General features: G+C 50.3%; 11 protein-coding genes, 1 non-coding gene and 2 pseudogenes across 16 annotated transcripts; 2 read left to right on the top strand and 12 right to left on the bottom strand.

The window, feature by feature from the left end:
* Positions 1-4,593: 4,593 nt before the first annotated feature.
* ZNF787 (zinc finger protein 787) lies at positions 4,594-19,879 on the top strand. Of its 5 annotated transcripts, none has more exons than XM_090261281.1 (3): positions 4,594-4,682; positions 13,398-13,486; positions 18,208-19,879. In XM_090261281.1, exons 2-3 carry the CDS (start codon positions 13,408-13,410, stop codon positions 19,272-19,274), a joined length of 1,146 nt encoding a protein of 381 aa, XP_090117407.1. In that variant the 5' UTR covers positions 4,594-4,682; positions 13,398-13,407; the 3' UTR covers positions 19,275-19,879. The 5 variants fall into 5 exon arrangements, with proteins under 5 accessions (XP_090117407.1, XP_090117405.1, XP_090117403.1 ...); XM_090261279.1 differs by lacking the exon at positions 4,594-4,682 and adding an exon at positions 5,497-5,822; XM_090261277.1 differs by lacking the exon at positions 4,594-4,682 and adding an exon at positions 5,729-5,787.
* A 3,971-nt stretch (positions 19,880-23,850) lies between these two features.
* On the bottom strand, positions 23,851-44,847 carry NLRP5 (NLR family pyrin domain containing 5). Its single transcript, XM_090259269.1, has 11 exons — positions 44,562-44,847; positions 41,592-41,669; positions 37,503-39,105; positions 36,344-36,514; positions 35,222-35,389; positions 33,147-33,317; positions 31,034-31,204; positions 27,965-28,135; positions 27,477-27,647; positions 25,804-25,974; positions 23,851-24,258 (listed from the first exon to the last, which is right to left on the bottom strand). The coding sequence occupies exons 1-11, from the start codon at positions 44,845-44,847 to the stop codon at positions 24,126-24,128; spliced, it is 3,294 nt and encodes a 1,097-aa protein (XP_090115395.1). The 3' UTR covers positions 23,851-24,125.
* Positions 44,848-54,244: 9,397 nt separating this feature from the next.
* Positions 54,245-72,259, bottom strand: NLRP8 (NLR family pyrin domain containing 8). The gene is made up of 10 exons (XM_090259268.1): positions 71,890-72,259; positions 70,706-70,780; positions 64,554-66,156; positions 63,831-64,001; positions 62,230-62,397; positions 61,261-61,413; positions 58,699-58,869; positions 57,555-57,725; positions 55,620-55,790; positions 54,245-54,493 (listed from the first exon to the last, which is right to left on the bottom strand). Exons 1-10 carry the CDS (start codon positions 72,257-72,259, stop codon positions 54,364-54,366), a joined length of 3,183 nt encoding a protein of 1,060 aa, XP_090115394.1. The 3' UTR covers positions 54,245-54,363.
* Positions 72,260-79,718: 7,459 nt separating this feature from the next.
* On the top strand, positions 79,719-94,142 carry NLRP13 (NLR family pyrin domain containing 13). The gene is made up of 9 exons (XM_090259267.1): positions 79,719-80,019; positions 80,665-80,727; positions 81,625-83,209; positions 86,037-86,204; positions 87,607-87,774; positions 88,905-89,075; positions 91,118-91,288; positions 92,659-92,829; positions 93,968-94,142. The coding sequence occupies exons 1-9, from the start codon at positions 79,719-79,721 to the stop codon at positions 94,140-94,142; spliced, it is 2,973 nt and encodes a 990-aa protein (XP_090115393.1).
* A 2,560-nt stretch (positions 94,143-96,702) lies between these two features.
* NLRP4 (NLR family pyrin domain containing 4) lies at positions 96,703-113,483 on the bottom strand. Its single transcript, XM_090259266.1, has 9 exons — positions 113,204-113,483; positions 108,951-110,520; positions 107,409-107,570; positions 105,897-106,064; positions 104,335-104,502; positions 102,873-103,043; positions 99,621-99,791; positions 98,391-98,561; positions 96,703-96,793 (listed from the first exon to the last, which is right to left on the bottom strand). The coding sequence occupies exons 1-9, from the start codon at positions 113,481-113,483 to the stop codon at positions 96,703-96,705; spliced, it is 2,952 nt and encodes a 983-aa protein (XP_090115392.1).
* A 15,348-nt stretch (positions 113,484-128,831) lies between these two features.
* On the bottom strand, positions 128,832-128,936 carry LOC149995575 (U6 spliceosomal RNA). The gene has a single exon (XR_016507995.1). It is a non-coding gene; the product is annotated as a U6 spliceosomal RNA (small nuclear RNA).
* A 5,480-nt stretch (positions 128,937-134,416) lies between these two features.
* On the bottom strand, positions 134,417-270,185 carry LOC149995567 (patr class I histocompatibility antigen, A-126 alpha chain-like). The gene is made up of 6 exons (XM_090259265.1): positions 270,122-270,185; positions 269,721-270,002; positions 269,293-269,601; positions 268,876-269,151; positions 268,668-268,778; positions 134,417-135,025 (listed from the first exon to the last, which is right to left on the bottom strand). Exons 1-6 carry the CDS (start codon positions 270,183-270,185, stop codon positions 134,868-134,870), a joined length of 1,200 nt encoding a protein of 399 aa, XP_090115391.1. The 3' UTR covers positions 134,417-134,867.
* On the bottom strand, positions 135,088-137,232 carry LOC149995574 (patr class I histocompatibility antigen, A-126 alpha chain-like). The gene is made up of 5 exons (XM_090259372.1): positions 137,141-137,232; positions 136,628-136,909; positions 136,198-136,476; positions 135,781-136,056; positions 135,088-135,683 (listed from the first exon to the last, which is right to left on the bottom strand). Exons 1-5 carry the CDS (start codon positions 137,202-137,204, stop codon positions 135,439-135,441), a joined length of 1,146 nt encoding a protein of 381 aa, XP_090115498.1. The 5' UTR covers positions 137,205-137,232; the 3' UTR covers positions 135,088-135,438.
* LOC149995573 (ret finger protein-like 4A pseudogene) lies at positions 157,756-160,525 on the bottom strand (annotated as a pseudogene).
* LOC149995572 (patr class I histocompatibility antigen, A-126 alpha chain-like) lies at positions 163,132-165,431 on the bottom strand. The gene is made up of 6 exons (XM_090260882.1): positions 165,329-165,431; positions 164,841-165,148; positions 164,416-164,685; positions 164,005-164,280; positions 163,762-163,908; positions 163,132-163,262 (listed from the first exon to the last, which is right to left on the bottom strand). The coding sequence occupies exons 1-6, from the start codon at positions 165,394-165,396 to the stop codon at positions 163,132-163,134; spliced, it is 1,200 nt and encodes a 399-aa protein (XP_090117008.1). The 5' UTR covers positions 165,397-165,431.
* Positions 189,886-216,151, bottom strand: LOC149995570 (BOLA class I histocompatibility antigen, alpha chain BL3-7-like). The gene is made up of 7 exons (XM_090260067.1): positions 216,087-216,151; positions 215,582-215,866; positions 215,156-215,434; positions 214,355-214,630; positions 214,156-214,257; positions 213,700-213,732; positions 189,886-189,960 (listed from the first exon to the last, which is right to left on the bottom strand). The coding sequence occupies exons 1-7, from the start codon at positions 216,148-216,150 to the stop codon at positions 189,956-189,958; spliced, it is 1,044 nt and encodes a 347-aa protein (XP_090116193.1). The 5' UTR covers position 216,151; the 3' UTR covers positions 189,886-189,955.
* On the bottom strand, positions 190,146-192,801 carry LOC149995571 (HLA class I histocompatibility antigen, alpha chain F-like). The gene is made up of 6 exons (XM_090260881.1): positions 192,648-192,801; positions 192,157-192,441; positions 191,763-192,044; positions 190,926-191,201; positions 190,718-190,828; positions 190,146-190,291 (listed from the first exon to the last, which is right to left on the bottom strand). Exons 1-6 carry the CDS (start codon positions 192,709-192,711, stop codon positions 190,146-190,148), a joined length of 1,164 nt encoding a protein of 387 aa, XP_090117007.1. The 5' UTR covers positions 192,712-192,801.
* LOC149995569 (BOLA class I histocompatibility antigen, alpha chain BL3-7-like) lies at positions 232,622-238,304 on the bottom strand. The gene is made up of 10 exons (XM_090260879.1): positions 238,223-238,304; positions 237,720-238,004; positions 237,293-237,571; positions 236,491-236,766; positions 236,283-236,393; positions 235,823-235,855; positions 235,678-235,715; positions 234,148-234,248; positions 233,671-233,747; positions 232,622-232,686 (listed from the first exon to the last, which is right to left on the bottom strand). The coding sequence occupies exons 1-10, from the start codon at positions 238,284-238,286 to the stop codon at positions 232,622-232,624; spliced, it is 1,329 nt and encodes a 442-aa protein (XP_090117005.1). The 5' UTR covers positions 238,287-238,304.
* On the bottom strand, positions 261,427-265,391 carry LOC149995568 (ret finger protein-like 4A pseudogene; annotated as a pseudogene).
* Positions 270,186-281,182: the final 10,997 nt, after the last annotated feature.

The following is a 281,182-nucleotide window of genomic DNA, read 5'->3' as shown; positions in this document are numbered from 1 at the left end:
CAGGCAGCAGGTTTTACAGTTTATTTGCACCGGGCAACACCACTTACGAGCTCTCGTGAATGTTCTTGTGACATTTCCTAACTGGCGAAGCAGGTTCCTCCTGAAACGCACTGACGTGTTCAAGGGCCGCCATATAGTTTCCTTATTAAGTAGGATCGTAATATCTTTGTAAAATTAAGTCGTCGTCGTCGTCGTCGGCAGCCGTCCGTCTCGAGAGACGATGGTGTAGCTTCTTAAGAGTCTATCTGCACCGCCGAGAATGGCTGTGCAGTCCAACTCGGGAGTGACACGGTATATGTCTCCTCCCGTGTTGAATCGACATCATGCGATGACGCTGAAGCTACAGAGCCTGGGCAGGGTGATATGGAGGGTCTGCTGTTGCCCATGCAGCAGACCCCCCCTCTCTTCGCAGCTGAAGGATCCAAGGGAAAGACGGAGTCAATACAGCTTGGCTTCAGGTGCGCCGCAGGAGTTGCCGGTGTTGACTACAACGTCAAACCGCCTTAGGGACTCCGGCTCCGGATTTTCTGTCGGGGTTTACTCCCTTAGCCTTTCCCCTGAAGAGGTATGCCGCAAGGCAGCGGAGGTTTTTTGGAATCAGAGTTTTCCTTCTCTGATGTGCCCTGACTGGAAGATCGAACCAGCGACACTTAGCTCGCAGGCCGACGCTCAATCCACTGAGCCAAACCAGCCAGTGAAAAAGCCAGTAAAAGCTTATTAAGTTGGCTTTATAGGTAAGGAGGTCTTTGAGGGTTTGTTTGTTTGTTTTTCCCTTTCTATTGATTTGCTTTGGGTTTGGGGATCCTCTCCTCGGGTGTGAGGCGTGTTGGTTTTGCGGGACAGAAAGGGCAATCAATAGCCAATTCAGTCTCACTGGGGGATTTTTATTCTTTGATGGAGGTCGCTAGAGAAGCATTCTGGTGAGACAGACATTTCATGCTTAAAGAAGAAATGCTCTGTCTTCAGGCTTGTATCCCTCATGGTTGCAAAATGACTGCCACTGCTCCGAGCATCACATTGCATATCCCCCATTCATAGGGAGATAGGTGGAGCTTACTTGCCAGAACCCACTCAAAACACTTCTCTGTCATACTGGCTCGAATTGGGACCCAGGTAAGGGCTCTGGGCTAGGATTTTACTTTGATTAGCTTGGCCCAAAGGCAGGTGTTACTCCCACTTTTTAAAATCCAGGGGTGGAGTTATCCCCCTCTCTCCCACATACACAGGAGGCATGGAAATCTGGGGAAAGTGGTGAAGAAAAGAGGGTGGATGGGGTTACAGTAGCACCACCATGTCCAGGGCGGCCAGATTTAGCAAATAAAAAATGCACAGTCCCACGCGTATTTCAAACGTACAAACAATTATTTTGCACAGGCGTTGGGACAGTTTGGTACTGAGAAAAATTACTTATCGTGTGTCTGGAATGCAAACGTAGCTGGAGCTGACCTGGAACAGGCGCGTCTCAGACTTAATGTGAAAAGTGTGATGCGTGCGTGTGCGTGCACGTGAGGGGACTTCTTGGCAATTGTGTTTTGACAGCTGCAAACTCCATCTCCAATCCACCCCCTGCTGTTCCTGTCACTCAGCGGACGGGATGTCATGGGAGGAAGCTACGAGGGGGTTGTGAGGGGTCCGGAGTGGGAGCTATGCCTTGGGCCCTGCAGCTGGGATGTCAGTGAAGGCAGCCACCCTAGAGGCTTAGATATCACCTCGTCCAACCCGTCTTCATTCCCTCATCTCAACACCGAACGGGGCTTTGGGTGCACAAAGTGCCGAGAAAGACTGGGGATCTTCAGAGACTCACTGAAGAGATGGCTGACACCCACACCTCAGGGGGCTTACAGGTGTTGGGGGCACTGGAACTCAGCCGGGCCGGGCACTCTCTCTCTCCACCTCTCGACTCTCTGAGGAGCTTCCTTTTCTCCTCCTGAAGGCTGGCTTTCTCCACATGGTGACGAAGAGGCTGCTATTGCTCCCCAGCGATATCCCAGAGAGGCAGACACTGTTTCCTCAATTCCAGAGAGAGAAATCCCAGGGAAGGGAAGTCCACAGATGGCGCCAGAAAGAACTGCTTCTCTCCATACTTGTATTTCATTCTCTCTTCCCCTGTGATCCTACTCAGTCTTGTGGCTTTCAGTTCTGTCCAGGTGCTGATGAATCTGCAAAGGGGAGTCTTGCCATTGTTTTTACTGCCTAGCACAGAGGAAGATTTCAGAACAAAAACACCCATGTCTTACTACATTGTGGCTGATGTAACAAAATACCACCAACTGGGCGGATTATAAACAATCGGAGATTTAATGCTCACAGTTTTGGGGGCTGGAGGCCCGAGGTCGAGGTGTCCACAAGGCCACCTTTCTGGTTCATAGCTAGCGAGAAGCAATCCCAAGGCCATGCTCAGATGTCAGTGCAGCCCCTGGGTGGGGGCCGCATTCCAAGAGTTAATTCCACCCTTCGGAAGGGAAGGGCAGGTTCGGGTGGTGAGTTAGCCATCTCTATGGCAACCTCATCCTGCGTCTGGGAAATACCCCAACATCGGTTTGGCTGTCTGAAGAGAGATTCTGAATGACCCACAATTTTTCTAAAATAATTTTTTCATTTATTGAGTTTCAGATAGAGAGAGAGAGAGAGAGAGAGAGAGAGAGAGAGAGAGAGGGAGAGAGGGAGAGAGAGAGAAAGAAGAAACATTGATTTGTTGTTTCACTTATTCATGCATTCGTTGGCTGCTTCTTGTATGTGCCCTGATTGGGAATGGAACACACAACCTTGGCATAGCAGGACGATGCTCTGACCAACTGAGCTACCTGTCCAGGGCTGAGTGACGCATGATTTAAATCAGAAAGTCATTTCTCATGTGACATCTCCGTGGCAAAGAAGCCACCAAGGGCCTGTCTTGTTCCTTGTAGCTTGTCAATCTGCTCTCTTCCGGAGGGAGCATGGGAATGAGAGGGACAAAGCTGTCCCCTCCCACCACGAGGCCACTGCAGGTACCTTGTCGATGATGTGATTGAGAGGAGCACAGATGTGTGGTGTTTCGTATGCCCAGATTGCACGGTGCAAACTTCGGATCCATGCTGATAATCGTGTAGACTAGCATTGTCACACCACCGTCCCTCTGTTCTAAGATGCACTGAAACACTTACCTTGTGATCTTCCTAAGGTGGGACAGACTCACCTTCATGCATTTTACAATCCTTGCATCATTTCTACGCATCATTAATACAGTACTGTTCCTTTTTTTTCTCTCCTGGAAGATGTTACTAACTCAACAATGCACATCTTACGATTCATGCTGACAGAATTGAGGATATACAGCGGCCACGGGAGCAGACCTACTGCTTCTAATGAGCAATACTAATCCACACCATTTTCAGGGAGAGCTTACCCTGAGCCTGGAATGGAAATAAGCACATTTACACAGATGATTTTGCTAAACCGAGGCCTTGAAAGGAGTTATTCGAGTGACTTGTACGTTCCCTCTTTCCGACTCCCGAGCTTGGTGACTTTTATGACGATACTAAAAGGGTTATAAATAATAGCAGATCAAATGATCAGGCGCTTGGGTGAAGCTGGCCAAGTACAGAACAGGGGACTTCAGGGGGCAGCTTGCGAGGACACCCCGGTGCAAACTATTTTAAAACAGATTCTGCAGAACAATGCTAGGACGATTGGCTAGCATTCAGCCAGCGCTCACGAAGCGCCCCGGTCCACGGGGCAAGCAGGAGAACCTACCGGCTGTGATCGGCATTCCGCCATTCCAGGAGGCGGCGCGATTCGCCCCGGTTAACTGACAACTGGCAGCCGGACTCCCGGGTTCAAGCCCGGGCTCCGCCTTACCGGCCTGTGACATTCGGCAAGTGCCTTGACCGGCCTGTCCCTCCTTATCCGTAAAGTGGGAACAGATCAGAGGTTATTAATAGGCAGTCGTGCAGGCAAAGCCCGTGGACGCTCACACCGCGTTATTACGCCACAAAGAGGGCAACAGTCTGAGAGGCAGACGCGGACACGGGCGGCGCCTGAGGCCGGCACGCTCGGTCCACCATCCGAAGGGCCGGGGTCGCAGAGGCAGGCGCGCGCGGGCGCCGGGCACCGCGAGGCGCGTCGGCAGGGAAGGGGTTAGGACGATAGAGAGGAGGGCTGGAGGACCGGGGCGGCACGAGCGGCTCTGGCCTCTCTCCGCCGAGCTCCCGCCCGCGGCCGGCGCGCGGAGCGGACTGCGCAGGCGCGGGCGCCCGACTCCGGAGGCGGGGGGCACTTCTACAGGCACCGGAAGTCTCCGCCTAACGGGCCGAGCCCGCGCCTCCGGTCCTGGGAGGGGGCGGGGCCGCAGCCCCTCGGCGCGCGGCGCCATAGAGCGCGGCCGGAGGACCCGCGTCCTAGACGCGCCCGGAAGTAGCTTCCCGGGCGCCGGCTCCCCACCATCGAGCTGGGGGGGGGCGGCGGCCACGGGGGGGGGGGGTCGCGGGCTCACCATCCTAGAGCGGCCTGGACCCGGTGGCGGCCGGAGAGGGGGTGCGGGGAGGGGGGAGCGGCGCGGGCGGAAGCGGCCAGGAAGGTCACTTCCGGCCTGGGTGCCCGTCCCCCTGACCCCAGGGTCTGAGTCGCCGCTGCTGCCGCTGCCACCATCCGCGAGGGAGGAGAGAGGAGAAGGAGTGCGGCGCGGCGGCCCCGGGACCGAGGAGGTGAGGGGAGGTCGCGGGAGCGGAGAGCGTGCGCCCAGGTCCGGGGGGCGCGCCTCGGGAGCCAGGCTGCGGACGGGGGGCGGGCGGGGAGGCGGGAGGCGAGCGCGACTGGGCGGTGAGTGCGCGTGCGCGCCGCTGGGGGTGGGGGGGCGTGAGAGCGCGCGGCCGACGAAGGGGGGGCGGGGCGGGAGGGGGCCTCGGGCCGGCGCGTGCGCGGCGGGGAGTGCGGGTGCGCGGTCGCGCCGGGGAAGGAGCGCGCCCGGGAGGAGCGCGCGTGCGCAGCGCAGGGGCCTCTGCCCTGGGGCTCGGCTCCGGGTGGGGTCGCCGCGTCCACCTGGCCTGCCTGGCTGGTAGTGGCCGGAAGTGGTGGCGACTCGGGGGGAAGTTGAGGCCCTGGTGGGGGTGGGGGCTGCGCGGGCCGCGTCGGCCTGACCGGAAGCCTGCCCCCCACTCCTTCCCCATTTCAAAGCAGCCAGACCCGTTGCTGCCCCGGGCGGGCCGCGTGCCGCCTTTGATTCCGGTGGTAATTACGGTTGTTTTGGCCTGCGGAGGCTCATTCATTCGCCCGGCGCGGGCGGGGGTAGGAGGCGCGTGCGCCTGCAGGAGGCGGCCGGGCCAAGGTCCCATGTGGCCCTGGTGCAGGGCGAAGACGGGGGTCGCGCCCGCTGGCGGCTTCTGGGGCTTGTCTCCCGTCTGTCGTGACCCCCCGCTCCCGGCCACAGAGGGGGCCGCTCCAGGCCGTAGAGTTGAGGGCCCCTCAGAGCCGCGAGGTTCTACAGACTCGGGATGGAGCCATCAGCCGGGACGGTGACCCGCAGGCCGGAGAGGCGGCGGCGAGTGGACGCAGGCTTCTCCCGTGCCGGGCACCGAGGACCGGCTCGGAGCAGCGACACAGACCTGGCCGCAGAGCCCCACCCGCCGACCGGAGACCTCGCGGAGAGGGCCGGGGGCCTTGGGAGCCCAGCCCAGCCCCGCGGGGCGGTCCCGAGTGTTAGAGGGGAGTGACTTGGCCGGGGCTCTCCTGCGTTTCCGGGTGTCAGGCCGCAGGTCGGCAGTGCCGAGGACCTGGCTGGGCGGCGGAGCGGGCCCGGCTCGGGAAGCACAGGTGCTGTCGGTCCGGGCTTACCTTCCCCCCAGTCTGTAAGCCGCTTTGCTCAAGGCCGCGGGCCTTCACCAGCTGCCTCCGCTGCTCCCCGCCGTCCCCGCGGCCTGAGCCCCGGGAGCATTCAGATCAGATTCCTCTGGTGGTGTTCACGTCTTCTCCTTCCCTCTTGGAAGGCTTCCAGCGCCACCCCACCCCCACCCGGGCGCTGCAGGAAGGGGTTACCGTGCGGCTGGGCCCACGCTCGGGGGTCACAGACCTGGGTTTGAATCCCAGCCGCAGCAGTCAGACCTTCGTGACCTGAGGTGGTTAACTTAGGCTCCCACCTGGATGAAACGGGGGTGAGAGCAGTGTTGACCTTGCTGTGCTTTCCTTCTAGAGCCAGAGGTGGCTGCAGACTATGTGGGAAGGCCGCTGGAGCCAGGCGCTCCTAGGCTACCCTTGGCTCCCTCTCTTCCCGCTCCGTGACCTTGGGCCTGTCCCTTCCTCTTTCCCAGGCTGTTTCCTCTTCGTCCCCAGAGGTGGAGAGCGCAGCCGCTCCTCCCTGGATCGGCCTGTCCGTCAGGCTGCCGCACGTGCCCGCCCTGTGCCGGGCACACGGGCGGGAGAGGTTAGTGGGCACACCTTTCCTGAGGCTGCCACGGGCCAGGGGCAGAGTTGGGCGATGCTGGGTAGCAGTTCTGTCCCAGAGCAGCCCGCAGCCCTGTGGGGAGACGAGAGCACAGGAGCACCAGGCACAGGGGTTGGGGCTTATGCAGACTCGTCCCCCTGCAGCTCTAGGAGTGGGGGAGGGGCAGGGCGCTTATGTTAGGGGCAGCGCGGGCTCTCGGAGCGGGAGAGCTCGCATGGCATGCGTCCAGGTGCCTGGGAGGGCGCCTGAGTTACAGCTGGGGACAGTGGAACGCAGGAAGGGCTTAAGGGGAGCAGCAGCAGGGGAGCCTGGGCTGCCTCGGCCCTTGGAAAACGTGAGGAAGAGGCAGAAGAAGGGCCCGTGGGGACGGCAGGTAGAGGGCGGGCCTCGGGGAAGATGAGGGTGAAGCCGCAGGTGTGCTCTCGGGGGGAGCTGCGCGGCGCCGGGGTCTCGCCTTGGCGTTTTTATCTGGTTTCCAAAGGCAGGGATTTTAGGGGCGGTCTCGGGGGACGATCTCAGTGGGCTGTTCGTTAGCGTGCCAAGTGTGCCCTGGCAGGGCTGTGGGCCCCACTGAGGGGTGGGCACACGCGCGCGGCCCCGGTCGTGGCCTCGGTCCTGCCGTCAGCCGTGGGGCCGCTCCAGCTGGTTTGGAGCTGAAGCGCACATGAGGCCTAGCTGGACCTAGAGTCTGTCCCTGGGTCCGCGGTCGTCTGCCGCTGCCCAGAGCCTCGCCGTCCTGAGGGCGCAGTGCCCACGGGAGGGGCCGTGCCAGGGAGAGGGAGGCAGGTGCCCCGGTGCTGGGCGCGTCCCGATTGCGTCGGCCGTCGGCTTCCCCGTTCCGCTGGCCCGGGGCTTCCCCTGGCTTCCGGCGCTCCTGCCCCACTGCGGTCAGGGAAGGGGCTTCGGGGGCAGTGGCTCGTCTGAGACTCCAAGGACGGAGCCCAGTGCTGAGCTGTGGGTGGGCACTGGCCGAGGGCTGGCCCCCGTCTCCGGTGGCTGCCCGGGGCCGCTGGTGGTCACGCAGCCCCCGGACCTCGGACCTCGCTTGTTCCTCCTCCTCGGCGCTGCCCAGGGCTTCCTGCCGGAGGCGACCACAGATGTGGCCACGCTTGCTCCTGAGCATGTGGCAGGCGCCTACTGCGCCTGGGACTCGCTGTCCTAAGCCCTCAGAGGCCCTGGGTGGAGGCGGCCCCCCACTGTAGGGGGTGGGGACCGAGCCCGGGCTGCCTGTGGGCCAGAGCTCGCCCCTCACGCTGCCGCCACCTCAGCTGACCTACTTATTTTGGCCGAGGTTGGGATCTGGGGAGACAGGTGCTGTTCTGAGGCCTCGTAGGTGTCAGTCATTGGGTGGGGCTCAGGGGACTGCGAGACCCCGCCCCTCATTTCAGGTGAGGCTTCTGCAGCGGCTGGACCCGCGTGGGCAGCCCCGTTGCCAGGGGTTTCCCACCTCTGTGCCCGGCCCCTGTGGCGGGCCCGGGGAGTCCTGGGTGGCCTCGTACTGGGTGGTGCTGGGGACACAGAGGCATCCGGCGTGGTCCCAGCCTCGAAGCTCCGGCTGGTCGGAGAGGGATGTGTTCCTGGGGCTGCCGCGCATCGGGTCTGTGCTGGGAGCTGGTCCCTGCTCGGGGGAGCGGAGCTCAGGGCTCCGGTCTGCGGGGGCGGGGGCGGGGGCAGGACTCCTGGCACTCCTCCGTGGTAACGGGAGGTGCGGGGAGGAGTGCCAGTGTCCTACGGGGGAGGGACAGAACCCACCCCGGAGCCTGCTGACCCGGCGGGTCCCAGCCCCGCCGCCCTGGCTGTGGGACGTGGGCCCTGAGCTCGCCTGAGCCCGGGCGCGAGGCTCTGCCCAGCTGTTAGCGGGACGAGGCCTTGCCTGAGAGCCTGGCTCGGTGGGCGCCCCACGGGACGCGCCGGGCGTGGAGGGCGTGGGGTACCCTGCCCCGAGAGCTCCCTCTGACGGGTGGTGGGGTCAGGGTTTTGTGCCTGGGCCTGCTGTGTGAGAAGAGAGGGCAGTTGAGCAGAGGGAAGTGACAAGGCCGGGAAGGCTTCCTGGGGGAGGTGCTGTTTGCGCCAGGCCCTGGCAGCAAACCTGGAAGGAAGTGCCTGCAAGGAAGGCCAGGGCGGGAGAGCACACCCACCCAGGGGACGGAGGCTGGCCGGGTGGCCTGACTGAGGGGCCCGTGGGGCTGTTGCAGGTTGGTTTGGTTTGGTTTTTTACGGCCTGAAGAGCGTTTTGTTTGTGGAACAGTTTTCAGTCCCTCACCAGCACTTAAGAATCTGGAGGCACTGGTTGGTGGCAGGTGGCCGGGCCGTGCTCCCCGCCACTCCCAGGTGGGCCTGTCGCCGTCACAGCAGGTCAAGGTTCCAGGCGCTCTAGGCCGCCTCCCTCTCCTGGGGGGAGTGGGGCGAGGTGGCCGGGCCTCTGTCAGCCGAGCGGGGAGCCGGGGGAGGGGCAGGTCCTGCTCCAGGGCCGAGCACTCCCCCAGACCCGTCCCTGGGGCCCCAGCGTTCTGATCGCAGGTGAGGCCGCAGGCGGCCCCGTTTCAGGCCTGGAGGGAGGGCCGAAGCCGCTCCCCGAAAAGGGAAGTGGGGCCGACCAGCCGTGGGGCTTCCCACCCCCGGGCAGTGCCTGCGGCCGGGGCGGAGGGTCGGGGCAGCTGTCGCCGCAGACAGACCCTGAGGAAGGAAGTGAGGGAGACGGAGCAGACGCCGGTGGGTGCTGGGGGGCGGGGGGGCTGTGATGCGATAGGGCCGGCCATGGCCCCCAGGGAGCGGACACCCGAGCTCGCCCGGAAAGGTGAGCCGGCCCGGCAGGTGGAGGACCGGGCGGGCTTTCTAGAGAGACAGGAGGTGGGCGGAGGCGGGCCGGGGGCGGGGGCCCGGGGGGCAGTGCCTTTGCAGGGGCCGGGGTTGGGGGGCTGGGTTTGCGAGCGGCGCACTGGGCCGTGCCGTGGGGGGTTAGGCCGGGGCGGGGGTGACGTGCACTGCGCTCCTTCAAGAAAGCGTTGCTGAGGGTGACCCGCCCTGTGCCGCCCGCCCGCGGCCGGTACCTCAGTGGTGCGGGGCGTGTGTGCAGGGGTGGTGGTCCCCCCCCGCGCTTGCAGGGTGCTCTCGTGGTCCCGCAGGGACTGCCCCCGGCCACCTCAGTGCTCAGCCGTGGGTCTGCCTGTCTCGACGTCCCGTGTGCGTGGAAGCCCTTGTTCTCTGAGTGGATGTGGCGAGGCGGCTGGGCACGCGGTGCGGCCTCGGGCTCTTCCTCGTGCCCCGAGAGCCCGGGTGCCCGGCTGCGTGGACGAGCTGTCATTTCTCCGCGGCGGGGGCGGGGCCCCGCGGTTCCAGCCCGTCCACGCCCCTGCCCACACCTGCTCTCTCCGCTCTGTCCGGTGGCCGTGCCGGTGGGGGCGTGTCCCCAGGGGCAGTGAGGGCGAGCGTCCTGTGCCTGTCTGCCCCTTCCTTGCAGGGCAGGTTCTGTGGCCATGGGGCTGCTGTGACCCTTTGCCCTTTTTAATGGGTCGCGGGAACTGAGTTCCTCTGATGTGCGGGGCGGGGGGGGGCAGGGAGCGCACGCGCGGGACTGCGGGCAGGAGGCCCCGGGTTTGGTGAGCCGGGGGGCAGGGGCTGGGGGGGGCCGGGAGGGCGGGGCCCGAAAGCCGGCTGGCACGTGCAGCCGGGCGGAGCGGGGAGAGGAGGGGCGCCGTTTCCTGCCGGGGGAGAAGTGCGGGGGCGGGGGGCGGGCTGGCAGCAGAAGAAAGCGGGGTAATTGGCGGGCAGGCCTCCAGAGGAGGTGGGCTGGCCCTAATCACAGCAATAACAGTAATTTGTCTGCAGCTTAGGGCCGCGGGGCCCTGACAGCTCTGCCTGCTAATTGGATCGCCCAGGGCCCGGCTGGGGGGGGCGGGGTGTGGGGGTGTTGCCTGAGCTGCCTGCTGAGAACTGGGGGAGCCGGGTGGGGAGGTCGAGGCAGGCGGGAGCTGCTGCTCAGCCGCAGACGTTGTCCGCTTCCAGTCAGACCCAGTCCGGGATTGCCCGGGCCCTGCCGGCTGGGGGCGCTGCCAGGCCCCGGCCCTGTGCTTTCTGCAGTCACCCCCCGGGGGGCAGGGCGGCTCCCCAGCTCGGAGGTCCTGGGGGCAGGCCCAGAGGCCCCCGCGCCCACCTGAACGTGTGGGTCGGTGGGAAAGCACAGGGTCGTGTTAGCGCCCTTCTTGATGTCCCTGAGGACCCTCGCAGCGCACCCAGCCCTGCGGTACCTGCTGTTCCCATGTGCTGAGGCCCAGAGCAGCCCAGCACGCGTGCAGCGTCCCCGAAACACGCAGGCAGAACCCAGTCTTAGCTGGCGGGGGCCCTGAGTGCCAGCTCCCATTTCGCCCCCCACACCCCATCTGTCTGTCCCAGAGGCTTGGAGGGGAGGCAGGTTCCTCCTCTGCCCTCTGAGGCCCGCAGGGTTCTGGCCGCGGCGGGGCAGACTCAGGTGACACCGGAGCCTGAGGGTTGGGTTTCCGCGACAGGAGCCCCGCAGACCAGGCCTGCGCGCTTCGCGGCGGGAGGGAGCGGTCCTTGGGCGGCCTGTTTGTGCAGATTCCTCCCTCCGCCTGACTCCCCGTGTCTGGGGATAAGCCTTTCTTCCTCCTGCGCAGATGGGCCCTTCCGCAGGGTGGGGGTGCGGGCTTTCTCTCCTGCTGTGGGGGGGCGGGGGCTGAGCGCCCCTCCTGTACCTGCCGTTGCCTTGAAGTCAAGTCGGCCTGCCAAGCGGACTGTCTGGGGCGGTCTTCCTTAAGCCCGGCCCTCCCGCTTCGTTCTCCTTCCTTGTCTTCCCCGCTCTCCCCGGCACGGAGGCTGTGTGCGTGCGGTGTGTGTGTGTCCCTGTCGGTTTCCTCTCTGCTGGGCCCTGACAGTGGGCTCCGGGCTGTCAGGAAGCACCTGCTGGCGGGTGGCCCACGCGTGCAGGCTGCAGAAAGGAGGAGCACCGTCCCCACCCGCCTGGCCCAGGACGGCCCCCGAGTCTGTGGGCTCCCTGGGACAGACGAGGATGCCCCCCCCACACACACACCCCGCTGCCCACAGGAAGCCGGGCCCTTCGCTGCCACACAGCCACCCGTGCCAGGCGAGCTCGGAGCCCCTGCGCAAACCAGTCGGGGCAGAGGAGGCGGGAGCGGCCTCTCCCGCCCCACCTCCCCCAGTGCTTGGCAGCTCCGCAGCATCTCTGTTTACAGTGTAAACACAGGGCCCACTTTTAAAAATATCCTCACCAGAGGATATGTTTTTATTTATTTTGGGGAGGGAGGAAGGGGGAGAGAAAACAGTGTGAGAGAGAAACATCAATTAGTTGCCTCCCGGATGTGCCCCAAGTGGGGATCAAGCCTGCAGCGTATGTACGTGCCCTGACTGGGAATTGAACCTGTGACCTTCTGGTGTGCGGGACAATGCTCTGATTAGCTGAGCCATCCGCACGTGAGCCGTAACATGCTATAAAATTCTCCCATTTATAAACGTGTGCTGTTCCATGTTCATATGTGTGCATAGTGGGTGGCCGTCACTCCAGAAACACCCCGAGTTCCCAGTCCAGCTGGGCGCTTCTCTGGGACCCTTGGTGGCTGCTCCCTTCACCCAGCCTTCGGGTCGCCTCCCACCTCCCACTGCTGTGGGGACACCTGCTTTACCTCCCGGGCCCGTCCGCAGTGGAGTTGCAAGGTCACTGGTAACACCTCCCCTCTGTGGACCTGCCAGGCCATTGTCCCCGGCGGCTGCCTGGTCCTGGAGCCACGTGTGAGGCCCCCATGCAGTGCCGGTGTTTACCGGATGTGACCTGAGCACCGTGGGGGTCCTGCTTTATCCCCGATACCCCATGACTGTCCCATGTGACGCACAGTCCTCGTGGCCTTACCACGGCAGCGTTACCCACTGTGGTTAAAACGTACAGTCGCCCTTCCCGTCGCCAACAGGCACAGCCGCTGACCGCTGTTTCGGAGGCCCCGACACCCGTGGCCATGGGCCCCTCGATGCCCCCATGCGCTTCCCCCTTGGGGCTGACGGGCTCTTTCCAGTTTTCCCTGCCCCGAGTTGTGATGGGCTTTTTTTTTTTTTTTTTTTTAGAACAATTATTTTATTTACTTTCCCACTGACCAGTCACTGATATGAGCAGTTTAATCTTATAGCTCCTCAGGGAAACAGCATTATTGAGTGTATTACATCCTACGGAGAACTTCAGTCTTAGGTCACAGCGTTAAGAGTGATGGGAGGAGTGGGGTCGCCGTCGGGCTGCCTCGTGATCAGTCCTTGTGGGTGCTGGGCGCTCAGCTGTCTCGGGCGTGGGGAGGGGCGGGGAGGGGCTTCTCTGAGGGGTGACGCCCGGCAGCCCTGGAGGAACGTGGCTGCAGGCAGGCGTGGCTCCCTCTTGTGCTGACCGCGCTCCTGTCCCGGGGGAGACCCCGTCCCCAGAGCCTGGCAAGTGCCGTGTGGTCTCGCCGCCCTGCCGAGGCTGCCGTTGCGCCTGAGCCGCGTCTGCAGCTGCTGTAAAGCAAGTGTGAGGGTGCCCCCCGCAAAGGGACCCGCATTTCAAACGACTCCCCGGTCCCCACCGGGCCTGTGAGGCCCTGTGAACGAATCTGCGCCCGTTTGCGCCTGCCGGGGTCAGCCCACGCCTTTGCCCCCACTGTCCCTGCCCGCCTGGCCCCGCACGCGGGTCCTTTTGGCCCTCCCGGCCTTATTCCTGCGGGAAGGGTCACGGTCCTGGTCCTTGGGACTCGGGGCTTTGGGACGTGGGGAAGGACCGAGGGAGGCTGCGTGGGTCGGAAAGGGGCTGTCCCTGGGGTGGGCCGCTGTTCGGGGTGGATGCAGCCTGTTTGCTGCACCCTGAACCCACGGGTGGTGTGCGGCCGTGGGCTGCTCCCCTGCTTGGCGGGGATGAGGGCTGTTGCCCTGCTCTCCGTCCTGTCTGTCTGGCTGACACCTGTAAACTGTCCTTTCGTCTCCCCCCTTCTAACAGGGACCCACACATGGAGCTGCGGGAAGAGGCCTGGTCTCCGGGGCCGCTGGATTCCGAGGACCAGCAGATGGCCAGCCACGAGAACCCAGGTGAGGTGGCCTTGCAGGTGTCAGCGGGCCAGGCCCGCCCCGGACCCCACGCCTCTGGGATCACCCGTCCTTCCTGCAGAGGCCCCTCCCGGGCTGGGGAGAGTCTCCACGTTCCTGTGCGGCTGCCGGCCCTCCTTAGGGTCGCCGCTGCTGCCCCTGGAGCAGACCTGGGGGTGGTTTGCTGCTGGCGGCCGGGAGGTCGCGGGGAGAGGAGGATCGGACCACAGGGAAAGCGGGACATCCGGTCTGTCTGTGAAGGCTGTCACGTTAAAGCCGGCGGCGGGTTTACGTAATAAAGTGTGGTTTGGGCTGAATAAAACCTCTGTCCGCGGAAGCCCCGTCCCTGTTCCGCGGGGCCCCCGGAAATCAGGTGTGACCTCTGCCGCGCTGGCGCCCGGAGCCGGAAAGGGCCGGCGGGGAAGCACTCCCGGCGTCACGGCCGTGCGCCCCGCGGTGGGAGTGGGGGCGCGACCACGGACCAATAAAGCTGTACGCAGCGCGGGCGTGCGGGGGCCGCGAGGGGGCTGCCCGGGCCCTGCCTGAGCCGGCGGCGCGGGACCCGCGCGCGTCCTCCTCGCCCCCGCCCTGCCCCCTCCTCCTCCCTGGCCTCCGCCCTTCGCCTCTTTGCCCGTTAGAACTGAATCTGCAAGTCCGGTTCACGTGGGAACGTCAGACAGACAGAGTGTGACGACCGTCCTCTGCCCCGGCGGCCGGCCCGGAGGGCTGGTCTTCCCTGAGTGTGGGAAGGAAAGCCCCCGACATCGTGCCGCCCCGCCCGCGGGCTCCCCGAGAGAGAAGGGCCCAAACCACGCGCGCACACACGCGCGCACACACGGCCCCAGAAACCCGACCACGAAACGTGTGTCTCCCATGATAGAAAGCCCCTCCGTCACATGATCTAACATCCGGTCCGTGATAAATGTCCCGCTGTGCCTGGGCGTCCGCTGAGCGTCAGTCGTGCGGGCCGCGCACCCTATCGTTCTCTGCGGGGTGGGCGGGCCCTACCGCCCCCAGCCCGGCTGCCTGCCCGTCCGCAGCCCGCTGGGGTGCCGCCGCCTGTGACAGGGCCGTGCTGGGCTGACAGGGGCCGCTGCCTTGCCCGATTCCGGGGAGGGACGTGGGGGCGGGGCGGGCGCATGGGGGTCGGGGTCCTCCGTGCAGAGGTGAGTGAGCGTCCCCCGCCGCAGCGTCAGCCTAGCAGGCTCCCCTCCCAGTGCAAGGGGCCCTCCGGCCCTGAGACGCCTGCGCCCCAGGGAGGAGTCGGGCCTCGCAGAGAAGAGAAGGCGGCGCAGCGAGTGCGCGCTGAGCCCCAGTGGGCGGAGAGGGCCCGCGGAGTCCTGGTGCCCTCGCGTGGGTGCAGCTGCGCTCTGAGGAGGACGGAGGTGCTGTGAGCCTAGACTGAGCCACCCAGCGGGCTGGCCCGGGACCTCCCTGCGCCCTGACCCCGCCATGCTGGACGTCTGCGCATCCGCGCATCTACTCTCAAACGCCTCCTGAAGGCGGCCAGTCGGGCTGCTCTGCTGTCCCCGTGGTCCCTGTGTCTGCCCTTGTCTGCAGCTGCCAGCACGAGCCTCCTGAAGCAAAGGCCAGGTCCTGGCTCACCTGGGAGGTGCCCGTGCCCTGGGCTCGCCCAGCGCGCGGCCCGCTAGCTCGTCTCCAGCACAGACGTGTCCTCATTCAGTGTCTCACACGGCGTTCCAGCAAAGACCACCTCTCTGGAGAGGCCTCTCTCAGCACTGGCCTTGCTGAGGAAGGGGCTGCCTGCTGAAGGAGATGCAGTGACCGATGGAGAGGGCATGGCTGGCATGGAGCAAAGGCCCCCTGGAGAGCTTGAAAGACAAGAGGCAGCGTGGCAGGACCTGCGGGGACCCTCAGCTGCCCAGGGAACCCACCCAATGGTGGCTTCAACCAGAAGAACGTTGAATGGCCTTGGGCTTCTGGCTGGAGGTGGGCGGTCCCAGGGGTGGTTAATAAAGCGGTTCCTCTGGGGGCCTCCTTTGGGCCATCACTGCCTCCTAAGAAACTGCCAAGGGCAGGACGACAGGAGAGAAGCGAAGGGCGGGATGAGGGAGGCAGGATCTGCTTCCTGGGCCTGCCATCAGGCCCAGCTTGGACCTCATTGTCCAGATCGTGACACGTGACAGGGTGGTGGCCTCGTAGTCACCCTGACTGGCTCATTCTGGCTCAGCCCCAAGCTTGGGACTTCGTGGCAAGAAAAGAGGGGACTGACCCAGCATCGCCCTGCACGCAGCTGCGTGACGTGGGCACAGGAGTGCTTTGGGAGCTGTCCGTAGCCATCGTGGGGAAGGACACTGAACCTGGGGGAGGTGGGCGGCTGCCCCAGAGCTGCGGGTACCCTTTTCCCCGGCCAGGCTCCTTCCCTAGGCCAGTGGCTTTTCGACCTGGGTGTTCCTTGGAGACCATGGGCTGGGTGGCAGGGCTGTAGGCATGGATGAGGAGGCCGGGCTCCAGGATGAGATGTCTGAAGAACTTCCCCGCTCTGATGACAAGAAGGCACCTTGGGAGACGTGGCAGAGGAGACACTGTCCCTTAGGGCAGGCCTCCGCTGCCTTCATTCTGGTGAGGTGGCTTCAGCTCTCACAGCATATTCTGACTGTTGTCAAGGCCCGGAGTTTGATTGCTTCCTGGGTCTGCACACACTCCAGCCTCGTGTGTTTGTTTATATGGGGCCGAAATAAAGTTCCCCAGGACAGTTCTCTCTTTCTCTCTACTAACAGCGCAAGAGGTGTCTCCTGCCCTCTGTCATGCACCCGCCAGTCATGTTGGCCCCACTGCCGGGCTGTGCCCCAAGGTGACCACGCTGCTCCGGCTGGCACTCTTTTTCCAGTCAGTGACTGAGACAGGAAGCCACTAAGCAGTCAATTTTTCTTTCAGATGAGGTCGGCTTACCCAGGGCATTTGGGGAGACTCAGAAAGGTCGTCATTTCTCCCCTGTGTTTGAACATTGGTGGGGAGGGTGTCCAGATTCCCCGGCTGATGCTGTGGTAGTGGCTGGTGCTCCTCAGGCCCTTCCCATGGGCCCCGCGCACTGCACTGGTCACCCTGGGCCCTTGCGTCATCTCACGGAATTCCCTCACCCTTCCTGGTCGGGACGCTGCTCAGAGGTGCTAGCTGTGGGAACAGCAGTCTCAGCACTGTCAACGGGCAAACCTGCGATGGCAAGGAGGGCAGACCCATGGCCCAGGGCCCAGCAGGCTTCCCGTCTGCTGCCTTTGGTGCCGTGTCCTGGTGGCTCCAGCCTGGAGTCCCCAGGGTGGGATGTGAGGGGCGGGGCATCAGGCAGTGGTGGGTGCAGAGCCATCCAGGCCCATCTTGGGCCTTGGCTACAGGTATTCTGAAAGAAGCAATCCCCAGAAGGAACGGAAATAGGAAGATCCTGAATCCAAGTAGATGGCAACAAGAAAGGTGGCAGCTGGTGTCCTGGAAATCACCTGCAGTGGACGAAGCTCTGCTGTCACGCCAGCTTGCTGCTACAGTTCCGTGTGCTTTAGACTCCTTGGAGAGGTCACCTCGGCTGCTGCATCGGAGCCCTGGATCCGAAAGCCCCACGTAAAACACCACACGGCAAGCCCACCTCCTTGGGGGCCACGCTGGCAACACGCCTTAGATGTGACGGTGTCCCTGTTGTGAGCCCCGGAACAGCGCTGGCTGGGAGCAGCCGGCAGCCACACGCCTGTGGTGCCACGGTCCTTGGTCCGTTGCAGCCCTTTTCATGGAGTCGCCTGTGTGGCCTCAGGGACAGTGTTGGGTGCTGGAACACCGGGGTGTGCCTGGGGCGGTCAGAGCCCACTGGAGTCCCGTGCTGAGGCGCTGCCTTTGCCCACTGGCTCAGGCCCAGGCGGTGGGGGTGCAGGAGTCGCTGCAGGTGCACACAGACGTGGCACCGGCTGCGCGTGGTGCAGGAGCCAGGCTTGCCACTTTATCCCTGGGGACCGCTCAGGGCCAGGGCTGGCGTAAAGGCGCGAGTGGCTTGGTTGGGCAGCCTGGCGTGGGGGTGCCCTCAGTTTGCAGACGGCAAGACCGAGGCCCCACGAGGCAGATGGGACTCATAAAAAACCAGTGTGCAGATGTCTAATAGTGGCCACGTCATGTGAGGGCTGATGGGGACCGGGCCTTCCCTGCCAGCCTGGGACCCTATTCACCAGGCCGGTTCCCCTTCCTCTTCTGTGTTCCACCTTGAGGCCGGGTCAGTGTCCTGGAGCCCACGCCCCCCACCGCGGGCCCCGCCCCCCACCAGCTTGTGCGCTGCTGTGGTCCCTGTTCAGGGCTGGCCTTGCCGCCCTCTTGCTCTCAGCGAGCTCTCCCCAGAAGCTCCTGCCCCCCCCCCCCCCCGCACCAGCCTGGTGTCCCTGCTTCGTCGCAGGCACTGTTCCACATGTGGGGGAGCAGCTGTGAAACGTCCTAAGGGATGGGTGGTGGAAAGGTCAGTGCTTAGAGAAGAGACAGGCTTAACGGTGCTCTGAGGAGAGGCGGGTGGGCACCTCCGAGGCCAGGGCTGTGCGGACAGGGCGCCCTGCCCCTGTGCTGCATCAGGGTAGCCTGGGACGGTGCAGAGGTGAGGGGCGGCGCGCGTGCCCAGGGGCGGGCGGGATGGCTGGGGTGAAGCCCCCTGCCCTGGCTGGCCCTGGGGCTCCGGCTCCTGGTTGGGCCCTGTATGAGCTTATCTCTGACTCCTTCCCCCCCACTCTCTTGTCTCCTAGTGGACATCCTCATCATGGATGACGACGATGTTGCCACCTGGCCCCCGACCAAGCTGTCCCCGCCCCAGTCAGCGCCCGCCGCGGGCCCCCCACCCCGGCCGCGGCCGCCCGCGCCCTACATTTGCAACGAGTGCGGCAAGAGCTTCAGCCACTGGTCCAAGCTGACGCGGCACCAACGCACGCACACGGGCGAGCGGCCCAACGCCTGCACCGACTGCGGCAAGACCTTCTCGCAGAGCTCGCACCTGGTGCAGCACCGGCGCATCCACACGGGCGAGAAGCCCTACGCCTGCTCCGAGTGCGGCAAGCGCTTCAGCTGGAGCTCCAACCTCATGCAGCACCAGCGCATCCACACGGGCGAGAAGCCCTACGCCTGCCCGGAGTGCGGCCGCAGCTTCACGCAGAGCAAGAGCCTGGCCAAGCACCGGCGCTCGCACAGCGGCCTGAAGCCCTTCGTGTGCCCGCGCTGCGGCCGCGGCTTCAGCCAGCCCAAGAGCCTGGCGCGCCACCTGCGCCTGCACCCGGAGCTGTCCGGGCCCGGCGTGGCGGCCAAGGTGCTGGCGGCCAGTGTGCGCCGCGCCAAGGCGCCCGAGGAGGCGGCGGCGGCGGACGGCGAGATCGCCATCCCCGTGGGCGACGGGGACGGCATCATCGTGGTGGGCGCGCCGGGGGAGGGGGCCGCGGCGGCTGCGGCCGTGGCGGGGACGGGGGCCAAGGCGCCAGGGCCCCGCTCCCGGCGCGCGCCGGCCCCCAAGCCATACGTGTGCATGGAGTGCGGGCAGGGCTTCGGGCAGGCGGCCGGGCTCCTGGCGCACCAGCGCGCGCAGCACGGGGACGGCCTCGGGGCGGCGGGGGGCGAGGAGCCCGCGCACATCTGCGTGGAGTGCGGCGAGGGCTTCGTGCAGGGCGCCGCGCTGCGCCGGCACAAGAAGGTCCACGCGGTGGGCGCGCCCTCCGTCTGCAGCCGCTGCGGACAAAACTACTACCGGGCCGGCGCGGACGACGCCGAGGAGGACGAGGCGGCCGGCGGCCAGTGCGGCGAGTGCCGAGGCGAGGAGGCCCGGTAGGGGCGGGCGGCCCGGGGGGGCGGGCAGGGCCCCTCGGGCTCGGCGGGAGCGATGGCGCAGGACCCAGAGACCCAGGGAGCACTGGACCGAGGGGGCCGTACCCGCAGTGGCCTCGGAGAGCGGCCCTGGGGGTGCTCGCCCGGCCGCTGCGCCCTTCCCGCGCCCTGGCGCTGGACCTGGGCTGCCCCTGGTGGGTTCTCGGCGGAGCCCGAGACGGGTGTGAACTGGAGACCGAGAGGCCACGCAGCCACGCGCGGAAGACCATTTCCTCACTTTCTCTTCCCCGCCGTCGGGGGCGCGGCACGCAGTGGAGAGCACTCGGCCCTTCTGCTTAGAGGGGGCCAGCGAGGGAGGGGAAGGGGTCCTTTTCCCTTTTAGAGTTTTCTTTCAATTGTACCCACCGACCCCGCCCACCATTGTTTTCTCCTCTCCCGTGGGTTCCGTTCTTTTTCTTGCCCAAGCCCTGAACCACCGCCCCGGGTCGGGGGGCACCGGCGTGCGGGAGCAGAGCCAGCGGTGCCGAGGTACCCTCAGCGCGGCTGTCCCGACGCCGTGGCCTGGGTGGCGGAGGCGGGGTGTGGGGCCAATAAAGGGCGCGACCCGTTGTCTGCTGTGCCTGGTTCTTGAGTCGGGGCGGGAGCAGGGCCAGAGGCTACGCTGAGGGGTCCCTGCCGGGCGGCGGCTGTAACGGGGTCACTGCCCAGGGCGCAGGGCTGGCAGCTGCCCACGGAGTCCATGCCCACCGTGGGCGCAGACTGGGCCGTCGTCTGGGGAGAGCGACCCGGCCAGGCCACTGAGCGGTGGCCCCACGTGCCCAGGCTGGGAGGAGCCCCGCGGCCAGCGTCTGCCCCGCTCACTCCCGGGGCAGGGTGGTGGGCCGCCGTCCTGCGCAGGCGGCGAGGAGCTGCCGGCTTCCTCTGCCAGCCCCGAGGTCCCTCCCTCCACCCCCTGCGGGGAGGGCTTGGCCTGGAAGTGCACCTGTCCCGCCTCCCATCCCGCTGGGGGCGGGGTGGGGGGAGGTCTCTCTCCGGGGGAGGGGGCTGGAAGTGTCCCAGTGACAGAGCTGCCCTGTGGAACGAGGAGAGAAGGAAGACAGACTGGTGGGGTTACCTGCCTGCTTGGGCTCTGACGGCGGGAGCCAGCCCAGGGGAGGGGCGGCCATTGCAGCCGTCCTGCGCCCTGCGAGGTGCGGGCTGCTGGCCCGTGGCCCGTCAGGGTGGGGTCCCTGATGCCAATTCCAGGCCAGAGCCCTGGGGACCCGTGTCCCTGGGATCTTGGGAGACTGCTGTGGGCCATCCGGGCGAGGAGAGAGCCCTACCAGGGGCTGCTTGCAGCCGGGTGGGACGGCCACGGTTGTGCAGAGGAGGCTAGAGAGGGCCCCACGCCCCTCTGACCTCTGCAGAAAAGGAGAGGGGCCACTCGCAGAGGAAGGGCTGAAGGAGGGAACGGGCTTTCCAGTCTGTGCCTGGAATCTGCCAGCTGGGGCTCTGCCACCCTTGAGCAGTTCCCATCCCCCCCAGGGAGCCTCATGTCTGGAGAACGAGGGGCTCAAACCCAAGGTCGGGATGACCGCCTAGTGGGCATCGTGGGCGTGATTTTCCGGTCAGAAAGACATGTTTTCTTTTTCTAAGTATGTTTTATTGATTATATTGTTACCATAGTTCCAATATTTTCCCCCTCAGAAAGGCATGTTTCCAAGCGGCCTTCGCCCGCCTTGGAATTGGTGAACTCTGTTCGTTTGATGTTGGCATCTCAGGTTGCTGTCCAGGAGGGAAGGGGTGCAACTTGGTCCCGAGAGGGCACGGGACTCAAGGCCGGGGACAGCATTACCCAGTGTCTGCGGGGCCCTTCAGTGGCCTGTGGGCCGTGGGGGCTTCAGATGTGGGAAGGGGGAGGGGAGGGGAGCAGCTGTGGGCGCCTGGTGGTGGCAGGTGCCCTGTCCCTCCCGCTGAAGCTGCCGTTGGGTTTGCTGCAGCAGCTCAGGGTGGAGCCGGGAGCTGGGCACAGCGAGTCTGCTCTCAGGCTGTCTCACCCTCTCCTTCCTGCCCGGGGAGGGGTGACAGGAAAGGTCCCAGAGCTAATTTCCACGGCCACCAGCAGGCTGTGTGGCCCCGGGCAGGTGGACTAGACACTCAGACCCTTCCTTCCTCCTGTGTGCAAAGAAGGGCTTGGCTGTCCCCTGTGACTGTCTCAGGGGCTGACCCGGGGTGTCTGTAAGGGCCTGGCGCTCAGTTCCTGACAGCGGTTGTTTTAAAGCCTGGATTGAAGCCACTGGAGTGCATTGGTGGCCAGCTTGGTCTGAGGGCCTCTGTTTCCAGTTCTGTAGCGTGAACTCAAAAGGGTCAGGTACTCGGCACAGACACAAACCATGAGCACTGATGGAGGGGCGGGTTGCCTGGATCGTGGGAGCCCTTCACCATGGGGACCTAGGTCAGACCCCCGCAGGGCACACCTTAGGCATCTTACCGTTTTCTCTGTCCACAGTGCTGCAAGAAAGCTGGGAAAACACAGAGAGCACTAAGGTTCGGGAAGCCTGCCTTGGCACCGTTGGCCTCTTTTTCAGTGTCTGGAGCCAGAATTTTAAATCTGATGTCACTTAAAAAATCTGGATTCCTGGTTTCTCTCAGCAACCAGGTCTGGCAGCACTGGGACTTCATAATGAAGGGAGACAGCTGGCCGGGGGTGTGTGTGTCCGTCCTTCAGAGTCAGACACACCCCCAACCCAGCGGCAGGGGCTCCTGTGGTGCTCCGTAACGACCCTGGAGCAGGGCTCGGTGTGACTTGCCCACCCAGCCCGCTGTGGCTTTCTCTTCCAGCTGGTTCTGGAGGACAAGGGTTCTGACTCTGGGATAAACACTCTATGTGTAGGTTATATGCAAATACTATGCCTTAAAAAAAAAAAGGATTTTATCTATTTTTAGAGAGGGGAAGGGAGGGACAAAGAGAGGGAGAGAAACATCCATGTGTGGTTGCCTCTCGTGTGCCCCCATCCGGGGACCTGGCCTATAACCCAGGCATGTGCTCTGACTGGGAATCGAACTGGCGACCCTTTGGTTCTCAGGCTGGTGCTCAATCTACTGAGCCACACCAGCCAGGGAACAAGTACTATGTCATTTTATATAAGGGACTGGAGCATGCACAGATTTTGGTATCATGGGGGGATCCTGCAACCAATACCCCCGACACTGAGGGACAACTATGTGCATCGCTGGCTGTGTACATATATGCACATGTGTGTTATTTGTGTGTTATAATCCACCCATCTTTCCCCTTCCACTTACGTCCCAAAGATGTAAAGCATTTTATTGTGGATACCACCTTTTATTTACCCATTCTCTGCCTGATGCATAGTCAGATGGTTTCCCATCTTCTGCTGCTGTAATGAGGCTTCAGAAACCTCTTTATTCCTGTCCTGGCACCAGGAGCTGGCAGATGAGGCCTCTCCCCGGAGGTCAGACTGGCCGGCTGACTGTGCTCCCAGCAGCGTACGGAGTGACTGTCCCTGCCTGCACCCCAGCCCCGGCCCCAGGGAGGGGACACACGGGTGAGGGTTTGAGATGGCCGATATCTGACTCAGCCAAGGGAGATACAATTTAATGTGCACCTACTGCGTGCCCAGCGCTTCATGGACCTCATCTTGCCTGATCCTCACACTAACGCTGGACAGAGGAGAAGCTGCGTCAGAGAAGAGTCACACACACTGAGCTCAGCCCCTCGGTTCTACGACACCATGGATGTGGCTGGATTTTGTTAGTTTCCGCAAAGGCCCTTGGCCAAGACCTGTTGACGGACAGATGGCCATCACCGATGGGATGACAGTACTGCCCAGAGCAACCACCTTCATCTGGACCCCTGCTCCTGGGCCTCAGCGGCCCCTCCCCCTGCGTAGCCCCATCTGCCGCTGCAGACGACCGATGGCCTGTGTGCGCGCAGGGCAGACGCTCCCTGCAGCCCCGGAAGGTGAGGATTCCTATTCTGGAGCTTCTTGGCGGGGGTGGGGTGGGGGGGCGCAGGAGGAGGGTGGCTGCTGCCACTGTCTAGGTTCTGGGGAACAGCACGGTGTCTGTGAAATTGAAAATATTTATCATCAGACTTGCTGTCTCCACGGCTTTGTCTTTTCCGAAACATCATAGAAACATCACAGAACTGGAATCAGACAGGGTGGAGCCTTTCACGTTGGTTTCTTGCACTTGGTCACATGCACCTGAGGTTCCTCCAGGTCTGTTCACGGCTTTGTAGCTCATTTCTCTTTTTAAATCCTCACGTGAGGATTTTTATTGTTGATTTTGGAGAGGATGTGATGGAGACATCCATTGGTTGCCTCCCGTACACGCCCCAATTGGGGAATCAAACCCGCAACCTAGGTACGTGCCCTGCCCAGGGATCAAACCTGCACCCTTTTGGTGTACGCGACGATGCTCCAACCACCGAAACACCCGGCCAGGGCAAGTCACCTCCTCCTTTGACATTCAGATTTGTACTTCTAAAAAGTTTATTTTTAACACCACCAGAGTCTTGTCATCAAAATCCCTGCATCTTGCCACCTCGGCTCTTGAGCAAGAAAGACGCCCGAGACTTTTGCCAAATGCTCAGTGTTTATTGGATCCCTTGTGTGCTCTGAGGCAGGACAGACGTTTTTCAGCCACTCAGCTCCTGTGACTTGAAGCCTACGTCTGAGGCCAACATGTCAACCAAGGTACACAGGACACAGAAGGATCACCCCCCGTGGGACTTGGTGACAATCAGACATCGTTTTCTACCTCCAAGGAGGAACCCTGGGGCACAGAGCGCCCCAGCAGCCAGCTCTCAAGGCCCCTCCGTCAGCGTGGGTCTGGTGGGCGGGGTCCCTCTTCAGTGTTTCCACCAGAAGCGGTCCCCTTCGTCAAAGGAGTACCAGTCATCGCTGATGACAAGGTGCCGCTTCAGTGCCTGAATCTCCTCCAGCCGCTTTCTTACCGGGCCGGGATAGTGCCACTTCCACAGCCTGGGGGAGGGGGGAGGGGGGAGGGGGGAGGGGACAGAAACAGGGTGCGCGACTTGGAGAACTTGCTCCTTACTCTTCTCTCTCCCTCCCTCCTCATTCCTGGGAACCCCCATCAAGGATCTAAACCCTTTCCCTGTCTGTTGAGGACACTGGTGTGCTCCCCACGAAATAAAAGCAAGTCCCATTCTTTTGTGGGAATCGGGGCCCCTCACAGCAAAGCTACAAGGCAGCCCCCTCCCTTCGTCACTGATCACGGCCTCTTGCCAGAGAACCAGCTTTGGGCCAGGACCCGTCCCAGGGTTTGGAGGCACCGGGATGAGCAAGCCGATGTCCCAGCCCTCACACGGTCTGTGTTCCGGGGGACAGAGAAACGGGTTCCCGTAGGTACCTGGGGGAACAGGCCCCCCAAGCGGCAAGGAAGGAAGCCCGGGGTGACCCGCTGTCCCGCCCCAGCGTCCCGAGCTGGTTTCACCCACAGCTGCTTTGCCTCCTGCCTCTTGATAGAGGCTCTCCTCCCACCCAGACCCGCCATCTGCTGACGTGGCCGCTGCGGTCTCCCTCCCCGGCCGCAGCAAGACCTGAGGCCCGCCGCGCCCCTCCGGCCTTCATTGCCCCCCACCTGCCCCCCAGATCCCCGGCCACAACCGCTCTCGCAGGCGCCTGGATGCAGCTGTGGGCTGGGCCCCGCAGGAGACTACGGCTCCTCAGCCGCGGGAGTTTGCTCTCGACGTGAACCCGTCCCAGCTGCCCGCAGCGGGCTGTCTGCCTAAGTCACGGCCGGCATCCCGCTCCGCGGCACGAAGCAGGTTCACGGGGGTCTGTAACCGCCTCTGAGATCCATCGTGCCCTGAGCCCTTTTCTTCTCCGGCAGCCAAAGCTGTGAGCCCTTCTCCCCAGCCCATGACACTCCCCACTCCTGCTTTCTGCCTGGGGATCCGACCGGGCTCGGTTTCTCCCATCAAGGAGAGAGAGAGAGAGAGAGTGTGTGTGTGTGTGTGTGCGCGTGTGGCTTATTTCACGCAGAACAACGTTTCTAACATTCATGCACGTGGTCGCCTGTCTCGGACTGCCCCTCCTCTCTAAGACCGAACAACACTCCACTGTGTGGATGGACCACGTTTTGTCGATCCATTCACCTGACAAGGGGGCTGCCACCTCTCGGCTGTTGTCAGTAACGCTGCTGTGAACACAGGTGTGCAAATGTCTCTTTGAGAGCCTGCTCCCCCTGCCTTTAATTACAGACCCAGACGTGGAATTGCTCGCTCAGACGGCAACTCTACATATTTTTGGTTTCTGGAGGATGACTAGTTCATGGGTATGCTCTCTTTCCACTCTCCCCAAGCCCACCGTGAAATAAGCTGCATGATACCAGCACCTTGACCCTACCTCCCGGATCCCTGGGCTCCCAGCACCCAGCTCAGCACCCGGGATGCAGCGGACAGCTGGTTGGACCAAGATCTGGGAGCTTGGTCACGGTCTTACCTTCTCTGCCCAGTGGCATGCAAGGGAAGGTTTGTGTCTGAGGAGCCGGCTGCCAGGACTCACCCGATGACTTGGAGATTACACGCGGGGTGTTCAAAGGCTGGGCACAGCTTCAGTATCCCCTCGGGACTGAAATTATTCCGCATTAGGTTTAGGCTGCTGAGGTGCTGGTTGCAGATGAGGGCCGAGGAGAGGACCCCACAGCAGTCAGACGTCAGTCCACACGCCTCCAACCTGCAGGAGGGGAGGCCCAAGAACACCCCCAAAGATCAATGATGGACCCTTCTTCCTTCAGCCCACTTGACTTCTATTTTCACGGTTAAAGAACAGTGCCACCCTGGCCGGGTGGTCCAGTGGGTTGAGCATCATCCTTGCACCAAAATGTTGTGGGTTCCATTCCCAGTCAGGGCACACACCTAGGTTCTGGGTTCGAGCCCTAGGTAGGGCATGTATGGGAGGCGACTGATGGATGCTTCTCTCTCACACTGAGGTCTCTCTCTCTCTCTCTCTCCCCTCCTCTTTCTAAAATCAATAAACGTTTCCTCGGGTGAGGACTTAAAAAAAAGGGGAACCATGGGCTCCATTCCTGGAGGTTTGGGCTCAGCAGTTCTGGGGAGGGACCAAAAAAAAAAAAAAATGCATTTCTAAGAAGTTTCCAGACACCACTTCTGGATCTCACACCGAGAGCAGCTGCTGACTCACAGTTGGGCAGAGAACGGAAGCGAACGTCTGAGAGCCTCTAACTCAGGAATAAAACAAGGAACATGGAGAAAGACTGGCTGAGAAAGTGACTTTTCACCTAAAACTGAGTAGAGAAGAGGAAGGCAGTCCAGCAAGCGGGGGCAGGGAGGAGCAATGTGCTTAGGAAGTGAGATGTCTGCTGTCCCTGCGGAAGGAGGGAGGGGGCGTGTCTGGGACACGAACATCGATGGGAAGTCCGGAGTGGATCCAGGACAGAGATGTGACATGAGGCCGGACATTTTAGGTCCCATGGAGGATTTAGGGGTTTATCCTCAGAGCATGGAAACACCAAAGAACATTGTCCAATGTGATAAAGGTGTATTGTAGTTAGAGACACATGTTGGGGTAGGTGGAGTTGGAACGTCAAAACCTGTAACTTGCTATGAAATAGTTCACCTGGCAAAGAGGTAGTTTAAGCTAGCCGGTGGGCATAGAGGGTGTCGATGTCCTGATCATGGTAGGTTCTGTGTATTTGGGAATTCCAAATTGGGAATTCAGTCTCGTGTTCTCAAGGTTCATCTATGCTGTGGCATGTGTTGGCACTCCGTTCCTTTTTCATGCCCGAGTAATATTCCGCTGAATACACCAGCGCTGTTTTCACAGGCTTCCCAGGCGAGTCTGGGGCTGACACTCCGGTCTGAGAACTGCCAGCATCACTGCTGACTTTCTGGTCCCCCTTTCTCACAGGCTGTATGCCCTCAACGTCAAGCCCTCTGTGCCTTGGTCCTGCTGCCCCTCGGCACCGCGCCCAGCGCCCACCTTGTCCGATAAACATTTACGGAGTGCTCACGACCTCCAGGCCACGTGCCCAAGCCCCAGCCATTTCCCTCACGCCGCAGGGCCCAGCCCAGCCCGGTCTGCCCCTCGGCCGGGGGCGTTCCGTCCTATTTCACGATGTCGTGCAAGTCGGATCCTGGCCCCTGTTCGAGCGGCCTCACACTCGGGCCCCCCTTCCTCTGCACCCAGCCCTCCAGAAGGCGGCCCCGGGAGCCTACCCGAGTCTCCTCAGCACGGTCGCCCTTTGCCTCAGGCCCTCGCACAGGGCAGCCACCCCAGCGTCACCCAGGGGGTTGGCGGTGAGGTCCAGGCTTCTCAGGTGCCTGCTGCTCGTGATCACGGCGCACAGGTTCTGGCAGCAGGCGGCCGTGAGGTGACACTTCACCAGCCTGCAAGGGGACGTGCATATGTACGGGGAGAGAGAGACAGACAGAGACACAGAGAGAGCAGGAGAAGTGAACAGGTAGCGCAGATCGGCGGCAGCCGAGAACCGCACAGATTCGGTTCAGAACGATTTGTCCTTCCTGCACGCACTGTAATGCCACACGCCCACTTCCCTAGTGTCCGCCGGAGACCAGGAGGCCCCGTGGGCCCTGGAGCTGACTTTTGGCTCCAGTCCCCCTACGCGTGGCTCCCGACCTTCTCGGAACCTCAGCCCCCACTCCGGTAGAGGCGACCCCCTCCTCTCAACCACGGGGGGACTTACTCCAGGTCCTGGAGGCGACAGGCCGTTTCCGCCATGACCTCACACAGCAGGTTCACGCCGTCATCCCCCACGGGGTTCATGCTCAGGCTCAGGTGCGTCAGCTGACGGTTGTTCGTAAGTCCAAGTGCCAGAAAGCCGCAGCCCACGACATCCAGGTTGCATTCTCTTAGCCTGCAGGGAACACGCACGGGAAGGAGGACAGTCACATTCCTGACTCGGTGTCACTGTGGGTAATCCACTCAAAAAAAAAAAAAAAAAAAAAAAAAAGTTCTTGCCCAAGGACATGTTTATCGATTTTAGAGAGAGATGAAGGGGTCGGGGGGGGAGAGAGAGACATTGGTTGGTTGCCTCCTGTAGGCACCCCAAGCGGGGCCCGAACACGCGACCTAAGTATGTTCCCTGACCGGGAATCAGACCCGCAACCTTTATGTCAAAGAGGACGATGTTCCAACAGCTGAGCTGCCCGCAGGGCTAAGCCGCTCGTCGCAGCCCCCGCTGGCTCCGTTTGGGAGGGGTTGTGCCGGTGCCTGAGAAGGTCATGGGGCGCAGGTGACAGGGTGCCCTCGAAGGTCTGGCACCGTGCCCGACGCACAGGCTGGAGGCTGCGACCCTCTCTTTCAATTTCCCTTCAGACTCCAGGGCTGAGCTGCCTGCGGCTGCTGTAACAAGTCACGTGCTTTAAGTCATGCGTGTTGTCCCACCGCTCTGGGGGTCAGAGCACCGCTGTCGTCCCAGAGACGCCAGGGCGGCAGCAGCCCCCGCCTTCTCCAGTGTCCACAGGCTGCCCACGCTGCCCCGCGCCGTGCTCCCCACGAGCAACGTCATCGCTCCGCCCTCGTCACCACCACTCCTGCCTCCTTCCTTCCCTGGCGATGACCTTGGGGCGAGGAGGTGACTCAGGGTCACCGCCCCATCTCAGCATCCTTCCACATCTGCAGAGTCCCTTTGCCATGGACGGTCCTCTCAGCCACAGGTTCCAAGGATTAGGACGTGGGGTCACATCATTCTATCATTCCATCGACCACACTCAGGGGGGTCTCCATCACTGTTGCTGGGGACCCTTAGAATGTGTCAGGAGGCAGACATGTGCATGGAAGTTCTTTTCGTTAGAATTTCTGGTTGTAGGTCTACCACTCACGCGTGTGCATTTTTCACTGTGAAGTCCCTGGTCAACAGGGTGGAACGACAGCAAACTATGAAGGTGGCAGTACGAAGACGAGTGACAAACACCTCTCATTCTCACCATCAACCAGACATTTGGGGTAACCCCCGCTGGGTGGCTCCGTTGGCTGGAGCATCGTCCCAAACACCAAAAGGTTGCAGGTTCGATCCCCGGTCGGGGTACGTGGGGGAGGCAACTGATAAGATTTTCATTCTCTCTCTGTCTCACCGTTCCTCTCTCAAATCAATAAACATATCCTTAAGTGAAAATTTAAAAAAAAAAAAATTTAGCTACAAAAAAAGGCAGTTGTTAAAATAGCGATGGGGACAACCTTACGGTACAACAGCGTTCTTCCAGCCTGGTCCCCGGGGCCTGTCACACAGACGTGCAGCTGTCAGCCCTGTGCCACCGGTTGAAAACCTCATCTACACATTATCCAACTGGCCTCTCCCAGAGTTTAAGCTTTCCCAAAACAGGGACCCTCCCCCCATCTTCCATCTCCCCATCACTAGCTATGAAGAGCGACCACCCAAAGTACGGGCTTCCTAAACATAGATTTGCATATTCACAAGTTCTGTATTTGTGAGTTGGCCTCCTCGTTCAGATTTATTGGTGACCTGCCCCCAAATCAATACTCGTGGCATTCATGGTCCTTCACGGACACGCGCAGAAAAACAGGAGTTGCCCGCTGCCCACGTTCCCCGTGAAGGCTGAACTCATGTCCGGCTCTCATGCTGCTGTGAACAAATGTCCTTTCAGTTAGTGCCACGTGTTTTGCATCTCTGTGGTTCTGGGGGGTGGGTGGCTTCATTGTTTGAGATGTGGAGCTGAAGTGGGGTCTAGTGTGCTGAGCACAGGAGAGCTGCGGTGTTTCCAGAACCTGGCGATTGTGAGGGTCTGGAAGCAGCCCCAGTGCCCATCGGTAGAGGAGTGGGTAAAAAAGCTGTGGTGCGTTTACACGGTGGAGTACTATGCAGCCATAAAAAAGGAGGAACGCTTGCCTTTTGTGACAGCACGGATGGACCGGGAGTGTATTATGCTGAGTGAGATAAGCCAGTCAGAGAAGGACGAATACCATAGGATCTCACTCGTGTGTGGAATCAGTGAACAAAATAAACTGACGAACAAAATAGAACCAGAGGCACAGACACATGGGACAGACTGACAGCTGCCGGAGGGGAGGGGCTGGATGAAAGAAGGGGAAGTGATCAGCCAGAGAACATACATGCGTGACCTACAGAGGCAACAGGGCAGTGATAGCCAGGGGGAGTGGGGGTTGGGGGTTGGTATAAATGACCCACGGAAATGGACAGTTGGTAATGGGGTAGGGACTGACTATGGGAGCAGAGACGGGGGTAGGTGGGGGGAGCCATGAGGGGAGGAGTGGAACAATTGTAATAGAAAAAAATTTTTTAATGAGTAAATAAAAAATAAAGTTTAAAAAAAGCTGTGATGGATGTTTTATGGAGGAAACACGTTACCCAGGCTCAATATTAATGAACCAGCAATACGTATGAAATACGGTGTTTTCAGCCAGAACCACCCCACACAAGGTTAGGTATGGCTCCGTTGGTGGAAACGTTTGACCATGGCGACAGGAACCAAACCCCGTGTTTCCCCCCCGCCCCCGGGGGTCGCGGTTCAGTCTCAATCAGCGTTCTCTGTGACTTTACAGAACATGAATACCGCAAATGGTCACAGCTGGCTGTACTTGGATGAGTACCTTCCCACCGGAAGAAAACAGAGACAGAACGTTCTGAGAGTGTGTGAACTCTAGGAGGGGTCGCGCAGGGGCGGGAGGTGGCACGTGGCAGGCGCCTCCTGCTGCACGCTGCCCGCTCTGAGACAGACACACTCCACGGGCCACAAAGCTACCAAGTCCTCGCCGGAGAGCGAGTGGGACTCACATCAGCTTCTGTAGAGCGCAGATGATGAACTTTAAGGCTCGACACAACGCGGCCACACCTTCTGTCCCCAGGTTGTTGGTGGACAGGTCCAGGTGTGTCAATCTCTGGTTGTAGTTGAGGACCGAGGCCAGGTTCCGGCAGTTGGCGGCTGTGAGGCCACAGTTGCCCAGTCTGCAGGAAGACAGCCCAGAAAAGAACGAACGAAGTCTGAGCAGTGCATGCCTCGCTTGCAAGAAAGGGAGAGAAACGTCACCCCTGTGGCTGGCATGTCCTCACTGACATATGGTGACGTCACATCATGTCTGCATTTCTCTTAAAAAGTCACCTGCAACGGTTCAGTCCCACAGGAACTCTTAAGTGTCATGGGGGGATCAGACCCGTGTGGTCTACAACAGGAAACGCACAGACCGCGTGAATCTGCTCTCTCGTCTGGTTGTTTCTGCGCCTGCCTGCGCTCCGGAGTGAGGTTTTGCCAAGACAACCGACCTTCCTCCTTAGAAGTCCCTAAGTCAACACGTCGTGGACCCTTAGACACCAATGCTCGCCCACCTGTTTTTCTCGGAGCTTAAGAAGCAGTCAGCCTGGAAAGTCTCGTGGCGCTGGGACCAAATGAAAGGAACGAACCCATCTGACACGCTTCAAGCAAGTGCTCCGTAGGATGGATAGCGATCTTTCGATAAAGCTACGCAGGTGGGGTTGAATTTCGGGGGCGCCAGGATATGCCGCCCCAAAATACGCCATTTTTGGATTATTTTCAGCTGATGGCAATTGAGAAAAAGCGGACACAATAAGAAATGTCTGCCCTCCCTGCTACCTGCCTAAAAAGCAGGGCAAACATTTCTCTTGTGCAGGTACCCCCTTCCCCCAACCCCTTCTTCCAGGAGATGACAATGAGCCTTCCCACCAGCAATGGAGTTGAGTCTCTGTATAACCCTTCCCTACCATGAATTTGCCCCGAATACTTCCTAGTCACTTTCCCATGATTGATCAGCCCTAGAAACCCGCCCCCCTTTCCTTTGTCTAGTTACTTCTCCACAATGTATTGCTCTTTGTTCAAATGGTGTATCAGGCCCCTGAGTCTGCCCTCTTCTTGGGTGTCTCACTTCCTCTCTGTACTCTGTACCAGAAGTCCCCCCGTGCTTACAAAATTAACATCAGTAACATGTGTACGCCTTTTCTCTTGTTCATGTGCCTATGGGCAGTTTAATTTGCAGGCCCCAGGTATGGAACATAAGAAATTGGATGAAATGTTTTGTTTTCGTTTTTTGGGTTTTTGTTTTTTCCCCCTTTCCTACAGACTGGTGGAGAGAAGGCATTTTGCTGCGATGATTACCTTCGACAAAGGGTAATTTGTGCTATTTGCTTTTCAACTTTTGCTACAGCCTGAGAACCAAGCTCCCACTGAAGGAGGAAGGAAAGCGGGGACCACAGCATGCGTTGGAAGGGGTCGGGGAGAAACAGCCCGGGCCCGGGCTGGAGGCCATGTCCAGTGCACAGAGCAGCCCTTTGGGTATCACACAGGAGGCTCATGCTTCGGCTGTACCCTTACTCCCTGTGTGACCTGAGACAGGAGACTTCGGTCTTTTGTGGGGTGCTGCCTTCTTTGTCCGTGAGCGGCAAGGGAACAATTCCTACCTGGGAGGCTGCTGGTGAAGACGGTGTGAATGGGAACAGAACACTTGGCCCAGGCGGCAGCTCTAACCACACGCCTGTAGAGCTCCCTGGGACTTCACTGTCGGTAAGACTTTCGAGAATACAATACAGTACCATTAACTGTTGTCCCCGCGTGGGGCATGAGGTCCCCAGAACTCATTCATCCCACGACTTTCTGACCAACCTCTCCCCGTGGGCCCCTCCCCCCACCAGCCCGGGTAACTGCTGCCTTCTCTGAGTCTATGAGTTGGCTCTGCTTGACCTTTTGTATCAGGTGAGTGTTATTCATTGGGTCTCTACCAAACCACGACCCTGGGGCACTCCTGTGAGGTTAGAACCCCAACTCTTAACCCTCAGCTTGTGCATCCACCAATGCCCCGCCCCCGCCCCTCCTCCCCCATCACCTGGACGAGAGAACCGCACCCCCCCCCCAGCCCCCGTGAAAGGAAGTGCCACTCACACCAGCCTCTGCAGGCTGCAGTGCGAGACCTTCAGGGCCTCACAGAGGGGCCCGAGGCCCTGGCCCGCCACCTTATTCCCCGTGAGGCTCAGGGACGTCAGGCTGCTGGAGGCCAGCAGGATTTTGGAGAGCAGCAAACAGCAGGTGCTGGTGAGTCCGCAGTGATCCAACCTGCGGACACAGACCACGTGAGACAGCGTCTGTCCCCAGAGGCAGCCCAGCTGCCCGACTCCCCGCAGGCCGGCCTATCCGGCCACCCTGCCGGCTCCTGGAGACGGTCTGCTATGGCCTCAGGGTCTGAGCTCCCCCTGCTCCCCTACGGCCTCCCCAAGCCCAGGTCTTTATGCGACTCACGTTCTTGTTCAGGTCCCCTGAATCTGGCTTCTCCCAAGCAAGCCTGTCTCACTGCCTGAAACCCTGCCCACCCCAGCCCACCCCTCTCTCTGCAGCGTGATTTTATTCATAGCATGGATCTCCGGCAACCATTCCACCTGTGACATACAACACTCTTAGGTGTAACGTATAGACACACAGATTGGATACATGTGGCTGTGGTAACAGAGCTGCTGTTGTAGAAATAGTCACCACTCCACCAGCAGGCATAGTTACCACCTGTGGTTTCTGTGGTGGGGATAACGAGGAGCTGGTCTCCAGGAGAACGGACAGTGATTTCACCTGCAAAGAAAGCCCAGGAGACCCCTTCCTCCAGCTCTCTTGAGTTGCTTTCCAATGGGCAAACACCTTACTGCCTGTAATTATTATTTTTAGTCGAGTGGCTTAATCTTAACACAACACTTGTATATCCTTTTTGCTTATAGAACATATAGGTCTTTGCAAAGACAGATCTAAATGCCAGTGCCTATTTGTATAGTATATTCAGCTCCAGGCAAAGATTTCTCCCCAGATTTTATGTAAATGACCAAAATGTCCCTGGAAGGGTGAATGGTTATGCCAACCGCGGTACATGGCTGCCACCCTATAGCACCCAGCGATAGAAAGACACACAGCCCTGGTTAGAGCAGCTCAGCGGGTTAGAGCATCATCTCCACGTGCCAAGGTCGCAGGTGCGATCCATGGTCAGGACGCATACAAGACTCGACCAGTGAGTGCATGAATGCTTGGAACAACACATCCATGTTTCTCCCTCTGTCCCCCTAAAATCAAATAACTGAAACCACACTACAGATACACAGAACAGGTCAGATAAATCTCAAGGACGTCTGAAAAAAGCCAACCTCACGCGGTGACATGCTGTGTGATTCCATCTATAGTGTCGTCAAAATGACAAAATTATAGAGACGGAAAACGTGTTATGGGCAGGGATCAGGGATGGTGGGGGTGGGGAGGGGGAGGGGTCTCTAACACCAGGGGGTGGCCTTTGCGTATCTTGGTGGCACTGTAGTCTCATGAATGCACACACACTGGCATTTTATGTGATAAAATGACAGAAGGACATACATTCAGCATACACTGTTGAGGTCCTGGTGTTGATACTACGATAGTTACGTACGATATAGCCATCGGGAGAAAAACAAGCTGAAGGGCGCATGGCACCCATCTGTGATTTCTTTGCCTCTGATTTTTTTTTTTTTAAGTTTATGAAACATCCAAAGTTACATTTTTATGGTGGTAAAATATACACAACATAAAAACGACCACCTTGCCCTGACTGGTGCAGCATCAGGTGCGAACCAAAGGGTCACCGGTTCGATTCCCCATCAGGGCATGTGCCTGGGGGGCACTCTGGGCCCCAGTGGGGGGCGTGCACGAGAGACAGCCACACATGGATGTTTCTCTCCCTTTCTCCCTCCCTTCCCCTCTCTCTAAAAATAAAAAAAAATTTAAAAAAAAAATGACCACCTTGAGCATTTTTACGTGCACAGCCAGTGGCACTGGGCACAAACACACTGTTGTACGGCTGGCCGTGCCACCGTCTCCAGCCTTCGCCGTCCTCCCAGCCCTCTGCAATATTTCTGCAACTTGCCATGAATAATGATTTCAAAACAAAAAGTAAAAACAACCCAGCCAAAGAAAACCCTACCACTGCAAAAGCGAAAACCATCGCCAAGACTTGCCTTAGAGACTCCAACGCACAGTTAGGGTGTTTTATCGCTTCGTACGCCATCCCGACATCCTCGTCCTTCAGGTGGGTGCTTTCCAGGTTCACGCGCTGGATGTTGGAGTTGACGATAAGAGTCTTCCAGAGGTGATGGAGACCGAGGGTGATCCGGGCGCCTTTAAAGCTACGGAGGAGGAACGAGAGCGTGAATGAGGCCCAGTGACGTTTAGATGTACCAGAACGCTTCCTTTTCTTGCTCCTCCCATTCTGACTTGCATATTTTGTGAATTGCATTTATTAAATTTTCATTTTTAAGCACCGAGGGGGCAGCAGGCACTGGGAGGATAGTATCGCCAATGCTAATACTCTGTTCTTGTGGAGCTTAAGCTCATGGAGGAGACAGTCACCAAGGAAACACACAAAAGGATTATGCTTAAGAATGTGATACCATAAATGAGCAAACACAATCAAGACAGACTGCCCGGGCTGGTGTGGCTCAGTGGATTGGGTATTGGCCTGTGAACCAAAGGGTCACTGGTTTGATTCCCAGCCAGGGCACATGCCTGGGCTGTGTGCCAGGTCCCCAGTTGGGGGTGCGTGGCAGGCAACCACACATTGATGTTTCTCTCCTTTTCTCCTTCCCTTCCCCTCTCTCTAAAAATAAATAAATAAAATCTTTAAAAAAACAAGAGCCTTCTGAAGTTCAACAAGCCCTTCATCTCCCGTTGCAGGTGCCTGGTGAGGAGCCCGGAGTCTACAACAGACTCAGAAACTATCAGACGTTCAAATATTTGTCACCTTATGGATGCCTAAAAGCACGAAGGACGGATGTAAAGGCTTTAGTAAGTCATGCACTTTGATCTACCACTTGCCAGAAAAAAGAAATGACCTCCCCTCCTCCTCCCTAATGAACTCCTAGTCATCCTTCAAAACCCAAAAAAAATGGCCCCACCTCAGTACTCCCTTCCACAAGGTCTTCAGTCACTCCCCTCCCTATGCGTTTGGGAACCTGGTTCCTACACTTCCCAGAGCACATGTCCCCTCTGAATACATTGTACAGATTGGCCTCAGGAGGTGGGTGAGGAGACCTGTGACAGGCCACACAGAAGGGCGTGTTCCAGGGCCCGGGCAGCCTTACCTCAGCTTCTGCACTCGACAGGTGGGCTGTCTCAGCTTGACGCACAGGGTCTTCATGGCCCACTCGCTCAGGAGGCTGCCGCTGAGGTCCAGCTGTTGGAGGCTCGGGTGGGTGCTGAGCACGGAGCAGAGGTTTTCCCACCACTCGAGAACTGGGGGCTTGATCGGCACCCTGTACCGGAGAAGGGAAGAAACATTGGCCTCCACAGGATGGATCTGACCATGTGCAGCGGCCGCAACCAGGTTGGAGAAGAGAGACCAGGCTATGGGGACGAGACAGGAGCGGCTTTAGAGGCTCCGAGGGCACTTCAGTGACGTCGCCTCATGCTCTGCATGCACACACTCCTGTCCACCCTTTATCCTGAGCATTGGGCACCCAGGGGTCTGCAATAGTGGTTTGGAGCCTCAGGCTGTCAAATCGGGGTGTCCTTAAATTCTAGCTCCCCTCTGAATGGGAAATGCGGCAGCCCCTGTGCAAAGCAGTGTGGAGATGTCTCAAAAAATTAAAAATAGCCCTGGCCGGGGGCATCGTCTTGTGCACCAAAAGGTTGCAGGTTTGATTCCCAGTCAGGGCCCACGACTGGGTCGGGGTCCAGGTGCCCAGTTGGGGGTGCATGAGAGGCGACCACACACTGATGTTTCTCTCCCTCTCTTTCTCCCTTTCCCTCGCTCTAAAAGTAAATACATACAATCTTTTTTTTAAAAAAAGGAAGTGCTGCCGTCTGCAGCAACACAGATCCCCCAGCGGACATCACAGGAGTGAGGGAAGCCAGACCCAGAACGACACACATGAGCTCACCTACAGGACCTAAAACAGTGGAACCCTCAGAGGCAGAGGGTGCGCGGTGGTCGCCGGTGGCGTTGGGGTGGGGGAGGGGCAGGGAATGGGGACGTGTCGGGCAAAGGGCACGGTTTCAGCGGCAGGAAAGGAACGTGGAACGGACAGTCGTAGGACGGTCGTGAACAATCCAGCGTCGCGCACCTGACATTTGCTGGGAGGGTGGGTCTCACGTGTTCTCACCGCGCGCACACGCACAAGAAAACGGTAGCCATGTCAGTCGTGGGCACGTTAATTAGCTTAATTGCGGGCAATTATTATTTCAGAACAGCGATACCCCTGTCGGAACAGAAAGGCGGACACGGCAGGGGGGGACACTCACCCCTCCGGGACGGCCAGCCACGCCTCGGCGGACTCGTCCCCCGGGAAGATCTCTCTGACGTCCATTCGAATCTTCTGCAGATCCCGGCAACGCTGGACACAGAAAGACGTCACAAGCAGGTCCATCGGCCGGTTCACCGTCAGCCTCACTTCCAGGAAGCCGGTCAACGCCAAACGGACAAAGTCTTCGTCTCGGGTCTCGAAAAGGCAGTAGAAGGCGTCCAGGAAGTCCAGTGGGGAGACGGCGCCGGCCCTTTGGCCCAGCAGAGAGACCCAGCCGAGCAGCGCCTCCCTCACCCCCAGGGCGAGGGGACAGCCCAGCAAGTCCTCCAGGGGCCTCACCAGCTCTTTGTTCATGAGGCCGAACAAGAAACGCTTCATCTGGAGCACGTGGACGTTGCAGCTGCTCTGTCTGAGCTCCTTCAGAGTCTTCATGTTCTGCGCACACAGAGGGTGGGGGTCCCACTCCGACTCCAGTCCTTCCAGAACGTAGTACAAGGCGGCACAGAACTCTTGCAGGCTCGGGTGCAGGAACGTGAAGGAGCCGTCCCCGCGGGCGTCTCGGAGGAGGATGCTCCTGCGGAACAGAGAGGAGAGGGCCGGCTCCGTCAGTCCGTGGACGCCCAGGTGATCGGCGCAGAACACAAACTTCATGGCCCAGACGCCCTCCACAGCCATCTGGCACAAGCCCTTCAGGACGGCTCTCTCCTCCAGGCTGAGACCCCGTGCCGGCGCCCGGCGTGGGGCGAGCTGATGCACCACGAAGATGACGTACAAGCCCGTGAGGACCTGGCAGGTGGGGTGCAGGCTCTTCTCCGACGCCACCTGCAGCTCCAGAGCCTGGCAGATGAGCGACCAGACGGCGGACACCTGGCACCTGTCCATGAGCATGTGGTTGTTCACCACCGAGGGCAAGACCTGCGTTTTTTGGCCCTCGTTCCTGATGTGCTTGAGGAACAGCTGCACCCTTCTTTCCATCGGGAGTCCTTCGACCAAGAGGTAACGAGGAGACGTGACCATGGCTTTAAGCTTTGCCATGCCCGCCTCTCGGACGGTGACGATGAGGGAGGACTCCGGGAGCAGGGCCTTTCTCAGCAGACTGCGTATCAGGACAGACGCCGTCTGCCTCTCTGTCCAGTCGGCACACAGGTTCAGGTCCGTATCTTCGACAGCAACGTCCAGGTCATCAAAACCATCGACCACAAACAAGAGCCTCTCTGGCTGCGACAGGGTCTTCACCACGGGGACCTGGGAGTCTGGCCACTCCCTGGAAATTAACTCCACAAAACTGAGTTTCCTCCTCAATGGAATGTCTCTGGTGTCGAGGAAGAAGACGTAGGAGAACATGTCCGCGTAGAGCTCCCCGCGGGCCCAGTGCAGCAGGATTCTCCTGGCCACGGTCGACTTCCCCACCCCGGGCCCTCCGAGCAGGACCACGGTGAGAGGCCGGCAGCCCCGCCGGTCTGGCGTGAACACCTCGAACAACGTCTGCATTTGTGGGCAGTCAGAGGCAAAGGTCTCGAAATCCTGATGGGCGCCGGACATCATGGCGAACTTGGTCATCACGTGACATTTGTAGTCCCGTTCACCATCACCTCCGTGGCCTCCATGGGGCGGGGGAGGGGAGAAAGGGAACAGGAAGCAGAGTTTGAGGACAGGAGACAGCAACGCATTACTGACCCCAAGCTCCATCCCGCTTCCCCTCACTCAAAGGTCTCGCCCTCAACGGCTGGGGGACTTTCTACCAAGTAACTCGTATGTGTTTCTTTACACTGAGTTTTCTTTTCAGCACCTGAGAGCTGACATCTTATATTCTTTTTTTTTTTTTTTTTAAATACTCACCTGAGGATATTTTTTTAATTAGTCAATTATTTATTTATTTAGAGGAGATTTTTAAAATCTAGTTTAGAGAAAGAGAAAGAGAAACATCCATCTTGTATGCACCTTGGCTGGGCAGCTCCATTGGTTGGAGCATCATCCCATACACGGAAAGGTTGCGGGTTTAACTCCCCATTGGGGAACACACCTAAGTTAAAGGTTCCATCCCGGTTGGGGTGTATGTGAGAGGCAACCAATCAATGTCTCTCTCTTCTCTCCCCCCCGCCCCCCAAATCAACAGACATATCCTCTGGTAAGGATGAAAAACATAAAATAACCAAAGCACCTGACTTGTCGCTCACCTGCCCAACAAGCTGGTCCTAGACACCCAAGTTCCCTCACATGAACTTTGGAATTTGAAATGTATCTTCATGAAAACGGCCGGCCGATAATGCTGGTGGGCCTGGCCCCATCCCCTGCCTGTGGTGAGGGTCCCAGGGGCTCGGAGAGAACGGGGTGCCGCTCCACAGACAAGCGAGGGTGGGCGGAGGGAGAGCGGACTCCCCGGCACCTAGGCTCCTCACACAGCACACCCCCGACTTCATTCCCAGAGGGCAAAAACATGAGAATAAACCAGGAGTTCTTTACCTTGGTCTTGGGTCTCTGCTGCTGTGGTACCATCTTGTTCCATAGCTGATGATATTTTTGCAAAAAAAAAAAAAAAGAGGGATGAATAAACTCAGGTGCACTTACGTGAATCACCCAGGTCAGACCCACAGAGTCCCCGAGACGTGGCTGGCCATGCAGGGTTCTGTCTTCTGGCCAGTCTGGCTGCACGGGCTCAGCTAGTGGCGCAGAGCATACGTAAAATGAGCACTGGGTTCAAGACCAGAAGGCCTGGGGTCTGGTCTCATTTCTGCTTTTTATTCTTTCGAATCCTTTGGGCTAGTCATTAAAACGAGAGGTCAAACCTAGTGGTTAAGAATGAAGGGTCTAGAGCCCTGGCTGGTGCGCCTAGTGGGTTGGAGCGTCGTCCCGTAAACCGAAAGGCTGTGGGTTCGATTCCCGGTCAGGGCACATGCCTGGATTGCAGGTTCCAGCCCTGGTTGGGGGGCATGTATGAGATTCAACCGATTCATGCTTCTCCCTCACATCTGTCCCCCCATTCCCTCTCCTTCTTCCTCTCCCATCAACTAGAAATTAAAAAAATAAAGAACTGAGGGTCTGGAGTCAGACACTCAACTGAAATGTGAATGCTGCCACTATCTGTCACTATTTGTGAGGACTCGGCGGGCTTGCGTGCCTGTGTGTGTCCATCGAAGGAGCCGGGATAACCGTTGCTGTGCTGTGAAGGTGCTCCGAAGACAGAATGAGGGGCTTGGGGAAGAGCAGCACAGCTCACACTGACCGAGAGTAGCCCTCACGCTGCTCACGAGGAAACGGTTTGCTACAGGTGCGGCTACCTACACGTCCGTCCGTCTTAGATGATGCGGGGAGGAAGCGCCCCGTTTCAGAAACAGTCAAAAGGGTGGTGTTCCTCTTGCCAGTTACACAAAAGTCAGGTGCTTGATCACAGATGCAACAGAAAACCATTTCAGGACTGTGAAGCCAGGGAGTAAAAGTATCAGATGGAAAATCTTTAAAAAATTTATTGATTGATTTTAGAGAGATAGAGAAAGGGGGAGAGTGAGAGAGAAACATCAATTTGTTGTTCTACTTATTCATGCATTCATTGGTTTAATTTTTTTAATCTATTGATTTTAGAGGCAGAGAGAGGGGGAGGGTCAGAGAGGGAGAGTGGCAGAGGGTTGGGGGGGAGAGAGAGAGAGAGAGAGAGAGAGATCAAGTTGTCATTCCACTTATTGATACATTCATTGGCTGCTTCTTGCATGTGCCCTGACCAGGGATTGAACCCGCAACCTTGGAGAATTGGAACAATGCTCTAACCCACTGAGCACTGAAGGAAATTTTTAAAAGAGCGCCCTGGTCATCATTGTGGGGAAAACGGAGTTCCTGTAACCACAGTGGAAACAGATTAGCAATTCGAGTGAGATGATTCTGATACACAGGCCATGGGAAGGAAGGTGTAGAAACAAATCATACTATAGAGATAGGTCTCATGATTTCCTAATTAGCAGAGGGCAGAGGAAAGAATCAAGCAATCAGTGGTAAGGAAGCTAAGAAAATGACTGGGCTTTCAGTGTGAGTGGCTCCATGGCCGGCAGTGCCCTTGACTGAGGTAGACAACATGTTACCCCCACCCCACACGGACCTGGAGGTTCGTCCATGCTGGTCACTTGATCAGACTCTGTGGCTGAAGAATCTCCTAGCGTCCCAGCCAGTGAAGACCCTGCAACACAGAGCAGATGACAGACGGTCTCCATAAAGTCGCGGCAATGACGCTGAGCAGGCGTGAGGGCACCCTCCGCCCAGATAACAGGGGAAGCAGGGCGAGCCATTGGTGTGGAGGCAGAGCCTCGGGTACCACCATCCCAGGGAAGCGACAGACATGCTCGTGACGAGGGCTCCAATGTTGAACTCGGAAACAAATTTCTTTTGAAATGTGTTAAATTTATTGATTTTAGTGAGAAACACTGATTTGTTGTTCCACTGATTTCTACATTCATTGGTTGCTTCTTGCATGAGCCCTGACCGGGGATCGAACCTGCCACCTTGGTGCATCAGGACGCTGCTCTAGTGGACTGAACTACCGGGACAGGGCCTGAACGTCAGTCCCTAGTTTGCTGTATGGCCTGGAGTAAGCCATATAATGGGGCAGTGTATCATGGTGACCAAGAACTTATTTTTGGGAGTCACCCTAAAGACTGCGCTGGAACTTCAGATTAGTTAGTGAACTGGTGTAGATGCCTGTGAGGTCTCCCCTTGACTAAGCGCCCCCGGGCTACCTGGTGCAAAACGTCTCTTTCAGCGTTTCCTGAGACAACGGACCCCACCCACCCCGTTTCTCACGCCAGAAACTTAGGTATCACCCTTGATACCATATTCTCTCTGCATGTACGTAGACCTCATTTCTACTTTTTTTAAGTCCTCACATGAGAATACGTTTATTGATTTTAGAGAGGGAGGGAGGGAGAGAGTGAGAGAGACATCAATGAGAGAGAGAAACATCGATCAATCGCCTCCTGCATGCGACCCAGTCAGGGATCAAACCACAACCCAGGTACGTGCCCGCACCAGGAATTGAACCCACAGCCTTTAGGTACACAGGATGATGCTCCCACCAACTGAGTCACGTGGCCAAGGCTCCAGTTCTCCTTTTTTCTCCCGTGGCCTCCTAATGGGTCTTCTCACGCCTGTTCGTGACCTTTCTGGACCGCTCAGCCCTTCAGCAGCGATGATGAAATGCTAATTGGGTTATTTCTGCTCCCACCCCTTTAAAACTATTTCATTGCTTACTCTTAGCTATTAAAAGTTATTTCCCAGGTGCTCTGCGGTCTGATGTCTAGCCCCTCTGTCCCTGGTGGCCTCCTGCCACATCCTCCAAGCCCCCACGGCCTCCCCTGACTCCTTTGGCAAAGCCTTCACCACCACTAGCTGTTGCTCAGCATGGTCCTCACCAAGGTGCCCAGTGCGCCTGGCTACCTTCTTTGCTTTCGCCTCAGCCTAAACCTTACTTCTTCTAGGAAGTGATTATAACCTTCACTTTCCTCTAGTTTCAAATACAACCTCTCATATTTTTCATCACCCATTGCAAAAATTGCCCCTTGCCTTGGCCAGGTGGATAAGGTGGCCGGAATACTGTCCCATGCACCGAAAGGTTGCAGGTTCGATTCCCAGTCAGGGCACATATAGGAGGCAGCCGATCGCTCTCTCTCTCTCTCTCTCTCTCTCTCCTTTCCTCACTCTAAAAATCAAAAAATGTATCCTCAGGTGAAGATTTAAAAAAAAATCATCCCTTTATCCCTCTCCCCACTGCACTGAAAGCTAGAACTCTCTGGCGCGTGACACATGAGAATTTAAAGATATGCTAAAAAAGTAAAGGAAAACAAGGGGGAGAAAATTGGAACTGTTGTAACAATATAATCAATAAAAAACATTAAAAAAAAATAAAAAAAATAAAAAAATAAAGGAATGTTAAATGAAGAGCCTCGTCCTGGTCACGCAGCAGCTCATGGACTTGGGCCAGTTGTGGAACTCGGCCCAACCTGTATTTTATGCTCGGCCCTGGGAGCCTGTTTCATTCAGTAGGTTCTGAGAAGTCACGGGCAGGGCGCACACAGCACAGTGCCGAACCCGGAGGACCCACTCAGTAACCATCAGCCATCCGTGTAACGGCCACTAAACATTAAAAGGCTCCCTGTGAACAATACCAACGAGCTTTCCGCACAGGGCTTTTCTGAAACTTGGAAGAGATGGCCTCTCGTAAGGTCCTTTGTCACCGCGGATGCTGAGTCACACTGAGGCCCGTGGTGGCTGCGCTCTCGAGGGCCAGTCTGACCGCCCTCGCCCGGGACTCTGCCGACTTTTCTGTCCACAGCTGAAGAAGAGACTTCCTTCCTCCTGGTAAAGGACAGCTTTTTTTTTTCCCTATCACCTTCCTCCTAAATACCTCGAGATAACCCAGCAGGTGATCTAAGTGTGTGGCTCTCACGCAGCGCCCATCATCTGAGGAAGGTCGATCCCTCAGACCTTAGCCTCTCCACTTGGGGTGAGAAATAAGGGGGGGGTGCCCGTTGGACAACCACCACAGCGTTGTCAGTAAATGGATGAAGCTCTGTGCGCCACTTTCTCTACGTTATCCAGCCAAACCTTGGCGACAGCACACATCAGCCTCCCTGCTTCTGTTCCAAGACATGGAACCCCAGGGTCAGAGCAGGAAGGGACGTGCCCCAAGTCACCAGTAAAACAAGGGCTAGCTCCAGAACGCACACTTTGTAGGTACGACTGCAAATCCTGTCCACGAACGCCAACCCAATCCTGTCCACGAACGCCAACCCAATCCTGTCCACGAACGCCAACCCAATCCTGTCCACGAACGCCAACCACATTCTGTCCAGGGTGAGAGAGGGTCATGTCTAGCTGTTCCTTCTTCATGGTTTCACAGACTAGAGACAACAGATTTCCAGCCAGGGAGGGGGACCAATGAGCTCCTTCTCAGGGTCTGGGCTCACTGGTACAGGGTGGCCCCAGTGAGAGGACGGTGGTACCTCCCCATTCCCACGGGACCTGGAGACTCCCAGCTCCTCCCCCACCCCCAGGTCGGCCCCATGTCTCTACTCACTTTCCACCTCATCCTTCACCTTCTGCGAGCCCACGGGCAGGTTCATCTCATGAAAGATGTCCGCGCATACCTTCCAGACCAGAGGCCCGCTGCAGTGCTCACACAAGAGCGAGGCTAGGCGCTCCGGGTTGGCGTTACCCACCTCCACCCACGGGAGAGAGCAGGCGGCCAGTTCTGAGTTTTCCTTTAGCAAGTTCTTGAATGTCTGAAACTCCTCTTCGCCCAGCTGCCCGAGACAGCCCGGCAGTCCACAGCTGGAAAAGGGGGCGGCGTCGGGTTCTCCCATCTCAACCCAGGGCTGAGGGCTGCGGGGCTGACAGAAAGGCAGGCGAACTGGCTGCAGGGAGCCCCGGGGACCTGGGCGGAGAGACAGGATTCAAAGGGGAGTCCTGCCTCGGGTGATCCCATTCAAACCACCAGCTTCAATCAGCTCACTAGAGGGAATCACGTTCTCTGTGCCTTTGTTAGACACACAGGAGACGTTCAATCCACGGGTGACAGTTCTTCACAGACTAAAAATGACTTGACATGGTATCTATCTTGTCACTAGATTTTAAGTTCTGTGATGTTTTCCCGCCTGCATCCCTGGTTTCCGGAAGAGCACCCGCCGTAGGGTGACATTCAAAGCCCTCATCAGTGAGTGCTCTGGCTAATCTGTGAGTAGGGTTTGTAGACATAATAAAGCCAAGGAAACCCCTGGAAAAACCATTATAACTCACAAGTCATCGTTAAATTGGGTGGGTAGCAAATTCAACATTTAAAATACCACCCTAGCGGCGGGCGCGGGGCCCCCAGTCCCTTATCCCAGGGGGGTTGGGAGCGGGACCGCATCTCCAGTCATGCATGTTCCTCCTCCTCCCCCCACCAAAAAAATAATAATAATAAAAATAAAATACCACTCTAGATTACAACATAAAATTCCACCCTAAATCTAACAACTAGTCAGAAAACAAAAGACAGCAGATTAAACGCAGCCATGATAGAGGTAAAAATGTATACACTTTAGGAAAAGAAAAGTTTGTTTTGAAAGCTTTAAAAATGCCTCTGATGGAGAAAAACCTGGATAGGAAAGAGTGTAGGTTTTCCAAATATCAATTCTCCTTTTAAGTAATCAGTGTGGTATCATCCAAGAAGTCCTCCTGACAATTTTATTGGGACTAGACGCTCATTCATTCAAGTTCTTATAAAAAGCCAAAAACAGCCCGTAAAATTTGGGGGAGAAGCTAACTTACTCCGCTGGTGTCTAAGCAAGACCGTAACTTCCAGGAGAGGAGGTCACCATTTCCAAACGTCTGAGACGTAACAGTCGCTACACTTAAAAATATTTGTCTGTGAATTCCTCCTTCACACGGAATGCCCCACATTTGCAACAGGAGCACAGAGCTTTAATCCACAGTAGAAACGAGGACATTTTTCAACTCAGCCCTTTTCCCCTCCCCGCAAAACGTTAAAGCTCTGCTAAAAAGTGAACCGGTACAGCCCTGGCCGGGTGGCTCAGTGGGCTGGAATGTTGTCCCATCCACCAAAAAGTTGTGGGTTCGATCCCCAGTCAGGGTGTATGCTGGAGGCAACCGATTGATGTTTCTCTCTCTCTTTCTCCCTCCCCCTCTCTCTAAAGATCAATGAAGATATCCTCAGCTGAGGATTAAAAAAAAGTAACCTTGTACAAATAAATTTGAGACACAGGATGATGAATACCTTACTGAAGGAACTCTCCTAGGCAATGGAAACGATTAATAGTTCCAATTATTAAAATAAACAAAGGAGTTGAAAAGCTTAACAAAAACTCAGTGTGGCTTCCGTCTGTCCTAGAAACCGATGTAGTCATGAATGAACATCATGACCAATAAGAATGACAAGTGCCAAGTTATAAGAAGCTGAAAACAGACCATGAAAGGCTGGGGAGAATATTTGGGTTTTATCAAGCCTACAGTAGGGGCCACGTCTGAGGGGTTAAGCTGGCCGCGTCCATGACGTCCGATCCCCTACTGCTTTGTGGGGGGCTGAGAAAAAGGTGCGCCTGTATTGGGGGTGGATTTGTCACTGGGACCATCTCTTTGGGGGGCAGTTTGGCAAGATCTACGCACATTAAATGCGATTATTAGACGCAGGCTTGTTTGCAACAGCAAGACTGACGGCCGATTGATTGGTTGATCAATAACAGGTGTGCCCATTCAGTCACGCCTTCAAATGCTGTGCCCTGACAAATGCCCAACAAGGCTGCAGCTGTCGGAGAATAACAGCCCAGGACACTCACTGTTTGGGGGACGAGCAGGAAATGGATGGAGTGGGGGAGGGTGAACTGAAGGAGACATTTAACTGTTTTTTTTTAAATTCTTTTAACATTTTACTCTATACCTTTGAATGGTGTTTGCGTTTCCTAAAACACTGAAAGGTATTTCCCGTGAAAACAGCATTTTAGCGGAAGCTAGAAGAAATAAATGCGTTTTACTAAAATGATTAAGCTACTGATTACCATTCCGTATCTAAGAATGACCGAGAGGAGAGAGGGGAAGAGAGAGAGAAATTACAATGACAAATGAAATTTACATGCTGAATTATTCAAAACAGACCCCTAGCAAGAAAATAAGCTTTTCCGCACATCCCCAGAGAGGCTCTAGGAAAAATATCGACCCAATAAACAGTGAAAAGAAAAAAAACAAAACTCACCACATTTCTAAGAATAAGTCAAAAAGGTTACGTCCTAACCACGAAAATGTATCACTTCCTCGGTTCGCATTGAAATGAAGATTCCCGCTATTTAACATAAAAGGAACTGTATCCATGGAGATTGAAAACAAAACACAAAGTTTCCGAACTATTCGGTTAAGCGAGTCATTGAGGAGGGAAGTTTATTTTAAAGAGGAGTTTCGGATGGCCGCACCAAACACTTCTACACACACACACCGATGTGAAGCAAACATTTGCTCGTGGGACGAACACCCACGAGCGAGCGAGAGCAGCAGCCACAGAGCCGCGGCTGAAAAAGCCACAAATCCCGAGTGGTAGTAAAACATCGGGGGCGCAGGGAGGGCTGTTTTTAGGATGAGAGGTCAGAGCCTAGACGCTCCGCTGGGAAGATACCAAAGCGGGAGCAGCAAAGAAACAAATCAAGGAGCGTTTCTTCCCGGCTAACGCCCCCTCACGTGCCTCACGCTTTCTGTAAATTATCTCCGTGTAAAGGCCACGACGTCCTCACTCCACTGAGTCAAAAGCGGGCGTTCTGGCACGTGGACTAGTTCTGTTTCGGCGAAAAACATTTGATTTTTTAAAAAGATTTTATTAATTTGTTCCCAGAGAGGGGAAGGGAGGGAGAAAAACATCCCTGTGTGGTTGCCTCCCGCACGCTCCCAGCTGGGGACCTGGCCCGCAATCCAAGCACGTGCCCTGACTGGGAATCGAACCTGCGACCCTTCGGTTTGCAGACCAGCGCTCAATCCACTGAGCCACCTAGCCAGGGGTCAGAAAAGGGCTTTTTAAAGGCAAATCTGATCAAGAACTGCACCTCTTCCAATACATCCCAGAGGGACGCCGGTCAATCAAACCGACAGACAGGTGAATGGGGTCACAGTCCAGGGACGAGCATTAATGGGGGTGGGCGGTGCCCGGCCAGGGTGCGGGCGGCAGGGAAGCGAACGAACGCGGGAGGCGAAGGCCCTTCTCTGAGGATTAATGGCTCCCCAACCCGAACCCTCCCGCCGGTGTCTGCCCGACGCCGCCGACGCTGCTACCTTCCCAGGGCCTGGTTTGGGGGCTGGGCCACCCCCGGACTCCCCAGCCCCGGAGCCCTCCTGGGCAACTCCTCCGCGACTCGGGGTCCTCACTTGACACAGAGCACCCTGGCGACGGATGACTGGGCGCCCCGAGAGGCACAGCAACAGCCCTGGCCTCCCGCGCACCGAGGACCGACGGCCGCCGCCTTGACCTGGAGTCCCAGCCCGCCAGCTCTGTCCTCCGTTTTAGACGCAGAGAGTGGGCTCGTGCCTAGGCGCCCCAAGCAAGCGCGTTTTGGTGGGGAAATGGGACATTTCGTCCTCGCCTGGGGTGTCTTCAGCCGCTGGGCTCCGACCCGTCCCCGCGGGTGGGGGGGGGCGCAGACCAGGGCTGAGAAGTCGGCCTGAATCCGCACCAGGGAAAGGGGGCTGGGACCCGCACTCACCACCGCCAGGGTCGGATCCCGAGCGGCAGCCGCAGGCGGACGGCTTTTGGGGAATCCCGGGTGCTGACGTGGCCGCTGGCCATTGGCTGCCTGGCCCCGAAGGGCCGGGCCCGGGTGGATGCGCCGCACCTGCCGCGCGCACCTGCGTGCGCCCCCGCCGCGTCCGTGCGCGCGGTCCTCCCGGGGGCTCAGCCGTCAGCCGGCCGTCCCGGGGCTCACCTCCCGCTGCACTTGCCCCGTGGAACTCTCGGACCTGGGCGCCCCGGGAACGCGCGGGAGGCATTTCTGTGTGTTATCCAGGAGTTCGTCTCCAGCGTGCTCAGGTGTCCGCCTGGGCGGCAGGGACTCCAGGGCTGTGTGCCGCGGGCTCCCCGTCACTGGTTCTCTCTCCGAGTCCGCATTCCTGCTTTCTTTTTCTTTCTCTCTTTTCCTGCTTTTTCTTTCTTTTTCTTTCTTTCTTTTCTTTTTTCTTTCTTTCTTTCTTTCTTTCTTTCTTTCTTTCTTTCTTTCTTTCTTTCTTTCTTTCTTTCTTTCTTTCTTCCCTTTCTTCTTTTCTTTTTCTTTCTTTCTTTCTTTCTTTCTTTCTTTCTTTCTTTCTTTCTTTCTTTCTTTCTTTCTTTCTTTCTTTTCTTTCCTTTCTTTCCCTTCCTCCCTTCCTTCCTCCCTCCCTTCCTTCCTTCCTTCCTTCCTTCCTTCCTTCCTTCCTTCCTTCCTTCCTTCCTTTTTTCTATTTTTCTTTTTTCTTTTTTGTCCCCCGGCTTGACTGAGACAGAACTGACCACTCCGTGTGGGTTTAAGCTTCATTTGACAGCCTTACGTATTGTGAAGTGTAACGATACCTCCTGCTGACACCTCCCGAACGCCACCGCAGGTCAGGGGCACCTGGGGGAACTTGTCAAATCCCGGAAGGGGGAGCCCAGCCCATCCCAGTCGCCAGGACGTCTGCGGCTGGGGCCCGTTCACGGTCCCCGTGCAACCCAGCGTGCTACCCAGACCCGCGAGCGCTGCCCTGCTCTCCGACCTGGTCTTCCCAGGGCGTGTTCTCTCGCCGCTTTAGGAAAAGGGGTGTCTCCTGGGCCGTTTGGGGGAGCACGTCAGCGGCTGGGCGCCTAGCTTTGCAGGGCCCAGGGCCTCCGCGCATTCACGGGGCAGGGGGCGTCTCACGCGGGCCTCCCACCCGCTCCAGCCGCTCAGCTCTGGGCTCTGCAGAAGGAGGGACAGAGCGTGACTTTGCGCGGGCCCTTCTTTTACCCTCCCCTTTAAGAATGGGGTCCGGGGGTCTCCTGCAGCTATTATAAAATAATATTGAATGTCAACGTCATTGAAAAATATAAATAAAAATTTTAAGAGAAAGAAAGGAAAAGCCCTTGGCCAGGTGAGTTCAGTGGCTGGAGCGTCGTCCCACACACCACAAGGTTGTGGGTTCGATTCCCGGTCAGGGCACATGCCAGGGCTGCAGGTTTGATCCCCAGCTGGGGTGCCTGCGGGGGGCAACTGACCGCTGTGTCTCTCTCACCTCGATGCTTCTCTCTCTCTCTCTCAAAAATTAATAAACATCTCTGGGTGAGGATTTTAAAAAAAGGAAAAAGAACAAAACAGAGAGTGGGGTGGAGTTGAGGAACCCCCGTGCTCTGACTTGGGGAACAAAAGCCCCGTTCGAGAGTTGGGAAGCTACTATAGCACCTGGTGGTTCCTTTGGGTGGAAAAGACGCCCGTTCAGGTGAGAGAGAACAGATGCCCGCCTGGCTCCTCTGCCCGCGGGCCGCACAGTCGGACCGAGAGCGCTCAGGGCCGGCCCCGCGGCGGGAAGCCCCCCACCCGCCCCTTCATTCCTGCGGCTGCTCCCCGTCCTGCCGCGCGTGACGCGGAGGGAGAGAAGGCAGGTGCCCGTCTCCAGCTCCCATCTGCGGCCGAGACGGGGTGCTCTGACTGACTTTACAGTATTAATGGACTGGCCTCATCATTATTATTTATTTTACTTTATTATTATTTTTAATTTATTGTTGTTCTATTACAGTTGTCCCCCACCCCACCCCCGTTGCTCTCCCCTGCCCCGCCCACCCCTCCTCCCACAGTCAGTCCCCCCCGGTTGCCCGTGTCCACGGGTCATTTATACTAGTGCCTTGACTAATATTTTTATTTTTTAAATCTACTTACATCGGTGCTCATCAATAAAGAGGCAAATATCTGGAAGGAACATACTGGGCAGTGAACTACTTGTCTCTCAGGAGGGGCGTTGAATTGACTAAGGGTAATTCATCTTTTATGCTATTTATTGTTTTTATAAGCATTTATTGATTTATAATTAAAATGCAATCTTTTCTTTAATCTCATTGATACCAATTTTTAAAAATATTTTATTTATTTTTAGAGAGAGGGGAAGGGAGGGAGAAAGAGAGCGAGAGAAACATCAGTGTGTGGTTGCCGCCACCTGGGGACCTGGCCCGCAGCCCAGGCACGTGCCCTGACTGGGAGTTGAACCAGTGACCCTTTGGTTCGCAGACCGGCACTCAGTCCACTGAGCCACGCCAGCCAGGGCACAACAACTTTTAAGATCTCATGGGGGCCCTCTAAGAAGATGCGCCTATAAATATTTGTTTATAAGCTGGTCGTTCTGAGGATTACGTGTAACTGAATTAATGCTTTAGAGCAGGTTTTCTCAAAATGAGATTTTCTTTAATTTAATTGAATTTACTGGGGTGACATTGGCTAACAAATGTATACAGGTTTCAGGGGTACAACTCTGTAACACATCATCTGTATATTGTATGGTGTGTTCACCGCCCCAAGCCAAGTCTTATCCCCCCTTTTCCCTCTTCTACCTGCCCCTCCCCCCTTTCTATCTAGTTAATCCCCATCCTGTTGTCTGTGTCTGTGAGTTTTTCTTAATCCCTTTCCCTTTTGGTGAAGGCGCTTGGTGAAAAAGGATTAACTCATTTTTAAAAATGCACGTCCCAGCCCTGGCCGGCGGTTCAGTTGTTTGGAGCGTCATCCCATAAACAGAATGGTCCCAGGTGTGTTCGATCCTGAAAGGTCCCAGGTGTGTTCAATCCCTGGTCAGGGCACACGCTGAGGTTTGGGGTGTGGCTCCTGGTCTGGGCGCGGGCAGGAGACAACTGATTGATGTTTCTCTCCTCCCTTCCCCTCCCTCTAAAATCAATAAGCATGTCTTCAGGTGAGGATTTAAGAAAAGAAAAAAAAAATGAGTCACGTTTCTTTTTTTTTTAAGAGGTCTTTAAATGTCATGTGATTTCTCTTTTCCATCACTGGCTAGTTTCAGGGTTCAGGGCAGGCTGCCCCAACCTACCTCACAATAGCATAGGGGTTATTTTGAATTAAAAGCATTTAAGAAGCTGCTTGGACCTAGAGTGTATTATGCTGAGTGAAGTAAGTCAGGCAGAAAAAGACCAACACCCTATGATTTCGCTTATGTGTGGACTCTGAAGAACAAAGTAAACAAACAGAACAGAAACAGGCTCCTTGATCCAGAGAACAGACTGACAGTTGCCAGAGGGGCGGGGGGTGGAGGGGCTGGGCGCACAGGTGAGGGGATTAAGAAGTAAAGATTAGTAGTCACAAAACAGTCAGAGATGTAACAGAAACTAGTTGATCGTCGGCAGCCGTCCGTCTCGAGAGACGATGGTGTAGCTTCTTAAGAGTCTATCTGCACCGCCGAGAATGGCTGTGCAGTCCGACTCGGGAGTGACACGGTATCTGTCTCCTCCCGTGTTGAATCGACATCTTGCAATGACGCTGGAGTGTCCTCTCCAGTGAAGCTGAAGCTACAGAGCCTGGGCAGGGTGATATGGAGGGTCTGCTGTTGCCCATGCAGCAGACCCCCCCTCTCTTCGCAGCTGAAGGGTCCAAGGGAAAGACGGAGTCAATACAGCTTGGCTTCAGGTGCGCCGCAGGAGTTGCCGGTGTTGACTACAACGTCAAACCGCCTTAGGGACTCCGGCTCCGGATTTTCTGTCGGGGTTTACTCCCTTAGCCTTTCCCCTGAAGAGGTATGCCGCAAGGCAGCGGAGGTTTTTTGGAGTCAGAGTTTTCCTTCTCTGATGTGCCCTGACTGGAAGATCGAACCAGCGACACTTAGCTCGCAGGCCGACGCTCAATCCACTGAGCCAAACCAGCCAGGGAAAACTAGTTGATAATATTGTAATAACACGCATGGGGCCAGGTGGACCCTGGAAGTATCAAGGGGACCACTTTGTAAGTTATATAAATGTCCAACCATCATGCCGTACACCTGGGACGATCATAAAATAATATTAAATGTAAACTGCAATTAAAAAGTAAAAAAAAATTACTAAAAGAGGCTGCCGTGCAAGAAGAGAACTCTGACCTCTCAGTCCCTCTCAAAGCAGGAGATAAATCTCTGGGTGACTGGCCCTCCTGGCTCCCACAGGCTGACGGGCAGCCTTGTCCAGGAGCAAAAACAACCGAGTGGATAATCACGCACAGGTGAGCCTGCTACAGCCACGCCCACACTTTGATGCGGGTCCTCAGGAACCAACACCCGCAGACGCCTTCCGAAGGGGCTGTAACTTTCTCACGAATGTATTGTTTCTTTGTCTACGATGTACAAAAAATGTGCCCGGTTCCATCACTTCCCTGAGCCTCATTTTATGATCTGAGCATCGTGTCTGAATTCCCCCGTGAACACATTTTAAGCTGGTTTTTCTACTGTTAATTAAGTGTGGTGTCAATTTTCTTATTTTGTCTGTTTTGGCTTTTAAAGATTTTATTTAGAGAGAGGGGAAGGGAGGGAGAAAGAGAGGGAGAGAAATATCAATGTGTGGCTGCCTCTCACACCCCCAACTGGGGACCTGGCCCACAGCCCAGGCCTGTGCCCTGACTGGGAATCGAACTGGCGACCCTTTGGTTCACAGGCTGGTGCTCAATTCACTGAGCCACACCAGCCAGGGACTCCTATTAGTCTAGATATAAGAACTAAACAAGGGCAGTGGGGAGCTATCCCCTCCTTGACACTCTGTCATCTTCCTCGGGAATGCCCTCCTTTTTGAATCTTTACCGGAGGGCACATTTATTGATTTTAGAGAGGGCAGAAGCAAGGGAGAGAGAAACATTGATCAGGTGTCTCCCGTATGGCACACTGACTGGGGATTGAACTTGCAACCTAGGTATATGCCCTGACTGGAAACTGAACCTACAGCACCCCAGCCTTTTTTATTTTGGGGGTGTATGGGACAATGCTGAGCTACCCAGCCAGGGCAGAAATATCCTTTCTAATGGCGAGTCTATTGGTGAGTAAATGACATTCAAAAAGTTTTCAAATTGCATTCAGGTACGTTTTTAATTAAACTCTCCCACTGCTTTAATAGGTGAGGCAGACGTTTCCCAGAGACGACATTAACGTGACCCGTCCGAAGATGTCAGAGGGGGTGGGGGGCCCAGGGAGCTGCAACCTTCCTCACATGGTGTCCCCAGGTCAGGGACTAATCTCCGTCGAACACACGCCCTCCACACCTCCCGGGGAGCCATTTGGGGGGCACACCTGACACCATTTTCCAGAACTAACTGAGCCACTCCAGACTCAGAATGGCCCACGGAACACACACTGTAGCCCCATTTATCATCCGGGGGAAAAGGTATGGGGGGGACAGAAGGCGGGTCACTGGGTCAGTCCGTCTGCAGCGCCCCCTCAGAGTCCTCAGCGTCCCAGTCCTGTATGACCCTCAGGACGGCCTTGTCCACTTTGGGGCCCTCCAGCCGGGCCATCATGTCTGCTCCAGGGCTCTGCTTCCTCTCCCTGCAAAGCACAACACCAGGTTCTCGTCCATCCTGGAAAAGGGGACGGAATCTGTCGCACAGAAACGCGGCGCCCAGGAGAGCCCTCTGGTCTGTCCCATGGACACGGCGAGACCTGCGGGGACGCTCTCAGGAGCTCAGGATGGAGCCCAGGTGCCACCACGAATGAGGTGCGGTGGGCAGCCCCCCAATGACCCTTCCCCCACTGTGCACACTCTCGTGGGAGTCCCCTCTTTCACTGACCCACGGAATGGGGCAGGGGTAATGGCATGTGTCTCTTTCAAGATGAAGCAATAAAAGACCCTGGCTCTGTTTTGGGGTCTCGCTCTCCCTGCCCCCCCCCTTCATTCTGGAGGAAGCAGGCAGCAACGTCAGGAACCACCCTGAAGAGAGCACAGGGGGCCTCCCCCCAACAGCTACATGGGTGGCCTTCAGGCTTCAGTGACGTCCAGGGAACAACTTAACTGAGTCCCCTTGGGATGCCAGGAGCTGGGACCACCCAAGAAAGCACCTCCCGTATCTCAGACCCTCAGAAACTTTGTAAGAAAATGAATGTTCCTAAGGGTCTCCAGTTCCTAAGGGCTGCGGCCATTAGTTACAGAGCACCAGGTAGCTCGCTAATACGCCCAGGCGTGGCTGTGACCTTGACCCAGAAGCACGGCTGACTGAGGACGTCATGGGGTCAGGTGCTGTGCTAAGTCCCTTATAGGGACGCTTTCCTTTTTTTCCTAAATTCTCACCTGCAGAGATGGTTATTGATGTTAGAGGGAGGGAAGTGAGGGAGAGAGGGAGAGAAACATCGATCAATGTCCTCTCACAGGTGCCCCAAATGGGATGGAACCCAATACCCAGGCATGTGCCCTGACTGGGAATCGAACCCGCAACCTTTTGGTTTACAGGACAACACTCCAACCAGCTGAGCCACACCAGCCAGGGCAGGTGTACTTTCGGATTAAAAAGAAATATATCAGACAGGAGAATCCAGGTAAAATTTTCAACAGCACAGAAGCGGGAGCTTGGGATCGATCAGCCACAGAAAGAAGAGTATAAATCCCCAGGAAAAGAGAGGAGAGACGTAGCGGCACCTGCACATGGCGCCGTAGGTCCAGGACCCGGTCAGGACTTACAGAACGACCTTCGTGCCCGGTATCCACCTCCGAAAGGTCTCACGCAGGAGCCGCATGCCGCTGAGCCCAAGGTCGTTCCTGCTCACGTCCAGATGCCTCAGACTTGGGTGGCCGAGGAGCAAGGAGTTCACAACCTGGCAGCACCCGGAGGTGAGCAGGCACCCGTCCAGCCTGCGGGACAGACAGACAGATGACAGGGAGGTTGCCACGGCTCCCGTCCTGGAGCTGAGCTGGAAACCACACTCCGGGGGGGGAGCCTGATTTCAGTGCCTGCCACGTGCCTGCTTGTTGTGTGTTTGGGGTGCATATTCAGGACAGGCTATGAGGTCCCCGACTTGGAGACAGCAGGAGCCATGGATCTCATTCAAAAAGGTGAAAACTAAGGAACAAAGTAAACCGATGGACAAAATAGAACCAGAGGCAGGACTCACGGAGCAGACGGACAGCTGTCAGACGGGAGGGAAGGAGGGAGGATCAGAGGGAAGAAGGGGAAGGGATCAGCCAGGGAACATGCATGCGTGACCCACAGACACAGACAACAGTGTGGTGACAGCCCGAGGGACGGGGGGCAGGGCCTGGGTGGAGGGGAGCAAAGTTGGGGAATGGGGACATCGGTAATAGTGTCAACAATATCGATTGTAACAGCTCATTTAGGGAATGTTTGTTTGGCAGCACCAATGTGCTGGGCACTGCCCTGGGCTTTGATGACAACAGGAAAGGACGTCACAGGGTCCCTGGTGTCCTGGGACTCATGGTTGATCGGGGGCTGGATTTAAGGAGACAGGAAGCCAAATAAATATATAAATGTATTCTGTTGCCCTTAAACACTAGATGGTCACATATTCCTCCAGCAAACTGGGTTTATTTGGGGACAATAAAGAATTGGCATATGAGGTAGATAAAGAAGTTGGGATACATGTACACAATGGACTACGGCTCAGCCATACAAACAATGAAATCTTACAATTTATGCCCTGGCTGGTGTGGCGCAGTGGAGTGAGCGCCGGCCTGTGAACTGAAAGGTTATGGGTTCGATTCCCAGTCAGGGCACATGTCTGGGTTGCAGGCCAGGTCCCCAGTTGGGGGTGCACGAGAGGCAACCACACATTGATGTTTCTCTCCCTCTTTTTCTCTCTCCCTTCCCCTCTCTCTAAAAATATATAAAAATAAAGTCTAAAAAAAAAAAGAATTATTAAAAAAAGAAATCATACAATTTGCAACCTTGTGCTGAGGGAAATGAGTCAGTCAGAGAAAGACAAATACCAAGTGATCTCACTTGTTCTAATGAACAAGACACACACACAAACAAAGCAGAAACAGACTCACAGGCCAAGGAAAGAGTGAAGGCCGCCGGATGGGAGGGGCTGGGGGCTGGCTGTAAAGGCAAAGGGACCGAGAGGCACAGCTGGCAGTCACAGAACAGTCACGGCATGCAAAGTGCAGAGTGGGCAACAGTTCAGAGTATTGTAGTAACTATGTATGGAGACTACAGGAAATATCGGGGAGAACACTTCGTCTGTTACATGCATGTCTAACTACTCTGCTGTACTCCTGACACTAAAATAAAACAATATTAAATGTCCACTTTGGTTGACAAATTAAAGAATTATTTTTTTTTAATGGGATATTTAACATACAATGGAATAGTATTCAGCCCTGAAAAAGAGGCCCTGCATTGGAGGGAGCCTGAGGACATTATGCTCAGGGAGTGACCAGACCAGAAAGACAAATACTGCAAGAATTTGCATTTGTACCAACATCCCAGATGGCACTCCCGTCCGAGCCCCATGCTTGGAGAACCAATGCTCTGAAACTCCCCGGTCCCCCAGTCTCATGGAGGACAAAGATTCCCCTAGATTCTATCCTGGAAGGGTGTCATGGCCCCTTGTCCTCGTCTTCCGGAAGGAATGGCGGGGGGGGGTGTGTGTGACTCACTCAAGAACCTGCAGTCCAGAGTCAGGTTTCAGCAGGGCCTCACAGAGCAGGGTCACCCCGTCATCCTTCAGGCTGTTAAAGCCAAGGTCCAGACTCCTCAGGGTTCGATTCTGATCAAGAGCAGAGGCCATTTCCCGACAGCATCCAGAGGTCAGGGCGCAATGTCTCAGGCTGCGTAGGAAAAAAGTGCATAAGGGAACATCCAACCAGCACACCCTTCAACTTGACATCTTTCTTGCCCTTTTTTTTGGTATGACAACGTCACCGAGGTCTCATGAACACACCCTACGAGTCCCCCAGTCAAGGTGTACAGGCAGCGGTTTTTAGGGCCTTCACAGAGTTGTACAACATTGACAATGTTGGGATATTTTCGTCATTCTTGATTTCTTCCCCCACCCCACCTCGGCTCTAGCAACGGCTCATCTGCTTCCTGGATGTGTAGATGAAAGGATTAAAATCAGGATCCGGAAGCGCTACCTGCACCTCTGTGTCCACGACAGCGGGACAGGTTTGCCTCCTCTGGACAACTGATATAAACGGAATCATATACTATGTGGATTTGTGTCTGGCTTTTTTCATGGACCAAAATATTTTCAAGATTCCTGCACATTGCAGCCCTTATCAATACGATGTCTTTTTAAAAAAAAAATCCTCACATGAGGATATGTTTGTTGATTTTAGAGAGAGAGGGAGGGAGAGACAGACAGAGAAAGAGAGAGAGAGGGAGAGAGAGAGAAATACTGATATGAGACAGAGCATTAATTGGTTGCCTCCCGTATGTGCCCCGGCCGGGGATTAAACTCACAACCTAGGTTTGGGCTCTGACTGGGAATAGAACCCATGACCTTTTGGTGTATGAGACGATACTCCAACCTACTGAGCCATGAGCTACTCGGCCAGGGCATAACTTTTTTTTTAAATATTTTTTTCAATGACAGTTAACATTCAATATAATAATATTATAATATTATAATAGTTCCAGGTGTACAACATAGTTAGACATTTATATAACTTAGAAAGTAGTCCCCCTGGAAGGCCAAGTACCCACCTGGCTCCACACATAGTTATTACACTATTACAGACTCTATTCCCTGTGCTGGACTTTCCACCCCGGTGACTAACGGGAGAACACTGGGGGACTTACACCAGCCTCTGTAGAGGACACTTGGCATGTTGTAAGGCGTCCCAAAGCTCTTTGGCCCCTTCGTCCTTCAAGGCGTTTCCAGCCAAGCTCAGGTGGGTCAGCCTCTGGCTATTCTCAAGAGGACAGACAAGACTGTTATAGTGGAGCAGTGAGGGGTCACAGTTCTCCAGCCTGTGGGACAGAGACACACAGATGGAGGCAGCTCACTGCCCACCCACGAGTGGGCTTCTATTTTTATTTTTTAAGATTTTATTTATTTATTTTTAGAGAGAGGGGAAGGGAGGGAGAAAGAGAAGGAAAGAAGCATTGATGTGTGGTTGCCTCTCATGCACCCCCAACTGGGGACCTGGCCCACAACCCAGGCCTGTGCCCTGACTGGGAGTCAAACCGGTGACCCCCTGGTTCACAGGCTGGTGCTAAATCCACTGAGCCACACCAGCCAGGGCTGAGTGGGCTTTAAAAAAAATTATATACATATATATTTCAAATTTCCATTTATTTATTTGTTTTAGAGAGAGGAAGAGAGAAAAAAGAGAAAGAAACATCAATTTGTTGTCCCACTTAGTCATGCTTTTACTGGTTGCTTCTTATATGTGGCCTGACCAGGGATCGAACCCACAACTCTAGTGTATCCAGACAATGCTCTAACCAACTGAGCTCTCGGCCAGACTCATGACTGGGTTTTCTGCCTCCTACTGAGCGATGGAAATTTCAGTGGGCATTTCCTTCTAAATGCAAAAGCCTCGTCATACCTCTGGAACCGCCTCTGAGGGCTCCGAGGGTTACAGGTCAGGACAGCGACTTGGATGGGAGCAGGGCAGGCTGGAGGGATTGCGCATGGGGGGGCTGTGATACCGTGGGCTCAGGGGGGAAGGGACGTGGGTCAGCGAGGGAGGAATGGGTATCAGATGCAGACATGGCCTGGGGAGAGACGCCACCTAATCTCACACACACACACAAGATGCATCGGAGACAGGAGTGGGCATTCATGGGCATTCGTATCAGAGAGTCTAAGAGCGATGGTAGGGTGCTGAAAACATTTTTATTAGTCAGGAGAGATATGTGAATTTAACACTGTGATGTCGGGTGGGGGGGAGTGGAGGAGGACGTGGCGGGTAAATGGAGGTGGAGGGAGACCTAACCCGAGAGGCGAGCACACAACACGGGGAGCGGCTGATGGGCTGTGGAACTGGTCACCTGAAACGTGTATAATTTCAGTAACCAGTGTCACCTGAAAAGTAAAAAAATAAAATGTCTACTTTCCGACCGTGTAATTCCACGTTTACCAAGCTATACTAAAGTAGGAATCCAAAGCACACACAACTATTTTGCTGTTAGAAAACACTAAAGCCCTGGCTGGGTAGCTCCGTTGGTAGAGCTTTGTCCCATTACGCCAAGGTTGTGGGTTTCATCCCCAGCCAGGGCACGTACAGTGAATGCGTGACTAAGTGAAAACAACAAACTGATGTTTCTCTCTCTCTGTTCCCCTCTCTAAAATCAATAAAAATATTTAAAACAAACAAACAAACAATGTGACATCATTTCCTGCCCAACAGGCTGGCCAAGACAGAAACGAGGAAAAAGACAGTGACATGTGTTAGATGAGTGTGTGTAGATTGAGTGTGTAGATTGTATGGGTGTGCAATTGTCTGAGTGTGCAATTGTGTGTGGGTGTGTGATTGGTGGTTGTGATTATGTGTGAGTGTGTGAGAGTGCGTGTGTGATTGTGTGGTTGTGTTGTGTGTGGTCATGTGAGTGTGGGTATGTGATTTGTGGTTGTGACTGTGTGTGGGTGTGTAAGTGTGTGAGTGTGTGTGATTGTGTGAGAGTAGGCATATGATTGTGTGTGAATGTGTGACTGGGAGTGTAAGTGTGTGTTTGTGTGAGTGTGAGCATGTGGTTAGGACTGTAAGTGTGTGTGTGTGATTCTGTGAGTGGGTGTGTGATTGTGGGAGTGTTTGTGTCTGCGTGTGTGTGAGTGTGAGCAGCCCACACACCAGCTGCATGCAGGCAGACACCTGCATTGTTGCATAGATGTTATCGCTGAGCAGCCCCGAGGAACGAGCCGCAGATGGAACTGAACACAGATGGACACTAACGTGTCGGGTGATCCGATAAAGAACACACAGGAGAAGAGGCCACGGGAGCGCAGCCCAAAGCCGTGCGGAGCCACGCGGGGCTCTGTTCTAGTGCCCGGGCTGAGCAGTGCCGTGTGCACCAAAGGTAAGGACCCCGTCGGCCCAGCTGAACACGGTGGTTGTGGGGGCGGGCGGGACGCGCTGGTGGGGGTCCTGTCCACGCGGTGGAGAAAGGACGCCCCTGGGTCCCTGTAATTACACATTCTAGGTATTAGGTGTGGACGTGTACTTCTATGTACACAGTCTCTCTGGCTCCGCTCAACTCGCCACTGACCCATCTCTGTGATTATTTCAGTCTCGAGACCCAAGTTCCTTCCATGACACACGCATGCCCCTCACTGGCCTTGCCCCAGAAGCACTCTTCCTTCCAAGCAAACCAACGGCAGGCGTGACAACCGGCAGGCGCGACAACCGGAAGACTTACGACAGCCTCTCCAACGGGGCCACGGACAGGTAATAGGCGCCTGAGTCCTCCAGGGGGCTCCTCCTTAGCAGGAGCGTCTTCAGGTGCAAGTTGTGTTGGAGATTCCTGGCAAGGCCACGCAAGCCTGCAGGGGTGAGCGAGCAATCTTCCAGCCTGTGGGACGGCACAGGAACACCGAGGCTCAGTTCCTGGGGAGAACAGTGCCGGCAGAGCCACCCCCATCTCCCCAGGGACGCTCAGGGACATCTGAGCCGGGAAACCAGCGTCAGCACAGTCACAGATTATCGGTAGAGAAGAAGACCCACGTGGGGCGTCCCTGGCCGCCCAGCAACGGGCTTGATCCAGCCCTTGACATTCAGCTGCAGCATGGTGCTGATAACTAACAACATTATACACGAGAAACGGGCTACAGGAGTAACTCTTATGTTCTCACCACACCCAGAAAGCGGTGAGTACATGAGGCGAGGGCTGTGTTAATCAGCTTGATCGTGGTGGTCATGGAACAATGTATATGTACATTAAATGCCCACGTTGTATGCCTCAAAAAAAAAAGGAAAGCCCGGGCCAGGTAGCTCGGTTGGTTAGAGCATCATCCTGATACACCGAGGCTGTGGCTTCAATCCCTGGTCAGGGCACATACAAGAGTCAACCAATGAGTCATGAATAAGCGGAACAACAAATGGATGTCTCTGTCTCTCTCTCTCTCTCCCCCTCCCTCTCTCTCTCTAAAATTCAGTAAGAAAAAAAAAAGTAGTTTTAAAGGAGAGTGAAATGAATGAACAGAAAATTGACCTACCTTAATATAAAACACTACTGAATGTCAACTATAATAAACAAATTAAAAAAAAATAAAGACACCTCACAAGGTTAAAAGGAAGGAAACACTACCTGCAGAGCGACCATGTGACCCCCCCTGGGGAAAGGCCACCCGAGTGCCAGGCGTTCGCCCAGTCCGAGCTGGGGGCTTACCTCAGGCACTGTAGGAAGCAGTGCTGATATTTCACGGCCATGCACAGGACGTCCATGGCCTCCCCTCCCACTTCCGTGTCTTGTATTTCCAGGTAGCTCAGGTACTGGTTCTCCATCAAAACGAGGAGTAAGTCTTCAGTCACCACGGAGCGATGCACACACCTAAGACTGGAGGGGTAAGTGTGTCGTTATAATTGGCTATCATCGGCTAGTTAGTGCTTTTCAAACTGCGTTATTCGGGTATAATGGATAGACCCCAAAGGCACGTGCCCTGTAGTTAATGCATCCAATTCCACGAGCTTGGACGCATGCATGCACCTGTGAAGCCATCACCACCACCAAGGTGGCTACTTAGTTCTTTTCTCCCTCCGGCTTTACTGAGATATCGACGGATAACGATGTATCAGTTTAAGGTGTGTAGGTAATGCCTTGGTTTGATATACTTATACACTGCAGTGTGACGGCCACTGTGCTGTTAGCCAAGACCTCCCTCACGCCACATAATGACCATTCATCAGCAGCTCTCCAGTACACAATACAAATAACCCGAACCCGCAACCTGTAGGTGCTTCCCACAGAGGCTGCCCCAGTCTGCATCCCCCCCAACAGGGAACTGAGGTTCCCCTTTTCTCCACGTCCTCGCCAGCTCTGTTGTTTGTGGATTTATTGGTGGTGGCCCTTCTGACCGGTGTGAAATCTCACTGTGGTTTTAATTTGCATTTTTCTGATAAATAATGACATGGAGCATCTTTTTATAGACCCACGGACCCTCTGCGGGTCCTCTTCGGAAAAACAACCTCCCTCAGATGTGGAATCGAAAGAAAAGCGAAACTCATAGAAAAAGAGATGAGGTGTGTGTCTACCGGAGGCAGGCGGCTGTGGGGTGGGGTGAGGATGGTCAACAGGTACCCACTTCCACTCATAAAATAAACGAGTCCTGAGGATGTGGCGTGACAGCCTGGTGACTGTACACACTGCTCTGGGGCGTATTTGAAAGTGGCTCAGAGAGTAGAACCTTCTGGTCACAGAAACATCTTTTTAAATCCTCACCTGAGGATTTTTTTTTTTAATTGATTTGAGAGAGAGACATGGATCAGTTGCCTCCCATACATGTCCCAACCAGGGATTGAACCCACAACTTAGGTATGTGCTGACCGGGGATCGAACCCACAAACTTTAGGTATATGGGATGATGCTCCAACCAACCAAGCCACCTGGTCAGAGCAGAAACATTTTAAAAAAGATTTTACGTACTTATTTTTAGAGAGAGGGGAAGGGAGGGGGAAAAAGAGGGAGAGAAACATCAATGTGTGGTTGCCTGTTATGTACCCCCAACTGGGGACCTGGCTGGTAATCCAGGCATGTGCCCTGATCGGGAATTGAACCCGCGACCTTTCGGTTCACAGGCCGGTGCTCAACCCACTGAGCTACACCAGCCAGGGCAGCAGAAACATTTTTTCTTCTTCTTGTAACTACACCAGGTGATAGATGTTAACTAAACTCACTGTGTGCCTTTGCATCCGCATGGCGGGGGACAGACGGCATTGGGCCTAGTGAGCTACTCAGTCAGAGAGCGTGGCCGGCGTCCGTCTGACACTCACGTCAGTTTCCGCAGTTTGCAGTGTGGGTGCTTCAGCGCCTTGGAGAGAACCCTCAGTGTGTTGGGGTCCATCAGACTGTTGGTCAGAGCCAGGGCTTCCAAATCCTCGTGTGTCCGGAACACGGAGCAGAGGTCTTGCCACCAGCAAAAACGCTGATTGTTTCTCTCTGGTCTGTGTGGGAGGGAGACACCAGAAAGCACTGGAGGTTAGAGAGTGAACTGGGGAAGGCCAACGAGTAAACCCGGTGCTGGCGCTCCCTGCCCTGGTTGTGATGACCCATCTGTGAGGACTCTGGGGAGTCCCCTCATTAAAAATGCCCAGAAGAGCCCTGGCTGGCGTGGCTCAGTGGATTGAGCACCAGCCTGCAAACCAAAGGGTCGCCGGTTCAATTCCCAGTCAGGGCACAGGCCTGGGTTGCAAGCCAGGTCCCCAGCTGGGGGCGCATGAGAGGCAACCACACATGGATGTTTCTCTCCCTCTCTTTCTCTCTTCCTAACCCTCTCTCTAAAAATAAATAAATAAAATCTTTTTTAAGAAATGCCCAGAAGAGCCATTATAAGACTTCACATTTCATTCTGGAGAGATTCCCAGCCTCAGCGAAGGACACCTGTGTTTTCCCAGGAAGAGCCACGGCCTCCCCTCTCCCTAACCCTCGACGCCTGGGACAGGTAGGCAAGGGCCCTGGGTTGTGCAGACGGGCGAGGGAGAGCAGCGATCACGCACCCGGTGGAAGAAAGGGTGCAGGGGTGGAGGCTGCTGGCCTTGGCGGTGGTCAGGGTGACGGTGAGTTCCACCTCCCGCAGACGCTGACAGTGCCTGAGGCAGAAGGCAGACACCTGCAGGTCCTTACTCGTCCTGATGATCAGGGCCACTCGACGGCAATCGTGCAGGACCTCCCTCGCAAACGCCTGCTCCTGGGTCTCGTGCAGACAGTAGAACAGGTGCGGGACGCCGTGGTGCGCTGTGGACGGGCCGCACTCCTGCCACAGGGCTGGGATTACTTTGGGCAACTCCTTCTTGTTCCCCAGGGACAGCCTGCATCCGAAGGCCCGTGCCACCGCCAGGGCACACGTGTCCTTGAGGAGGCCGAACAGAAACACCGCCATGTGCGTCAGGTGGTTCCTCTTGCTCCCGGGGTGCGCCACCAGGGCTTTTATGCGGGCACGGTCCAGCATCCGGAAATCAGGGAGGCTTTGCGGGAAGCAGAGCACGTACAGCAGGGCCGCAAAAAATTCCTGGAAGCTCAGGAGGGCGAAGGCGAAGTGGTCCTCGCCGCCGGCCACCCGGCGAAGGATATGCGCCCCGAGGAGAGCAGCCAAGGCCGTGGGCTCCAGCCGGGCCTGCTCGAGCTCCTCCTTACCAAACACCCACTGTCTGTGCCACATCCCCTCGGCCGCCAGGGAGCAGAGGCCTGCCAGCAGCTCCTGCCGGCGGTCACTGGGAAGGCTTCCAGCGGAGCTCGGAAACGCGCTGGACAGGTACTGGGCCAAGACGGCGGTGGCGTTTGGGAACACGCCCGCGAGGTCCGCGTCTCTCGCCACCTCCTCCTTCAGACATGAGCAAACCAGCCAGCAGACTGCGGGAACTTGGCACAGGGAGAAGAGGGTGGAGTTTCCCATGGCGAAGCGCAAGGCTGCCTCGGCCTGCCCGTTGTTGCCGAAATACGTCCTGAAATACTGGGTTCTTTCAGCCTCCGTGAAACCCATGAGCGTCATGACGGAGGGAGACTTGAGAAAGGGCTTAACGACCCTCCAGGAGGACAGCCTCAGCAGGACCAGCAGCGTGGCCTCGGGGAGCAGCCTCCCGCTCAGCAGGCTGGCCAGGAGGACGGGCGCCGGCAGCTTCCGGCTCCAGTCCTCACTCAGGTCCTCTGGTCGATCCGGGAGGGTCAGCGTCAGGTCCTCGAAGCCGTCCAGGACAAGCAGTAGATGCTCTGGCTTGGACAGCACCTTGGCCATGTGAGCCTGAGAGCCCGGCCACTGGAGTGACATCAGCTCACACAGGCTCTGCTCCTTGTCCTGGGCCACATCCCAACAGGGGACATAGAAAGCGTATCGGAACTTGTGGCAGTAGAACGTGTTTCCTGCCCACTCCAGCATCACTTTGTGGGCCAGGGTTGTTTTTCCCACCCCGGCGACTCCCATTAGGACGACTGTCTTGGGCGGCCGACCTTGAGGTCTCCTGGGAAGAAACAGACACGGGAAGAGCCTCTGGTGCGTGGGTATGTCTTGGTAGAAGAAGTCCACTTGGTTCCCAGGCCACACGGCCTCGTTCCCCACGGGAGAATACTGATACATCACGCGTAGTCGGTAGTTCTGTAGTTCATCTAGGTTAGCGAGAAGGGAGAAACACAGGAGACACCATCAGGGTTAATTGTGAGAGCTAATGAAGCCTCAGCCCTGGCCGGGTAACTCGGCTTGTTAGAGCATCATCCAGTTACGCCAAAGTTGCAGGTTCAATTCCTGGTCAGGGTGTAACAGAACCCCTGGGCTGCTCCGATTGAAACAACCCACGGGCTGTTTAGTTAGGGGCCCGATTGCCCGCCGCCAGAATCATAACTCTGAATACCAGGGTTTGGTGAAAAGAAAAAGAATTGTTTATTTGCACATAGTCCTGCCTCCCCCTCCCAGACCTGGCCAGTCTTACGGGAGTCAGAAACACCGTTTCCCTACTTCCTAGGCACAGTTCAGCTTTACCAGCAGCTGCCAATCACTCAGTTCTGATTGGGGAGGTCCTTTCTGTGCTGCGGTGCCCTCCAGCTCTCAATGCAGGAACGCCTGGATTCTCAGCCTCCTTGTAAACTGCCTTCTTCCTGCAAACCGCATGGATCTCCTCTCCTTCTCAAAGCAGCCTGGCAAGAGCCTCTTCTTAAAGCCGCCTGGAGATCCCTTCTCCAAGCCACATGGAGGGAGCCCACAAGAGCCCGAGAGTGAGGGCGTGAGGGCCAGAGAGAGCCTGAGAGAGAGCCTCCTAGAGCCAGAGCCAGCCCATAATGTCTACAGCTCCTTCTCTCTCCCTCCCTGCCTCCTCTCTCCCCCTGCGTCCTCTCACGCAGTGGGTGTTGCAAGCAGTCCTGACCATTCACAGAACCCTCCATAGGCTCTGTCTGCTTCTTCCGTCCCAGCCCACAGTCCAAGATCCCTCCCATCTTCCTGAGTCTTGGAAGTAAAGCGGATCTTTGCAACAATGTATCCAGCCACTCGCTCCAGGCATGCAAGGGCATCCTGAAAGCTGCTTCCTGCTCCCCATCTCCCAGCCACAAACTCTGGGGTTTGTTTTTGGACTCCCCTGTTTCTGTAACAAGGGCACATACAAGAATCAACCACTGAACGCATAAATAAGTGGAACAACAAATTGACCTCTCTCTCTCTCTCCCTCTCTCCGTCTAAAATCAATAAGTAAAAGTTAAAATTAAAAAACAAGAAAGAACCCCTGGCTGGTGGGGCTCAGTGGACTGAGCACTGGCCTGCAAACCAAAGGGTCGCTAGTTTGATTCCCTGTCAGGGCACAGGCCTGGGTTGTGGGATGGGTCCCCGTTGGTGGTGTTATGGAGCATTAGCGAGCAAAGAGGACACGAGGCAATTTAGAAGTAAATTTATGGCGTTTATTTACCTGGCCAGGGACGGGTCTTCCCACTTTCAGAAGCAGAAGATGGGAGAGCCGCCCCGCCTTACAGACTAAAAGGTTTTTTAAAGGCAACAGAACTGTTCCTATGTCCTTGAGGTAACTAGATAACAACAAAAGAAAAAACTACACAGGCGTGAGAAACTACATATATACACACTTTCTAATTTAGAAGGAACTTCAGCTGATAAATACTTGGCCCGACACTATTCTCATGTCCTTGGGGTAGCCAGATAACAGCTAGTCAGCTAGCAAAAGGGGCTCAAGGTTGCTAGGATACGTGAGCAAAAAATAACCTGCCACTGAGGTAAAACGCAAAAGATGGCAAAGAGTAAAAAAATAACCCATTACATTGGCATGTGAGAGGCAACCACACACTGATGTGTCTCTCCTTCTCTTTCTCCCTGCCTTCCCCTCTCTCTAAAAATAAATAAAATCTTTACAAAAATAAAAAATAAGAATAAAAAAAGAAAGAAAACCAGCCTTAAGGTTGACAACCAGCCCCACCACACACTTAGATACAAGGCGCACTTTCCTGGAGAGCCGGGCTCAGTTAAGAACTACAGGTCACAGAAAAGTTAACTGGAAGTCAACTTCAACCAACCAAGGGCTGCTTTTGACATGAGACATTGGGATGGGTGGGTAGGTGTAAAGCTGTTGACATCGATACATTGAGTCCACAGCTTCAGAGCCAAGTGGAACCACAGTTCTTTTAGCCCATTCTCCACATTTCTTTTTTAAAAGATTTTCTTTATTTACTTTTAGAGAGAGGGGAAGGGAGGGAGAAAGAGAGGGAGAGAAACATCCATGTGTGGTTGCCTCTTGCACGCCCCCAACTGGGGACCTGGCCTGCAACCCAGGCATGTGCCCTGGCCGGGAATTGAACCAGTGACCCCTTGGTGCACAGGCTGGTACTCAATCCACTGAGCCACACCGGCCAGGGCTTCACATTCCTTGACTTACAGATAGAAGCTTGCTGTTTCAGCTCTGCCTATGTCATCTGAATTCAAAGCAAAAACAACAGGGAGGTGGGACCTGCTAAGAGCTCCTGTCTACTTTTACCCTCAGGAGAAATCTGCTTACATCACATGGCCTAGGACTGGCACCCCAATGTCAAGAAAAGCTGGGGAACAGTCCTGTAGGGCTGGGCACGTTTTATCTATTAGCACCTGAGAAGGCGGGTGAAAGACAGGACTGGTCACAGACCTCCACCTCGATCTGTGATTCTCTTTCTGTCGCTCCCATGCCCTCAACTGCACACTTCATGAATCAGAAACGGTGTCTGGCTCCCCCTGTATCCCCTCAAATGGGTAGGAAGGAGCTTATAAGGAACCTGAAAACGACTCACTCATTAGCTCTATGACTTGATGCAGGTCACAGAATCTCTGCATCATCTCTGACACTGAAGCAGGATGTATGACTCTGGACTCTGCCCACAGTGTTAAAACCAGAAGCTCTCACCCTGGCCGGGTGGCTCAGCTGGTTGGAGCATCGTCCCGCGCACCAAAAGGTTGTGGGTTCCATCCCCGGTCGGGGCACATACCTGGGTTGCAGGTTTGATCCTCAGTCGGGTCACATGTGGAAGGCAACTGATGGATGTTTCTCTCTTTATCAAATCAATAAACATATCCTCAGGTGAATATTAAAAAAAATAAAAATATAAAATATAAAACCAGCAGCTCTCCAGGATTTGCTGAGGGAGTGAAATCGCACTAGACCAACACTAGAACTGACAACCCCGCGTTCCACTCTGTGTGCTCTCGTGACGCGTTCCCGTGGTTCCCTTGGGCAGCCTGGTTGGAAGGCTGTTTTCTAGAATCCTACTTTTGACAGTCCATGTTAGAAGGGGTGGGGGAAGGCGTGATGAGTTAATGCCGTTATGGAAAAATTTAACAAAAATATTAAAAGTAGAACTACCCAGCAATCCCACTTCTGGGCATTTATCTGAAGAAACTCAAAACGCTACTTAGAAAAGATTGATGTATCTCTATGTTCATGGCAGCATTATTTATAACAGCCAAGATACGGAAGCAACCCAAGGGCCCCTCAACAGACAAGTGGATGAAGGAGATATGGAACATATATGCAATGGAATATTACTGAGCTATAAAAAGGATGAAATCTTACCATTTGTAACAGCATGGATGGGCGTAGAGGGTATGATGTTCCGTAAAATAAGTCAGAGAAAGACAAATACCATATGATTCCACTTATACGTGGAATCAAAAAACAGTATAAATGAACAAACTAAACAGACACAGACTCACAGACAGAACAGAATGATGGTTGCCAGATGGGAGGGGATGGGGGACGGGGTGAAAAAGGTGAAGGAATTAAGAAGAACAGATTTCTGGTTATAAAAATAGTCACGGGGATGTAGAGTCCAGCACAGGGAATGGTCAATAATATCGTAATTACTACGAACAGTGCCAGGCGAGTGCTGGAAACATCAGGGGGATCCCTTTGTAAGTTACATAAACATCTAATCGCTATGCGGCCCACCTGAAGCTAATAGAATGTCAACTGTCAACTGTAGTGAAAAAATAAAACATTTTAAATTTAAAAAAATAAAATTTTAGCCCTTAAAAAAAAAGTTGGCTGGAAAGATAGAGGAAAAGGAAGAACACTGTGTAAATAAATCATCGAGTCTTTAAAATACATATTCTTTTCTTCAAAAAAAAGAAAACGATATCTGCCATATTTGCTCATCTACCCACCTTTCCTATTCTGGCCCCGATTTTTCTCTGGAGCACCCCTCCCGGCTCTCGGTCTGTGACCTTGGGTGGGGGCTGGTCCTACCGCTGAGCTCTCTCACACACGTGTGAGTCCGTCTCAGCCGACCTCCTCAATGGAGGAGCTCACGGCCTCAGTTCATTCTGCGGAGTCCACTTGGGGACACTCCTACTTCTGCTGGTGTTGCTAAGATGGTGCCACTTCTGCTTAGCGCAGCTGGTGGCAGAGCTTGTCACGGTAGGTGCGGAGAGACCGCGCAAGACTAAAGCCGCTGGAAGAGAGGAAGCTAGGACAAGAGAAAGGATGTCACCAGGGTATAGACTGAGCCCCTACATCCTCTGGGCGGGGGGGCTGGCATTCCTAGTAAGGTGAGCCCACAACTACTCTTTGTTCTTGAGTCCTGGCTCATGGGAGAGACACCCAACTCATTTACAACCCACCTCGCCTTAGGAATTGAGTTTCTCTTCCCAGCCCATAGCCCTTTCTCTTTGAGGGCTTGTCACGATCGGGACACATACCGGATTCTTCTGCCTCCACATTCATTTGTGTTCCTCTCAGGTTCAAGGCCTCGGGCTCCAAGTTAGGTAGGAGGTCTGGAACAGACAAGGAACCAGGCTGTCCCATGGGAACGAGAAGACGGACAGACGTGAGCGCAACGTGGGCCCTTTCGGGACAGGAGCGGCCGCACCGTCCAAGTAGCTCACCGCTTTGGGGGGAAGATTAGCAGGACTGCGTCGTGATGTCAGGGAGTGAGGAAACGGTGCTATTTCATGAGGAAGGTGTTCAAGACCCTATAGATGCATCACCCATCTGCGCACCTATGACAAGCTAGGTGCTGTGCCAGGGTCTGGGACGACATGGCCAATGAGACAGATAAGGGACCTCGCTACCTGCTGTGTAGATTTATGAACTGTGTGGTTCATGTTTTCTCAGTTCTTACCGGTGCTTGACAACTTGTAATGTCGGCTCTTGGATGAGGTATGTAATGTCTCGTGCCCTGTTTGTGGGTTTGTCTTTATTTATTTTTGTGCGTGTGTTAAGTTTGGCTTTCTGTATTTTGAAGATGCTGTTGATAGAGAAGTTTATGATCTCAGTCCCTCCTGTGGAATCGAACCCCTTTATTATTATGAAATGGCCCTTTTTGGTCTTTAATTTGCTTGCCTTAAATATGATGCTGCTGCCCTGGCTGGTGTGGCTCAGTGGTTTGAGCACCGGCCTGTGAACCAAAAGGTCGCCAGTTGGATTCCCAGTCAGGGCACATGTCTGGGCTGCAGACCAGGTCCCCAGCTGAGGGCATGTGAGAGGCAACCAACTGATGTTTCTCTCCCCCTCTTTCTCCTTCCCTTCCCCCCTCTCTAAAAATAAATGAATGAAATATTTTTAAAAATATTATGCTTGTGCTGCTGGGCTTACCATAGCTGTCCCAGCTTTCTGCTGTTGAGCGATTTCATCATAGCATGTTTTTCTCCCATTTTACTTCCAGCTGCCCTGTGTCTTTGTCTTTCTGTGATCATCTCGTATAAGCGGTATCAGGTTAAGTTTTTAAAAATATACGAACAGGAGAGTCTTTGCTTTTGGGGGTCAGAGTCGACACCTCACTCCATTATTTACTCTCTTGTTCAAGTGGCCAGTACAGGAGACCCATAAATCACTTCCTTCCTCTGCACCACCCCCCCATTTAGCATCCCAGATAATCACTCACTTTGTAATTCCATCTGTACCCGAAGACACAGCTGCGTCTGGTTCATCTTGGCAAAGATGTCATGAGTCACATCCCAAGCTAGCCGTCCGGGGAAGTACTCTGTCAAGAGATGAATCACCTCCCCCCATGTGGCTGTCTTCACCAGGCCCCAGGTGATCTGGACAGAGCCAGGTCTGGGGTTCTCATCCACTAAAAGTTGTTTGAACCTTTGTAGCTCCTCCTTGCTTAGGTAGAGCATGTATAGCATGACCCCGTCTTTGAAAGGGTAGGAGTATGAGGATATCAAGGATGAGATAAAAGACTGGGAGGAGGAGGAGGAGGTGGTGGTGGTGATGCTGGAAAAGGAACTAGAATTCATATTCACACTCATCTTCACTCAAGTCCAAGAACCTCGGGCACCACTGATAAAACCAGCCAATCAGAAGACAGAACAGTTGAAACCTGTGGAGACATGAAATGTAAGAAAATGAAGACCCTACCCAAGAGGACAGATTTATTTAATTCGTAGTTGGGGCACCCTACCATGTGCCTGGGACGCTGCACCTCCTTAGCTCAAAGATTCTCTTTCTGTGGAAAAGCTGGTGGTCCATCCAGCATTTGGGCTCAGTCTTGAGACTTGAATCTACTTTGTAGTTTTCATTCTCTCTATTTCTCTCTCTCTGTCTCATTTTTAAAAAATCCTCACCTGAGGATATGTCGACTGATTTTGAGAGAGAGAGAAAGGGAGAGAAACATCGATGTGACATCAATCAGTTGCCTCCTGTACGTGCCCTGACTGGGAACCAAACCTGCAACCTAGGCATGTGCCCTGACTGGGGATCGAACCTGCAACCTTTTGGTGTACAGTAGGATGCTCCAACTGACTGAGCCACCAGGCCAGGTCCATAGTTTTCATTCTCTATGCCACTTATGAGCAAGGTAACATCCCTTCATTGGTTAATCACAGAACATCTCTGTGTTATTTTTAAAAGTGCCTGGAGTCAAAGGTCTGTTAATCCTCTCTATCCATCCCTCCATCGTACCATCTTTCTTTGTCTTCTTCTCCCATGTTTACTATGGACAAGACTGGAATGTGGAGAAGGGACAAAAGAATGACGTCCCTAGCAGGAGACGGGCTTTCTTCTTGGTCCACCTGCTACTCATATACTATGGCTTCTCTGAGCTGTCTTTAACGATTATGTTTTAATCCTCAACCCCATCATCGGAGAACTTTCTGGAAGCTTTCCTGAAGTCATCATGGACTGGGCATGGACTCAAAGCTTGATCTCCTTTGAGTCACTGCAATGGTGTTGGGTCATTGCAAGCTCGCTGTGGTGATGGCCACGCCTGAAGTAAGCTCTCAACCTTCACCTCTGCTCTAGAATTTGGACATTTTTGATGTCTGAGCCAAAAAGAGCCTATGTGAAGAAAAAAGAGATCCAAATAAACAGCCTCACGGGACACCTCAAGAAGAACAGCAAACCAGGCCCAGAGTTAGCAGAAGGCAGGAAGGAGTAAAGATTAGAGCAAAAACAAGTGAACTAGAGACGAGACAGAGAACAGGAAAGTGATGAAACTGAGAACTGGGTTTTCTGAACAGATCAACAAAATGGACAACCCTTTATCCAGACTAACCACAGAAAAGAGGCAGGACACAGATAAAATCAGAAGCGAAAGAGGCCACATGACCACTGAGCCCACGGAAACACAAAGGGTCGTGAGAGACTATGGTCAACCCCTACACCCAGCAAATTGAGAAGAAACATGCGACCTACCAAGGCCGAGTCGTGAAGAAATAGAAAATCTGAACGGATCATTAACACGTAAGGAGGCTGAAGCAGTTACCAGTCACCCCCCAGCCGAGAAGAGCCCAGGACCGGATCACTTCCCTGGCAAACCCAGGGGTGCTGTTTCTCTCCCTCTTTGCCAATACTCATGATTTTCCATGAAAGAAAAAATACCTGTGCCAATGGGTCAGTGGCAGAACTGGGACCACCCTAGGGTCTATGGATCCTTAAATTGCCATGACGACTCTAGCACGATTCTCTCCCCCTTGGCTTCACACAGGAGAAAGATGATGTTTCTATGGGTTAAGTGCAGCCAGAAGTGGGAGTGGCAGAAACCAGCATCTGGAGCCGTGTCTTCTGCCCGATGCGTACGCCACACAGCTGAACCGATCATTTTCCTTACTGACAAGGAAAGCTTGGGGGCAGTGGCAGTGGGGGACAGGTGGCATCAGAGCCAGAATTTCTGAATCCTGGCTGCTTCTCACTCTACTCCCTGCCTATTTGCCTATTTGTCTGCTAATGGCTCTGAACCCCTGGAGACCCACGATGTGTGTGTGTGTGTGTGTGTGTGTGTGTCTCCCTCTCTCTCTCTCTCTCAGGTGTTAGGGTTTTTCTAGATCTGACAGTCTCTTGGCGGTCACACTCTGAGGTCTGGGAGAAAAAAAATGGGGCAGGGGGCGGCGATTTAGGTCTTCCCTCAGGGACGGAAAGGGCTGGGTTCCAGGGACTGGTAAGGATTTTTATCCATGGAACAGGGCTGGTCCTCTCTAAAGGTGAATTTCTAGCCTTCGCGTCCTTGGCACGGGCCACTGGGACTTGGTGAACTCAAGTGTTGTTTATGAGAACTGTCAGCAGGAAGAAAAAAGAAAAAAGAAACCAAAGTCCCCCACTCACCCTTGAAGAAAATCAGGCTTCCTGGCTCCTTCCTGTCAAAAACAGCTCACAAAGCAGAAAGAAAAAGTTCGTGGCGCGCCTGCCCAGCTGCGATATATTGGCTCAGAGAGCCCTTCCCACTGGCCGGGGCTGGGCCTGCTCACGCTTCTGCTTTGTGTAGATTTGCGGAGCTTCTCCAGCGCAGCCCGGGAGGCTCAGAGGTGATGAGGGGCCTCAGCCTGTTCCGACAGGTGCTTCCGATCGTCGAAGGAAAGCCGCTCCTGCCTCTGAGATTCAGAACAAGCGATTTCAGCAAGGGACGGGTTTGAAGAGCTCCCCTGACCCCCCGAGTCCGTCCAGATGCTCTGCTTCCCGTTTGGAAGCCACCAGAGCAATTTGCTGAATGACCTTGTTCACCTGCCCTGTGTCCCCTACCTGGGGTGTCATTCTGCCGAGGAAATCGAGGGCCTCGGGGTCACCAGGACCCAAGTGGGAGCCAAAGCCACGGCGCACGCACAGCACACAGGTGCACACCTTCCTAGCAGTTTTTCCTCTGTTTTGCCAGATCAGGCAACAGGCAAACAAGGGCCGCGCAGTTTTACCTGTTCCTTTCTAAGTCTATCAATTAATTAGTTAGGAATCAATAGAAGGGACCTAATTCTGTGTTTCCCCTCGAAGCCATGGTTCGGGGTTCACGAATTCCGTGTTCCTGGTGACTACAGAACAGCCCTGGGAACAATGAGAATAGGCTGGCTGGCTTACCACGGCAGCTTCAGTCGTCACGGTGGGCACGCCACTCTGTATTAGTCTCAGGCGTGCAGCCCCGTGATCAGCCATGTGTGTGCCTCGCTTACAGAGGGGTGCCCCTGACACCTGGTCATTGCGGTATTATTGACTCTGCTCCCCAGGCCGTACTTTCCATCCCTGGGACTATTTCTGTAACTGCCAACTTGTGCTTCTCACTTCACCTTCTCCACCCATTTTTCGAATTCTTTCTTTTTTTAATTGGTCATTTACAGTTCACAGTCAAGAGTCTATTAGTTTCAGATGTATAAAGGGTGGTTAGACGATCGTATACGTTACGAAGTAACCCCCTCGATGATTCTAGTACTCACCTGACACCGTACTCAGTTTTTATCATATCATTGAATATATTCCCTGGAAACAGTACGGAAGTTCCTCAAAAAATTAAAAATAGAACTGTCTCCTGACCCAGCGGTTCCACTTCCGGGTATTTATCCAAGGAACTTCAAAACACGAATCTGAAAAGATGTAGGTGTTCTTTCTCATTCTTACGCCTTTTTCCGATGGCTTCCTCATTGCCAGTTTCAAATGGCCCGTTGAAATTTAAAGTCGCTGACGTCATGGGCAAACTCAGCTGTCTCTGGTGGTGGCGTTCAGACTAGTCTTGCGGGGCCTCAGCGGGAAAGTCATCGTGTCCATGATGACATGGTTTCTCTGGGGAGTCACCGCAGCTGGGAGAAGACGGGGTCACGGCCTGGGGCTGCCTCTGTGACTTCATTTTATTGATTTATTTTTAATTTTATTTTTTAAATTTATTGAGAGAGAGAGAGAGAGTTTGTTGTTCCTCTTATTTACGCATTCACTGGTTGCTTCTTGTACCTGCCCTGACTGGGGATCGAACCTACAACCTTGGTGTTTCGGGACGACGCTCTAAGCGATGAGGACCCGGCTGGGGCCAACTTTATTTTTCAGAGGCAGTTTTCATGCAATGGTGTTGCAGCCTCTGACCAAAAGCCTCCTCCACGCTTCCTTCCTCCCACCTTTCACTGCGGTAGGAGGGCTCCCAGGTGCTCAGGGAGGCACTCACCTTAATGGCTTTTGGCCGGGAGGGAGTCTCATTTACACCAGAATGGCGTGGGTTTTAATTAGAAAGCCATCCCCGCCCCCCTCCCGGCCGGCGGCGATTTCCGCCTGGAGGAGGAGGGGTCAGTCCCCGGAGGGGGCGGGGTGAGAGCCCCCCACCAGCCCCCCCGCCCGCAGACGGACCCGCAGAGGCGGGCGGGCGCAGGCCGGGCAGGTCCTCTGCGCCGCGGTGTGGGGACCCTGGAAGGACACTGGGAGTCTTACCGGTAAGGGGTGTCCCCTTTCTCTTCTGCTGCAGCCCTTCCTCAGACCTGGTGTCCCCCCCTTTCTCAGACCTGGCCGGCATTTTCTTTTCTGTCTTTTCTTTCTTTAAAAAGAGCTTTATGGATGCACAAAGTCGGCACATATTTAAAGTACGCGATTCGCTGAGTTTGCGCACCGGCGTTGGCCTGTGGCACCGTCAGCACCACCAAGGCAGCGGATGCGGCTGTCACCTCCACGAGTTTGTCTCGTTGCGTGGGTGTGCCTGTGATGAGAACGCCTCATGTGGCATCTACTAAACTAAAATTTCAATGTCAATACGGTTTGTTTAATCCTCACCCGAGGATATGGTTATTGATTTCAGAGACAGATCAGTTGTCCCCCACACATGCGCCAACTGGGGTCAGACCCGCAACCTAGGTACGTGCCCTGACTGGGAATCGAACCTGCAACCTTTTGGTGCACGGATGATGCTCCAACCAGCTGAGCCACCCGGCCAGCTTTGTTGTGGGTAGGCCCTGGGCTGTACAGAAGACCTCTAGAATGAACTTATTCTGCACAACTGAAACTTTATACCGTGAGATACACGCACAACAAAATTTCACCCAGCCTGAGAACACGCGTGACTGCCGTTCTGCGGGGCGCCTGGGACAGGCGGCCTTCCGAAGCAGCGACATTGAGGTTGGCTCCCAGGGGCTGGGGGCAGGGCGGGCGGGACGCTGGCTGCCGGCGTTTTCTGCATCCGATGCAGGAATGTGTTGCCTGTCCCGACTTCTCTCTTTAGAAGCTTCCTGCCTCCTCGGCCCAGGTGATTTCCCTTTTTTTTAAAAAAAACTTTCAGCTGAATTTCTCCATTGCTGTGTTTTCTCCTGTGTTTCCTGCGGCTTCTGCAGCCACTGTGTGCACTGGCTAACGTCCCTCTCCCTCCTTCCGTGCTCTGGGCTCAATCCCACGGACCCTGGAATTCTTTCCCCTCATGCCCCTTCTTGTTCAACTCGGGGTGTCATCCCATGGCACCCGGGAGCGTCCCCTCTCACACTCAGCGAGTCACGTAACCCTAATTGCAGTCCACCCTCATTATTCACAGATACCATACCTGCAGATTCACCTCCTTGCCAGGGTGTATTTGTATCCCCCCGAGTTAATGCTTGGGTGCTTTCTCGGGTCGTTCTCGGGCACACATAGAGCAGTGGAAATTCTGAGTCGTCTGACGCATGTCCCAGCCAGGGATGCCAGCTTGTTCCAGCTCTCATTCTCTGTACACATGTCCCTCTGCGCGGGCCTGTTTGGTGCCACGTTTTGCATTTCTGTGCCTGTTTTGGGAGGCACCCCTGTTTCATGGGAAGTAGGGCCTGGTGTCGCGGGAGTGTAAAGGCTGGGATGGGGTTTATGGGGGAATCTGGGGGTTGGACAGGCTTCCTTCAGGCACGAGGGAGAGCATGGTGGGTCCTGAGTTCAGTGTTAACAAAACAGCAGTGTACAGTCAGTAAGGTGCCTTTAGACAGAGACTCACAGACGCAAGGTTATATATTTGTGGGTTGACAGAAATGTGACTAGCAGCGGGCAGGAATGTAACCCATAGCAGAAGCTGTGGTTCAGGATTCACTCATTAAGTGTTCCTGGTGAGTTTAAAATATGTATTTATTTACTGATTTAAGGGAGAGAGAGAAACATCAATTTGTTGTTCCACTTATTTATACAGCATGATTCTTGTATGTGCCCTGACCTGGGATCAAACCTGCAAGCCTGGCCTCTCGGGATGACGCTCTGACCAGCTGAGCTACCAGGCCAGGGCTACTTACTTATTTCTAATTACAGTTGACATTCAATATTATACTAGTTTTGGGTTCCTGGTGACTTATGAGTTGGATTCTTTTAACTTTTATTTTATTTTATTTTAGAAAGAGGGAGGGAGAGAGAAAGAGATGGAGAGAAACATCAATCTGTGGTTGCCTTTCATGTGCCCCCCCCAGGCAGGGACCTGGCCTGCAACCCAGGCATGTGCCCTGACTGGGAATCGAACTGGCGACCCTTTGGTTCATAGGCCGTCACTCGATCCACTGAGCCCCACCAGCCAGGGCATGAGTTGGACTCTTAGATTCCACATACAAGTGAAATCATATGATACTTGTCTTTCCCCATCTGGCTATCTCACTTAGCAGAATACCCTCTAGGTCCATCCATGCTGTTGCAAATGGCAGGCTCTCCTTCTTCATGGCCGAGTAATATTCCTCTGTGTGTGTCTCTGTCTCTCTTGCACTTTCTTTATCCCTCTGTCCACAGACACTGAGAGGGTTCATGTCTAGGCTGTTGTGAGCGACGTAGCCGATCTCAGTTCCATGGACTGGTCGGTGGCCCACACCGTGAGGGACGTCATTTATGCTGATTTACAGTTTTCCCCCTCCTTCACTCCTTTTCTCTCTTCAGTCTTCCTCCCCTCCCCCACGTCTGATGGAACCCACTCACTTCGATGTCCTTTGTTATTCACATTTAGGGTGAATCCCCTGCGTTTGAGTAAAGTCCAGCCTGGAATCTGTAAGTGTGCTAGGACGGGACTTTTAGATGTATTACAAGTGATAAAATGCTTCGTTCTTTTTTTCTCCATCACCATGTATTCCCCCCCATAATACCCTCTTCCACCTCCACCCACACCCACAATCACCACTAATAATATCATACATAAAAACACTACATATTATATAGGATATTGCATATTGTATATTCTATATAAAACATTGTGTATTATATAGTATTGATGAGCACCATATATTTTACATAATTTGATATGTGTATAAAACTTGGTACACGTGAAAACACTATATGGCTGAGCCTCGTGCGCGGGCCGTGGGGGTTACAGACAAGACCAGGCGAGGCCGGGCCCGGAGGACGCTAACGTCGGGCCGGGAGACAGACTGCTGATCACGCGCACGAGCGCCGGCGGCAGGCGTGCCAGGCGGTAAACTGAGCGAGGCTGTAGCCGAGACTGCCGGGGAGCAGGTGGGTATCCGGCTTACGCTTCCCATGATTCCTTTCCCACAGCTGCTCTTTGTCTTGCAGGCGGCACAGCTGTTGGGGACGCTAGGAACTGGGCGCGTTGGCAGGATGAGCTGCTCGTGGAGCGTGGCCGGGGACGGCGGTCCCTGGGACAAGCTTCTGTCCCACCTGAGGGGCCTGGATCAGTGGCAGCTGGAGGAGTTCAAACTCGGCCTCCTGTCCCTGCAGTGGCTGCCCGGCTGCTCCCAGAAGATCCCCTGGGCCGACCTGAAGGGCGCGAGCCCCACTGACCTGCTGTGTCTGCTGAAGGAGCACTTCCCGGGAGGGCAGGCGTGGGACGTGGCCCTCTGGGTCTTTGAGAACATGAACCTGACTTCGCTTTGTGAGGAACTGAGAGCGGAGATGGCTGGTGAGTGGGGGCTGGAGGGTTGGGGACATGGGGGGATGGAGACACAAGGAAGGATGTAGATGGGGTGGGGGAGACACAGGGGGATGGGGCATGGGGGGTGGGGACACTAGGGTAGGGAAGACCGAGGGGACAGCTACCCTCAGGAGAACAAGGACGCTGCTGTTGGGTTTCTATGGGGCTGATCCAAGTTGCTAGCCCTAGATGAGGAGGGACAGGCTCAATAAGTGTGTCACGTGGCATGTTAGAGCGTGACACCAGCAGCGGAAACGAGAGACAGAAAGGTGTGATGGGAGAGCCGTTGGGGTGTGACGTAGGGGGTCTGGAGCTGATTGACTAGGATCATCAGCCACCCTGAGGAAGGAAGCCTGGAGCCAAGACTTGCAGGAGAGGGTGGGAGCAAGCCAAGCGGACATGGGCGGGGAGCCAGACGGGGATCTGGTGGGACCCGAGTCCCGGAGGCAGGGAGGCGTGCGACGTGGGCCGTGGGCTTGGCAAAGCAGCAAGTTTGCAAGGTGGTTGGGCCGATGGAGCCGGGGTGTGTGGCTCCTTCAGTCAGAAACATAGTTGGTCCTCCCGAGAGCTCCCACCCCGCCTACCCCCGCCAGCCTGGGGCACCTCCTCTCCCATCGTCGCTGTTTCTTTCAGAGATGGCATGGATACCCCAAGACTCAAGCCAGGAAGAACCAGAGATCCCCGGAGACCAATCAGGTGTGCACACTAGGACCGAGTCCACATTTGCCATTTTTCCTGAAGTTTTATCCACTTGATTTTCAGTTCCACATCTGTTCGTCTGTCTGTCTCCACACCGTCTTAGGGAACTCCTTCTCTGATAACTTATGAGAAAGGTCAATACGAGAGCATTTTCGAGAGCTTGTCTTATTGAACATTTCTCTAGGGCGCCCTTGGATGGATAATGTAGGTCAACTTCCAAGTTGAGAAGCGTCCCCACCCATGTTTCTGGTGGCCCATGTCCTCCAGGGCCCCGTGGTGATAAATCTGATGCCACTTTGATTTTTTACACGGTATGGGGACCTGTCTTTTTCACTATGGTAGTTTTTGGGGTCCTCTACCCCATGTTCTCAAATGTCGTGGGTGACTAGTTTCTGGGCCTGACCCTCAAGTGGGACCTTTACAGTTAAATTTAAAAACATGTGTCCTTCTGGTTTTCAATATTCTTTTTTAATAGTTATCATGTTCAAATTTTATGGCTATAAAGCATTAAATCATAGAATCGTGTGAAGGTCTATCATAATTTCTTTTAAAAAACTTCTTGTTATCTCTTTAACAGTGATTCTTCTCTGTTCTATTTTTCTTTTTTTTTTTTTTTGTCTTTATTGTATTTTTTTACTTTACCTTTCAGGCCCCTTATACCCCCTCCCCTCAGCAGTCACCACACTCTTGTCTGTTCTGTTTTTCTGAGAGTAATTAGGGGTCTCGTGGGTCCCCCAGCTTTGTGTGTGTGTGTATCATAACACTAACTTTTGCTGCCTTTGCTGCTTTCCGCCACCTCCCTGGTTCCTAAACGTTAGACCCTCGTTTGTCTCGTTGAAGGTGCTGAAATGCCTTCTGAGCACCGCTCTGTCCTGGCTCCCTCCTCCGCTCCAGCCCACAGAGGAACGCACCGAGCGAGGATGAAGGCTAAAACACTGGCGATGTGGAACCACACCCCGTGGCCGGAAGACCACATATACCTCCGCAATGTCACGGAGCGGGAGCATGAGGAGCTTCAGCGTCTCCTGTACCCCAGGAGGACTGGAGCCCAGCCCCAGACGCTGGTCTTGCGTGGCGCGGCGGGGGTAGGGAAGACCACCCTGGCGATGAAGGTCATGATGCACTGGGCAGAGGGCTTACTCTTCCAGCGCAGCTTCTCCTACGTGTCCTACATCAGCTGCCACAAAGTCAGAGAGATGGGGGACACCACCTTCGCCGGCCTGCTTTCCCGGGACGCGCCCAGCTCTCAGGCCCCCATTGAGCACTTTGCGAGTCATCCGGAGAGGCTCTTGTTCGTCATCGATGGCCTTGAGGAGGTGACCGTGCCCTCCGACGTGGACGGCAGCCTGCCATGTCCAGACTGGCACCAGCAGCTCCCGGTGGCCAGAATCCTACTCCATTTGTTGAAGAAGGAACTGGTTCCCTCGGCTACCTTACTGATCACGACCAGGGACTCTCTCAGCGAAGACCTGAAAAAGTTGTTATTGAATCCGTGGTTTATACAAATCCCGGGGTTCACAGAGGGAGACCAGGAGGAGTATTTCTTTAGATACTTTGGGGACCGGGACAAAGCCGGGGACATCTTGCAGTGGGTAAGAACGCATGAAACTCTAGCTCGCTCCTGCTCTGCCCCCTTCGTGTGCTGGACGGTGTGCTGCTCCCTGAAGCGACAGATGGCGCGATGTCCCTCTTTCCAGCTGAGCACCCAGACCACCACCCGTCTGTACGCCTGCTTTTTCTCCAGCTTGTTCGAAACAGCAGAGGTGAGTTGGTCAAAGCAGAGCTGGTCGGAGCAGTGGCAAGCCCTCTGCTCTCTGGCCGCTGAGGGGATGTGGACTTCAAACTTCACGTTTGCAAAAGAGGACCTCGAACGTCGGCACCTGCAGGCACCTCTGGTTGACTGTCTCTTCAGGTGGAATATTCTTCAAAAGGCCAGTGACTGCGAAGGCTGTGTCACCTTCACGCACCAAAGCTTCCAGGCATTCTTGGGGGCCATGTTCTACGTGCTGAGGGGACGGCAAGGAGCCACTGGGGGTCTCTCAAAGTGTCAGGAGCTGAGGGTACTCCTGAACGATGCCTTCCTGGACACAAACTCCTACTGGCACCAGATGGCTCTTTTTTTCTTTGGTCTCTTGAACGGAGACCTAGCAAGAGAAGTGGAAGATACTCTGCATTGCAGTCTGTGCCCCAGGATCGCGGACGAGTTACTACAATGGGCAGAAGGGCTGTCCACGTCTGACGCGGTTTCCTGTAGTTTCGAGTTCCTACCGTTCTTCCAGTGCCTCTATGAGACGCGGGAGGAGGCCTTGGTCAAGCAGATTTTGAGCCACCTCCTTGAAGCGGACCTGGATCTCGGGGATCCTCAGCTCCAGGCTACTTCATTTTGTCTAAAGCTCTGTCAGACATTAAATAAGCTAAGGCTCTGTGTCAGCTGTCACATCCCTCAAACGGACTCAGCTGACAACCGGGAAACGCAGGGGTGAGTAAGGCTCCGTCATTTCTTTCCCTGCGTTCTCTGGGCTCTGCCCGAGTTCTACCTGAAAAAGTGGGGATGCTTTGTTGTAGCTGTGTTGTCAATGGTAACTGGCTCTACCAGTTACAGGTAGAGCTTCTCCGTCGGGCACCACATATGGAAGGTTTATGTGCCAGACATTGTGCGAACACATGGTCTTACACCTGATGTCTACAGATGAATGGGCGGGGGGCTGTTATTGCCATTCACAGCTAAGACAACGGAAGCATAAAAGCATAACCTACTTGCTCCCCTGTGGTCATTGAGTAGCTCAGCCTGGACGAGTACCCAGCTCTCTCCCTCTGGGCTCCAGATCTTAACTGCAATGCTCGAGGTTTCTCCTTTGAGCGTGAGTTGGGGTGGGAGTGGGGCTGATGGAGTCAAATACAGTGACCCCTCACTTATCGCGGATGTTATGTTCTAGACCACCCCCCCCCCCCGCGATAGGTGAGAATCCGCCAAGTAGGAACCTTACATTTACTTTAGGATTTATATATAATTTAGGGCTTTATAATCCCTTCCCACACACTTATAAACCATTCCCAGTCCCTTATTAACCTTTCCCACACTTTTATAAACACTACTTATGTTCCTAAACATATTCTACACTCTTAAACCTACGTGACTTTAACAGCATACGTATACAGTACTGCAAAATCTCATGATATAGCAAAAAATCCGCAATAAATCATTAAATATAATATTTTTAAAAATCCCATGATACAGTGAGGTCGTGATACGTGAACCGCGATACAGAGAGGGACGACTGTAAATCCTGAAGCTTGTTCTGATGAGTTTGCCTATTTTATTTCCTAAAAGAAGAAAAATCCCAGAACTCTTCTAAAAATCTACTTGGGCTTCTTATCCTATGACCTTGTCCCATCAGGGACATTAACGACGTTCAATCTAGATGAGAAAGCCTGACTCTTCTGCTCATTATTTCAGGCCCCAGGGATGTTCCCTAAGCTGTTCTCAGGAGTCGCAGCCTGCAACACGTGTTCTCAAACCCTTTCTTGTTCAACCCTCAAACCTACAAGAAGGACTGTTTCCATTTTGGTTGAACAAATTGAAATTTCAAGAAGACAAATTTCTTTGTGTTCACCCAGATTGGAATATTTGTAAGATGCTCTGTCTGGAGCCATAAATGTTCAACATATACTGGCTGTCATTTGTCCTGTCTTGGAATGCCTAAAACCTTAATAGGGGACCTGAGGTCATGGTCACCGCTGGGTCATGTAAGTGCTCTTACTATAAGTGTTTTCCCGAGCATAACCCCATTTATTATAAGCTTAGTATTCAGTCATCATCCTGTGCCTGATGCATGATCACCCTCAGGCTTACGGAGATTCCACACCTTCCTTAAAGGTGATCATAGGCTGTCTGATGTCAAGGTCACTTCCTGTCGCTCTACAGCACAGCTTTGTCCCGTTTCTCCTCTAGGTTATATTTTAATCCTGTCTATACAGTAGTCCCCTTGCTATATCATAGTTCACTTATCGCGACCTCACTGTATCACGGGATTTAAAAAAATATTATATTTAATTATTTATCGCAGATTTTTCACTATATTGTGGGATTTTGCAGTACTGTATACGTATGTTCCTGGCTGGTTTGGCTCAGTGGATTGAGCGTCGGCCTGCGAGCTAAGTGTCGCTGGTTCGATCTTCCAGTCAGGGCACATCAGAGAAGGAAAACTCTGACTCCAAAAAACCTCCGCTGCCTTGCGGCATACCTCTTCAGGGGAAAGGCTAAGGGAGTAAACCCCGACAGAAAATCCGGAGCCGGAGTCCCTAAGGCGGTTTGACGTTGTAGTCAACACCGGCAACTCCTGCGGCGCACCTGAAGCCAAGCTGTATTGACTCCGTCTTTCCCTTGGACCCTTCAGCTGCGAAGAGAGGAGGGGGTCTGCTGCATGGGCAACAGCAGACCCTCCATATCACCCTGCCCAGGCTCTGTAGCTTCAGCTTCACTGGAGAGGACACTCCAGCGTCATCGCAAGATGTCGATTCAACACGGGAGGAGACAGATACCGTGTCACTCCCGAGTCGGACTGCACAGCCATTCTCGGCGGTGCAGATAGACTCTTAAGAAGCTACACCATCGTCTCTCGAGACGGACGGCTGCCGACGACGACGATACATATGTTGTTAAAGTTACATAGGTTTAAGAGTGTAGAATAAATTTAAGGTTCCTACTTCGTGGGGGCATCTGGAACGTAATACCTGTGATAAGTGAGGGAATGTTGTATATCAGAGTGAACTGGGATGTTCCACACATAAACCACAGGCACACACACACAGACACACACAAGGTTGGAACACTGTTCTAACCAATGCTACAATTCTGAGCTCTGTGAGTAGGTATACAGGAGGAGCTGTGTATCTTTCAGGTACTTAGAAATATGTTCTTTGTTTTACTTCCCTTATCTCAGCTGAGAGAAAAAAGTTATCACTTTTCAGAGATAGAAAATTGGAGTCCAGAGATTAATACTAGGGGGCAGAGTTCTGAGTTCATCTGGGGCTGTTTCACTGGAGTTTTAAGGATCAAACCTTTGGTCCACCTCACCTTGCTTATGTGGTTGCTTTCTTCTAGCAAGAATTGCTGAGAATTGTGGGAATTACACGTGTGGTATTTTGGGAACTATGCTTTTAGACTTATATGTGTTCATACGCAGAACACTAACACATCCCCATACCGTTTATTAGGGTCTTTTCTTCTTGCCTTCCGTCAACCACATTCTAGGTGTTGGTTGAGGTTCATTTACCCATCAGCCTTCTCTCTCTCCCTCATGAAGGACAATGCTTGTCCATCCCGAGACACGCCAGTGGCAGGATGTCTGCTCCGTGTTCCACAATGGGAACCTGAGCGAGCTGGACCTGAGCAACAGCAAGCTGAATATCACATCTATGAAAAAACTCTGCTATGAGCTGAGAAGTCCAAGGTGCAAACTCCAAAAACTGACGTAAGTGTGAGACCCTCACAGTTTGATGAATACCGTAGTGGGACCGCCCAACTTAAAAACAATTCCTACCATAAGTCTGTTTGTCAGAAACTAAGGTAGGGACTCAGGAAAGTACCATAAAGGTGCCTCTGTTCGTGAAGCTTCTACTTAGGCAGGGTAGGTGGAAATAAAAAAGATGGGGGTCTATCATGAGTGATCTTGGACGAGAGGTACCTGTAGAGAAACTAATTTTTCCTTAAGACCACTGAGTGGGGCTGCTGGTTTGAGTTGGTTGTGAAGCGGTGGAGAGCTTTTAGGATGTTCTAGGGGCATCTGTGTCTCGGTTCTGGAGTTGTGAACAGAACAGATAACTCCGGCCTTCATGGACCTTACCTTGTGTTGGAGAAACTCACCTAAATGATCGGAATAGTATGTGAGATAATGACCTCTCCCAAAGAAGAAGGAAATTCATTCCTTAAGAAGGGCCTGCCCAATCTAAAAAACAAAAGAAAAGAAAATTGAGTAAAGACCTAGTCATTGAAACGGAAGCATAGTCCTAGGCATGATGTAAATAGAAACCACAGGGTCTCAGATCCAGTGTGAAGACCAGAAGAATGAGAAGATGGGGATGGACCTGGTAGGAGAAGCCAGGGAAGAGATCCGTGAGAGAGGACAGAAGGAGTAATGCTGAGGGCTAAGTTTGAGAGGGCATTTGGTTGGATGCTCTGGGGTCTTGGCCACCTAATTCTGTCCTCCTCTTTGTCTACCATCCCATCATACCCCAAGGCCTAAAGAATCAGGCACGTGCTGATTCAATGAAGGAGGAGCAGAAGGCTCAGCAGTAATGACCTTCCTCAAACATCAGTGTGCTGAAGTGGGTAGAGCAAACACACGGGAGGCAGGCTTAGGGAGTGGTCTTTTTCGTCCTTTTTCTTTTATTGATTAATTTTTATTAAATTTATTGGGGTCTCTCAGGGTTGATGTAGGAGCTCACCTTTCTAGAAGAGGAGGTGGCCCCAGGGCCTCGTAACGGCAAATTAGGGAAGGGGAGCAGCTTGACTGACTCCTGACTTTGTACGTCCAGCTGAGCTTAGTGACTCTTGGGAGTATATTTGATTTTGATTTTTTAATTTATCGGGGTGACACTGGTTGACACAGTGGTACAGATTTCAGGCGCACAGTTCCTCATCAATACCTCGTCCGTACACTGTATTGTGTGTTCACCCTCCCCCAAGCCAAGTCTTTAGACTGACTCTTCAGTGTCAGCCCCATGACTCAAAATCAAACTGTGGGTTCCTCTTATATCTTGCCCAGCCTTGAGAGTCTCTGTGTGTGTGTGTCTTTATGATGGAAAGGCAAGGCGGGGAAGCAACATCCCCACCCCACCCCCCAAGCTCGCTTTCTCGCGACCTCTCTTCCTCAGGTGCAAATCGATAACCCCTGTCCGGGTTCTGAAGGAACTCGTCCTGGTCCTCTACGGGAACAACCGGCTGACCCACCTGAACTTGAGCTCTAACGACCTGGGAGTGACTGTGTCCACGATGCTTTTTAAAACCTTGAGGCACTCGGCATGCAACCTCATGTATCTGTGGTGAGTCTCTGGTTTCCCGGATCTGTCCCCGGGACCAGCCCCAGGTGCGGTGATACCCGGGGAGAACAGGAGTCCGCTTGGCAGCAGACGCATCCAGAGGAATATTGGCAAAGGGAAAAAATGTACATGGGTGTGGAGCTGTGATTCTCAAATTTTAACATATATCAGTATCACCGTGATAGAACACAGATTCCAGGAACCCGCCGTCTGAGATTCAGCGGGGGCGCCAGCCCTGAGGGGACGCGGGCCCGCGGACCGTACCTCGGGCAGCACTGACTTGGACTGGCCCCTGGGAGGGATCAGGAGTGGGGAGCAGTCAGCCTTCGTTCATGCAGCAAGGGCACCTCTACACAGAGGCCGCCCTGCCCAGGAGTCACGGCCTATCTCGGGGCCTCCCCGGCAGGCTGGAATCGTGTGGCCTCAGCCCCGTGGCTCGTCACCGTCTGTTCCTGGAGCTCGGCAGGAACTCCAGCCTGCGTTTCCTCAGCCTGGCGGACAATGACCTCTCTGATGTTGGGGTGCAAAGCCTTCCGGAGCCCTTGGACATGTCCAAGTGTGCCCTGAAGGACCTCTCGTAAGTCTCCCCTGCTTTATGCAAATAGCTCTTTTGCAGGTTTGAGTGGCAGGGCGGGAATGTGTTTGGGGAACCGTGGGGTGGGGGTCCCCCTGCTGTATGTGCCTATCCTGGAGACACAGTTCTCATCATCTTTATTCTTCCCACCTTCCCCCTCAGGGCACCGTCTTGGCCAGTTTGGCCTTTGCGTGACTCCCAGCCTCTTTGGTTTAACCCTGGACGCTTCTGTCATCTGGGGATGATTTTGTCCCTCGGGGGACATTTGACCATGTCCAGACACGTGTTTGGTTTATATAGTTGGGAGGGGAGCATGCTATGAGCATGTAGTGGGTAAAGGCCCATCATGATCAACACCCTACAATGCATCGGCGGGCCCCCCACAAACAAGTATGACCTGACCCAACGCTCAGTAGGGCAAGGATGGAGAAACCGTACCTCGATCCGATTTAACCTCCCCCTGAGGGTTGGGCCCCAGATGTGTGGCCCAGAGGGACTGGGAGAGTGAGAAGGGGAACTGGGTGTCGCTGAGGCTCCCGTGCCCCTCCCCCTTCCACAGCCTGGAGAAATGCGACCTGTCCGCGGCCAGCTTGGAGGCGCTGGCCTCGATTCTCATCAGCGCCCAGAGAACAACCCGACTGTGCGTGGCGTTCAACCCGCTCCGGGACGACGGTGTGCGGTGGCTGTGCGCCTTCCTGAGTCAGCCCGGCTGCGCCTTGGAGAGACTGGTGTAAGCGCCTGTCGGCTCCGTTTCTGAAAGTCAGGGTCGGCGTCGGGGAGAACAGTGGCTCCTCCGTTGGGACCCGTGGGTCGCGTGGCCAACTCGCAGGCGCCAAGCGGTTCCTCCACGTGCTGGGCGCTGCGGCACGGCGCAGATTCACACCCCGGCTGTGTCATCCTTCCCTGGGGGTTGCTGCCGAGGAATTCCATTTTAGCGAGGACCCCAGGAAATTTGGATTGTTTCAGGCAACCGGTATCAGAGCTCCTGTCTCCAGACACAGAGCTGGCACCGGAGCTGGGTTGGGGGTAAGACAACAAGCTTCCTGCCCGGGTGGGGGCTGTGGTTTTATGGGTGAGATACCAAAAATATCAAACTAAGGGGAAAAAAAGAGTATGCAAAGGGTGGGGGGGTTGGTTACCCAATGAGGTGTTCTCTCGCCGGTTTATACGGGAGGAGGTGATGTTGAAGTGGACACTTGGAGGGAGGAAGCCACTGGAGAAGGAGCAGGAGGGTTTGTGGGTTGGGATGCGGCAGGAGGAATTAAAATGGGGGGCAGGAGTGACGTCAGTGAGGGGGTGGGTAGCACGTGAGGAGGGAGTCAGAGACGCGGGGCCATGCCCGCCGTGTGCCCAGCGCTGGAGGCATCTGTTTTGTTTGGGGTGAGATGAAAAGTCACCCGAGGATGGGAAGTCGGACGGGCTCTACGGGGGGCAATGTGGGTGCAGGAGCACGTGCAGGAGATGAGGGAGCGGGCCCGGTGCGGTGCTAGGATTTCAGGGGATCCTGGAACGTAGAACCACTGCGCCTTGGTGGTGGATTCCAGCTGGTTCCGGAGGGAAAGGAGCCCAGAGCGGCGCAGGCGGTGGGCTTGGGCAGCTGGGTGGAGGGCGGATTGGGACACGGGTGTGGGAGATGCCAGGCAATCGGCCACGTGGAGATGTTCTGCGAGCAGGTGTACACAGGGCTGGAGCTCTCGGGGGCGAGGGGGTGGGGGGAGGGGCAGGGCGCTGGGCAGGGGTGAGTCCGCATCAGTGCGAGGACTCAGGTCTCACCTTTTCGCCACATCTGCTGCTTGGTGCAGGTGTGGAGCAGATGGAGAGCTGGGGTTTCCTGGGGTCACAGAGTTCAGGTGGGGCTAAAAGAGCAGAGACGGCCAGGTGTCTGGGGGTTCATCCAAGGGGGCCATTAGGGTGAAAGACTGGGGAGTTGGCCTAGGCCGGAGGTTAACACTCCCCTAGCACTGGGTCACAAAGAACCAGAATACCAATAAGTTAATACATACATACATGTAATATGAAGTAACATTACTCAGCAAGTTTCGGAATAACCTTTCACCTGTGAAACTTCACCCCCATCAAGGCCGTGGGCCTATCCACCATCTGCCATCGTTCCTCCTTTTAAAGGTTATTATTATTATTGAAGATTTTATTTATTTTCAAAGAGAGAGGAAGGAAAGAAGAAAGAGGGAGAGAAACATCAATGTGTGGTTGCCTCTCACTTGCGCCCCCAACTGGGGACCAGTCCGCCAACCCGGGCATGTGCCCTGACTGGGAATCGAACCGGCGACCCTTTGGTTCATTGGCTGGTGCTCAATCCACTGAGCCACACCAGCCAGGGCTGCTGCTATTATTATTATTGTTATTATTATTATTATTATTATTATTAATAGTAGTAGCTACTAGTTGTAGTATCATAACACTTAATATAGAGCTACCCTCAGTATATTTTAAGCATAAATATTGTTAGGTATAGGGACAATGCTATATATTGAATTTCTAGAATTTATGGAGCTTGCAAAATTGAAACTTGGTATCAGTTGACCATCATCCTTTTATTTTTGTTTTTACCCGACCGTAACAATCGGCACATCCTTGCCAGGCTTGTTGGAGTCTGGCACAGGCCCGGAGAAGCAGCGCACACCCAGCGCATCCTGGGTCGGGGGCCAGGGGCACCGCACGGTGAACCCGGAGGTGGGCCAGCGGCCCGTGCCCGGGGGTCCTCGGGGCAGGCTGCGTTCCTGAGCTGCTCTCTCTGGGGCTCTTGGCCCACAGGCTCTGCTTCTGCCAGCTCGGCGCGCCCAGTGGCGGGTACCTGTCCGACGCCCTCCTGCAGAACCAGAGTCTGACGCACCTGAACCTGAGGAAGAACCAGCTGGGCGACGAGGGAGTGAGGCTTCTGTGTGAGGCGCTGCGGCGGCCGGACTGCGCCCTGCAGAGCCTGGAGTGAGTGTCCCGCTGCCCCGTTGGTCAGCGGGGGGCCCCACGTGAGCCTCAGTTCTAGGTGGCGGTCTGTCCTGGGAGCGCAGGCGTGACTCTGGGCACAGAGGAGTGTTCCGTGTGGTAGGCAGTGGGGGTGCGCGTGGTGCGTTGTGGTGCCCGTTTAGGACCAACCACAATGCTCATTGTTCCCCACGAACATTGCCACCAGCCAGGGGTCTTCAGACACCGTGTTCCCAAACCTCCTTGAGTTCTTCGGTTTGAGGTAGAAAAATGGCAGCTCTACCTCTTTTCTATTTTTCCGTGGAAATGTTGAAACTCAGGCAAGAGCAGAGAGAGGCGTATGTCCTCCACTCCCTTACCCAGCTTCGACAATGACAGGTTCATGGCCAGCCTCCTTTCCCCTAAGCCCTCACCCACACTGCCCCCAAGATTACGTTGAGGTCGGTCCCAGGGGTTGTTCCCCTCATTTGTAAACTCACGTTTTTGTATATTTGTGTCTGAATCGGGACGGAGTAGAGCCATGTTTGAACGTTCAAAGGCACCTCTGTGGCGTCCAAATGAAAATCCTGTTGATAAACCCTGATGACTGTGTTATTTTTTCCAGTGGAGGGTTTTCCCTACGGCCTTGTGGGCGTTACTCACAAGGGAAACCCAGCCGCCTTGTGTCGGGTTTGCGTAGCTGTTCATCTCGTCGGCAGTGCCCGTAGACGTGGCTCTTGGCGGCTGTAGGCTTGTGGGTGTTCTCATGGTGTCGGACTCTTCCTTCAGGGAGGACGGGTGTTGCCTTAGGTTTGCCTCCTCGCACCGTAAGGCGTCCCTTCCGCTCTCTGTCCCTCCGTCTCTGCCCGTCTGTCTCTGTCCTGCCTCTGCATCTCCCTCCGTCTGTGTCTCTCTTGTCTGTCTGTCTCCCCCGTGTCTCTCCTCTCCACCTATCCCCTCTCCCCTGTCTCCCCCTCAACCCTCCCCTCCTCTCATTCTCTCTCCAAATATTTACCTGGATTCCTCATCTGGAACTCACTTTGGTACAATCACTCATGGGACGTGAGATTTTGGGGTGTTTTTTTCTTTCAGCTCAAGTGTTGAGCTCAGAGACCGAAACATGTCTGTGCCAGGCCCTTCCAGGGACCCCCCTTTCTCTCTGCCCGCTTCCTCTCTCTCACACATCAGTGTCTGTCTGTCTGTCCCTCCCTCTCTCTGTCACTCACACACGCACACGCACACGCACACACGCGTGTGGATGGAGGAGCACCTGCCGGGCCAGGATGAGAAGTCATCCATGACGTCTCTTCTCGTTGGAGGAAGGTGAGGGGGCTGGGGCTTAGCAAGACCGCGGCCTCGGGACGACTCCCCTCTTGTCCCCGTCCCCCTCTCAGCTTGGCGGAGTGCTCCTTCACGGCGGAGGGCTGCCGGCAGCTGGCGGACGCCCTGGAGCACAACCGGAGCATGAAGGTGCTGGACGTCGGGAGGAACCGCGTGCAGGACGCCGGAGCGAGGCGGCTGTGCGAGGGGCTGAGCCGCGCAGGCTGTGCGCTGAGCGCCCTCGGGTGAGCGGCGCTTTCTTCGCAGGAAGTGCCCCCTCGCTCCCGGGTGGGGACAGATGCTACCTGGTCACGCGGGGGTGCAGGGCGAGACATGAGGGACAAGGTTCTCCTTGAGAAAATCTCTTTACCGTAGATGTTCTTTCTTTCCATCAGTGCATTTTGGATAGAAGGTATTGGGGGAGGGACCTGCCCCTGCCCTGGGAATCTTCACTCTCTAGTGAGAAAACAAAAAAATTTTTTTTAATTGATGCCTTTTTTAGCAAAGAGTGAGATGAGGTGGGGGGGATGTGTTGTTCCACTTATTTTTTAATTTTATTTCTTAAATTGTTTTTCTCTTTTAGTGGTCCCATTTCCCCCCATTTCCCTCCCACCTGTCCCCACTCCCACAGTCATTTCCCACCCTGTTGCCCTTGGCCACGGGCCATTTTTAGTGGTTCCTTGATCCACATATTCATGCATCATTGGTTGCTTCTTGTCTGTGCCCTGACCCGGGATCAAACCCGAAACCGTGGCGCATCAGGACGACCCTCTAACCCACTGAGCTACCTGGTCGGGGCCCACGTTGTCCTCCCATCATGCTCTTTCTGTCCATTGGGTGGTACCTTCCCCTTGAAGCGTGCTCTCTTCCACCCTCGATGTTTTATGCACTACATGTTACATGCACAGCCTCATGCCCCCTCTCCTGTAGACTCAGGTGGACATTCCCACTGTGTTAAGCTGACAGAGGACATGTTTCCTCTGGCCTTGTGTTCCCAGTAGCTGGCCAACCCTCTGTCCAGATGTCGTATCGTTGAATTTAGAAATAGCACGAAAGGCGTGTCATGAAGAGGTTACAATGCGAACATTCTGGTCCTTTCAAGAGCCTGATAAATGAGCTCATGTGCACTTTATGCTAAAATTGCATCTCACGTTCAGGCAGGTAATAGTGTTTGTCCATTATCTGGGGTTTAGGGTGTTATTCACCTCCGTAGGGTCGGTGTGTGGGTTCCGTGATTTCCGCACGGGCGTTTGGAAAGTGTGTGGCGTGTGCTGCTAGCCCGTCTGTCCTTGTAGTATTGTTCCCTGGACCTTGTGTCACTTTTGTTTCCAATTTCTCGGCGTCGGAGGACGATCTTTAACACTTCCTTCCCACCCACCCCAGGTTGGAGAAATGCGGCCTGACTTCCGCGTGCTGCCAGCGTCTCTCCTCGCTTCTCAGAAGCAGGGACAGCCTGGTTCACCTGAACCTCTTGGGAAACGATGTGGGGCGCGCGGGCATCAGCACGCTGTGGAAGTCCTTGAAGAAACCAACGTGCAAACTACAGACACTCGGGTAGTCTCCGGGGGCTTGTACAGCGCCTGCTGAGAAGGGGGGATGGGTTGGCTAATATCTAACATAGACGTCAGGTTGACTCTGAATTCAGCGTTCCAGGGTAGTGCTGGTAGTAACGGTGGGAACGGTGCGTAGCCACGTCCTGGCTGGGTGTCTCCGTGGGTTGGAGCAGCATCCTGTACACTAAAAGGTTGCAAGTTCAGTCCCCAGTCAGGACACATACCTGGACTGCAGGTTCAGCACGTATGGGAGGGAACTGATTGGTGTTTCTCTCTTTCTCTCAAATCAATAAACATATCCTTGGGAGAGGATTAAAAAGAAATATATGCCCTGGCTGGTGTGGCTCAGTGGATTGAGCGTCGGCCTGTGAACCAAGTGTCACTGGTTCGATTCCCAGTCAGGGCACATGACTAGGTAACATGTCAGGTCCAGTTGGGGGCGTGTGAGAGGCAGCCACACATGGATGTTTCTTTCCCTCTCTCTAAAAATAAATCTTTAAAAAAATAAAATTTAAAAATATAATCAACCATCTCTTCTAATTCTCTGTTCTATTCTTTGCTTGTTTTTTGCAGGCTGGACAAAGACTTCCACGCCCTGCTGGCAGGGGAGTTGAAGGAACTGCGGGAGACGGGGCGTTTCCTCAGGGTCCTGAGTCAGTGGGATGTGAATGACCTTGAAGACAAGTGGTGGTGGTGACCCAAGGACTGGAAGCCGCCGCCTTCCCTGGGAGGTTCTTGGAGCACAGCCACCAGGAGCTTCTCACCACTGACGTACTGCTCAGGTGTCCCTGTTCGTGGGACACATGGGCTGTCACCTCTGTTGTCTCCCCCAGGGGGCCACAGGCAGCTCACCACACACCCAGTCTCTAGACCCCTAGTCCAGTGCTGCATCTGGCCCTGAGAGCCTGCGTTGGCTTTACGTATTTTTTGTCTTTCTAGTTGTAATATTTTAAATTCTTGGGTGCGTTACAAAGACTCAATAAAGTAAAGGATATAAAAATACTTTGAGGAGACCTGAAGCTTTGTTTCTCGTGGATTGAGAGGTGGTCATAGATGTAATTATAATTCCATAATTATCATATTATAATTGAATAAGCCAGACAGACCTCCAGAACGACTTTTGATATGCAGATATGCCCACCCGTGGCTTTCGCGTCTACCTTTGAGGGATCTGTGGCTGCGTCCCAGCTAAAATATATTTTTACCCACCTGAAGACACCAAGGAGTGTGGAATCCCACACAGAATACAGCATGCAATACGTTGCCATGGGTGGAATGGTGTGTGAGGAATAGGAGTTTATTGAATTGTAATTTTCTCTCCCTTGCCTAACAACCAGGCTTCTTTCTATGCCCTTGACTCCATAAGCCAAAGCTGTCAGGAGTCGTCTTTGGGCACAGCTGGACATTCACTTATTTTGCATTTCATAGCTTATAAAACATCTTCATGGTGTGCTACACTTAACCTCTCTCGGTAGCTACCTTAAAGAAAGACTCGGAATCCTGGATGAGGAGAGATTTGCAAGGTTGTACATGGTCCTACTATATATAATGTCAATTATTAGAAACCACCTGAATGCCTGTCAGAGATGGAATAGACCATTCAAATGAAGTACTTACGTATGTCCTGCCATTCTGTGTGTCAGGTCAAAAAAGGTTTGGGTCCTGGCTGGTGTGGCTCAGTGGATTGAGTGGCAGCCTGTGAACCGAAAGGTCGCCAATTTGATTCCGGGTCAGGGCACAGGCCTGGGTTGCAGGCCAGGTCCCCAGTTGGGGGCGTGAGTGAGAGGCAACCACACATTGATGTTTCTCTCCTCTTTCTGCTTCCTTTCCCCTCTCTCTAAAAATAAATAAAATCTTAAAAAAAAAAAAAACATGCAAATTTCCAGTTATAAAAACAGCACAGGAAATAGTCAATAATATTGTGATAACTGTAAGGTGCCAGGTGTCACTAGACTTAGAGGAGGGATGCCCTGATGCCCTTCATCAATTAGAGACATGTCTCACTCCTAGGCTGTACACTTGAAACTAATATAATGTATATCGGCTGTCACTGAAAAAAATAAAAATTATTTGAAAAAATAAAAGACTGCCATGAGGCAAGAAAAGAGAGCCGGAGCTGACCCGCTGCCAGGACTCATGGAAGAGGCAGCAACCACGTCAGGCCTGCGTGTCCAGAGCTCTGGGCCAACGCGGCGGAAGGCCCCCTGCTCCTGAGCCTACACCTGTGCTCCGGGCGCCCACCAGAAGCAAATCCTGCTTCAACATTTTACAACATGTTTTAAGATACATAACTTTATTGAGGGTTTCAAGTGTCATTGTGAGACAGGAGGGGACATTGATCTGGAAGGTCTCTCTATGGCTTGCCCAAATCCACAAAGCAAGTAAAAACCATCAATAAAACACGTCTAAACGGGGTCCTAGAAAAGTCAGGGGCAGTAATTCAGAGTTCCTGGGCACAGAGGAGGTACACGTCGGGGCTCCAGTACGTATCCTTTGAAGCTGCTCTTGCGTCGGGAAGTCCAGGTCGGAAAGTCCGTCCGCCTGTCCAGTCCTGGGTCTGTCCGCTCACTCGTCTGTGATGGTCAACGAGGGATTTCTCTCTTTCACGGCCGTCAGAAGTTTCTGAGTTTCTTCATCAAATTCGTCTTTCTTCAGCCTGGAAAATACGAAAGGGGCTCTATGTAACTCATGCCTCTTCTTTTTTTCCTTCTCTGTACCTCATCTTTCTCCCTCCTTTCTTCGCAGGCATGCCCGGGAGGACCCGTGTGCTGTGCTCATGAACGTGGGGCCCCGGTGGTCACACACACACAAGCTCCGGCTGGTGGTGCTATGCGTTTCTGCGGTGTGGACTCCCCATCCGGGGCCGACAGCAAGCTGCCAAGTTGATGTCACCAAACAGGGGGAAGAGCTGTTCACAGCGGGTCCTCCTGGCCGGGAGGGCATGTCACAAACATGTCCCAGGACCAAGCCAACGTCCTGTGTGATATAGGAAGCCCTGATACCACCTCAACATTGGGGTTTGGGACAGGAAGTCAGGGGACGCTCAGGAGCAAGACGGGGCTATTTTTATTTTTAGGAACCTAAAATAATTCTAACTCACTGATTTCACTTAGGTTTTAGAAATGTAGGAAAAAATGATAAAACAAGATGCTATGGAGTCATTACATCATCATCTAGTACAATATTATTCATTTGATAAAATTATAGGAATAATCTATTAGTTTTATGTATAATTATAGACATATTTAATTATATTATACATATAATATGTAATTATACTTACATATTGGAATGTATTATATATTTATAACTATAGACTTAAATTATACATATTAGTTAATATTTATTAGCTTTTATAAGTATACTTAACTCTAATTATAAATTGTTAAAATTTTAATATCTAATATTTTAATATAAATAACATGTATTAAATGTAATTATAATTTGTTTATAATCACATGTATTTAAATATATAACAATTATAATGTACATATTAAATATGAATGATCATACTTATACACATAATCGTAATGTATATTATAATTACAGTAATTATAACCTGCACTATAATTATATAATTTGCATTATAATTATATGTACGATAGTTCTTATAATTACAATATGTATTATAATTCCTATAATTATCATTTGCACTGTATTCCGGAGCCGGAGTCCCTAAGGCAGTTTGACGTTGTAGTCAACACCGGCAACTCCTGCGGCGCACCTGAAGCCAAGCTGTATTGACTCCGTCTTTCCCTTGGATCCTTCAGCTGCGAAGAGAGGGGGGGTCTGCTGCATGGGCAACAGCAGACCCTCCATATCACCCTGCCCAGGCTCTGTAGCTTCAGCTTCACTGGAGAGGACACTCCAGCGTCATCGCAAGATGTCGATTCAACACGGGAGGAGACAGATACCGTGTCACTCCCGAGTCGGACTGCACAGCCATTCTCGGCGGTGCAGATAGACTCTTAAGAAGCTACACCATCGTCTCTCGAGACGGACGGCTGCCGACGACGATATTATAATTCTACTGTACTTTGTACTATCACAGTACCAGTGCCACCATTTATTGCACACTCAGTGTCACCAGTGCCTGTACCCCATAAGGGACATGAGCCTCTCACCCCCACAGCAGCCCTGAGCCTGGGAGCCCCGTTTGCATTGGAAATGCAGGGAGACCAGACTGTGGAGGCTCCTCGTGGCCATGCTGCCACCTCGGTCCCAGCCCCATCCCACCAGCAGCCACAGCTCACCCGAGAGCCTGCAGCCCGCACTCGGGGTGTCCCAGGGCCTGACACAGCACGAGCACCCCATCGTGGTCCAGGGCGTTTCCAGTCAGGACGAGTTTCCTCAGAGTTCTGCTGCCCGTGAGCACGGAAGCGAGGTCCTCACAGCAGGCGCTGGTCAGCTTGCACTCTCCCAGCCTGCAACGGACACGCGGTGAGAAGGGGTCCCTCCCCGGGGCAGGAGGCGGCCCGTGTGGCACATGAGCTGGGTACTTGGCCCAGGCCCGCCCCCGATCTCTGCGTACAGCCTCTAATGGTCTGGCGCTTGTGACATGGGATAACTGCTTTGGGGTCGATCGTACAAGTGGCCACCCTCGTCTGTTCCTCTCTGAACCCAGGCCCGTGGCCATGGGACGCTGCCACTCACCCGCCTCAGGGGAGCAAGGTCTGCTCGCCACCCCTGCACCTGCGCAGGCCTTGGCCTTGATGAGGCAGTGGAGGCAAGGTTATGTGCATCCTGAGCCGACACCTTGCATACTTCCGGTTCCCTTGAGTCCCTGAGCTACTGATTGTGTGCTTGCAAAAAGTCAGAGGTGGAAGCCTTAAACCCCAGCACCTCGAAATACGGCTGCATTTGCAGATAGGGTCTCTACAGAGGCACTTAAGCTAAAATGAAGTCATTACGTTTGGCTCTAGTCCAATAGGACCGGTGTCCTTATCAGAAGAGGAGATCGGGACACAGACGCACACAGAGGGACGGCCGTGTGAGGACACAGTGGGGAGACGGCCGTCTCCACGCCCACGAGAGAGACCTCAGGAGGACCCAGCCCTGCCCACACCTGGATCTCGGGCTTCCAGCCTCCAGAACCACGAGAGGATACATTTCTATGGTTTAAGCCACCCAGACTGTGGTACTTTGTCATGACAGCCCGCAACAAACCGATGCGAACGGCACGTCAACAAGGCCAGGCTACCCAGGTCGCCACGTGGCCCAGTCGTCCTGCCAGTGAGGCCCACCTAGATCCCTGATCATGCCCACACGAGGTGAGCTATGCCCGGCCCAGACCAGCGGAGCCAGCCAGCCAAGCCATCCTGGGTGCTCATCTGTTGCAGAGCATGCTCTCGTGTCATTACACCATGACAGCTAACGGCTGTGGGTCCCGATGGGGGTTGCCTCTTTCTTTCTCTTACTGCCCATCAATTCTCCATCTTTGGCCACCCCCAAGGACACAGCCATGACGTAGAAGAGGCACCCACCCGAGGATCTGTAAGCCACAGGTGGGATGAACCAGAGCCTCGCACAGCAACCTCACGCCATCATCTCCTATGTCATTGCGACCCATCTGCAGGTTTCTCAGGCTTGAGTTTCTGGCGAGGACCGAGGCGAGGTCCCGACAGCCATCGGCGGTTATGAAACAGTTTACCAAACTGCAAGAGAACAGTAAGCAATGCCACTCTCCAGGGTTACTATGGTTTTTTGTTTGTTTGTTTTAGAGAGAGAGGAAGGGAGAGAGAGAGAGAGAGAGAGAGAGAGAGAGAGAGAGAGAGAGAGAGAGAGAGAGAGAGAGAGATGTGACAGAGAAATATCTATCAAAGCTGCCTCCCATACACACCCAGCTGGGGATCAAACCTGCAACCTAGGAAAGTGCCCTGACCGGGGATTGAACCTGTAATCTTTATGGCGACAGGACAAGGCTCCAACCAACTGAGCCACCTGGCCAGAGCCTTTCTTGCTTTCTTTTGATTAGCTATTTTATCATTCTGTTGTCTCTCTTCTGAGAGTTCGCAAGGATGACTGTTTTCCTTCCTAATTTCATACAAGTTTTTATATCCGTAATTAACCTGCCGACATCTCAAATTAATCAACTCCCTTACCTTCTTTCTGGGTTTTACATCATTCATGTACATTTTATGTTACTGTTCTTGTGCCTTTTAATTTTTTTCCTTTAAGTCCTAAAAGCACTATTACGGGGTGAGGGAAAAAGTAGGTTTACAGTTGTTCACATGGAAAATAAAGCAATAATTAATAGATGATAATACAAGAATAAACTCTGTTTCACATACTCACAACTGTAAATCTACTTTTGCCCCACATTTTATGGAGATATTTTCTACAGGTTTCCCACTTTCATTGCTCTGTAATCATCTCTATCTGGAATTGCTTAACTTCTGTCTAAGGGAAACTTTGTCAGAGTTGCCCTGAGGGATGATCTGGCTAATGTCAGGAAGCTTCGGTATTTTAAAAACTGTGTTGTCCCCATTGGTGATTACTTCTGTGGGTTGTAAAATTCCAGGTCGACCAGTTCTCCCCAGCGTATCGACAATCTCATTGCACTGCCTTCTTTTTCTTTTCTTTCTTCTTTTTGTTTAAAGATTTTCAGAGAGAGTGGAAGGGAGGAAGAGAGGGAGAGAAATATCCATGTGTGGTTGCCTCTCACACGCCCCCAACTGGGGACCGGGCCCACAACCCAGGCCTGTGCCCTGACTGGGAATCGAACCGGCGACCCTTTTGTTCATAGGCCGGCGCTCAACCCACTGAGCCACACCAGCCAGGGCTGCTCTGCCTTCTTGTTGTCATCATCACTGATCACTGAGCTCTTTCTGTCCCTCTTCTACATGTCATGGCTGCTCCCAGCCCTCACCCCATCACAGAGGTAACATCATTATCTTTATATTTCATGTTCTCCATTACTTATTCTACTAGGGACAAAAAAGGATGCTTGAATCTGTAGACTGAAGTCTTTCATCAGTTGTAATAAACTTTTAGCCATTACTTCTTAAAATATGAGTACGTTTTCTCCCTAGGATTCTCATTAAATATGCCAGACCTTCTCTATTTACATCCTTTTTTCTCTTCATGCTGCCCCTGCATAACTGTGATCTACCTTCTATTTACTAATTTACCCTTTGATTATGTCCAATCTATGTTCAACCCATTTTATTAATTTTCTCTTTAATTGTATCAAACCTACTGTTCAAACCATCGATTAGGTTTTTGATCTTAGTTATATTGATAATTTCTAGATGTTCCATTTTATTTGTTTTCTCAACTTGTCAATTTTATTTCACTTTATAGCTTCCTTTTCCCTAAGATGTTTAAACTTATTCTTTTTCTTTAAACAAATTAATGATAATGGTTTTATAGGTAACAAGCCTAGTTACTCCAATTTCTGAAGTTTGGTAGGTGTGTCTGTTTTGTTCTTGCTCACAGGGCTGTATTTCCTTGTGTTTTAGGTTATTTTAACTATGTGTGGTTTTATTGGTCTTGAAAGATTATTCTAGAAATAAGATTATGGCAAAGATTATGCTATCCTATTATCTACCCCAAAGGGGGATGTGTACTTGTTTATTTTTTTTACCCTAGTTGTCTACTTTAATATTTTAAAATATTAATGTGTTATATTTTTATATACAATTTATATGTTACAAAAATATAGATAATACCTTAAATAAATATACATCTCCAGGATTTTTGGACAACCTCAAGTGGTCTGCATCTAGTCTATACAGACTACTTCTGCATCAGCTTCTGGGTGTTTTTGATGTTCAAAACATATTCTCTGATATCGTTAGTACCTTACAGTTCAAGGATTGAGCCAGAAAACCTAACCCACCATTACGAGAGCAAGAATGCATCTGACTCTTTTCTTGCCCTTTTTATAACACACTCTTCAAGCAAGGAATACGAAGTTCTGAACTCTCAGATTTCTTGAGATTAATCCCATAAGTCTGTTGATTTCTCAGGGAGAGGCATTTGAAATGCTGTCCCAATGGGTAACTGCAGAATGCCACCACCCACCACAGATCACCCAAATATCACTCCATTTTAGACCTGAAATGAAGTCTTTTAATTCTCTTCACTCCCGTATTCCTTCCTCAGGTATTCCTGTTTTTATCCATGTTTATTCTCACATACATGATTAGGTCTCCTATCCCCATGGTTCACCCTTCTCCCTAAAATTTCAGCTCTCCTTTTCCACCTGATGAAACTTATACATCTTGTAGAACACATGGAAAACATCTAATTGTGAAGCTGTCCCTTAGCCCTTGCCAGGAAGTTCATTGGTGGGAGGTTTGAGTCCTGGTCAGGGCACATGCCTAGGTTGTGGGTTCAATCCCTGGTCAGGGCGTGTACGGGAGCCAACTTATCGATGTTTCTGTGCCATATCAATGCCTCTCTCCCTCTCTCTCTCTGTGGAATCAATGAATATATACTCAGGTAAGGATTTTAAGAATGAAGTCTCTCAGCCCCAGTCACAATCTCTCTCTCTCAGGCCTTACGTAAACCCCGGTGAAGAACCATTTCCCATGCATTAAATCTGTGACACAGAGTTAAGGGACAGGTGTGTTTGCCTGAACATCGCTACAAGAATCCGAATCAAATCATTTTTAACCTTCACCTTCTAGGTCACGGACACTGTAGGCTTCCTCGATTCCTGGTGCCTCCTCAGCAACCCCAGCCCCTGAGAAGGAGGCTTGTTCTTCCAAGTAAGCCTCAAAGACACTTACCATAGTGACTTCAGGTAGCAGTCTGGCTGTGTCAAGGCCTCGCACAGAAAGTTCAGGTATTCCTGTTTCAGGATGTTTGTGCTGAGGTCTAGATGGATTAAGGTCTTGTTACACAGAAGGACTTCAGGCAGTTTTCTCCAGAAAGCCTCACTGAGGTAGCAGCAGGCTAACCTGCGGGCGCAGGCATACGGAAAAAAAGGAGGGGAGCTTTATTTCCCTCCATATTACGGAGAGTTCCTCTAATCTTTGCGCTGACTGGGAATTGAACCCATGACCCTTAGGTTTACAGGACGATGCTCCAACCAACTGAGCTACAGCAGCTAGCATTTCCTGTAATCTTACACACATGAAATCCTCAAGGGAGACCACGGATTTCTGTCATACCTGAAAACACCTCCCCTTTTTTCCGTCTTACTCACATGACAGAGAGATCGGAACACTCACATGATAAGAGATCAGAACACAAAGCTGACCAGCTCACGTAGAAGGAAGGACAGGGCACAACTAATTCACAAGGAGAGGTTGGAAGTGTTGGTTCTAATTCTACGTCTGAATCAGTCCTGGGCCAAGACTCTGCTTCCTCATGAACTGGGCGTGTGTATTGAATTACCCTACATGTAAAATCTATAGTCTTTTCAGTTCTGTTATTCTTCTCCCGTAGTTTCTTTTTTAATTTTCTATTACAGTTGACATACAATGTTACATTAGTGTCAGGTATACAACACAGGGATTGGATATTTAACTTGGGAAGAGATTCCCCCCTAGAAGTCTAGGGCCCACCGGCACCACGCACCGTTATTACAATATTACTGACTATATTCCCACTGCTGGACTTTACATCCCTGTGACCATTCTGTAACTACCAATTTGTACTTCTTTTTCATTTTAATCATCACTTGAGAATATGTTGATTGTATACGGAGAGGAAGAGGGGGAGAGAGAGAGAAAAGTCATCAATCTCCTGCACATGGCCTGACCGGGAAATCAAACCTGCAACCTAGGTATTGGCCCGAGGAATTGAACCCACAAACTTTTGGTGCATGGGAGGACGTCCCAAACAAGCCACCTGGGCAAGGCACCAATTTATAGTTCTTAATCCCTTTACTTTTTCACCCAGTCCCCAACCCCCAATCTGGCAACCGTCTGTCTGTCCTCTATATCTATGAATCTGCTTCTCTTCTGCTTGGTTGTCTATTTTGCTCTTTAGATTCCGCGCATAAGTGAAATCATCTGGCGTCTGTCTTTCTCTGTCTGACTCATTTCACTTAGCACAATATCATAATAGCTTGTGGCTTTCAAAAGGATGTATGTTTACTTTGGGAGAATAGTCAGGTACAGCAAAGCATAGAGCTTTGCAAGCTAGTGAGGTCGCCATCCATGGATAGATTTTGGTCAGTGGACCCGAGTTCACACTCGTGGCCACCATGGCTCTCCATAGGGGACCGTCCCAACGGCCACTTACACCAAGATCTCCAGAGCGCAGGTTGGGAGGCAGAGGGCTTCACACAACAGAGGCAGCCCTGTGTTCAGGTAGTTGCAAGCCAGGTTGAGAAGCATCAGCTTCCTGTTCTCCTGTAGGACGCCTCTGAAGCCTTCGCAGTCATCAGGTGAGAGGCTACAATTGGCCAGCCTGTGGGAAAGGAAAAATGTCTCATTCACTGGTTTCTACGTCCCCGATTCATTCCTCTTGCTAATTCTGTAAGTCAAGAAGCCCATGTTTGCTCTGATTGAGATTCTCCCTGATCCCCATCAACCCCTTCTCTAGACTTCAGTCACATACACACTAAGTCATTGTCTGTACACAGCTTCCGCTTCCCCATTGGAAAGCCCAAAATACACTGTGTGATCTACAAGGCTCCTGCCTCTTCCTAAACCCGTGTGTGTCAGCCACACTCGCCCTGGTGAGTGGCCTGGTCTGCATCAGGTGTGGTTCTTCAAGGCGTTCGTTCATGTTTGCTGTTCCCCAAACTCCTTCCCCACACCTGCTCGACCCCACGTGGGGTGTCTGTGCTTGCTCACCCTGAATTGTCATGAACTGGACACACCTGTGTTATCAAGATTCAGGTCCAGGAACAGCACCTGGCCATCACCTCCTACCACAATCCTCACCTCTAATATCACAGTCCTTCCTGTCTTTGAACTCCATGCAAATGAAATCCTAGGATTTAGTTACTCTTAAGTTTGGCTCACTTCCACCAGGGGGATCTATGAGACTCATCCAAATTGTTGCTATACACGGACGGGCCTGGAGAGCGTTAGGCTCAGAGAAATAAGCCGGTCAGGGAAGGACAAATACCACGTGATCTCACTTACAGGTGGAATTCAATGAGCAAAATGAATTAACATGCGAAATAAGAGACAGACTCGAGAGGGAATGAGCAAAAAAGAAAGAAACAAGAGAAGAAGCTCATGGACACAGACAAGAGTGCGGTGATTGCTGGGGGGAGGGTGGGAGGGGAGGAAGAGGAGGATATGGGGGGATGGGTGGTGATAAAGGGGGACTTGACTTGGGGTGGCGAACACCCCATTAAGTGTACAGATGATGTGTTGTAGAACTGTGCACCTGAAACCTGTGTAATTTTGTCAACCAGTGTCACCCCAATAAATTCAATTAAAAGAAAAAACAAATTGTTGTTCTAACTGTAGAGCATTCATTCTCAGGAAGGGAGTCTACAACCACAGGTCTCCTCGTGACTGACTGTTGGCGGGCATTTCCATTTTTCACGTCATATGACTGCTCGTCATGAATGTTGTAGGACCTATCTTTCAGCAAATTTATGCATGAAGCTCCTCCAAGTGGAATTTCTAGGGTACACGGAACGGCAGAACCTACAAAAGCTGGATAGAGGCAAAACTGTTTTCTCAAGTGGTTGCACCAGGTCAGAGACTTTAACTCCCATCTTCAATTCTCAAGTTCACAGGCGGCTAAGTTTGCGTGCGGAGAACAGAAAGAGGATGAAAGTCGACAGGTAAAAAATATGCCCAGTCCCTTCTGAGGTCAAAGCGGCGATGCTGGAGACTTACAGGAGCCTCTCGACGTTGCACTCTGGGCTGTTCAAGGCATCACAGAGCCGTGTCACGTCGTCACGGGAGAGTCGCGTGCCGCTGAGGTCCAGGTGCTTCAAATCTGGGCTGTGAGTGAGCACCCCGAAGAAAACGCAGCCATCACCAGAGAAGGAAACATTATTCATCCTGCAGAAATGAAGCACGTTTCAGAGAGGTTTCATCCCACAAAACCTGAGAAGATGGCCTGAGCATCGGTCTTTGACACCCTCCCCTGTGACCTGTAATACTAGCCAGGGTTACAACCTCCCAAGTTGAAGTAAATTAACACAAAAAATTGTTTTTTTCATGTAATGGTTCAATAAAAGTATTACCACCTGGAGGGGTCTGGGGTAGGGGTGGGGGAGTGTTCCCTGAAGGCGGTAGTTCTCCATCTTGACTAACATTGAAATCAAGTAGGGGTACTTTGGTGAGTTGATTTAGGGGCTTGACCTGGGCATGAAAAACTTTTTTAAAGATTTATTTTTTATTTTTTTTTAGGAAGAGGAGAAGGGAGGGAGAAAGAGAGGGAGGAAAAACATCAATGTGGGAGAGAAACGTCCACCAGTTGCCCCTCACACGCCTCTAACTGGGGGCCTGGCCCATAACCCAGGCACGTGCCCTGACCGGGAACCAAACCAGTGGCATCTCAGTTCACAGGCTGGCGCCCAACCCACTGAGCCACACCCGCCAGGATGAAGAACTTTCTTAAAAGGTCTTTATGGCCTTGGCCAAGTAGCTCAATTGGTCAGAGCATCATCCCGACAGGCCAAGGTTGTGGGTTCAATCCCCAGTCAGGGCACATACAAAAAGCAACCAATGAATGTATCAATAAATTGAACAACAAATCACTTAGTTTCTCTCAGTCTCTCTCTAAAATGAAAAATAAATAAATAAAATAAAATGTCCATGATGATTTTAACATGCAGGCAATATCAAGAAGTCCTGCCCTGCCTGGGTGGCTCGGTTGGTTGGAGCATCATCCCATGCACCGAAAAGTTATGGGTTCGATTCCCAGTAAGGACACATACCTAGGTTGCAGGTTCGATTCCCAGTCAGGCCATGTGTGGGAGGCAACCAAACAATGTTTCTCTCTCTTTCTCTTCCCCTTTCTCTCTAAAAGCCAATTAAAAAATAACATTCTCAGGTGAGGTTTAAAAAAAAAAAAAACTACCCAAGCTACCCTTGGCCACATGTTCCCTGAGGTCAGGACCATAACTCTAAGCTCCATTTATTTCTTGGGATTTAGTACAAAGCCAGACACCCCACTGGCCCTCAAATATTGGGTGATGTAATGCCCCTGAAGCATTTTAGGAAGGAGTACGTGCAGCGGCCACCAGCAGAAGCTCTGTGACTGATCAGCTGCGAGTCGATGAGCTGTGGCCTTGAGAAGCTCGCTTTAACACAGTGAGTGTGGGAAAGGTACGCTGTGATTCTCTACATCGCTCATTTATCCCGACCACCCACTTGGGTCCGGGTGGACCTCCAACTTACTGAAGCTTTTGAAGGCGACACCAGGGATGCTTCAGCTGACTGCTCAGAGTTACGAAGTCTGACTCCTGGAAGTTACTGTCAGTCACTGTAAGTTCTCTGAGGTTCTCATTTGCAGTGAGCGTGGAGCAGATCTGATACCAACAGGCTAAGTGGTAACTTGACCTGTAAGGAAGGAGAATGGGAATGCTTGCCCCCAATGAACAGTCAACCCAAGTCACAGACAAACAGTCAACACAAGTCACAGGCAAACAGTCAACACAAGTCACAGGCAAACAGTCAACCCAAGCCACAGGCAAACAGTCAACCCAAGCCACGAGTGAACAGTCAACCCAAGCCACGAGCGAACAGTCAACCCAAGTCACAGACAGTCAACACAAGTCACAGGCAAACAGCCAACACAAGTCACAAGCAAACAGTCAACCTAAGCCACGAGCAAACAGTCAACCCAAGTCACAGACAAACAGTCAACACAAGTCACAGGCAAACAGTCAACCCAAGCCACAGGCAAACAGTCAACCCAAGTCACAGACAAACAGTCAACCCAAGCCACGAGCAAACAGTCAACCCAAGTCACAGACAAACAGCCAACACAAGTCACAAGCAAACAGTCAACCCAAGCCACGAGCAAACAGACAACCCAAGCCATTCCTAAAGTATAAGCATCAAGCATTATCTTCCTGAACACAGGACATCTGACTCAGATCAGACCCACCTGAGTCATCTTCTATTCTTGACTCTCAACCACAGGCAATGTTGTCCCTTCACCCAGGGGACACTGAACAATGTCTGGGGACATTTTTGGTTGCTACCACTTGGGGAGGGGTACTCCTGGCTTCTAGTGGATAGAAACCAGGGATGCTGCCAAACATGCTAGAATACACAGGATTGCCCCCACCCCACCAACACACAATTATCTGTCCCCAAATGTCAACAGTACCAGGGTGAGGAACTTCGCCTTATCTTTGCGCAGTTTTACAGGGAAAGCTGAGGTGTCTGGAGTAAGACACTTAGGCCCAAACTGAGCCTCCACCACTTCCTCACTTGGGCAGCTTCCAAGATCCCTTTGCCTCAGTTTCCTCACTTGTAACATGATAATAAAAGAATCTCTCATACAATTTTTGTGAGTATTAAAGTGAGTTAAAGTGTGTTAGATTTTTCAGAATCCATTTTAAAAGGTAGTTTTTAGCTGGGAAGGCAAGTGAGTCTGAGTGTGGTCCCACGGAAATGATACTGATATCAACTTATGTACATATCAGCGAATATTTGTGAATAGGACCCTCATAGTCAGTCTCCATAGTACCTCACACTGTGGTAGCTCACCTCATTGCAATGAGGCAACCGCAATGAAGAAAGAAGACCCCCATGGACAAGGCCACCCGCCTCACAAGGAGTCTGTCCAGGATGTAAGCTGAGGTCTGTCTGACAGAAAAGGTGAGACCCAGCCCTGATTCTCTATGAAACACTTGATTAGCAAAACCCACCTGGAAATAAGGGACAGATGCCGAAAAAAGCAAGAGGAAGGGAATCACGGGATGGACTCACATGGCGGTCTCTCCGTTCTCTTCTGCAAAGACATTCTGGGTGGAAAAACAGAGTTTCTTCAAGGCAGAACAGTGTTGTAAGCAGTAGGCAGCAACCACCAGGTCCGACTTGTTGCTGATGAAGAAGCACACGTCTTGGAAGAGGTTTACAGCCCACTCCGCAAAAGTTTCGTTCTGCATCTCGAACAGACAGTAAAAGAATGCCAAGAAATCCACCTGTCTCTGGAGGTGTTCACTCTCACTCACGCTCTGCAAGTGCTGCCGAAAGGCCTGCTCTACCTCCTGCTGGTGCAGATGGGAGCCAAAAAAAGCCTCTAGCTTCTGTTGTTCCTTTTCATTTGAAAGGCCGAAGAGGAAACACCCCAGATAAATCCAACGGACCTTTACTTTCTTTAAATAGGTAGATACCAGCGTCTCAGTACTGCCCACAGCTGGGTTAGGGTGGCTGGCGTGGCCCTTCACGAAGTAGAATAGGGCGGTACAGAACTCCTGGACGCACAGGTGGATGAAGGCGTACGAGTCCTCAGCCTCCCCGCACCTGTAAAGAGCCTTGGCGTCCAGCAAGGCAGGGATGTCAGACTCCGCTAGCCCGTTTCTCCTGAGATCCTCTTCGCTGAATACAAACGTGTCGGTCCACATGCCCTCGGCGGCCAGGGAGCATAAGCCCGTCAGCCGGCCTTGGCTTTGCTCATCTGGGTGACTAGCTCCCTTGGCTGTGAACAGGTTCAAGACAAAAGAGGAATAAAGGGAGGTGGCCCGCCGGCACGTCAGGGCCAGGTCGTGCCCTCTTTCCATCTCCTGCTTCAGGCAAGTGCACACGGCCCAGCAAAGAATGGGGATTTTGCACATGGAAAGCAGCTGTTCGTTGTCCCTTACAGAATTGAAGGCTTTGATGGCTCTACTCCTCTCTTGGAACAGGCAGCAGAAAAACAGCTTCCTCTCACGCTCTCTGAAGCCCTCAAGCGTTTTGATCTCCGGGTGCTCCAGCCTGTCCTCGATGCTCTGTGGGTACACGGGCACGGCCGCGATGAGCAGCGAGGCCTCGGGGAGCATCTTCTTTCTCAGCAAGCTGCTCAGGATCACGCGGATGGGCCGCTGCTCCATCCAGTCACTGCACAGATCCGAGTCAGGTTCGTCCAGGTCATACTTCAGTTCTTCAAAGCCATCGATGATGAACAGGAGTCTCTCTGGTTCGGATGTGATCTCTGCTATTGGGGAGAGGGAGGCGGACCAGTCTCTACAAATCAGCGCCGCCAAGCTGGCCTCTGTCATCCGCTTCACTTCCCGGCAGCAGAAGTAGAAGACGTAGGAGAACTTCTCCTGGTAGATCGTGCCCCGTGCCCAGGCCAACATCAGCTTCATCAGCACCGTTGTCTTCCCGACCCCTTGGATTCCTCTAAGGATCACTGTTCGTTTCCCGGTTTCCTTGGGATCAAAACAAACCTCCAGATATTTATGTTCTTCCGGGGCGAGTTCCTTCTCAAAGTGATCATAAATCCCGGTGACGGAGTCTCTGAGGCATATCTTGCTGAATTTCTCCTTGACGTGAGCGCGATACGTCTTTGTGTGGCCTGAGTCAGTGAGCACAAGAAAACACAACACAACACAACACGTTTGAGTTAAAACACTCGTGTAAACATCAGCTTGGACCCTGCCGCTCTTCTTCCCAACGCGTCTGCTCGGAGACCCGCCGGCTGTGGCCCCCAGGCCAAAGCCAGTCAACAGCCTGTTTTGTAAATAAAATTTCACTGGGACCTCGTCATGTTCTTTGCTTACACATTGTCTACAGCTGCTTTGCCACTACAGTGGCAAAGATGAGCAGCTGTGACGGAGACACGGCCCGCAAAGTCTAAACTATAAACTCCACGGCCCATGACAGTCTGACGAACCCTGCTGTAGACACACACACCTGTTCATTGTTGCTATTATACAACAAACCCTAAAGAATCACTTCTAACCATGGACAGAAGACCAGTTTAATTATTTATGGAATATGACACAGGTAGTAAAAGCACAGAATAATTTTTATATGAAAAGAAAAACCCGACAAGACAAGGTCTCTACTATGTACCCATTCTTGCCTACAAGGGACTGAGATAGAGATAGTGGTTTTCTGGGTATGGAATTTATCTAAAGGACCTGACACAGGGAAATTAGATGTAGAAGATATGACAGAGTGCCTCTCAATAGATGATTGGCTAAAGAAGGGGCGGTACATATATTAGTCACCCATAAAAAAAAGAATGAAGTCTTATTTGTGACAACATGGATGAACCTAGGGTATCATGTCCCGCGAAATAAGTCAGAGAAAGATAAATGCCATATGACTTCACTTATGTGTGGACTCCAAACAAAACACACAAATAAAACAAAAACAGACTCACAGAAACAGAGACCAGATGGATGGTTCCAGAGGGGTGGGGGTAGGAAGGATGGGTAAAAAAGTGGAAGCACAATCGAGTCAATAATGGTGTGATAACTTCATGTGGTGGGAGATGGTGATGGTGAGGTGTATAAATGTTGAGTCGGTATATCGTACACCTGAAACAACCGCAATGTTGCATGTGACTACACTTAAATGAAAAATTCAACATAATAACCTAACAGTAATGAAAGTGGTATGTATTCCATTATTTTAATGCTCCAACAGGGCAGGGCTACTGTGAGAACATAATGAAGCAGCGGAGGGCCTGCACTATTTGTGTACAGGACACAAATGTGGATGGTTGTCATGGCGACTCAGAGATCAAGACAACTGTCGTTATTGGGGCTATTATGTTGTAAAATGGCCAGCAGCTCTTGATAAAGTTCTGAACAAAAGACAATCTTCCCCTCAAAAAAAAAAAAAAAAAAATGACCCTTAAGACTATATTGCTATAGGTCATTGCTTCTCTGACATGAATGCTTGCTTGTTAAATATTAAAACATATACATACATGCCCTGGCTGCTGTGGCTCAGTGGATTGAGCGCAGCCCTGCAAACCAAAGGGTCGCCAGTTCAATTCCCAGTCAGGGCGCATGCTTGGGTTGCAAACTAGGTCTCCAGTTGGGGGCCCCTGAGAGGCAACCACACATTGATGTTTGTCTCCCTCTTTCTTCCTCCCTTCCCTTCTCTCTAAAAATAAATAAATAAAATCTTTAAATATATATACATACACACACGACAATGATTTAGAAATCTTACTAAATACTGGTGTTCTGTGGCCTCTTTGAATAAATACAGTTACACCCATTAATATCAATTCAGAGTGTCATGTACAAAAGACGTTAACTGTTATTTTTGCTGAACCATCAAATTTATAGTTCCTGTGCTACAACTTCACTTTAGAGCCCTGGCTGGGTGCCTCAGTTGGTTGGAGCGTTGTCCTGTGCACCATAAGGGTGTGGGTTTGGTCCCCAGTTGGGTCACATACAAGAGGCAATTAACTGGCTTTTTTTCCTCTTTCTTAAAAAAAAATTATTTATGTATGTATATATTTTTAGAGAGAGGGGAAGGGAGGGAGATGCAAGAGATACATTGATTGGTTGTCTCTTGCACGCCCCCAACTGGGGACCTGGCCTACAACCCAGGCATGGGCCCTGACTGGGAATCAAACCAGTGACCTTTTGGTTTGCAGGCCGGTGCTCAATCCACTGAGCCACACCAGCCAGGGCTCTCGCTCTCTCTCTGTCTCTCTCCTCCTCTCTCTGTTTCTCTCTTACTTCCTTCGTCTCTCTTGAAAATCAATAAAAACATTTCCTCAGGTGAGGATTTAAGTAATAATAGTAATAATCGTCGTCGGCAGCCGTCCGTCTCGAGAGACGATGGTGTAGCTTCTTAAGAGTCTATCTGCACCGCCGAGAATGGCTGTGCAGTCCGACTCGGGAGTGACATGGTATCTGTCTCCTCCCGTGTTGAATCGACATCATGCGATGACGCTGAAGCTACAGAGCCTGGGCAGGGTAATATGGAGGGTCTGCTGTTGCCCATGCAGCAGACCCCCCCTCTCTTCGCAGCTGAAGGGTCCAAGGGAAAGACGGAGTCGATACAGCTTGGGTTCAATAATAATAATAATAATAATAATAATAATAATAACTTCACCTCAGAGTTTCTGGCCTGGATGCAAGGACAAATGATTGGCAACCTGGACCTGCAATGCGGGCTACGACATGGCACCCACCCACACAGGTAGATGGGGACCCTCTATCAAAATTAGGACACGATCCTCAGGATAAGAAGTTTTGTCCCCATGCCCCGATCCCGGACCGCCTCACCGGTAATCTCCTTCTGGGCCTTCTCGCAGAGATCCTTCCGATCCATCTTCTGAAAGACGAGGAAGGTCACGTCCCAGGCTTGCTCTTCCCCGTAATGCTTGACCAGGAGGTTGGCCAGGTGCTCCCGGGTCGCTTTCTTCACGTTGGCCCAGGGGAGCTGCCGGAGTCCAACTTGCAGAGGCGTGTGCTTGAGCAGCTCCTTAAATTTCCTGAACTCGTCCTTTCTGAGCTCCCCCAAGTACCACATGAGGCCAAAGTCAGAGAAGAAAGATGATGGCATCGTGACCAGCACAGAGATGACAGTCTTCAGAGAGAATGGCCAGGAACCAAGAATAAATGAAACCTACGTAAAGTTCAGAGCAGAAGAAATGAGGAAATGGTGTGGGGGTTAAGAAGACTAATTGGTAGGCTCAAATCAGACAGGGAAATTAAGAATAATATAGGAAAGGGGGAAGCCAAAGAACTTACATGCACGACCCATGGACATGAACTAAGGGGGATAGGATTGCTGGATGGTAGGAGGGTAAACAGGCAGAGGGGAGCAAAGGGAAAAGAAATTGGGACAACTGTAATAGCCTAATCAACAAAATATACAAATAAATAAATAAATAACTAAATAAATGCTATCTCTCAAAAAAAAAAGTTCAGAGCAGAATCAAATTATTTGAAAATCAGTCAATTGAGGTAACTCAGTACCTTGCTAGTTTTGCGGGGATGGAGATAAGGGCAGAAATTTTTTAGACCAGACACATCCATTCTCACCTTCTCGAACATCTGAAAAGTTCAGGATGACTAAGAAATAACCCCCCAAACAATTACTTCTAACCCCAACTCTGCTGATGCCTGGTGGAGACACATAATGAAAAGTACCCAAGTGGATATACTATAGAATTATACACCTGAAACCTGTATGATTTTATTAACCAGTATCACCCCAATAAACCCAATAAAGATAAAAAATAAAAATAAATGTTTAGCGCTTGCTGGTGCGGCTTAGTGGATTGAGCCCCCGCCTGCAAACCAAAGGGTCATGGGTTCGATTCCCAATCAGGGCACAGGCCTGGGTTGTGGGCCAAGTCCCCGGTTGGGGATCCACAAGAGGCAACCACACATTGATACTTCTCTCCCTCTCATTCTCCCTGCCTTCTCCTCTTTCTAAAAATAAATAAATAAAATGGTCAAATAAATAAAATTTCAAATGGGGGTGGGGTGGGCTAGCCTAGTAGTTTCTTTGGGCTGTACCAAAACTGAGTGGCTTAAAACAATAGAAATTTATTGTCTCACAGCACGAGAGGCCAGAAGTCCAAAGAGAAAGGTGTCTCTGAACCCTGAGTCCCTGCCTGCCCCTTTCCAGTTTCTGGTGGTTTGCTGGCATTTCTTGGCTTATAGCAGAATAATTCTGATCTTGCCTCCCCTGCCACACACCACTTTCCTGTGTCTCTGCCTGCATGTGGCGTTCTTCTTGTAAGGACGCTGGTCATCCTGAATAAGGGGCCCCCCTACTCCAGGAGAACTTCATCTTACCTAATTACATCGACAACGCCTTGTTCCCAAACAAGATCACATTCTGAGGTACCGAGAAGACTTTCACGTGTGTTTGTGTCTTTTAAGGGGGGCACAATTCAATTCATAACAAACTGTAAAGACCAATTCATTGATAGGAAGAGATATTCTCTCTGTATATGTTTCTCTCAGTCTAAATAAGTGTTACAAAACTAAGCAAAGTTTTCATTGATCACCCCCTAGAAGTATATACTTATCAAAGATCTTTCTGCCCTGGCTGGTGTGGCTCAGTGGATTGAGAGCTGGCCTACAAACCAAAAAGTCGCTGGTTTGATTCCCAGTCAGGGCAACATGCTTGGGTTTCATGCTGGGTCCCCAGTTGGGGGTGTGAGAGGCAACCACACAGTGATGTTTCTCTCCCTCTCTCCTTTCCCCTTTCTAAAAAATAAATAAATAAACCAAGAAATAAATTATTTAAAAAAAAAAAAAAAAGCAAAAACTCATTCCTAAGCTCCAAGTTCTCCTAACCTCAGGATTCCTTTTGTTCCTTAAATGTCTTCCCCTATATTTAAGATGCCCCACCCTTTGAACTGATAAAGAACTTGAAAGCGTACATCGTTCATCTGGTCTACCAGATTAAGAGCAGAAAAAAGCCACTAAGAGGGTTAGGAGCAGCCTGTCTGGGTGAGCACTGGGGGGCAGGGTGGGGAGAGAGAGATTTGTTGTTCCACTTACTTATGCATTCATTAATTCATTCTTTTATGTGCCCTGACCAGAATGGAACTCACAACCTTGTCCTATAGGGAGGGCGCCCTAACCAACTGGTCTACCCGGCCAGGGCGGAGCTTGTAGTACTTTGATTGCGCGTCTTAACACCCCACCAGTGGACACCAACTCAACGGTAGTGTTTTACCTGGAACACAACAGGTTACAAAGGCAAAATCCAGGGCCATGGTGACGGGCACCAGGACACCTGTCCACGTAGTTGAGAAAGGAAGCCAGGACAGGGGAGAAAACCAAGACAACATGACAAAGAAGGGAGCCCAAGGGACAGGGCCCGCTGACTCACCGCTCCAGGTCTTCCTGGTGGTCCTTAATGAGCGGCGGCTGGAGCTGGGACCAAATAAGCTGCGGGGCCACGTGACGGGCCAATGACTTGCTCCCCTCCCATTGGCTCAAGGGAGCTCTTGAGGACCAGGCCCAGGATTAGGTGAAACAAATTCCCACCTTGGGTGTGGTCTAGCTCTTCGGCCCTGGAGTCCTACCAGGGCAGGTATTTCAGACGGAGATTCCGATTTCAGATTTTCCCAGGGCTTCCGGCTGCTAGAAAGTTCCTCCAGGCTCACCGAACTGGCCTACTGAGGGAGTCGTGCTGACTCTCTTCTTAGTCCGAATGATTGTGAAATTCATCTAAAGGATGGGCTCCTTCCCACATCTGAAACGTCGTTGTGCTGTGAACAAGCTTCTGTCACCCAGAAGTAGAACCTGGTGACTCTCGGCCGCTGTCGTTGGGAGTCTGGGCTCATGTGTTTGGGGTGGTTTTCACTCTGCCCTGGGGTTCCCCACTCATCGCACCCACCTCTGAATTTTTGTGAGGACTTCAACGTACTGGTAGGTAGGATAGATAGCCAACCAAGACAGGGAGGAGGGGGGATGCATGTCCCACCCCCCGACCCAGCAGTTCTTGAAATTCTGTGTATCTTTTCCACGATCCGGGAAAGGAAGCTCTCGAAACTGTGCTTTCACCCCAAGGACTGAAAGGCCAGAAAGGGTCCCCAGGGCCCAACGGAGGAAGCCCACACACGCTGTTGGGTATTCACGCCCATCCTGGAAAGCTGGCGGCACCTGTACCTGCCAATCCATAGGCAACTTCTTCACCCTCCCGCATCCCACCAACTACGTAAGTCCTCCGAGCAAAGGATCGCTCCCTTGGCTCTCGCTGGCTGCCCAGCCTCAGGCCGCCCCCACTCCTGCTCTTGCCCCTCTCCCCCCCTTCGCCGGGCCATTCTCTTCCACGAGAACAGATCACCGATAAACCCTGCATGTCCGCTAATAGACTCGCCGATCTGTAACTCTTGACTGCGTTGGTGAGCAGAACCGAGTTTCTGGGAGTTGCTCCCCTAACAGCGCCAGGAACTATCTTTGTCTTAGTATAAATTTTCTCCCGCTTTACAAGAAGAATCCTATGAATTAAGGACTATTATTTTGGGAAGGTTGTGAAATATGCATAAATAGAAATGTAGACAACATAGGAAAACTTAAGGGATAACTAGTCAGGACATGAATATCTCTGATCCAGAACCTAGATTAAGATAGATATTAACACTTGCTGGGTGGCTCAGTTGGTGGAAGCATCGTTTCATACACCGAAAGGTTGCAGGTTTGCCCTGGCTGCTGTGGCTCAGTGGATTGAGCACCTGCCTGCGAACCAAAGGGTTGCCAGTTCGATCACCAGTCAGGGCACATGCCTGGGTTGCAAGCCAGGTCCCCAGTTGGGGGCGCATGAGAGGCAACCACACATTGATATTTCTCTCCCTCTCTTTCTCCCTCCCTTCCCTTCTCCAAGATAAATAAATAAATAAATAAATAAAGTTAAAATGCTCTTACTAAAAAGAAAAAAGACAAAATTAAAAGAAATAGACATTGTAGAGCAGATGTCATATATATAGTGATGGAAAGACACTAAACTTTGGGTGGCGAACACACAATATGCATATGATGTATTACAGAACTGTACACCTGAAACGTGTGTATACTTATTAACCAAGGTCACCTTAATAAGTTTACTTTTAAAAAGAAATAGACATTACAAGGTTTCTGTGCAAGCTCTGCCGCCACAGCCCCAGCTGCATGCCCCCTCTGCCCTCAATATTTGCCAAATGAGGCGAATTTTGTGTTCATTATTCCCCACGACTTCCCATTTTTTCCCCTGATAGATGTTCCCCGAAGAGATGTGTTTAGTTTTCTCTTTGAATTATAGGGAAGAGATTCTCCTCAGATTTGTTTCTTTTGCTTACTGTTATATTCTTCAGACTGCATCAGTGTTAAATGTTTTTGTTAATCATTCATTTACTTCTTTCCTGCCTCACCAGATGTAAATGTATGAATATATCACAGCGTACCCATTCCATCAGTGACTGGCTTTGTCTCTCAAGTTCTGGTAAGGCGAGCAGCGCTATTTTGTACATCCTTATACCTGCTGCCTCCTTCCCATGTGCCGGATACTGAATTTCTAAGAAGTGAAATTCCTGGGTCATAGAGGGTACACAGGTTACTTAGAGCTGTCATTATAGAAATACAAATGATTTCAATATGAATTTTATATTCATCAAAGCTGCTTTTTCACACATTTATTGAGAATGTTTATTATTCTTTTCCAGCTTTATTGAGATATAATTGACATAAAGGGGTGGGCAAGACTAGGTTTACCGTTGTGAGTACATGAAACACATAGTTTATTCTCACATTATTAATTAATTATCTATTAATGATTTGTATGACAACTCTAAACCTACTTTTCCTTATCCCTGTATAACGATGTATAAGTTTGTGGTGTCCAGCCCCCCGATTTGGTACATTTACATGTTGCTGTATGATTACCACTGTAGCATTAGCTGACACCTCCATCACGTCACGCAAATACCATTTAAGATCCAAAAGAGCCCTGACCAGTGTGGTTCAGTTTGTTGGGCATCATTCTGCAAATAGAATGGTGGCCGGTTCAAATCCCGGTCAGGGCACATGCCTGTGTTGAAGGTTTGGTTCCTAGTTGGGGCTCATCCAAGAGGCAACCGATCAATGTATCTCTCACATCAATATTTCACTCTCACTCTCTCCCTCCCTTCCCCTCTCTCTAAAAGTAATTTAATTAAATCTTTTTTTAAATATGAAAGAGTTAATTTTAAAACAAAAAGCTCTTGTCTTTTAGCAACTTTTGAGTATGCAATAGAGTATTAATCTTAACAGTTTCTTTTTTTATCAGTCTGAGAGGGAAGTTAGTTTCCACAAATATACCAAATTATCTCCAATTATCGTAATTCTGTTACAGAAACAGGGGAGTCCAAAAATCCCCAGAGTTTGCTGCTGGGGGATGGGGAGAAGTAAGCAGCTTTTGGAATGCCTCCACATGCCTGAGGCTGGTGGCTAGTGTCTTTCTTATGCAAATGGCTTTAATGCATCCAAAGCCTCAGGCAGATGGAAGGAGTCTTGAACCAGGGGACGGTATGGAAAGCACACAGAGCCTACGTAAGGTTCTGTGAATGGTCAGAACTGTTTGCAACGCCCACTGCGTCAGATGACGCAGTCGGGGATATATAGGCAGCTGCAGACATTTTAGCTCAGACTCTCTCAGACTCTCGCTCTGACTCTCTCTGGCATGCTCGGGCTCTCACTCTGAGACTCTCTCTGGCTCTTGCTCGTGCTCTCGCTCTGAGACTCTCTCAAGCTCTCGTTCGGGCTCTGGCTCTCACAGGCGCTCTGGCTCTCGCTCTGGCGCTCTGACTCTCTCGCTCTGGTGCTCTGACTCGGACTCTCGCGCGCTCGCTCTCGGGCTCTAGCTCTCTCACTCTGGCTCGCTCTCTCGCTCTCTCGTGTGCTCCCTCCACGTGGCTTGGTGAAGGGGCCTTCTCCATGTGGCTTGGAGAAGGGGTCTCCAGGCTGCTTTAAGAGGCTCTCGCCATGCGGTTTTGAGAAGGAAAGGAGATCCGCGCAGTTTGCAGGAAGAAGACAGTTTGCAAGGAGGCTGAGAATCCAGGTGGTTCTGCATTGAGAGCTGGAGGGCACCACAGCACAGAAAGGACCTCCCCAATCAGATTGAATGATTGGCAGCTGCTGGTAAAGCTGAACTGTGTTTGGAAAGTAGGGAAACGGTTTCTCTGACTTTCGTAAAACTAGCCTGGTTTGGAAGGGGGGAGGCAAGGATATGTGTTTGTGGGTGTTTTAAAGAGCATAAGACTTAATAACAGAAATCCGCAAATGACTAAATCTATATAACTGTTAAATAAACAATTCTTTTTTCTTTTCACCAAACTCTGGTATTGAGAGTTATAATTTTGGCGGCGGGCAATCGGGCCCCTAACTAAAGAGCCTGTGGGTTTGTTTTCAACTGGAGCAGCCCAGGGGTTCTGTAACAATTTGGCACCCCAGGTGGGACATTAATAATTGCCCGTGGCAGGTCGACCCCCTTGGGAGACACCTTCTGAGGGCGCCGACCACCTAAGCACGCCAGTGTGGTGAAAAGAAAATAGAACTGAGAAGGGATTAGAGAAGTAAGATTGTTTGCTAAAACTTATGTCTGTGTATTTCTAAAATAATGGCATCGTGGATACTAGATTTGTTTGTCCGATTAGGAGAATTCCTGGACGTAAAAGAATTATGGATGCCGGAGTGGTATATATGTTTTCTAGTCCTTGGGATTATTTTGGTTATAGCCATTAGCATATATGTCTGGGTTAATGGAAGCAGTTCTGGGCAAGTCCCTGATGGCAGCCCGCTGGGAAGAATTTTGGAAAATTGGGATAAATACTGTTGTTATCCTATGACTAGAAAAATATTAATTTATTATTGTAACACTGTTTGGCCTGAGTATGTTCTGGGTGGTAAGAAAAGGTGGCCTGTGAATGGTTCTCTGAATTACCATGTGATTAATCAATTAAAGGGGTACTGTCTGCAATCGGGAAATTGGGAAGATGTTTATTATCTAAATGCATTTGTAGAGTTGCATAATAAGACCTTATCAGAAATGGAGGCCCAAATAATGGTGCAGAGGGAAAAAGAGGTCTCAAAGCCTTTTCCTGAGAGTCAAACGCCGGAAGAAAGGGAGAATGAGGAAGTAGCCCTCTTTAATTCTCTAAATCCGGGAGACAAAGGCCCTAATTTGGCACCAAGCCAGGCACAGGTGGGGGCGGTTCAGGAGGCCATAGCTTCCGCAGCAGTGGCTCCACCTCCTCTGCAGGAGGCCCAGGCTTCCGGGGTGGCGGTTCCTGTGGCGCAGCGCCCTCTGCAGGCAGCCGCAGCTCCTGCAATGCCAGTGGCGACGGCACAGCCCCCTCTGCAGGCAGCCGCAGCTCCTGCAATGCCAGTGGCGACGGCACAGCGCCCTCTGCAGGCGGCCGCAGCTCCTGCAGCGCCAGTGGCGACGGCACAGCGCCCTCTGCAGGTGGAGGCTGCCTCCACCATACCACCTCCAGAGATGGAAGTGGCTTCCGCGGTGCCCGCCCTTTTGGAAACTCAAGGGACTTCTCTCGCACCACCGTTTTTGGAGCCGGCCTCTGAAGTGACTGCAAAGTCAATGGCTCCACCCTTACAGGAGGAGGAGTGGGTCTCCCCCGCCAGAACCCGCCAAGGAACTCAGTATAGTCAGGGGGCCTCCCAATTCGGAGCAAGCCAATTCCCTCTACGGCAGTACCCAATAGGTGGAATAAATCAGCAAGGCCAGCCCTCTGGCTACTATTGGGCCCATACTCCGTTTTCCACTTCAGATTTGCTAAATTGGAAGAATTCTAACCCCTCATATAGGGAAGATCCTCAGAAAATGGCAGAGCTTGTTGCCTCCATTTTTGCCACTCATAACCCGAACTGGGCAGATGTACAGGCTCTCCTAAATATTCTTCTAACTGGGGATGAGAGGCGACTGGTTACAAGTAAGGCTAATGAAGAGGCTCAGCGTCTCCATGGAGAGGATCCCCATGGGACCCCCGACCCAACTGTGGCAATTCCTTGGACAGAGCCTAACTGGGACCCAAATGGTGGAGGCCTAGTTCCTTTGAAACACTACAGGAAGTGTATATTGGAAGGACTTAGAAAAGGGGTACCCAAGCCAAAAAGCCTGAATATGGTACAGACTATTCAGCAAAAACCAGATGAGGATCCTTCTGAGTTCTTAGAGAGGATCTATCAAGCCTATAGAAAGTACACTGATGTTGATCCACAGGCACAAGAGAACTTAAGAATGGTGAACATGACATTTATTGGGCAGAGTGCCCCAGATATTAGACGGAAACTCCAGCGTATAGATGGGGTATTAGGAATGAGCCCCTCTCAGTTAGTGGACATCGCATTTAAAGTTTACCATGCAAGGGGAGTAGAAAAGAGAAGACAGGACCTGATGTTCTTTAAAACAGGCTGGAGAGGCCAAAGGAAGAAACAGGACCCTAAAGAGAGGAGGAAAGAGCCATTGGGCAAGGACCAGTGTGCCTATTGCAGAAAGAAGGGCCATTGGAAGAATGAGTGTCCAGATCGTAAGAAGGGAAGTAGAAATGAGAACCCTTGCACCCATTCGGACCTGGGGACAGAGTCTTACTGAAGACCTGGAAGACGCAAGGTCCTGAACAGCAGCTGGCTGAACAATGGACTGGTCCCTATGATGTTTTGCTAACAACACATTCTTCGCTGAAGCTGGTAGGAATCAAGCCCTGGATACACCACACACGGGTAAAACGAGCACCGCCTGAGGAGGACACAGACCCTGCTGCTGTGACTGACACCGAAAGGGAAAGTTGGACCTGCACTCCGGAAGAAGATTTGAAATTACTCTTTCGAAAAAAAGGACAGTGAACTGAAACACAGATTAAAAATGTTTCTTTTGCTTTAGGCATGTGCTTGCAAATCTAGGGAATTTTAGCTGCCAAATACTGAGTTTGGGTAGAGTCCTTTACAGTATGGAAAAGAATTGGAAATGGGTTATGGTTAAATCTGAATGGGTAAATATATAGAAAGGTTATGAAAGTTTTTAAACCTGGGAAAAGGGAAACCTCAACTACTTGTGGTCTAATTATATGGTTACTGTACCTCTGTATTGGCATTTAGCCATTGGGGACCTATGAAAGGTCATTTGGAATTCCCTGTGTTGGCATTTAGCCATTGGGGACCTATGTAACATCATTTGGAATTCCCTGTGTTGGCATTTAGCCTTGGGACCTATGAAAGGTCATTTGGAATTCCCTGTGTTGGGATTGGCATTAGCCATTGGGGACCTATGAAAGGTCATTTGGAATTCCCTGTATTGGTTTGGCATTAGCCATTAGAGACCTATGTAAGGTCTAGAATTCCCTGAGGCCTAGGAAGGGTCTGGAATTCTCTGTATTGGTACGGGCCATATAATCTGAAAGGAAAATTGAGGTTTCCCAGAGAAAGTTAAACTTCACATGTAGGAAAGTGAACAAAAGAAAGTATAAGGCATGGAAATGCAATTTTGGGAATATTAGAAGGACAAGGATTTTCCTTCACACTGTGTATTTTTCTACTTACCTGACCCCTCCAGAATTTGGCAATTTAAAGGAGTAAGAAATGACATTAGGTTTCTTTGCATAAAACTAAAAAGACCAGTTGTTAATAAAGGTATTGTTAACCAAGACTTTGACTGGAATGGCATGCCTGAAGGAGGCATGCTTAGGCTCTGGTTGTTACCAGAAATCCCTGAGGAACTGGACTTGACTTTTGAAGCTAAGGAAAGCCCAGAAGGAAAAAGGCCTGACACCTTGGTTGGTTGTGCGGTTCATGGCAGTCTTTCCAGGGAAGGAACGAAGGTTGCTTTCCTGAAGGATGGCTAAAAGGAACCTCAAGGCACAATGGAAAACCCAAAGATTTTGGGAAAGCAGGTGTTTGCAGGCAAGGCTGAATGGCAGGTATATGGCTCAGCTTCTGTGCCCTAATGGGCAAACTAAAAGTCAACATGAAGGTTCCTTGCGTAAGTTCCAGCATAGTAGACTTAAAGATCATATGCGATCAATCACTGCTCTTGTTGTGTTTATGCAAATGAACAGGCTAAATTAAAACTGGACTTAATGCAGTCCCTTTACTGGCAAGGAGGGTAATCTTAAGGAGAAAAAATCGTGACTCAAGGAAAATCGCAATGCTCAGTGCAGCTGTCTATAAAGTTTGTTTTCCATTTGAAAGTTAAACCAAGTCTGTGACATTATAAAGGATGCTTTATTTACAGGCAAGAAGAATGTCAAGTGCCTTGCAACTGGATGTCTTCCCAATAAGACAGTCTCTCAAATTAAGAGACTGGTTTGTGAATTGTGTTGTGTGAATTAACGTGTATGTTCTTTCTGTTTTCATAGGGCATAAGCCTATGATCTCTACCTGAGTAATTATCTGTACATATAGGCCTCACTTAAGAAGCCCATCTGCATTGCCACCTCCTGAGACTCAACGGTTTGGCTGAACTAAGTGGCTGCGTTGGTGAAGTATGGGGTGGTCTGCAAGCTTCACTTTAAAACCGGTTTCTTTTCTGTCCTAATGGCTTGGACAGAAAGGGCCCAGAGGTCTGAGAGGGGGAAAATCCAAAATTTATACCCCTCAGCCCAAGCTAAGTATAGTGGGCAAAAGGGCTTTGGACAGGTGTGACATGCCCTGCACACCTTCCTCCAAAGAAGCCATTTCTTTTCCTAACGTGGGACATTGAAAAATTAATCCCTGCCTTTTGTATATAGTGGTTATAGGTTGAATTGTGTTTTTTTAACCCTGTTGCCAAATCTGTTGCCCTCAGAATATGACAAGAATGCCAGCTTGTCCAGCAGTACCAGCCCTTGGAAACCAAGCATGCTGCTACCCAGGAATAGCCAACTGACCTGGACTCTGCAAGATTCTTCCCCATGTGGGAAGGGCACCCTCCCCTACATCCCCACTCTTATTAGGGATTTCTAGACCCAAGGGTAGGTAGGACGACGACCACGTTCAGCAGGAAGCAGTTAGAGGAGCATGAGACCTTCGCCCATTGTCCTTTATAAGATTATAAAGGGTCTTATTCTGAAAGGGGGGAAACTGTTACAGAAACAGGGGAGTCCAAAAATCCCCAGAGTTTGCTGCTGGGGGATGGGGAGAAGTAAGCAGCTTTTGGAATGCCTCCACATGCCTGAGGCTGGTGGCTAGTGTCTTTCTTATGCAAATGGCTTTAATGCATCCAAAGCCTCAGGCAGATGGGAGGAGTCTTGAACCAGGGGACGGTATGGAAAGCACACAGAGCCTACGTAAGGTTCTGTGAATGGTCAGAACTGTTTGCAACGCCCACTGCGTCAGATGACGCAGTCGGGGATATATAGGCAGCTGCAGACATTTTAGCTCAGACTCTCTCAGACTCTCGCTCTGACTCTCTCTGGCATGCTCGGGCTCTCACTCTGAGACTCTCTCTGGCTCTTGCTCGTGCTCTCGCTCTGAGACTCTCTCAAGCTCTCGTTCGGGCTCTGGCTCTCACAGGCGCTCTGGCTCTCGCTCTGGCGCTCTGACTCTCTCGCTCTGGTGCTCTGACTCGGACTCTCTCTGGCTCGCGCTCTCGCTCTGGCGCTCTGACTCGGGCTCTCACTCTAGCTCTCGGGCTCTCTCGCTCTCTCGCTCTCTCGTGTGCTCCCTCCACGTGGCTTGGTGAAGGGGCCTTCTCCATGTGGCTTGGAGAAGGGGTCTCCAGGCTGCTTTAAGAGGCTCTCGCCATGCGGTTTTGAGAAGGAAAGGAGATCCGCGCAGTTTGCAGGAAGAAGACAGTTTGCAAGGAGGCTGAGAATCCAGGTGGTTCTGCATTGAGAGCTGGAGGGCACCACAGCACAGAAAGGACCTCCCCAATCAGATTGAATGATTGGCAGCTGCTGGTAAAGCTGAACTGTGTTTGGAAAGTAGGGAAACGGTTTCTCTGACTTTCGTAAAACTAGCCTGGTTTGGAAGGGGGGAGGCAAGGATATGTGTTTGTGGGTGTTTTAAAGAGCATAAGACTTAATAACAGAAATCTGCAAATGACTAAATCTATATAACTGTTAAATAAACAATTCTTTTTTCTTTTCACCAAACTCTGGTATTGAGAGTTATAATTTTGGCGGCGGGCAATCGGGCCCCTAACTAAAGAGCCTGTGGGTTTGTTTTCAACTGGAGCAGCCCAGGGGTTCTGTAACAATTCTGCTTCTTACTTTCAAATCCATTGTTTCGTCCCACTGAACCGTCCGTCCATCCTTGGAGAACTGCATTGAGGTAGAGCTGGCGACAAAAGGTGTGACCGTCTTGGATCTTATCTCAAAGGGTGTTCTTTCATCATTTTCTCATTAGTTATGAGGTTTTGGTTGAGGCTTTAAAAAAAAAAACATTTGATTGCTTTAAGGAAATTTCTTTATTTACTAATTTACGAAGATACATCCCAGAGCGCTGGGTAGGAAGCAGGATGCCTATAGGTGGAAACAGGTGGCCAGTTCTGTGTGAAAGGCCCAGGTGAGTTCAGTTGGGTGGCCTCCCTGGCAACCCCTGGGTTTGAGGCTGGGGATGCCTCCCTGACCCCTGTCACCTCTGTGATGCTTGTTTTTTTCTCCTTGCATTCATTTCAATACTTACAGCATCACCACATTATTTTTAATTTTTTAAATTTTTAATTGATTTGAGAGAGAAAAACATCAATTTGTTGTTCCACTTATCGATGCATTCATTGGTTGCTTCTTGTATGTGCCCTGACCAGGCATCGAACCCACAACCTTGGTGTATCGGAATGATGGTCTAACCAATTGAATTACCTGGCCAGGGCGCCACACTTTTTACTTATTGATTCGAGAGAGAGAAAGAGAGGAAAAGGGGCGGGGGGAGACAGAAACATGGATTTGTTGTTCCACTTACTGACACATTCACTGGTTGATTCTCCAATGTGCCCTGACGGGGGACTGACCCGCAACCTTGGCTTATGAGGACGACACTCTGACCCACTGAACCACCCGGCCAGGGGTCCTCCCCTTTGTAAGGCTCCTTGTCAGATCCTGATGGAGACTGAACAGAGCGTTCCTCTTCCGTGGTTTACGGTATCAATGGTTATCTGAGGTTCTCTCCCTCGGGCACTTCCCAAATTGATTGTTTGGAGGGCTCTCAGCCAGGTGCCCCAGATCACCAACATCAGAATTGGGTGTGGACCATCTTATAATCTGCAGAGGCTGTGAAGGAAGGAGAAGCTGGAGAAACTCGGTTGAGCCTGAAATCCCAGGTGAGGCCGTGTTTCCCATCATCCCCTGCACACCGGCTCATCCAGAACACACCTTGGCCACTAAAACAGAGAAGGGACCCTTGAGTGCGTGGAGCTTCCCGCTTCTCCCTCCTGGCATGCGAGCCTTAGGAAGTGGCCTGGGAGACTCCTTGTCAGGGTGGGTGAGTTCCCTTTCTTGCCAATTGCTTTGGTGGATTCTAAAATACTTTTCCTTACATTGTCTCAGAAGTTCTCCAGTTTTTGTTTCTTCCTTTCTTTCTCCCTTCCTTTCTCCCCTCTCTCTTTTTCTGTGTGCTCTTGTTCTTAACCAGAGACAAGGGTGGCCTTACCACGGCCTAATCCCCCCAGCCCCATTTGCTGTGTGAACTTTTCCAGAAGAATGGGATGTGTTTGTTTGTTTGTTTGTTTGTTTCATTCTGGAATGGAAAGCTCTTCTTTTTTAAAAAGATTTTATTTTATTTTTTAGAGAGAGGGGAAGGGAGGGAGAAAGAGGGAGAGAAATAGCAATGTGCACATCAGTCGGCTGCCTCTCACACGCTGCCAACTGGGGACCTGGCCCACAACCCAGGCATGTGCCCTGACTGGGAATCGAACCGGTGACCTTTTGGTTCACAGACCCAAGTTTACTTCACTTAGCCACGCCAGCCAGGGCGGAAAGCTCTTCTTAACTGAAGTATAGTTGCACGTAATATTGTATTCATTTCAGGTGAACAGCATAGTGAGATTTCATGTTTATATGCCTTAGAAAGTGATCACAAAAAGTCTACCATCCACCCATCACCCTACAAAGTTACTGTGATATTAATGACTGTATTCCTTCTGCTGTATGTTTCATCCCAGTGACTTATTTATAAGTTTGTACTGCTTAATCCTTTCACCTTTTTGCCCATCCCCCCCATCACCTGATCCTCTGGCAACTATGTTATTCTGTATTTACAAGTCTGCTTGTTTTGTCTATTTACCTTTTTAGATCCCACCCATAATGAAATGGCACCTGTATTTGTCTTGCTCTGACTTCACTGAGTGTAATACTCTAGATCTATTCGCATGGTTGCAAATGGCAAGACATTATTCTTTTTTCATGGCTTAGTAATATTCCACACGCGCATATATATCCACTTCTTCATCATGAGAGAGGGAGAGAGAGGTGTGATATTTTATTTTATTTTTATTTTATTGTTTTTCTATTACAGTTGTCCCACTTTCCCCCCATTTCTGCCCCCCACCCAGCCCACCCCTTCTCCCACAGTCAGTCCCCACCCTGCTGTCCACGTCCATGGGTCATTTATACTAGTTCCTTGACTAGACCCTTCCCCTATTGACCCCTTCACTCCCGCACCCCCCGATAACTGTTACTCTGCTCCTTGTTCAATTTTGTTCACTTGTTTGTGTTGTTCATTCATCCCCCATATTAGGTGATATCATATGGCATTTTGCTATCTTTGCCTGGCTTATTTCACTAAGCATAATTCTCTCTAGTTCCATCCATGTTGTTGCAAATGGAAGGAGTTCCTTCTTTCTTTCTGCTACATAGTACTCCATTGTGTAAATGTACCACAGTTTTTTGATCCACTCATCTACAGATGGGCACTTAGGCTGTGTCCAGCACTTGGCTATTGTAAACAGTGCTGCTATGAACATAGGGGTGCATAGATTCTTTTGAATTGGTGTTTCAGGATTCTTCGGATATAATCCTAGCAATGGAATTGCTGGGTCAGAAGGCAGTTCCATTTTTAGTTTTCTCAGGGAATCCCATACTGTTTCCCACAGCAGCTGCACCATCTGCATTCCCACCAACAGTGCACCAGGGTTCCCTTTTCTCCACATCCTCGCCAACACAAGTTGTTTGCTGGTTTGTTGATGACGGCCATTCTGACTGGTGTGAGCTGGTATCTCACTGTGGTTTTTATTTGCATCTCTCTGATGGCTAGTGATGTTGAGCATCCTTTCATATGTCTATGGGCCCACTGTATGTCCTGCTTGGAGAAGTGTTTGTTCAGGTCCTTTGCCCATTTTTTAATTGGGTTGTCTGTCTTCTTGGTGTTGAGTCGTATAAGTTCTTTATATATTTTGGAGATCAATCCCTTGTCTGAGGTATCATTGGCAAATATGTTTTCCCATGTGATTGGTCCCCTTTTCATCTTGCTGATGTTTTCTTCTGCTGAGCAGAGACTCTTTAATAAAAATATGGAACGCTTCACGAATTTGTGTGTCACCCTTGTGCAGGGGCCATGCTGACCTTCTGTGTCATTCCAGCTTTAGTGTATGTGCTGCCGTAGCAAGTGCGAGGTGAGGTATTTTAAACAGTCAGATACAGCTTCTCGTATTTCCAGGGATGCTCACTTGAGCTCTAAGGCCCTGGCTCTTGAGTTTGGCTGCTCGTTGAGATTTTCGGGGGCAATTCTAACAAAACACTGTTTCCTAGATGAACAAACAAAACAGAAACAGACTCATAGACACGGAGAACAGACTGTTGGCTGCCAGATCGGACAGGGGCTGGGGGACTGAGAGAAAAGGTGGAGGGATTAAGGGGTGCAGGCTGGCAGTTGCAGAACAGCCCCAGGGACGCAAAGTACCGCGTGGGGAACATGGTCAATAATATTGTAATAACTACAGATGACCCACGTGGGCACTGGACCTCTTAGGGGGCGTTTCTTTTTAAATTATAAAAATGTCTAATCACTATGTTTTATACCTGGAGCTGACATAAGATTCACTGTCTACTGTGATAGAAAAACAAACAAATTAAAAAACCCAGTTTACAGCTTACCAGCTGTGGGTATTTCTGGGCATTGGGACTATTTAAAAAATCCAAAAACAGCAAAAGTTAAACCACCAGATTAGTGAAATAGTATGTAGTAAGTGTTTACTGTGCAGATAGGAGCATTTCACACACCGGAACTTTTCAGATCGCAAACCGACGCGAGGCTGGGAGGCAATGAAAATACAGGGCGGCTTAGAGGGTGAAGACGGGGATGTGGTTCACCCTTTACAGGGGCTGATCACTACGGGGGGGGGGGGGTCCCCATAGCGGGGTATTTGGTTAACAGTGAGTGCCTGATGCCTGTTTAGGAAGACGATGTAAAGTTTCCTTTACGGTGACCAGAGGCATTTTACAGGAAGTGACCTGCGCTCAGGCCGGTGCAGTGAGCTAGACTGGGTTTGCTGATGTGGCTTAAATGGTTTCATGTCAGGAAATGTTATTTTTTTAACTTTATTTTTATTGTTGACGCTATTACCGATGTCCCCATTTTCTCCCCTTTGCCCACCTGCAGTCCGTCCTCGCCCCCCTAACCTTCTCTCTGGCCGTCACCGCCCTGCTGACTGTGTCTACATGTCCTGCATGCATGTTCTTTGGTTGTTCCCTTCCCCTGCTTCATCCAGTCCCTCCCCCTTCCCTCTGACAGCTGTCAGTCTGCTCCATGTATCCGTGTCTCTGTTTCTATTTTGTTTTTCAGTTTATTTTGTTCATTAGATTCCACATATGAGTGAGATCAAATGGTACCTGTCTTTCCTGACTGGCTTATTTCACTTAGTATAATAACCTCCAGGTCCATCCATGCTGTCGCAAAAACGTTCCTTCTTTTTTTATGGCCGCATAGTATTCCACTGTGTAAATGTGCCACCGGGTTTTTTTACCCACTCACCCACTGATGGGCACTTAGGCTGTTTCCAGCACTTGGCTACTGTAAACAGCGCTGCTATGAACACAGGGGTGCATAGGTTCTTCAGAATTGGGGTTTCAGGATTCTTTGGGTGTAATCCTAGCAGTGGAATTGCTGGGTCATAAGGCAGCTCCATTTTTAGTTGTTTGAGGAAATCCCACACTGGTTTCCACACCAGCTGCCCCAGTCTGCATTCCCACCAACAGTGCACCAGGGTTCCCTTTTCTCCACATCCTCGCCAGCACCTGTTGTTTGTTGATTTATTGATGGCAGACATTCTGACAGGCATGAAAATAAATAATAGAAATGCTGAGTTAACTATTTACTGTCCCATGGAAACATCACTGCTTTAACGTCCACTCCTAATCCATCGGGCCGCACTGCAGTGCTTTCTCATGTGTTTCCTGAATCTGTCTTTCTCTGAACTAGAAGGGGCGCTACTCTGAGTATGCATGTGTAAGCCATTTGTTACTTCTTGTCTCTATTTCCAACTTTTGTAGTTAATGGGTAGTTTGCATTTTCTCAGTGATCAGTAAGAGTTCCTGGATTAAGGTTAATTTTTTTAATTTCTAAAAATGTATGGGAGTGACATTGCTTAGTAACATAAACTGGGGTACGATTCTATAACACATGCTCTGTACACTCCTCTGTGTGCTCACCACCCCAAGTCACGTCTCCTCCATCACCATCTATTTGACCTCCTTACCCTCTTCCTCCCCCACCCCCTTCCTTCTGGTGACCCCCACACTGTGGTCTGTGTCTTTGAGTTCATTTGTTTTGTTTTTCCCTTTGATGCTTTTTGTTTCATAGCTCACATCGGAGTGAAATCATACAGTCCTTGTCCTTTCCTGTCTGAATTACTCTACTGAGCATGATACTCTCAAGATCCATCCATGTTGTCACAAATAGCAGCATTTCATCTTTTTCTTTAATCCTCACCCACGGACATGTTTATTGATGAGAGAGAGAGAGAGAGAGAGAGAGAGAGAGAGAGAGAGAGAGAGAGAGAGAGACATCAATCTGTGCCTCCCGTACACACCCTGACGGGATCAAACCCACAACCTAGGCATGTGCCCTGACCAGGAATCGAACCCCCAGCCTTTTGGTGTACAGGAGGACACTCCAAGCAATTGAGCCACCTGGCCACGGTGAGGTTTTTGTTTATTTTTTTGAGAAGTTAGTTAACTGATTTTTGGAGTGGCTGGACCATTATGCATTCCCACCAACAACAGTAGTTCTAACTAGAGTATAATGGCTACAACAGTCAATAAACATTGGTATACCTCCATGCTATTAATTTTAAAAATAGAATATTAAAAAACGCTGGACTGCCTTAAAGGAAGACCAAAGGAGTAACAAAGAGAAAGAAGCTAAGAGAACAAATAGAAATGAAGTCCTCAGTCTCTGTATTTCAATTGTGAACACTAAACACCCGAGATACAAATACAAAGATGGTTTCTACAGCTTCCTTAATATGACTTCACCCACCCAAGTCACAGACTTTACTGAGGGTCAGCCGTGCAAATAAAATCCAGGTTGAAGGGGAATCTAGCCCTGGCCGGTGTGGCTCACCTGATTGAGTGTCATCCTGTAATCAAAGGGCTGCAGGTTCAATCCCCCATCAGAGGGAGAATGAGAGGCAACCAGCTGATGCTTCTCTCCCATTGATCTTTTTCTATTTCCCTTCCTCTCTCCCTAAAAATGATGAAAAAATGTCCTTGAATGAGGATAAAAAATTTTTTTAATAAAAATTAAAAATAAAAGAGAAACTACCCATTAGACAATATCCAGATTCTGTGTAACATGACAGGATTTTGGAGAAATATGAGTGAAATAAAGATACAAAATAATGTAGAAAAACATTTTTTAAATCTGCCAGGTTTTTTATCTTCATCTATGGAATCAAATCTACACCCGCTGTGTAGTGACATTTTTCTGGCCGGCGCTCAGTCCCTGAGCCCCACCAGGCAGGGCACGATCCTGCTGTCTGTATATTTAGCATTTTAACTGTGATTTCAACAACGCGGGAGCCCTAGGATCCCTGAGGATCAGTAGGAAGCGACTAAAAGTGGGAAAACATGCAGACAAGCATGAGCGGTCTGCACTAGCCATGGATGAGAATATACTAATGCACTGACATAAAAAACAAAAATGGAACGCAGCAAATAGAAGGTGACAAAGGGAACCCCCAGCATCGGGACGGTGTGGGCGGCTCCGGTCCCTGGAGGGCTCTGTGGGGGCTGCGGGGTGTGGATGTGCTGCCGCCTCTGGTTGTGTCTGTGCAGGTGACGCACCGTGGAGACACTGGGTCAGACCGTGGGGACAATGAACGTGACACCGGAGATGGACCACAAGATGGCGCCCTCAGGCCCGCCTGGTGACAGTGATGGCCATTACTGAGTCACCCCTCAGGAGCAGCGGACAGGAGGCTGAGAAAGTGTCCCATGTCCCCTGGGGAGCAGATGAGCTTAGTCACATCATTGTTTGGGTGGAGGAACACTCTGTGTCAGGAGCTCTGATCACCATGTTTCTCACCAGGATCCCTTCCTTCAGCTCCTTCTCTTGTCTGAACTCTGTCCCCAGGTCTCACACTGTCATCCCATGTGATCCAGGGGCTGAACTGTCCCCAAGTCCCTCGCCATGTCCTCCTGTGTGACCTGGGCTGGTCTTCCTGTGCATTCTAGTCCCACAGCTCTCACTGCTCTCAGCCTCAGGTGTGTTCTGTGGCTTTTTCTGAAGTAAAACGAGCCCCGGGTATCCCACATGGAAAACCTCTTATGTTTAAATTGGGAAGTCTGGGTTCCGACAGTGCCCTCCGTGGTCCTGGGATCCGTCTCCTGCTCAACAGGGTTTGGAAGAACAGACTAGGGATCCGCCTTCTCTCCAGCCACCCTCCAAACTCTTTTCCATTCACCACCTTCGGACCCACCTCAGCCTCCAAGACCAGCTGACACTGTTTTTTCACCATAATTCTCATTGCCGACCAACCATGAGCTCCCAGACTTGTTAGAATTATCCCACCGAGGTGGGGGCTGCCATCCACCGCCCATCCCCGCTGCACTTTCAGGCCTCCCGCACCCCCTCCCTCTGGGCTCCTGTTTTGACAGGGACAGCGTGGCTCTGCAGGGCGTGGGCCACTTCTTCTGAGAGTTGGCCGGGGAGAAGCATGACGGTGCTGAGCGTCCCTTAAAGCTGCAAAACCAGCGCGGGAGCCGCGTGCTTTTCCAGGACACGCTGGAGCCTTCCAAGATGATGGGGTCAAACCCAGGACGCCAGGGAAGCCACCTTGCCCGTGGAGAAGCCCCTGAACCAGGCCCCACTCTGCCCACACAGCCCCTCAGCCCCGGGTCGCCCTGGAGAAGCACGTCCTGGACGAGCAGGTGAAGCTCATCAAGAAGATGGGGACACCTGGCTCACCTCCCAGGCTGGACTGGGCTGGGCCAGTGTGTCTTCTAAAGGCTCCCCCTCAAGAATGACTAGGAGTCTGTGGATCCCAGGAGCCTTTGGGGGGCCCCTCTGCACCCCCTCGTGTCTGCCTTTTGCCTGAGCCTCTCCCTGAAACCACGGGACACCCTTTGAACCACCCAGGAGTCCTCTCCCACGCAGTGGACCAAATGGAAACAATACAGCTTTGGCAGCAAAAGAAAATTGGGTTCTATTATTTGTTCCAAGTAATCACTTGGGGATCATTGCAGAGTGAATATTTGGGGATTTTCATTATGTTGAACTGAGACCCACTTTCTAAACCTTCTGCTTGACCACCCCTCATGGGACAGAAGACGGCTGTACCTTCCGTATCTCGTGGTGATACGTGAACTACATTTCCTCCCCCAGAAAAAACTATATAACGTGGATTTAAGTCCTTTCCCTACCCTGGCCCAATCCTATCGCTGAGCTGCGTAGTCCCGAATCTGTCTGAGACCAGGATGGCTTGTGGGCTGCTTACAAAATACTCACATTTCTCCCCAAAAGGCTGTCAGAATGTTGGGCATGAAGGCCACGTTATCACTTCTTTTAATGTAAAAAAATTATTTTCTTATTCTTTATTTTTTTCCATTACCATTTATCCACCTGTACCCTCCCCACCTCCACCCACCCTCCCCCATGCAATTACCACACGGTTGTGTCCATGAGTTCAACTTTTAAGTTTTATTTATTATAGTCAACATAGAATATTATATTAGTTTCAGTGGCAAAGCACAGGGATGAAACATTTATGCAGCTTATTAAGCAATCTCTCCAATATCTCTAGTACCCATCCGACACCATATGTAGTCACGACATTATTGATCCTATTCCCTAAGCTGTGTTTTATCTGCACCCTACTAATAAGTAGGACCCTGGGGGAGGGGGGCCTGGTGACCAGCTCCTCACACGACGCTGATAAGGATGCAGCCGCGGTCCGATGCCAGTTGCAGAGACAGCGGTCAGGGATTCTTCAGTCCCAAGGGGAGGCCTGAATGAGCTTCAGCACCAAGTCCCCTGCAGAGCAGCGACGTCACGCTGGGAGAGAAAGTCACCATGAACACATTCAGGTCAGTATCAGAGGTGCTCATCCTCCTGCAGCCCCCCGTGTGCTCAGGGCGGGCCACTCCGAGAGCCCCCGACACCCAGCTGTGCCCCTCGGCCCAATGCCCCCCCTTCCTGTCCTCAGGGTCTTACCACGAGGAGCTGTGAGGGACACAGTGGGGTGTTGCAAGCTGTCGCTGCCTGGGGGAGACACAACAGCAGAGCTGTGGGGGGTGAGCCCCCCTCACAAGCTCCAGCCTCCACTCTCCTGGGGTCCCAGACAGCCCCTGCCTGCACCCAGACTTACAGGCAGCCTGGGCGTAACTCTCCCTGACTCACTGCAGGGTTCTGTGGGTGGGTGCAGGGGGACGGCTGGATCCCATGACCCTAAGGGAACCCTGTACCCCTAAAGTGCAGAGAAGTGCCTGGAACTGTGACTGAACACCCAGGATAGGACCAGCAAACACAGAAAAGTGCATGTGTGGGGACTGGACCTACAGCCTGTCTGGACGTCTGTCCTCAGCAGGGCCCTTCCCCCTGACCTGTGACAGCCGGGAATCAGTCCCTGTCCCTAGTCATCAGGGATAGATTTGTCCTCCACTGTCCCACGGGCCTCACTGAAGAGTAAGTGTCAGCGAATAGGGCTGATGGGCACGCGCCCGTGTGGGGATGCCACGGGCCACTGACCAGGCACAGCACAGTCCCCCGGGGCTTGACCCCCAGGGACACAGGACACGCAGCCCGCCCCGCCCACCTGAGCGCTTCCTCCTCCACGTCACAGCTCCGGCGGCCGCCGCCCCAAGGAGACCCAGGACAGCAGCGATGCCCGCAGTGATGACGCCGGTCTGAGCAGGGGGCTCTGCGAGGGGCAGGAGAGAGGCCAGCCTCAGGCCCAAGTCCTGACCCCGCTCAGGGACGCCCCGAGACGAGGCGCTGTGCCCACGCCCCCTCCTCACCCCATCGCAGGGTCAGGGGCTCCGGCAGCGCCCCGTGCTGCACACGGCACGTGTATCGCTGCTCCTCCCCAGGGGGCACCGCCACGGCCGCCCACTTCTGGAAGGTCCCGTCCCCCGAAGGCCTGGTCTCCACCAGCTCTATGTCCTGGGTCTGGTCCTCCCCGTCGCGCTCCCACGTCAGGGCGATCTCCGCGGGGTAGAAGCCCAGGGCCCAGCACCTCAGGGTGACCTCACGGTCAGAGACGGGGTGGCGGGTCACGTGTGTCCTTGGGGGCTCTGAGGGGCAGGTGAGAACATTCGGGAACTTTGCGTTGGTCATGGGACCCTCCGACACTGACCCCCTTTTCCAACTCTTTCTGTGGGACGCTCGCTCCCCCTTTGCCCCCAGCCCACAGACAGAGGCGCGCACCTCAGTACCTGCCCGCAGCAGCGTATGCTTCCCCTTCTCCTGAAAGATGTGGAACCAGCGGTTGCAAATCATCCGCAGGCGAAGCATCCAGTCCTCCGCTTCAGAGTCATCCATCAAATTGCGACCCACGAGGACCTGGACATCCGTGTCGGCCGTGGCCCCGGAGCTCAGGTCCAATTTCACTGAGATGTATTCGGTGCCGTCGTAGGCGATCTGCCCGTACTCGCGGAGGAGGCGCAGGTCCGACCCCACGAAGCAGCTACACAAATCCTGGAAGGTGTGCAACCCTGACCCCGCCCCTAGGTGAGTCCCGCTCACTGAGCCCCGCCCCGCGGACAGGTGTACCCCCGACCCGACTAGTCCCGCGGCCTCGGGGAGACCCCGGCCGGCCCGTGGGGAAGGGGAGTCGTGCCCGGAACCAGGGCGCGCGTGGCTCACCGTCCTCGCTCTGGTTGTTCTTGGCGCGCAGGTCGTTCAGTATCGCTCGGGCCACCTGTTCGTTGACCTTGAGTACCCGCACCCAGTAGTCCCACAGCTGGGGGTCCGCCTGGTGCACCCACGGCAGCTCCAGCCACGGTTCCCGCGGCACCAGCCTCGGGGTCGCATCAGTGTCGTAGCGCACGAACTCCGTGTCGTCCACGAAGCCGACTTCGACGAACCGGGACTTCCCGCGGCCCGGTCCCGACACGAAGGTGCTGAAAAATCTCATGGTGTGGGTGCCTGGGGGCGGGAGGACGCGCGTCCTGGGTCCCGGTCGGCCGTGGGGGCTGCGGGCCCGGGGGACGGAAAAGGGGGCGGAGGTGGAGAGGAGGGAGCGAGAGAAGGGGTGGGCCTGGGCGCGTCAGGAGTCGGGGGTCCGGGGTTAGCGTTCTGAACTCCAAGTCCCGCGCCCCCGCCGGGTCCCCTCGCTCCTGCCCCGCAGCGGCCGCTCCCTCCCGACCGCGCACTCACCGGCCCAGCTCTCGGTCAGGACCAGGGCCCCCGAGAGCAGCAGGAGCAGGAGTCGGGGCGCCATGACCCACCCCGAGCGTCTGGGGAGAAGGAATTCGGGTTCTGAGTGAGGACTTTATACCTGGAACCACGGAGACGCTGATTGGCTCCTTAGAGTTCGGACAGCCAATGGGAGTGAGAGCTGCGTGAGCGTCATAAGTATCCAGGCAGAAGGACCCGTGAGATGCAGAAGGGAAGCCCGGGGGATATGGGGACACCCCAACAACGAGAGTTTTCACCCCCGATTCGGTTCTTTGGCTGAGACCCTGAGAGCCAGGCCTGGGGGCCCCGGACGCTGCCCTGACCCCTCCTCCTGCACGGAGATCTCTCTGCCTCGCTGTCTCCCTGAGTTCCCCCCAGGGAGTGTTTCATTCAGTGAGTCTAACATTTTGGTTTCCAAATATCTATACAGTCTTACAAAATAATTTTGTCTGTGTGACGTGTATCTATCAATATTTACCGAACAAGGGATAAAACAAAAAATAATTCATTTAGAATAAAATTAATAACCTACGCGTTAACAGAAATAATTTTTATGAAAAATAACTCTTTCCTAAATACACAAAGTAGTGAGAACAGTGGATCTGCTACATTTTGCATTTTTACAAGTCCCAGCGCCTGTCAGCACCATTGGAAGACCAATGGACTTTCACATCTGCGTCTGCGTTTAACCTGTTATTCTGGTGACCGTGCGTGGAAAAGCGCACAGCCTCACACACACACGCAGGGAGAGCACTGTACTGACCTCTCAGACGAGCGCGGATCCTCGTCCCCGATCGTTCACCGAAGCTGCGCAGGCGGGAGGTCCTGAAAGGCTCCGTGCAGAGCGGACCCGACGCCGGACAGTGAGCACGTCCTGTTCTGTGACGTTGCTTGTGCGGCCCCTGTGCTGACGCCTGGTTGTCTAAGGGTCGTGCCTTGTTTCCCCAGGTGATGGCATCTCCCAGTGTTGGGGCGGTTAGTGACACGTTATCAAAGAGTCACCTTTGTTCGTTTCACCGCAGATCCCACTGGAAAACTGTCAGCGCCGGGAAGCGGCCTGGCTCCCACGGTGAGACAGGTTCTCCAGATCCCTGGTCTCCTCCTCAGAGCTTCCATTTTATCAAGACAAGTACGGTCAGCGGTCAGTGCCAGCTGACTCTTCTTGAGGGAGAAGCTCACACTCGTGTTTGGGAACGTGTGTGCCGGTTAACCAAACCTCAGTATAGTAATCCCAGTTTGTGTGTCACGCACGCTCTGAGTGAACATGACATTCCATATAAAAGAGGCTGCTCAGCCCACACAGGCTCCTGTCCGTGGCTCATAGTACTCGCGACGGTAGCAGAAGTGTGTTGGTGTGCTTTCCTGGTCATCATAAGAAATATTTTATGTTTTTAATTCTCTGTGTTTATTAAGGACAGTTAAGAAATTAATCCATCTGTATAATGAATTCAAGATAAATTTATCTTTTTAAAAATATTTTTTATTTTTCAATTACAGTTGATGTACAATAAATATTATATTGGTTTCAAGTGTACAACTCTGTGATTAGGCATTCATATAAATTACGAACTGATCACCTGAGAAATACAGCTCCCATCTGACACTGTGCAGTTATTACAACATTATTGACTCTACTCCCTGTGCCGGACTTCACACCCCCGTGACTGTGCTGTGACTACCAGTCTGTACTTCTTAACCCCTTCACCTCTTCACCCATCCCACTAACCCCCTCCCATCTAGCAGCCATCAGTCTGTTCCCTGTACCTATGAGTCTGTCTGCTCAGCCTGTTCATTTATTTTGTTCTTTAGATTCCACATGTAAGTACAATCACATGGCATTTGTCTTTCTCTGACTGACGTATCTCATTCAGCACAAGACCCTCCATCCATGTTGTTGCCAAAGGCGAGATTCTATCCTGTTCTGTGTGTGGCTGAGTTATATTGTGTTGTGTACATGCACCACTGCTGTATCAGGTCATCTATTGATGAACACTTAGGTAGCTTCCGCATCTTGGCTTTTGTAACTAATAGAGCAATGAACAAACAGATGTATATGTCCTTTTGATTTCATGTTTTGGGTTTCTTCAGATAAATACCACAAAATAGAATTACTAGGTCCTCCTTTCTCTCTTGTTTTATAGCCTTTGTTTAAAGTCTATTTTGTCTGACATAAGTATTGCTAACCCAGCTTTTTTTATTTGTCTGTCCTCCTATTCATAAAATACCTTTTGCCACCCCTTTACTTTCAGTCTGCGTTTGTCTTTTGATCTGAATTGAGTCTCTTGTAGACAGCATATGTAAGAGTTGTTTTGTCATTTATTCAGCCACCATATTTCTTTTGATGAGAGCAACTAATTTATTGTTATTTAAAGTAATTGTTGATAGGTATGTATTTATAGCCATTTTATTATTCATATTTTCTTATTTTCATTCTTCTTCTTAAAGAAGACCCTTAAAACATTTCTCATAATACTAGTTTGGTGGTGATAAACTCTTAGCTTTTTCTTGCCTGGGAAGTTCTTTATCTGTCCTTTGATTGAAAATGAAAGCTTTGCCAGTCTCTTTTGACCTGAAAAGTTTCTGTTGAGAAATCAGCTGACAGTCTTATGGGAGCTCCCTTGTAGGTAACTAACTGCTTTTACCTTGGTGCTTTTAAAATTCTCTCTTTGTGTTTAATCTTTGGCATTTTAATTATGATGTTTCTTGGTGTGGCGTTTTGGGGTTCATCTTGTTTGGGATGCTTCACTTTCTGGACTTGTATCTCTACTTCTTTAATCAGGTAGGGAAGTTTTTGTCATTATTTTTTAAGGAGGATTTCAATTTCTTGCTCTCTCTCTTCTCTTGAGGGCCGGCCATGATGTGGATGTTGGTGCACTTGAAGTTGTTCCAGAGACGCCTTATATATCCCCATTTTCTGGTATATATTTTTTCCTTTTGCTCTTCTGTTTGGGTGTTTTCTGCTTCCTTATCTTCCCAACTTGTTTTTTCATCCTGTGCTTCAACTCCTGTCCTGTTGATTCTCTGTAATGTAGTCTTCATTTCAGTGATTGAAATTTTTATTTATAATGTTTTCTTTATTTTTTATTTCTCCAATTTTTTGTGTCCTAGCTCTTTGTTGTAGTTCACACTAACTTCCTTTACTCTTCCCCAAGTTCATTGAGCATGCTTACAAGTGGTGTTTTCACTCTGTATCTGGTAGATTGCTTGTCTCCATTTTGTTTAGTTCTTTTTCTGCAGTTCTGTTCTGTTCTTTCACTTGGGACATGTTTCTTTGTCTCCTCATTTAGGCAGCCTCCCTGTGTTTGTTTCTCTGTGTTAGGTAGAGCTGCTGTAACTCCTGGTCTTGGTAGTGTGTCCTTATGTAATAGGTGTCCTGTAGGGTCCACTGTTACAGCCTTCCTGGTCACCAAACCTGGGCACTCCAGGTGCACTCCCCCCTTGTGGGAAGTGTGTGCTCTCCTGTTGCAGTTGAGTCATGATTGCTGTTAAAAATAGAATGGATTTACCCACTCGCTGATCGGCTGCAAAGACTGGCTGCAATCGCTGTGGTGTCTCCCATGCCTGCTGAGACTGCCCTTTAGTGTGTTGCTGTGCAAGTGGGTGAGTGATGCTTTTTGTGGTCTGAGGCTGTCCATCAGGTGTGCTGACTCAGGACCCCTTGGGAGGTGCAGACCATGGCCAGCCAGCACCTGTGCCCTGCCCAGGGCACCCAGTGTGAACTACAGAGCAACCTGCAGATCGCTGCTGCTTGTGCTGGGCTTGGACGTGCCTGGGAGAGGCCAAGCTACAAACCAAGGGCATCAGACACTAGCGCTGGGCCTAGGGCCACTAGGTAGAAATAAAGGGCATGCCTAGGCCAGGTGCTGCTTGTTTGAGACATTTCAGGAAAATCCACAGCAAGAGCAAAGACAAGCTGTTTGTAGGGAAATTTCACTTGAAAGGATCATGGTGGACCTGAAATTTGGGTGGGTTTCAGGGAATCACAAGGGTGGGGCAGAGTGTGAACCAGGTTGATGGAGACTCAGATATGGTGTCTGCCCGCCAGCTCTAAGGTGGGGGCGGGGGGCTCAGAAAAGGAACAATGGTCTCTGGCAGTACTTCCGGGAGAAAGTTGCCCCTCAGCTCTCGCCCTAATGCCAGACAATTCAGTTGCTTCTTGTATGTTCCTGGTGCCTTCTGAGCTCCTGTCCCAGTTCTGGAGCTCAGGGTAAGTGCATGTGCATGCGGGCCTTTTAAGAGGAAATGCCTGGGACTCCAGATGCTTCTGTCTCACTCAGCTGCAACCACTGCTGCTCTTTACAACTAGAAGTTGCAGATACCTGACTTCCTGCACTGAAACTGTGGGCTGTGGAAGCTTGTATGGGGCCGGGATTCCTCACTCCTCATGGGGGACCTCTGCAGCCAAGATACCCCTCTTGATTTTTAGTGCCCACATGTGGGTGTGGGACCAGCCCAGTCTGCATCTGTGCCCAGCCTGCCAGTCTGGCTATGGCTTCTTTACTTTGTACTGGCAGGACTTCTGTTCAGTAGAAATCAGGAAGTTCTGAGTGGTGGGTGTAGTGTAATTGTAATTTTTATCTGGTCATGGGATGATGAGAATATTACATTCACCTACACAGCCAACTTGACTGGAAACCAAGACATGTTAACTTTTTTATTTAAGGATCACGATTCAGTAACGATGATAATGTTCAATCGTTTAACCATGTCGTTAAGTGACACTGGTTTTGTTTCTGAGTTTGTGAGTGAGCTGTGGTGAAGAATACCCCCTACTGCATTTGGGTATCCTACCCTATTTTCTTGCTAAGTTTACCTCCATCAAATGCCAGCACAGTGAAAAGGCAAATCATGCCCTTAATCTTAGGAAAATAGGTTTGACCTCATAGATCCTCTGAAAAGCATCTTAGAAACTTCAGTTCCACAGACCACATTATGAGAATGGTCCTTCTGGATAAACCAGGGACAGTCTCCCCACTGGCTCCTGCCTTTGCTTCCTCCTCACATCCTAGAATCCCACTGCCTGAGGGGGGTCCCTGCACCCCAAAACTCTGCTTTGCCCCTGTGTCATTCTAGAAGAAAGCTCACCCCCTGGAAGTGTGATTTCAGAGTGTCCTCGGTTGGCGAAGGGAAGTGGGGGGACAGGTGTTTCCTGTTCAGAACTGGGAACAGTCTGTGCCTGAAGGTACCAGACCCACAAGTAACCTACCTGTGATAGGTTCACTATACACCAGCTTAATATGTATTCATGTCCCGGACAGAAACCTGATGTCGTCTGTCAGAGAAACGATATTGGCCCTCTCATATTTCATGGGTCTGGTGCTGTGACCTGAGGCCCAGGCAACATGAAGCGCAGTTCTGTCCAATAGAACATTCTGGGCCAAGGGATTGTTGTGCATCCTCACTTCCAAAGCAGCAGCCACTGGTTGCAGCTGGCTTTTGAGCCTGGAAGTGTGACTAGTGCGCAGAGCAGTTGAATTTTTAATATTATTTAGTTTTAATTTAAAAACCATATGTATCTTGTAGATACCATATCAGTGAGTGCCCATATAGAATGTATTGAGTTTCCACACTCTGCCCACCCCCCCAAAGATATTGTAAGACTCATAGATAATTGTACACTGAAATTATTTTCACATGGAAATCATGGGTCTCCATTCATCTGTGAGGGTCTTAGATATATCCTCAACATATAGCTTACCCAAGAAATCTTACTTAATATGTATTTAACAGATAGAGCATACAGATATTAACCAAAATGTGATTAATGCTCTAAGGTTGTAAATGGTCAAAAACGCTCATCTGTGGAGCTAGTTCTTGCGCACAGCACTCTGGGACTCGTGGTGCAGTTTTTGTTAATCTCATAAACATGAGCAGGCACAAAAGTCTTTAGCTGAAGAGAAAATATTTATTAAACACAACATATATCAAATACATGTAGGCCCAAACATACTCATAAAAGTATAAAGCAAAGATATAAGCATTGCAGTTCACCTTAGAATTCCTTACATATTGCCCCACCCAATATGTCCCCCAGAATTCACACAGTTCTGTTTCCCTTCACTCCTGGACCCTTCTCCCCTCGGGAGAATATAGATGAAGTTTTTACAATTGCAAAATAAAAAATTCTCTAAGCAAGACCCAAAGATGAAAAACCATGAAGGAAAACAAAACTTTTCCATGTGAACCACGTGCTCTGGAAACACAAACCCTTGCCCATAATCCAACTCAAAGACGCATAAGGAATGTTGACAGAGAAGAGGTCACGTGTGTCAGCGTTCCTCCTCCAATGACCACGAGGACCACCGGTGGGCAAACGGCTGGATTTGCTCATCACTGCTGCGAGGGAGAGCGCACACCGTGGGGGGCAGGCATCCTCGTGGGAAGGTGTGAGACAGAACACGCACAGGATGTTGGCTGTGGATGGGCGATTGTGGGGGGAATCCGTGGATGCTGAAGCTCAGCCTAGATTGACATCATTAGGAAGTGGGAGCGATTCTGTGACGGGCACCTCAGTAAGTATCTACGGAGCGAGGATGAGGGTGTGATAGGAAAGAAGCTGCCTTCGCTCCTGCTAGCAGGCCCCGGGAGCTGCTTGGTGGCTTGTGAGTCGCACGGTGCCGTGTGTTTGTCTGTGTTTAGACAAGATACAACCTGGTGCTGTCCTGTGTCACTTTGCCCTGGTCTCAGTATGTCCTTGTCCGATGCTGATGTTCTGTGAGGTGACTAATGTCCAACACGTGAATAGCACAGCCTAGCAGTGAGCACCAGCCCAGCTCCCCATGACATTGGGTCTGTAGGGCACAAAGAAGCTAGTGACTCTCATACCAGTAGGAAACATTAACAGATAAGGGCAACTGTAATTGAGTCATGAATCAGGGAGTCTGTCTCTGAGTTAACAGCAAAACAAAGGGAAAATATAATTATACAAATCAGGAAATGACATTCTACAGCTCAACACAAATGTCTGAGACCAAAGGGTGGACAATGTTCATCACCAAACACAGGGACATGGGAAGATGTCGCTAGACAACTCAGCAAACAAGGTAGGGAATCTTCAAGGGAAGGCTGCAGACAGACCCATCACCAGATCACCCTTAGTTAATCACTACTCTTAGTTAATCGCATTATTTTTAACTCCAGAATATCCAGTTAACGGGAAAATGGGGGAGGAGAGAAGGGTGCAGGGTTACCCGCATTTAGGACAAAACCAGTTTGCCTTTTCTACTTTGGCTGCCTGACCCTGGCTGGCTGTGCCCTGCTCTGCAGACCCGTGAATAAACAAATGTCTCATTTGCTGCTGAAGTCCTGTGTCCCGCTGTTTTCATTGTGAGTGTTTCTCACAGGCCTCACCCGAAGCTCTAGGCCTACTCCCAATGTTGGGGCTACTTTTTCAACCTTCTTAAATTCAATATTTAAAAATATTTACAACTCAGTCAAAAAATAGAGAATAGTAAGTAGCCATTCGTAAATGAAGAAATGCAAATGTTAAACTATTCTATTTGTCATAAACACATGTAAACAAGAATGAGAATGTGGAATAAGAGAAGAATAAAGTAAAATCTATCACTTCAGCAAGATGAAAAAAAAAATCAGTGCATCTACCAAAGGGTAGAAAAAACATACTGTTGTAAAGATTGAAGGGATTGAAAACCTCTACTATATTTCAGAAAGGTGCTTTTGCAAAAGGTCTCAGCTATTGAAATGCCTCTTTTAGGAATTTATTCCAAGGAGATAATCATGCATATCCTTAAATATATACATTGAAGAATGTTGCTTGTATTGTGGTTTTATAAGAGGAAACAGATGGAATGTATCTAAATGCTCTAATCAGTAGAGTGATGGTAACTATGAACAGAGGAATGTTAACATGTACCAGGCAGCAATACCATGTGATCTGTGTGAGCTTCAGAGCAAACCCACGAGACACACAATATGGGATCCTGTGGGAGACAGGGGAGAAGAGACTCACAGAGGTCCAGGGGTGGTCAGGCTGTGGTTGAACACAGGGTGTTTCCCCTTGGAGCCTTGATGACTCATTTCCACTGGGTCCCTTGACCGCAGTTGTCACAGGAGGACCCAGGCCTGAGTGGTTCTGCCTCAGGCCTGCCTGTGGTGTGTGGTGTGTGGTGTGTGGTGTGTGGTGTGTGGTGTGTCCTGTAAGGGACTTCCTCTGGAAAAGTTTCACAATAGACATCCAGAGGAAGAGTGAGACTAAGGAAGGACTAGGGTGGAGGGAGTAACGGGAGAGCGTAGGCAGCGCTGGTTTGATTGTGGAAACGTTACAGGGAAGAAGTGAGCCAAGGAAGGGCTGCCGTCAGCTCATTGGCAAGTCTAAGACAAAGAGGGTCTTGGAGATGGCGTGGGGGTGGGGTAGGGGTCGGGGGTGAGTCTGAGACAAGCGGCCACTGCCTGCTGCTCGCCTCAGCTGAAAATCTCAAGAGCTCAGGACGTCAAGGGGCAGCGTAAGTTAGCCATCTAACCCACAATCAATTTCACCATCCAGTGTCTATATTTCAAGGCCTCTGATGTATCAAGGTTATTTGGAATCTGTAGACAGAAAGCAAAGCAAGAGTAGGACCCTGGCAATGTGTCATGAGGAAGATAGGCAATTAGCATAAATGACAAAGAGAAATGTAAGTCAGGGCCATGTGCTGTGAGGAAAGGTTCCTGGTATCATGAAAGCAAATAATCAAACCTACGCATCCCCTTCCACTGGCCTCGGTATTGTCTGAAAGATGTACAGAATAGTGGCCCATGGAGCAAAACAATTATACACAATCATGGGACAGGAAATATCTCTGGGAAATTAAAATATTTTTATAGAAGCGAAAAATTCAATGGGTGAACTGGAAGATTCAAGTTATACTCCTATTAAGTCATACAAATGGCATAATGTGGGCAAAGCTTGTTACAGAGCAGGGTCCCCACAATTCCGCAGAGACCATGGTTTAGGGAGTGGGAGGTGGGACTCAGAGGAGCACAGCCATTTTTCTTGAGAGATGTCTGCATATCTATAGTGGGGAGCTAGTGCCTTGGTATTGCAAATGGTTTTGGTCCTTTCAACGCAAAAGGAGAATTGAAGGACCTTGATCATTGAATGGTGACCAAAAGCTTATGGGGCATTTGCAAAATTCTACAAGTGGCCCCAACTGGTCCCCACACACAGACTGGTCACAGGCCACAGCCAGGTGTTTAAAAATAAGGCAGCAGCCATTGAACAGGGGGAACTCCATGCTGTTTACAAGGAGGTAGAAGGGAAAAACCTTGTGGGCTGAAAGAGAACAACATGGTTCTGCATTAAGAGCTGAAAATCACCGCGACCCAGGAAAAACCTCCCCAATCAGGCACAAAAGGATGGGAGCTGATAAAGCTGAACTGCGTCTGGGAAATACAGAGCCACGGACTTCTATTCTCCTAGAGGGAAACGGTACCCCTGACTTTTCTGATCTGAACCTAACCTGGTTTGGCAGGGGGAGGCAGAACTATGAGTTTTGGGTGTTTTAAAGAAAGTAAGACCTAACAGCAGAAATTTGCCATTAATCTAAGTCCGTACATCCTTTAAATAAACAATTCCTTCCCTTTTCACCAAACTCTGGTATTGGGAGTTATGCTTATGGCGGCGGACAATCACGCCCCTCATACCTGAATAGCCCGTGGGGTCCATTACAAGCTGGAGAATATACAGCAGTCTGTCAATCCAGGGATTCCAACAAGTTTATAATATCTGTATAAAAATAATGATGAGTACGAAATGGTTTTTCACATGTTCAAGCATATTTCTCAAAATTTACAGATAAAAATTGACACTTTGAGTTGCCTAATCTGATTTTTCCCACAGCAAATGAAAACACCCCACACCACACCACATCACAATAGAATTTGAGAAAAAGGGTGGAAGAGACCTTGAAAGCTTCAAGAAGCAGCAGTTATGAGCCTGGAGACTAGAAGACATTGAAGCAATGCCTTCCAATTTCTGAAGAAAAATATATTTCCTACACAGAACGCTACATCAATTCACGGTGTGAGTAACGGCTGGGATAGCCTAAAGTTTCTTCACGTGTTTAGAGTTTTAATAATTAACTTTCCACGTTCTCGTTCGGAAAACACTACCAGGCAAAGTGGCGGAAATGAGGGAGTCAACCAAAAGAGGGGGACCTGTGGGATCCAGGTGACAGGGGGACCAGAGCAAGACAGGCAGGGGTTGCCCCACATGATGTGAAGGACGTCCAAGATGTCCACCCGGCTCCAGGTGTGCCAGGACCGAGGGCTGTGGACAGGTGTCTGCAGAGATGAAAGTGGTTGACTGTTTGATGGGTTCAAATACATACTCACGAAGACTTAGACTCTGGGGCAGTAGCGGAATGAACTTGAGGTAAAATGACTCCCATTGTCTGAGTCAATATTTTCAAGTAAGGCAAATCTGGGGATAATTTGTTCAAGGATTACTTTAACCATCTTGCTTGCTGTGGCTGATGGAAGTGGAAAGACTTCCAACCACCCAGAGAAATGATCTAGTATAACTAAGAGAAATTTTTGATGACCCACCTTTGGCATTTCAGTAAAGTCAACCTGAATGCTCTGGAAGGGCCTGAGTCCCGGCGGCCTTCCCCCAGTCTGCACCTTTTGTACTGCCTGTTTGTTCACCTTCTGGCATATGAGGCATCCATGGCAGACCTGCTTAGCTCTAGTGTAAATTCCAAATCCCCCATATTGTCTGAGGACGGTGTCCCAGAGGGCCTGAGGTCCCCAACGGCTGCCTTGATGCAGTGTTATCATAATTTCCCTGAGGACCTGCTCATTCAGCATCTCCCTCCCATCTGGGAGTTTCCACTTACCACTCACATCTTTTGAGGCTCCTATCTGAGTTAATCTCTTAATTTCCTCCAAGGAAAAGGTAGGAGCTATTGACACAGGGCAGGGGGAGACACGGAACCAGGTAGAGGACTTTACTTTCTCCCTCTAACGCAGCCTGCTTTGCTGCATTACCAGCCAGCCTATTTCCCCTAGCTTCATATGATCCCCCGGTCTGATGCCCACTGATGTGGACTATAGCAACTTCTGCAGGGAGTAGGAGGCCATCCAGGACTGACTTGACTAGTTTTTCATGTATTAGTTCTTTCCCCCTGCTATTTATTAGTCCTCGTTCTAGCCAAATTTTTCCAAAGGTATGGGCTACCCCATAGGCGTACTTAGAGTCTGTATAGATGGTTCCTTCCTGGTCCTTTAGTAATTTCAGTGCCTGCCTTAAAGCATAGAGTTCACAAGTCTGTGCAGACCAATTATTAGGCAGCCTCCCTCCCCCAGAAAGCACTTGAGAATCCCCATCAATGATGGCATATCCATTATGCCTTTTCCCATTGATTACTCGGGAAGAGCCATCGATGAAAAGGGATTGTCCATCCTGTAAGGGCTTTTCTCTCCAATCCGGTCTGACCTTGGTCTGGTATTCTATGACATCAAGGCAGTTATGCTCTAAAGCCTACCGAGCCCCCTCTTCTTCTGCCCAAATGAAGCCAGCAGGGTTCAAATTTGGGCTTTGAGAGAGAGATAAGTCATCCTTTTCTAGGAGGATGGCCTCATACTTAAGAATCCTGGAGTTGGTTTACCGCTGCCCTGCCTTCTGGTTTAGAATTGTTCTTACTTGATGGGGGCAGGTTACAGTGAGAGGCCCCCCAAAGGTTAATTTCCTGCTTTCTTCTACTAACAAAGCTGTAGCGGCCGCCGTCTGGATACACTCTGGCCACTCTCTAGAAACTGGATCGAGAAGTTTGGAGAGATAGGCAACAGGTTGTTTCTTTCCAGCCCACTCCTGAGCCAGAACGCTGAGTGCCGTGCCCTGATCCACCATGAGAAAGAGTTGGAAAGCTTTCTCTAAGGAAGGAAGGGCTAAAACTGGGGCAGTTACTAGAGCTTGTTTTATCTCATTGACCGTATTTATCCCCTCAGTCGTCCACTGAAGAGGATCTGGTTCTTGTTCTAACAGTTCTGAATACAACAGTCTGGTTTTCTGAGCAAATGATTCTATCCAGAGCCTGAAATACCCTGTTAGCTCTAAAAATTTCCTTAATTCTCACTTAGTCCGAGGTAGGGGAAGAGTAGTAATGGCGGCTATCCTCTCAGGGCTGATTTTTCTCTGTCCTGCACTTATTAGAAGGCCTAAATATTTTACCTCTTGTTCTACAAATTACTGCAATTCTCCTTAGACACACGCAATCCCTTCTGACCTAAGAAGTTTAAGAGAGAAATAGTAGAGAGTCTCACCTCCTCTTGATCAGGACCAGAGAGGAGTAAGTCATCCACATATTGCAGTAATTGAGTGCGTCCCACAGGAAGGAATTCTGTAAGGGTTTCTTCAGGAGCTTGGCCAAACAGATTTGGAGCTTCTGTAAAGCCCCGGGGCAGGACTGTCCAGTGATATTGCTGTTTCCTTCCCATGGATGGATCATCCCATCCAAAGGCAAACAAGTCTCTGCTTTTTAGAGTGAGGGGGCAAGCCCAGAATGCATCTTTGAGATCTATTACACTAAACCGCTTATGTTCAAAGGGGATTTTCTAAGGAGGGTGTAAGGGTTAGGGACGACAGGATGGTGTGTCCAGACGAGTTGGTTTATGACTCTTAGGTCCTTGACCAGCAGGAAGCTGCCGTCAGATTTCTTTATGGGGAGGATGGGGGTATTATAGGGGGACATACATGGCTCCAGAAGTCCACCCTGCAGGAGCTTAGGAATAACAGGGTGTAAGTCTTTTCTTCCCTCATTGGAAATGGGGTACTGGCATCTGCAGACAGTTTCCCCGGTCTTTGCAGTTAAATTTCAAATGGAGCAATCTTCAGCCCCCCCTTAATTTCCTTCATTACCCAAACTATAGAGTCAATCTGCTGTTCTCCTGCTTCAGTTAAGAGATGTAGTTTGACCTTAATTTGTCCCTCTTCTACCCCGATCTAGGCCTAACCTGATAATTAAGTCTCGGCCTAAAAAATTTATTCCTACCTCAGGGACATATAGAAAAGACACTTTAATTAATTCTTCTCCTAACTGTAGTTGCATTTGCCGGAAAACTGGCACTTGAAATCCTTCCCCTTTTACACCTGACACTAATATCTTTTCCTCAGAGAAGTCTATTCCTTGGGGGTCAAGAAGTTAAAGATGATCTGGCCGCCCTCGTATCTATTAACAATGTAATTTCTTAGTTATGAGGTCCCACCTTTAAATTTCTCAAGGGCTCTTGGTGGGATCTGCTTAAAAGGAGCCCCTGACACCCCTACTCCTCATCAAAAGTCATGAGGTTTGTAAGATCTGTCTCTTTCTGGAGGTCAGGACACTCCTGCCTGATATGGCCACGTTTCCCACACCTGTAACAATTCCCAGGCATAAAAGTCTTTCTTTTCCCATTGCCGGTCGGAGGCTTCCCTTGTTTGGGCCTCTGGCGACCCCTTCTGTTCAGTGTTTCTAGTCCTTGCTTCCCCTGGATGACTTTCTCAGCGGCTGAGACCCTTATCTGGGCCTCTCCTCCTCTCTCCTAACGCACACTTTCTGCGCTTCCCTGAGGAGCTCCTCAGTCGTTCTTTCATCCCATCCATCTACCTTCCGTAATTTTTCACTAATATCTGGCCAGCTTTTCATTACAAAGGTGACCTTTAAGAGTCCCTGCCCCACAGCGTCCTCTGGATCTAGGCCAGAACACTTTCTCATCTGGTCCCTGAGCCTCTGTAGGAACACAGATGAGCCTCATCTCTTTCTTGCTGTATCTCGAATGCCTTTGAGACATTCTGTGCTCTAGGGACAGACTCTTTAATTCCCTGGATGATGAGATGCCTAAGGTCTCTCATCTGAGTCCTATCTGCTGGCCTGTGATGATCCCACTCAGGATCTACACTGGGGAACTTCTGTTCAGCTGGGACAAGTCCCGGACCAGGAGGGTGTTCTCTTTCCCATTTCCTCATAGCAGCCCGTCTGATCATTCCCCTCTTCTCCACCCCAAAGGATGTCTAGGATGGACATTAATTCTGTCCACGTGTACGTGCAGGGTCCAAGGAACTGGTCTAGTTGTTCCGTCAGTCCGAGGGGGTCCTCTATCAAGCACTTTATCTCACGCTTGAAATTTCTGACTTCAGTGCTGGTTAAAGGAGCAGTGACATGTCCAAGTTGCCCTGGACCTATGGGGACCTCCCTGAGGGGAAACATCAGCTGCTCTGAGGGAATGGGGGAGCTCTTCAGGTCTTGCTTACATTGTTCTAATTCCTTTCTTAACCTAGAATAAGTTCCCACCAGCACCGTAGGTGTCATGGGGGCGGGTACTGGTGGGGTATCTGCTAGGTGTCCCTGGCCTCCTCCATCTGCACTGTCCGTCCGCGGTGCCTCTGCCCAGTTGGCCGCCGCTGGCCAGGGCCGTAATGCAGCGGGAGGCAGGACAGAGGGTCCCAGGCTTTATCTTCTTTTTTGTTTACAGGGAAGAGACCTGTGGAGTTACGGGTTGGTAGTAACCAGCAGAGAGCATATTCCTTCTCTTCCTTAGAAGCTGAGGTCTGATCACTCACATATAAGACCAGAGCTTGACAAACCCAAGATTCATCAAACCCAAATTGGGGCCAGAGAACAGATTGCCCCTTAATGGGTTCCTTGGCCAGATGAGACAACAATATTTTACCCTTGTCTGTTTTTCCTTACTTTTCGTCCGGGGATCCTCTCCCCAGTGCTCTAACATTCCCCCTAATGGACTGCTGGGTGGAATGTCTATGGGGTCGTCCTTGGCCCCACCCCTTTTAATTTCCCTGGGCCTAGAATTTCTATTTCCCATCCTCAGCTGCTTCCTGTGGCTGAATCTGGTTGTGTTCTCAACCTCCTCTGCCAGAGACTTATTAGATGAAAACCCCGTGAGCTCACTCCCCCTGTACCGGAGAATCTTCGCATGCCCCGTGTACCCAACCCCTTTACAGAGACTCATTGGTCACAGCCCGAGATTCACTTTGTCCGTCTCCAGCTGTTTCCCTCGCGGGAGAACAGAACCGCGGATCGGGACTCGGCACTCGCTTCGTGTCTTGAGACACGTCTCAGCCTCACACACACAATCAGCTTCCTGAGGCTGCCCAACCACCAAGCCGGTACTTAAGTTTAATTTTCGTACCTTGTGCCGCGCACGAGGTTGCCTGGTTGCCGCGGTGCTTGCCTTTGTTTCCCCCCTGCGTCGGTCCACTGCTGTCCCAACAAGAAGTCTCGGGTCGTTTCCAGACACTGAGGCGGGTGGGTGCTGGGTCAAGCGGGCGACCCAAAAGCGGGTAGGACGCGTCTCCCCGCCTTGGCTCAGAGCCCCTTCCCGCACACAGGCGGAGGATCAAGGACGAGCCCCCAAACTGTGGGAAACGCTCACAAGAAAACACCGGGACACAGGACTTCAGCAGTAAATGAGGCGGTTTTTTACTCACAGATCTGCAGCTCTGGGCGCAGCCAGATCAAAGGGTGCGCGCCACCGGAACCGAGCTGGACGTTTTTATCCTAATGCGAGTAAACCCCCCTTTCCTCCCCCTCCCCTTCTTCTCCATTTTTCCCTACTAGATACTCCGGAGTTACAATCTATGCAACTGACTAAACCAGCTAAGGGTAGTAATTAACTCATAAATAAGTTTCCTGAACTCATTAACCATGCATAATTCCCAATTGATAAATATTCCATGATGGGTGCCCCTCAAACTCGGTTAACTCTGACTGTTTATGTCTCCAGTCCCTCTATTTCTAAATTACAGTTGCTCAAGATTACATTACTCTCTTGCTGCTAACCATTTCTTACGGGTTTGAGAGTCACTTTTATCTGTCCCTTAAGTGCCACGTCCTTAAATAAACTTTCCTTTCCTTTTATTTTATTTTTTGTTTTCCTTTCTTTTCTATTCTTTTCTTTTTTTTTTTATTTTTTATTTTTGGTCCTCACCCGAGGACTTTTTTTTTTTTCCATTGCTTTCAGAGAGCGGGGAAGGGAGAGAGAGAAACACTGATGTTCAAGAGAAACATCGTTTAGTTTTCTCCTGTGGGCGCCTGGACCAAGGATTGTACGCTAAACCTACATCTGTGCTCTGACCAGGGATCGAACCCACAACCTTTTGGTGCATAGGATGACACTTAAACCAATTGAGCTACCTGGCCAGGGCTGGCATAAATCCTTTGGTAAAGAGTCTGGAATTTTGATCTATTTTTATTGCGTTATTTGTTGAGTTGGAGGATTCTTATGCACAGTCTAACGGAAGACATTTGTAAATGTTTTCTCCCAGTCTGTAGCCTGAACTCCTCTTACAGACATAACAGAACACACTAATGCACAGACATATTCTCCTGGGATGAGAAATCAGAAGTGACTCACGGTGACGTTTTGTGGATAGAGGACTTCAGTGACTGAAGAAGCAGGGGAACCATGTGACTTATTTCATTTTGTGTATTCGTGAGAGCCTTTCAAATTCTCTTGCATGTGCAGAAATCATCTTTTCAAAGAACAAGTTCCCTTAAAAGTCCTACACTGATGAAATTCCTCACGGATCATCATCAGATTGCAATTTAAGGTTCAGATTCTAACCTTGTCCTCTAGGACCAACCATTTTGCCTTAGAAATTCCCTTCCTGAAAAACTTAGCTGACTGTATGGATAAATCTTCCAACTGAAAATAGCTTAAAAATGCCATGTATAATACAAAACAATTTTTTTTCAAGATTTATTTATTTTTAGAGGAGAAGAAGGGAGAGAAACTTCAGTGTGTGGTTGCTTTTTTCACACCCTCAACTGGGGACCTGTACTGCAACCCAGGCCTGTGCCCTGACTGGGAATCAAACCAGCGACCCTTTGGTTCGCAGGCCGTCTCTCAATCCACTGAGCCACACCAGCCAGGGCCAAAAAACAGCTTCTTAAAAGCAACAGAGAGTTGACGAGATGCTAATGACTGCGCCCCAAAAGAAGGAGAAGACCATCTTGGCCTCCACAGAGAGCATCGCCCTGAGTGAGAAGGGGAGGAAGGAGGGCAAGTTCATTGCCTGGAGCCCGGACATGAAGCTCAGCACCCTCAGCCCCGTGCTGAGCTCTTAACTTTCCTGCCCACCTGCCTTCCCTTTTATACACGGAAATGAAGCTTTCAAAATTAATTTTGTGCCTATAAATAATACACACTTTATGTGATAAATGTAGTCATTGTAAAAATTATAAAATGCTAAAAGTTATATGTGAGAAATTATTACTAAACTAAAGGGGTTCATTCACATGTGCACATGATAGCTCAATATAATGCTAACAGGCCCCCTGGCTGGTGTGGCTCAGTGGATTGTGTGCCAGCCTGCAAACCAAAAGATCGCTCATTCAATTCCCATCCAGGTCCCGAGTTGGTGGTATGTGAGAGGTAGCCAACTGATGTGATATCCCTTCCGCTCTCTCTAAAAATATATAAATAAAATACACACACTAAAAAAAAAAAAACCTAACAGGAGTTTGTAGCAAAGAAAGTAAAGGCAACTGATCTTTCTCTCTCCCCCTGCCCACCCCGCCCCCCCATCAACAAACATATGCTCGGGGGAGGAATAAAAAGGAAGAGGCTCGCTGTAGAACAGTGTGCCCTGTAATGGCCCAGCAGCCTCACGCCCCTCGTGTTTACCGGGTCTCTTGATGGCGCCGTTTTCTCTTGCGTTCATTCAACCCTGTGTTGACTTGCACCCTAAGGGGCTGCACAGGCTTGTGGCCCAGAAGCGATGGGCTGTGCTCAGCAGTCTCGGCGAGCAGTGGGCGAGACCGTCGGGGTGTGAGCACCTCTGTGCTACTTGCAAAAGGACAGAATCGCACGGCCACACGTTTCTCAGAACGCGTCGCCATCGTTAGGCGGCGCGTGCATGAAGGTAAATGCATCAGGTAAGTAGGCCGGACACCTTAAACTTACCCATGGTGTGTGTCAGTTACATTTAATTTAAAAATAAAGTTCTTTGTGGATTTTAGGTACAACCGTGGCATTCGTGAAGAATCACTAAGAAGGGTAATCATGAACATTATTTAAACCGACATCCACATATTAGATTGCGAAGAGTCCCTTTCCACAGTCATGACCCCAGGAGCTCTAGGGTCCCTAAGCACCAGCAGTGGGGGGCAAAGAGCAGGAAACCATGAAGCCAGATGGGGAGGTCTGCATCCACCAAAGATGAGAGTCCCCAACACAATGACGTAAGAAGTAAAGATGGAATCTGGCACATAGGTGACCCAGGGGACCAGCATCGGGACGGTGTAGTCGGCTCTGGTCCCTGGAGGGCTCTGTGGTGGCTGCAGGGGGTGTAGATGTGCTGCCACCTCTGGTGGTGTCTGTGCAGGTGACGCACCGCGGAGACACTGGGCCAGACCATGGGGACAATGAACGTGATATTGAAGATGGACCACAAGATGGCACCCTCAGGCCTGCCTGGTGACAGTGATGGCCATTACTGAGTCACCCCTCATGAGCAGTGGACAGGAGGCCCGAGAAAGTGTCCCATGTCCCCTGGGGAGGAGCTGAGCTTAGAGTCACATCGTTGTTAGGGTGGAGGCACACTCTGCAGCAGGAACTCTGATGACCGTGTTTCCCACCAGGACCCTCTCCTTAAGCTCCTACTCTTGTCTGAACTCTGTCCCAGGTCTTCCACTATCATTCCATGTGACCCAGGGGCTGAATTCTGTCCCTAATTGCCTCACACTGTCATCCTGTGTGACCCAGGCTGGTCTTCCTGTGCATTCTAGTCCCACAGCTCTCGCTGCTCACGGCCTCAGGTATGTTTAGCCTGGAAAATATCCCCAATTGAAGCCAATGTCTCCCTGAGGTCTCCCTCTGTCCATGTGACCCTAAAGGGCACTGTAATTGTCTCCTCACCGGCCATAGAGTCCCGTGTCTGGGGTCTCTCATTGGATCAGCCTGTCCCCGTGTTATGGACGATTAGCTCTGGAGAGACAGCTTCCTGGTTGTACAGACTGGGATCAGGACAAGGCCGTGACTTGAAAATACAGAGAGAGAGAACATTAAAATTGATCACTGGAATTTTCACTTCATGGTAAGAAGTGTCCACTTATAATTAGGTCTTAGAAACCAGGTCCGCCTGCCAGCACACAGGTCTGAAGTCGTCCTTCTGAGAGGCCATGGGGAGGAAGGGGCACAGCACACTGTCTCCAATGCTCCTTCCAACATGAGTTGGCACACGGGATGCACAGACATGTCACTGCATGTACATGGGTCATTCAAGCCAAAACAGACAGATGGGACTTCCAGGGCCTCTATACAGTATCCAGCCATGGCCCCTCACTGGGAAAACAATGCTCGCCCCCAGAAGTCTAGTCTCCTTCCCTCACCATAAACGCGACCCACCCTTTCCCGTCTTCTCCCCCCACCTCCTTCCCCTCTGCTGACCACCAAGGTTTTGTCTGCGTCTATGAGTTTCTTTTTGTTGGCTTTGTTCATTTGTTTGTTACTTTTTATGTCCCACATACGAGTGAAATGATAGTTTTTGTCTTTTTCCATCTGACTTATTTCACTGAGCATAACACCCTCCATGTTCATCGTGCCGTCCCAGATGATGAGTTCATTCCCTTTTACTGCTCTGTAGTATTAAACTGTATAAATGCACCATAGCTTTTTATTCACTCATCTACTGATGAGCATCGGGCTGCTTCCAAATCTTGGCTATTGTAAATAACACTGCTATGAACATAGGGGTGCACATATTCTTTCAAATTAGTGTTTTGGATTTCTCCAGATAAATACTCAGAAGTGGAATTGCTGGATCCAAAAGCAGTTCCATTTTTCATTTTTTGAGGTAATTCCATACTGTTTTCCACAGAGGCTGCACCCGTCTGCATTCCCACCAACTGTGCACAAGGATCCCCATTTCTCCACATCCTCACCAGCACTTGTTGTTTGTTGACTTACTGATGGTGGCCTTTCCAACAGCCTTGAAGTGATACCTCATCGTGGTTTTAATTTGCATCCGCCTGATGATTAATAACATTGCGCAGAGGCTATCTGTACGTCCTCTTTGGAGAGTGTCTGTTCTGGTCCTCTGCCCTTTTTTCCCCCAGTCCTCACACAGGATATATTTATTAATTTTTGAAAGAGAAGAAAAGCAGGGGGTGGGGGAGAAAGAGAGACAGACATCAATTAATTGCCTCCGGTACGTGCCCTAAGCACTTGTCCAGACCAGGAATCGAACACACAGCCTTTGGTGCACAGGCCAATGCTCCAGCCAACTGAGCCAGCCGGCCAGGGTGCATCTGCGTGAACTGTTCACACAGGTCTGGTTTCCGCATCACAGAGAAAGTCAGTTGGTCCGTGGGGTCACACCCACGTTTCTGTTGTGTCTAAACCTCCGTGCCACGCCCAGTTAATCTTCCAGAAAATAAAAAGGAAAACATCTGGCACTTGATATGAACATTCAGAACGTATTTATTGGACCCTAATATAAGCAAGCCCCTCAAACAACCGTAACCACACTTAATATGGGCCGTGTAACTTCCCCAAAATTCGTGTTTGGGATTCAGGAGCTGTACCCTGCTTCTCTGCAGCGCTCGCTCGGTAACAAGCCGAGAAGCTCGTGGCTGTGGCTGTGAGCACGCAGGGCGTTTCTACATGTGCTCTGTGCCCACAGCTCCGTGGCCTTGCCCAGCAGAACTGGCCACGCTGGGACTCAAGCCGGGACAGATGATCAGGAAGCACCCGTCATCCATCCCTGGACTTGCAGGAGCGAAAAACGGACGCAGCGGCTCTGCCGCAGAGATTTTAGGGAACGTAAAAATATGGGAGCCGTCGCCAACGTGGTGAAAGGAAATGGGCCCCACACCCATGTCCAGAAGAACGCCCACGCGGCGTAAGCGGGGACTGACCATCAGCGCCGTCACCGGGTCGGTGCTGGCCAAGAAGACGTCCTTCTCCCTGCAGCTCACGCTCCAGAAGCCAAGTGCGGCAGAGAGGACGATCTTGTCCTGCCGACGGACAGACTCCTTGCAGATGCCCAGGTTCCACTCCGCGCTGGTGCCCACGTCCACCTCCCAGTAGTGACGGCCAGACGTGAAGCGCGCGGAGCCCAGCACACAGCGGGCGCAGCTGAACCTCTGCGGGTGGGCTGTGCGCTTCTGTTCCAAATGCGCAGAGCGGACTCGCCTCCGTCCGCGGAGATGATGAGGTGGTCGTGGGCCGTGGCAACATCCAAGGTCATGTCCACGGTGGGAAGAGAGATAATCGGTCAGCCCCGTACCCGCCGCTCACGTCCACGCCAAGGCCCACGCTCCTCGTTCACTGCGCGTCTTCGACCCCACACGTCAGAATTCTCCTGGGGAAACATCCCTGGCCCCGGATTAGATCCGATTTTATACATCAGATGGTCGGCTATTGTTGGAACTCGCCGTTGTCATAACAGGTACTCTCTGCCCCTGAAGCTACTGGGTCATTTGATTTAGGATTTTTCTTCTCTTGAGAACGGACTCCGTATGAAGAGAGACCACAGCTGCCGCTCATTCCCAAAATGATCACACAAATGATCACAGGTTCTGCCAACACACAGGCCTCAGATACGAATTTCGGATGGTGGGAAACACTCCACTTCTTGCAGAATAATGTTGACATCAAGGCTTTCTCCTCTCTCTGCTCAGAGTCCTGGCCTTGGGACGTGTTGGGACCTCAGCGGGGACCTGGCGGGGAGCTCAGCGGGGCAGCGCTCCTAGACGCAGGGAACTCGGAGCAGAGGACCCGGTGCAGCCCGGGGTCTCCCTGCGACTCTAATCACGTGCGCACCGCTGCCTGTGACGTCACCCTGTGGGCGGGGCCAGCGGGGCCTGTGACGTCACCCCGGGGCGGGGCCAGCGCGGCCCGTGACGTCACCCTGTGGGCGGGGCCAGCGCGGCCTGTGAGATAATCCTTCGGGACAAAAACTGTTGTGTGCTTTCTTTTTTCCTTTTTCCTTTTCCTTTCATTTTTTAAAATCCTCACGTGAGGATATGTTTTTATTGATTAGAGAGAGAGAGACAAGGCGATGGAAAGAGAGAGAGAGATCGATTGGTTGCCTCTTATAAGCCCCCTGACTGGAATCGAACCTGAAACCTTTTGGTTTACAGGACGGCGCTCCCACCAACTGAGCAACCCAGCCAGGGCTCTTTTTAACTTTTAAAAGAAATTTCTATTTTTCTGTTACAGTTGATACAATATGGAATGTAAACTGAACAGGACAATTGTTTTTAGAAACTGATGTTTGCCAGATGGGAGGGAGTTTGGGGGGCTGAGTGAAAAAGGGATTGAGAAGCCCAGATCGATGGATACAAAACGGTCACGGGGTGTAAAGTCCAGCCCAGGGAACACAGTCAGTGATACTGTAATAACTGGGTGTGGGGCCGGGTGGGCCCTAGGTTCTAGGGGGGAATCACTTCATAGGATATACGAATGTCTGCTTACTGTGCTGTACATTTAAAACTAATACAATATCGTATGTCAGCTGTACTTCAAAAATAAATTTAAAAGATACTTAAAAATGAACATTGTTTACAAACACATTAAAAACAGTGCAAATCAGGAAGAGTTGCTTTTAGTGCTGCAGGGTCTGTAACACCTAGCATAGCCCAGACCGGATTTCTACTTGTATTAACATCCAGTTCCAGGTGATCATTAGCTACTGGTGCGCACACTGGAAACATTGGATAGCACAGGGCTGGGGTATGACTAAATATTGTATTTTCTTGAAAGCCTACAGATCGCCCTACCCGTGTGGCTCTGTCTGCCAAATAAAAAGTGGTCGGTTCAATTCCCGGTCAGGGCACATGCCTGGGTTGTGGGTTCGGTCCCGGTCAGGGTTGTTACCAGAGGCAAGCGATTATTTCTCTTTGGATCCATGTTTCTCTCCTACGCTGTCTCCCTCCCTTTCCTCTCTCTAAAAATAAAATAAATAAAATATTTTTTAAAAGAAAGAAACCCTATAAACACTTCTAATGTAGACTTACAGGGTGGAAAATTGGAAAAGAATGAGCATTTCAGGTGCCAGATCCAAGTAAGGGCCACCTGGACTGGAGGGATTTTAAAAGTTACTCTTTCCTGTGGGCTGGGGGAGGGCACCCCGTGCCTTACCTTGGAACTTCCGCATCCTGGGGTTCATCCGCAGGACGGCTTTCAGCTGCAGCTCCAGCACCTGGACCTCTGACACCAGCCTGCGGAGCTGGCCGTTGGGCCTGATGTCGCTCTTCTGAGAAACCTCAGAGCAGGTGAAGCACAAAACCCCGTCCCCGCTGGTCTCCTTCCGCAGGGAACCCACACACTGGAGGCAGCAGATGAAGCCACATTCAGGTTCACGGGGTTGTGGAGGTAAGTCAGGCAGATGGGACACCTGCTTGCTTCTTTAAAGTGCTCGGCCATGGCCGCTGTGTGGGGGAGGTGCAGGTGTGAGGCTGTGAGGGAGTAACGCGGACTCCTCAGCCCTGGGACACCGCCCTCTTTATATGAAGAGTGATCTGCAGTCACTGCTGTAGGTAATGAGGATGCAACCCAAGGACAAGGATCAGTGACTCCTGGCCCTGAGCTTCTGAGGCTTACAATGTTAGTTGGAATGAACACATGATTCATTCTGGGGCTGTAAGTTAGGTGCTGAGAAGGTCTCTACTCTACGTAAGTTTTTTTTTTTTTCCAGTCCTCTCCCCAGGATGGGTTTTTATTGGTTTTGGAGAAAAAGAGGAAGAATGGGGGGAGGAGAGAGAGAGAAAAACATCAGTTGCCTCCCATACATGCTGCAGCCAGGGCTCAAGCCCTCAACCTTCTGGTGGATGGGACGACAATCCAACCAACTGCGCCACACGGCCAGGGCTACCTCAGTGTCTCACCTGGCAGCCACCAGCCCTGAGTGGCTATTGAGCCACCGAGTTGGGGCTTATCCACACTGAACCGTGTTGAGCATAGATGGACCCTCCAATTTGAAGACATCACAGGAAAGAACCTAAGCTACCTCCTGCAGAACCTCCCACATTGATCACATGCTGAATAGACTCCCTTTTGCCACTTACAATAAATAATATTTGTTTGACTTTACTTTTTTTATGTGGCTACTAGAAAATGAGATTAGCCCTGGCCCAGTAGTCCAGTTGGTTAGAGCATCGTCCAGATATGCCAAGACTCCAAGTTCAATCCCTGGTTAGGGCACATACAAGACAACCAATGAATGCAGAAATGAGTAGAAAAACAAGTCAATGTTTCTCTCCATCTGTCTGTCTGTTTCTCATATCAATAAATTTAAAAATAATTTTTAAAGGAAATTAGTATACGATGACGTATATGTGTCACCTTACATATCAGGGGCCAGTGCTGCTTAAGACCCAGAAGTCCTGCAATTGCTCCACCTGAAAGTGCCTGAGACCCACGCAGAACCTGAGGGCTGGAATAAGTCAATGGCTGACACTACACTTACCACCTCACAGGGGCCTCCAAGCTCAGATCTGGCTCCGGATCATGACTACCACATTATTTCTGCAACCTGGTGTTGAACATCTAAGTTTTGCCGGTGGCTCCCATCAAAGGCCCCATGTATCTGGGTGCCCACGCCATGCCTGGCATTAAGCTGGCCTCAGACAGCACCTGCTGAAACTTTTGTAGAAATTGAAAGTAAAAATGAAATCCTGTCAGATGGACTAACCTCTCTCGCACTAGGTCCTCCTCTCGCCTCTGGTTGCTTCCCCTGGTGGCTCAGCTCTGGAGTGAGGTCGACCAGCAAGCCTGTTTTTTAAGGATGGTTCCTCCCCTAATTTCATTCATTTTCTGTCTGTCCCACTTAATCCAATCAGACTTCAATTGAATCATTGATATTTTCTCACCTCATAGAGAGGTTACCAGGAACAAAGGATGTAGTTGGGTATGAAAGTTATTTTTAAACTAATGTGAACAAAATATTGCCATGTAATCATTCTAGATTAGATGATGACTATTCTGTCTGTTGATGAACTGTAACTGACATTTTTAAAATGCTCATCATTATCAATCCTTCTAAATTGAATGAGACCTGGTTTTGTGGGGGAGCATGGCTAGTTTCAAACGGTTTTTGATCATGAAGGTAAAATCTCACATTTTGATCAAGAAAGTTCAATTAAACTTACTCAGAAGTCTTTCCTAAAATCATACTCACTAGTCCAAGTTATTTCAAAAGACTGTTTTTTCCACAAATGTGAAGGTATTTGTTTAGAAGTTTGTTAAAGAATCCCAAAACTATTCCCTGATAACTGGTGACCAGTCAAGGTCCAGTTTATTTTAGTTAGAGTCAAAGTTAAAAGGTATTTTTACAGTACTGTAAGGGATAAAGAAGCCACTGGCTCTCAAACCAGGAGGAGATAATTAACAGATGAATCATGGAAAAGGGGTGAGGAAATGACATTCTGCAGGTCCTCACACATATCTCTGGAATCAAAAGGAGGACAATTGTCAACACCAAACACAAAAAATTGTAACCCTAACCATCATTTATCCACCTGTACCCTCCCCACCTCCACCCACCCCTCCCCCACACAATTACCACACTGTTGTCTGTGTCCATGAGTTTAATTTTTAATTTTTCAATTATAGTCAACATCAAATATTATATTAGTTTTGGCTGCAAAGCATAGTGATGAAACATTAATGCAGCTTATGAAGTAATCTCCCCATACCTCTAGCACCCATCCGACACCATACACAGTCACGACAACATTATTGATCATATTCCCGAGCTGTGTTTTATCTGCACCCTACTAATAAGTAGGACCCTGGGGGAGGGGGGCCTGGTGACCAGCTCCTCACACGACGCTGATAAGGATGCAGCCGCGGTCCGATGCTGGTTGCAGAGACAGCGGTCAGGGATTCTTTAGTCCCAAGGGAAGGATTGAATGAGCTTTAGCACCAAGTCCCCTACAGAGCAGCGACATCACGCTGGGAAAGAAAGTCACCGTGAACACATCCAGGTCAGTCTTAGAGGTGCTCATCCCCCTGCAGCCCCCGCCGTGTGCTCAGGGCATCCCACTCTGAGAGTCTCCAAACCCAGCTGTTCCCCTCAGCTCAATGCCCCCCCTTCCTGCCCTCAGGGTCTCACCATGAAGAGCTGTGAGGGACACAGTGGGGTTCCACAAGCTGTCGCTGCCTGGGGGAGAACACAACAGCAGAGCCGTGGGCAGGTAGGCCCCCTTCACAGGCTCCAGCCTCCACTCTCCCGGGGTCCCAGACAGCCCCTCCCTGCACCCAGACTTACAGGCAGCCTGGGCGTAGCTCTCCCTGACTCACTGTAGGGCTCTGGGGGCAGATTGGGGGGGGGGGCTCAGGGGGAAGCTGCATCCCGTGACCCTAAGGGAATCCTGTACCCCTAAAGTGCAGGGAAGTTCCTGGAACTGCGACTGAACACCCAGAGTAGGACCTGCAAACACAGGAAAGTGCATGTGTGGGGATGGACCTACAGCCTGTGTGGACGTCTGTCCTCAGCAGGGACCTTCCACTCTGACCTGTGATCATCAGGTGATAGATTTGTCCTCCACTGTCCCACAGGCCTCACTGAAGAGTAAGTGTCAGCGAATAGGGCCGATGGGCACGCGCCCGTGTGGGGATGTGACGGGCCATTGACCAGGCACAGAGCAGTCCCCCGGGGCTTGACCCCCGCGGACACAGGACACGCAGCCCGCCCCGCCCACCTGAGCGCCTCCTCCTCCAAGTCACAGCTCCAGCGGCCGCCACCCCAAGGAGACCCAGGAGAGCAGCGATGCCCGCAGTGATGACGCTGGTCTGAGCAGGGGGCTCTGCGAGGGGCAGGAGAGAGGCCAGCCTCAGGCCCGAGTCCTGACCCGCTCAGGGACGCCCCGAGACGAGGCGCTGTGCCCACGCCCCCTCCTCACCCCATCGCAGGGTCAGGGGCTCCGGCAGCGCCCCGTGCTGCACACGGCACGTGTGTCGCTGCTCCTCCCCAGGGGGCACCGCCACGGCCGCCCACTTCTGGAAGGTCCCGTCCCCCGCAGGCCTGGTCTCCACCAGCTCCATGTCCTGGGTCTGGTCCTCCCCGTTGCGCTGCCACGTCAGGGCGATCTCCGCGGGGTAGAAGCCCAGGGCCCAGCACCTCAGGGTGACCTCACGGTCAGAGACGGGGTGGCGGGTCACGTGTGTCCTTGGGGGCTCTGAGGAGCAGGTGAGGACATTCGGGAACTTTGCGTTGGTCCTGGGGACCCTCCCACACTGACCCCCTTTTCCAACTCCCCCTGCGGGAAGCCCCCCGCCCCCCAGCCCACAGACGGAGGCCCGCGCCTGGGTACCTGCCCGCAGCAGCGTCTCCTTCCCCTTCTCCTGGAAGATGCGGAACCAGCGGTTACAAATCATCCGCAGGCGAAACCTCCAGTGCTCCACTCGAGAGTCCTGCACCAAATCGCGACCCACGGGGACCTGGACCGCCGCAGTCCCGGAGCTCAGGTCCACTTTCATGGTGAGGTATTCGGTGCCCTCGTAGGCGTAATGCCTGTACCCACGGAGGAGGCGCCCGTCCGACCACACGGTGCAGCCACACGTTTTCTGGACGGTGTGCGACACTGACCCCGCCCCATGTGAGTCCTGCTCACTTAGCCCCGCCCCCAGGACAGGTGTCCCCCCCGACCCGACTAGTCCCGCAGCCGCAGCCTCGGGGAGAATCCCGCCAGCCCGAGGGGATAGGTGTCCTGCCGGGACCCGGGCGCGCGTGGCTCACCGTCCTCGCTCTGGTTGTTCTTGGCGCGCAGCCTGTTCAGTATCGCTCGGGACAGCTGTTCGTTGTTCTTGAGTAACCGCATCCAGTCGTCCCACAGCTGGGGGTCCGCCTGCTGCACCCACGGCAGCTCCAGCCACGGTTCCCGCGGCTCCAGCCTCGGGGTCGCGGCGCCGCTGTCGTAGCGCACGAACTCCGTGTCGTCCACGTAGGCGATGTCGACGTACCGGGACTTCCCGCGGCCCGGTCCCGACACGAAGGTGCCGAAGTGTCTCAGGATGTGGGTGCCTGGGGGCGGGAGGACGCGCGTCCTGCGTCCCGGTCGGCCGTAGGGGCTGCGGGCCCGGTGGGCGGTGATGGAGAGGAGGGGGCGGGAGAAGGGGGTCTGGGGTCCGGACCGGGGTGCTGGAGACGCGCCTTCCCGGGTCCCGCGCCCCCGCGGGGTCCCCTCGCTCCTGCCCCGCAGAGGCCGTTGCCTTCCGACCCCGCACGCACCGGCCCAGCTCTCAGCCAGGACCAGGGCCCCCGAGAGCAGCAGGAGCAGGGGTCGGGGCGCCATGACGCACCCCGAGCGTCTGGGGAGAAGGAATTCGGGTTCTGAGTGAGGCCTTTATACTCGGACCCACGGTGACGCTGATTGGCTCCTAAGAGTCCGGACAGCCAATGGGAGTGAGAGCTGCGTGATCGTCATAAGTATCCAGGCAGAAGGACCCGTGAGATGCAGAAGGGAAACCCGGGGGGACATGGAGACACCCAACAATGACAGTCTGTACCCCAAACTTGGTGCTTTGGCTGAGACCCTGAGAGCCAGGCCTGAGGACCCGGTCGCTGCCCTGACCCCTCCTCCCGCACAGAGATCTCTCTGCCTCCCTGTCTCCCTGAGTTCCGGCCCAGCGGGTGTTTTATTCAGTGATTTTTAAAAATATATATTTTATTTATTTATTTTAGACGGAGGGGAGGGGTGGGAGAAAGAGAGGGAAAGAAATATCAATGTGTGCTTGCGTCTTGCGCACCCCCAAGTGGGCACCTGGCCTGCAACCCAGGCATGTGTCCTGACTGGGAATTGAACCAGTGACACTTTGATTCACAGGCTGGTGCTCAATCCACTGAGCCACACCAGCCAGGGCTGTTCAGTGACTGTTAACATTTTAGTTTCTGACCATCTATCTATACAATCTTAAGAAATAATTTTGTTTGTGTGGTTATAGCTATCATTACTTACCATACAAGAAATAAAACAAAAAGTAATTCATTTAGGATAATATTAATAACCTACATGTAAACAGAAATAATTTTTATGAAAAATAACTCTTTCCTACATACACAAAGTGGTGAGAAGAGCGGGTCTGCTACATTTTGCATTTTTACAAGTCCCAGCACGTGTCAGCACCATTAGAAGACCAATGGACTTTCATATCTGCGTCTGCGTTTAACCTGTTATTCTGGTGACCGTGCGTGGAAAAGTGCACAGCCTCACACACACGCAGGGAGAGCACTGTGCTGACCTCTCAGATGAGCGCGGATCCTCGTCCCCGATCGTTCACCGAAGCTGCGCAGGCGGGAGGTCCTGAAAGGCTCCGTGCAGAGCGGACCCGACGCCGGACAGTGAGCACGTCCTGTTCTGTGACGTTGCTTGTGCGGCCCCTGTACTGACGCCTGGTTGTCTAAGGGTCGTGCCTTGTTTCCCCGGGTGATGGGATCTTCCAGTGTTGGGGCGGTTAGTGACACGTTATCAAAGAGTCACCTTTGTTCGTTTCACCGCAGGTCCCACTGGAAAACTGTCAGCGCCGGGAAGCTGCCTGGCTTCCACGGTGAGACGGGTTCTCCAGATCCCTGGTTTCCCCCTCAGAGCTTCCATTTTATCAAGACAAGTTCGGTCAGCTGTCAACTGCCAGCTGACTCTTCTTCAGGGAGAAGCTCACACTCGTATTTGGGAACGTGTGTGCCAGGTAACCAAGCCTCAGGAATCCCAGTTTCTGTGTCACCCACGCTCTGGAGTGAACACGGCATTTCATGTAAAAGAGGCTGCTCAGCCCACACAGGTTTCTGTCCTTGGCTCATAGTACTCACGAAAGTAGCACAAGTGAGTTTGTGTGCTTTCCCGGTCATTGTAAGAAATATATATATATTTTTTATTCTCCATGTTCATTAAGGACAGTTAAAAAAATTCATCCATGTGTATAATACATTCAAGATATATTTATCTTCTTTTTAAAAAATATTTTTTATTTTTTCAATTATAGTTGATGTACAATATTATATTAGTTTCAGGTGTACAACTCTGTGATTAGACATTTATATAAATTACAAACTGATCACCCTGAGAAATAGAACACCCATCTGACCCCACACAGAGTTATTACAACATTATTGACTCTACTCCCTGTGCTGGACTTCATACCCCCGTGACTGTGCTGTGACTACCAGTCTGTACTTCTTAATCCCTTCACCTTCTCACCCATCCAACTAACCCCCCTTCTATCTAGCAGCCATCAGTCTGTTCCTTGTACCTATGAGTCTGTCTGCTCAGCCTGATCACTTATTTTGTTCTTTAGATTCCACATGTAAGTACAATCACCTGGCATTTGTCTTTCTCTGACTGACTTATTTCATTCAGCACAACACCCTTCATCCATGTTGTTGCCAAAGGGGAGATTCTATCCTGTTCTGTGTGTGGCTGAGTTATATTGTGTTGTACATATGCACCACATTTTTATCAAGTCGTCTGTTGATGAACAGTTCAAGAAGATATAGCTTCTATATCTTGGCTTTTGTAAATAATACTGAAAGGAACAAGTGGAAGTATATGTCTTTTTGATTTAGTGTTTTGGGTTTCTACAGATAAATACCACAAAATGGAATTCCTGGGTCCTTCTTTTTCTCTTGTTTTATAGCCTTTGTTTAAAGTCTATTTTGTCTGGTATAAGTACTGCTAACCCAGCTTTTTTTATTTGTTTGTTTTCCTTTTCATATAATACCTTTTGTCATCCCTTTACTTTCAGTCTGTGTTTGTCTTTTGAACTGAATTGAGTCTCTTGTAGACAGCGTATGTAAGGGTTGTTTTGTTACTCATTCAGACCATATGCCTTTTGATTAGAGCAATTAATTTATTTTATTTAATAATAAAATGATAGGTATGTTTTATAGTCATTATATTATTCATATTTTTAATTTTTTTTTCTTTTTCTTAAAGAAGACCCTTTAACATTTCTCATGATACTGGTTTGGTGGTGATAAACTCTTTTAGCTTTTTCTTGTCTGGGAAGCTCTTTATCTGTCCTTCAATTAAAAATGAAAGCTTTGCCGGTCTCTTTTGATCTGAAAAGTTTCTGCTGAGAAATCAGCTGACAGTCTTATGGGAGCTCCCTTGTAGGCAACTAACTGCTTTTATCTTGGTGCTTTAAAAATTCTCTTTTCATGTTTACTATTTGGCATTTTAATTATGATATTTCTTGGTGTGGCTTTTTTTGGTTCATCTCATTTGGGATTCTACACTTTCTGGACTTGTTCTTTAAGCAGGTTAGGGAAGTTTATGTCATTATTTTTTTAAATAGGATTTAAATTCCTTGCTCTCTCTCTTCTTTAGGGCAGTCCCAAGATGCGAATGTTGGTGCACTGGAAGTTGTTCCAGAGACGCCTTATACAATCCTCATTTCTTTTTGGTATAATTTTTCCTTTTGCTATTCTGTTTGGGTGTTTTCTGCTTCCTTATCTTCATAACTTCTTTTTCCATCCTTTGCTTCAATTTCTGTCCTGTTGATTCTCTGTAATGTAGTCTTTGTTTTAGTAATTGGATTTTTCACTTATAATGTTTTCTTTATTTTTTTCTCCAATTTTATGTGTCTTCGCTCTTTGTTGTAGCTCACATTAACTTCCTTCACTTTTCCCCAAGTTCGTTGGACATGCTTACAACTGATGTTTTGAACTCTGTTTCTGATAGATTGCTTGTCTCCATTCTGTTTGGTTCTTTTTCTGGAGTTTTGTTCTGTTCTTTCATTTGGGGCATGTTTCTTTGTCTTCTCATTTAGGCAGTTTGTTTCTCTGTGTTAGGTAGAGCTGATAAGTCTTCTAGTCTTGGTAGTGTGTCCTTACGTGGTAGGTGTCCTGTAGGGCCCCGTGGTACAGGCTCCTTGGTCACCCAACCTGGGCACTCCAGGTGCCCTCCCCCCTTGTGGGAAGTGTGTGCTCTCCTATTGCAGTTGAGTCAGGACTGCTGTTGGCAATGGAGGGGATTTACCCACCTGCTGATCGGCTGCAAGGACTGGCTGCAGTCGCCGCGGAGGCCCCAGTGCCTGCTGAGGCTGCCCTTTAGTGTGTTGCTGTGGGGGTGGGTGAGTGATGCTTTTTGTGGTCTGAGGCTGTCCATCAGGTGTGCTTGTTCGAGGACCTCTTGGGAGGTGCAGACCATGGCCAGCCAGCACCTATGTATGCCCTGCCCAGGGCCACCCAGCATGATTTACAAAGCAATCTGCAGAATGCTGCTTCTTGTGCTGGGCTTGGAGGTGTCTGGGAGAGGCCAAGCTACAAACCAAGGCCAGCTGTCACTAACACTGGGCCTGGGGCCACTTAGTTAGAAATAAAGGGCATGCCTGGGACAGAGGAACAATGGTCTCTGGCAGTATTTCATCTGGGAGAAAGTTGCCCCTCAGCTCCCACCCTGATGCCAGACAATTCAGTTGCTTGTCATATGTTCCTGGTGCCTTCTGAGCTGCTGTCCCAGTTCTGGAGCTCAGAGTAAGTCCATGTGCATGCGGGCCTTTTAAGAGGAACTGCCTGGGACTCCAGATGCTTCCGTCTCACTCAGCTGCAACCACTGCTGCTCTTCACAACTAGAAGTTGCAGAGACCTGACTTCCTGCACTGACACCCTGGACTGAGGAACCTTGTATGGGGCTGGGATTCCTGATTCCTCAGCAGAGACCTCCACAGCCGAGATACCCCTCTTGATTATTAGTCCCCCACATGTGGGTGTGGGACCAGCCCCGTCTGCATCTCTCCCGCCTGCCTGTCTTGCTGTGGCTTCTTTATTTTGTAGTTGTAGGACTTCTGTTCAGTAGATACAGTGAGTTCTGAGTGGTGGGTGTAGTGTAGTTGTAAGTTTTATTTGGTTATGGGGTGATGAGAATATTACATTCACCTACACAGCCAACCTGACTGGAAGCCAAGGTATGTTAAATTTTTTGCTTTAAGAATTATGATTCAGTAATGATGATAATGTTCAATCTTTTAACCATGTCATTAAGTGACACTGGCTTTGTTTTTGAGTTTGTGAGCGAGCTGTGGTGAAGAATACCCCCTACTGCACTTGGGTATCCTACCCTATTTTCTTGCTGAGTTTACCTCCATGCAAATGCCAGCACAGTGAAAAGGCAAATCATGCCCTTACTTAGGAAAATAGTTTTGATCTCATAGATCCCATGAAAAGCATCTTAGAAGCTTCAGTTCCACAGACCGCATTTTGAGAATGATTCTTCTGGATAGACCAGGGAGAGTCTCCCCACTGGATCCTGCCTTTGCTTCCTCCGTACATCCTAGATTCCCTATGCTTGAGGAAAGTATGCCTGCACCACCAAACTCTGCTTTCTCCTGTGTTCTTCTAGAAGAAAGCTAACCCCCTGGCAGTGTGATTTCAGAGTGTCCTCGGTCTGTGAAGGGAAGTTGGCGGACAGGTGTTTCCTGTTTAGAACTGGGAACAGTCTGTGCCTGAAGGCACCAGACCCACAGGTAACCTACTTTGGCTTGTTATACATCAGCTTAATACGTATTCATGTCCCAGACAGAAACCTGATGTCGTCTGTCAGAGAAAGGATATTGGCCCTCTCATTTTTCATGGGTCTAGTGCTATGACCACGTGGACCACCTACGCAAGGCACGAAAGGAAACTCAACAGCTTCCACATGAGGTGCCTGCGATGCGTCCTGCATGTCGCCTGGCAGGATAAGGTCCCCAACACCGAGGTGCTGAAGTGAGCCAATATGAGCAGTTTGCATGCAGTTCTTAGCGAGAGACGCCTCAGGTGGCTCGGCCATGTCAAAAGAATGGATGCAGGCCGTATTCCCAAAGACCTCCTCTACGGCGAGCTAGCAGAAGGCCAGAGGATGACAGGGCGCCCAAAACTGCGGTTCAAGGACATCTGCAAAAAGGACATGACACAATGCTCCATCAATCTCAACACATGGGAAGTTCAAGCAGATGACCGCCTAGCCTGGAGGCTCGCGGTCAGGCAAGGTACGTCACGCGCGGAGGCTGCGCGCAACGAGGAGGCGGCCCAGAAAAGATCGAGGCGGAAGCAGCGTCAACAGCAGCAACAACGGCCATCTGCCTTCACCTGTACCAAGTGCGGCAGGGATTGTCACTCCCGAATCGGACTGCACAGCCATTCTCGGCGGTGCAGATAGACTCTCAGGAAGCTACGCCATCGTCTCTCGAGACGGACGGCTGCCGAAGAGTGCTGTGACCTGAGGCCCAGGCAACATGAAGCACAGTTCTGTCCAATAGAACATTCTGGGCCAAGGGGTTGTTCCGCATCCTCACTTCCAAAATGGTAGCCACTGGCTGCAGCTGGCTGCTGAGCCCTTGAACTGTGACTAGTGCACAGAACATTTGAACTTTTAATATGATTTACTTTTAATTTAAAAGCCTTATGTATTCTGTAGATACCATACTAGAGAGCACCCATCTAGAATGTATTTAGTTTTCAGTTTCTGCCCATCTCTTCAAAGATACTGTATGACTCAGATTATTGTATATTAAAATTATCTTCACATGGAAGTCATGTGTCTCCATTCATCTGTGAGGGTCTTAGATATATCCTAAACCTATAGCATACCCAAGAAAGTTTACTTAATAACTATTTAACAGCTAGAGTGTACAGATATTAACCAAAGTGTGATTTAATGCCCTAAGGTTGTAAATGGTCACAAACACTCATCCCTGGAGCTAGTCCTTGGGCACATCACTCTGGGATTCTTGGTGTTGTTTTTGTTAATCCCATAAACATAAGCAGGCACAAAAGTCTTTACTTCAAGAGAAAATACTTATTGAACACAACATATAGTAAGTACATTTAGGCCTGTAGATATTTACAAAGTATAAAGCAGAAGATGCAAGCCTTGCAGTTCCACCTCAGAATTCCTTACATATTGCCCCACCCAATATGTCCCCCAGAATTCAAACAGTTCTGTTTCCCTTCACTCCTGGACCCTTCTCCCCTCAGGAGAAAATATAAACGAAGTTTTTACAATTGCGAAATGAAAAATTCTCTAAGCAAGACCCAAAGATGAAAAACTATGAGGGAAAATAAAACTTTTCCATGTCAACCACACACTCTGGAGATACAAACCCGTGCCCATAATCCAACTCAAAGATGCATAATAAATGTTGACAGAGAAGAGGTCACGTGTGTCAGTGTTCCTCCTCCAAAGACCACGAGGACCACCAGTGGGCAAAAGGCTGGATTTGCTCATCACTGCTGTGAGGGAGAGCGCACACCGTGGGGGGCAGGCATCCTCATGGGAAGGTGTGAGACAAAACACTCACAGGATGTTGGCTGTGGATGGGTGATATTGGGGGGAATCCGTGGATGCTGAGGCTCAGCCTAGATTGGCGTCCTTAGGAAGTGGGAGCGATTCTGTGACGGGCATCTCAGTAAGTATCTACGGAGCGAGGATGAAGGTGTGATAGGAAAGAAGCTGCCTTCGCTCCTGCTAGCAGGCCCCGGTAGCTGCTTGGTGGTTTGTGAGTCGCACGGTGCCGTGTGTTTGTCTGTGCTTAGACAAGATGCAACGTGGTGCTGTCCTGTGTCACTTTGCCCTTGTCTCAGGATGTCCTTGTCCGATGCTGATGTTCTGTGAGGTGACTTATGTCCAGCACGTGAATAGCACAGCCTAGCAGTGAGCACCAGCCCAGCTCCCCATGACATTGGGTCTGTAAGGCACAAAGAAGCTGGTGACTCTCAAACCAGTAGGAAATCATTAACAGATAAGGCTAACTATAATTGAATCGTGAATGAGGGGTCGGTCTCTGGGTCAACAGCAAAACAAAGGGAAAATATAATTATGCAAATCAGGAAATGACATTCTGTAGCTCATCACAAATGTCTCTGCGGTCAAAGGGGGGAGAAGATAGTCATTACCAAATACAGGGAAATGGGAAGATGTCACTAAACAACTCAGCAAATAAGTTAGGAAATTTCAAGAGAAAGCTGGAGACAGATCCATCACCAGATTACCCTCAGTTAATCGCATTAGATTATAACTCCAGAGTATCCAGTTAATGGAAAAACGGGGCTGTAGGGAAGGGTGGGGGACTACTCTAATTAAGATAAAACCAGTTTTCTTTTTCTGCTCGGCCGCGCATGCCCCTGGCTGGCTGTGCCCGGCTCTGCAGACCCGTGAATAAACAAACGCCTCGTTTGCTGCTGAAGTGCTCTGTCCCCTTGTTTTTATTGTGAGAGTTTGTCACAGGCCTCACTCTAAGTGCTAGACCTACTCCCAAAGTTGTTACTTTTTCTTCATTCTTAAGTTCAATATTTAAAAATATTTACAACTCAGTCAAAAAATAAAGAATATTAAGAAACCATTCGGAAATGAAGAAACACAAATGTTAAACAATTCTGTGTGTCATAAAGACATAAACAAGAATGAGAATGTGGAATAAGAGAGGAATAAATTAAAATCTATTAGTTCAGCAAAGATGGAAAACAAAAAAAGATGTGTGCATCAGGCAGAGGGTGGGGGAAACACATTGTTGTAAAGACTTAAGGTATGAAAACCTGCACAATATTTTTGAAAGGTGCTTGTGCAAAAGGACTCAGGAATTTGAATTCCTCTTTTTGGAATTTATCCTAATAAGATAATCACACATGTCCTTAAATATATATATTGAAGGATGTTGCTTGTATTGTGGTTTTATTAAAGAAAATGAATGAAATGTCTCAATGCTCTAATCAGTAGAATGATGGTTACTATGAACAGAGGAACGTTAACGTGTCTCAGGCAGCAATAACATGTGATCTGTGTGAGCTTCAGAGCAAACCCACGAGGAACACAACATGGGATCCTGTGGGAGACAGGGGAAAGGGGACTCACAGAGGTTCAGGGGTGGTGGAGCTGCAATCAACTACACTGTGTTTTCTTTTGGAGCCTTGATGACTCATTTCCACTGGGATCTTGACCGCAGTTGTCACAGGAGGACCTAGGCCTGAGCGGTTCTGCCTCAGGCCTCTCTATTGTGTGTGGTGCGTCCTGTAAGGGACTTTCTCTGGAAAAGTTTCACAACAGGCATCCACAGTAGGAGTGAAACTAAGGAAGGATTTAGGCTGGAGGAAGTGATGGGAGAGTGTAGGCAGCGCTGGTTTGGTCCTGGAAACGTTATAGGGAAGAACGAGCCAAGGACGGGCTGCTGTTAGTTCACTGGGAAGTCTAAGACAAAGAGGGCCTTGGAGATGGGGTGGGGGTGGGGTAGGGATCGGGGGTAAGACTTAGACAAGCTCCACTGCCTGCTGTTCCCTGCAGCTGAAAACCTCAAGAGCTCAGGAGGACGTCAAAGGGCAGCGTAACTTCTCCATCCAAACCACAGTCAAGTTCATCATCCAGTGTCTGTATTTCAAGGCCTCCGATGTATCAGATTTAGCTGGAATCTGGAGACAGAAAGCAAAGCAAGAGTAGGACCCTGGCAATGTGTCACCAGGGATATAGGCAATTAGCAGAAATGACAAAGAGAAATATAAATCAGGGCCATGTGCTGTGAGGAAAGATTCCTGATATCATGAAAGTGAATAACCAAACCTACGTGTCCCCTTCCACTGGCCTCAATATTGTCTGAAAGATGTAAAGAATAGTGGCCCATGAAGCAAACAGATATACACAATCATAGAACAGGAAAGAGTTCTTAGAAATTAAAATATTATTATAGAAGTGAAAAGTTCAATAGGTGAACTGGAAGATTCAAGTTATACCCCTATTAAGTCATAGAAATGGCAAAGCTTGTTACAGATCGTGGTCCCCACAATTCCCTAGAGCCTGTGGTTTAGGGAATGGGGGTGGGATTCAGGGGAACACAGCTATTTTTCTTGAGAGATGCCTTTTCATATCTATGGTGGGGAGCTAGTGTCTTGGCTAAGGCATCAAGGAGATGGGAGGGGCTTTGACCATAGAATGGTGACAAAAAGCTTATGGGGTCTTTGCAAAATTCTACAAGTGGTCACGACTGTTCTCCACACATGGACTGGTCACAGGCCACAATCAGGTGTTTAAAAATAAAGCAGCAGAAATTAAACAAGGGGAACTCCATGCGGTTTACAAGGAGGTAGAAGTGGAGAACCACGTGGGTTGAAAAAGAACCACATAATTCTGGATTATGAGCTGAAAAACACCTCAACAGAGACAAAACCTTCCTAGTCAGCCACAAATGGATGGGAGCTGATAAAGCTGAACTGTGTCTGGGAAATACAGAGCCACGGACTTCTATTCTCCTAGAGGGAAACGGTACCTCTGACTTTTCTGTTCTGAAATTAGCCTGGTTTGGCAGGGGGAGAAAGAACTCTATGTTTGGGTGTTTCAAACAAAATACGACTAAACAACAGAAATTTGCCATTAATCTAAATCCATACAGCCTTTAAATAAACAAGTCCTTTCCTTTTCACCAAACTCTGGTATTGGGAGTTATGCTTATGGCGGCGGACAATCACACCCCTCATACCTGAATAGCTCATGGGGTCCGTTACAAGGTGGAGAATATACAGCAGTCTGTCAATCCAGGGATTCCAACAAGTTTATAATATCTGTCTAAAAATAATGATGAGTGCAAAATGTTTTTTACATGTTGAAGAATATTTCTCAAAGCTTACAGATAAATATTGACATTTTGAATGACCTAATCTAATTCTTACCGCAGCAGATGAAAACACCCCACCCCACGCCACATCACAATAGAATCTGAGAAAGAGGGTGGAAGAGACCTTGAAAGCACCAAGAGATGGCAAATACGGTCCTGGAGACTAGAAGACATTGAAGCAATGCCTTCCAATTTCTGAAGAAAAAATATTTCCAACTCAAAATGCTACATCAAGTCAAGGTGTGAGTAAGGGCTGGGATAGCCTAAGGTTTCTTAACGTGTTTACGATTTTAATAGCTATTGTTCCACGTTCTCTTTTGGAAAATGTGGCCAGGCAAATAGGGAAATGAGTAAGTCAATCAAAAGAGGGGGATCTGTAGGATCCAAGTGATGTGGGGACCAGAAGAAGAGAGGCAAGGGCTGCCCCAGATTGTAAGAAACACTCACAATAAAATACTGGGACACAGAACTTGAGCAACAAAATGAGATGTTTATTCAGGAGTCTGCAGAGGCTGGCACACAGCCAGCCAGGACCATGCACGCTCTGACAAAATGGAGCTGGCTGTTTTTATCCTAATGCGAGTAAACCCCACCCCCTGCCCCTTCTCCTCTTCCCCTCCTTCTCCTCTGTTTTTCCATGCTGTATATTCTGGAGTTACAATCTAAAGCAATTAACTAAATTAACTGAGGGTGATCATTAACTCAGGGTGATCTGGTTATAGGTCTGTCTCCAGGTCTTCTTTGAAATTTTCCTATCATTTTTGCTGGGCTGTCTAGCTACATTTTCCCATTTCCCAGAGTTTGGTGATGAATATCTCCCCACTTTGATCTCAGAGATCCTTTGCTCTCAGAAGCATTTGTGCTGAGCTGTGGAATGCCCCCTTCCTGACTTGTAAGTGTGCTGATCCTGTTAACTCTGGCCCGGAGACCCTCTGATTCAAAATTTCATTACATTTGTCCTTTTCTTCTATATTTTATTTTATTTTATTTTTTTGCAACCGTGGGAGGAGCATTCTATCATTGTCCCTTATTTACAGAGGGGGGCTCAAGGCTCAGACAGGTGAAGGTATTTGCCCAAGGTCCTAACGCTGGGGATGGTAAACAGGGCAGTTTGTAAATGGGGTTGGGGGGTTGGGGATGGAGGTGGGAGACTCAGGGACACAAGAGAGTAAGCACTAGACCCCCCTGGGGATGGAAGCCACTGGGGACCTCGGGGCAAAGTGGAGAAAAGGATGAGGAAGAGTAGGAATGAGGGGAGATACACTGAGTTATGGAGAGGAGAGAGGGGTGCGCATGAGATTTGGGGAGAGTGGGCTGACAGGGAAGAACCAGCCAGGGCCCAGGGTGGGGGGAGGGAGGCTACATTTGTCCTTTTCTGCTAATTATTTTTTACTGGTTTGGGAGTCATCAGTTTCCTTACCCCTTACAATCCTCCCTGTCTCTTTTGGGCAATTGACTACTCAAACCTTTTTATTTATCCCTTCATATCTAAGAAGGATTTCTTGACTTTCTTCCTCATAAAAAGGATACAATTTGGCCTCTAGGAGAAGGAAATTATGAAAAGTTGCCCGCATCTGTTTAGTTAGTGCAGCCTCAGTCGGTCTCAGCTACACCTCTGATGCAGGGAATAATACAATAGCCTACAGCTCTTAGGATGCCTGCTACCACTATGAGAGATATGAGAGCTAAGATCATTCCTTTTCAATTGCCAAACCAACTTTTTTTTAACTATCCTGTTATAAAATTGTCAATGCCTGAGTTTTCCTCAGAACCTTAGTGATAAGTTAAAATCCTTCCCATTTCCTTGGGGCCTTGGAAGAACCAAGGCCACCTGTATAACCAAGGCACTAGCTACCAGCTGTAGCCATGTAAAGGCACCCCAAAAGCTGTCTTATTCCCCTCTCACCCAACCACAGGCTCTGGGGAACTCCTGGGGACCTTCATCTGTAACAATTCCCTCTCTCAGACTTAAGACCCTTTATCTTATAAAAGACAATAGTCGAAGATCTTGTTCTCCCTTAGCTACTTCAAGCTGGATGTGCTCATCATTCTATTTGCCCTTGGGCCCAGAAATCTCTAATAGAGTGAGAATGAAGGGGGAGAATGACCTTCCCACATGGGGAAGAATTTTGTAAAGTCCAGGTCAACTGGTAGCGGCATGCTCAGTTTCCAAGGTCTGGCACTGCTGAACAAATTGGCATCTCTGTCATATTCTTGGGGCAACAGATTTGGCAACAGGGTTAAAAGGCATCATTAACGTTATAACTACTACATGACAACAGGCAGGGATTAATGTTTAATGTCTCCCATTAGGAAAAATTGGCTTCTTTGATAGAAGGTGTGCAAGGCATGCCACAGCTGTTCAAAGCCCTTTGCCCACTAAACTTAGTTTGGGCTGAGGGCAATATTTTCAGATTTCCCCCCCTCTCAGACCCCTGAACCCTTTCTCTCCAAACTATGGAACAGAAAAGAGAAACCAGTTTTAAAGTGAAGCCCACAGACCACCCCATGCTTCACCAACCCAGCCACTTAGTTCAGCCAAATTGTTGAGTCTCAGGAGGTGATGATGCAGATAGGATTAAGTGAGGCCTATACATACAGACAATCACTCAGGTAATGAGATCACAGGCTTATGCCCTGAATGACCCTTCCTGGGTCCTCGGTTTCGAAAGGAATACTCGACCGGTTTACAGATGACCTTTCCTAGGTCTTATTAGTCAAAAACAGATCTAGAGACTTCCACAACAAAAAAGATTGTGAGAAATGCTTACAATAAAACATCGGGACACAGGACTTAAGCAGTAAATGATGCATTTGTTTATTCACGGATTTGTAAGTCCAGGCACAGCCTAACAAAGGGTGCACCCCAGGGCTTAGCCCTGGCTGGTTTGGCTCAGTGGATTGAGCGTCGGCCTGCGAGCTAAGTGTCGCTGGTTCGATCTTCCAGTCAGGGCACATCAGAGAAGGAAAACTCTGACTCCAAAAAACCTCCGCTGCCTTGCGGCATACCTCTTCAGGGGAAAGGCTAAGGGAGTAAACCCCAACAGAAAATCCGGAGCCGGAGTCCCTAAGGCGGTTTGACATTGTAGTCAACACGGGCAACTCCTGCGGCGCACCTGAACCCAAGCTGTATCGACTCCGTCTTTCCCTTGGACCCTTCAGCTGCGAAGAGAGGGGGGGTCTGCTGCATGGGCAACAGCAGACCCTCCATATTACCCTGCCCAGGCTCTGTAGCTTCAGTTTCACTGGAGAGGACACTCCAGCGTCATCGCAAGATGTCAATTCAACACGGGAGGAGACAGATGCCGTGTCACTCCCGAGTCGGACTGCACAGCCATTCTCGGCGGTGCAGATAGACTCTTAAGAAGCTACACCATCGTCTCTCGAGATGGACGGCTGCCGACGACCCCAGGGCTTAGAGCAGGCTGCTTTTATCCTAACGCAACTAACACCCCCCCATTCCTCCCCCTCGCCTTTCTCTCCATTTTTCCCTACTGGATACTCCAGAGTTACAATCTAACACGATTGACTTAATCAATTAAGGGTATTAATTAGCTCATGCATAAGTTTCCTTAACTCGCTGACCATGCATAGTTCCCAGGTGATAAATCTTCCATGATAGGTGCCCCTCCCCCTTGGTTAACTCTGATTGTTTCTCAGATGATAAATGTTCCTTAACTCTGAACATCTCTGTATCTAGCCCCTTTTGAAAGTTTTCTTTTTTTAAGTATATTTTATTGATTATATTGTTACAATAGTTCCAATTTTTCCCCTTTGCTCCCCTACACCTAGCACCCCCCCAACAATCCCCCCAAGTCCATGCCCATGGATTGTACATACAAGCTCTCTTGCCTCACCCTTTCATATATTATTCTTATCTAAAAAAAATAATTAATTAAATTAATTATTTCAACAATAAAAAATAACAATCCCTCCCTCTCAGACTTAAGACCCTTTATAATATTATAAAGGACAATGGGCAAAGGTCTCGAGCTCCTCTAGCTGCTTCAAGCTGGAAATGATCATCATCCTACCTACCCTTGGGTCCAGAAATCCCTAATAAGAGTCGGGGTGTGGAGGGGAGGGTGGCCTTCCCACATGGGGAAGGATCGTGCAGACTCCAGGTCAGTTGGCTGTCCCCAGACAACGGCATGCTTGATTTAACAGGCTGGCATCCTCGTTGTATTCTGGGGGCAACAGATTTGGCAACAGGGTTAAAAGACATCATTCAATCCATAACCACTAGATGACAAAAGGCAGGTATTAATTTTTCAATGTTCCACATTAGGGAAAAGAAGGACTTTTTTGGAGGAAGGTGTGCCAGGTACATCTCACCTGTCCAAAACCCTTTTGCCCATTATACTTAGTTTGGGCTGAGGGAAATATTTTAGGTTTCCCCCCTCTCAGACCTTTGGGCTCTTCCTGTCCAAGCCATTAGGATAGAAAAGAGAAACCAGTTTTAAAGTGAAGCCCACAAACCACCTCATTCTTCACCAACCAAGCCACTTTGTTCAGTCAAACCATTGAGTCTCAGGAGGCAGCGATGCAGACAGGATTAAGTGAGGCCTATACATACAGACAATCACTCAGGTAATGAGATCGTAGGCTAAAACACATGTTAATTTATGTAACATAACCCACATACAAGTCTCTAAATCTGTAAGACTGTCCTATTGGAAAGACATCCAGTTGCAAGGCATTTGATATTCTTCTTGCCTGTAAATTAAACATATTTGATAATACCACAGACATAGTTTAACTTTCAAATGAAAACAAATTTTAAATGAAAAGAAACTTTAAAGATGGTTAGCTGCACTACTTTATAGTCTACCACTGAGCATTGTGATTTTCCTTGAATCACGATTTTTCTCCCCAAGGTGAAATAAGGAATTTCCAAGACAAAAGAAGGCTAAAAGAATACATCTCCACCAAACCAGCATTGCAAGAGATGCTAAAGGGTCCGCTTTAAGCAGCACTATTTACAATAGCCAAGTGCTGGAAACAACCTAAGTACCCATCTGTACATGAGTGAATCAAAAAACTGTGGTACATTTACACAATGGTGTACTATGTAGCAGAAAGAAAGAAGGAACTTCTACCATTTGCAACAACATGGATGGAACTAGAGAGAATTATGCTTAGCAAAATAAGCCAGGCAACAAAAGAAAAATACCTTATGCTGTCATCTATTACAGGAAACTAATGAGCAACACAAACAAATGAGCAAAATTGAACCAGAGATATGTAAACAAGGAATAAACCAACAGTAACAAAGGGGGAGATGGGAGGGAGAGAAGGGCGTAAGAAGGGAAGGGTCTAGTCAAAGAACATGTATAAATGACCCACAGACATGGACAACTGAGTGGGGACTAAATGTGGGAGAATGGGCGGGGGCAGGGCATGGGGAAGCAAGAGGGAGAAAAAAGTGGGACAACTGTAATGAAAAAACAAACAAAAACTTTTTAGTGGGGGAAAAAATGAAAATATAAAGAATGGAAATGCAAGTTAAGTGAATATTAGAAGGACAAGGATTTTCCTTCACACCGTATATTTTTCTCCCTATCCGATCCCTCCAGAGTTTGGAATTCTAAAGAAGTAAGTAATGACATAAGTTTCTTTGCATAAAACTAATAAGACCAGTTGTTAATAGAGGTTTTTTTTTTACTAAGACTTTGACTGGAATGTCATGCCTAAAGGAGGTATGCTTGGGCTCTGGTTGTTACCAAAAAGCCCTGAGGAACTGGGATTGACTTTCGAAGGTAATAAAAGCCCACGAGATAAAAGGCCTGGTACCTTGGTTGGATGTGCGGTCCATGACAATCATTCCAGGGAAGAAATGAAGGTTGTTTTCCGGAAAGATGGCTAGAAGGGACCTTAAGGCACAATGGAAAACCAGAAGGACTTGGAAAAGACAGGTGTTTACAGGCAAGGCTGAATGCCAGGTATGTGGTTCTGCTTCTGTGCCCTGAAGGGCAGACTGAAGGTCACCCTAAATCCTCCTTGCGTAAGTTTCAGCAAAGCAGAACTAAAGATCATAAGTGATCATTTGCTGCTCTTGTTGTGTTTATGCAAATGAACAGGATAAATTAAAAATGGACTTAATGCAGTCCCTTTATTGAAAGTTTTCTTAACCTGCTTATCACATTTCTCTTTTGCTGCTAATCATTTCTTATCAATTTGAGTGTCACTTTTCTTTCTTCTTCACAATTCCCCCTTCTTTTGGGAAATTGACTACTCAAATGTTTTTATTTGCCCTCTCAAACCTAAGGAGAATATTGTTTTCTTTTTAAAAAATTTTTAAGTATATTTTATTGATTATGTTGTTACAGTAGTTCCAGTTCCCCACCTCTTCCCTCCAGCAACCTCACCCCCTTTCTTCATGTCCATGGGTTGTATATATAAGTTCCTTAGCTTCACCCTTCCCTATATTATTCTTAACTTTCCCCTGTCTATTTTGTACCAATTGATTATGCTTCTTAATCCCTGCACCATATTCCCATTTCTCCCCCTTCCCCCTCCCAGATGATAACCGTCCAAATGATCCCCATGTCTATGACTCTGCTTCTATTTGGGTTTTCTTCATTGGATTTTGTTTTTGTTTTTTAGATTCAGTTGTTGATAGTTGTGAGTTTGTTGTCATTTTAGTGTTCATAGTTTTGATCTCCTTTTACTTAAGTAAGTCCCTTTGACATTTCCTATAATAACGACTTGGTGAAGATGAACTCCTTTAGCTTCACCTTGTCTGGGAAGCACTTCATCTGCCCTTCCATTCTAAATGATAGCCTTGCTGGATAGAGTAGTCCTGGTTGCAGGTTGCCTTTCATCACATTGAATACTGCTTGCCAGTCGCTTCCTGCCTGCAAAGTGCCCTCAGAGAAATCAGCTGATAGTCCTATAGACACCCCCCTGTAGGCAACTCTCAGCCTCTCTCTTGCTGCCGCCAGGACTCTGTCTTTATCTTTCACCTTTGGCATCTCAATCATGATGCGTCCTGGTGTGGTCCCCTCTGAGTCCAGCTCACCTATGACCCTCTCTGCTTCCCAGACCTGTATGTCCATCTCCTTCGCAAAATTTGGGAAGTTTTGCTGTTTTTTGAATTCTTGCTTTCTCATTCTGCTCTGGTTGACTGTTTTTTTCTTCCTTATGTTCCAAATCATTGATTTGAACCCCAGTTTCCTTCCCTTCACCATTGGTTTTGTGTGGATTTTCTTTCATTTCACTTAGCATAGCCTTCACTTCTTCTCTTATGCGTTTGCCATACTCAAGCATATCTGTCAAGCCTGTGAGCATCTTTATCACCAGTGTTTTGAATTCTGTGTGTTAGGTTGGCTATCTCGCTGTCGCTTAGTTATCCCTCTGGAACCTTGATCCATTCCCCCTTTTGGGACATACTCTTCTGTCTCCTCGTTCTGACAGGCTCCTATGTTTGTTTGCCTCCATGTCCCAGGTAGAGCTGTCGCTCCTGTTACATTGTAAGGGTCGGAGCCTTAGGGATTTGTCAGTATAGGGCGACTCATTTCACCACGTTGTGGCGCTGTGTGTATGGGAGGGGTCCGAGAAGGAACAATGCCACCTGCCCAGCACTCGCCCCTTTTCCAGGCACCTCTTCCACTTCTGTAGGGGACTGATGCCTCTCTAGCTCCTGCCCTGGCCATCGTTCCCAGAGTGGATGGGTCTGCGGATGTTTTAGGACTGTGGGAGCCCTTTAAACAAGTGGACTCTGCTGAGAGACCAGCTGTTTCTGACTCCACACCAACCCCCGCTGGTCTGCACAGTCAGAAGCAATGAGGCTTGATTTTCCCTGATGCTGGGACTATGAGCTGCTAGGTCCGGTGAGGAACTGGGAACAATCCTCAGGTGTCCCTCCTGACTTTAAAATGTGTGACTGCACTTTCTGCCGGCCTGCCACTGCTTCTTCTCTGTCCCAGCTCCACCCCTCCTACCTGTCTGGATGAGTATTTCTTCTTTTTATCTTTGTTTGCTGAACTTACATGCAGTTTAATTTTCTGGAACTTCTGGTTGTTTCTAGTTTTGAGGTAGTTGTATTCCTTCTTAGTTTTGGAGGGAGATCCAGCGTGTGTGTCTACGCATCCATCTTGGCCAGAAGTCCTAAGGAAGATTTCTTGACTTTCTTTTTCATAATGAGGGATTCCTCTGGCCTCTAGGAGGAGATTATTATATGTGTCTGGCATTTGTTTAGTTAGTGCAGTCTCAATTAACCTTTGAACTAAACCTCTGACGCACGAAATAATATAACAGGCTAAAGCTGTGAGGATGCCGGCTACCACTAGGAGAGATACTATAATTGAGGAAATCATTCCTTTCCAATTGCCAAACCAATTCTCTAACCATCGTAGTATAGGGTTGTCTGTACCTGACTTTTATGCTAATTCATTTGCTAGGGTTGTCAGTCCCTAAAGAGTTTTAGTGATAGATCCATCAGGAGTTGTATTATTAGGGATGTAGGTGAAACACTGCCCCCTGAGGATTACACATACCCCTCCCTTCTCTGCCAGCATCATATCCAGTGCCATACTGTTCTCCCAGGTCACTTGACTGGTGGCATCTAATTGTTGAGTTATTCCTTCTATAGCATTCCTAGTATAATTGATAAACCTCTGCTGGTTATAATAAATATAATGTATTCAATCAACATTTTTATTAATGGTTGACCAACAGAAGAGCACTGACTCAAACCCTGCTGCTATCTGATTTCTAGCCTTAAACTCATCCAGAACTCCTCCAGGGGCCCTAATAACATCAATGTAGATATGAAGGTCAAATCATCCACCAGGCACCACTGACCTCTTTTTCCTAGCAGCTTTAGCCTGGTCTGGTTTGGGAAATGCTAGGGTAAATAGGATAGCCAATTGAGCCAGGGCACAGGTTTCACTTCACCTGTCAGGTAGGACTTTCCAGAGGCTCCTCTGCCCACAATACCACCAGACATCTGCTCTGAAGATTCAAAGAGGAATATAGTTGCCTGCCCCACTGTGAAGGTGGCTTGCATCTCTGGTATGAGTGCATGTTAGGAGTTCTCCCACAGGGGTGTCCGAATTCACTCCCCACCTATACAGGCAAGGAGAGTAATTCCCAGGCCCCACTGAGTATGAAGGGAGGGATTGAGTCCCATTACTCCTTATAGAGGGAAAGAGGAGAGACAAGCTTCTGTACGTCTCGTTTCCCCATGCATTCTCATCCTGGTAGAGAGCGAGCATACAGGCCATTCCTGAGGGGTCAGAGTCCCAGCCTAGTGGAAATGGTACGACCTGTGCCTGGGGTCTCCCTGTGGTACAAGCATAACAGTTGCTTTTACTCAGGGATTTAATGGTAAACTTGACCCATTCTACCAAAGCATTTGTGTCCCCTTACCCAGTCTCTATCTCTAGGGTTTGTCTGAGACCTAATACCTTGAAGACTTTTACCTTGGCTGGATCATTCTGGGGTCTTTTCTGAGGTGTTTCTGAGGTCTGGGTGGGGGAAGTTAGATTTTCTAGGGAAGGAAGAGTTGTCACTAAGTGAAGACCTAGCCACCCTAATGGATCTATGCCAGATACATAAGCTCCTAGGCCATAAACTCTGGTGGCCACATGAGGTTCCTGACTTAAGGCCTGTGGCTAGTTAAGTGTTAGAAGAAGTGGGCTGCACTGGGGAGGCTTGCAGTTTGGGGGAGGAGCTCCTTTGCCAAAATTTATCTTAGGCTGGAGCAGTTTTACTTGCTTGGGGGAGTGGCCATTTGCCCATCGGGTTTCGTTGTCCACCAGATATCATCCCAGGTAGGACAAGGGCCGTTCCCTAAATATATAAGAATCCCATTATTTTCTAGATAGGGACAGAGATATTTTCATGAGACAAGAGCCAGCATTGATAAGTAAGGTCCCCAAAAGACAAACCTTGGCCTGCATCAAATTTCAAAGTTTTGGGGTTTGTACTTTCAGGTACATTAATAATTAGGGTTATTGGCCTGACCCAGCCCAGAGTGCCCTGGAAAAAGACTGTTATCCAGAAGAGCATTATAAAGGGCCCACACCCCCACCTAGGGGACATGACTTTTTCCTGAGAGTTAACTTCAGAGGGTCCCTCCCCTGCTCCGAGGTTACTTCCCATTTAGCCTCTGCCTTTTCTTCTAGGGGTCCCTTTACCTTAGTGTAATGAGTCCACCCCTTTTCAGCAGTTCTCACGGCAGTCTCGGTGGTCAGGAGCACCTGAAATTGTCCTTCCCACGTGGGCAGAAGTTTCTCTTCTCTTCAGGACTTGATCAGGACCTCGTCACCAGGCTAAAAGAGGTGAACCGGGAACTCGAGCAGTGGGGTCTGGGCAAGGAGGCCTTTCGCTTTGAGAGAGGCAAGGGTAGATGAAAGAGCCAATATATAATTCTTTAAGGACTGATCCTTGGTCACTAGGGTGGGTAGCTCAATCCTCTCTCCTAGGTAAGGGAGTCCATATAGGAACTGGTAGGGTGATATCCCAATATCCTTCCTAGGAGCTGTCCTATCCTGAGGAGAGCCAATGGAAGACACTTGGTCCATGGTAACTTGGTCTCCAAGATCAATTTAGTTAGTTGTTTCTTTAGGGTGTGGTTCATGCATTCTACTCAACCTGAAAAAGGAGCGTACCAGGGGGTATGATATTCCCATTTGATGTCTAGAGAATTCATAATGCCCTTTAACACTTGGGAGGTAAAATGACTCTCATTATCTTGAGTCAATATTTTCAAGTAAGGCAAATCTGGGGGTAATTTGTTCAAGGATTACTTTAACCACCTTGCTTGCTGTGGCTGATGGAAGTGGAAAGGCTTCCACCCACCTGGAGATATGCTCTACTACAACTAAAAGAAACTTTTGATGACCTATGTTCTTGGGTGAGGATAAAAAATTTTTTAAATTAAAATAAAAGAGAAACTACCCATAAGGCTATATCCAGATTCTGTGTAACATGACAGGACTTTGGAGAAATATGAGTGAAATAAAGATACAAAATAATGTAGAAAAACACTTTTTAAATCTGCCAGGTTCCTTATCTTCATCTATGGAATCAAACCTACACCCGCTGTGTAGTGACATTTTTCTGGCCGGCGCTCAGTCCCTGAGCCCCACCAGGCAGGGCACGATCCTGCTGTCTGTATATTAGCATTTGAACTGTGATTTCAACAACGCGGGAGCCCTAGGATCCCTGAGGATCAGTAGGACGGGACTAAAAGTGGGAAAACATGCAGACAAGCATGAGCGGTCTGCACTAGCCATGGATGAGAATATACAAATGCAGTGGCATAAACAACAAAACTGGAACACAGCGAATAAAACCCAGGGGACCCCCAGCATCGAGACGGTGTGGGCGGTTCCTGTCCCTGGAGGGCTCTGTGGCAGCTACGGGGTGTGGACGTGCTGCCGCCTCCGGTGGTGTCTGGACAGGTGATGCACCGCAGAGACACTGGATCAGACCATGAGGACAATGAACGTGACACCGGAGATGGACCACAAGATGGCGCCCTCAGGCCCGCCTGGTGACTGTGCTGGCCATGACTCAGTCACCCCTCGCGAGCAGCGGGCAGGAGGCTGAAAAAGTGTCCTGTGTCCCCTGGGGAGAAGCTGAGCTCAGAGTCACATCGCTGTTGGGGTGGAGGACACTCTGCGCCAGGAGCTCTGGTCACCGTGTTTCCCACCAGAGCCCTTTCCTTCAGCTCCTGCTCTTGTCTGAACGCTGTCTTCAGGTCTCACACTGTCATCCCATGTGATCCAGGGGCTGAACTGTTCCCAAGTCCCTCACACTGTCATCCCGTGTGACCCCGGCTGGTCTTCCTGTGAGTTCTAATGTCTAGTCCCACAGTCCTGGCTGCTCTCATCCTCAGGTCTGTTCTGTGCCTTTCCTGAAATAAAACAAGGCCCCAGTATCCCACACAGAAAACCTTCTACGTTTACATTAGAGAAGTCTGGGTTCTGACAGTCCCCTCTGCGGTCCTGGGATCCGTCTGCTGCTTCAGCAGGGTTTGGACGAACCGACATGGACCCTCCTTCTCTCCAGCCACCCTCAAACTGTTTTCCGTTCACCATCTTAGGACTCATCTCAGCCATCCTCAGCCTCTGAGACCAGCCAACAGAGTTTTGTTACCATAATTCTCATTGCTGATCAACCATGAGCTCCCAGATGTGTCAGAACTATCCCACCAAGGTGGAGGCCGCCATCCACCGCCCGGCCCCCCTGCACCTGCCGGCCTCCCGCACCCCCTCCCTCTGGGCTTCTCTTTCAAAAGGGACAGCGTGGCTCTGCAGGGCGTGACCCATTTCTGAGAGTGGGCCGGGGAGAAGCATGACGGTGCTGAGCGTCCCTTAAAGCTGCAAAACCAGCGCGGGAGCCACGTGCTTTTCCAGGACACACGGGAGCCTTCCACGATGATGGGGTCAAACCCAGGACACCAGGGAAGCCACCGTGGCCGTGGAGAAGCCCCTGAACCAGGCCCTTGTGGCCCTGTAGGCCCCGCTCTGCCCACACAGCCCCTCAGCCCCGGGTCGCCCTGGAGAAGCACGTCCTGGACGAGCAGGTGAAGCTCATCAAGAAGATGGGGACACCTGACTCACCCCCAGGCTGGCCGCCCCCAGGCTGGGCTGGGCCGGGCCAGTGTCTCCTCGAAAGGCTCCCCCTGAAGCACGACCAGGAGCCTGTGGATCCCAGGAGCCTTTGGGGGCCCCTCTGCACCCCCTGTTGTTTGCCTTTTGCCTGAGCCTCTCCCTGAAACCACGGGACACCCTTTGAACCACCCAGGAGTTCTTTCCCACACAGCGGACCAAATGGAAACAATACAGCTTTTGCAGCAAAAAAAAATAATAATAATAATAATACAGTTTTGGGTTCCATTATTTGTTCCAAGAAATCACTCGGGAATCATTGCAGAGTTAACGTTCAGAGATTTTCATTATGCTGAACTGAGACCCACTTTCTGAACCTTCTACTTGTCTACCCCTCACGGGAGAGAAGACGGCGGTACCTTCTGTATCTCATGACAATACGTAACCTACCTCTCCTTCCCCAGAAAAAATATGTAAGTGTGGATTTAAGTCCTTTCCCCACCTGGGCCCTATCCCGTCACTGAGCCACGTGGTCCCGAATGTGTCTGAGACCAGAATGGCTTGTGGGCTGGCTACAAAACACTCATATTTCTCCACAAATAGCTGTCAGAATGTTGGGCATGAAGAGCAAAGTTATCACTTTTTTTCATGTAAAATAATTATTTTTATTTCTTTATATTTTTTCCATCACCATTTATCCACCCGTACCCTCCCAACCTCCACACAATTACCACACTCTTGTCTGTGAGTTTATAATTTAATTTTGGTCAACATCAAATATTATGTTAGTTTCAGTGGCAAAGCACAGGGATGAAACATTCGTACACCTTATGAAGTAATCTCCCCAGATCTCTAGCACCCATCCGACACCATTCACACTCACGACAACATTATTGATCCTATTCCCTAAGCTGTGTTTTATCTGCACCCTACTATGGCGGAAGGGCCACACACACCGCAGGCTCGGCTGGAAGCTGCTCTGTCCAGCAGAGACTTCGTGACCACGGTGGAACAAACTTACCCCGGACACTTTGTTATGTCTGATGAAATAACTTTTACCCAGGACATTTCTTTATGTCTGGGGGAAGGAAGTGACTGCCTCTCTAGTGGAGACCAGCAGCCAAACCTTCATCCCTCATGCCTTTTATTGAGGAGGACACAAACAAGATACAAAATTCATAAACCGTCTATTGCATTCAGGCGTTTGACAGTGACAGATAACATACACTAATTCAGGACTCGCACAGAGCGATCAGAGTCAAGGTCTATAAAACGTTCGGACCAGGTGCAGGGTCCCATAGACTCCCTGCTAGAGATGGCTTACACCACATTGCTGATAAGGAAAGCAGAGCAAGCTCTAAAGCACCATGAGCTTAACAAGCGCCCTTTGATCCAGTTCCCATGGCAACCCTCTGAGTGGCTGTGAGTCATGTTCCTCAGCCTTATGTTGAGACTTAGAGGCAGGTGCGGCCAGGACACTGGCGGCTCATCATGCTCAGGCCAGGGCTACAGTTCCTTAAACCATGAGGAGTGGCTGCCCACACCCTACTAATAAGTAGGTCCTTGGGGGAGGGGGGCCTGGTGACCATCTCCTCACATGACGCTGATAAGGATGCAGCGCGATCCGACGCCAGTTGCAGAGAAAGCGGTCAGGGATGCTTCAGTCCCAAGGGGAGGCCTGAATGAGCTTCAGCACCAAGTCCCCTACAGAGCAGCGACGTCACGCTGGGAGAGAGTCACCGCGAACACATCCAGGTCAGTCTCAGAGGTGCTCATCCTCAGCCCCCCATGTGCTCAGGGTGTCCCACTCCGAGAGTCCTCGACACCCAGCTGTTCCCCTCAGGCCCAATGCCCCCTCTTACTGCTCTCAGGGTCTCACTGTGAGGGGCACAGCAGGGTGCCGGGGCCTGTCACTGTCTGGGGGAGAGCACAGCAGCAGAGCTGTCGGGGGTGAGGCCCCTCATAGGCTCCAGCCTCCCCTCCCCTGGGGTCCCAGACAGCCCCTGCCTGCACCCAGACTTACAGGCAGCCTGAGTGTAGCTCTCCCTGCCTCTCCCTGTAGGAAGGAAGGGCTCTGGGAGAAGTGGGGACCGGGGGATAGCTGCATTGTGACCCTAGAGAAACCCTGTACCCCTAAAGTGCGGGGAAGTTCCTGGAACTGTGACTGAACACCCAGGGTACCATCAGCAAACACGGGGAAAGTGCATGTGTGGGGACTGGACCTACAGCCCATCTGGACATCTGTCCTCAGCAGGGACCTTCCCCTCTGACCTGTGACAGCTGGGAATCAGTCCCTGTCGCTAGTCATTAGTGATAGATTTGTCCTCCACTGTCCCACGGGCCTCACTGAAGGGTAAGTGTCAGCGAATAGGGCCGATGGGCACACGTCCCTGCGGGGATGCCACGGGCCACTGACCAGGCACAGCGCAGTCCCCCGGGGCTTGACCCCAGGGGCACAGGACACGCAGCCCGCCCCGCCCACCTGAGCGCTTCCTCTTCCACGTCACAGCTCCGGCGGCCGACGCCCCAAGGAGACCCAGGACAGCAGCGATGGCGATGCCCGCAGTGATGATGCTGGTCTGAGCAGGGGGCTCTGCGAGGGGCAGGAGAGAGGCCAGCCTCAGGCCCGAGTCCTCACCCCGCTCAGGGACGCCCCGAGACGAGGCGCTGTGCCCACGCCCCCTCCTCACCCCATCGCAGGGTCAGGGGCTCCGGCAGCGCCCCGTGCTGCACACTGCACGTGTATCGCTGCTCCTCCCCAGGGGACAGCGCCACGGCCGCCCACTTCTGGAAGGTCCCGTCCCCCGCAGGCCTGGTCTCCACGAGTTCCATGTCCTGGGTCTGGTCCTCCCCGTCGCGCTGCCACGTCAGGGTGATCTCCGCGGGGTAGAAGCCCAGGGCCCAGCACCTCAGGGTGACCTCACGGTCAGAGATGGGGTGGCGGGTCACGTGTGTCTTTGGGGGCTCTGAGGGGCAGGTGAGAACATTCGGGAACTTTGTGTTGGACTTGGGACCCTCCAGCAGCGCTCACGTGACCACCCTGAGCACAGACAGGACACCTGGGGTGGGGGCAGGGAGCGTACAACCCAGACACCAGCCTACACAGGGGCACCTGGGATAGTCTCCCACTTCTTGGAAAGTTCCAGAATCAGGGCCAGAACCTAGACTAGGCATCTCCAGGCTCTAGGGGGAGAACGCAGACTTAGGTGGCGGCTGAATGACTCCGCAAAGCCGGGGCCGGGCCGTCAGGTCTCAGTCCGAGAACCAGGGAGAGCGTGCGGGTCACCCAGTGGCCGCAGGGTGTGAGGGACCCGCCGTGCGCTCTTTCACGGAGAGGACGGGCCCCTTATTGTCCTTCAGAGAAAGGGGGGCGCGTGGGTGAGTCACAGCATAAGGAAAGCTCAGGTCTCTTCGCTGTCCCCACCAGGAGGGGGTTCCGACAGTGACCCCCTTTTCCATCTCTCCCTGCGGGACGTTGCCCCACCTCCCCGCCCCCAGCCCACAGATGGAGGCCCGCGCCTGGGTACCTGCCCGCAGCATCGTCTCCTTCCCCCTCTCCTGGAAGATGTGGAGGCAGCGGTTGCAAAACTCCTCCACCCGAAGCCTCCAGATCTTCTTCACCTCAGAGTCCTGCATGAAACTGCGACCCACGGGGACCTGGACCGCCGTGTCGGCCGTGGTCCGGGAGCTCAGGTCCACTTTCAAGGTGAGGTAGTTGGTGCCGTCGTAGGCGTACTGACTGTATCCGCGGAGGAGGCGCAGGTTGGACCCCACGATGCAGCCACTCATTTCCTGGAAGGTGTGCGACACTGACCCCGCCCCTAAGTCAGCCCCGCTCACTGAGCCCCGCCCCCAGGACGGCCGTACCCCCGACCCAACGAGCCCCGCAGCCTCGGGGAGACCCCGGGGCCCGTGGCTCACCGTCCTTGCTCTGGTGGTTCTTCGCGCGCTGCCTGTTCACTATCAATCCGTAAATCTGTTCTCTGTACTTGAGTAACCGCGTCCAGTCGTCCCACAACTGTGGGTGCTCCTGCTGCACCCACTGCAGGTCCAGCCACGGTACCCGCGGCTCCATCCCCGACCCCGCGGCGACGCTGTGGTACCGCACGAACTCCGTGTCGTCCACGAAGCCGACGCCGAGGTACCGGGACTTCCCGCGGCCCGGTCCCGACACGAAGGTGCCGAAAAGGCTCAGGGTGTGGGTGCCTGGGGGCGGGAGGACGCGCGTCCTGGGTCCCCGTCGGCCGTAGGGGCTGCGGGCCCGGGGTCGGTGATGGAGAGGAGGGGGCGGGAGAAGGGGGTCCGGGGTCCGGACCGGGGTGCTGGAGACGCGCCTTCCCGGCTCCCGCGCCCCCGCCGGGTCCCCGCGCTCCTGCCCCGCAGAGGCCGTTCCCTCCCGACAGCGCACTTACCGGCCCAGCTCTCGGCCAGGACCAGGGCCCCCGAGAGCAGCAGGAGCAGCGGTCGGGGCGCCATGACCCACCCCGAGCGTCTGGGGAGAAGGAATTCGGGTTCTGAGTGAGGACTTGATACACGAAACCACGGTGACGCTGATTGGCTCCTTAGAGTCCGGACAGCCAATGGGAGCGAGAGCTGCGTGAGCGTCATAAGTATCCAGGCAGAAGGACCCTTGAGATGCAGAGGGGAAGCCCGGGGGATATGGGGACACCCCAACAATGAGAGTCTCCTCCCCAGACTCGGTCCTTTGGCTGAGACCCTGAGAGCCAGGCCTGCGGACCCCGGACGGTGCTCTGACCCCTCCTACCGCACGGAGACCTGTTGCAGGAAGACGGGTCTCTGGGTGGGGCACTCTCAGGCCCCTCCTCCCAGGTGCCATCCCATGACCCAGGAGATGATCAGCTAATCTTGTCTCCGCCTTCAGCTCTAGGCCCTGGAGGCCACTGAGTCGTGGAATCCTGGGAACAGCGGGTTCTGTTGAGTACTCCGTCTGCCTCCTTGTTAATAAAGTCTTACAATGGAGCCGGCATTGGGGATTAGTGGGTCTGCCTTGCTTCCCTGACAGGTGCTAGCTAAACCAGGAGTTACCCTGGCTGTATTTTACATATTAATGACACGTGGTAAGAATTCTTTCACTTGTAAAATTCTCCTGTTCTTGGCTGGAATGTGACACCCCCTGTTCTGGTAGCTTTTGAAATCCTAATAAAAGGAGGATGAGGCTTCCCGCTCTCCACTATGGGTCAGAGTGAGCCACAGTCCTCGGTTCGTTACTGGCCAATAATCCTGCCGGCCGGATTTATCTCAGCTCCGAGATCATAATTGACACTTCAGAGATCTCTCTGCCTCCCTGTCTCCCTGAGTTCTGGCCCAGCGGCTATTTCATTCAGTGAGTCTAACATCTTGGTTTCAGATCATCTGTACAGTCTTAGGAAGTAATTTTGTGTGACGTGTATCTATCAATTACCATGCAAGGGATAAAACAGAAAAAATAATTCATTTAGGATAATATTAATAACCTACATGTAAACAGAAATAACTTTTTATGAAAAATAACTCTTTCCTACATACACAAAGTGGTGAGAACACTGGATCTGCTACATTTTACATTTTTACAAGTCTCAGCGCCTGTCAGCACCATTAGAAGACCAATGGACTTTCATATCTGTATCTGCGTTTAATCGTTTATTCTTGTGACCGTGCGTGGGAAAGTGCACAGCCTCACACACACACGCAGGGAGAGCACTGTACTGACCTCTCAGATGAGCGCGGATCCTCGTCCCCGATCGTTCACCGAAGCTGCGCAGGCGGTAGGTCCTGAAAGGCTCCGTGCAGAGCGGACCTGACGTCGGACAGTGAGAACGTCCTGTTCTGTGACGTTGCTTGTGTGGCCCCTGTACTGACGCCTGGTTGTCTAAGGGTCGTGCCTTGTTTCCCCAGGTGATGGCATCTCCCAGTGTTGGTGCGGTTAGTGACACGTTATTAAAGAGTCACCTTTGTTCGTTTTACCGCAGGTCCCACTGGAAAACTCTGTCAGCGCCGGGAAGCTGCCTGGCTTCCACGGTGAGACAGGTTCTCCAGATCCCTGGTTTCCAACTCAGAGCTTCCATTTTATCAAGACAAGTACATTCAGCTGTCAGTGCCAGCTGACTCTTCTTCAGGGAGAAGCTCACACTCGTGTTTGGGAACGTGTGTGTCAGGTAACCAAGCCTCAATAATCCCAGTTTCTGTGTCACCCACGCTCTGAGTGAACATGACATTCCATAATTATTTTTTTATTCTGTGTTCATTAAGGACAGTTAAGAATTCAAGATATAAGGAATTCAACATATATTTATCTTCTTTTTAAAAAATATTTCTTATTTTTAAATTATAGTTGATGTACAATATTATATTAGTTTCAGGTGTACAACTCTGTGATTAGGTACTTATATAAATTACGAACCACTCACCCTGAGAAATATAGCACCCATCTGACACCGTACAGAGTTATTACAACATTACTGACTCTATTCCCTGTGCTGGACTTCATACCCCCGTGACTGTGCTGTGACTACCAACCTGTACTTCTTAACCCCTTCACCTTTTCACCCATCCCACTTACCCCCTCCCATCTAGCAGCCATCAGTCTGCTCCCTGTACCTATGAGTCTGTCTGCTCAGCCTGTTCACTTATTTTGTTCTTTAGATTCCACATGTAAGTACAATCACCTGGCATTTGTCTTTCTCTGACTGACGTATCTCATTCAGCACAAGACCCTCTATCCATGTTGTTGCCAAAGGTGAGATTCTATCCTGTTCTGTGTGTGGCTGAGTTATACTGTGTTCTGTACATGCACCACTGCTGTATCAGGTCGTCTATTGACAAACACATAGGTAGCTTCAATATCTTGGCTTTTTTAAGTAATAGTGCAATAAACAAACAGATGTATATGTCTTTTTGATTTAGTGCTTTGGGTTTCTTCAGATAAATACCATGAAATGAAACTACTGGGTTCTTCTTTCTCTCTTGGTTTATTGCCTTTGTTTAAAGTCTATTTTGTCTAGTTTAAGTATTGCTAACCCAGCTTTTTTTGTTTGCTTGTTTTCCTTCTCATAAAATGTCTTCTGCCACCCTTTTACTTTCAGTCTGTGTTTGTCTTTTGATCTGAACTGAGTATCTAGTAGGCAGCTTATGTAAGAGTTCTTTTGTTTTTCATTCAGCCACCATATGTCTTTTGATGACATCAATTAATTTATTTTTATTTAAAGTAATTTTTATAAATATGAGTTTATAGCCATTTTATTATTCATATATTCTTATTTTTCTTCTTCTTCTTAAAGAAGACCCTTTAACATTTCTCACAATACTCATTTGGTGGTGATAAACTCTTGTAGCTTTTTCTTGCCTGGGAAGTTCTTTAGCTGTCCTATTAAAAATGAAAGCTTTGACAATCTCTTTTCACCTGAAAAGTTTCTGTTGAGAAACCTGCTGACAGACTTATGGGAGCTCCTTGTAGGTAACTAACTGCTTTTATCTTGGTGCTTTTAAAATTCTCTCTTTGTGTTTAATCTTTGGCATTTTAATTATGATGTTTCTTGGTGTGGTCTTTTTGGGTTCATCTTGTTTGGGATTCCTCTCTTTCTGGACTTGTATCTCTACTTCTTTAACCAGGTAGGGAAGTTTTTGTCATTATTTTTTAAAATAGGATTTCAGTTCCTTGCTCTGTCTCTTCTCTTTAGCGCAGCCCCTTGGTGTGAATATTTGTACACCTGAAATTGTCCCAGATATGCCTCCTACAATCCTAATTTTTTTGGTATATATTTTTCCTTTTGCTATTCTGTTTGGGTGTTTTCTCCTTTCTTATCTTCCCAACTTATTTTTTTATCCTGTGCTTTAACTCCTGTCCTGTTGATTCTCTGTAACGTTTTCTTCATTTCAGTAATTGAATTTTTCATTTTAATGTTTTCTTTATTTTTTCTTTCTCCAGTTTTATGTGTCCTACCTCTCTCTTGTAGTTCACATGAACTTCCTTTACTCTTCCCCAAGTTCACTGAGCATGCTTACAACTGGTGTTTTAAACTCTGTATCTGGTAGATCACTTGTCTCCGTTCCTTTTAGATCTTTTTCTAGAGTTTTGTTCTGTTCTTTCATTTGGGACATGTGTCTTTCTCTCCTCATTTAGGCAATCTCCCTGTGTTTGTTTCTCTGTGTTAGGTAGAGCTGCTAAGTCTCCTGGTCTTGGTAGTGTGTCCTCATGTACTAGGTGTCCTGTAGGGTCCCGTGGTGCAGCCTCCCTGTCTCCCAACCGGGGCACTCCAGGTGCCCTCCCTCCTTGTGGGAAGTGTGTGCTCTGCTGTTGCAGTTGAGTCAGGATTGCTGTTGGCAATGGAGGGGATTTATCCACCTGCTGATCAGCTGCAAGGACTGGCTGCAGTCACCGCGGAGGCCCCAGTGCCTGCTGAGACTGCCCTTTAGTGTGTTGCTGTGGGGGTGGGTGAGTGATGCTTTTTGTGGTCTGAAGCTGTCCATCAGGTGTGCTGACTCGGGACCTCTTGGGAGGTACAGACCATGGCCAGCCAGCACCTATGTCCTGCCCAGGGCCACCCAGTGTGAACTAGAAAGCAATCTGCAGATCGCTGCTACTTGTGCCGGGCTTGGAGGTGCCTGGGAGAGGCCAAGCTACAAACCAAGGCCAGCTGCCACTAGCGCTGGGCCTGGGGCCACTGAGCTAGAAATAAAGGGCATGCCTAGGCCAGGTGCTGCTTGTTTGAGGCATTTCAGGAAAATCCACACCGTGAGTGAAGACAAGCTGTTTGTATGGAAATATCACTGAAATGGTCAGGGTGGACCTGCAATTTGGGTGGGGTGGGATTCAGGGAATCAGGAGGGTGGGGTAGAGTGTGAGCCAGGTTGATGGAGACTTGGATACGGTGTCTGCCTGCCTGCTCTAAGGTGGGGGTGGGGGACTCAGAAAAGGAACAATGGTCTCTGGCAGTACTTCGTCTGGGAGAAAGTTGCCCCTCAGCAGTCACTCTGATGTCAGAAAGTTTAGTTGCTTCTGGTGCCTTTTGAGCTCCTGTCCTAGTTCTGGAGCTCAGAGTAAGTCCATGTGCTTGCGGGCCTTTTAAGAGGAACTGCCTGGGACTCCAGATGCTTCCGTCTCACTCAGCTGCAACCACTACTGCTCTTTACAACTAGAAGTTGCAGAGACCTGACTTCCTGCTCTGACACCCTGGGCTGAGGAAGCTTGTATGGGGCCAGGATTCCTCACTCATCAGGGGGGACCTCTCCAGGCGAGATACCCCTCTTGATGTTTACTCCCCGCATGTGAGTGTTGGACTAGCCCAGTCTGCATCTCTGGCCGGCCTGCCAGTCTGGCTATGGCTTCTTTATTTTGTAGTTGCAGGACTTCTGTTCAGTAGATACAGGGAGTTCTGAGTGGTGGGTGTAGTGTAGTTGTAATTTTTATCTGGTCATGAGGTGATGAGAATATTAAATTCACCTACACAGCCAACCTGACTGGAAGCCAAGACATGTTAAGTTTTATATTTAAGGACGATGATTCAGTAATGATGATAATGTTCAATCCTCTAACCATGTCGTTAAGTGACACTGGCCTTGTTTTTGAGTTTGTGAGTGAGCCACGGTGAAGAATACCTGCTATTGCAGTTGTGTATCCTCACCTCTGTTCTCGCTAAGTTTACTTCAGTGCAAATGCCAGCACAGTGAAAAGGCAAATCATGCCCTTAATCTTAGGAAAATAGTTGTGACCCCATAGATCCCATGAAAAGCATCCTAGAAACTTCAGTTCCGCAGACTATATTATGAGAATGGTCCTTCTGGATAAACCAGGGACAGTCTCCCCACTGGCCCCTGCCCTTGCTTCCTCCTCACATCCTAGAATCCCTCTGCCTGCGAGGGGATCCCTGCATCCCCAAACTCTTCTTTGCCCCTGTGTTATTCTAGAAGAAAGCTGACCCCCTGGAAGTGTGATTTCAGAGAGTGTCCTCGGGTGGTGAAGGGAAGTGGGGGACAGGTGTTTTCTGTTTAGAACTGGGAACATACTGTGCCTGAAGGCACTAGACCCACAAGTAACCTACCTGTGATAGGTTCATTATACACCAGCTTAATATGCATTCATGTCCCAGACAGAAATCTGATGTCGTCTGTCAGAGAAAGGCTATTGGCCCTCTCATTTTTCATGGGTCTGGTGCTGTGACCTGAGGCCCAGGCAACATGAAGCACAGTTCTTTTCAATAGAACATTCTGGACCAAGGGATTGTTGCGCATCCTCACTTCCAAAAGAGCAGCCACTGGTTGCAGCTGGCTGTTGAGCCCTTGAAGTGTGACTAGTGCGCAGAGCAGTTGAACTTTTAATATGATTTACTTTTAATTTAAAAGTGATATGTATCTTGTAGCTCCCATATCAGAGAGCACCTATCTAGAATGTATTTAGTTTTCAGTCTCTGCCCATCTCCCTCAAAGATACTGTATGACTCATACATTATTGTATATTAAATTATCTTCACATGGACGTCATTTGTCTTCCTTCATCTGTGAGGGTCTTAGATATATCCTCAACATATAGCATAGGCAAGGAAGTTTACTTAATATGTATTTAACAGCTAGAGTGCACAGATATTAACCAAAATGTGATTTAATGCCCTAAGGTTGTAAATGGTCACGAACGCTCATCCCTGGAGCTAGTCCTTGCGCACGTCACTCTGGGACTCGTGGTGCGGGTTTTTGTTAATCTCATAAACATGAGCAGGCACGAAAGTCTTTAGTTGAAGAGAGAATATTTATTAAACACAACATATATCAAATACATGTAGGCCCATACATACTTATAAAGTATAAAGCAGAAGATGTGAACTTTGCAGTTCTCCTTAGAATTCCTTCATATTGCTCCACCCAATATGTCCTCCAGAATTCACACAGTTCTGTTTCCCTTCACTCCTGGACCCTTCTTCCCTAGGGAGAAAATATAGACGAAGTTTTTACAATTGCAAAATGAAAAATTCTCTAAGAAAGACCCAAAGATGAACAACCATGACGGAAAACAAAATTTTTCTGTGTCAAACACACGCTCTGGCGACACAATCCCATGCCCATAATCCAACTCAAAGATGCATAAAAAACGTTGACAGAGAAGAGATGATGTGTGTCAGAGTTCTTCCTCCAAAGACCACCAGGACCACCGGTGGGCAAACGGCTGGATTTGCTCATCCCTGCTGTGAGGGACAGGACACACTGTGGGGGTGTTGATATCCTTGTGGGAAGGCATGAGACAGAACACACACAGGGTGTTGGCTGTGGATGGGCGATATCGGGGGAATCCGTGGATGCTGAGGCTCAGCCTAGATTGGCGTCGTTAGGAAGTGGGAGTAATTCTGTGACTGGGCACCTCAGTAAGTATATACGAAGTGAGGATGAAGGTGTGATAGGAAAGAAGCTGCCTTCGCTCCTGCTAGCAGGCCCTGGGAGCTGCTTGGTGGTTTGTGAGTCGCACGGTGCCGTGTGTTTGTCTGTGCTTAGACAAGATGCAACGTGGTGCTGTCCTGTGTCACTTTGTCCTAATCTCAGGATGTCCTTGTCCGATGCTGATGTTCTGTGAGGTGACTTATTTCCAATGCGTGAATAGCACAGCCCAGCAGTGAGCACCAGCCCAGCTCCCAACAACATTGTGTCTGTAAGGGAAAAAGAAGCTAGTGACTCTAAAACCAGTAGGAAATCATTAACATATATACGACAACTGTAACTGAATCATGAATGAGGGGTCCGTCTCTGAGTCAACAGCAAAACAAAGGGAAAATATAATACAAATCAGGAAATGACATTCCACAGCTCATCACAAATGTCTATGAAATCAAAGGGGGCGAGATATTCATCATCAAACACAGGAAGGTGGGAAGATGTCGCTTGACAACTCAGCAGACAAGGCAGGGGATCTTCAGGTGAAAGCTGGAGTCAGACCCATCACAAGATTACCCTTAGTTAATCACTATCCTTAGTTAATCACTATCCTTAGTTAATCACATTCGATTGTAACTCCAGAGTATTCAGTTGATGGAAAACTGGAGGAGGAATGAATGGTACAGGAATACTCTCATTAGGATAAACCAGTTTGCTTTTTCTGCTTCCGTTTGCATGCCCCTGCCTGCCTGTGCCCCACTCTGCAGACACGGGAATAAACAAACACCCTGTTTGCTGCCAGAGTCCTGTATCCCGGTGTTTTTATTGTGAGCATTTCTCACTGGCCTCACTCTAAGTGCTAGGCCTACTCGCGATGTTGGGGCTACTTTTTCTGATTCTTAAATTCAATGTATAAAAAGATTTACAACTCAGTCAAAAAATAGATAATATTAAGAAACCATTCAGGAAAGAAGAAACAGATGTTAAACAAGTCTATTCATTATAAAGACATGTAAACAAGAATGAGAATGTGGAATAAGAAAGAGGGGAACAAATTAAATCTATCAGTTCGATAAGATGAAAACAGATGAGTGCGTCAGCAGAGGGTGGGAAGACACGCTGTTGTAAAGGCTGAAGGTACAAAAACCTGTGCAATGTTTCTGAAAGGTGCTTGTGCAAAGGGTCTCAGCAACTTGAGTTCCTTATTTGGGAATTTATCCTAAGAAGATAATCACACAGGTCCTTAAATATATATATTGAAGGATGTTGTTTGTATTGTGGTTTTATAAAAGCAAACTTATGGAATGTCTCTAAATGCTCTGATCAATAGAATGATGGTAACTATGAACAGAGGAACGTTAGCGTGTCCCAGGCAGCAATACCATGTGATCTGTGTGAGCTTCAGAGCAGACGTACGAGGCACACAACATGGGATCCTGTGGGAGACAGGGGAAAGGGGACTCACAGAGGTTCAGGGGGTGATAGAGCTGCGGTTGAGCTCAGGGTGTTTCCCCTCAGAGCCTTGATGACTCATTTCCACTGGGTCCCTTGACAGCAGTTGTCACAGAAGGACCCAGGCCTGAGCGGTTCTGCCTCAGGCCTCTCTATTGTGTGTGGTGCGTCCTGTAAGGGACTTTCTCTGGAAAAGTTTCACCAACAGGCATCCACGGTAGGAGTGAAACTAAGGAAGGACTTAGGGTGGTGGAAGTTAACAGGAGAGCGTAGGCAGCGCTAGTTTGGCCCTGGAAACGTTATAGGGAAGAAGCGAGCCAAGGAGGGCTGCCGTCAGCTCACTAGGAAGTCTAAAACAAAGAGGGCCTTGGAGATGGGGTGAGGGTGCAGTTGGGGTCAGGGGTGAGCCTGAGACAAGCTGCCACTGCCTGCCGCTCCCCCAGCCGAAAACCTCAAGAGCTCAGGAGGACATCAAGGGACAGCGTAACATAGCCATTCAAACCACGGTCAAGCTCATCATCCAGCGTCTGTATTTCAAAGCTTCTGAAATATTAGGGTTACTTAGAATCTGGAGACAGAACACAAAGCAATAGTAGGACTCTGGCAATGTCTCATGACGGAGATAAATAATTAGCAGAAGTGACAAAGAGAAATGTAAATCAGGGCCATGTGCTGGGAGGAAAGGTTCCTGATATCATGAAAGCGGATAAGTAAACCTACATGTCCCCTTCCACTGGACTCAGTATTACCTGAAAGATGTAGAGGATAGTGGCCTATGAAGTAAAACAGTTATACACAATCATAGGACAGGGAAGATCTCTTGGATATTAAAATATCATTACAGAGGTGAAATATTCAATTGGTAAAATAAAGATTCAAGTTATGCCCCTATTAAGTCATAGAAATGGCAGAGTGTGAGCAAGCTTGTTACAGAGCAGGGTCCCCACAATTCCCCAGAGCTGTGGTTTAGGGAGTTGGGGATGGGACTCAGGGAAGCACGGCTATTTTTCTTCAGAGATGCTTTTGCATATCTATGGCGGGGAGCTGGTGGCTTGGTTATGCAAAAGGTTTTGGTCCTTCCAAGGCATCAAGGAGATGGGAGGGGCTTTGACCATAGAATGGTGATGAAAGCTTATGGGGTCTTTGCAAAATTCTACAAGTGGCTGTGACTGGTCTGCACACATGACTGGTCACAGCCCACTGTCAGGTGTTTAAAAATAAGGTGGCAGCCATTAAACAGGGGGAATTCCATGCGGTTTACAAACAGGGATAAGGAGAGAACCAATGGGCTGAAAGAAAATCACATGGTTCTGGATTAAGAGCTGAAAAACCCTGAGACACAGACAAAACCTCCCCAACCAGGCACGAATGGATGGCAGCTGATAAAGCTGAACTGAGTCTGGGAAATACAGAGCCACGGACTTCTATTCTCCTAGAGAGAAATGGTACCCCTGGCTTTTCTGCTCTGACACTAGCCTGGTTTGGCAGGGGCTGAAAGGACTATATATTCTGGGCATTTCAAATAATATAAAACTTAACAGCAGAAATCTGCCATTAATCTAAGTCCGTACAGCCTTTAAATAAACAAGTCCTTCCCTTTTCACCAAACTCTGGTATTGGGAGTTACGCTTACGGCGGCGGACAATCGCACCCCTCATACCTGAACAGCCCGTGGGGTCCGTTACAAGCTGGAGAAAAGACAGCAGTCTGTCAATCCAGGGGTTCCAACAAGTTTATAACATCTGTCTAAAAATAAGGATGAGTAGGAAGTGGCTTTTTACATGTTCAATAATATTTCTCAACGTTTACAGATAAAAATTAATATTTTCAATGGCCTAATCTAATTCTTCCCACAGCAGATGAAAACAACCCACACCATGTCACATCACAATAGAATTTGAGAAAGAGGGTGGAAAAGAGCTTGAAGACTTCAAGAGGCGGCAAATACGGTCCTGGAGACTAGAAGACATTGAAGCAATGCCTTCCAATTTCTGTAGAAAAAAGTATTTCCAACTCAAAATGCTACATCAGGTCAAGATGTGAGTAAGGGCTGGGATAGCCTAAGGTTTCTTCATGTGCTTAGGATTTTAATAGTTAACCTTCCACGTTCTCTTTTGGAAAATACTACCAGGCAATGTGAGGAAAATGAGGGAGTCAACCAAAAGAGGGGGACCTATGGGATACAGGTGAAAGGGATACCAGAACTACACAGGGAAGGTCTGCCCCAGATTGTGAGAAATGCTCACTATAAGACACCGGGACACAGGCCTTGAGCAGCAAAAAGAGGTGTTTATTCACAAGTTTTCAGAGTTGGGCACACAGCCAGCCAGGGGCATGCAGGCTCTGACAAAATGGAGCTGGCCGTTTTTATCCCAACACAAGTAAACTCCCTCCCACCCTGCTTTTCACCTCTTCCCTTCCTTCTCCTTCTCCATTTTTCCATGCTGGATACTCCAGAGTTACAATCTAACATGATTCACTAAATTAACTGAGGGTGATCATTAACTCAGGGTGATCTGGTTATAGGTCTGTCTCCAGCTTTTCGCTGAAATTCCCTATCTTGTTTGCTGGGCTGTCTGGCTACATTTTCCCATTTCCCAGAGTTTGGTGATGCATATCTCCCCACTTTGATCTCAGAGATCCTTTGTCCTCAGAAGCATTTGTGCTGAGCAGTGGAATGCCCCCTTTCCTGACTTGTAAGTGTGCTGATCCTGTTAACTGTGGCTTGGAGACCCCCTGATTCAAGATTTAATTACATTTGTCCTTTTCTACTAATTATTTTCTACTGGTTTTGGAGTCACCAGTTTCCTTGCCCCTTATAATCCTCCCTGTCTCTTTTGGAAAATTGACTACTCAAACCTTTTTATGTATCCCTTCAGACCTAAGAAGGATATCTCAACTTTCTTCCTCACAGCAAGGATTCCCTTTGGCCTCTAGGAGGAGGAAATTATGAAAAGTTGCCAGCGTCTGTTTAGTTAGTGCAGTCTCAATCAGCCTGTGAGCTCCACCTCTGATTCAGGGAATATGCCTGCTACCACTATGAGGGATACGAGAGCTGATGAGATCATTCCTTTTCAATTGCCAAAGCAATTTTTTTTAACTATCCTGTTATAGGATTGTCAATGCCTGGGTTTTCCACTAGTTCATATGCTAGTGTAGTCAGTCCCTGCAGAGCCTTAGTGATAAGTTAAAATCCTTCCCATTTCCTTGGGGCCTTGGAAGAACCAAGGCCACCTGTATAACCAAGACACTAGCTACCAGCCGTAGCCATGGAAAGGGACCCCAAAAGCTGTCTTCTTCCCCTATCACCCAACCACAGGCTCTGGGGAACTCCTGAGGACCTTCATCTGTAACAATTTCCGTTCTCAGACTTAAGACCCTTTATAATCTTATAAAGGACAATGGGCGAAGGTCTTGTGTTCCCCTAGCTGCTTCAAGCTGGACATGGCCATCGTTCTATTTCCCCTTGGGTCTAGAAATCCCTAATAGAGTAGGAATGAGGAGGGGAGGTTGGCCTTCCCACATCAGGAAGGACTTTGCAAAGTCCAGGTCAGGTCAGTTGGCTGTTCCCAGGCAGCAGCATGCTTGGTTTCCAAGGGCTGGCACTGATGAACAAACTGGCATCCTTGTCGTATTCTGCGGCAACAGATTTGGCAACAGGGTTAAAAGGCATCATTAAAATTATAACCACTATCGAGCATTGGACTGAGAGCCAAGTGTCGCTGGTTCGATTCCTAGTCAGGTCCCCAGTTGGTGGCATGAGTGAGAGTCAACCACACAGTGATGTTTCTCTCCCTCTCTTTCTCCTTTCCCCTCTCTCTAAAAATAAACAAACAAATTAATTAATTTTAAAAATTATAACCACTAGATGACAACAGGCAAGGATTAATGTTTAATGTCCTCCATTAGAAAAAAAATGTCTTCTTTTTTAGAGAGTGTGCAAGGCATGTCACACCTGTTTAAAGTCCTTTTGCCCACTAAACTTAGTTTGGGCGGAGGGGAATGTTTTCAGATTCTCCCCTCTCCGACCCCTAGGCTCTCTGTCCAAGCTATGGGACATAAAAGGGAAACCAGTTTTAAAGTGAAGCCCACAGACCACTCCATACTTCATCAACCCAACCACTTAGTTCAGCCAAACCATTGAGTCTCAGGAGGCAGCGATGCAGACAGGGTTCTTAAGTGAGGCCTATTCGTACAGGCAATCACTCAGGTAATGAGATCATAGGCTTATGCCCTATGAAAGGAGAAGGGAGAACATACATGTTAAATCATATAACATAACCCACAAACCAGTCTCTGAATCTGTAGGACTATGGAGACATTCAGCTACAGGGCCTTTGCTGGAATGATATTTAACAGAGGCAATTTGACAGGTCCCCCTTGTCTGTAGACTGAACATTTCCGATGATCTTACAAACCTAGTTTTAACTTCTAAATGAAAACAGAGTTAAAGACAATTAGCTGCACTGAGCATTCTGACTTTTCTCAAATCATATTTTTTCTCCTTAAAATTACCCTCATTGTTATTAAAGGGACTGCATTAAGTCCAGTTCTAATTGAGCCTGTTTACTTACATAAACACAACTAGAGCGGCAATTGATGACATACAATCTTTAAGTCTTCTTTGCTGGAACTCACACTAGGAACATTCAGGTTGACTTTCAATCTGCCCTTCTGGGCACAGAAGCTGAGCCACACACTTGTCATCTGGCCTTGTCTATAAAACCCATGTTTTTTATAAGTGCATTAAGGTTTCTCCTAGCCATAGTTCAGGAAAGTAACCTTCCTTAGAAAAATTGTCATGAACCACACAAACAACCAGGGTATCAGGCTTTTTCCTCCTTGGCTTTTATTAGCCTTGAAAGTCAATTCCCATTCCTCAGGGCTAGGCATGCCTCCTTCATGCATGACATCCCAGTCAAAGCCTCAGTTGACAAAACCGCCATTAGCTGGTCTTATTAGTTTTATGCAAAGAAACCTTATGTCATTGCTTACATCTTTAGAATGCCAAATACTGGAGGGATCAGTCAGGTAGGGAGAAAAATATAAAACCATGAAGGAAAATCCTTGTTCTTCAAAACTGCATTTCCATGCATTATACCTTCCATTCTTAAAACCATACAATTTCTTTTCAAAACTTTCAACAGAACATCTAGATACTGTTCACAAACCTTCTTTATTTTCATGCCTTACGCTCTCCCTTATTTACTTTCTTTTATGTGAAGTTTTAACTTTCCCTGGGAAACCTCAATTTTTCCTTTCAGAGCATCAACAGAGCAATAATTCAAAACACAGATAGGTAGGCCTTCTCTCTCCAGTAGGTCCACGGGCCTCGTAGAGAGACGTGCCCTTGGCAGAGACATGCTCACTTGCTCAGGCTGGAACACTCATCAGCCCTGAATGACCCTTCCTGTGTCCTGCGTTTCAAAAGGAATTCTCCTCGTCCAGTTTACAGATGACCTTTCCCAAGTCTTCTTGGTCAAAAATAGATCTAGAGACTTCCACAACAGAGCAGATTGTGAGAAATGCTCACAATAAAACACCGGGACACAGGACTTAAGCAGTAAACAAGGCAGTTGTTTATTCACGGATTTGCAAGTCCGGGTGCAGCCTAACAAAGGGCGTGCCAGGTCAAAGAGCAGGCCGCTTTTCTCCTAATGCGAGTAACCCTCCCCATTCTTCCCCCTCCCTTTCCTCTCCATTTTTCCTGCTGGATACTTTGGACTTACAATCTAAGGCGATTGACTAAGTCAAGTAAGGGTATCGATCAGCTCATGCATAAGTTTCCTTAGCTCGCTAACCATGCATAGTTCCCAGTGATAAATCTTCCATGATGGGTGCCTCTCCCACTCGGTTAACTCCCTGGTTATAAATATTATGACCTTTTCACTCTGGGTTAACTCTGGTTGTTTCTCAGATGATAAATGTTCCTTAACTCTGACCATCTGTGTCTCTAGCACCTCTTGAAAGTGTTCTTAACCTGCTTATCACATTTCCCTTTTGCGGCTAATCACTTCTTATTGATTTGAGTGTCACTTTTCTTTCTCCTTCACAATTCCCCCTTTTACTTTTGGGAAATTGACTACTCAAACCTTTCTATTTGCCCTCTCACACCGAAGGAGGATTTATTGACTTTCTTTTTCATAGTGAGGATTTCCTCTGGCCTCTAGGAGGAGGAGATTATTATATGTGGCCGGCATTTGTTTAGTTAGAGAAGTCTCAATTAGCCTTTGAACTAAACCTCTGATGCATAAAATAATACAACAGCCTAAAGCTATGAGGACGCCGGCTACCACTGTGAGAGACACTATAACTGAAGATATCATTCCTTTCCAATTGCCAAACCAATTCTCTAACCATCCTTTTACAGGATTGTCTGAACCTGAGTTTTCTGCTAATTCATTTGCAGGACTGTCAGTCCCTGAAGAGCTTTAGTAATAGATCCATCAGGAGCTGTATTATTAGGGATGAAGGTGCAACACTGCCCCCAAAGCATTACACATACCCCTCCCTTCTCTGCCAGCATCATACCCAGTGCCATCCTGTTCTCCCAGGCCACTCGACTGGTGGCATCTAATTGTTGAGCCATTCCTCCTATAACATTCCTAGTATAATTGATAAACCTCTGCTGGTTATAATAAATATAGTTTATCCAATCAACATTTTTACTAATGGTCGACCACCAGAAGAGCACTGACTCAAACCCTGCTGCTATCTGATTTCTAGCCTTAAACTTATCTGGAACTCCTCTAGGGACCCCAATAGCATCAATGTAAATATGAGGGTCAAAGGATCCACCAGGTGCCATTGACCTCTTTTTCCTAACAGGGGCAGTCTGGATTGGTTTTTGAAATGCTAGGGTAAATGGGATAGCCAATTGAACCAGGGCACAGGTTCCACTCCACCTGTCAGGTAGGATTTTCCAGAGACTCCTCTGCCCACAATACCACCAGACATCTGTTCTGGGGATTCGGAGGGGAATAGAGTCGCCGGCCCCACTGTGAAGGCGGCTCGCATCTCTGGTATGAGTGCATGTTAGGAGTTCTCCCACAGGGGTACCCGAATTCGCTTCCCACCTAGAGAGGCAAGAAGAGTAATTCATGGGCCCCACTGAGTATGGAGGGAGGGATTGAGTCCCATTACTCCCTATAGAGGGAAGAGGAGAGACAAGCTTCTGCAAGTCCCATTTCCCCATGCGTTCTCATCCTGGTAGAGAGCGAGCATACAGGCCGTTCCCGAGGGGTCAGAGTCCCAGCCTAGTGGAAATGGTACAACCTGTGCCTGGGGTCTCCCTGAGGCACGAGCATAACAGTTGCTTTTATTCAGGGATTTAACGGTAAACTTGACCCATTCTACCCAAGCATTTGTGTCCCCGTACCCAGTCTCTATCTCTCAGGTTCATCTGAGATCTAATACCTCAAAGACTTTCACCTTGGCTGGATCATTCTGGGGTCTTTTCTGAAGTATTTCTGAGGTCCGGCTGGGGGAAGTTAAATTTTCTAGGGAAGGAGGAGTTGTCACTAAGTGAAGACCTAGCCACCCTACTGGATCTATGCCAGATACATCAGCTCCTAGGCCGTAAACTCTGGTAGCCACATGGGGTTCCTGACTTAAGGCCTGTGGCTAGTTAAGTGTTAGAAGAGGGCTGCACTGGGAAGGCTTGCAGTTTTGGGGGAGAAGCTCCTTTGCTTAAAGTTATTTGAGGCAGGAGCAATTTTACTGGCTCAGGGGGAGCGGCCGTTTGCCCACCGGGTTTCGTTGTCCACCAGACATCATCCCAGGTAGGACAAGGGCTGTTCCCTAAATATGTAAAAATTTCATTATTTTCCAGATAGGGACAGAGATATTTTTCCAGAGACGGCAGCCAGTGTTGATAAGTAAGGTTCCCACAAGACAAAACTTGGCATGCATCAAACTTCAGAGTTTGGGGATTTGTACTTTCAGGTACATTACTTATTAGGGCTATTGGCCTGACCCAGCCCAGAGTGCCCTGGAAAAAGACTGTTATCCAGCAGAGCATTATAAAGAGCCCACTCCCCCACCTGGGGGACATGACTTTTTCCTGAGAGTTAACTTCAGAGGGTCCCTCCCCTGCTCCGAGGTTACTTCCCATTTAGCCTCTGCCTTTTCTTCTAGGGGTCCCTTTACCCCAGTGTAATGAGTCCACCCCTTTTCAGCAGTTCTCACGGCAGTCTCACTGGTCAGGAGCACCTGAAATTGTCCTTCCCACGTGGGCAGACGTTTCTCTTCTCTTCAGGACTTGATCAGGACCTCGTCACCAGGCTGAAAGAGGTGAACCGGGAACTCGAGCGGTGGGGTCTGGGCAAGGAGGCCTTTCGCTTTGAGAGAGGCAAGGGTAGATGAAAGAGTCAATATATATTTCTTTAAGGACTGATCCTTGGTCACTAGGGTGGGTAGCTCAATCCTCTCTCCTAGGTAAGGGAGTCCATATAGGAACTCGTAGGGTGATATCCCAATATCCTTCCTAGAAGCTGTCCTATCCTGAGGAGAGCCAATGGAAGACACTTGGTCCATGGTAACTTGGTCTCCAAGATCAATTTAGTTAGTTGTTTCTTTAGGGTGTGGTTCATGCATTCTACTCAACCTGAAAAAGGAGGATACCAGGGGGTATGATATTCCCATTTGATGTCTAGAGAATTCATAATGCCCTTTAACACTTGGGAGGTAAAATGACTCTCATTATCTTGAGTCAATATTTTCAAGTAAGGCAAATCTGGGGGTAATTTGTTCAAGGATTACTTTAACCACCTTGCTTGCTGTGGCTGATGGAAGTGGAAAGGCTTCCACCCACCTGGAGATATGCTCTACTACAACTAAAAGAAACTTTTGATGACCTATGTTCTTGGGTGAGGATAAAAATTTTTTTAAATTAAAATAAAAGAGAAACTACCCATAAGGCTATATCCAGATTCTGTGTAACATGACAGGACTTTGGAGAAATATGAGTGAAATAAAGACACAAAATAATGTAGAAAAACACTTTTTAAATCTGCCAGGTTCCTTATCTTCATCTATGGAATCAATTCTACACCCGCTGTGTAGTGACATTTTTCTGGCCGGCGCTCAGTCCCTGAGCCCCAGCAGGCAGGCCACTATCCTGCTGTCTGTATATTAGCATTTTAACTGTGATTTCAACAACGCGGGAGCCCTAGGATCCCTGAGGATCAGTAGGACGGGACTAAAAGTGGGAAAACATGCAGACAAGCATGAGCGGTCTGCACTAGCCATGGATGAGAACATACAAATGCAGTGGTATAAACAACAAAACTGGAACACAGCGAATAAAACCCAGGGGACCACCACCATCGAGACGGTGTGGGCGGCTCTGGTCACTGGAGGGCTCTGTGGTGGCTGCGGGGTGTGGACGTGCTGCCGCCTCCGGGGGTGTCTGTGCAGGTGACGCACCGCGGAGACACTGGGTCAGACCGTGGGGACAATGAACGTGACACCGGAGATGGACCACAAGATGGCGCCCTCAGGCCCGCCTGGTGACAGTGATGGCCATGACTGAGTCACCCCTCACGAGCAGAGGGCAGAAGTCTGAGAAAGTGTCCCATGTTCCTTGGGGAGCAGCTGAGCTTAGTCACATCGCTGTTGGGGTGGAGGACACTCTGCGCCCGGAGCGCGGGTCACTGTGTTTCCCACCAGGGCCCTTTCCTTCAGCTCCTGCTCTTGTATGAACTCTGTCCCCAGGTCTCACACTGTCATCCTGTGTGACCCTCGCTGGTCTTCCCGTACGTTCTAATGTCTAGTCCCACAGTCCTGGCTGCTCTCGGCCTCAGGTCTGTTCTGTGGCTTTTGCTGAAATAAAACAAGGCCCCAGTATCCCACACAGAAAACCTTCTACGTTTACATTAGAGAAGTCTGGGTTCCGACCGTGCCCTCCGCGGTCCTGGGATCCGTCTGCTGCTTCAGCAGGGTTTGGACGAACCGACACGGACCCGCCTTCTCTCCAGCCACCCTCAAACTGTTTTCCGTTCACCACCTTAGGACTCATCTCAGCCATCCCCAGCCTCTGAGACCAGCCAACAACGTTTTGTTACCATAATTCTCATTGCTGATCAACCATGAGCTCCCAGATGTGTCAGAACTATCCCACAAGGTGGAGGCCGCCGTCCACTGCCCTGCCCCCCTGCACCTGTGAGCCTCCTGCACCCCCTCCCTCTGGGCTCTTGTTTCGAAAGGGACAGTGTGGCTCTGCAGGGCGTGAGCCATTTCTTCTGAAAGTGGGCCGGGGAGAAGCATGACGGTGCTGAGCGTCCCTTAAAGCTGCAAAACCAGCGCGGGAGCCGCGTTCTTTTCCAGGACACGCTGGAGCCTTCCAAGATGATGGGGTCAAACCCAGGATGCCAGAGAAGCCGCCTTGGCCATGGAGAAGCCCCTGAACCAGGCCCCGCTCTGCCCACACAGCCCCTCAGCCCCGGGTCGCCCTGGAGAAGCACGTCCTGGACGAGCAGGTGAAGCTCATCAGGAAGATGGGGGACACCTGACTCACCTCCCAGGCTGGCCGCCCTGAGGCTGGGCCGGGCCGGGCCAGTGTCTCTTCTAAAGACTCCCCCTCAAGCACGACCAGTGGCCTGTGGATCCCAGGAGCCTTTGGGGGGCCCCTCTGCACCCCCTGTTGTCTGCCTTTTGCCTGAGACTCTCCCTGAAACCACGGGACACCCTTTGAACCACCCAGGAGTTCTTTCCCACACAGCGGACCAAATGGAAACAATACAGCTTTTGCAGCAAAAAAAAATAAAATAATAATAATAATAACAATACAGTTTTGGGTTCCATTATTTGTTCCAAGAAATCACTGGGGAATCATTGCACAGTTAACGTTCAGAGATTTTCATTATGCTGAACTGAGACCCACTTTCTGAACCTTCTACTTGACTACCCCTCACGGTAGAGAAGACGGCGGTACCTTCTGTATCTCATGACAATACGTGACCTACCTCTCCTTCCCCAGAAAAGATATGTAAGTGTGGATTTAAGTCCTTTCCCCACCTGGGCCCTATCCCGTCACTGAGCCACGTGGTCCCGAATGTTTCTGAGACCAGAATGGCTTGTGGGCTGGCTACAAAACACTCATATTTCTCCACAAATGGCTGTCAGAATGTTGGGCATGAAGAGCAAAGTTATCACTTTTTTTCATGTAAAATAATTATTTTTATTTCTTTATATTTTTTCCATCACCATTTATCCACCCGTACCCTCCCCACCCCCACACAATTATCACTGTTGTCTGTGTGTGAGTTTATAATTTTTTAATTTTTAATTATAGTCAACATCAAACATTGTTAGTTTCAGCGGCAAAGCACAGGGATGAAACATTCGTACACCTTATGAAGTAATCTCCCCAGATCTCTAGTACCCACCCGACACCATTCGCAGTCACGACAACATTATTGATCCTATTCCCCAAGCTGTGTTTTATCTGCACCTACTATGGCGGAAGGGCCACACACACCCTAGCTCGGCTGGAAGCTGCTCTGTCCAGCAGAGGCTTCGTGACCACGGTGGAACAAACTTACCCCGGACACTTTGTTATGTCTGATGAAATAACTTTTACCCGGGACATTTCTTTATGTCTGGGGGAAGGAAGTGACTGCCTCTCTAGTGGAGACCAGCAGCCAAACCTTCATCCCTCATGCCTTTTATTGAGGAGGACACATACAAGATACAAAATTCGTAAACCGTCTATCGCATTCAGAGGTTTGACAGTAACAGGTAAAATACAAAAATCTGGGAGTCACACTGACTGAAGTACAAAAATCTGGCAGTCACACTGACTGAAATACAAAAATCTGGCAGTCACACTGACTGAAGTATAAAAATCTGGCAGTCACACTGACTGATTAGAGTCAATGTCTATAAAACATTCGGACCAGATGCAGGGTCCCATACACCCCTGCTGGAGACAGCTCACACCACATTGCTGATAAGGTAAGCAGAGCGAGCTCAAAAGCACCATGAGCTTAACAAGCGCCCTTTGATCCAATTCCCACGGCAGTCCTCCGAGTGGTTGTCAGTCATGTTCCGTACGCAGCCTTATGTTGACACTTAGAGGCAGGCGCGGCCAGGACGCTGGTGGCTCGTCATGCTCAGGCCGGGGCTACAGTTCCCTAAACCAGAGGAGTGGTTGCCCACACCCTACTAATAAGTAGGTCCCTGGGGGAGGGGGGCCTGGTGACCAGCTCCTCACACGACGCTGATAAGGATGCAGCCGTGGTCCGATGCTGGTTGCAGAGAGAGTGATCAGGGATTCTTCAGTCCCAAGGGGAGGCCTGAATGAGCTTCAGCACCAAGTCCCCTGCAGAGCAGCGACGTCACGCTGGGAGAGAAAGTCACCGCGAACACATCCAGGACAGTCTCAGAGGTGCTCATCCTCCCTCAGCCCCCCGTGTGCTCAGGGTGTCCCACTCCGAGCGTTCTCGACACCCAGCTGTTCCCCTGAGGCCCAATGCCCCCCCTTCCTGCCCTCAGGGTCTCACCATGAGGAGCTGCAAGGGGCACAGTGGAGTTCCAAGGGCTGTCGCTGCCTGGGGGAGAACACGACAGCAGAGCTGTGGGGGTGGTGTGAGCCCTCAACAGGCTTAAGCCTCCCCTCCCCTGGGGTCCCAGACAGCTCCTCCCTGCACCCAGACTTACAGGCAGCCTGGGCGTAGCTCTCCCTGCCTCTCCCTGTAGAAAGAAAGGGCTCTGTGAGAAGTGGGGGCAGGGGGATGGCTACATTGTGACCCTAGAGGAACCCCGTACCGCTAGAGTGCACGGAAGTTCCCGGAACTGTGACTGAACACCCAGGGTAGGACCAGCAAACACGGGGAAAGTGCATGTGCGGGGACTGGACCTACAGCCCATCTGGACGTCTGTCCTCAGCAGGGACCTTCCCCTCTGACCTGTGACAGCTGGGAATCAGTCCCTGTCGCTAGTCACCAGTGATAGATTTGTCCTCCACTGTCCCATGGGCCTCACTGAAGGGTGTCGGCGATTAGGGCCGATGGGCACGTGCCCGTGTGGGGATGCCACGGGCCACTGACCAGGCACAGCGCAGTCCCCCGGGGCTTGATCCCCGAGGACACAGGACACGCAGCCCACCCCGCCCACCTGAGCGCTTCCTCCTCCACGTCACAGCTCCAGCGGCCGCCCCAAGGAGACCCAGGACAGCAGCGATGCCCGCAGTGATGACGCTGGTCTGAGCAGGGGGCTCTGCGAGGGGCAGGAGAGAGGCCAGCCTCAGGCCCGAGTCCTCACCCCGCTCAGGGACGCCCCGAGACGAGGCGCTGTGCCCACGCCCCCTCCTCACCCCATCGCAGGGTCAGGGGCTCCGGCAGCCCCCCGTGCTGCACACGGCACGTGTATCGCTGCTCCTCCCCAGGGGGCACTGCCACGGCCGCCCACTTCTGGAAGGTCCCGTCCCCCGCAGGCCTGGTCTCCACCAGCTCCATGTCCTGGGTCTGGTCCTCCCCGTCGCGCTCCCACGTCAGGGCGATCTCCGCGGGGTAGAAGCCCAGGGCCCAGCACCTCAGGGTGACCTCACGGTCAGAGATGGGGTGGCGGGTCACCTGTGTCTTTGGGGGCTCTGAGGGGCAGGTGAGAACATTCAGGAACTTAGTGTTGGTCATGGGACCCTCCAGCAGCGCTCACGTGACCACCCTGAGCGAGGACAGGACATCTGGGGTGGGGGAAGGGAACGCACAACCCAGACACCAGCTTGCACAGGGGCACCTGGGATAGTCTCCCACTTCTTGGAACATTCCAGAATCAGGGCGAGAACCTAGACTAGGCGTCTCCTGGTTCTAAGGGGAGAACGCAGACTCAGGGGGCGGCTGAATGACTCCGCAAAGCCGGGGCCGGGCCGCCGGGTCTCAGTCCGAGAAAGAGGGAGAGCGTGCGGGTCACCTGGCGGCCACAGGGTGTGAGGGACCCGCCGTGCCTGTCCTTCAGAGAAAGCGGGGCACGTGGGTGAGTCACACCATAAGGAGAGCTCGGGGTCTCTTCCCTGTCCCCACCAGGAGAAGGATTCCGACAGTGACCCCCTTTTCCATGTCTCCCTGCGGGAAGCCCCCCGCCCCCAGCCCACAGACGGAGGCCCGCGCCTGGGTACCTGCCCGCAGCAGCGTCTCCTTCCCCCTCTCCTGGAAAATGTGGAGCCAGCGGTTGCAGAACTCCTCCACCTGAAGTCCCCAGATCTTCACTTCAGAGTCCTGCATGAAACTGCGACCCTCGGGGACCTGGACCGCCGTGTGGGCCGTGGTCTCGGAGCTCAGGTTCAGTTTCAGGGTGATGTAGTCGGTGCCTTCATAGGCGATCTGACATTCCCCGCGGAGGAGGCGCAGGTCTGACCCCACGAAGCAGCCACTCATTTCCTGGATGGTGTGCGAAACTGACCCCGCCTCTAGGTCAGCCCCGCTCACTGAGCCCCGCCCCCAGGACAGGTGGACCCCCGACCTGACTAGTTCCACAGCTCGAGGAGACCCCAGGAGGCCCGCGGGGAAGGGGTCGTGCCCGGACCCGGGCGCGCGGGGCTCACCGTCCTCGCTCTGGTTGTTTGTGGCGCGCTCCCTGTTCAGTATCGCTCGGAACAGCTGTTCGACGTCCTTGAGTAACCGCATCCAGTCGTCCCACAGCTGCGGGTCCACCTGCTGCACCCACTGCCGCTCCAGCCACCGTTCCCGCGGCACCATCCTCGGGGTCGGGGCGTTACTGTCGTACCGCATGAACTCCGTGTCGTCCACGTAGGCGATGTCGACGAACCGGGACTTCCCGCGGCCCGGTCCCGACACGAAGGTGCCGAAGTGTCTCAGGGTGTGGGTGCCTGGGGGCGGGAGGACGCGCGTCCTGGGTTCCGATCCGTCGTAGGGGTAGCGGACCCGGGGGACGGAAAAGGGGGCGGTGATGGAGAGGAGGGGGCGGGAGAAGGGGGTCTGGGGTCCGAACCCGGGGTGCTGGAGACGCGCCTTCCCGGGTCCCGCGCCCCCGCCGGGTCCCCGCGCTCCTGCCCCGCAGAGGCCGTTCCCTCCCGACCGCGCACTCACCGGCCCAGCTCTCGGTCAGGACCAGGGCCCCCGAGAGAAGCAGGAGCAGGGGTCGGGGCGCCATGACGCACCCGGAGCGACTGGAAATAAGAAATTCGGGTTCTGAGTGAGGACTTGATACCCGGACCCACGGTGACGCTGATTGGCTTCTTGGAGTCCGGACAGCCAATGGGAGTGAGAGCTGCGTGAGCGTCTTAAGTATCCAGGCAGAAGGACCCGTGTGATGCAGAAGAGCAGCCTGGGGGCTATGGGGACACCCCAACAATGACAGTCTCCGCCCGAGATTCGGTGCTTTGGCTGAGACCCTGAGAGCCAGGCCTGCGGACCCCGGACGCTGCCCTGACCCCTCCTACCGCACGGAGACCTGTTGCAGGAAGACAGGTCTCTGGGTGGGGCACTCTCAGGCCCCTCCTCCCAGGTGCCATCCCATGACCCAGGAGATGATCAGCTAATCTTGTCTCCGCCTTCAGCTCTAGGCCCTGGAGGCCACTGAGTCGTGGAATCCTGGGAACAGCGGGTTCTGTTGAGTACTCCGTCTGCCTCCTTGTTAATAAAGTCTTACAATGGAGCCGGCATTGGGGATTAGTGGGTCTGCCTTGCTTCCCTGACAGGTGCTAGCTAAACCACGAGTTACCCTGGCTGTATTTTACATATTAATGACACTTGGTAAGAATTCTTTCACTTGTAAAATTCTCCTGTTCTTGGCTGCAATGTGACACCCCCTGTTCTGGTAGCTTTTGAAATCCTAATAAAAGGAGGATGAGGCTTCCCGCTCTCCACTGTGGGTCAGAGCGAGCCACAGTCCTCGGTTCGTTACTGGCCAATAATCCTGCCGTCGGATTTATCTCAGCTCCGAGATCATAATTGACACTTCAGAGATCTGTCTGCCCCCCTGTCTCCCTGAGTTCTGGCCCAGCGGCTATTTCATTCAGTGAGTCTAACATCTTGGTTTCAGATCATCTGTACAGTCTTAGGAAGTAATTTTGTGTGACGTGTATCTATCAATTACCATGCAAGGGATAAAACAGAAAAAATAATTCATTTAGGATAATATTAATAACCTACATGTAAACAGAAATAACTTTTTATGAAAATAACTATTTCCTACATACAGGAAGTAGTGAGAAGACTGGATCTGCTTACATTTTACATTTTTACAAGTCTCAGCGCCTGTCAGCACCATTGGAAGACCAATGGACTTTCATATGTGTCTGCGTTTAACCTGTTATTCTGGTGACCGTGCGTGGAAAAGTGCACAGCCTCACACACACACGCAGGGAGAGCACTGTACTGACCTCTCAGATGAGCGCGGATCCTCGTCCCCGATCGTTCACCGAAGCTGCGCAGGCGGGAGGTCCTGAAAGGCTCCGTGCAGAGCGGACCTGACGCCGGACAGTGAGCACGTCCTGTTCTGTGACGTTGCTTGTGTGGCCCCTGTACTGACGCCTGGTTGTCTAAGGGTCGTGCCTTGTTTCCCCAGGTGATGGCATCTCCCAGTGTTGGTGCGGTTAGTGACACGTTATTAAAGAGTCACCTTTGTTCGTTTTACCGCAGATCCCACTGGAACACTCTGTCAGCGCCGGAAAGCTGCTTGGCTCCCACGTGAGACAGGTTCTCTAAACCCTGGTTTCCTCCTCAGAGCTTCCATTTTATCAAGACAACAAGTACATTCAGCTGTCAGTGCCAGCTGACTGTTCTTGAGGGGAAGCTCACACTCGTGTTTGGGAACGTGTGTGTCAGGTAACCAAGCCTCAATAATCCCAGTTTCTGTGTCACCCATGCTCTGAGTGAACATGACATTCCATATTTATTTTTTCATTCTGTGTTCATTAAGGACAGTTAAGAATTCAAGATATAAGGAATTCAAGATATATTTATCTTCTTGTTAAAAAATATTTCTTATTTTTAAATTATAGTTGATGGACAATATTATATTAGTTTCAGGTGTACAACTCTGTGATTATACATTTATATAAATTACGAACTGATCACCCTGAGAAATATAGCACCTATCTGACCCCATACAGAGTTATTACAACATTACTGACTCTACTCCCTGTGCCGGACTTCACACCCCTGTTACAGTTCTGTGACTACCAACCTGTACTTCTTAACCCCTTCACCTTTATCACCCATCCCACTTACCCCCGCCCATCTAGCAGCCGTCAGTCTGTTCCCTGTACCTATGAGTCTCTCTGCTCAGCCTGTTCACTTATTTTGTTCTTTAGATTCCACATGTAAGTACAATCACCTGGCATTTGTCTTTCTCTGACTGACGTATCTCATTCAGCACAACACCCTCCATCCATGTTGTTGCCAAAGGCGAGATTCTATCCTGTTCTGTGTGTGGCTGAGTTATATTGTGTTGTTTACACGCACCGCTGCTGTATCAGGTCGTCTACTGACGAACACTTAAGTAGCTTCCATATCTTGGCTTCTGTAAGTAATACTGCAATAAACAAACGAATGTATATCTCTTTTTGATTTAGTGCTTTCGGTTTCTTCAGATAAATACCATGAAATGAAATTACTGGGTTCTTCTTTCTCTCTTGGTTTATTGCCTTTGTTTAAAGTCTATTTTGTCTGGTATAAGTACTGCTAACCCAGCTTTTTTTGTTTGTTTGTTTTCCTTTTCATAAAATGTCTTCTGCCATCCCTTAACTTTCAGTCTGTGTTTGTCTTTTGATCTGAACTGAGTCTCTAGTAGGCAGCATATGTAAGAGTTCTTTTGTTTTTCATTCAGCCACCATATGTCTTTTGATGACAGCAATTAATTTATTTTAATTTAAAGTAATTTTTTATAAGTATGAGTTTATAGCCATTTTATTATTCATATATTCTTATTTTTCTTCTTCTTCTTAAAGAAGACCCTTTAACATTTCTCATAGCTTTTTCTTGCCTTGGAAGTTCTTTAGCTGTCCTTGTATTAAAAATGAAAGCTTTGCCAATCTCTTTTCACCTGAAAAGTTTCTGTTGAGAAACCTGCTGACAGACTTATGGGAGCTCCTTGTAGGTAACTAACTGCTTTTATCTTGGTGCCTTTAAAATTCTCTCTTTGTGTTTAATCTTTGACATTTTAATTATGATGTTTCTTGGTGTGGCCTTTTTGGGTTCATCTTGTTTGGGATTCCTCTCTTTCTGGACTTGTATCTCTACTTTTTTAACCAGGTAGGGAAGTTTTTGTCATTATTTTTTAAAATAGGATTTCATTTCCTTGCTCTGTCTCTTCTCTTTAGCGCAGCCCCTTGGTGTGAATATTTGTGCACCTGAAATTGTCCCAGATATGCCTTATACAACCCTCATATTTTTGGTATATATTTTTCCTTTTGCTATTCTGTTTGGGTGTTTTCTCCTTTTTTATCTTCCCGACTTATTTTTTTATCCTGCGCTTTAACTCCTGTCCTGTTGATTCTCTGTAATGTTTTCTTCATTTCAGTAATTGAATTTTTCATTTATAATGTTTTCTTTATTTTTTCTTTCTCCATTTTTATGTGTCCTACCTCTTTGTTATAGTTCACACGAACTTCCTTTACTCTCCCCAAGTTCACTGAGCATGCTTACAACTGGTGTTTTAAACTCTGTATCTGTTAGATTGCTTGTCTCCGTTCCTTTTAGATCTTTTTCTAGAGTTTTGTTCTGTTCTTTCATTTGGGACACGTGTCTTTGTCTCCTCACTTAGGCAGCCTCCCTGTGTTTGTTTCTCTGTGTTAAGTTGAACTGCTAAGTCTCCTGGCCTTGGCAGTGTGTCCTTATGTAGTGGCGGTCCTGTAGGGTCCAGGGGTACAGCCTCCCTGTCTCCCAACCTGGGCACTCCAGGTGCACTCCCCCCCTTGTGGGAAGTGTGCGCTCTCCTGTTGCAGTTGAGTCATGATTGCTGTTGGCAATGGAGGGGATTTATCCACCTGCTGATCGGCTGCAAGGACTGGCTGCAGTCACCGGGGAGGCTCCAGTGCCTGCTGAGACTGCCCTTTAGTGTGTTGCTGTGGGGGTGGGTGAGTGATGCTTTTTGTGGTCTGAGGCTGTCCATCAGGTGTGCTGACTCGGGACCTCTTGGGAGGTGCAGACCATGGCCAGCCAGCACCTGTGCCCTGCCCAGGGCCACCCAGTGTCAACTACAAAGCAATCTGCCGATCGCTGCTACCTGTGTTGAGCTTGGAGGTGCCTGGCAGAGGCCAAGCTACAAACCAAGGCCAGCTGCCACTAGCGCTGGGAATGGGGCCACTGAGCTAGAGATAAAGGGCATGCCTAGGCCAGGTGCTGCTTGTTCGAGACATTTCAGGAAAATCCACAGCGTGAGCGAAGAAAAGCTGTTTGTATGGAAATATCACTGAAATGGTCAGGGTGGACCTGAAATTTGGGTGGAGCAGGTTTCAGGGAATCAGGAGGGTGGGGCAGAGTGTGAGCCAGGTTGATGGAGACTCAGATATGGTGTCTGCCTGCCTGCTCTAAGGTGGGGGCGGGGGGCTCAGAAAAGGAACAATGGTCTCTGGCAGTACTTCAGCTGGGGGAAATTTGCCCCTCAGCTCTCGCCCTGATGCCAGACAATTCAGTTACTTCTCATATGTTCCTGGTGCCTTCTGAGCTGCTGTCCCAGTTCTGGAGCTCAGAGTATGTCCATGTGCATGCGGGCCTTTTAAGAGGAACTGCCTGGGACTCCAGATGCTTCCATCTCACTCAGCTGCAACCACCGCTGCTCTTTACAACTAGAAGTTGCAGAGACCTGTCTTCCTGCTCTGACACCCTGGGCTGAGGAAGCTTGTATGGGGCTGGGATTCCTCACTCCTCTGGGGGGACCTCCGCAGGCGAGATATCCCTCTTGATTTTTAGTCCCCACATGTGAGTGTTGGACTAGCCCAGTCTGCATCTCTGGCCTGCCTGCCAGTCTGGCTATGGCTTCTTTACTTTGTAGTTGGATGACTTCTGTTCAGTAGATACAGGGAGTTCTGAGTGGTGGGTGTAGTGTAGTTGTAATTTTTATCTGGTCATGGGGTGAGGAGAATATTACTTTCACTTACACAGCCAACTCGCCTGGAAGCCAAGATATGTTAAGTTTTATATTTAAGGACGATGATTCAGTAATGATGATAATGTTCAATCCTTTAACCATGTCGTTAAGTGATACTGGCCTTGTTTTTGAGTTTGTGAGTGACCCGTAGTGAAGAATACCTGCTATTGCAGTTGTGTATCCTCACCTCTGTTCTTGTTAAGTTTACCTCCATGCAAATGCCAGCAGAGTGAAAAGGCAAATCATGCTCTTAATCTTAGGAAAATAGCCTTGACCTCATAGATCCCGTGAAAAGCATCCTAGAAACTTCAGTTCCACAGACTATATTATGAGAATGGTCCTTCTGGATAAACCAGGGAGAGTCTCCCCACTGGCCCCTGCCTTTGCTTCCTCTTCACATCCTAGAATCCCTCTGCCAGCGAGGGGATCCCTGCACCCCCAAACTCTTCTTTGCCCCTGTGTTATTCTAGAAGAAAGCTGACCCCCTGGAAGTGTGATTTCAGAGAGTGTCCTCGGGTGGTGAAAGGAAGTGGGGGACAGGTGTTTTCTATTTAGAACTGGGAACAGTCTGTGCCTGAAGGCACCAGACCCACAAGTAACCTACCTGTGGTAGGTTCACTATACACCAGCTTAATATGTATTCATGTCACGGACAGAAACCTGATGTCGTCTGTCAGAGAAAGGCTATTGGCCCTCTCATTTTTCATGGGTCTGGTGCTGTGACCTGAGGCCCAGGCAACATGAAGCACAGTTCTTTCCAATAGAACGTTCTGGGCCCAGGGATTGTTGCGCATCCTCACTTCCAAAACGGCAACCACTGGCTGCAGCTGGCAGTTGAGCCCTGGAAGTGTGGCTAGTGTGCAGAGCAGCTGAACTTTTAATATGATTTACTTTTAATTTAAAAGTGATATGTATCTTGTAGCTCCCATATCAGAGAGCACCTATCTAGAATGTATTTAGTTTTCAGTCTCTGCCCATCTCCCTCAAAGATACTGTATGACTCATACATTATTGTATGTTAAATTATCTTCACATGGACGTCATTTGTCTTCCTTCATCTGTGAGGGTCTTAGATATATCCTCAACATATAGCTTACCCAAGAAGTTTACTTAATATGTATTTAACAGCTACAGCGTACAGATATTAACCAAAGTGTGATTTAATGCCCTAAGGTTGTAAATGGTCACAAACGCTCATCCCTGGAGCTAGTCCTTGCGCATATCAATCTGGGACTTGTGGTGCAGTTTTTGTTATTCTCATAAACATGAGCAGGCACAAAAGTCTTTAGTTGAAGAGAAAACATTTCTTAAACACAACATATATCAAATACATGTAGGCCCATACATACTTATAAAGTATAAAGCAGAAGATGTGAACTTTGCAGTTCTCCTTAGAATTCCTTCATATTGCTCCACCCAATATGTCCTCCAGAATTCACACAGTTCTGTTTCCCTTCACTCCTGGACACCTCTCCCTTAGGGAGAAAATATAGATAAAGTTTTTACAATTGTGAAATGAAAAATTCTCTAAGCAAGACCCAAAGATGAAAAACCATGAGGGAAAACAAAATTTTTCTATGTCAACCACACGCTCTGGCGACACAATCCCATGCCCATAATCCAACTCAAACACACATAAAAAAAGTTGACAGAGAAGAGATGATGTGTGTCAGAGTTCTTCCTCCAAAGACCACCAGGACCACCGGTGGGCAAATGGCTGGATTTCCTCATCACTGCTGTGAGGGAAAGGACACACCGTGGGCGGCAGGCATCCTGATGGGAAGGTGTGAGGCAGAACACGCACAGGATGCTGGCTGTGGATGGGCGATATCGGGGGAATCCGTGGATGCTGAGGCTCACTGTAGATTGGCGTCGTTAGGAAGTGGGAGCGATTCTGTGACTGGGCACCTCAGTAAGTATCTACGGAGCGAGGATGAGGCTGTGATAGGAAAGAAGCTGCCTTCGCTCCTGCTAGCACGCCCCGGGAGCTGCTTGGTGGTTTGTGAGTCGCACGGTGCCGTGTGTTTGTCTGTGCTCAGACAATATGCAACCTGGTGCTGTCCTGTGTCACTTTGCCCTGGTCTCAGGATGTCCTTGTCTGATTCTGATGTTCTGTGAGGTGACTTATGTCCCACACGTGAATAGCACAGCCTAGCAGTGAGCACCAGCCCAGCTCCCAACAACATCGTGTCTGTAAGGGAAAAAGAAGCTAGTGACTCTCAAACTAGTAGGAAATCATGAACATATATACAGCAACTGTAATTGAATCGTGATTGAGGGGTCCGTCTCTGAGTCAACAGCAAAACAAAAGGAAAATATAATACAAATCAGGAAATGACATTCCACAGCTCATCACAAATGTCTATGAGATCAAAGGGGGAGAGATATTCATCACCAAACACAGAAAGATGGGAAGATGTCGCTTGACAACTCAGCAGACAAGGCAGGGGATCTTCAGGTGATAGCTGGAGTCAGACCGGTCACAAGATTACCCTTAGTTAATCACTATCCTTAGTTAATCACATTCGATTGTAACTCCAGAGTATTCAGTTGATGGAAAACTGGAGGAGGAAAGAAGGGTACAGGGGTACTCTCATTAGGATAAACCAGTTTGCTTTTTCTGCTTCCGCGTGCATGCCCCTGCCTGCCTGTGCCCGGCTCTGCAGACCCGGGAATAAGGAAACACATTGTTTGCTGCCGAAGTCCTGCGTCCCGGTGTTTTTATTGTGAGCGTTTGTCACAGGCCTCACTCTAAGTGCTAGGCCTACTCCCGATGTTGGGGCTACTTTTTCTGATTCTTAAATTCAATGTATAAAAATATTTACAACTCAGTCAAAAAATAAATAATATTAAGAAACCATTCAGGAAAGAAGAAACACAAATGTTAAACAATTCTATTCATCATAAAGACATGTAAACAAGAATGAGAATGTGGAATAAGAAAGAGGGGAACAAATTAAAATCTATCACTTCGGTAAGATGAAAATAGATGAGTGCGTCAGCCAGAGGGTGTGGAAAGCACACTGTTGTAAAGGCTGAAGGTACGAAAACCTGTACAATGTTTCTGAAAGGTGCTTGTGCAAAGGGTCTCAGCAACTTGAGTTCCTTATTTGGGAATTTATCCTAAGAAGATAATCGCACATGTCCTTAAATATATATATTGAAGGATGTTGTTTGTATTGTGGTTTTATAAAAGCAAACTGATGGAATGTCTCTAAATGCTCTAATCAACAGAATGATGGTCACTATGAACAGAGGAACGTTGACGTGTCCCAGGCAGCAATTCCATGTGATCTGTGTGAGCTTCAGAGCAAACCCACGAGGCACACAATATGGGATCCTGTGGGAGACAGGGGAAAGGAAACTCACAGAGGTTCACGGGGTGATAGAGCTGCGGTTGAGCTCAGGGTGTTTCCCCTCAGAGCCTTGATGACTCATTTCCACTGGGCCCCTTGACAGCAGTTGTCACAGGAGGACCCAGGCCTGAGCGGTTCTGCCTCAGGCCTCTCTATTGTGTGTGGTGCGTCCTGTAAGGGACTTTCTCTGGAAAAGTTTCACAACAGGCATCCACGGTAGGAGTGAAACTAAGGAAGGACTAGGGTGGAGGAAGTTAACAGGAGAGCGTAGGCAGCGCTAGTTTGGTTCTGGAAACGTTATAGGGAAGAAGCGAGCCAAGGAGGGCTGCCGTCAGCTCACTGGGAAGTCTAAGACAAAGAAGGCCTTGGAGAGGGGGTGGGGGTGCAGTTGGGGTCAGGGGCGAGCCTGAGACAAGCCGCCACTGCATGCCGCTCCCCCAGCCGAAAACCTCAAGAGCTCAGGAGGACATCAAGGGACAGCGTAACATAGCCATTCAAACCACAGTCAAGCTCATCATCCAGCGTCTGTATTTCAAAGCTTCTGAAATATTGGGGTTACTTAGAATCTAGAGACGGAACACAAAGCAATAGTAGGACTCTGGAAATGTCTCATGAGGGAGATAAATAATTAGCAGAAATGACAAAGAGAAATGTAAATCAGGGCCATGTGCTGGGAGGAAAGGTTCCTGATATCATGAAAGCGGATAAGTAAACCTACATGTCCCCTTCCACTGGCCTCAGTATTACCTGAAAGATGTAGAGGATAGTGGCCTATGAAGTAAAACAGTTATGCACAATCATAGAACAGGGAAGATCTCTTGGATATTAAAATATCATTACAGAGGTGAAATATTCAATGGGTAAAATAAAGATTCAAGTTATGCCCCTATTAAGTCATAGAAATGGCAGAGTGTGAGCAAGCTTGTTACAGAGCGGGTCCCCACAATTCCCCAGGGAAGCACAGCTATTTTTCTTGAGAGATGCTTTTGCATATCTATGGCAGGGAGCTAGTATCTTGGTTATGCAAAAGGTTTTGGTCCTTCCAAGGCCTCAAGGAGATGGGAGGGGCTTTGACAATAGAATGGTGATGAAAGCTTATGGGGTCTTTGCAAAATTCTACAAGTGGCCGTGACTGGTCCACACACATGACTGGTCACAGCCCACTGTCAGGTGTTTAAAAATAAGGTGGCAGCCATTAAACGTGGGGAATTCCATGCGGTTTACAAGCAGGGATAAGGATAGAACCAATGGGCTGAAAGAGAACCACATGGTTCTGAATTAAGAGCTGAAAAAGCCCGCAACACAGGGGAAACCTCCCCAGTGAGGCACAAATGGATGGCACCTGATAAAGCTGAACAGCCTTTGGGAAATACAGAGCCACAGACTTCTATTCTCCTAGAGGGAAACGGTACCCCTGGCTTTTCTGTTCTGACACTAGCCTGGTTTGGCAGGGGGAGAAAGGATTACATATTCTGGGCATTTCAAACAATATAAAACTTAACAGCAGAAATCTGCCATTAATCTAAGTCCGTACAGCCTATTAAATAAACAAGTCCTTCCCTTTTCACCAAACTCTGGTATTGGGAGTTAGGCTTATGGCGCCAGGCAATCGCAGCCCTCATACCTGAACTGCCCATGGGGTTTGTTACAAGCTGGAGAAAAGACAGCAGTCTGTCAATCCAGGGGTTCCAACAAGTTTATAACATCTGTCTAAAGATAAGGATGAGTAGGAAGTGGCTTTTTACATGTTCAATAATATTTCTCAAAGTTTACAGATAAAAGTTGATATTTTCAATGGCCTAACATAATTCTTCCCACAGCAGATGAAAACAACCCACACCACGCCACATAACAATAGAATTTGAGAAACAGGGTGGAAAAGAGCTTGAAAACTTCAAGAGGCGGCAAATACGGTCCTGGAGACTAGAAGACATTGAAGCGATGCCTTCCAATTTCTGTAGAAAAAAGTATTTCTAACTCAAAATGCTACATCAGGTCAAGATGTGAGTAAGGGCTGGGATAGCCTAAGGTTTCTTCATGTGCTTAGGATTTTAATAGTTAACCTTCCACGTTCTCTTTTGGAAAATACTACCAGGCCAAGTGAGGGAAATGAGGGAGTCAACCAAAAGAGGGGGACCTATGGGATACAGGTGACAGGGATACCAGAACTACAAAGGGAAGGTCTGCCCCAGATTGTGAGAAATGCTCACTATAAGACACCGGGACACAGGCCTTGAGCAGCAAAAAGAGGTGTTTATTCACAAGTTTTCAGAGTTGGGCACACAGCCAGCCAGGGACATGCAGGCTCTGACAAAATGGAGCTGGCTGTTTTTATTCTAACGCGAGTAAACTCCCTCCCACCCTGCTTTTCACCTCTTCCCTTCCTTCTCCTTCTCCGTTTTTCCTTGCTGGATATTCCGGAGTTACAATCTAACATGATTCACTAAATTAACTGAGGGTAATCATTAACTGAGGGCGATCTGGTTATAGGTCTGTCTCCAGCTCTTCGCTGAAATTCCCTATCTTGTTTGCTGGGCTGTCTGGCTACATTTTCCGATTTCCTAGAGTTTGGTGATGAATATCTCCCCACTTTGATCTCAGAGATCCTTTGTCCTCAGAAGCATTTGTGCTGAGCAGTGGAATGCCCCCTTCCTGACTGTAAGTGTGCTGATCCTGTTAACTGTGGCTCGGAGACCCTCTGGTTCAAGATTTAATTACATTTGTCCTTTTCTACTAATTATTTTCTACTGGCTTTGGAGCCACCAGTTTCCTTGCCCCTTACAATCCTCCCTTTCTCTTTTGGGAAATTGACTACTTAAACCTTTTTATTTATCCCTTCAGACCTAAGGAGGATTTCGCAACTTTCTTCCTCATAGCAAGGATTCCCTTTGGCCTCTAGGAGGAGGAAATTATGAAAAGTTGCCCGCGTCTGTTTAGTTAGTGCAGTCTCAGTCAGCCTCTGAGCTACACGTCTGGTGCAGGGAGTATGCCTGCTACCACTATGAGGGATACGAGAGCTGATGAGATCATTCCTTTTCAATTGCCAAAGCAATTTTTTTTAACTATCCTGTTATAGGATTGTCAATGCCTGGGTTTTCCACTAGTTCATATGCTAGTGTAGTCAGTCCCTGCAGAGTCTTAGTGATAAGTTAAAATCCTTCCCATTTCCTTGGGGCCTTGGAAGAACCAAGGCCACCTGTATAACCAAGACACTAGCTACCAGCCGTAGCCATGGAAAGGCACCCCAAAAGCTGTCTTCTTCCCCTATCACCCAACCACAGGCTCTGGGGAACTCCTGAGGACCTTCATCTGTAACAATTTCCGTTCTCAGACTTAAGACCCTTTATAATCTTATAAAGGACAATGGGCGAAGGTCTTGTGTTCCCCTAGCTGCTTCAAGCTGGACATGGCCATCGTTCTATTTCCCCTTGGGTCTAGAAATTCCTAATAGAGTAGGAATGAGGAGGGGAGGTTGGCCTTCCCACATCAGGAAGGACTTTGCAAAGTCCAGGTCAGGTCAGTTGGCTGTTCCCAGGCAGCAGCATGCTTGGTTTCCAAGGGCTGGCACTGATGAACAAACTGGCATCCTTGTCGTATTCTGGGGCAACAGATTTGGCAACAGGGTTAAACGGCATCATTAAAATTATAACCACTATTGAGCATTGGACTGAGAGCCAAGTGTCGCTGGTTCGATTCCTAGTCAGGTCCCCAGTTGGTGGCATGAGTGAGAGTCAACGACACAGTGATGTTTCTCTCCCTCTCTTTCTCCTTTCCCCTCTCTCTAAAAATAAATAAACAAACAAATTAATTAATTTTAAAAACTATAACCACTAGATGACAACAGGCAAGGATTATTGTTTAATGCCCTCCATTAGAAAAAAAATTGTCTTCTTTTTTAGGGAGTGTGCAAGGCATGTCACACCTGTTTAAAGTCCTTTTGCCCACTAAACTTAGTTTGGGCGGAGGGGAATGCTTTCAGATTCTCCCCTCTCCGACCCCTAGGCTCTCTGTCCAAGCTATGGAACATAAAAGAGAAACCAGTTTTAAAGTGAAGCCCACAGACCACTCCATACTTCATCAACCCAACCACTTAGTTCAGCCAAACCATTGAGTCTCAGGAGGCAGTGAATGACCCTTCCTGTGTCCTGCATTTCAAAAGGAATTCTCCTCAACCAGTTTACAGATGACCTTTCCTAGGTCTTCTTGGTCAAAAATAGATCTAGAGACTTCCACAACTGAGCAGATTGTGAGAAATGCTTACAATAAAACACTGGGACACAGGATTTAAGCAGTTAACAAGGCAGTTGTTTATTCATGGATTTGCAAGTCCGGGCACAGCCTAACAAAGGGCTCACCAGGTCAAAGAGCAGGCCACTTTTCTCCTAATGCGAGTAACCCTCCCCCACTCCTCCCCCTCCCTTTCCTCTCCGTTTTTCCTACTGGATACTTTGGACTTACAATCTAAGGCAAGGCGATTGACTAAGTCAAGTAAGGGTATCGATGAGCTCATGCATAAGTTTCCTTAACTCACTGACCATTCAGAGTTCCCAGTGATAAATCTTCCATGAAGGGTGCCCCGCCCACTCGGTTAACTCCCAGGTTATAAATATTATGACCTTTACACTCTGGGTTAACTCTTCTTGTTTCTCAGATGATAAATGTTCCTTAACTCTGAACATCTGTGTCTCTAGCCCCTCTTGAAAGTTTTCTTAACCTGCTTAGCACATTTCTCTTTTGCGGCTAATCATTTCTTATCGATTTGAGTGTCACTTTTCTTTCTCCTTCACGACACCCCCTTTTACTTTTGGGAAATTGACTACTCAAACCTTTCTATTTGCCCTCTCACACCTAAGGAGGATTTATTGACTTTCTTTTTCATAGTGAGGATTTCCTCTGCCCTCTAGGAGGAGGAGATTATTATATGTGGCCGGGATTTGTTTAGTTAGAGAAGTCTCAATTAGCCTTTGAACTTAACCTCTGACGCATGGAATAACACAACAGCCTAAAGCTATGAGGACGCTGGCTACCACTGTGAGAGATACTATAACTGAAGAAATGATTCCTTTCCAATTGCCAAACCAATTCTCTAACCATCCTGTTATAGAATTGTCTGAACCTGAGTTTTCTGCTAATTCATTTGCAGGACTGTCAGTCCCTAAAGAGCTTTAGCGATAGATCCATCAGGAGCTGTATTATTAGGGATGTAGGTGCAACACTGCCCCTGAGCATGACACATACCCCTCCCTTCTCTGCCAGCATCATACCCAGTGCCATCCTGTTCTCCCAGGCCACTCGACTGGTGGCATCTAATTGTTGAGCCATTCCTCCTATAACATTCGTAGTATAATTGATAAACCTCTGCTGGTTATAATAAATATAGTTTATCCAATCAACATTTTTACTAATGGTCGACCACCAGAAGAGCACTCACTCAAACCCTGCTGCTATCTGATTTCTAGCCTTCAACTTATCTGGAACTCCTCTAGGGACCCCAATAGCATCAATGTAAATATGAGGGTCGAAGGATCCACCAGGTGCCTTTGACCTCTTTTTCCTAACAGGGGCAGTCTGGATTGGTTTTTGAAATGCTAGGGTAAATGGGATAGCCAATTGAACCAGGGCACAGGTTCTACACCACCTGTCAGGCAGGATTTTCCAGAGACTACTCTGCCCACAATACCACCAGACACCTGCCCTTGGGATTCGTAGGGGAATAGAGTCGCCGGCCCCACTGTGAAGGCGGCTCGCATCTCTGGTATGAGTGCATGTTAGGAGTTCTCCCACAGGGGTACCCGAATTCGCTTCCCACCTAGAGAGGCAAGAAGAGTAATTCATGGGCCCCACTGAGTATGGAGGGAGGGATTGAGTCCCATTACTCCCTATAGAGGGAAAGAGGAGAGACAAGCTTCTGCAAGTCTCGTTTCCCCGTGCATTCTCATCCTGGTAGAGAGCGAGCATACAGGCCGTTCCCGAGGGGTCAGAGTCCCAGCCTAGTGGAAATGGTACGATCTGTGCCTGGGGTCTCCCTGTGGTACAAGCATAACAGTTGCTTTTATTCAGGGATTTAAAAGTAAACTTGACCCATTCTACCCAAGCATTTGCGTCCCCATACCCAGTCTCTATCTCTAAGGTTTGTCTGAGATCTAATACCTCAAAGACTTTCACCTTGGCTGGATCACTCTGGGGTCTTTTCTGAAGTATTTCTGAGGTCCGGCTGGGGGAAGTTAAATTTTCTAGGGAAGGAGGAGTTGTCACTAAGTGAAGACCTAGCCACCCTACTGGATCTATGCCAGATACATCAGCTCCTAAGCCATAAACTCTGGTAGCCACATGGGTTTCCTGACTTAAGGCCTGTGGCTAGTTAAGTGTTAGAAGAGGGCTGCACTGGGGAGGCTTGCAGTTTTGGGGGAGGAGCTCCTTTGCTTAAAGTTATTTGAGGCTGGAGCAGTTTTACTTGCTCAGGGGCTGTGGCCATTTGCCCATCGGGTTTCGTTGTCCACCAGACATCATCCCAGGTAGGACAAGGGCTGTTCCCTAAATATGTAAAAATTTCATTATTTTCCAGATAGGGACAGAGAATTTTTCCAGAGATGGCAGCCAGTGTTGATAAGTAAGGTTCCCACAAGACAAAACTTGGCATGCATCAAACTTCAGAGTTTGGGGATTTGTACTTTCAGGTACATTAATTATTAGGGTTATTGGCCTGACCCAGCCCAGAGTGCCCTGGAAAAAGACTGTTATCCAGCAGAGCATTATAAAGAGCCCACTCCCCCACCTGGGGGACATGACTTTCTCCTGAGAGTTAAGCTCACAATGTCCCTTCCCTGCTCTGAGGTTACTTCCCATTTAGCCTCTGCCTTTTCTTCTAGGGGTCCCTTTACCCCAGTGCAATGAGTCCACCCCTTTTCATCAGTTCTCACGGCAGTCTCAGTGGTCAGGAGCACCTGAAATGGTCCCTCCCACGTTGGCAGAATTTTCTCTTCTCTTCAGGACTTGATCAGGACCTCGTCACCAGGCTGAAAGAGGTGAACCAGGAACTCGAGCGGTGGGGTCTGGGCAAGGAGGCCTTTCGCTTTGAGAGAGGCAAGGGTAGATGAAAGAGCCAATATATAATTCTTTAAGAACTGATCCTTGGTCACTAGGGTGTGTAGTTCAGTCCTCTCTCCTAGGTAAGGGAGTTCATATAGGAACTCGTAGGGTGATATCCCAATATCCTTCCCACGAGCTGTCCTGATCCTGAGGAGAGCCAATGGAAGACACTTGGTCCATGGTAACTTGGTCTCCAAGATCAATTTAGTTAGTTGTTTCTTTAGGGTGTGGTTCATTTATTGTACTCAACCTGAAAAAGGAGGGTACCAGGGGGTATGATATTTCCATTTGATGTCTAGAGAATTCATAATGCCCTTTAACACTTGGGAGGTAAAATGACTCTCATTATCTTGAGTCAATATTTTCAACTAAGCCAAATCTGGGCATAATTTGTTCAAGGATTACTTTAACCACCTTACTTGCTTTGGCTGATGGAAGTGGAAAGGCTTCCACCCACCTGGAGATATGCTCTACTACAACTAAAAGAAACTTTTGATGACCTATGTTCTTGGGTGAGGATAAAAATTTTTTTTAATTAAAATAAAAGAGAAACTAACCATTAGACAATATCCAGATTCTGTGTAACATGACAGAATTTTGGAGAAATATGAGTGAAATAAAGACACAAAATAATGTAGAAAAACACTTTTTAAATCTGCCAGGTTCCTTATCTTCATCTATGGAATCAAACCTACACCCGCTGTGTAGTGACATTTTTCTGGCCGGCGCTCAGTCCCTGAGCCCCACCAGGCAGGGCACGGTCGTGCTGTCTGTATATTAGCATTTTAACTGTGATTTCAACAACGCGGGAGCCCTGGGATCCCTGAGGATCAGTAGGAAGGGACTAAAAGTGGGAAAACATACAGAGAAGCACGAGCGGTCTGCACTAGCCATGGATGAGAACATACAAATGCAGTGGCATAAAAATCAAAAATGGAACACAGCGAATAAAACCCAGGGGATCCCCAGCATCGAGACGTGTGAGCGGCTCTGGTCACTGGAGGGCTCTGTGGTGGCTGCGGGGTGTGGACGTGCTGCTGCCTCTGGTGGTGTCTGGGCAGGTGACGCACCGTGGAGACACTGGGTCAGACCGTGGGGACAATGAACGTGACACCGGAGATGGACCACAAGATGGCGCCCTCAGGCCCTCCTGGTGACAGTGGTGGCCATGACTGAGTCACCCCTCATGAGCAGCGGGCAGGAGGCTGAAAAAGTGTCCTGTGTCCCCTGGGGAGCAGCTGAGCTCAGAGTCACATCGCTGTTGGGGTGGAGGACACTCTGCGCCAGGAGCTCCGGTCACTGTGTTTCCCACCAGGGCCCTTCCTTCAGCTCCTGCTCTTGTCTGAGCTCTGTCCCCAGGTCTCACACTGTCATCCCGTGTGACCCTGGCTGGTCTTCCAGTATGTTCTAATGTCTAGTCCCACAGTCCTGGCTGCTCTCGGCCTCAGGTCTGTTTTGTGGCTTTTCCTGAAATAAAACAAGGCCCCAGTGCCCCTCACAGAAAACCTTCTACGTTTACATTAGAGAAGTCTGGGTTCTGACAGTCCCCTCTGCGGTCCTGGGATCCGTCTGCTGCTTCAGCAGGGTTTGGACGAACCGACATGGACCCGCCTTCTCCCCAGCCACCCTCCAACTGTTTTCCGTTCACCACCTTAGGACCCACCTCAGCCATCCCCAGCCTCAGAGACCAGCCAACAGCGTTTTGTTACCATAATTCTCATTGCCGACCAACCATGAGCTCCCAGATGTGTCAGAGCTATCCCACCATGGTGGGGGCTGCTGTCCACCGCCCGGCCCCCCTGCACCTGCGGGCCTCCCGCACCCCCTCCCTCTGGGCTTCTGTTTCAAAAGGGACAGCGTGGCTCTGCAGGGTGTGGGCCACTTCTTCTGAGAGTTCACCAGGGAGAAGCATGACGGTGTTGAGCGTCCCTTAAAGCTGCAAAACCAGCGCGGGAGCCTTCCAATATGATGGGGTCAAACCCAGGATGCCAGGGAAGCCGCCTTGGCCGTGGAGAAGCCCCTGAACCAGGCCCCGCTCTGCCCACACAGCCCCTCAGCCCCGGGTCGCCCTGGAGAAGCACGTCCTGGACGAGCAGGTGAAGCTCATCAAGAAGATGGGGGACACCTGACTCACCTCCCAGGCTGGCTGCCCCGAGGCTGGGCTGGGCCAGTGTCTCCTCGAAAGGCTCCCCCTGAAGCACGACCAGGGGCCTGTGGATCCCAGGAGCCTTTGGGGGGCCCCTCTGCACCCCCTGTTGTCTGCCTTTTGCCTGAGACTCTCCCAGAAACCACGGGACACCCTTTGAACCACCCAGGAGTTCTTTCCCATGCATTGGACCAAATGGAAACAATATAGCTTTTGCAGCAAAAATAATAATAATACAGTTTTGGGTTCCATTATTTGTTCCAAGAAATCACCCGGGAATCATTGCAGAGTTAACGTTCAGAGATTTTCATTATGCCGAACTGAGACCCACTTTCTGAACCTTCTACTTGACTACCCCTCACGGGAGAGAAGACGGCGGTACCTTCTGTATCTCATGACAATACGTGACCTACCTCTCCTTCCCCAGAAAAAATATGTAAGTGTGGATTTAAGTCCTTTCCCCACCTGGGCCCTATCCAGTCACTGAGCCACGTGGTCCGGAATGTGTCTGAGACCAGGATGGCTTGTGGGCTGGCTACAAAACACTCATATTTCTCCACAAATGGCTGTCAGAATGTTGGGCATGAAGAGCAAAGTTATCACTTTTTTTCATGTAAAATAATTTTTATTTCTTTATATTTTTTCCATCACCATTTATCCACCCGTACCCTCCCCACCCCCACACAATTATCACTGTTGTCTGTGTGTGAGTTTATAATTTTTTAATTTTTAATTATAGTCAACATCAAATATTGTTAGTTTCAGTGGCAAAGCACAGGGATGAAACATTCGTACACCTTATTAAGTAATCTCCCCAGATCTCTAGTATCCGCCCGACACCATTCGCAGTCACGACAAAATTATTGATCATATTCCCTAAGCTGTGTTTTATCTGCACTCTACTATGGCGGAAGGGCCACACACACCCTAGGCTCGGTTGGAAGCTGCTCTGTCCAGCAGAGGCTTCGTGACCGTGGTGTAACAAACTTACCCAGGACACTTTGTTATGTCTGATGAAATAACTTTTACCCGGGACATTTCTTTATGTCTGGGGGAAGGAAGTGACTGCCTCTCTAGTGGAGACCAGCAGCCAAACCTTCATCCCTCATGTCTTTTATTGAGGAGGACACATACAAGATCCAAAATTCATAAAGTGTCTATTGCATTCAGGCGTTTGACAGTAACAGGTAAAACACAAAAAAGTCTGGGACAATAGCAGGTAAAACGCAACAGTCCGGGACAGTAGCAGGTAAAACGCAACAGTCTGGGACAGTAGCAGGTAAAACGCAAGAGTCTGGGACAGTAACAGGTAAAATGCAAAAATCTGGGAGTCACACTCACTGATTAGCGTCAAGGTCTGTAAATCATTCAGAGACAAGGTGCAGGGTCCCATACACTCCCTGCTAGAGGTAGCTGACAGCACATTGCTGATAAAGAAAGCAGAGCGAGCTCTAAAGCACCATGAGCTTAACAAGTGCCCTTTGATCCAGTTCCCATGACAACCCTCTGAGTGGCTGTGAGTCATGTTCCGCACCCAGTCTTATGTTATGTTGAGAGTTAGAGGCAGGCGCGGCCAGGACGCTTGGGGCTCGTCATGCTCAGGCCGGGGCTACAATTCCCTAAACCAGAGGAGTGGTTGCCCACAGCCTACTAATAAGTAGGTCCCTGGGGGAGGGGGTCCTGGTGACCAGCTCCTCACACGACGCTGATAAGGATGCAGCTCAGGTCCAGTGCCAGTTGCAGAGGCAGTGGTCAGGGATTCTTCAGTCCCAAGGGGAGGCCTGAATGAGCTTTAGCAGCAAGTCCCCTGCAGAGCAGCGACGTCACGCTGGGAGAGAGAGTCACCATGAACACATCCAGGTCAGTCTCAGAGGCGCTCATCCTCCCTCAGCCACCCCCACCTCCATGTGCTCAGGGCATCCCACTCCGAGAGCCCCTGACACCCAGCTGTGCCCCTCAGCCCAATGCCCCCCCTTCCTGCCCTCAGGGTCTCACCATGAGGGGCACAGCGGGGTACCGGGTGCCGTCGCTGCCTGGGGGAGAACAGAACAGCAGAGCTGTGGGGGGTGAGCCCCCCTCACAGGCTCCTGCCTCCACTCTCCCGGGGTCCCAGACAGCCCCTCCCCACGCCCAGACTTACAGGCAGCCTGGGTGTTGCTCTCCCTGCCTCTCCCTGTAGGAAGGAAGGGCTCTCTGAGAAGTGGGGGCAGGGGGATGGCTGCATTGTGACCCTAGAGGAACCCCATACCCCGAAAGTGCACGAAAGTTCCCGGAACTGTGATTGACACCCAGGGTACCATCAGCAAACACGGGGAAAGTGCATGTGTGGGGACTGGACTTACAGCCCATCTGGACATCTGTCCTCAGCAGGGACCTTCCCCTCTGACCTGTGACAGCTGGGAATCAGTCCCTGTCGCTAGTCATAAGGTGATAGATTTCTCCTCCACTGTCCCACGGGCCTTACTGAAGAGTAAGTGTCAGCGAATAGGGCCGATGGGCACGCGCCCGTGTGGGGATGCCACGGGCCACTCACCAGGCACAGCGCAGCCCCCGGGGGCTTGACCCCCAGGGACACAGGACACGCAGCCCGCCCCGCCCACCTGAGCGCTTCCTCCTCCACGTCACACCTCCGGCGGCCGACGCCCCAAGGAGACCCAGGACAGCAGCGATGGCGATGCCCGCAGTGATGACGCTGGTCTGAGCAGGGGGCTCTGCGAGGGGCAGGAGAGAGGCCAGCCTCAGGCCCGAGTCCTCACCCCGCTCAGGGACGCCCCGAGACGAGGCGCTGTGCCCACGCCCCCTCCTCACCCCATCGCAGGGTCAGGGGCTCCGGCAGCCCCCCGTGCTGCACACGGCACGTGTATCGCTGCTCCTCCCCAAGGGGCACCTCCAGGGCTGCCCACTTCTGGAAGGTCCCGTCCCCCGCAGGCCTGGTCTCCACCAGCTCCATGTCCTGGGTCTGGTCCTCCCCGTCGCGCTCCCACGTCAGGGCGATCTCCGCGGGGTAGAAGCCCAGGGCCCAGCACCTCAAGGTGACCTCACGGTCAGAGACGGGGTGGCGGGTCACGTGTGTCCTTGGGGGCTCTGAGGGGCAGGTGAGAACATTTGGGAACTTTGCATTGGACTTGGGACCCTCCAGCTGCACTCACGTGACCACCCTGAGCACAGACAGGACACCTGGGGTGGGGGAAGGGAGCGCACAACCCAGACACCAGGCTGCACAGGGGCACCTGGGATAGTCTCCCACTTCTTGGAAAGTTCCAGAATCAGGGCGAGAACCTGGAGCAGGAGTCTCCAGGCTCTAGGGGGAGAACGCAGACTCAGGGGGCGGCTGAATGACTCCGCAAAGCCGGGGCCGGGCCGCCAGGTCTCAGTCCGAGAACGAGGGAGAGCGTGGGGGTCACCTGGCGGCCGCAGGGTGTGAGGGAGCCGCCGTGCCTGTCCTTCAGAGGAAGCGGGGCACGTGGGTGAGTCACAGCATAAGGAGAGCTCGGGGTCTCTTCCCTGTCCCCACCAGGAGGGGGATTCTGACACTGACCTCCTTTTCCATGTCTCCCTGTGGGAAGTTGGCCCGCCCCGCAGCCCACAGAGGAGGCCCGCGCCTGGGTACCTGCCCGCAGCAGCGTCTCCTTCCCCTTCTCCTGGAAGATGTGGAGCCAGCGGTTGCAGAACTCCTCCACCTGAAGCCTCCAGATCTTCACCTCAGAGTCCTGCATGAAACTGCGACCCTCGGGGACCTGGACCGCCGTGTGGGCCGTGGTCCCGGAGCTCAGGTTCAGTTTCAGGGCGATGTAGTCAGTGCCTTCATAGGCGATCTGACATTCCCCGCGGAGGAGGCGCAGGTCCGACCCCACGATGCAGCCACTCATTTCCTGGAGGGTGTGCGACACTGACCCCACCCCTAGGTCAGCCCCGCTCACTGAGCCCCGCACCCAAGACAGGTGAACCCCCGACCTGACTAGCTCCACAGCTCGAGGAGACCCCGGGAGGCCCGCGGGGAAGGGGGTCGTGCCCGGACCCGGGCGCGCGCGGCTCACCGTCCTCGCTCTGGTTGTTCGTGGCGCGCTCCCTGTTCAGTATCGCTCGGGACAGCTGTTCGACGTCCGTGAGAACCCTCGGCCAGTCGTCCCACAGCTGGGGGTCCGCCTGCTGCACCCACTGCCGCTCCAGCCACGGTTCCCGCGGCTCCATCCCAGACCCCGCGGCGTCGCTGTCGTAGCGCACGAACTCTGTGTCGTCCACGTAGGCGATGTCGACGAACCGGGACTTCCCGCGGCCCGGTCCCGACACGAAGGTGCCGAAGTGTCTCAGGGTGTGCGTGCCTGGGGGCGGGAGGACGCGCGTCCTGGGTCCCGGTCCGTCGTAGGGGCAGCGGGCCGGGGGGACGGAAAAGGGGCGGTGGTGGAGGGGAGGGGGCGGAAGAAGGGGGTCTGGGGTCCGACCCGGGGAGCTGGAGAGGCGCCTTCCCGGGTCCCGCGCCCCCGCCAGGTCCCCTCGCTCCTGCTCCGCAGCGGCCGTTCCCTCCCGACCGCGCACTCACCGGCCCAGCTCTCGGCCAGGACCAGGGCCCCCGAGATCAGCAGGAGCAGGGGTCGGGGCGCCATGACCCACCCCGAGCGTCTGGGGAGAAGGAATTCGGGTTCTGAGTGAGGACTTTATACCCGGACCCACGGTGACGCTGATTGGCTACTTAGAGTCTGGACAACCAATGGGAGTGAGAGCTGCGTGAGCGTCATAAGTATCCAGGCAGAAGGACCCGTGTGATGCAGAAGAGCAGCCTGGGGGCTATGGGGATACCCCAACAGTGACAGTCTCCGCCCGAGATTCGGTGCTTTGGCTGAGACCCTGAGAGCCAGGCCTGCGGACCCCGGACGCTGCCCTGACCCCTCCTCCCGCACGGAGACCTGTTGCAGGAAGACAGGTCTCTGGGTGGGGCACTCTCAGGCCCCTCCGCCCAGGTGTCATCCCATGACCCAGGAGATGATGAGCTAATCTTGTCTCCGCCTTCAGCTCTAGGCCCTGGAGGCCACTGAGTCGTGGAATCCTGGGAACAGCGGGTTCTGTTGAGTACTCCGTCTGCCTCCTTGTTAATAAAGTCTTACAACGGAGCCGGCATTGGGGATTAGTGGGTCTGCCTTGCTTCCCTGACAGGTGCTAGCTAAACCAGGAGTTACCCTGGCTGTATTTTACATATTAATGACACTTGGTAAGAATTCTTTCACTTGTAAAATTCTCCTGCTGTTGGCTAGAATGTCACACCCCCTGTTCTAGGAACTTTTGAAATCCTAATAAAAGGAGGATGAGGCTTCCCGCTCTCCACTGTCGGTCAGAGTGAGCCACAGTCCTCGGTTCGTTACTGGCCAATCATCCTGCCGGCCGGATTTATCTCAGCTCCGAGATCATAATTGACACTTCAGAGATCTCTCTGCCTCCCTGTCTCCCTGAGTTCTGGCCCAGCGGGTATTTCATTCAGTGAGTCTAACATCTTGGTTTCAGATCATCTGTACAGTCTTAGGAAGTAATTTTGTGTGACGTGTATCTATCAATTACCATGCAAGGGATAAAACAGAAAAAATAATTCATTTAGGATAATATTAATAACCTACATGTAAACAGAAATAACTTTTTATGAAAATAACTATTTTCTAAATACAGGAAGTAGTGAGAACAGTGGATCTGCTACATTTTACATTCTTACAAGTCCCAGCGCCTGTCAGCACCATTGGAAGACCAATGGACTTTCATATCTGTGTCTGCGTTTAACCTGTTATTCTGGTGACCGTGCGTGGAAAAGTGCACAGCCTCACACACACACGCAGGGAGAGCACTGTGCTGACCTCTCAGATGAGCACGGATCCTCGTCCCCGATCGTTCACCGAAGCTGCGCAGGCGGTAGGTCCTGAAAGGCTCCGTGCAGAGCGGACCCGACGCCGGACAGTGAGCACGTCCTGTTCTGTGACGTTGCTTGTGCGGCCCCTGTACTGACGCCTGGTTGTCTAAGGGTCGTGCCTTGTTTCCCCGGGTGATGGCATCTCCCAGTGTTGGTGCGGTTAGTGACACGTTATTAAAGAGTCACCTTTGTTCGTTTCACCGCAGGTCCCACTGGAAAACTCTGTCAGCGCCGGGAAGCTGCGTGGCTCCCACGGTGAGACAGGTTCTCCAGATCCCTGGTTTCTCCCTCAGAGCTTCCATTTTATCAAGACAAGTATGGTCAGCGGTCAGTGCCAGCTGACTCTTCTTCAGGGAGAAGCTCACACTCGTGTTTGGAGGAACGTGTGTGTCAGGCAACCAAGCCTCAATAATCCCAGTTTCTGTGTCACCCACGCTCTGAGTGAACATGGCATTCCATATTTATTTTTTTATTCTGTGTTCATTAAGGACAGTTAAGAATTCAAGATATAAGGAATTCAAGCTATATTTATCTTCTTGTTAAAAAATATTTCTTATTTTTAAATTATAGTTGATGGACAATATTATATTAGTTTCAGGTGTACAACTCTGTGATTAGATATTTATATAAATTATGAACCACTCACCCTGAGAAATATAGCACCCATCTGACACCGTACAGAGTTATTACAACATTACTGACTCTATTCCCTGTGCCGGACTTCATACCCCCGTGACTGTGCTGTGACTACCAACCTGTACTTCTTAACCCCTTCACCTTTTCACCCATCCCACTAACCCCCGCCCATCTAGCAGCCGTCAGTCTGCTCCCTGTACCTATGAGTCTGTCTGCTCAGCCTGTTCACTTATTTTGTTCTTTAGATTCCACATGTAAGTACAATCACCTGGCATTTGTCTTTCTCTGACTGACGTATCTCATTCAGCACAACACCCTCTATCCATGTTGTTGCCAAAGGCGAGATTCTATCCTGTTCTGTGTGTGGCTGAGTTATATTGTGTTGTGTACATGCACCACTGCTGTATCAGGTCGTCTACTGACGAACACGTAGGTAGCTTCCATATCTTGGCTTCTGTAAGTAATACTGCAATAAACAAACGAATGTATACGTCTTTTTGATTTAGTGCTTTGGGTTTCTTCAGATAAATACCATGAAATGAAACTACTGGGTTCTTCTTTCTCTCTTGGTTTATTGCCTTTGTTTAAAGTCTATTTTGTCTGGTATAAGTACTGCTAACTCAGCTTTTTTTGTTTGTTTGTTTTCCTTTTCATAAAATGTCTTCTGCCATCCCTTTACTTTCAGTCTGTGTTTGTCTTTTGACCTGAACTGAGTCTCTAGTAGGCAGCTTATGTAAGGGTTGTTTTGTTTTTCATTCAGCCACCATATGTCTTTTGATGACAGCAATTAATTTATTTTTATTTAAAGTAATTTTTTATAAGTATGAGTTTATAGCCATTTTATTATTCATATATTCTTATTTTTCTTCTCTTTCTTAAAGAAGACCCTTTAACATTTCTCACAATACTCATTTGGTGGTGATAAACTCTTGTAGCTTTTTCTTGCCTGGGAAGTTCTTTAGCTGTCCTTCTATTAAAAATGAAAGCTTTGACAATCTCTTTTCCCCTGAAAAGTTTCTGTTGAGAAACCTGCTGACAGACTTATGGGAGCTCCTTGTAGGTAACTAACTGCTTTTACCTTGGTGCCTTTAAAATTCTCTCTTTGTGTTTAATCTTTGGCATTTTAATTATGATGTTTCTTGGTGTGGTCTTTTTGGGTTCATCTTGTTTGGGATTCCTCTCTTTCTGGACTTGTATCTCTACTTCTTTAACCAGGTAGGGAAGTTATTGTCATTATTTTTTAAAATAGGATTTCAATTCCTTGCTCTGTCTCTTCTCTTTAGCGCAGCCCCTTGGTGTGAATATTTGTGCACTTGAAATTGTCCCAGATATGCCTTATACAACCCTCATTTTTTTGGTATATATTTTTCCTTTTGCTATTCTGTTTGGGTGTTTTCTCCTTTCTTATCTTCCTGACTTATTTTTTTATCCTGTGCTTTAACTCCTGTCCTGTTGATTCTCTGTAATGTTTTCTTCATTTCAGTAATTGAATTTTTCATTTATAATGTTTTCTTTATTTTTTCTTTCTCCATTTTTATGTGTCCTACCTCTTTGTTATAGTTCACACGAACTTCCTTTACTCTCCCCAAGTTCACTGAGCATGCTTACAACTGGTGTTTTAAACTCTGTATCTGATAGATCACTTGTCTCCGTTCCTTTTAGATCTTTTTCTGGAGTTTTGTCCTGCTCTTTCATTTGGGACATGTGTCTTTGTCTCCTCACTTAGGCAGCCTCCCTGTATTTGTTCCTATGTGTTAAGTTGAACTGCTAAGTCTCATGGTCTTGGCAGTGTGTCCTTATGTGGTAGGTGTCCTGTAGGGTCCAGGGGTACAGCCTCCCTGGTCATCCAACATGGGCACTCCAGGTGCCCTCCCCCCTTGTGGGAAGTGTGTGCTCTCCTGTTGCAGTTGAGTCATGACTGCTGTTGGCAATGGAAGGGATTTATCCACCTGCTGATCAGCTGCAAGGACTGGCTGCAATCGCCTCAGAGGCTCCAGTGCCTGCTGAGACTGCCCTTTAGTGTGTTGCTGTGGGGGTGGGTGAATGATGCTTTTTGTGGTCTGAGGCTGTCCATCAGGTGTGCTGGCTCGGGACCACTTGGGAGGTGCTTACAATGGCCAGCCAGCACCTGTGTCCTGCCCAGGACCACCCAGTGTGAACTACAGAGCAATCTGCAGATCGCTGCTACCTGTGTTGAGCTTGGAGGTGCCTGGGAGAGACCAAGCTACAAACCAAGGCCAGCTGCCACTAGCGCTGGGCATGGGGCCACTGAGCTAGAAATAAAGGGCATGCCTAGGCCAGGTGCTGCTTGTTTGAGGCATTTCAGGAAAATCCACACCATGAGCGAAGAAAAGCTGTTTGTATGGAAACATCACTGAAAGGGTCATGGTGGACCTGCAATTTGGGTGGAGTGGGGTTTCAGGGAATCAGGAGGGTGGGGCAGAGTGTGAGCCAGGTTGATGGAGACTCGGATATGGTGTCTGCCTGCCTGCTCTAAGGTGGGGGCGGGGGGCTCAGAAAAGGAACAATGGCCTCTGGCAGTACTTCAGCTGAGGGAAATTTGCCCTTCAGCTCTCACTCTCATTCCAGACAATTCAGTTGCTTCTCCTATGTTCCTGGTGCCTTCTGAGCTCCTGTCATAGTTTTGGAGCTCAGAGTAAGTCCATGTGCTTGCGGGCCTTTTAAGAGGAACTGCCTGGGACTCCAGATGCTTCCGTCTCACTCAGCTGCAACCACTGCTGCTCTTTACAACCAGAAGTTGCAGAGACCTGACTTCCTGCTCTGACACCCTGGGCTGAGGAAGCTTGTATGGGGCTGGGATTCCTCACTCCTCTGCGGGGACCTCCACAGCCGAGATAGCCCTCTTGATGTTTACTCCCCGCATGTGAGTGTTGGACTAGACCAGTCTGCATCTCTGGCCTGCCTGCCAGTCTGGCTATGGCTTCTTTATTTTGTAGTTGGAGAACTTCTGTTCAGTAGATACAGGGAGTTCTGAGTGGTGGGTGTAGTGTAATTGTAATTTTTATCTGGTCATGGGGTGATGAGAATATTACATTCACTTACACAGCCAACTCGCCTGGAAGCCAAGATATGTTAAGTTTTATATATAAGGACGATGATTCAGTAATGATGATAATGTTCAATCCTTTAACCATGTCGTTAAGGGACACTGGCCTTGTTTTTGAGTTTGTGAGTAAGCCGTAGTGAAGAATACCTGCTATTGCAGTTGGGTATTCTCACCTCTGTTCTTGCTAAGTTTACCTCCATGCAAATGCCAGCAGAGTGAAAAGGCAAATCATGCCCTTAATCTTAGGAAAATAGTTTTGCCCTCATAGATCCCGTGAAAAGCATCCTAGAAACTTCAGTTCCACAGACTATATTATGAGAATGGTCCTTCTGGATAAACCAGGGAGAGTCTCCCCACTGGCCCCTGCCCTTGCTTCTTCTTCACATCCTAGAATCCCTATGCCTGCGAGGGGATCCCTGCATCCCCAAACTCTCCTTTGCCCCTGTGTTATTCTAGAAGAAAGCTGACCCCCTGGAAGTGTGATTTCAGAGAGTGTCCTCGGGTGGTGAAAGGAAGTGGGGGACAGGTGTTTTCTGTTTAGAACTGGGAACAGTCTGTGCCTGAAGGCACCAGACCCACAAGTAATCTACCTGTGATAGGTTCACTATACACCAGCTTAATATGTATTCATGTCCCAGACAGAAACCTGATGTCGTCTGTCAGAGAAAGGCTATTGGCCCTCTCATTTTTCATGGGTCTGGTGCTGTGACCTGAGGCCCAGGCAACATGAAGCGCAGTTCTTTCCAATAGAACATTCTGGGCCAAGAAATTGTTGCGCATCCTCACTTCCAAAATGGCAACCACTGGCTGCAGCTGGCAGCTGAGCCCTGGAAGTGTGACTAGTGTGCAGAGCAGTTGAACTTTTAATATGATTTACTTTTAATTTAAAAGTGATATGTATCTTGTAGCTCCCATATCAGAGACCACCTATCTAGAATGTATTTAGTTTTCAGTCTCTGCCCATCTCCCTCAAAGATACTGTATGACTCATACATTGTTGTATATTAAATTATGTTCACATGGACGTCATTTGTCTTCCTTCATCTGTGAGGGTCTTAGATATATTCTCAACATATAGCTTACCCAAGGAAGTTTACTTAATATGTATTTAACAGCTAGAGTGTACAGATATTAACCAAAGTGTGATTTAATGCCCTAAGGTTGTAAATGATCACAAACGCTCATCTCTGGAGCTAGTCCTTGCGCACATCACTCTGAGACTCGTGGTGCAGTTTTTGTTATTCTCATAAACATGAGCAGGCATGAAAGTCTTTACTTCAAGAGAAAACATTTCTTAAACACAACATATATCAAATACATGTAGGCCCATACATACTTATAAAGTATAAAGCAGAAGATGTGAACTTTGCAGTTCTCCTTAGAATTCCTTCATATTGCTCCACCCAATATGTCCTCCAGAATTCACACAGTTCTGTTTCCCTTCACTCCTGGACACCTCTCCCCTAGGGAGAAAATATAGATAAAGTTTTTACAATTGTGAAATGAAAAATTCTCTAAGCAAGACCCAAAGATGAAAAACCATGAGGGAAAACAAAATTTTTCTATGTCAACCACACGCTCTGGCGACACAATCCCATGCCCATAATCCAACTCAAACACACATAAAAAAAGTTGACAGAGAAGAGATGATATGTGTCAGAGTTCTTCCTCCAAAGACCACCAGGACCACCGGTGGGCCAATGGCTGGATTGGCTCATCACTGCTGTGAGGGACAGGACACACCGTGGGGGGCAGGCATCCTGATGGGAAGGTGTGAGACAGAACACGCACAGCATGCTGGCTGTGGATGGGCGATATTGGGGGAATCCGTGGATGCTGAGGCTCACTCTAGATTGGCGTCCTTAGGAAGTGGGAGCGATTCTGTGACGGGCATCTCAGTAAGTATCTACGGAGCGAGGATGAAGGTGTGATAGGAAAGAAGCTGCCTTCGCTCCTGCTAGCAGGCCCCGGTAGCTGCTTGGTGGTTTGTGAGTCACACGGTGCCATGTGTTTGTCTGTGCTTAGACAAGATGCAACGTGGTGCTGTCCTGTGTCACTTTGCCCTGGTCTCAGAATGTCCTTGTCCGATGCTGATGTTCTGTGAGGTGACTTATGTCCAACACGTGAATAGCACAGCCTAGCAGTGAGCACCAGCCCAGCTCCCCATGACATTGGGTCTGTAGGGCACAAAGAAGCTGGTGACTCTCATACCAGTAGGAAATCATTGACAGATAAGGGCAACTGTAATTAAGTTGTGAATCAGGGAGTCTGTCTCTGAGTCAACAGCAAAACAAAGGGAAAATATAATTATACAAATCAGGAAATGACATTCCACAACTCATCACAAATGTCTGAGACCAAAGGGGGAGAGATATTCATCACCAAACACAGAAAGATGGGAAGATGTCGCTTGACAACTCAGCAGACAAGGCAGGGGATCTTCAGGTGAAAGCTGGAGTCAGACCCGTCACAAGATTACCCTTAGTTAATCACTATCCTTAGTAAATCACATTCGATTGTAACTCCAGAGTATTCAGTTGATGGAAAACTGGAGGAGGAATGAAGGGTACAGGGGTACTCTCATTAAGATAAACCAGTTTGCTTTTTCTGCTTCCGCGTGCATGACCCTGCCTGCCTGTGCCCGGCTCTAAAGACCCGGGAATAAGCAAACACCTTGTTTGCTGCCGACGTCCTGAGTCCCGGTGTTTTTATTGTGAGCGTTTGTCACAGGCCTCACTCTAAGTGCTACACCTACTCCCGATGTTGGGGCTACTTTTTCTGATTCTTAAATTCAATGTATGAAAAGATTTACAACTCAGTCAAAAAATAAATAATATTAAGAAACCATTCAGGAAAGAAGAAACACAAATGTTAAACAATTCTATTCATCATAAAGACATGTAAACAAGAATGGGAATGTGGAATAAGAAAGAGGAGAACAAATTAAAATCTATCAGTTCGGTAAGATGAAAAATAGATGAGTCTTTCAGCCAGAGGGTGTGGAAAGCACACTGTTGTAAAGGCTGAAGGTACGAAAACCTGTGCAATGCTTCTGAAAGGTGCTTGTGTAAAGGGTCTCAGCAACTTGAGTTCTTTATTTGGGAATTTATCCTAAGAAGATAATCACACATGTCCTTAAATATATATTGAAAGATGTTGCTTGTATTGTGGTTTTTTAATAAAAGCAAACTGATGGAATGTCTCTAAATGCTCTAATCAATAGAATGATGGTAACTATGAACAGAGGAACGTTGACGTGTCCCAGGCAGCAATACCATGTGATCTGTGTGAGCCTCAGAGCAGACCCACGAGGCACACAATATGGGATCCTGTGGGAGACAGGGGAAAGGAAACTCACAGAGGTTCACGGGGTGATAGAGCTGCGGTTGAGCTCAGGGTGTTTCCCCTCGGAGCCTTGATGACTCATTTCCACTGGGTCCCTTGACAGCAGTTGTCACAGAAGGACCCAGGCCTGAGCGGTTCTGCCTCAGGCCTCTCTATTGTGTGTGGTGCGTCCTGTGAGGGACTTTCTCTGGAAAAGTTTCACAACAGGCATCCACGGTAGGAGTGAAACTAAGGAAGGACTAGGGTGGAGGAAGTTAACAGGAGAGCGTAGGCAGTGCTAGTTTGGCCCTGGAAACCTTATAGGGAAGAAGCGAGCTAAGGAGGACTGCCGTCAGCTCACTGGGAAGTCTAAGACAAAGAGGGCCTTGGAGATGGGATGGTGGTGCAGCTGGGGTCAGGGGTGAGCCTGAGACAAGCTGCCACTGCATGCCGCTCCCCCAGCCGAAAACCTCAAGAGCTCAGGAGGACATCAAGGGACAGCGTAACATAGCCATTCAAACCATGGTCAAGCTCATCATCCAGCGTCTGTATTTCAAAGCTTCTGAAATATTAGGGTTACTTAGAATCTGGAGACAGAACACAAAGCAATAGTAGGACTCTGGCAATGTCTCATGACGGAGATAAATAATTAGCAGAAATGACAAAGAGAAATGTAAATCAGGACCATGTGCTGTGAGGAAAGGTTCCTGATATCATGAAAGCGAATAAGTAAACCTACGTGTCCCCTTCCACTGGCCTCAGTATTACCTGAAAGATGTAGAGGATAGTGGCCTATGAAGTAAAACAGTTATGCACAATCATAGAACAGGGAAGATCTCTTGGATATTAAAATATCATTACAGAGGTGAAATATTCAATTGGTAAAATAAAGATTCAAGTTATGCCCCTATTAAGTCATAGAAATGGCAGAGTGTGAGCAAGCTTGTTACAGAGTGGGTCCCCACAATTCCCCAGAGCTGTGGTTTAGGGAGTTGGGGCTGGGACTCAGGGAAGCACAGCTATTTTTCTTGAGAGATGCTTTTGCATATGTATGGCGGGGAGCTAGTGTCTTGGTTATGCAAAAGGTTTTGGTTCTTCCAAGGCATCAAGGAGATGGGAGGGGCTTTGACCATAGAATGGTGATGAAAGCTCATGGGGTCTTTGCAAAATTCTACAAGTGGCTGTGACTGGTCTGCACACATGACTGGTCACAGGCCACAGTCAGATGTTTAAAAATAAGGTGGCAACCATTAAACAGGGGGAATTCCATGCGGTTTACAAGCAGGTATAAGGAGAGAACCAATGGTTTGAAAGAGAACAACATGGTTCTGGATTAAGAGCTGAAAAAGCCCACAACACAGACAAAACCTCCCCAACCAGGCACGAATGGATGGCAGCTGATAAAACTGAACTGCGTCTGGGAAATACGAAGCCACAGACTTTTATTCTCCTAGAGGGAAACGGTACCTCTGGCTTTTCTGTTCTGAAACTAGCCTGGTTTGGCAGGGGGGAGAAAGGACTACATATTCTGGGCATTTCAAACAATGTAAGACTTAACAGCAGAAATCTGCCATTAATCTAAGTCCATACAGCCTTTAAATAAACAAGTCCTTTCCTTTTAACCAAACTCTGGTATTGGGAGTTATGGTTATGGCGGCGGACAATCGCACCCCTCATACCTGAACAGCCTGTGGGGTCCGTTACAAGCTGGAGAAAAGACAGCAGTCTGTCAATCCAGGGGTTCCAACAAGTTTATTATATCTATCTAAAAATAAGGATGAGTAGGAAGTGGCTTTTTACATGTTCAATAATATTTCTCAAAGTTTACAGATAAAAATTAACATTTTCAATGGCCTAATCTAATTCTTCCCACAGAAGATGAAAACAACCCACACCACACCACATCACAATAGAATTTGAGAAAGAGGGTGGAAGAGAGCTTGAAAGCTTCAAGATGCGGCAAATACGGTCCTGGAGACTAGAAGACATTGAAGCAATGCCTCTCAATTTCTGAAGAAAAAAGTATTTCCAACTCAAAATGCTACATCAGGTCAAGATATCAGTAAGAGCTGGGATAGCCTAAGGTTTCTTCATGTGCTTAGGATTTTAATAGTTAACCTTCCACGTTCTCTTTTGGAAAATACTACCAGGCCAAGTGAGGGAAATGAGGGAGTCAACCAAAACAGGGGGACCTATGGGATACAGGTGACAGGGATACCAGAACTACACAGGGAAGGTCTGCCCCAGATTGTGAGAAATGCTCACTATAAGACACCGGGACACAGGCCTTGAGCAGCAAAAAGAGGTGTTTATTCACAAGTCTTCAGAGTTGGGCACACAGCCAGCCAGGGGCATGCAGGCTCTGACAAAAAGGAGCTGGCTGTTTTTATCCTAACACGAGTAAACTCCCTCCCACCCCTCCTTTTCACCTCTTCCCTTCCTTCTCCTTCTCCATTTTTCCATGCTGGATACTCTGGAGTTACAATCTAACATGATTAACTAAATTAACTGAGGGTGATCATTAACTCAGGGTGATCTGGTTATAGGTATGTCTCCAGCTCTTCTTTGAAATTTTCCTATCTTGTTTGCTGGGCTGTCTAGTTTCATTTTCCCATTTCCCAGAGTTTGGTGATGACTATCTCCCCACTTTGATCTCAGATATCCTTTGTCCTCAGAAGCATTTGTGCTGAGCTGAGGAATGCCCCTTCCTGACTTGTAAGTGTGCTGATCCTGTTAACTGTGGCTTGGAGACCCCCTGATTCAAGATTTAATTACATTTGTCCTTTTCTACTAATTATTTTCTACTGGCTTTGGAGCCACCAGTTTCCTTGCCCCTTACAATCCTCCCTGTCTCTTTTGGAAAATTGACTACTTAAACATTTTTATTTATCCCTTCAGACCTAAGAAGGATTTCTCAACTTTCTTCCTCATAGCAAGGATTCCCTTTCGCCTCTAGTAGGAGGAAATTATGAAAAGTTTCCGGCATCTGTTTAGTTAGTGCAGTTTCAGTCAGCCTCTGAGCTACACGTCTGATGCAGGGAATATGCTTGCTACCACTATGAGGGATACGAGAGCTGATGAGATCATTCCTTTTCAATTGCTAAATCAATTTTTTTTAACTATCCTGTTATAGGATTGTCAATGCCTGGGTTTTCCACTAGTTCACTTGCTAGTGTAGTCAGTCCCTGCAGAGCCTTAGTGATAAGTTAAAATCCCTCCCATTTTCTTGGGGCCTTGGAAGAACCAAGGCCACCTGTATAACCAAGACACTAGCTACCGGCCGTAGCCATGTAAAGGCACCCCAAAAGCTGTCTTCTTCCCCTATCACCCAACCACAGGCTCTGGGGAACTCCTGAGGACCTTCATCTGTAACAATTTCCGTTCTCAGACTTAGGACCCTTTATAATCTTATAAAGGACAATGGGTGAAGGTCTTGTGTTCCCCTGGCTGCTTCAAGCTGGACATGGCCATCGTTCTATTTCCCCTTGGGTCTAGAAATTCCTAATAGAGTAGGAATGAGGAGAGGAGGTTGGCCTTCCCACATCAGGAAGGACTTTGCAAAGTCCAGGTCAGGTCAGTTGGCTGTTCCCAGGCAGCAGCATGCTTGGTTTCCAAGGGCTGGCACTGATGAACAAACTGGCATCCTTGTCGTATTCTGGGGCAACAGATTTGGCAACAGGGTTAAAAGGCATCATTAAAATCATAACCACTATTGAGCATTGGACTGAGAGCCAAGTGTCGCTGGTTCGATTCCTAGTCAGGTCCCCAGTTGGTGGCATGAGTGAGAGTCAACGACACAGTGATGTTTCTCTCCCTCTCTTTCTCCTTTCCCCTCTCCCTAAAAGTAAGTAAACAAACAAATTAATTAATTTTAAAAATTATAACCACTAGATGACAACAGGCAAGGATTAATGTTTAATGTCCTCCATTAGAAAAAAAAATTGTCTTCTTTTTTAAAGAGTGTGCAAGGCATGTCACACCTGTTTAAAGTCCTTTTGCCCACTAAACTTAGTTTGGGCGGAGGGGAATGTTTTCAGATTCTCCCCTCTCCGACCCCTAGGCTCTCTGTCCAAGCTATGGAACATAAAAGAGAAACCAGTTTTAAAGTGAAGCCCACAGACCACTCCATACTTCATCAACCCAACCACTTAGTTCAGCCAAACCATTGAGTCTCAGGAGGCAGTGAAGCAGACAGGGTTCTTAAGTGAGGCCTATTCGTACAGACAATCACTCAGGTAATGAGATCATAGGCTTATGCCCCATGAAAGGAGAAGGGAGAACATACATGTTAAATCATATAACATAACCCACAAACCGGTCTCTGAATCTGTAGGACTATGGACACATTCAGTTACAGGGCCTTTGCTGGAATGATATTTAACAGAGGCAATTTGACAGGTCCCCCTTGTCTGTAGACTGAACATTTCTGATGATGTTACAAACCTAGTTTTAACTTCTAAATGAAAACAGAGTTAAAGACAATTAGCTGCACTGAGCATTCGATTTTTCTCAAATCATATTTTTTCTCCTTAAAATTACCCTCATTGTTATTAAAGGGACTGCATTAAGTCCAGTTCTAATTGAGCCTGTTTACTTGCATAAACACAACAAGAGCAGCAATTGATGACATACAATCTTTAAGTCTGCTTTGCTGGAACTCACACTAGGAACATTCAGGTTGACTTTCAATCTGCCCTTCTGGGCACAGAAGCTGAGCCACACACTTGTCATCTGGCCTTTCCTATAAAACCCATGTTTTTCATAAGTGCATTAAGGTTTCTCCTAGCCATAGTTCAGGAAAGTAACCTTCATTCCTTCCCTAGAAAAATTGTCATGAACCACACAAACAACCAGGGTATCAGGCTTTTTCCTCCTTGGCGTTTATTAGCCTTGAAAGTCAATTCCCATTCCTCAGGGCTAGGCATGCCTCCTTCATGCATGACATCGCAGTCAAAGCCTCAGTTGACAAAACCGCCATTAGCTGGTCTTATTAGTTTTATGCAAAGAAACCTTATGTCATTGCTTACATCTTTAGAATGCCAAATACTGGAGGGGTCAGTCAGGTAGGGAGAAAAATATAAAACCATGAAGGAAAATCCTTGTTCTTCAAAACTGCATTTCCATGTATTATACCTTCCATTCTTAAAACCATACAATTTCTTTTCAAAACTTTCAACAGAACTTCTAGATACTTCTCAGAAACCTTCTTTATTTTCATGCCTTACGCTCTCCCTTATTTACTTTCTTTTATGTGAAGTTTTAACTTTCCCTGGGAAACCTCAATTTTTCCTTTCAGAGCATCAACAGAGCAATAATTCAAAACACAGATAGGTAGGCCTTCTCTCTCCAGTAGGTCCACGGGCCTCGTAGAGAGATGTGCCCTTGGCAGAGACACGCTCACTTGCTCAGGCTGGAACACTCATCAGCCCTGAATGACCCTTCCTGTGTCCTGCATTTCAAAAGGAATTCTCCTCGACCAGTTTACAGATGAACTTTCCTAGCTCTTCTTGGTCAAAAATAGATCTAGAGAATTCCACAACAGAGCAGATTGTGAGAAATGCTTACAATAAAACACCGGGACACAGGACTTAAGCAGTTAACAAGGCAGTTGTTTATTCATGGATTTGCAAGTCCGGGCACAGTCTAACAAAGGGCGGGCCAGGTCAAAGAGCAGGCCGCTTTTCTCCTAATGCGAGTAACCCTCCGCTATTCCTCCCCTTCCCTTTCCTCTCCGTTTTTCCTACTGGATACTTTGGACTTACAATCTAAGGCAAGGCGATTAACTAAGTCAAGTAAGGGTATCGATGAGCTCATGCATAAGTTTCCTTAACTCGCTGACCATGCAGATTTCCCAGTGATAAATCTCCCATGATGGGTGTCCCTCCCACTCGGTTAACTCCCAGGTTATAAATATTATGACCTTTACACTCTGGGTTAAGTCTGGTTGTTTCTCAGATGATAAATGTTCCTTAACTCTGAACATCTGTGTCTCTAGCCCTTCTTGAAAGTTTTCTTAACTTGCTTAGCACATTTCTCTTTTGCGACTAATCATTTCTTATCGATTTGAGTGTCACTTTTCTTTCTCCTTCACAATTCCCCCTTTTACTTTTGGGAAATTGACTACTCAAACCTTTCTATTTGTCCTCTCACACCTAAGGAGGATTTATTGACTTTCTTTTTCATAGTGAGGGTTTCCTCTGGCCTCTAGGAGGGGGAGATTATTATATGTGTCCGGCATTTGTTTAGTTAGAGAAGTCTCAATTAGCCTTTGAACTAAACCTCTGACGCATGAAATAATACAACAGGCTAAAGCTATGAGGATGCTGACTACCACTGTGAGAGATACTATAACTGAAGAAATGATTCCTTTCCAATTACCAAACCAGTTCACTAACCATCCTGTTATAGGATTATCTGAACCTGAGTTTTCTGCTAATTCATTTGCAGGACTGTCAGTCCCTGAAGAGCTTTAGTAATAGATCCATCAGGAGCTATATTATTAGGGATGTAGGGGCAACACTGCCCCCTCAGCATGACACATACCCCTCCCTTCTCTGCCAGCATCATACCCAGTGCCATCCTGTTCTCCCAGGCCACTCAACTGGTGGCATCTAATTGTTGAGCTATTCCTCCTATAACATTCCTAGTATAATTGATAAACGTCTGCTGGTTATAATAAATATAGTTTATCCAATCAACATTTTTACTAATGGTCGACCACCAGAAGAGCACTCACTCAAACCCTGCTGCTATCTGGTTTCTAGCCTTAAACTCATCCAGAACTCCTCTAGGGACCCCAATGGCATCAATATAGATATGAGGATCAAAGGATCCACCAGGTGCCATTGACCTCTTTTTCCTAACAGGGGCAGTCTAGACCGGTTTTGGAAATGCTAGGGTAAATGGGATAGCCAATTGAGCCAGGGCACAGGTTCCACTCCACCTGCCAGGTAAGATTTTCCAGAGACTCCTCTGCCCACAATACCACCAGACATCTGCTCTGGGGATTCGGAGGGGAATAGAGTCGCCGGCCCCACTGTGAAGGCGGCTCGCATCTCTGGTATGAGTGCATGTTAGGAGTTCTCCCACAGGGGTACCCGAATTCGCTTCCCACCTAGAGAGGCAAGAAGAGTAATTCATGGACCCCCCTGAGTATGAAGGGAGGGATTGAGTCCCATTACTCCCTATAGAGGGAAAGAGGAGAGACAGGCTTCTGCAAGTCTCATTTCCCCATGCATTCTCATCCTGGTAGAGAGCGAGCATACAGGCCGTTCCCAAGGGGTCAGAGTCCCAGCCTAGTGGAAATGGTATGACCTGTGCCTGGGGTCTCCATGTGGTACAAACATAACAGTTGTTTTTATTCAGGGATTTAAAAGTAAATTTGACCCATTCTACCCAAGCATTTGCATCCCCGTATCCAGTCTCTATCTCTAAGGTTTGTCTGAGATCTAATACCTCAAAAACTTTCACCTTGGCTGGATCATTCTGGGGTCTTTTCTGAAGTATTTCTGAGGTCCGGCTGGGGGAAGTTAGATGTTCTAGGGAAGGAGTAGTTGTCACTAAGTGAAGACCTAGCCACCCTACTGGATCTATGCCAGATACATCAGCTCCTAGGCCGTAAACTCTGGTAGCCACATGGGGTTCCTGACTTAAGACCTGTGGCTGGTTCAGTGTCAGAAGAAGCGGGCTGCACTGGGGAGGCTTGCAGTTTGGGGAAGGAGCTTCTTTGCTTAAAGTTATTTGAGGCTGGAGCAGTTTTACTTGCTCAGGGGCTGTGGCCATTTGCCCACTGGGTTTCGTTGTCCACCAGATATCATCCCTGGTAGGACAAGGGCTGTTCCCTAAATATGTAAAAATTTCATTATTTTCCACATAGGGACAGAGATATTTTTCCTGAGATGGCAGTCAGTGTTGATAAGTAAGGTTCCCACAAGACAAAACTTGGCATGCATCAAACTTCAGAGTTTGGAAATTCGTACTTACAGTTACATTAATAATTAGGGTTATTGGCCTGACCCAGCCCAGAGTGCCCTGGAAGGGGACTGTTATCCAGAAGAGCATTATAAAGAGCCCACTCCCCAACCTGGGGGACATGACTTTTTCCTAAGAGTTAACTTCAGAGGGTCCCTCCCCTGCTCCCAGGTTACCTCCCATTTAGCCTCTGCCTTTTCTTCTAGGGGTCCCTTTACCTTAGTGTAATGAGCCCACCCCTTTTCAGCAGTTCTCACAGCAGTCTCACTGGTCAGGAGCACCTGGAATGGTCCTTCCCACGTGGGCTGAAGTTTCTCTTCTCTCCAGGACTTGATCAGGACCTCATCACCAGGCTGAAAGAGGTGAACCAGGAACTCAAGTGGTGGGGTCTGGACAAGGAGACCTTTCACCTTGAGAGATGCAAGGGTTGATGAAATAGCCAATATATAATTCTTTGAGAACTGATCCTTGGTCTCCAGGGTGGGTAGCTCAGTCCTCCCTCCTAGGTAAGGGAGTCCATACAGGAACTCATAGGGTGATATCCCAGTATCCTTCCTAGGAGCTGTCCTGATCCAGAGGAGAGCCAATGGAAGACACTTGGTCCATGGTAAATTGGTCTCCAAGATCAATTTAGTTAGTTGTTTCTTTAGGCTCTGGTTCATGGGTTCTACTCGGCCTGAGGAAGGAGTGTTCCAGGGAGTATGATATTCCCATTTGATGTCTAGACAAGTCATAATACCCTTTAACACTTGGGATGAAAAATGAGTCCCATTGTTTGAGTCAATATTTTCAAGTAAGGCAAATCTGGGGATAATTTGTTCAAGGATTACTTTAACCACCTTGCTTGCTGTGGCTGATGAAAGTGGAAAGGCTTCCACACACCCGGAGAAATGCTCTACTACAACTAAAAGAAACTTTTGATGACCTATGTTGCAGGAACACAGATCTCTGGGTAGGGGCATTTTTCCATGCCCCTCCGCCCAGGTGTCCTGTGACTCAGGAGATGATGAGCTAATCTCGTCTCCGCCTGCAGCTTTAGGCTGTTCAGACCACTGGGTCATGGAATCCTGAGGACAAAAAGGTCTGTTGAGTACTCCATCTGCCTCCTTGTAGATAAAGTCTTAAATTGAAGCTGGTCTTGAGGATTAGTGGGTCTGCTTTGCATCCCTGATAGCTGCTATCTAAACCATAAATTACCCTGGTTGTATTTTACACATTAATGATACATTGTAGGAATTCTTTCACTTGTAAAGATTCTTTTATTGTTGGCTATAAAGCTAACACCCCCTGTTCTATTTTTAGTAACTTTTCAAATCCTAATAAAAGGATGGTGAGGCTTCTCGCTCTTTGCTGATGGCCTGAGCGAGGCACAGCCCTCCGTTTGTTGCTGGCCACTCATCCTGCTTGCTGGAATTATCTCAGCATCCCCGACCATATTCAACACTGCAGACCTATCTTTGGCATTTCAGTAAAGTCAACCTGAATGCTCTGGAGGGGCCTGAGTCTCGGCGGCCTTCCCCCAGCCGGCATCTTTAGTACGGCCTGTTTGTTCACCTTCTGTCATATGAGGCATCCATGGCAGACCTGCTTAGCTATAGCGTGAATCCCAAATCCCCCATATTGTCTGAGGGCGATGTCACAGAGGGCCTGAGGTCCCCCATGGCTGCCTTGATGCAGTGTTATCATAATTTCCCTGAGGACCTTCTTACTCAGCATCTCCCTTCATCTGGGACTGGTTCTTTCCCCCCGCTATTTATTAGTCCTTGTTCTAGCCAAATTTTTCCAAAGGTATGGGCTACCCCATAGGCGTACTTAGAGTCTGTATAGATGGTTCCTTCCTGGTCCTTTAGTAATTTCAATGCCTGCCCTAAAGCAGAGAGTTCACATGTCTGTGCAGACCAATTATTAGGCAGCCTCCCTCCCTCAGAAAGTGCTTGAGAGTTCCCATCAATAATGGCATATCCATTATGCCTTTTCCCATTGATTACTCGGGAAGAGCCATCGATGAAAAGGGACTGTCCACCCTGTAAGGGCTTTTCTCTCAAATCCGGTCTGATCTTAGTCTGGTATTCTATGACATCAAGGCAGTTACGCTCTAAAGCCTCCCGAGTCCCCTCTTCTCCTGCCCAAACGAAGCCAGCAGGGTTCAAATTTGGCCTTTGAGAGAGAGATAAGTCATCCTTTTCTAGGAGGATGGCCTCATACTTAAGAATCCTTGAATCAGTTTACCGCCGCTCTGCCTTCTGGTTTAGAATTGTTCTGACTTGATGAGCGAAGGTTACAGTGAGAGGCCCTCCAAAAGTTAATTTCCTCCTTTATTTTACTAACAAAGCTGTAGTGGCCGCCCTCTGGATACACTCTGGCCACTCCCAAGAAACTGGATCAAGGAATTTGGAGAGATAGGCAACAGGTTGTTTCTTTCCAGCCCACTCCTGAGCCAGAACCCCGAGTGCCGTGCCCTGATCCACCGTGACAAAGAGGTGGAAAGGTTTCTCTAAGGAAGGAAGGGCTAAAACTGGGGCCGTTACTACAGCTTGTTTTAGCTCATTAACCGTATTTATCCTCAGTCATCCACTGAAGAGGATCTTTTTCTTGTTCTAACCGTTTTGAATGAAATAGTCTGGTTTTCTGAGCATATGACCCTATCCAGAGCCTGCAATAGCCCGTTAGCTCTAAAAATTTCCTTAATTCTCACTTAGTCTGATGTAGGAGAAGAGTAGTAACGGCGGCTATCCTCTCAGGGCTGATTTTTCTCTGTCCTGCATTTATTAGACGGCCTAAGTATTTTACCTCCTGTTCTACAAATTGCAGTTTCTCCTTAGACACACGCAATCCCTTCTGACCTAAGAAGTTTAAGAGAGAAATAGTAGAGTCTCACCTACTCTTGGTCAGGACCAGAGAGGAGTAAGTCATCCATATATTGCAGTAATTGAGTGCGTCCCACAGGAAGGAATTCTGTAAGGGTTTCTTCAAGAGCTTGGCCAAACAGATTTGGAGCTTCTGTAAAGCCCCGGGGCAGGACTGTCCAGTGATATTGCTGTTTCCTTCCCAAGGATGGGTCCTCCCATTCAAAGGCAAACAAGTCTCTGCTTTTTAGAGTGAGGAGGCAAGCCCAAAATGCATCTTTGAGATCTACTACACTAAACCACTTATGTTCAAAGGGGATTTTCTAAGGAGGGTGTAAGGGTTAGGGATGACAGGATGGTGGGTCCAGACGAGTTGGTTTATGACTCTTAGGTCCTTGACCAGCCGGTAGCTGCCGTCAGATTTCTTTATGGGGAGCATGGGGGTACTATAGGGGGACATACATGGCTCCAGAAGCCCATCCTGCAGGAGCTGATGAATAACAGGCTGTAAGTCTTTTCTTCCCTCATTGGAAATGGGGTACTGGCGTCTGCAGACAGTTTCCCCGGTCTTTGCAGTTAAATTTCAAATGGAGCAATCCTCAGCCCTCCCTTAATTTCCTTCGTTACCCAAACTATAGAGTCAATCTGCTGTTCTTCTGCTTCAGTTAGGAGATGCAGCTTGACCTTAATTTGCCCCTCTTCTACCCCGATCTAGGCCTAACCTGATAATTAAGTCTCGGCCTAAAAAATTTATTCCTGCCTCAGGGACATATAGAAAAGACACTTTAATTAATACTTCTCCTAACTGTGGTTGCATTTGCCGGAAAACTGGCACTTGAAATCCTTCCCCTTTTACCCCTGACACTAATATCTTTTCCTCAGAGAAGTCTATTCCTTGGGGGTCAAGAAGTTAAAGATGATCTGGCTGCCCTGGTATCTATGAACAATGTAGTTTCTTAGTTATGAGGTCCCACCTTTAAATTTATCAAGGGCTCTTGGTGGGACCTGCTTAAAAAGAGCCCCTGACACCCCTACTCCTCATCAAAAGTCATGAGGTTTGTAAGATCTGTCTCTTTCTGGAGGTCAGGACACTCCTGCCTGATATGGCGCGTTTCCCACACCTGTAACAATTCCCAGGCGTAAAAGACTTTCTTTTCTCATTGCCAGTCGGCGACTTCCCTTGTTTGGGCCTCTGGTGCCCTCTTCTGTTCGGTGTTTCTAGTCCTTGCTTCCCCTGGATGACTTTCTCAGTGGGTGAGACCCTGATCCGGGCCTTCTGCCTCTGCTTCTCCTCCTCTCTTCTAATGCACACTTTCTGAGCTTCCCCGAGGAGCTCCTCTATCATTCTTTCATTCCACCCATCTACCTTCTGTAATTTCTTACTAATATCTGGCCAGCTTTTTGTTACAAAGGTGACCTTTAAGAGTCTCTGCCCCACAGGGTCCTCTGGATCTAGGCCAGAATACTTTCTCATCTGGTCCCTGAGCCTCTGTAGAAACACAGATGGAGCCTCATCTCTTTCTTGCTGTATCTTGAACGTCTTTGAGACATTCTGTGTTCTAGGGACGGACTCTTTAATTCTCCTGATGATGAGACTCCTAAGGTCTCTCATCTGAGTCCTATCTGCTGGCCTGTAATGATCCCACTGAGGATCTACACTGGGGAACTTCTGTTCAGCTGGGACAAGTCCCGGACCAGGAGGGTGTTCTCTTTCCATTTCCTCATAGCAGCCCGTCTGCTCACTCCCCTCTTCTCCACCGTAAAGGATGTCTAGGATGGACATTAATTCTGTCCACGTGTATATGCAGGGTCCAAGGAACTGGCCTAGCTGTTCCATCAGTCCGAGGGGGCCCTCTATCAAGCACTTCACCTCACGCTTGATGTTTCTGACTTCAGTGCTGGTTAAAGGAGCACTGACATATCCAAGTTGCCCTGGATCTATGGAAACTTCCCTGAGGGGAAACATTGGCTCTGAGGTAATGGGGAAGGTCTTCAGGTCTTGCTTACATTGTTCTAATTCCTTTCTTAATCTAGAATAAGTTCCCACCGGTGCGTAAGCAACCTTGGGGCGGGTACAGGTGGGGTATCTGCTAGGTGTCCCTGGCCTCTTCCATCTGTACTGTCCGTCCGCGGTGCCTCTGCCCAGTTGGCCGCCGGCTGGCCAGGGCCGTAAGGCAGCGGGAGGCAGGACAGAGGGTCCCAGGCTTTATCTTCTTTTTCATTTACAGGGAGGAGACCTGTGGAGTTACTGGTTGGTAGTAACCAGCAGAGAGCATATTCCTTCTCTTCCTTAGAAGCTGAGGCCTGATCACTCACATATAAGACCAGGGCTTGACAAACCCAAGACTCATCAGACCCAAATTGGGGCCAGAAAACAGATTGTCCCTTAATGGGTTCCTTTGGCCAGATGAGACAACAATATTTTACCATTGTCTGTTTTTCCTAATTCTGGGTCTGGGGGTCCTCTCCCCAGTGCTCTAACATTCTCCCTAATGGACTGCTGGGTGGAATGTCTGTGGGGCCTTCCTTGGCCCCACCCCTTTGGATTTCCCTAGGCCTAGAATTTCTATTTCCCATCCTCAGCTGATTCCTGTGGCTGAATCCGGTTGTGTTCTCAACCTCCTCTGCCAGAGACTTATTAAACACAAACCCGGTTGTCAGAACACAGAGGCAGTTAGAATGCACACCTGGACTTCCGGTATGTGCTAATCAACCTGGCCCTGGATTAGCCCTTCCCAAAGATATGCTGATGGACTTATTAGTTCCCAGAGGATGTGTTGATGGACTGAAACCATTCCCAGGGGAAATGGTAATGGACCTAGCCCGATATGTTAACTAACCTTGGGTGTGTGTGTGTGTGTAGCAATCAGATGTAAATGATCTACTGAATATGTTGATAAGCAAACTCACCCTCACCAAAATGTGTGCTTGACAAGTATATAAAAGGTGCCTGCAGAAGTGTGGGTGGGACTCCTACGGGCCCTCAAGGTTGCCTGGTTGCCGCGGTGCTTGCTTTGGTTTCCCACCTGCGTCAACCACTGCTGTCCCAACAAAAAGTTGGGTCGTTTCTGGACACTGTTATGAACATAAGGGTGCATATATTCTTTCAAATTAGTGTTTTTGATTTCTCCAGATAAATACCCAGAAGTGGAATCACTGGATCCAAAGGCAGTTCCATTTTTAATTTTCTGAGGAAACTCCATACTGTTTCCCACAGTGGCTGCACCCGTCTGCGTTGCCACCAACAGTGCATGAGGGTTCCCTTCTCTCCACATCTTTACCAGCACTTGGTGTTTGTTGACCTATTGATGGTGGCCTTTCCGACAGCATGACGTGATACCTCACTGTGGTTTTAATTTGCACCCATATGATGATTAGTAACATTGCTCATCGGCCATCTGGACATCCCCTTTAGAGAGTGTCTGTTCTGGTCCTCTGCCATTTTTTTTTTCAATCCTCACCCAAGGATATATTTATTGATTTTACAGAGAGAGGAAGGGGGTGGGGAGGGAGGCGGAGAGAAAGAGAGAGAGAGAAACATCAATCAGGTGCCTCCCGTATGCACCCTAGGCATGTGCTCAGACCAGGAATCAATCCCACAGCCTTTTGGTGCACAAGTCAATGCTCCAGCCAACTGAGCCAGGTGGCCAGGGCGCATCTGCATGAACTGTTCATACAGGTCTGGTTTTCACATCACAGAGAAAATCAGTTGGTCCGTTGGGTCACACCCACATTTCTACTTTATATACAACTCCCATGCCACACTCAGTTAATCTTCCAGAAAATAGAAAGGAAAACATCTGGAAATTGATATGAACATTCAGAACATATTTATTGGACCCTAATATAAGCAAGCCCGCTCAAACAACCATAACCACACTTAATATGGGCAGTGAAACTTCCCCAAAATTCGTGTTTGGGATTCAGGAACTGCCCCTGCTTCTCTGCAGCGCTCGCTCGGTAACGGGCCGAGAAGCTCATGGCTGTGGCTGTGGGCACGCGGGACGTTTCTACATGTGCTCTGTGCCCACAGCTCCGTGGCCTTGCCCAGCAGAACTGGCCACGCTGGGACTCAACCCGGGACAGATGGTCAGGAAGCACCCGTCATCCATCCCTGGACTTGCAGGAGCGAAAAACGGACGCAGCGGCTCTGCCGCAGAGATTTTAGGGAACGTAATAATGTGGGAGCCGTCGCCAACGTGGTAGAAGGAAATGGTCCCCATACCCATGTCCAGAAAAACTCCCACATGGCGTAAGCGGGGACTGACCATCAGCGCCGTCACCGGGTCGGTGCTGGCCAAGAAGATGTCCTTCTCCCTGCAGCTCACGCTGCAGAAGCCAAGTGCGGCAGAGGACGAGCTTGTCCTGCCGACGGACAGACTCCTTGCAGACGCCCAGGTTCCACTCCGCGCTGGAGCCCACGTCCACCTCCCAGTAGTGACGGCCAGACGTGAAGCGCGCGGAGCCCAGCACACAGCGGGCGCAGCTGAACCTCTGCGGGTGGACTGTGCGCTTCTGTCCCAAATGCGCAGAGCGGACTCGCCTCCGTCCGCGGAGATGATGAGGTGGTCGTGGGCCGTGGCAACATCCAAGGTCATGTCCACTGTGGGAAGAGAGATAATCGCTCAGCCCTGTACCCGCCGCTCACGTCCACGCCAAGGCCCACGCTCCTCGTTCACTGCGCATCTTCGATGCCACATGTTGGAATTTTCCTGGGGAAACGTCCCTGGTCCCATATTAGATCCAATTTCATAGATCGGATGGACGGTTATTGTTGGAACTCACCCTTGTTCATAACGGTACTCTCCGCACCTTAAGCTATTGGGTTAGTTGATTAAGAATATTTTTTGTCTTGAGAACAGACTCTGTATGAAAAAGAGACCAAAAAAAAAAAAAAAAAAAAAGGAGAGAGACCATGGCTGCCACTTGATACGAAACTTATCATACAAATATCACAGGTTCTGCCAACACACAGGCCTCAGATACGTATTTCGGGTGGTGGGAAACACTCCACTTCTTGCAGAATAATGTTGACATCAAGGCTTTCTCCTCTCTCTGCTCAGAGTCCTGGCCTTGGGACGTGTTGGGGCCTCAGCGGGAACCTGGCGGGGAGCTCAACGGGGCAGCGCTCCTAGACGCAGGGAACTCGGAGCAGAGGACCCGGTGCAGCCCGGGGTCTCCCTGCGACTGTAATTGTGTGCGCACCGCTGCCTGTGACGTCACCCTGGGGGCGGGGCCAGCGCGGCCTGTGACGTCACCCTGGGGCTGGGCCAGCGCGGCCTGTGAATAAGCCTTCGGGATAAAGACTCATCGTTTCCCTTTTTGCTGTCTTTCTTTTTTTCTTTTTCATTTCATTTTTGTAAATCCTCACATGAGGATATGTTCTTACTGATGAGAGAGAGAGGGAAGGCGATGGAGAGAGAGACAGAGAGACCGATTGGTTGCCTCTTATAAGCCCCCGACTGGAATCGAACCGCAACGCAACCTTTTGGTTTACAGGACGGCGCTCCAACCAACTGAGCAACCTAACCAGGCTCCTTTGTAATTTTCAAAAGAAATTTTTATTTTTCCGTTACAGTTGATGTACAATACAAAATAATATGGAATGTAAAATGTACATAATTTTTTTTTTTAAGCTAATGTTTGCCAAATGGGAGGGAGTTTGGGGGGCTGGGTGAAAAGGGGATTGAGAAGCCCAGATCGATGGATACAAAACGGTCACGGGGTGTAAAGTACAGCCCAGGGAACACAGTCAGTGATACTGTAATAACTGGGTGTGGGGCCGGGTGGGCCCTAGACTGCTAGGGGGGATCACTTCACACGATATAGGAATGTCTGCTTACTGTGCTGTACATTTTAAACTAACACAGTATCGTATATCAGCGGTAATTCAAAAATAAATTTAAAAGATACTCAAAAATGAAAGTTGTTTACAAACACATTAAAAACAGTGCAAATCAGGAAGAGTTGCTTTTAGTGCTGCAGCGTCTGTAACACCTAGCATAGCCCAGACCGGATTTCTACTTGTATTAACCTCCAGTTCCAGGTGATCATTAGCTACTGGTGCAGCCACTGGGAACATTGGATAGCACACGGCTAGGGTAGGACTCGTCGTCGTCGGCAGCCGTCCGTCTCGAGAGACGATGGCGTAGCTTCTTGAGAGTCTATCTGCACCGCCGAGAATGACTGTGCAGTCCGATTCGGGAGTGACAATCCCTGCCACACATGTTACAGGTGAAGGCAGATGGCTGTTGTTGCTGCTGCTGACGCTGCTTCCGCCTCGATCTTTTCTGGACCGCCTCCTCGTTGCGCGCAGCCTCCGCGCGTGACGTACCTTGCCTGACCGCGAGCCTCCAGGCTAGGCGGTCGTCTGCTTGTACTTCCCATGTGTTGAGATTGATGGAGCATTGTGTCATGTCCTTTTTGCAGATGTCTTTGAACCGCAGTTTTGGGCGCCCTGTCATCCTCTTGCCTTCTGCTAGCTCGCCGTAGAGGAGGTCTTTGGGGATACGGCCTGCATCCATTCTTTTGACATGGCCGAGCCACCTGAGGCGTCTCTCGCTAAGAACTGCATGCAAACTGCACATATTGGCTCGCTTCAGCACCTCGGTGTTGGGGACCTTATCCTGCCAGGCGACATGCAGGACGCGTCGCAGGCACCTCATGTGGAAGCTGTTGAGTTTCCTTTCGTGCCTTGCATAGGTGGTCCACGTCTCGCTGCCATAGAGGAGAGTGCTGAGTACGCAGGCTTGGTAGATGCGCAGTCTGGTTTTCTCAGTGAGGCTGGAATTGTTCCACGCTCGCCGGTTCAGTCTGGCCATAACTGTGGCTGCCCTGGCGATTCTCCGGTTGACCTCCAAGTCGACTGACAGAGAGCTCGAGATGGTGGACCCGAGGTAAGTGAAGTCGTTGACAACCTCCAGGGTGTATCCGTCGATGGTGATGCATGGGGGAGTCCCCGTGCCTTGAGCCATAACATTCGTCTTCGTCAGGCTGATGGCTAGTCCGAACTCCTTGCATGCATGGGAAAGGCAAGTGACTAGCTGTTGGAGTCCCTCTTCGGAGTGTGATGTCAAAGCTGCGTCGTCGGCGAAGAGCATCTCACGGATGAGCACCTCTTTGACTTTGGTCTTGGCTCGTAGACGGGCCAGGTTGTAGAGCTTGCCATCGGATCTGGTGTGAATGAAGACACCCTCGCTGCAGTCCTTAAAGGCGTATTGGAGGAGCATGGAGAAGAAGAAGATTCCGAACAGCGTAGGCGCGAGGACGCAGCCCTGCTTTAGGACTACACATTGCATTTTCTTGAAAGCCTACAGATCGCCCTACCCGTGTGGCTCTGTCTGCCAAATAAAAAGTGGCCGGTTCAATTCCCAGTCAGGTCACATGCCTGCGTTGTGGGTTTGGTCCCAGTCAAGATGCTTACCAGAGGCAACCGATTATTTCTCTTTTGCATCCATGTTTCTATCCTATGCTCTCTCCCTCCCTTTCCTCTCTCTAAAAATAAAATAAATAAAATATTTTTTAAAAGAAAGAAACCCTATAAACACTTCTAATGTAGACTTACCGGTTGGAAAATTGGGAAAGAATGAACATTTCAGGTACCGGAATCCAGGTAAGGGCCACCTGCACTGGAGGGATTTGAAAAGTCGCTCTTTCCTGGGGGGTGGGGGCGGCCACCCTGTGCCTTACCTTGGAACTTCCGCATCCTGGGGTTCATCCGCAGGACGGCTCTCGGCTGTGGCTACAGCACCTTGACCTCTGACACCAGCCTTCCAAGCTGGCCGTTGGGCCTGATGTCGCTCTTCTGAGAAACCTCAGAGCAGGTGATGCACAAAACCCCATCCCCGCTGGTCTCCTTCCGCAGGGAACTCACACACTGGAGGCAGCAGATGAAGCCACATTTCAGGTTCACGGGGTTTTGGAGGTAAGTCAGGCAGACGGGACACCTGCTGGCTCCTTTAAAGTGCTCGGCCATGGCCACTGTGTGGGGGAGAGGTGCAGCTGTGAGGCTGTGAGTGAGTAACGCGGACTCCTAGGTCCTGGGACACCGCCCCCTTTATATGGAGAGCGCTCTGCAGTCACGCTGTAGGTAATGAGGATGCAACCCAAGGACAAGGAGCAATGACTCCTGGCCCCGAACTTCTGAGGTTTACAGTGCTAGCTGCAATGAACACATGACTCATTCTGGGGCTGTAACTTAGGTGCTGAGAAGGTCTCTACTCTACCGGAGTGTCTTTTTTTTTCAGTCCTTTCCCCAGGATGGGTTTTTATTGGTTTTGGAGACAAAGAGGAAGAATGGGGGGAGGAGAGAGAGAGAAAAACATCAGTTGCCTCTCATACATGCCCCAGCCAGGGCTCAAACCCTCAGCCTCCTGGTGGACGGGACGACAATCCAACCAACTGAGCCACACAGCCAGGGCTACCTCAGTGTCTCACCTGGCAGCCACCAGCTCTGAGTGGCTATTGAGCCGCCGAATTGGGGCTTATCCACACTCAACCCTGTTGAGCATAAGATGGACCCTCCAATTTGAAGACATCACAGGAAAGAATCTAAGCTACCTCCTGCCGAACCTCCCACATTGATCAGATGCTGAATAGACTGTTTTTTGCCAGTTACAATAAATTAGATTTGTTTGACTTTACGTTTTTTATGTGGCTACTAGAAAATGAGATTAGCCCTGGCCCGGTAGTTCAGTTGGTTAGAGCATCGTCCAGATATGCCAAAGTTGCAAGTTCAGTCCCTGGTTACGGCACATAGAAGAAAGAACCGATGAATGCAGAAATGAGTAGAAAAACAAGTCAATGTTTCCCTCCCTCTGTCTGTCTGTCTCTCATATCAATAAATTAAAAAGTAATTTTTAAAGGAAACTAGTATATGATGACGTATGTGGGCCACCTTACATATCAGGGGCCAGGGCTGCTTAAGACCCAGAAGTCCTACAATTGCTCCACCTGAAAGTGCCTGAGACCCACGCAGAACCTGAGAGGTGGAATAAGTCAGTGGCTGACACTCCACTTACCACCTCGCAGGGGCCTCGAAGCTCAGATCTGGCTCTGGATAAAGACAACCACATTATTTCTACACCTGGTGTTGAACATCTAAGTTCTGCCCACTGCTCCCATCAAAGGCCCCATGTCCCTGGGTGCCCACACCATGCTTGGCCTTAAGCTGGCCTCAGACAGCACTTGCTGAACCTTTTGTAGATATTGAAAGTAAAAATTAAATCCTGTCAGATGGACTCACTCTCTCACACTAGGTCCTCTTCTTGCCTCTGGTTGCTTCCCCTCGTGGTTCAGCTCTGGAGTGAGGTCGACCAGCAAGCCTGATTTATAAGGCAGGTTCCTCCCCCCATTTCATTTATTTCCTGTCTGTCCCACTTAATCCAATCAGACTTCAATTGAATCAATGAGATTTTCTGACCTCATAGAGAGGTTACCAGGAACAAAGGACATAGTTGGGTATGAAAGTTATTTTTAAACTAATGTGAACAAAATATTGCCATGTAATCATTCTAGATTAGATCTTGACTATTCTGTTGATGAACTGTAACTGACACTTTCAAAATGCTCATCATTATGAATGAGACCTGGTTTTTATTTCAGGGTGGGCGACAGTTTCAAATGGTTTTTGATCATATAGGTAAAATATCACATTTTAATCAAGAAAATTCAATTAAACTTACTCAGAAGTCTTTCCTAAAATCATACTCACTAATTCCAAGTTATTTCAAAAGACTATTTTTTCCACAAATGTGAAGATATTTGTTTAGAAGTTTGTTAAAAAAACCCAAAACTATTCCCTGATAACCAGTGGCCAGTCAAGGTCCAGTTTATTTTAGTTAGAGTCAAAGCTAAAAGGTATTTTTACAGTACTGTAAGGGATAAAGAAGCCACTGACTCTCATACCAGGAGGAGATAATTAACAGATGAATCATGGAAAAGGGGCGAGGAAATGATATTCCGCAGGTCCTCACACATAACTCTGGGATCAAAAGGAGGACGATTGTCAACACCAAACACAAAAAAATGTAACCCTAACCATTATTTATCCACCTGTACCTTCCCCACCTCCACCCACACCTCCTCCACACAATTACCACACTGTTTTCTGTGTCCATGAGTTTAATTTTTTAATTTTTCAATTATAGTCAACATCCAATATTATATTAGTTTTGGCTGCAAAGCACAATGATGAAACATTTATGCAGCTTATGAAGTAACCTCCCCATATCTCTAGCACCCATCCGACACCATACGCAGTCACGACAACATTATTGATCATATTTCTTAAGCTGTATTTTACTTGTACCCTACTAATAAGTAGGTCCCTGGGGGGAGGGGGGCCTGGTGACCAGCTCCCCAGGTGATGCTGATAAGGATGCAGCCGCAATCCAATACCGGTTGCAGAGACAGCGGTCAGGGATTCCTCAGTTCCAAGGGGAGGCTTGAATGAGCTTCAGCACCAAGTCCCCTACAGAGCAGCGACCTCACGCTGGGAGAGAGTCACCGTAAACACATCCAGGTCAGTCTCAGAGGCGCTCCTCCTCCAGCAGCCACCCGTGCCCTCAGGGCGGGCCACTCCGAGAGTCCACAAACCCAGCTGTGCCCCTCAGCTCAATGTCCCCTCTCCCTGCCCTCAGGGTCTCACCATGAAGAGCTGTGAGGGACACAGCGGGGTGTCGCAAGCTGTCGCGGCCTGGGGGAAAACACAACAGCAGAGCTGTGGGCAGTAGGCCCCCTTCACAGGCTCCAGCCTCCACTCTCCTGGGGTCCTAGACAGTCCCTCCCCACACCCAGACTTACAGGCAGCCTGGGCGTAGCTCTCCCTGACTCACTGCAGGGCTCTGTGGGTGGGGGTAGGGGGACGGCTGGATCCCGTGACCCTAAGGGAACCCCGTACCCCTAAAGTGCAGAGAAGTGCCTGGAACTGTGACTGAACACCCAGGGTAGGACCTGCAAACACGAGGAAAGTGCATGTGTGGGGACTGAACCTACAGCCTGTGTGGACGTCTGTCCTCAGCAGGGACCTTCCCCTCTGACCTGTGACAGCCGGGAATCAGTCCCTGTCGCTAGTCATCAGTGATAGATTTGTCCTCACTGTCCCACGGGCCTCATTGAAGAGTAAGTGTCAGCGAATAGGGCCGATGGGCACGCGCCTGTGTGGGGATGCCACGGGCCACTGACCACGCACAGCGCAGTCCCCGGGGGCTCGACCCCCAGGGACACAGGACACGCAGCCCGCCCCGCCCACCTGAGCGCTTCCTCCTCCACGTCACGGCTCCAGCGGCCGCCGCCCCAAGGAGACACAGGACAGCAGCGATGGCGATGCCCGCAGTGATGACGCTGGTCTGAGCAGGGGGCTCTGCGAGGGGCAGGAGAGAGGCCAGCCTCAGGCCCGAGTCCTGACCCCGCTCAGTGACACCCCGAGACGAGGCGCTGTGCCCACGCCCCCTCCTCACCCCATCGCAGGGTCAGGGGCTCCGGCAGCGCCCTGTGCTGCACACGGCAGGTATATCGCTGCTCCTCCCCAGGGGGCAGCGCCACGGCCGCCCACTTCTGGAAGGTCCCGTCCCCCGCAGGCCTGGTCTCCACCAGCTCCATGTCCTGGGTCTTGTCCTCCCTGTCGCGCTGCCACGTCAGGGAGATCTCCGCAGGGTAGAAGCCCAGGGCCCAGCACCTCAGGGTGACCTCACGGTCAGAGACGGGGTGGCGGGTCAGGTGTGTCCTTGGGGGCTCTGAAGGGCAGGTGAGAACATTCGGGAACTTTGCGTTGGTCATGGGACACTCCGAAACTGACCCCCTTTTCCAACTCTTTCTGCGGGACGCTCGCTCCCCCTTTGCCCCCAGCCCACAGACAGAGGCGCGCACCTCAGTACCTGCCCGCAGCAGCGTATGATTCCCCTTCTCCTGAAAGATGTGGAACCAGCGGTTGCAAATCATCCGCAGGCGAAGCATCACGGCCTCCACTTCAGAGTCCGTCACCAAATTGCGACCCACTAGGACCTGGAACGCCGTGTCGGCCGTGGTCCCGGAGCTCAGGTCCGCTTTCACTGAGATGTAGTCGGTGCCGTCGTAGGCGAACTGAGTGTACTCGCGGAGGAGGCGCAGGTCCGACCCCACGAAGCAGCCACACGAATCCTGGACAGTGTGCGACACTGACCCCGCCCCTAGGTCAGCCCCGCTCACTGAGCCCCGCCCCCAGGACAGGTGTCCCCCAGACCTGACTAGTCCCGCGGCGTCGGGGAGACCCCGGCCGGCCCGTTGGGTTGGAGATCTTGCCGGGACCCGGGCGCGCGCGGCTCACCGTCCTCGCTCTCGTTGTTCGTGGCGCGCTCCCTGTTCAGTATCGCTCGGGACGACTGTTGGACGTCCGTGAGTAACCGGGCCCAGTCGTCCCACAGCTGGGGGTCCACCTGCTGCACCCACTGCCGCTCCAGCCACGGTTCCCGCGGCACCAGCCTCGGGGTCGCATCAGTGTCGTAGCGCACGAACTCCGTGTCGTCCACGTAGACGAGGTCGATGAACCGGGACTTGCCGCGGCCCGGTCCCCACACGAAGGTGCTGAAAAAGCTCATGCTGTGCGTGCCTGGGCGCGTCAGGAGCCGGGGGTCCGGGGTTAGGGTTCTGAACCCCAAGTCCCGCGCCCCCGCCGGGTCCCCGCGCTCCTGCCCCGCAGAGGCCGTTCCCTCCCGACCGCGCACGCACCGGCCCAGCTCTCGGTCAGGACCAGGGCCCCCGAGAGCAGCACGAGCAGGAGTCGGGGCGCCATGACCCACTCCGAGCATCTGGGGAGAAGGAATTCGGGTTCTAGGTGAGACCTTTATACCCGGAACCACAGTGACGCTGATTGGCTCCTGAGAGTTCGGACAGCCAATGGGAGTGAGAGCAGAGTGAGCGTCATAAGTATCCAGGCAGAAGAACACGTGTGATGCAGAAGAGCTGCCTGGGGGCTATGGGGACACCCCAACAGTGAGAGTCTCCACCCCAGACTCGGTCCTTTGGCTGAGACCCTGAGAGCCAGGCCTCCGGACCCCGGACGCTGCCCTGACCCCTCCTCCTGCACGGAGATCTCTCCGCCTCCCTGTCTCCTGGAGTTATATTCAGTGAGTCTAACATTTTAGTTTCCAAATATCTATACAGTCTTACAAAATAACTTTGTGTGGTTATATCTGTCAATATTTACCGTACAAGGGATAAAACAAAAAATAATTCATTTAGAATAAAATTAATAACCTACGCGTTAACAGAAATAATTTTTTTGACAATAACTATTTCCTACATACACAAAGTGGTGAGAACAGTGGATCTGCTACATTTTATATTTTTACAAGTCCCAGCACCTGTCAGCACCATTAGAAGACCAATGGATTTTCATATCTGCGTCTGCGTTTAACCTGTTATTCTGGTGACCGTGCGTGGAAAAGTGCACAGCCTCACACACACACGCAGGGAGAGCACTGTACTGACCTCTCAGATGAGCGCGGATCCTCGTCCCCGATCGTTCACCGAAGCTGCGCAGGCGGGAGGTCCTGAAAGGCTCCGTGCAGAGCGGACCCGACGCCGGACAGTGAGCACGTCCTGTTCTGTGACGTTGCTTGTGCGGCCCCTGTACTAACGCCTGGTTGTCTAAGGGTCGTGCCTTGTTTCCCCGGGTGATGGCATCTCCCAGTGTTGGTGCGGTTAGTGACACGTTATTAAAGAGTCACCTTTGTTTGTTTCACCGCAGATCCCACTGGAAAACTCTGTCAGCGCCGGGAAGCTGCCTGGCTTCCACGGTGAGACAGGTTCTCCAGATCCCTGGTTTCCCCCTCAGAGCTTCCATTTTATCAAGACAACAAGTACGGTCAGCGGTCAGTGTCAGCTGACTCTTCTTGAGGGAGAAGCTCACACTCGTGTTTGGGAACGTGTGTGCCAGGTAACCAAGCCTCAGGAATCCCAGTTTCTGTGTCACCCACGCTCTGAGTGAACATGACATTCCATATAAAAGAGGCTGCTCAGCCCACACAGGTTCCTGTCCTTGGCCCATAACACTCGCAAAGGTAGCATACGTGTGTTTGTGTGCTTTCCGGTCATCATAAGAAATATTATATTTTTTTAATTCTCTGTGTTCATTAAGGACAGTTAAGAAATTAATCCATCTGTATAATAAATTCAAGATAAATTTATCTTTTTAAATATATTTTTTATTTTTCAATTACAGTTAATGTACAATAAATATTATATTGGTTTCAAGTGTACAACTCTGTGATTAGGCATTTATATAAATTACGAACTGATCACCCTGAGAAATATAGCACCCATCTGACACCGTGCAGTTATTACAACATTATTGTCTCTACTTCCTGTGCCGGAATTCATACCCCCGTGACTATTCTGTGACTACCAACCTGTACTTCTTAACCCCTTCACCTTTTCACCCATCCCACTAACCCCCTCCCATCTACCAGCCATCAGTCTGTTCCCTGTACCTATTAGTCTGTCTGTTCAGCCTGATCACTTATTTTGTTCTTTAGATTCCACATGTAAGTACAATCACCTGGCATTTGTCTTTCTCTGACTGACGTATCTCATTCAGCACAACACCCTCCATCCATGTTGTTGCCAAAGGCGAGATTCTATCCTGTTCTGTGTGTGGCTGAGTTATATTGTGTTGTGTACATGCACCACTGCTGTATCAGGTTGTCTACTGACAAACACGTAGGTAGCTTCCGCATCTTGGCTTTTGTAACTAATACAGCAATGAACAAACAGATGTTTCTTCAGATAAATACCACAAACTAGAATTACTAGGTCCTCCTTTCTCTCTTGTTTTATAGCCTTTGTTTAAAGTCTATTTCATCTGGCATAAGTATTGCTAACCCAGCTTTTTTTATTTGTTTGTTTTCCTTTTCATAAAATACCTTTTGCCATCCCTTTACTTTCAGTCTGCATTTGTCTTTTGATCTGAATTGAGTCTCTGTAGACAGCAGACGTAAGGGTTGTTTTCTTATTTATTCAGCCACCATATTTCTTTTGATGAGAGCAACTAATTTATTGTTATTTAAAGTAATTGTTGATAGGTATGTATTTATAGCCATTTTATTATTCATATTTTCTTATTTTCATTCTTCTTAAAGAAGACCCTTAAGACATTTCTCATAATACTGGTTTGATGGTGATAAACTCTTAGCTTTTTCTTGCCTGGGAAGTTCTTTATCTGTTCTTTGATTGAAAATGAAAGCTTTGCCAATCTCTTTTGACCTGAAAAGTTTTTGTTGAGAAATCAGCTGACAGTCTTATGGGAGCTCCTTTGTAGGTAACTAACTGCTTTTACCTTGGTGCTTTTAAAATTCTCTTTTTGTGTTTAATTCTTGGCATTTTAATTAGGATGTTTCTTGGTGTGGCGTTTTTGGGTTCATCTTGTTTGGGACTCTTCACTCTCTGGACTTGTATCTCTACTTCTTTAATCAGGTAGGGAAGTTTTTGTCATTATTTTTTAAGGAGGATTTCAATTTCTTGCTCTCTCTCTTCTCTTGAGGTCAGGCCATGATGTGGATGTTGGTGCACTTGAAGTTGTTCCAGAGACGCCTTATATATCCCCATTTTTTGGTATATATTTTTTCCTTTTGCTCTTCTGTTTGGGTGTTTTCTGCTTCCTTATCTTCCCAACTTGTTTTTTCATCCTGTGCTTCAACTCCTGTCCTGTTGATTCTCTGTAATGTAGTCTTCATTTCAGTGATTGAATTTTTTATTTATAATGTTTTCTTTATTTTTTATTTTTCCAATATTTTGTGTCCTAGCTCTTTGTTGTAGTTCACACTAACTTCCTTTACTCTTCCCCAAGTTCATTGAGCATGCTTATAACCAGTGTTTTGAACTCTGAATCTGGTAGATTGCTTGTCTGCATTCTGTTTAGTTCTTTTTCTGGAGTTTTTTCCTGCTCTTTCACTTGGGACATGTGTCTTTGTCTCCCCATGTAGGCAGCCTCCCTGTGTTTGTTTCTCTGTGTTACGTAGAGCTGCTGAGTCTCCTGGTCTTGGTAGTGTGTCCTTATGTACTAGGTGTCCTTTAGGGTCCAGTGGTACAGCCTCCCTGGTCACCAAACCTGGGCACTCCAGGTGCCCTCCCCTCTTGTGGGAAGTGTGTGCTCTCCTGTTGCAGTTGAGTCAGGATTGCTGTTGGCAATAGAATGGATTTACCCAGTCGCTGATTGGCTGCAAAGACTGGCTGCAGTCACCGCGGAGGCTCCAGTGCCTGCTGAGACTGCCCTTCAGTGTGTTGCCGTGGAGGTGGTTGAGTGATGCTTTATTGTGGTGTGAAGCTGTCCATCAGGTGTGCTGACTCGGGACCTCTTGGGAGGTGCAGACCAGGGCCACCCAGTGTGAACTACAAAGCAATCTGCAGATTGCTGCAACTTGTGCCGGGCTTGGAGGTGCCTGGGAGAGGCCAAGCTACAAACCAAGGCCAGCTGCCACTAGCACTGGGCCTAGGGCCACTAGGTAGAAATAAAGGGCATGCATAGGCCAGATGCTGCTTCTTTGAGACATTTCAGGAAAATCCACAGCATGATCCAAGACAAGTTATTTGTATGGAAATTTGACTTGAAAGGGTCATGGTGGACCTGAAATTTGGGTGGGTTTCAGGGAATCACAAGGGTGGGGCAGAGTGTGAGCCAGGTTGATGGAGACTCAGATACGGTGTCTGCCCTCCTGCTCTAAGGTGGGGGCGGGGGGCTCAGAAAAATAACAATGGTCTCTGGTAGTACTTCTTCCTGGGAGAAAGTTGCCCCTCAGCTCTCGCCCTAATGCCAGAAAATTCAGTTGCTTCTTGTATGTTCCTGGTGCCTTCTGAGCTCCTGTCCCAGTTCTGGAGCTCAGAGTAAGTCCATGTGCATGCGGGCCTTTTAAGAGGAACTGCCTGGGACTCCAGACGCTTCCGTCTCACTCAGCCACAACCACCGCTGGTTTTTACAACCAGAAGTTGCAGAGAGCTGTCTTCCTGCACTGAAACTGTGGGCTGAGGAAGCTTGTATGGGGCTTGTATTCCTCACTCCTCATGGGGGACTTCTGCAGCCGAGATACCCCTCTTGATTTTTAGTCACCACATGTGGGTGTGGGATCAGCCAAGTCCGCATCTCTGCCCAGCCTGCCAGTCTGGCTATGGCTTCTTTACTTTGTAGTGGCAGGACTTCTGTTCAGTAGAAATCAGGGAGTTCTGAGTGGTGGGTGTAGTGTAGTTGTAATTTTTATCTGGTCATGGGATGATGAGAATATTACATTCACCTACACAGTCAACTTGACTGGAAGCCAAGACACGTTAAATTTTTTATTTAAGGATCACGATTCAGTAATGATAATAATGTTCAATCCTTTAACCATGTCGTTAAGTGACATTGGCTTTGTTTTTGAGTTTGTGAGTGAGCCGTGGTGAAGAATAGCTGTTACTGCATTTGCGTATCCTACCCTATTTTCTTGCTAAGTTTACCTCCATGCAAATGCCAGCACAGTGAAAAGGCAAATCATGCCCTTAATCTTAGGAAAATAGGTTTGACCTCATAGATCCTGTGAGAAGCATCTTAGAAGCTTCAGTTCCACAGACCACATTATGAGAATCGTTCTTCTAGATAAACCAGGGAGAGTCTCCCCACTGGCTCCTGCCTTTGCTTCCTCCTCACATCCTAAAATCCTACTGCCTGAGGGGGGATCCCTGCACCGCCAAACTCTGCTTTGCCCCTGTGTTCTTCTAGAAGAAATATCACCTCCTGGAAGTGTGATTTCAGTGTCCTCGGTTGGCGAAGGGAAGTGGGGGGACAGGTGTTTCCTGTTTACAACTGGGAACAGTCTGTGCCTGAAGGCGCCAGACCCACAGGTAACCTACTTTGGTTCGTTATACACCAGCTTAATATGTATTCACGTCCCAGACAGAAACCTGATGTCGTCTGTCAGAGAAACGATATTGGCCCTCTCATATTTCATGGGTCTAGTGCTGTGACCTGAGACCCAGGCAACATGAAGCGCAGTTCTGTCCAATAGAACATTCTGGACCAAGGGATTGTTGTGCATCCTCACTTCCAAAACAGCAGCCACTGGTTGCAGCTGACTTTTGAGCCCTGGAAGTGTGACTAGTGTGCAGAGCAGTTGAATTTTTAATATTATTTAGTTTTAATTTAAAAACCATATGTATCTTGTAGATACCATATCAGTGAGTGCCCATATAGAATGTATTGAGTTTCCACACTCTGCCCACCCACCCCCAAAGATATTATAAGACTCATAGATAATTGTATACTGAAATTATTTTCACATGGAAATCATGGGTCTCCATTCATCTGTGAGGGTCTTAGATATATCCTCAACATATAGCATATGCAAGAAAGTTTACTTAATATGTATTTAACAGCTAGAGCATACAGATATTAACCAAAATGTGATTAATGCTCTAAGGTTGTAAATGGTCAAAAACGCTCATCTGTGGAGCTAGTTCTTGCACACATCACTCTGGGACTCGTGGTGCAGTTTTTGTTAATTTCATAAACATGAGCAGGCACAAAAGTCTTTAGTTGAAGAGAAAATATTTATTAAACACAACATATATCAAATACATGTAGGCCCAAACATACTCATAAAAGTATAAAGCAAAGATATAAGCGTTGCAGTTCCACCTTAGAATTCCTTACATATTGCCCCACCCAATATGTCCCCCAGAATTCACACAGTTCTGTTTCCCTTCACTCCTGGACCCTTCTCCCCTCAGGAGAAAATATAGATGAAGTTTTACAATTGCGAAATAAAAAATTCTCTAAGCAAGACCCAAAGATGAAAAACCATGAAGGAAAACAAAACTTTTTCATGTGAACCACGTGCTCTGGAAACACAAACCCGTGCCCATAATCCAACTCAAAGACGCATAAGGAATGTTGACAGAGAAGAGGTCACATGTGTCAGTGTTCCTCCTCCAATGACCACGAGGACCACCGGTGGGCAAACGGCTGGATTTGCTCATCACTGCTGCGAGGGAGAAAACACACCTCAGGGGCACGGGCCTCCTCGTGGGAAGGTGTGAGACAGAACACGCACAGGATGTTGGCTGTGGATGGGCGATCGTGGGGGGGATCCGTGAATGCTGAGGCTCAGCCTAGATTGGCGTTGTTAGGAAGTGGGAGCGATTCTGTGATTGGGCATCTCAGTAAGTATCGATGGAGCGTGGATGCAGGTGTGATAGGAAAGAAGCTGCCTTCACTCCTGCTTGCAGGCCCCGGGGGCTGCTTGGTGTTTTGTGAGTCGCACGGTGCCGTGTCTTTGTCTGTGCTTAGACAAGATGCAACCTGGTGCTGTCCTGTGTCACTTTGTCCTGGCCTCAGTATGTCCTTGTCCGATGCTGATGTTCTGTGAGGTGACTTATGTCCAACACGTGAATAGCACAGCCTAGCAGTGACCATTCGCCCAGCTCCCAACAATATTTGTCTGTAGGGCACAAAGAAGCTAGTGACTCTCATACCAGTAGGAAATCATTGACAGATAAGGCAACTGTAATTAAGGTGTGAATCAGGGAGTCTGTCTCTGAGTCAACAGCAAAACAAAGGGAAAATATAATTATACAAATCAGGAAATGACATTCCACAGCTCATCACAATTGTCTGAGACCAAAGGGTGGACAATATTCATCACCAAACACAGGGACATGGGGAGATGTCACTAGGCAACTCAGCAAACAAGGTAGGAAATCTTCAAGGGACGGCTGCATACAGACCAATCACCAGATCACCCTTAGTTAATCACTACTCTTAGTTAATCGCATTAGAGTTTAACTCCAGAATATCCAGTTAACGGAAAAACGGGGGAGGAGAGAAGGGTGCAGGGTTACTCGCATTTAGGACAAAACCAGTTTGCCTTTTCTACTTTGGCGTGCCTGACCCTGGCTGGCTGTGCCCTGCTCTGCAGACCCGTGAATAAACAAATGTCTCATTTGCTGCTGAAGTCCTGTGTCCCGCTGTTTTCATTGTGAGTGTTTCTCACAGGCCTCACCCGAAGTTCTAGGCCTACTCCCAATGTTGGGGCTACTTTTTCAACCTTCTTAAATTCAATATTTAAAAATATTTACAACTCAGTCAAAAAATAGAGAATAGTAAGAAACCATTCGTAAATGAAGAAATGTAAATGTTAAACTATTCTATTTGTCAAAAAGACATGTAAACAAGAATGAGAATGTGGAATAAGAGAAGAATAAAGTAAAATCTATCACTTCAGCAAGATGAAAAAAGAAATCAGTGCATCTACCAAAGGGTAGAAAGAACATACTGTTGTAAAGATTGAAGGGATTGAAAACCTCTACTATATTTCAGAAAGGTGCTTTTGCAAAAGGTCTCAGCTATTGAAATGCCTCTTTTAGGAATTTATTCCAAGGAGATAATCATGCATATCCTTAAATATATACATTGAAGAATGTTGCTTGTATTGTGGTTTTATAAAAGGAAACAGATGGAATGTATCTAAACGCTCTAGTCAGTAGAGTGATGGTAACTATGAACAGAGGAATGTTAACGTGTCCCAGGCAGCAATACCATGTGATCTGTCTGAGCTTCAGAGCAAACCCACGAGACACACAATATGGGATCCTGTGGGAGACAGGGGAAAGGAGACTCACAGAGGTCCAGGGGTGGTCAGGCTGTGGTTGAACACAGGGTGTTTCCCCTCAGAGCCTTGATGACTCATTTCCACTGGGTCCCTTGACCGCAGTTGTCACAGGAGGACCCAGGCCTGAGTGGTTCTGCCTCAGGCCTGCCTGTAGTGTGTGGTGTGTGGTGTGTGGTGTGTCCTGTAAGGGACTTTCCTCTGGAAAAGTTTCACAGTAGGCGTCCAGAGGAAGAGTGAGACTAAGGAAGGACTAGGGTGGAGGGAGTAACGGGAGAGTGTAGGCAGTGCTGGTTTGATTGTGGAAACGTTACAGGGAAGAAGTGAGCCAAGGAGGGGCTGCCGTCAGCTCACTGGCAAGTCTAAGACAAAGAGGGTCTTGGAGATGGGGTGGGGGTGGGGTAGGGTTCGGGGGTGAGTCTGAGACAAGCGGCCACTGCCTGCTGCTCGCCTCAGCTGAAAATCTCAAGAGCTCAGGACGTCAAGGGGCAGCGTAAGTTAGCCATCTAACCCACAATCAATTTCATCATCCAGCGTCTGTATTTCAAGGCCTCTGATGTACCAGGGTTATTTGGAATCTGTAGACAGAAAGCAAAGCAAGAGTAGGACCCTGGCAATCTGTCACCAGGGAGATAGGCAATTAGCAGAAATGACAAAGAGAAATGTAAGTCAGGGCCATGTGCTGTGAGGAAAGGTTCCTGGTATCATGAAAGCAAATAACCAAACCTACGCATCCCCTTCCACTGGCCTCAGTATTGTCTGAAAGATGTAAAGAATAGTGGCCCATGGAGCAAAACAATTATAAACAATCATAGGACAGGAAATATCTCTGGGAAATTAAAATATTTTTATAGAAGTGAAAAATTCAATGGGTGAACTGGAAGATTCAAGTTATACTCCTATTAAGTCATACAAATGGCATAATGTGGGCAAAGCTTGTTACAGAGCAGGGTCCCCACAATTCCGCAGAGACCATGGTTTAGGGAGTGGGAGGTGGGACTCAGAGGAGCACAGCCATTTTTCTTGAGAGATGTCTGCATATCTATAGTGGGGAGCTAGTGCCTTGGTATTGTAAATGGTTTTGGTCCTTTCAACGCAAAAGGAAAAGGGAAGGACCTTGATCATTGAATGGTGACCAAAAGCTTATGGGGCATTTGCAAAATTCTACAAGTGGCCCCAACTGGTCCCCACACACGGACTGGTCACAGGTCACAGCCAGGTGTTTAAAAATAAGGCAGCAGCCATTGAACAGGGGGAACTCCATGCAGTTTACAAGGAGGTAGAAGGGAAAAACCTTGTGGACTGAAAGAGAACAACATGGTTCTGCATTAAGAGCTGAAAATCACCATGACCCAGGAAAAACCTCCCCAATCAGGCACAAAAGGATGGGAGCTGATAAAGCTGAACTGCGTCTAGGAAATACAGAGCCACGGACTTCTATTCTCCTAGAGGGAAACGGTACCCCTGACTTTTCTGCTCTGACACTAGCCTGGTTGGCAGGGGGATGCAGAACTATGCGTTTTGGGTGTTTTAAAGAAAGTAAGACTTAGTAGCAGAAATCTGCCATTAATCTAAGTCTGTACAGCCTTTAAATAAAGAAGTCCTTTCCTTTCACCAAACTCTGGTATTGGGAGTTATGCTTATGGCGGTGGACAATCACGCCCCTCATACCTGAATAGCCTCGGGGGCCCTTACAAGCTGGATAAAACACATCAGTGTGTCAAACCAGTGGTTCCAACAAGTTTATAATATCTGTCTAAAAATAATGATGAGTAGGAAATGGTTTTTTATATGTTCAAGTATATTTCTCAAAATTTACAGATAAAAATTGACACTTTGCGTGGCCTAATCTAATTCTTCCCACAGCAGATGAAAACACCCCACACCACACCACATCACAATAGAATTTGAGAAAGAGAGTGGAAGAGACCTTGAAAGCTTCAAGAAGCAGCAGTTGTGAGCCTGGAGACTGGAAAACATTGAAGCAATGCCTTCCAATTTCTGAAGAAAAAAATATTTCCTACACGGAGCGCTACATCAAGTCACGATGTGAGTAAGGGTTGGGATAGCCTAAGGTTTCTTCACGTGTTTAGAGTTTTAATAATTAACTTTCCTTGTTCTCATTTGGAAAATACTACCAGGCAATGTGGGGGAAGTGAGGGAGTCAACCAAAAGAGGGGGACCTGTGGGATCCAGGTGACAGGGGGACCAGAGCAAGACAGGCAAGGGCTGACCCAGATGATGTGAAGGACGTCTAGGATATCCGCCTGGCCCCAGGTGTGCAGGGACCATTCCACCTGTGCCGGGACCGAGGGCTGTGGACAGGTGTCTGCAGAGATGAAAGTGGTTGACTGTCTGATGGGTTCAAATACATACAGACATTTATACTCTGGGGACAGTAGTGGAATGACCTTGAGAAACCAGACAGAGTGAGGCTGTTGCTGACGTCAGGACCAGATACAATGGTTATCCACCCTCTACCCTAGTGCTGACCAATCAGTGGAGACTATGACCCAAATCCCTTTAATCCCCTCTACAACTGATCCCCTAGAAGCCATAAGGGAGCCAAGCCTTAGAGTAACAACTCACCTGTGACTCTGGGTTTGGTGCTGTGAGAAACGCTCACAAGAAAACACCGGGACACAGGACGTCAGCAGTAAATGAGGTGGTTGTTTACTCACAGGTCTGCAGCTCTGGGCGCAGCCTGATTAAAGGGTGCGCCCCACCAGAACTGAGCTGGACGTTTTTGTCCTAACACGTCTTTGTCCTAACACGAGTAAAATACCCCCTCTTGACCCCCTCCCCTTCCTCTCCATTTTACCCTACTGGATACTTCGGAGTTACAATCTAACACAATTGACTAAATCAACTAAGTGTAGTAATTAACTCATGAATAAATTTCTTCATCTTGCTGACCATGCATAGTTCCCAGGTGATAAATATTCCATGATGGTGACCCTCACACTTGGTTAACTCTGACTGTTTATATCTCCAGCCCCCCTATTTCTAAATCACAGTTGTTCAAGATTACATTACTCTTTTTTTTTAAGAGAGAGAGGGAGAGAAACATCACTGTGTGGTTGCCTCTCACTCGCACCCCCAACTGGGGACCTGACGTGCAACCTGGTAATGTACCCTGACTGGGAGTCGAACCACC

This window comes from Furipterus horrens, unplaced genomic scaffold (genome assembly GCF_987537825.1).
Source record: "Furipterus horrens unplaced genomic scaffold, mFurHor1.1.pri manual_scaffold_13, whole genome shotgun sequence".
Classification (NCBI taxonomy): Eukaryota; Metazoa; Chordata; class Mammalia; order Chiroptera; family Furipteridae; genus Furipterus; species Furipterus horrens.
Note: the sequence above shows the minus strand (reverse complement) of the source record. Positions and strands in the feature narration are given on the sequence as shown.

Bases quoted from the DNA above. Each gene is read 5' to 3' on its own strand.
- ZNF787 (XM_090261281.1), top strand. From the start codon at position 13,408: ATGGAGCTGCGGGAAGAGGCCTGGTCTCCGGGGCCGCTGGATTCCGAG. The intron at 13,487-18,207 runs GTGAGGTGGCCT...CTTGTCTCCTAG, and splicing joins GGCCAGCCACGAGAACCCAG to TGGACATCCTCATCATGGAT.
- NLRP5 (XM_090259269.1), bottom strand. From the start codon at position 44,847: ATGGGAGAACCCGACGCCGCCCCCTTTTCCAGCTGTGGACTGCCGGGC. The intron at 41,670-44,561 runs GTGAGTAGAGAC...TCTGTGTTGCAG, and splicing joins GGTGAAGGATGAGGTGGAAA to GGTCTTCACTGGCTGGGACG. The intron at 35,390-36,343 runs GTAAGGCTGCCC...CCTCCTCCGTAG, and splicing joins TGTCGAGTGCAGAAGCTGAG to CTTTAAAGGCGCCCGGATCA.
- NLRP8 (XM_090259268.1), bottom strand. From the start codon at position 72,259: ATGAGTGTGAATATGAATTCTAGTTCCTTTTCCAGCATCACCACCACC. The intron at 66,157-70,705 runs GTATGTGTCCCG...TCGCTAACCTAG, and splicing joins TGTGGAGGCAGAAGAATCCG to ATGAACTACAGAACTACCGA. The intron at 61,414-62,229 runs GTAAGCCCCCAG...GCCGTCCCACAG, and splicing joins TGCTTCCTACAGTGCCTGAG to GCTGGAAGATTGCTCGCTCA.
- NLRP13 (XM_090259267.1), top strand. From the start codon at position 79,719: ATGAGCTGCTCGTGGAGCGTGGCCGGGGACGGCGGTCCCTGGGACAAG. The intron at 83,210-86,036 runs GTGAGTAAGGCT...TCCCTCATGAAG, and splicing joins GACAACCGGGAAACGCAGGG to GACAATGCTTGTCCATCCCG. The intron at 91,289-92,658 runs GTGAGTGTCCCG...TCCCCCTCTCAG, and splicing joins TGCGCCCTGCAGAGCCTGGA to CTTGGCGGAGTGCTCCTTCA.
- NLRP4 (XM_090259266.1), bottom strand. From the start codon at position 113,483: ATGCCATCATCTTTCTTCTCTGACTTTGGCCTCATGTGGTACTTGGGG. The intron at 104,503-105,896 runs GTAAGTCTCCAG...CCTTTCCCACAG, and splicing joins TGCAACGTCGAGAGGCTCCT to GCTGGCCAATTGTAGCCTCT. The intron at 99,792-102,872 runs GTAAGTGTCTTT...GTTCTCTTGCAG, and splicing joins TGCTACCTGAAGTCACTATG to TTTGGTAAACTGTTTCATAA.
- LOC149995574 (XM_090259372.1), bottom strand. From the start codon at position 137,204: ATGGCGCCCCGACTCCTGCTCCTGCTGCTCTCGGGGGCCCTGGTCCTG. The intron at 136,910-137,140 runs GTGAGTGCGCGG...TCCCGCCCCCAG, and splicing joins CCTGACCGAGAGCTGGGCCG to GCACCCACACCATGAGATTT. The intron at 135,684-135,780 runs GTGAGGAGGGGG...TGCCCCTCGCAG, and splicing joins GCCCCTGACCCTGCGATGGG to AGCCCCCTGCTCAGACCGGC.
- LOC149995572 (XM_090260882.1), bottom strand. From the start codon at position 165,396: ATGGCGCCCCGACCCCTGCTCCTGCTGCTCTCGGGGGCCCTGGTCCTG. The intron at 164,686-164,840 runs GTGAGCCACGCG...GGGCGGGGTCAG, and splicing joins GAACAACCAGAGCGAGGACG to TGTCGCACACCGTCCAGAAA. The intron at 163,909-164,004 runs GTGAGGAGGGGG...TGCCCCTCGCAG, and splicing joins GCCCCTGACCCTGCGATGGG to AGCCCCCTGCTCAGACCAGC.
- LOC149995571 (XM_090260881.1), bottom strand. From the start codon at position 192,711: ATGGCGCCCCGACCGCTGCTCCTGCTGCTCTCGGGGGCCCTGGTCCTG. The intron at 192,442-192,647 runs GTAAGTGCGCTG...TCCCGCCCCCAG, and splicing joins CCTGGCCGAGAGCTGGGCCG to GCACCCACACCCTGAGCCTT. The intron at 190,829-190,925 runs GTGAGGAGGGGG...TGCCCCTCGCAG, and splicing joins GCCCCTGACCCTGCGATGGG to AGCCCCCTGCTCAGACCAGC.
- LOC149995570 (XM_090260067.1), bottom strand. From the start codon at position 216,150: ATGGCGCCCCGACCCCTGCTCCTGCTTCTCTCGGGGGCCCTGGTCCTG. The intron at 215,435-215,581 runs GTGAGCCCCGCG...AGGCGGGGTCAG, and splicing joins AAACAACCAGAGCGAGGACG to TTTCGCACACCATCCAGGAA. The intron at 214,258-214,354 runs GTGAGGAGGGGG...TGCCCCTCGCAG, and splicing joins GCCCCTGACCCTGCGATGGG to AGCCCCCTGCTCAGACCAGC.
- LOC149995569 (XM_090260879.1), bottom strand. From the start codon at position 238,286: ATGGCGCCCCGACCCCTGCTCCTGCTGATCTCGGGGGCCCTGGTCCTG. The intron at 237,572-237,719 runs GTGAGCCGCGCG...GGGTGGGGTCAG, and splicing joins GAACAACCAGAGCGAGGACG to TGTCGCACACCCTCCAGGAA. The intron at 235,856-236,282 runs GTGGGCGGGGCG...TCCTTCCTACAG, and splicing joins GTGGAGGAGGAAGCGCTCAG to GGAGAGGCAGGGAGAGCAAC.
- LOC149995567 (XM_090259265.1), bottom strand. From the start codon at position 270,185: ATGGCGCCCCGACTCCTGCTCGTGCTGCTCTCGGGGGCCCTGGTCCTG. The intron at 270,003-270,121 runs GTGCGTGCGCGG...TGACGCGCCCAG, and splicing joins CCTGACCGAGAGCTGGGCCG to GCACGCACAGCATGAGCTTT. The intron at 135,026-268,667 runs GTGGGCGGGGCG...TGTCTCCCCCAG, and splicing joins GTGGAGGAGGAAGCGCTCAG to GCAGCGACAGCTTGCAACAC.